General features: G+C 33.5%; 39 protein-coding genes, 2 long non-coding RNA genes and 1 other non-coding gene across 64 annotated transcripts; 25 read left to right on the top strand and 17 right to left on the bottom strand.

The window, feature by feature from the left end:
• Positions 1-10,612: 10,612 nt before the first annotated feature.
• Positions 10,613-17,651, top strand: LOC127240956 (probable acyl-activating enzyme 17, peroxisomal). The gene is made up of 14 exons (XM_051259832.1): positions 10,613-11,135; positions 12,097-12,226; positions 12,328-12,578; positions 12,823-13,027; positions 13,307-13,347; positions 13,669-13,794; positions 14,207-14,280; positions 14,863-15,083; positions 15,684-15,778; positions 16,361-16,577; positions 16,685-16,810; positions 16,881-16,979; positions 17,133-17,345; positions 17,439-17,651. The coding sequence occupies exons 1-14, from the start codon at positions 10,873-10,875 to the stop codon at positions 17,547-17,549; spliced, it is 2,172 nt and encodes a 723-aa protein (XP_051115789.1). The 5' UTR covers positions 10,613-10,872; the 3' UTR covers positions 17,550-17,651.
• An 808-nt stretch (positions 17,652-18,459) lies between these two features.
• LOC127239529 (protein CHAPERONE-LIKE PROTEIN OF POR1, chloroplastic) lies at positions 18,460-20,824 on the top strand. Its single transcript, XM_051257728.1, has 5 exons — positions 18,460-18,691; positions 18,777-18,862; positions 19,038-19,420; positions 20,339-20,415; positions 20,498-20,824. The coding sequence occupies exons 1-5, from the start codon at positions 18,588-18,590 to the stop codon at positions 20,646-20,648; spliced, it is 801 nt and encodes a 266-aa protein (XP_051113685.1). The 5' UTR covers positions 18,460-18,587; the 3' UTR covers positions 20,649-20,824.
• A 736-nt stretch (positions 20,825-21,560) lies between these two features.
• LOC127239516 (enolase 1, chloroplastic) lies at positions 21,561-25,624 on the top strand. The gene is made up of 7 exons (XM_051257701.1): positions 21,561-21,979; positions 22,937-23,244; positions 23,333-23,487; positions 24,232-24,558; positions 24,646-24,792; positions 24,878-24,928; positions 25,197-25,624. The coding sequence occupies exons 1-7, from the start codon at positions 21,561-21,563 to the stop codon at positions 25,260-25,262; spliced, it is 1,473 nt and encodes a 490-aa protein (XP_051113658.1). The 3' UTR covers positions 25,263-25,624.
• A 458-nt stretch (positions 25,625-26,082) lies between these two features.
• LOC127239522 (plant cysteine oxidase 3) lies at positions 26,083-29,332 on the bottom strand. The gene is made up of 6 exons (XM_051257716.1): positions 29,323-29,332; positions 28,734-28,910; positions 27,882-28,033; positions 27,032-27,194; positions 26,513-26,719; positions 26,083-26,424 (listed from the first exon to the last, which is right to left on the bottom strand). Exons 2-6 carry the CDS (start codon positions 28,888-28,890, stop codon positions 26,300-26,302), a joined length of 804 nt encoding a protein of 267 aa, XP_051113673.1. The 5' UTR covers positions 28,891-28,910; positions 29,323-29,332; the 3' UTR covers positions 26,083-26,299.
• Positions 29,246-32,405, bottom strand: LOC127239537 (protein MIS12 homolog). Of its 2 annotated transcripts, XM_051257747.1 has the most exons (8): positions 32,144-32,405; positions 31,995-32,052; positions 31,718-31,837; positions 30,770-30,865; positions 30,547-30,685; positions 29,757-29,900; positions 29,547-29,661; positions 29,246-29,454 (listed from the first exon to the last, which is right to left on the bottom strand). In XM_051257747.1, the coding sequence occupies exons 1-7, from the start codon at positions 32,263-32,265 to the stop codon at positions 29,594-29,596; spliced, it is 747 nt and encodes a 248-aa protein (XP_051113704.1). In that variant the 5' UTR covers positions 32,266-32,405; the 3' UTR covers positions 29,246-29,454; positions 29,547-29,593. The 2 variants fall into 2 exon arrangements, with proteins under 2 accessions (XP_051113704.1, XP_051113697.1); XM_051257740.1 differs by lacking the exon at positions 29,246-29,454 and having other exon boundaries at positions 29,461-29,661.
• A 1,249-nt stretch (positions 32,406-33,654) lies between these two features.
• On the top strand, positions 33,655-42,818 carry LOC127240321 (serine protease SPPA, chloroplastic). 4 transcript variants are annotated; one of them, XM_051258934.1, is made up of 13 exons: positions 33,655-34,252; positions 35,947-36,130; positions 36,728-36,865; positions 37,531-37,701; positions 37,779-37,882; positions 38,248-38,315; positions 38,505-38,671; positions 39,378-39,447; positions 39,998-40,152; positions 40,633-40,738; positions 41,534-41,621; positions 41,751-41,894; positions 42,344-42,818. In XM_051258934.1, exons 1-13 carry the CDS (start codon positions 33,788-33,790, stop codon positions 42,575-42,577), a joined length of 2,094 nt encoding a protein of 697 aa, XP_051114891.1. In that variant the 5' UTR covers positions 33,655-33,787; the 3' UTR covers positions 42,578-42,818. The 4 variants fall into 4 exon arrangements, with proteins under 4 accessions (XP_051114891.1, XP_051114916.1, XP_051114908.1 ...); XM_051258959.1 differs by lacking the exon at positions 42,344-42,818 and having other exon boundaries at positions 41,534-41,611; positions 41,751-41,893; XM_051258951.1 differs by lacking the exon at positions 42,344-42,818 and having other exon boundaries at positions 41,534-41,657; positions 41,751-41,893.
• Positions 42,819-42,919: 101 nt separating this feature from the next.
• LOC127240342 (NAC domain-containing protein 59-like) lies at positions 42,920-46,019 on the bottom strand. 2 transcript variants are annotated; one of them, XM_051258971.1, is made up of 3 exons: positions 45,768-46,019; positions 45,315-45,640; positions 42,920-43,650 (listed from the first exon to the last, which is right to left on the bottom strand). In XM_051258971.1, exons 1-3 carry the CDS (start codon positions 45,934-45,936, stop codon positions 43,135-43,137), a joined length of 1,011 nt encoding a protein of 336 aa, XP_051114928.1. In that variant the 5' UTR covers positions 45,937-46,019; the 3' UTR covers positions 42,920-43,134. The 2 variants fall into 2 exon arrangements, with proteins under 2 accessions (XP_051114928.1, XP_051114937.1); XM_051258980.1 differs by having other exon boundaries at positions 42,920-43,647.
• Positions 46,020-51,644: 5,625 nt separating this feature from the next.
• On the top strand, positions 51,645-54,123 carry LOC127240395 (uncharacterized). The gene is made up of 4 exons (XM_051259067.1): positions 51,645-51,802; positions 52,077-52,260; positions 52,724-52,787; positions 53,449-54,123. Exons 2-4 carry the CDS (start codon positions 52,118-52,120, stop codon positions 53,719-53,721), a joined length of 480 nt encoding a protein of 159 aa, XP_051115024.1. The 5' UTR covers positions 51,645-51,802; positions 52,077-52,117; the 3' UTR covers positions 53,722-54,123.
• A 1,756-nt stretch (positions 54,124-55,879) lies between these two features.
• Positions 55,880-62,566, bottom strand: LOC127240387 (kinesin-like protein KIN-14C). The gene is made up of 16 exons (XM_051259054.1): positions 62,500-62,566; positions 62,316-62,399; positions 62,136-62,213; positions 61,547-61,639; positions 61,406-61,435; positions 58,895-61,093; positions 58,725-58,806; positions 58,553-58,648; positions 58,290-58,469; positions 58,094-58,200; positions 57,841-58,019; positions 57,562-57,726; positions 57,199-57,452; positions 56,730-56,893; positions 56,549-56,645; positions 55,880-56,269 (listed from the first exon to the last, which is right to left on the bottom strand). Exons 1-15 carry the CDS (start codon positions 62,551-62,553, stop codon positions 56,568-56,570), a joined length of 3,843 nt encoding a protein of 1,280 aa, XP_051115011.1. The 5' UTR covers positions 62,554-62,566; the 3' UTR covers positions 55,880-56,269; positions 56,549-56,567.
• A 1,081-nt stretch (positions 62,567-63,647) lies between these two features.
• LOC127240403 (kinesin-like protein KIN-14K) lies at positions 63,648-64,877 on the bottom strand. The gene is made up of 3 exons (XM_051259078.1): positions 64,795-64,877; positions 64,039-64,136; positions 63,648-63,929 (listed from the first exon to the last, which is right to left on the bottom strand). The coding sequence occupies exons 2-3, from the start codon at positions 64,124-64,126 to the stop codon at positions 63,745-63,747; spliced, it is 273 nt and encodes a 90-aa protein (XP_051115035.1). The 5' UTR covers positions 64,127-64,136; positions 64,795-64,877; the 3' UTR covers positions 63,648-63,744.
• Positions 64,878-66,794: 1,917 nt separating this feature from the next.
• On the top strand, positions 66,795-69,909 carry LOC127265944 (uncharacterized). 2 transcript variants are annotated; one of them, XM_051295990.1, is made up of 8 exons: positions 66,795-67,025; positions 67,739-67,820; positions 67,917-67,984; positions 68,086-68,183; positions 68,291-68,427; positions 68,576-68,643; positions 69,334-69,397; positions 69,525-69,909. In XM_051295990.1, exons 1-8 carry the CDS (start codon positions 67,015-67,017, stop codon positions 69,540-69,542), a joined length of 546 nt encoding a protein of 181 aa, XP_051151947.1. In that variant the 5' UTR covers positions 66,795-67,014; the 3' UTR covers positions 69,543-69,909. The 2 variants fall into 2 exon arrangements, with proteins under 2 accessions (XP_051151947.1, XP_051151955.1); XM_051295998.1 differs by lacking the exon at positions 66,795-67,025 and having other exon boundaries at positions 67,728-67,820.
• A 4,134-nt stretch (positions 69,910-74,043) lies between these two features.
• LOC127239741 (uncharacterized) lies at positions 74,044-76,887 on the top strand. Its single transcript, XM_051258033.1, has 4 exons — positions 74,044-74,434; positions 74,834-75,235; positions 75,886-76,297; positions 76,689-76,887. Exons 1-4 carry the CDS (start codon positions 74,158-74,160, stop codon positions 76,876-76,878), a joined length of 1,281 nt encoding a protein of 426 aa, XP_051113990.1. The 5' UTR covers positions 74,044-74,157; the 3' UTR covers positions 76,879-76,887.
• A 359-nt stretch (positions 76,888-77,246) lies between these two features.
• LOC127239749 (reticulon-like protein B9) lies at positions 77,247-78,546 on the bottom strand. The gene is made up of 5 exons (XM_051258046.1): positions 78,434-78,546; positions 78,127-78,307; positions 77,646-77,787; positions 77,498-77,567; positions 77,247-77,393 (listed from the first exon to the last, which is right to left on the bottom strand). The coding sequence occupies exons 1-5, from the start codon at positions 78,537-78,539 to the stop codon at positions 77,263-77,265; spliced, it is 630 nt and encodes a 209-aa protein (XP_051114003.1). The 5' UTR covers positions 78,540-78,546; the 3' UTR covers positions 77,247-77,262.
• A 584-nt stretch (positions 78,547-79,130) lies between these two features.
• Positions 79,131-84,483, bottom strand: LOC127239732 (kinesin-like protein NACK1). Its single transcript, XM_051258021.1, has 15 exons — positions 84,297-84,483; positions 83,346-83,824; positions 83,174-83,263; positions 82,992-83,092; positions 82,725-82,841; positions 82,564-82,645; positions 82,416-82,483; positions 82,275-82,334; positions 82,062-82,186; positions 81,784-81,982; positions 81,584-81,694; positions 81,413-81,502; positions 80,365-81,330; positions 79,938-80,272; positions 79,131-79,838 (listed from the first exon to the last, which is right to left on the bottom strand). The coding sequence occupies exons 2-15, from the start codon at positions 83,665-83,667 to the stop codon at positions 79,508-79,510; spliced, it is 2,997 nt and encodes a 998-aa protein (XP_051113978.1). The 5' UTR covers positions 83,668-83,824; positions 84,297-84,483; the 3' UTR covers positions 79,131-79,507.
• LOC127239755 (uncharacterized) lies at positions 81,252-83,006 on the top strand. Its single transcript, XR_007836227.1, has 4 exons — positions 81,252-81,386; positions 81,546-81,703; positions 81,776-81,956; positions 82,081-83,006. It is a non-coding gene; the product is annotated as an uncharacterized LOC127239755 (long non-coding RNA).
• Positions 84,484-87,160: 2,677 nt separating the features above from the next.
• LOC127266108 (AP-3 complex subunit delta) lies at positions 87,161-90,291 on the top strand. Its single transcript, XM_051296239.1, has one exon. The coding sequence runs from the start codon at positions 87,390-87,392 to the stop codon at positions 90,120-90,122; it is 2,733 nt and encodes a 910-aa protein (XP_051152196.1). The 5' UTR covers positions 87,161-87,389; the 3' UTR covers positions 90,123-90,291.
• A 1,018-nt stretch (positions 90,292-91,309) lies between these two features.
• LOC127266132 (LEAF RUST 10 DISEASE-RESISTANCE LOCUS RECEPTOR-LIKE PROTEIN KINASE-like 1.2) lies at positions 91,310-95,530 on the bottom strand. Its single transcript, XM_051296276.1, has 6 exons — positions 95,416-95,530; positions 94,677-95,334; positions 93,841-93,876; positions 93,470-93,721; positions 92,162-93,071; positions 91,310-91,646 (listed from the first exon to the last, which is right to left on the bottom strand). The coding sequence occupies exons 2-5, from the start codon at positions 95,221-95,223 to the stop codon at positions 92,200-92,202; spliced, it is 1,707 nt and encodes a 568-aa protein (XP_051152233.1). The 5' UTR covers positions 95,224-95,334; positions 95,416-95,530; the 3' UTR covers positions 91,310-91,646; positions 92,162-92,199.
• LOC127266117 (zinc finger BED domain-containing protein DAYSLEEPER) lies at positions 95,433-99,871 on the bottom strand. 3 transcript variants are annotated; one of them, XR_007842079.1, is made up of 6 exons: positions 99,464-99,870; positions 99,308-99,392; positions 98,615-98,845; positions 97,380-98,251; positions 95,759-96,739; positions 95,433-95,535 (listed from the first exon to the last, which is right to left on the bottom strand). XR_007842079.1 is itself a non-coding variant. In XM_051296262.1 (5 exons), exons 2-5 carry the CDS (start codon positions 99,351-99,353, stop codon positions 95,837-95,839), a joined length of 2,052 nt encoding a protein of 683 aa, XP_051152219.1. In that variant the 5' UTR covers positions 99,354-99,418; positions 99,464-99,871; the 3' UTR covers positions 95,584-95,836. The 3 variants fall into 3 exon arrangements, 2 of the variants coding, with proteins under 2 accessions (XP_051152219.1, XP_051152208.1); XM_051296262.1 differs by lacking the exon at positions 95,433-95,535 and having other exon boundaries at positions 95,584-96,739; positions 99,308-99,418; positions 99,464-99,871; XM_051296251.1 differs by lacking the exon at positions 95,433-95,535 and having other exon boundaries at positions 95,584-96,739.
• A 3,199-nt stretch (positions 99,872-103,070) lies between these two features.
• LOC127241082 (uncharacterized) lies at positions 103,071-108,080 on the top strand. Of its 3 annotated transcripts, none has more exons than XM_051259980.1 (10): positions 103,071-103,308; positions 103,607-103,834; positions 104,533-104,767; positions 104,960-105,132; positions 105,433-105,575; positions 105,696-105,873; positions 105,997-106,576; positions 106,830-106,942; positions 107,246-107,489; positions 107,720-108,080. In XM_051259980.1, the coding sequence occupies exons 2-10, from the start codon at positions 103,644-103,646 to the stop codon at positions 107,945-107,947; spliced, it is 2,085 nt and encodes a 694-aa protein (XP_051115937.1). In that variant the 5' UTR covers positions 103,071-103,308; positions 103,607-103,643; the 3' UTR covers positions 107,948-108,080. The 3 variants fall into 3 exon arrangements, with proteins under 3 accessions (XP_051115937.1, XP_051115945.1, XP_051115932.1); XM_051259988.1 differs by having other exon boundaries at positions 103,071-103,430; positions 104,963-105,132; XM_051259975.1 differs by having other exon boundaries at positions 103,071-103,430.
• A 732-nt stretch (positions 108,081-108,812) lies between these two features.
• LOC127240446 (uncharacterized) lies at positions 108,813-112,674 on the top strand. The gene is made up of 6 exons (XM_051259146.1): positions 108,813-109,208; positions 110,125-110,267; positions 110,395-110,538; positions 110,805-110,990; positions 111,549-111,673; positions 112,215-112,674. Exons 1-6 carry the CDS (start codon positions 109,001-109,003, stop codon positions 112,438-112,440), a joined length of 1,032 nt encoding a protein of 343 aa, XP_051115103.1. The 5' UTR covers positions 108,813-109,000; the 3' UTR covers positions 112,441-112,674.
• LOC127240456 (uncharacterized) lies at positions 110,846-120,724 on the bottom strand. The gene is made up of 2 exons (XR_007836330.1): positions 120,609-120,724; positions 110,846-110,943 (listed from the first exon to the last, which is right to left on the bottom strand). It is a non-coding gene; the product is annotated as an uncharacterized LOC127240456 (long non-coding RNA).
• LOC127240436 (transcription factor TCP12-like) lies at positions 116,174-122,232 on the top strand. The gene is made up of 3 exons (XM_051259133.1): positions 116,174-120,859; positions 120,928-121,229; positions 122,128-122,232. The coding sequence occupies exons 1-2, from the start codon at positions 120,091-120,093 to the stop codon at positions 121,218-121,220; spliced, it is 1,062 nt and encodes a 353-aa protein (XP_051115090.1). The 5' UTR covers positions 116,174-120,090; the 3' UTR covers positions 121,221-121,229; positions 122,128-122,232.
• A 1,918-nt stretch (positions 122,233-124,150) lies between these two features.
• LOC127265968 (pollen receptor-like kinase 2) lies at positions 124,151-128,143 on the top strand. The gene is made up of 3 exons (XM_051296023.1): positions 124,151-125,282; positions 126,095-126,775; positions 127,252-128,143. The coding sequence occupies exons 1-3, from the start codon at positions 124,547-124,549 to the stop codon at positions 127,809-127,811; spliced, it is 1,977 nt and encodes a 658-aa protein (XP_051151980.1). The 5' UTR covers positions 124,151-124,546; the 3' UTR covers positions 127,812-128,143.
• A 1,365-nt stretch (positions 128,144-129,508) lies between these two features.
• LOC127266100 (reticulon-like protein B23) lies at positions 129,509-130,907 on the bottom strand. Its single transcript, XM_051296227.1, has 3 exons — positions 130,423-130,907; positions 130,262-130,331; positions 129,509-129,878 (listed from the first exon to the last, which is right to left on the bottom strand). The coding sequence occupies exons 1-3, from the start codon at positions 130,726-130,728 to the stop codon at positions 129,766-129,768; spliced, it is 489 nt and encodes a 162-aa protein (XP_051152184.1). The 5' UTR covers positions 130,729-130,907; the 3' UTR covers positions 129,509-129,765.
• A 2,807-nt stretch (positions 130,908-133,714) lies between these two features.
• On the top strand, positions 133,715-140,348 carry LOC127240072 (V-type proton ATPase catalytic subunit A). The gene is made up of 20 exons (XM_051258517.1): positions 133,715-134,004; positions 134,544-134,670; positions 134,830-134,885; positions 134,974-135,030; positions 135,144-135,255; positions 135,377-135,414; positions 135,514-135,615; positions 135,718-135,774; positions 135,872-135,943; positions 136,044-136,145; positions 136,242-136,304; positions 136,375-136,507; positions 137,232-137,338; positions 138,347-138,541; positions 138,616-138,702; positions 138,830-138,934; positions 139,394-139,491; positions 139,574-139,652; positions 139,756-139,844; positions 139,931-140,348. The coding sequence occupies exons 1-20, from the start codon at positions 133,927-133,929 to the stop codon at positions 140,043-140,045; spliced, it is 1,872 nt and encodes a 623-aa protein (XP_051114474.1). The 5' UTR covers positions 133,715-133,926; the 3' UTR covers positions 140,046-140,348.
• A 1,149-nt stretch (positions 140,349-141,497) lies between these two features.
• Positions 141,498-143,628, top strand: LOC127240051 (uncharacterized). 3 transcript variants are annotated; one of them, XM_051258505.1, is made up of 2 exons: positions 141,498-141,871; positions 143,030-143,264. In XM_051258505.1, exon 1 carries the CDS (start codon positions 141,601-141,603, stop codon positions 141,862-141,864), a length of 264 nt encoding a protein of 87 aa, XP_051114462.1. In that variant the 5' UTR covers positions 141,498-141,600; the 3' UTR covers positions 141,865-141,871; positions 143,030-143,264. The 3 variants fall into 3 exon arrangements, with proteins under 3 accessions (XP_051114462.1, XP_051114454.1, XP_051114446.1); XM_051258497.1 differs by lacking the exon at positions 143,030-143,264 and adding an exon at positions 143,355-143,628 and having other exon boundaries at positions 141,499-141,871; XM_051258489.1 differs by lacking the exon at positions 143,030-143,264 and adding an exon at positions 143,352-143,628 and having other exon boundaries at positions 141,503-141,871.
• A 3,459-nt stretch (positions 143,629-147,087) lies between these two features.
• LOC127240038 (uncharacterized membrane protein At1g16860-like) lies at positions 147,088-151,514 on the top strand. Of its 3 annotated transcripts, XM_051258458.1 has the most exons (6): positions 147,088-147,198; positions 147,277-147,456; positions 149,017-149,993; positions 150,304-150,459; positions 150,725-150,936; positions 151,135-151,514. In XM_051258458.1, exons 3-6 carry the CDS (start codon positions 149,094-149,096, stop codon positions 151,325-151,327), a joined length of 1,461 nt encoding a protein of 486 aa, XP_051114415.1. In that variant the 5' UTR covers positions 147,088-147,198; positions 147,277-147,456; positions 149,017-149,093; the 3' UTR covers positions 151,328-151,514. The 3 variants fall into 3 exon arrangements, with proteins under 3 accessions (XP_051114415.1, XP_051114424.1, XP_051114432.1); XM_051258467.1 differs by having other exon boundaries at positions 147,098-147,456; positions 149,019-149,993; XM_051258475.1 differs by lacking the exon at positions 147,088-147,198 and having other exon boundaries at positions 147,443-147,584.
• A 729-nt stretch (positions 151,515-152,243) lies between these two features.
• LOC127240026 (GATA transcription factor 24-like) lies at positions 152,244-155,316 on the top strand. Its single transcript, XM_051258446.1, has 8 exons — positions 152,244-152,387; positions 152,722-153,033; positions 153,199-153,282; positions 153,362-153,492; positions 153,602-153,736; positions 154,709-154,814; positions 154,897-154,968; positions 155,062-155,316. The coding sequence occupies exons 2-8, from the start codon at positions 152,764-152,766 to the stop codon at positions 155,125-155,127; spliced, it is 864 nt and encodes a 287-aa protein (XP_051114403.1). The 5' UTR covers positions 152,244-152,387; positions 152,722-152,763; the 3' UTR covers positions 155,128-155,316.
• A 697-nt stretch (positions 155,317-156,013) lies between these two features.
• On the top strand, positions 156,014-159,616 carry LOC127240004 (GATA transcription factor 24-like). 3 transcript variants are annotated; one of them, XM_051258443.1, is made up of 8 exons: positions 156,014-156,184; positions 156,500-156,817; positions 157,124-157,207; positions 157,286-157,416; positions 157,512-157,643; positions 158,490-158,595; positions 159,137-159,208; positions 159,344-159,616. In XM_051258443.1, the coding sequence occupies exons 2-8, from the start codon at positions 156,548-156,550 to the stop codon at positions 159,410-159,412; spliced, it is 864 nt and encodes a 287-aa protein (XP_051114400.1). In that variant the 5' UTR covers positions 156,014-156,184; positions 156,500-156,547; the 3' UTR covers positions 159,413-159,616. The 3 variants fall into 3 exon arrangements, with proteins under 3 accessions (XP_051114400.1, XP_051114383.1, XP_051114391.1); XM_051258426.1 differs by lacking the exon at positions 156,014-156,184 and adding an exon at positions 156,195-156,392; XM_051258434.1 differs by lacking the exon at positions 156,014-156,184 and adding an exon at positions 156,196-156,392 and having other exon boundaries at positions 159,347-159,616.
• A 2,546-nt stretch (positions 159,617-162,162) lies between these two features.
• On the bottom strand, positions 162,163-164,567 carry LOC127239997 (glutamyl-tRNA reductase-binding protein, chloroplastic). The gene is made up of 5 exons (XM_051258413.1): positions 164,029-164,567; positions 163,809-163,889; positions 162,950-163,054; positions 162,715-162,864; positions 162,163-162,485 (listed from the first exon to the last, which is right to left on the bottom strand). The coding sequence occupies exons 1-5, from the start codon at positions 164,437-164,439 to the stop codon at positions 162,255-162,257; spliced, it is 978 nt and encodes a 325-aa protein (XP_051114370.1). The 5' UTR covers positions 164,440-164,567; the 3' UTR covers positions 162,163-162,254.
• Positions 164,568-168,774: 4,207 nt separating this feature from the next.
• LOC127239284 (uncharacterized) lies at positions 168,775-169,610 on the bottom strand. Its single transcript, XM_051257366.1, has 2 exons — positions 169,400-169,610; positions 168,775-169,295 (listed from the first exon to the last, which is right to left on the bottom strand). The coding sequence occupies exons 1-2, from the start codon at positions 169,608-169,610 to the stop codon at positions 168,775-168,777; spliced, it is 732 nt and encodes a 243-aa protein (XP_051113323.1).
• Positions 169,611-174,971: 5,361 nt separating this feature from the next.
• LOC127241136 (mitogen-activated protein kinase kinase 5) lies at positions 174,972-176,789 on the top strand. Its single transcript, XM_051260053.1, has one exon. The coding sequence runs from the start codon at positions 175,386-175,388 to the stop codon at positions 176,442-176,444; it is 1,059 nt and encodes a 352-aa protein (XP_051116010.1). The 5' UTR covers positions 174,972-175,385; the 3' UTR covers positions 176,445-176,789.
• Positions 176,790-180,745: 3,956 nt separating this feature from the next.
• LOC127266686 (vacuolar cation/proton exchanger 3-like) lies at positions 180,746-185,741 on the top strand. 4 transcript variants are annotated; one of them, XM_051297060.1, is made up of 13 exons: positions 180,746-180,853; positions 181,562-181,602; positions 181,715-181,984; positions 182,081-182,148; positions 182,231-182,259; positions 182,964-183,160; positions 183,275-183,487; positions 184,106-184,240; positions 184,367-184,483; positions 184,571-184,624; positions 184,714-184,830; positions 185,131-185,224; positions 185,299-185,741. In XM_051297060.1, the coding sequence occupies exons 3-13, from the start codon at positions 181,715-181,717 to the stop codon at positions 185,307-185,309; spliced, it is 1,305 nt and encodes a 434-aa protein (XP_051153017.1). In that variant the 5' UTR covers positions 180,746-180,853; positions 181,562-181,602; the 3' UTR covers positions 185,310-185,741. The 4 variants fall into 4 exon arrangements, with proteins under 4 accessions (XP_051153017.1, XP_051153008.1, XP_051153000.1 ...); XM_051297051.1 differs by having other exon boundaries at positions 180,747-180,853; positions 181,689-181,984; XM_051297043.1 differs by having other exon boundaries at positions 180,751-181,020.
• A 3,166-nt stretch (positions 185,742-188,907) lies between these two features.
• LOC127266677 (tyrosine-sulfated glycopeptide receptor 1-like) lies at positions 188,908-192,267 on the top strand. Its single transcript, XM_051297022.1, has one exon. The coding sequence runs from the start codon at positions 188,951-188,953 to the stop codon at positions 192,110-192,112; it is 3,162 nt and encodes a 1,053-aa protein (XP_051152979.1). The 5' UTR covers positions 188,908-188,950; the 3' UTR covers positions 192,113-192,267.
• A 3,448-nt stretch (positions 192,268-195,715) lies between these two features.
• LOC127241324 (uncharacterized) lies at positions 195,716-198,465 on the bottom strand. Of its 2 annotated transcripts, none has more exons than XM_051260311.1 (7): positions 198,311-198,465; positions 197,759-198,166; positions 197,616-197,668; positions 197,277-197,320; positions 196,841-197,159; positions 196,600-196,772; positions 195,716-196,530 (listed from the first exon to the last, which is right to left on the bottom strand). In XM_051260311.1, exons 1-7 carry the CDS (start codon positions 198,321-198,323, stop codon positions 195,996-195,998), a joined length of 1,545 nt encoding a protein of 514 aa, XP_051116268.1. In that variant the 5' UTR covers positions 198,324-198,465; the 3' UTR covers positions 195,716-195,995. The 2 variants fall into 2 exon arrangements, with proteins under 2 accessions (XP_051116268.1, XP_051116277.1); XM_051260320.1 differs by having other exon boundaries at positions 197,759-198,129; positions 198,311-198,464.
• A 468-nt stretch (positions 198,466-198,933) lies between these two features.
• LOC127241007 (RING-H2 finger protein ATL39-like) lies at positions 198,934-200,730 on the top strand. The gene is made up of 2 exons (XM_051259884.1): positions 198,934-199,782; positions 200,365-200,730. The coding sequence occupies exon 1, from the start codon at positions 199,082-199,084 to the stop codon at positions 199,775-199,777; it is 696 nt and encodes a 231-aa protein (XP_051115841.1). The 5' UTR covers positions 198,934-199,081; the 3' UTR covers positions 199,778-199,782; positions 200,365-200,730.
• On the bottom strand, positions 200,344-200,503 carry LOC127241600 (U1 spliceosomal RNA). The gene has a single exon (XR_007836574.1). It is a non-coding gene; the product is annotated as a U1 spliceosomal RNA (small nuclear RNA).
• Positions 200,731-203,035: 2,305 nt separating the features above from the next.
• On the top strand, positions 203,036-206,001 carry LOC127240077 (pectinesterase 1-like). The gene is made up of 2 exons (XM_051258531.1): positions 203,036-204,203; positions 205,213-206,001. Exons 1-2 carry the CDS (start codon positions 203,189-203,191, stop codon positions 205,887-205,889), a joined length of 1,692 nt encoding a protein of 563 aa, XP_051114488.1. The 5' UTR covers positions 203,036-203,188; the 3' UTR covers positions 205,890-206,001.
• A 747-nt stretch (positions 206,002-206,748) lies between these two features.
• LOC127240086 (proteasome subunit alpha type-5) lies at positions 206,749-210,055 on the bottom strand. Its single transcript, XM_051258540.1, has 10 exons — positions 209,941-210,055; positions 209,805-209,853; positions 209,627-209,708; positions 209,436-209,516; positions 209,055-209,168; positions 208,625-208,726; positions 208,134-208,192; positions 207,762-207,864; positions 207,163-207,228; positions 206,749-207,064 (listed from the first exon to the last, which is right to left on the bottom strand). Exons 2-10 carry the CDS (start codon positions 209,816-209,818, stop codon positions 206,972-206,974), a joined length of 714 nt encoding a protein of 237 aa, XP_051114497.1. The 5' UTR covers positions 209,819-209,853; positions 209,941-210,055; the 3' UTR covers positions 206,749-206,971.
• A 980-nt stretch (positions 210,056-211,035) lies between these two features.
• On the top strand, positions 211,036-212,651 carry LOC127240914 (uncharacterized). The gene is made up of 3 exons (XM_051259769.1): positions 211,036-211,402; positions 211,534-211,673; positions 212,400-212,651. Exons 1-3 carry the CDS (start codon positions 211,163-211,165, stop codon positions 212,467-212,469), a joined length of 450 nt encoding a protein of 149 aa, XP_051115726.1. The 5' UTR covers positions 211,036-211,162; the 3' UTR covers positions 212,470-212,651.
• A 995-nt stretch (positions 212,652-213,646) lies between these two features.
• On the bottom strand, positions 213,647-220,745 carry LOC127239845 (1-phosphatidylinositol-3-phosphate 5-kinase FAB1B-like). Of its 3 annotated transcripts, none has more exons than XM_051258189.1 (12): positions 220,588-220,745; positions 219,305-220,507; positions 218,457-219,194; positions 218,122-218,275; positions 217,669-218,013; positions 216,958-217,587; positions 216,549-216,880; positions 216,303-216,426; positions 216,083-216,205; positions 214,787-216,001; positions 214,434-214,700; positions 213,647-214,365 (listed from the first exon to the last, which is right to left on the bottom strand). In XM_051258189.1, the coding sequence occupies exons 2-12, from the start codon at positions 219,901-219,903 to the stop codon at positions 214,042-214,044; spliced, it is 4,851 nt and encodes a 1,616-aa protein (XP_051114146.1). In that variant the 5' UTR covers positions 219,904-220,507; positions 220,588-220,745; the 3' UTR covers positions 213,647-214,041. The 3 variants fall into 3 exon arrangements, with proteins under 3 accessions (XP_051114146.1, XP_051114161.1, XP_051114153.1); XM_051258204.1 differs by having other exon boundaries at positions 218,457-219,191; XM_051258196.1 differs by having other exon boundaries at positions 219,305-220,494.
• A 6,308-nt stretch (positions 220,746-227,053) lies between these two features.
• LOC127240676 (FCS-Like Zinc finger 17-like) lies at positions 227,054-227,792 on the top strand. Its single transcript, XM_051259480.1, has 2 exons — positions 227,054-227,424; positions 227,510-227,792. Exons 1-2 carry the CDS (start codon positions 227,177-227,179, stop codon positions 227,718-227,720), a joined length of 459 nt encoding a protein of 152 aa, XP_051115437.1. The 5' UTR covers positions 227,054-227,176; the 3' UTR covers positions 227,721-227,792.
• Positions 227,793-228,123: the final 331 nt, after the last annotated feature.

Raw genomic sequence — 228,123 nt, 5'->3', positions numbered from 1 at the left:
TGACGGTGTAACTGCACGCTACTGTATCGGCTTAACCGCACCGAGATCCACTTATGTTAGTAATTTTTTATTTTCTGAAATTAATAAATTTAGATATAAAGTTATTGAGATTATTATTGTATTGTAATTGTATGGGCAGGGGTGGTTGTTGGTAGAAAAGGAAGAAACGTCACGTGGAGGAAGCGCTTTTGAGTGTAACTTGACGTTACCTTTTAGAGTTGCACTGTACCGGGAAACGCGGGGCCTCACTCACTCACATGCTCCTGCACTCTCTTCCTTTCAACATCTTCATTTATTTTTATTTTCTAATTTACTATTTTACCCTCTTTTATATATATATATAAATATATATCTTGAAATAATTAAAAGAAAAAACAATAATAAAATTATTTAATATATTATGTAAAAAATAATAATATCTTGATATATCAAAAATTTTGATACAGTACAATAACAATATAGAAATTGACATTTTTTTATATATATTGAACACCAAAATACTATATCCGTCCAAGAAGTATAGTATTCTTGTGTTAGATACGAGATTTAAGGAATATTGATATTATATTGGTAGTCGGTAAAAAGTAAGGATAAATGACTTCTTTTTTTTAATCTTTGTGAGTATATTAATGTAAAAAATAGTGGCAATTGTGAAATAATAATGAAAAAATATGAATAGTTTTATGATGACATGGTTATTTATGGAAATAAGACTATTATTTTGGGACGAAAAAAAATGGTAAACAAGACTATTATATTGGGACGGAGGGAGCATTTCGAAATTTTGGAATATAGCGAAAATACTGAAATATCATTTTAATATTTTTGTACTCGTAATATCTATATATACCGATATTGCACCGATAATTTAGTAGATCATTTTTTGGTACGATATTGATATATATTTATCATACTGAATTTTTGGTATAATATCGATATATTTTTTAACTTATTAAATATGGTATTATCAATATTTACGATAATTGTATTGCACTATCTCTACATATACACATAGAGTATGTTTGTTTGGGAGTTTGGATTTTGAATTGATATTTGGATAGTAGTATTATGTGATATAAATAAGTATTGATATAATATTTTGAAAGTAAAATTAACTTTTAAAATAATATAAAAAATAAAAAAAAAAAGTGTTTGATTTGATATATTTTAGGGAAAAAATTGTGTGAATAGTGCAAATCCTTTCGAATGCTTCAAAACAAACATACTATCTCCGTCCCGGTACAAGGTTGTCGTTTACTTTTTGCACGTAGATTTTTTAATAATAGTATTATAATGAGTTGTAGTGAAAAAGACGAAAATACCCCTATTAGTATTATGTAATAAAAAAGTGATGGCATTTGTGTAATATAGTGTAAGTTGGAAGGGTATTTATTATATTAAGTAGATAGTACAATTACTAAATTAGAAAATGGTAACTTAAAAATTAAGAACTTGATGTGGAGGGGGGGAGGTCCGGTGAAAATACAAAACAAACAATTTTGGTCCAATTATAAATAATTTTAATCATTTTCTTGTCAAATTTTGGGGCTGGTGTAAAGGAGCGGGAAAGTCTTAGGTCGCGCTTAGATACAACACATAGTGGAAATGAAATTTAGGATTAGAGAAATTAAAAGAAAATGGTGTGCAATTGAAGAAGAAGAAGAGGATAATGAAACGCAACGAAAGCAAGAATACAATGGAGAGAACCTCCAAAGCGATGTAGAGAGAATATCCGGGCATTTCTGTTTCATTCTTAGAATTGAATTGTTGTCGATCCCTGAAATTGAAGGCATAATTAACTTCTTTATTTGTTTTGTATTTTCAATTTATATTGATGGTGAGAAATTTCATTTTTAGAGTACGTATGAATTGATGTTTGAGATTGAATTGATGAGACTTGGTTTTGTCAAATTTGGTGTTCATTGATGTTGGGTATTCTTAATTATTATAATTAACGAGTTTAGAAATGTTAAATTGATATTTTTGGACACATATTAGTTTGAGATTTTATAGTTATATTGAAGATTGACACCTAATCTCTCAATTGGTGTAGCAACTAGAAGAAGAATACGTTATGAATGAATTAAAATCAATTTTAAACAAATCCTCGTAAGAATTTTGTTAAATTGAATTAGGTCTTTCTAATCTTTAATGTTGTCGAGTCAGTAATACTACGGTCGTACTTATGATTCTCACTCGATTAGGAAAATAGCTAACGGACGTACTTATGATTCTCACTCGATTAGAAAAACAGCTAACGGTCGTACCTTAATTAGATATCGAAAAAGTATGAAAATCTTGGTTGTGAACGCGTGTAGATCAACTATAACTAATTTATCCAACTAGTCAATGAACTTGATTTTTAATTGATAAACAAACTTCATATCCTGAAGAGAAAATTTATATATATGCTAGAGTTTAATCATTTTTGGTAAATCGATCATCTGCATTTTAGTTTAATTTATTTAATTAGGTGGATTTTATTTTTCTCTAGTATAATTATATTCAACAAAGTATTCAAATCGATACTGTTTCTCTGCAGTGACGATCTTACTCAGTAACATTACTGCATTTTATATATTTATGTGACGTAAAAACTAATATTTTATTTTGTAACTGTACAACAAACTTGCATTCTTCTATAGGTGTTACCTCATAGGAAGACTTAGATTGTTAGCGTCACAGTAAACTGCGATTTGAGCCTACCCAAAATCTTCTAGATATGTTGCTTAATTTATATCACTAACTTTTATTTTCTTTCGATTATTATTATTATTCTAATTTTATTTATATTGTTATCCGCTAAATTTTCTTTGTGAGAATTTGTGACCGTAAGAACAACCCAACGAGTTTGTCTTGGTTGAATTTTCAACATAATTAAAAATATATGGTGGAAAGCAAAACAAACAAATATAGCATACTCTCATTAAAAATTTCAGGTGTAAAAAAAATAAATAAAAGACAGATAATAGACCCCAAAAATATAATACTAGACAATTCAATGCCCTAATTAGTAATTATTTTAATTAGAAGAATCTCGTGATTAGCCAATAATGAATATTTAAAAATTTTAAGAAAAGTCATAATAATAAAAGAAAGCATGCTGAATAAACAGTTAGATTGTTTATAAATCTCCGACAATCGAGCTGCGCTTTCACATTAACAGCCCCATTTTAATGTGTTTTTTTAATAATAATAATAAAATCAAAGTTCGAATAAAAACCAAACACATCCAAAGTCAGGCCACGATGTTAAAGGGTGTATTATCATTATTATTATTATTGTTATTATTATTATTATTATTATTAGTTTCTAATAAGTGTTGATATTTTTATCTTTTGATTCTATATATAAAGTAATTGGATATGTAACTGTATATTTGTAATTTAAATAAAAGTTGAGAGTATTTTAGTATTAATATATGATTATTTTTTAAATAAAAAAATACTAATATTTATAAGTAGAACATACAAAAATAGAAAAAATATAACTTTTAATTGGGATTAAAGAAAGTATATTTTCATCGAAAAACATATAACTGAAATATTCATACATTCCTCCCATAAAAACACTATAATTTATTTTTTTTTGTTATTATATTTAACATTAAAAATATCTTTTACATTTATATAATTTATTTTACAAATATTATAAGAGACTAATAGAACTATTTTTGTCATTTTTTTTATTTGTATTACTTATTAATATAATAAATCAAAATTCAAACTTTTACACGTAACAAACTAATACTCCCTCCGTCCAATTTTTATTGTCCTAAAATATGTTTGCACAATTTTTTAGGTAATTGTCTTTTTTGTTATGAATTGACAATTTTACCTTTAATTGTATAATAGAGATTAAAAGTAATAAATGAATGAAGGGTAAAAATATAAAATTTGTGTTTAAAAAATGAAACAAGACAATAGTTGTTGGACGTCCCAAATAGAAAAGTAGGACATTAATTTGTGAACGGAGGGAGTAATACTTTTCTTTTGTGAAGGAGCTAGTATAATTTTTTGTTTAAAAAACACTTAATTTCAACATAAAAAAAAATACATATATAACTTTCTTAAAAATAACATTAAAGGGTATTTTAGGAATTTCACAATTAGGGCATTATAAGAGTTCCGGAGCGATGCTACATAACAAAAGGGGAAATAAAAAAGACATAAGGTTCAATGATTTGTCACGCACTGCCTGTTTTTTAATATAGAAAAGGAATAAAATAAAATAAAAATTAAAGATTAAATAAAATAATTAAGGGGTGGATTACTGTATTAATTAAAATAAAATAAAATAAAATAATGGTAAAGAGTGGACATTCTGCTGTAGGGGAATCAGCATAGGGATCAGTTAAGTAATGGTTAATTTGTAAGGCATGTTCTTAGGATGATTAGGACAACATTAATATAATCAAACCATGTCTAATGTTTTCCACCCTTCTTTAAACATTTACGAGGACACGTGGCGGCATCTCCGTGAATGACGGGGAAAGTCACGTGATTAAAAAATGGCAACCCCGCCTCCCCCGTCACGTGGCCAACTAATGCCCTCTGATAGGTGTGGCCCCCACACGGGTTTATTATTATCATTTCTATTTATTTTTTTTTATTTATGAAATTTAATTAATGATAAAAAATTAAAATAATACTTCCTTACTCGTATAATTTATATATATTTTTTATTTTTATCTGTTTCATATAATTATATTCTTTTTTAAACTATATTATTATATAATTTAATTATATTTTAAAATTTATAATTTATAATTTTTTTAAGTATTTTAATATAAATTTATAATTAATTTATTATATAATAATTATTTTTACTAATATATTTTTTTAAATTATTTATTAATTATATATTACTTAAATTTTACAGTAATACAAACAATTTAACACTTTGGTTAAAGTGCTAACTCACTCAAATTAGAACCACTATTATCAAAACTGATAGCATATATTTACAACACATAATATAAATTCGTATATAATATGATATTTCATATAACCTAATATATTATTAATTTTCAGCTCTATATATTTTATACAATATAAATATAAATATAAATATAAATTTTTTAGCACATATTTTTAGATGATACAATATTATACTATGTTGTATATGTCTTTATTACGAGTGTTGATTTGAATCAAATCTATACTAAATAATCTCATATGATATATGTAAGAAATAAACAAATAATTATATTACATTAGTAAGTGAATTTGTATATATACAAAAATTAATAATACCATTAAATTTATTACTACTTTCGTCCCACATACCGTGTCTGCTACACTGTAGACACGGTATTTTAAGAGGGAATGTAATTAATAGATAATTAAGAATGTATTAGTGAAAATAATTATAAATTAAGATTAAGATAACTAATTAGTTTAATTAAAATTTAAAAAAAAATTAAAAAATTTAAAATGAGATTAAAGTTTGTAATCATTTTCCAAAAAAGAAAAATGACATAGTATGTGAAACAGACAGAAACGGCAACGTGAACATGATATATGGAACGGAGGGAGTATAATATATGGTTATATTTTAATAAATAAAATTAATAATATTGATACATTAATAATGGAATAAAAACCATGTACTCCGTATATTATAAATAAAAAATGTCAAAATGAGACAAACTAAAATAGAAATAAGATTATTTAAGTGAGACAATAAGCAAATTATTAATGTGGACAGATGTAGTAGAAGTTCTAAAAATTATAATAATAAAAACTATATTTAATTTAATTTAAAAAATATTGTTAATAAATAGTGTAAATGTGTGTGTAATTTTTTTTTTTTTTTTTTTTTAATGACGTGGGAACCGCAGCCGCTACCCGAAAGTGCGCATTGGATAAACCTCCGGCCGAATCTAATACCTTGCAAACCAAAGTCAACGGAAAAGACATACTAAGCAAATTATGTGTGACAAATGGACCTTAGGCGTCGGAGGTTTGAACCCATGACCTCAGGTGTGTTTCTGTAAACTTGAGTGTAGAATACTTGTCCTCCGTTGAGCTTTTGGAAGTTCGAGGGGGTGGTGTTGATGGTTAGGGGTAGTTTTGTCATTTCATGACGAGGTAAATATAATTATATTTTTATAAATAAAAATTATGTGGGACAATTTTTATACGAGGATGAGTGGTAGGGGCAAACGGATTGCAGGTGAAAGGACGAGAATGCCCCTGACGTGGGAATAATGGCAGACGGGGCCGCCGTGCAGTAGTGCCACTGTCGGTGAGTGTGAATTAATGCTCGGGAGGGAAGGGCAAAATAGGAAGTTAGAATTGGGGCACGTGAAGGTGGTGGCGTCAGGGCGTGTTTGGCCCTTTTGCTGACATTCAGGAAAGTCCTTCCACTTATGTTGACGCGACAGCCATCGAAACAAACGAGTCACTACAATTGTTAACTGTTTATTCTGTTTAGTGTTAAGATCATTATTACCATGTACTAATGTCAATGAGCACCATGACGTTTTTTTAAATAAAAATTCGTTCTATAATATTTCTTTGGCACGTGACGTATGATCAATTTTTATTATTTGCTCGTCTTACAAAAGATGATATATTTATATTTTTAATAAAATTATTAATATACGTTTAACAAATATATATATATATTAATTTAATTAAATTTATAACTTATGATACAAATGATTCATTCAAAAATTTTTTATTTCTATCTCTATTCAATCAAAACTAATTTATGGTAATAATACAAAATAAATATATAGTTTTTATTTATTTACATTTTAAACTCCTTCTGTCCCAGCTAATTTGTCCCCTTATGCATAAAGGTTTTAGGTATCATGTAAGTAAGTATTTAAAAAATATATTAGTAAAATAAGTATGATTCAATAAAAATAATTATAAATTAAGATGACTAAATTATTAAATTAAAATAAAAAATTATAAATTATGAATTTTAAAATGTGATTAAAGTTTATAATTATATTTTCATAAAAGAAAATAACAAATTATGTGAAATATACAAAAATAGAAAGAGTTGACAAATGAAGTGAAACAAATAAAGTAAAAATTGTTCTCTAAAAAATGATAGTCATATTGTATATATTTTTTATCGAGAGATAGTGCTAAAAATATTTAAAATGTCAACAAATTTACTTTTATAAAAATTAATAAAATAATAGAACAACTTATTAATAATATAACGATTTATTATTAATAATTTGAGAATCTACATTATTCTGTTACTAATAAAGGGGTTCATCCTTATTGAGATAGGAGGGTATTAGATTTAATTTTTCTAATTGAAAATAGTATATAAAATACATGTAAACATAGTGTATATTACTTTATAATAAACAAATGTTTTTTTATTGATTTTTTTTATTACTTAAAAATAATAACATGCCATGGACTAATCTAAATAAATGTTAAATATGATATTTTAAATTAAAAATATTGATTTTTTTTATATAAATTTAAAATAAAAAGTAAGTATAAAATAAATTTATATATATATAATTTAATAACTTGAGTAAATAGAACTAAAATTAAACAAAACATTTATTAATGTCGTGGAAATTGAAGTGAAACTAATAATTCATTCTTCAAGTCATATGTAAAAAATAATAAAAATAATATACTATGTGAAAAAATAATAACAGACATAGAATAATAATATTTTTAAATCAATTTAAATTCATTTTTTCTATAATAAAAATATATTTTTTTAATAAGATAAACAATAAAATAATAAAATTAGACATAGAATATGTGAAAGAAAAATGAAATTGTAATTGAAATATGCATGTCACGTGAGGGGAGGTTCAGAAAGATGTAGCAGGTCACGTGCGCCCATCTCCTGCCACTCTCACTGTTTGCCGGCTCTCGCGTGCGGTGGGCCCCGTGCTTGCTTCTATGCTATCCCGTCCCGTTAAGTTCACTCACGCCGTTATCCTCCGTTAATTCAGTGGGGTACAAATTTTTTCTCTTACCACTTATTTCCAATTTCCCCCTCTTTTACCCTTCTGTTTTTTTTTTCTTTATTTTTTTAAAATACTCCTTTATTTACCTTATTTATCTATCTGCTTTTATCTGTTTTTTATATTGGATTTTAAAAATATTAATATTATATTGAAATGTGTTATGAATAAAGTAAAAAAAGTTAAAATAATTTTATTAGGATTGTGTAATATAAAAATAATATTTCTTCCATTTTAGAACTATAGTTTGGGTTGTATTTGACACGATATTTAAGAAATATTGATATTATATTGGTAATGGGCAAAAAGTACGGACAAAAGATTTTTTTGCCCTTGCGAGGGTATTAGTGTAAAAAGTAGCTGCAATTGTGTAATAATAATAAAAAAGTAAGGGTAGTTTTATAGTAATATGATTATTTATGAAAATGAGACTATTGTTTTGAGACGGACAAAAATGGTAAACAAGACTATTGTATTGAGACGGAAGAAGTAATATTTATGTAATATATTGTAATTGTAAAAGTATTTTGAATGTTAGTAGAAAAATACAATTATTAAAAAAAAATAAGGGAAAAAAAATGAATAAATTATCAAACAACAAAGATAGTATAAAATTGGTACATACTTAAACATCAAATAGTACATTTGCTTTGGCACAAGTTTTTCTAAAAAAATATTCTGTATTATTTTTTTATAAAGAAAAAATAGAGGAAATAATATTTCATCCATTTCAAACATGGTGCAATATTTATTTTCGGTAAAAAAATTTAATTGAGTAATATTAAATATGATAATTTAAGAATTAAAATGATATGATGAGAGAGAAAATATATATTTATTTGAGTGATGTAATGAAATAAAGTATGAGATGGAGATTAAATAATATTCAATTATTTTATATTTTAAAAATACTGCATGATGTTTGAAACATATCAAACAGAAAATGTTGAAGGTGTTTAGAACAAAGAGAGTATTATTTTACTAAATATGAAAAGAATATATTTAGAGGATAGTAAAAACTAAAAATAAGAATAAATTAAACAAATGAAATACTATATATTTCTCTATCTTACAAAAAGAAAAAATCAACCGTTTAACACAATATATTATTTTTATATTATCAACACAAATTTTTTTTCAATTCTAATTAACTTGATTGAAATAGATTTGTTTGGGTATAAATTTTGATTTGAGATTTCAGCAGTAAGAAATTTATATTTGAACAATTGTATGATATGATATAAATAGATTTTGATATAATATTTTGAATATGAAATTAATTAATATAATATAAAAAAAATATATTTGATTTGATATTTTACAAATTTTTTTTAATAAATAGTAAAAATTTTATTTCGTCAAAAGAACACACCTGTTATGTTTTGATTGTTTTTTTTTTCTTTGCTTTTTTGTCCTTGCTTATTATTGAACATATTTTTATAAATTATTTTTAAAAAAGATAAAAATTATAAATAAATAAAGAAAGGTTAAAAAATAAAAAATAAAACACCTCAAATTAAAATAACAACAAAAAAGTTGAAACTTGGAAAATTATTTTAGAAGGAGAAGAAAATGGAGTTATGGGCATTGGGTGGGCGAGCACGTGACCATGAAAGGCTACAGGCGGTGCGTCGCTCTCATTCTCGTGACGCTGTCACGTGGTGGTCAACATTAATAAAACTGTGGGCCCCACTCTTGTTTAATTTGCCCGTTGCTTCTCAATGTCTACAAACACACGATTATTATGATTCTTTCTTAAAATTAAATAAATAATAAAAAAAATAAAAGTTCGAATTTATTTCAATAAATTAAAATGAAAATAAATAAATGATTGTCATATTGAATCCTTGAGCAATAAAAATTAGTTACCCAAGAATAATAATTGTAAATTTGATTGGAACGGCTCTCAATTTATTCAACAAATATTTATTATTTATTTATTTGATAAAGTCGAGGACAACGTGGTGGGAATGGTCACGTGCGCGGCTGCTGCTGGTATTACGTGGCCCCATGTCAATCAGACACGTGTCCCATCTCATTTATTGGGCTTACATCTGACTTTAATTACTTAGGGCTGGCCCACTGCTCTAATTTGGGCCTATGGATGGGCCCACTCTTGCTTTTTATTCATTAAATTGTTTTCTTCGTAAATGACAATTGTATTTATGTAAATGTAAAAATATATTATTCAATGTAAAATAAATATTCACCATTGAATTAGCCAAAAAAATTTTAAAAAATATAAATATTTATTAACACGAATACTATATATGTTTAAATCGGAACATTCTATTTTTGACATTGGTTCATTGAAATATATTACATCTCAAAAATCATTATCATTGAAACCCTTAAATATAATTTTACTTGATATAAAATTCAAATTCGACTTATTATTGTTCTATAAAAATGAATTATCATAAGTTCATAATAAATGTATTGGGCTTTTTTAAATAGTCATAACTGAAGCTTTAAGTGGCCTTTTTTGGGCCTTTACAAACAAATGGCCCAACGGATTTTTTAAATATATATTTATTAAAACAATATTATTAATTAATGATGAATATATATTATTAACAATATTTATCAAATTCAACGAATAGACACTCCCCCCATCCTTTTTTTTTTTAATTGTTATATATATATATTGAAAAAAACAGTCGGAATTCGAGGGTGGAGTGTTGCAGTGAAGCATTTCCCGCAATCATCAATTTTTTGTGGATAAACTGAAACCTCTGAAGCAGCTCGGATTCGCCATCGTTTTTGCTGATTTTCTACTTATCCGCCTCGCTAACCACTTCAATCGGCTGGAGCTTCCGATTCCCGGCGAATCTGTGACCGGAGAGAACCAAAATTTTCGCTTCTTTCAATGAGAGCTCTGTTCTGTTGATTAGTTAGTTTATTTTTGGGAAATGGCTACTGAGGATTACAAATCGCTCGACTGTATATCAGTTGAAGATATAGCGGCTTTGGGCATATCCAAAGACGAGGCGGAGGAGCTTCATCGGAAGCTCGCCGGAATTGTGCAGACATGCGGCGCCGGTAGCCCTCAAACATGGCACAACATCTCGAAGAATCTTCTCACGCCGGAGCTCCCATTTTCTTTCCATCAGATGATGTACTATGGCTGTTACAAAGATTACGGACCTGATCCTCCGGCTTGGTTGCCTGAACAGTATATACTTCGATCTATTTTATTTTATTACTATCATTAAAGCTTTTCTTTATTTTCTGTAGTGTAGAACTTAGCGAGCGGATCAATACGGTGGCTGCTGCATTTAGTGAGTGTAAATGTTTTTGTGCTAATTTGTTAGATTCTTTGCTAGGTAGGTAATTATGGATTATAACTTCATTGAAGTGATGTGTAATCTTGATGAGTAATTTGAAGCGTGAAATAATATCTTTAGCCATATTTCTTTTGATAAATTCTATAATAATTCATGGGTTGGGTATGCTTAGAGACTTTTTTGTTTTGGGAATCGCAAAATTTTGAATTAAATTAGTTTTGTGTGTTTTTGTTGACTTTTATTGTTATACATATACATTGTATATTATATAATCGTGTATCTTTAAAACACTAAAGTGAACACACATATCCGTGTAGGATTAATTTTTTATGTTAATAACCAAGGGCCTTTTTTACCCACTTCAATCCCTGGTAAGAACATAAAACATAGCATTAAGGCATGAAATTTGAGCAAGAAATTAAAGATCTTTGAAGTTTAAACTTTTGTAGATTGCACTTAATGAGTAATATTTGTGTACATAGACATCCAAAAACTTTGGGTGTAAGATAGCCTTCCTCTTGTAGGTATATATATAACCAAATTAATTTTGGTGTAGTTATATGGAGGCCTTGATGTTGTTGTGTAATGAGATCTGCAAGGACTAAGTGAGAATTAACCATGCTAAAATCATATGTTGGTTTGGTTGATAGAACACAACCTATATCGAACATATGATGCTTTTGTGAATTTTATGAAGTGACATGAGTTGCTTGGGATAAGCGCAAGAAAATTTTAGATGTAACAAAGCCCAGTTACGAAAATGGATGATAGAAGTTATATAATATTATCAGAAGATGATGAAGTAGATCAAGTTATCCCTGCATGCTCATAGCTATTGATCTTGTACAGTGGGAGTGTAAATTCGACTAATGTTGGCAAGCTACTGGAGGAGCATGGAAAAGAGTTTTTAGGGTCCAAATATGTGGATCCTATTACAAGCTTCCGAGATTTTCAGGAATTTTCAGTCTCAAACCCTGAGGTTGGAGTGAAGTGTTCATCATATTGCTGAGCTCTTAATTTTTGCAGAATTGTAATTACTAGTTGTTTCGATCTTACATTGGCCATTTTTTTCTTTCTTAGGTTTATTGGAAAACTCTGTTTGGAAAAATGAATGTCTATTTCTCAGTTCCTCCTGACTGTATTTTGCTTGAGGATCCGACCTTCCTAGGTGGTCACTGGCTTCCATCTGCTACTACAAATCCAGCAAGCAATTGCCTGAGATTGAGTGCTGAAAGGAAACTTGAGGATGTTGTTGTGATATGGCGTGATGAAGGAGATGACAACACACCATTAAAGACAATGACTCTTGAGGAGTTATCCAAATCTGTTTGGTATGATGTTGATTAAGAGTTTGATATTCTTAAATATTGTGATCTAATGGTGCTTACAACATCAGGTGTTTGTGATACTACTTTTTATGTTTCATAAATGATGGCAATTCGTCCAAGTATAGTTTCATAAGCTCTCATGTGTTTCTTGCAATATAATCCATTTCAAATATGGTTGTCTAGTGCTAATATTTTGCATGGCTCTAAAAAATATGAATGTTGGATAAGAGGAGCTCTGTTTCTGCAGGCTGGTTGCTCATGCAATAGAAACTCTGAAATTGGAGAAAGGCTCTGCCATTGCTATAGATATGCCAATGGATGTTAACTCTGTGGTGATCTACTTGGCCATAGTACTTGCTGGCTATGTAGTTGTTTCCATTGCTGATAGCTTTGCACCAAATGAAATATCTACAAGGCTAAAACTGTCAAAAGCAAAAGCAACATTCACTCGGGTACGATTACCTTCAATTTTTTTAAGAATGGACAATCATATGTCTAACGCCTCCAATGGTCTTTGGGCTGTTAATTAGTAATGCATAGTCCTAACCAATAGAATATCTGCACTACATTCATGGATGCTTGGGTAGACCTGTAGCCACTTGATGTTGGTGGAATGGTGCTGCTGTACTGACTTGTGTTAGATGTGACCTTAAAGTTGCAATATATATGCTTGATGTTAAATTGAATGGTACATATTGTCTTACCTATATCTAAATTTATTCATATGCCAGGATCTTATTCTTCGGGGCAGCAAAGAAATTCCGTTGTACAGGTAAAAATATTAGAAAAATTAATTTGCAAGTTTACTTAACGTTATACATGCATCTTTCAAGAAGGTACTATATATGACTCCAAAAGAATAGGGTAAACTCCTAGCTCTAGTAGCTTTGATCGTGACAATTGGGAAAACATTCTTTACCCTCTACTGAAATAGAATAAAGGTTCTCAATTCATGTGCTACCTGATTTTATATTTGTTGCACTCCCCAATTAGATTCATTGAAAATTCTCGCCATATGACTTTGCTGACAGGTATCTCCTAATTCCATTCTGTTCTTTGTTGATTTGTTTGTTTCTCATCTTCAACACTACAGGAGAGTTGTAGATGCTGAATCACCAATGGCAATTGTAATTCCCACAAGAAGAACCGGCTTCAGCATGGAATTGCGTGATGGCGACATTTCCTGGCAAAGTTTCCTTGAGAGAGCAAATGCTTCCAAGTAAGCATGCTAGTATATGTATAATTTTTATGCCACTTAACAAGATAGCATCCTATTGCTTGGTGTTTAGAAGCATTACATGCATCTAACCTTTATTTGTTAACTACTCAATTTTATAAAAAAAAAATTATATCCAACACCCAATATTCATACAAAACATCACATTCATCAATTAGGCCACCTCAAAAACATCAAAATCCAAAACAGTGAAACACACACCCTTGAGAATAGATTTTAACTCATCAACTTTAAATTTAAAGCTCAAGTGAAGGCCCTCCATGAAAACCTTGATGGTTTTCCGTTTTTCAAATCCATCTCTTCACATGAGGTTCAATAGTAATGTCTAGATTTAAAAGGATCTTTTTCATATAACCAGGTTCAAGCTCTCATTCTAGGTAATTGATACTTGCAGAGATGTTGAGTATATTGCTGTTGAGCAAACAACTGAAGCATACACAAACATACTTTTCTCTTCAGGAACGACAGGTAATTTGGTAATCAAAGTATTGTATATTTGTGGACAACCTTTTCTGGTAAATTTTTGTTGGAATGTGAAATTCAGTGCCTCTCCATCTAGCTATCAGAACTCGTCAACCTCTTACATATTGTCCTGGTAGAAAGTTCAGATGTTTGTATTTTTTGTACCATCATTGAATTATATATCAGATCTTGAAGGAATGAGACATAAATCCTCCAAAAGCTTAGCTTATTTGCTCTGAGCACTTTGACAGAAGGGTTTAGTTGCTAAACAATTTATCCTCCCTGCTCTCACGTCGCATGGAATGAGTAAAATTTAAGCACAGAATGTTCTAGGATCATACAGAGAATGAAGTTGTTCATGGAATACACTTCTACTACCATTCATTGAGAAATCTATCTTGCCATATTTTTAGTCCCCTGAGGTGGCTAAATCAGCACTCGAACGAATACTGGGACAAATGTTTTATGTTATTGTTAAATCAACATTAAGTAATAGTTGATAAGATAGTGCCTTAATTAGTGTAAGAATGTTGAAGTTGTTTAATTATATGGGGTAATTACATCGCAACTGATTTGTTTGTGCTGCAGGGGAGCCAAAAGCAATCCCTTGGACTGTTGCTACTCCTTTTAAAGCTGCTGCAGATGGTTGGTGCCACATGGACATTCGGAAAGGTGATATAATTGCTTGGCCAACTAATCTAGGGTGGATGATGGGACCTTGGCTTGTTTATGCTTCATTGTTGAATGGAGCTTCAATAGCTTTATATAATGGATCCCCCCTTGGTAGAGGCTTTGCGAAGTTTGTTCAGGTGATATTGAACTTATTAATGTGCATGTAGATTATTCATAAAGTTAAGGTTATGGATATGTATAATAATGGGTCTCTGTATTAAGCCTTATTCTTGAAAATTAAGGTTATGATCTCTATCTTAAGTTGGATAATTGGTGGATATTTGTATTCTATCGTATAGAACAACATTAAAGAATTTTGCATTATATGCTTGTAAATGATGTGCAAGGGTGATATTCGGTGTAGTCCATTTTATTGAGAAGATATGCCTACTAGGAAATTGAAAGTGCATTCAACTTAAAACCTAGGCTATGCCTCATAGTACCTTTTTTTTCTTGTTTGAAGCTTTAATTTTTTGACTGTTTTTTCAATGCTCGACTTCCTTATGAGATTTCCTTTTTTCAAATTATCTACATTGTTTAGAACTGGATGTATGTACTACCAACATCACATAGTTTTAAGCTGAAATTCATGAGGTGGGAAGTACTGAGTACCTATTTTTTTGCACATATAATGTTGTTCTGGCATTATATATATATATATATCGTTATAAAAATGATTTCCTGGCTTTAAATTTTTCCATCTATATTTTCGTGATTCAAAATCTATTATTTTCCAGGATGCTAAAGTAACGATGCTGGGTGTAATCCCTAGTATTGTGAGGGCATGGAAAAGCACAGATGCACCTGCTACTTATGACTGGTCAAGTATTCGGTACGTCTAGTTAATATAGATCATATATCAATTGTTGTGAGCAGTGTGTTCATCTACTTCCTCCTCGACCTGCATTAACCTTTTTATCCTATCTCTTCTTCTATTTTTGGGTTGTGGAAGTATCCAACCAAGGATAGTGCTATTAAATTTGATTTTTTGAATTTCACTGCAAATATTCTTATGTTATACGGTGCACATGCATGTTTTGAGACGAGCTTTGCTTTTGCAGTCCTTTTATTGTTGTCATGTGTTACAATTTGCATGTTTTAAAAGCTTTAGGACATTAGTTGCCTGATAATCAAATCTGAAAAATTAAAGGTAGGAAGTATTCGATATTGGCTTCCAAATAATGAGACTGTTAGTGATATCTTATGGACTCAAATTATACATTTTCACCTGCATTTTCAGTACTCTAATATTCAGATTGAGTAAGATTGCTGTTTTCTTATTTTTTATAATAGTTAATTATTTTTTTCAATCTCACTCTATGAAAATACCGACTGTACCGAAGAAACTTCTCTTCAATGAGCATTGCCGTCAAACATTCCTCTGAATTGAGTAGTTGCTATTTACCTGCTGTAGCTGCTTCGCGTCTACTGGCGAGGCATCAAATGTAGACGAATACCTCTGGCTGATGGGCAGAGCTAAATACAAGCCCGTGATCGAGTATTGCGGTGGGACTGAAATTGGCGGCGGATTTATTACCGGTTCCTTATTACAGAATCAATCTCTTGCAGCTTTCAGCACACCCGCAATGGGTTGCCATCTGTTTATTCTCGGTGACGATGGACTTCCACTAGTAAGCTCCTCCAGAAACCCGTTTATCAATTTGACCTTCAACAAATGTATATCTCGAATGCAAGGAAACCCATAGCTAACTATCCTCGTGCTGTTTATTATGCAAAGCCTCAGGGCAGCCCGGGAATGGGCGAACTGGCCCTCTGGCCGCTCATGTTTGGAGCTTCGAGCACTCTACTGAATGCCGACCACTACGACGTGTATTTCAAGCAAATGCCAGTTTTGAATGGAAAGGTTTGTACTGTGTTGCCATAAATTATCCTTTCCTTTGCATCATTTTATTGTACCTTTCGTTCTCCGACAGGTTCTCAGACGACATGGCGATGTCTTTGAGTGCACGTCGAGAGGATTCTACCGCGCACATGGCCGTGCTGACGACACCATGAACCTCGGAGGCATAAAGGTAACAATAAAACCGATATAATCGGTTAATAATTATCACACCTAAAAGTTTAAATTTGAAGGATACGTATTATTTATTTATTTATATGTTATGAAATCAACCACACATTAGCAAAACGCTAATAGGCGCCTTTATATATATATAAAAATTCAGGTGAGCTCAGTAGAGATCGAGCGCATCTGCAACTCAGTCGACTCGACCATTCTCGAAACGGCGGCAGTGGGAGTGCCGCCAGCCGGTGGCGGGCCTGAGAAGTTAGCCATCGTTGTCGTGTTCAAGGATCCCGACGAAGCCGCAACAGACACCAGCAATCTGGCTGCTTCTTTCAACTCTGCCCTGCAGAAAAAACTTAATCCTCTCTTCAGGGTAACTCTTTTTTTGCATATACATTCAATTCATAATTAAATATATACATTCATAGATGTATATTTATATAAGCAAGGTTGAATCTTGGTGCAGGTGTCTGATGTTGTGCCCCTTACTTCACTTCCCAGAACTGCCACAAATAAAGTCATGAGGAGGGTTTTGAGGCAACAGCTTTATCAAAATGGTCAAAATGCTAAACTTTAATTTCTTCATTTTATGTATTACTATCTTGCGCAAATTTGTTCCACTCAAATATGATATATTCCTAACTAATTTGTATCATAAAATGGTTGTTGTTATGCTGAATTTTATAATATAGCAATAGGAACAAACAATACTCAATTTTATGTTAATATAATAGAAATGCAGCAAATAATACAAAATATATTTTTATATGCTATCACTGGTTAAATATATGTTTTTTTTAACCGAACTATAGTTATAAATTGACAACACTTGTTTTTATTTAATACAATATGTTAAATAAATGCATGTTCTATATGGTTGTATATTTTATGTGCTGTGGGAACTCATTTTAGGATTAGCATATGTTGTTGGGATTCAATATAAGTTAAATTGTATGAATGTACATTTCTTTAGTTCTATAATAAAATAAAAAATAATAATATTTTATTAGTTAATTATAAGTTAATTGTATGAACGTAGATGTGTTTTTAGTTCTACAATAAAATAAGAAATAATAATATTTTATTAGTTAATTGAATGAATGTGTAAGAAATTTTAAAATTTTGTCTTTTTATTGATATAGTTTTAGTTTAAGTAGAAGTTGCATTTTGGTATTAGCCTATGAAATCTTTTTTTTTTTTGGACTTTCTATGGTTCTATTTATATAATAATATTAGAAAATTCATTTTATTTAATTTATATCAAATATATATATATTTTCTATAAAAAATTACATTAAATGTTATACTCAAAATTATAAAATGATGGAGTATAAATTTTCCAATTGCTCTTGGTAAACGGAGCCTATATTTTTGGTGTGTAAATCGAATAGTTATTAATTGAAGGGGTTGAACGTAACTTCACGAAACTTTGTGGGCCTTCTTGTAATTCTCACAATATCCATTGCTGAAAGATGAAACAAATAAGCCCACAGAGAAACTTCAGCAGTCCCCTCTCACTGCGACCGCGCTATCGGGAAGTGTCTTTTTGGGGCTTCTCCTTGAATTCCATGGCGATTCTGTAATCTTCCAGCTCAAGAATTCCGGAAGCGGATACATGAGTTTATGTGTTGAGTGGAATCAGAAATATACGGCTTGTAATTTCATGGCGGCGACGCTTCTATCGAATACCTTGACCTCGTCTTTCCATGGCCGCCGACTGTAAGTTTATCCTTTCTTTTCCTAGCATTTCGCCTGCGATTGATTAGGATTCTAAGTTTTATATATATATCGTTGCCTGGTACAGCACAATTCGAAGCAAATCGAAGGAAACTGCGCCGTCTGGCTTCAGTTTCAGGAGCCCTAGGTGCACGGTGGATACGCCGTATGAAGGTGCGTTTCTGGAAGGATAAAACAATTTGATTATGCTACATAATCTATTGATTTATTTCTTTACGTTTTCATGTGGGAACTATTTCGTTTTTATGGTTTCGATGTGAACACTAGTGGATTGTGGAGGTTGAACGAAGACATTTTAGACCTAAGATTGTGTTTCAAACATCTTTAGGTAACATCTCAAAGTTCCCTAGAATGAATGTTTGGAATCCTTACAAGCGCCTGGGTATAAGTCCGTACGCTTCCGAGGAAGAAGTTTGGAGTGCTCGGAACTTCTTGTTGAGCCAATATGCTGCTCATGAGAGAAGTGCAGAATCGATAGAAGCAGCTTTCGAGAGGCTGCTAATGAACAGCTACAAGAATAGGAAGAAAACAAAGATTAACCTAAAAACCAGGCTAAAGAAGCAGGTTGACGAATCGCCGCCGTGGGTAAAAAACTTGCTCAGTTTTGTGGAGATTCCACCGCCAGTGATCATTTTAAGACGGCTATTCCTGTTTGGTTTCATGGCATGCTGGAGTGTGATGAACTCTGCTGAAGCTGGACCTGCTTTTCAAGTAAGTTTTTTATCTGCCTTCGATTGAATTGTTGTATTGTTTTGATAGTTATTGCTACTCCTTTATTGTTGATTTACATTCGTATCATTCTTAGTATGAAATATGTAGCTGAACTTCATTGATTGGAATTGGATATTATTTCTTGCATAATGCCAGCAATAGCTTCTGTATGATCGAATTTAGATTGTTTTCATATACATGCAAAGCATTTGAACCTAGAGGCTGGCTATATGTTGTTCTAGAAGGATTTACCGAAGTTGTGCGATTTTAGAGGCTTAGGTTTCTTGTCTTTATGATATCCTGTAACTGTGATTCTAAGAAGCCAGGAGTTAGATTAGTAACTCTGGATCTCTGAAAGCAGAGGCTCCAATTATCCATAAAGAGCGAAATTGAGTATTTAAAAAATAAGAAAAGAAACCATGATTGGGTCTGGAGGAGAATATATTTTTTTCATATAGATCAAGAAAGAGTCGTCTCCTTCTCTTACCCTTCGAATGCAAGGGAGCTGGGGATCTTTACGTCCCCATGGTTTCTATATATTCACTTATCAGTATCTTGATATACATATATATATATATATATTCTTTTAATTGTTGAGGGAAACCTAGGGAAATTTACAATTTCATTTTGCTCCCGCAACAACGAATCAAAATAAATTCTTTATGCAAATTACATGATTGAATTGACATACACCTGTCTATAGAACTTTTAATCTATCCGGATAGTTGCCAATGGCAATCCAATCTAAAAAGTTTCAAATGAATATGAGAATATACACATAGGAAATTACGAGTAGTTGGAAATGTGACTTGGTGCTTGTGTATTTGCACCTGTAGGTTATCGTCAACTCTTCAATACCGATCTTTTACAAAGCACCATATATGTATACGTATCAAAATGCTTTTCTTTTGTGTACAGGTGGCGTTATCTCTCGCAGCTTGCATATACTTTCTAAACGACAAAAACAAAAGCTTGTCTAGAGCTGCCATCATCGGGTGAGTTTCTCTCATGTTTGGTATCCTTGTTCGACTTTTTTGATAATTTATTCATGAATATGTCGTGGTATGTCTTTTGTAGATTTGCAGCTCTTGTGGTCGGGTGGATTTGTGGCTCGTGTTTGGTCCCATTGATTCCGTCGGTTTTGTTGCAGCCGACGTGGAGCCTCGAACTTCTTACATCCCTGGTAGCTTATATATTCCTCTTCTTAGCCTGTACTTTTCTCAAGTGAGGTAACTAACTAGATTTGATCCAATTACCTTCTTGCGATTAAGAAATTGCTAAAGATGGTTCGGTTTTGAGTTGTGATTCTTGATTTTATGTCTTCTTTTTTTTGGAATGATTGTTATGTCATTACAAATTCAATTTCATTGAGCTGATGTTTCTTTGGAAATATTTTGATGTTGATGTTGAGGTGAGCTTGGAATCTCATCAATCAATTCAATTATATATAGTGTCTCTCTCGCTCTATATACGGCCTCTCTCTCTATATATGTATAGTGTCTCTCTCTCTATATATGGCCTCTCTCTCTCTCTATATGTATAGTGTCTCTCTCTCTCTATATATATGGCCTCTCTCTCTAGGTGTAAACTGATACAAAAAATTGAGTTGCTTAAATTTTCATTTTCAAACAATGTACGGAAGTTACAGGTCATGATTTCACGATCACATATTTACTTCTACACCGCCAGATATTCTTAATTATATTTATTTAACTTACTTGAAGATATTTTCTTCCTTGGGCCATATACACATTTGCTTTTGCTTTTATTCTTTTTAAATGTGAAATTCGAAACGAAAACGCAATAGACAAATTCAGGCCGAACCTGCGGAAGGTATTCTGAACTCTTGCGGACTTCGAAATCGGCGGTGAAGGGAAATGAAATATATTTCGAAATATCGAAAAAACCCCAGGAAGTATCCCAAATATCAGAATGACCCCACCTGCTGCTACCTACCCTTCTTGGTCGCTTTCGTCCTTTATTTCTCAGTTGTTTCCTAATTTCTAACGCCCCCTCCATTTCAGTCTCCCAACAATCTCTGCTCTCTTCGCCCCTTAGCGGATTCCCCAATATATTCCTCTCCCCTATTTGCTCCATATAATCTTCGATCAGTCCTCTACATTCCGTCGATTCCTCTGCAATGGCGGTGACACCTACACAGCTCTCGAAGCCGTTTTTCTCTACTAAATCTATCCAGCAACCGTCGCTCTGGTTTCCGGCGACGCAACGGGTGAAATCAGCGAGATTCACCGTCCGCAGCTCCGTCTCCGCCGCGCCGGCGCACGCCGTGGCTTCGAAGGCTGCGGCGGCGAAGGTGAAGTCGGTTAAGGGGAGGCAGATTGTAGACAGCAGAGGAAATCCGACGGTGGAGGTTGATCTGATCACGGAGGACGGATCGCTTTACCGCTCCGCCGTCCCCAGCGGCGCCTCCACCGGAATCTACGAGGCGCTTGAGCTGAGAGACGGCGATAAGAGCGTGTACGGGGGCAAAGGCGTGCTCAATGCGGTTAAAAACATCAATGAGGGTTTAGGACCTAAGCTCGTCGGGATTGACGTCAGGTAATTTCGTATCTTCTGCACATAGTTAGAGTTTGTAAGTTCTGTGCTATTGAAGTTAATAATAATAATATTGTTATTATTATTATTATTATTGATTTTGATTGTTAGTTTGGTTTGGATTTAAAATTTTTTTAGTAAACAATATGTTTTAGATCTCTACTTACAATACTTTTGGATATTTGTCACTGTACAGTTATTTTGAAAAAATATTGCACTAAATACATTTTTATTCTCACAAAATATAGCATCAATATGTTTTTAAAATGTTTTGGATTTTATTGTTTTGAATGAAAAATAGAGATCTTCTTAGGTGTGTTTGTTTGGAGGTTTGTATTTTGAGTTGAGATTTGAATAGTAAAAATTTTGAATTGTAATAATAGTATGACGTGATATAAATAGGTTATGATGTAATGTTTTGAATGAAAAATTAATTTACAGTATAATATAAAAAATAAAAAGAATAAAAAATAGATGTTTGATTTGATGTTTTTGGGAAAAAAAATTAACGAATAGTAAGAATAAATCTTACAGACGAACACATCCTCTCATTGTAGAATAAATAGTTCGAAAGTGACAACACATACTAGTTTGTTTGTTTTTGGATTTAGTTTTGATAATAGTAAAGATTTAAATAAAAATAGATTTTGAAAATGATGTTTTTAAGGAGGAAAAAATGCATGTATTGTAAAATTAGTGCACAAACATATTTGAAAAGCAACCAACCTAAGGAATAGGCTCTTTTTAAATAAAAATTTTCATAAGTTTTGGGGTATTGGAAAATTATGAGAATGGTAATAAGCTTAGTTACATGATTAATGTTTTATGGGATAAAAAATGTTTATAATATAATATATATTTTTTAAAATTACTATTGACGAATAATGCGAAAAAGTTCAAAAAATATCTGTAGATAATGTGACATGTTCTATGTTGAATTGGTGTTTTTTGTCAACTAAGGAATCAGAAGGATGTCGATGCAGTAATGCTCGACATCGATGGAACCCCAAATAAATCGAAGCTTGGGGCGAATGCAATCCTAGGAGTTTCCCTAAGCGTATGTCGAGCTGGTGCAGGAGCAAAGGGCGTGCCCCTTTACAAGCACATCCAGGAAATCTCGGGAACAAAAGAGCTTGTCATGCCAGTCCCGGCGTTTAATGTTATAAACGGAGGAAGTCATGCCGGGAACAATCTGGCGATGCAAGAATTCATGATACTGCCCACAGGAGCAGCCTCGTTTTCCGAGGCACTTCGAATGGGCAGTGAAGGTTAGTAAAACTCGATTGATTCTTGTTGTGATTATTTGGAAAATACGTCGAGAGGGTTTTAATTGTGTCCCTCTTGAATCCCGCACAGTTTATCACACCTTGAAAGGAATTATCAAAGATAGATACGGGCAAGATGCGTGCAATGTTGGAGACGAAGGTGGTTTTGCTCCAAATGTGCAGGATAACAGGGAAGGATTGGTACTGCTAGTCGATGCAATAGAAAAGGCCGGTTACACGGGGAAGGTAGGATTGTTAATATTCTTATTCTACTGTAACCTTTTGTTGTTTTTAGTAGAGCCGTAAAATAAATGAACAGTTTGCGAGTTTGATTCGGTTCGGCTAGTTTGACCTTGTTCGTTAAGCTAAACGAGCCGAACACGAACATAAATTTTGGCTCGTTATGTTCACGAACGAGCTCAAGTTTGTTCGCAAATGTTTGATTGTATTTATTAGAAAAATTAAATTAATAATTTTATATTTAATAAGTATATTACTTTTATAAATATTATATTTCATTCTATTTTATTTAAATTTATTAATAAAAATTAAATTATTATTAACTGAATTAATTTTTTTTAAAAAAATAAATAAATAAAATGAAATTTCTCTTAACTAGCTAAATCGAGTCGAACACAAACAAAAAAAAAATTGCTAAACGAGTCGAGCTCAAACAAAAATTTCAGTTCGTATCTCTTAATAAACAAACACGAGTCGAGCTCAAACATGACAAGCTCGGCTCTGTTCGGCTCGTTTATAGCTCTAGTTTTTAATCTCTAATATACTTTGGGTGTGTTTGTTTGGGAGTTTGGATTTGAATAGTAAAATTTTTTAATTAGAATAGTTGTATGATATGATTTTTGAATATAAAATTAATTTTTAGTATAATATAAAAAATATGTGTTTTGATTTGATGTTTTTTGTTGAATAGTAAATTTTTGGAAAAATCTCATACACGAACACACCATTTGTTGAAAACTATTTATCCAGATCAAGATCGGGATGGATGTTGCTGCGTCCGAGTTCTTGACTAAGAAAGGGGAGTTTGTGGAGTATGATCTCAACTTCAAGAAGAAACCAAACGACGGTGCTCATGTAGTTTCAGCACAACGTCTTGGCGACTTGTACAGAGATTTTATCCTAGAGTTCCCTATTGTATCGATTGAGGATCCATTTGACCAGGACGATTGGGGTTCATGGGCATCGCTGCAATCCACAGTCGATATCCAGCTTGTGGGTGATGACTTATTAGTCACAAACCCAGAAAGAATAGCCGAAGCCATTCAGAAGAAGGCTTGCAATGCTTTGCTACTAAAGGTATGTCCTAGCTCAATAGTTTGCGTTCTATTCGACATGGCATATGCAAGAACGAGGTTTTTTGTTAACTACCGAATGATCTTGCAGGTTAACCAGATTGGAAGTGTGACAGAATCTATTCAAGCGGCGCTCGACTCAAAGGCTGCCGGATGGGGGGTTATGGTTAGTCATCGTAGTGGAGAGACCGAAGACAATTTCATCGCGGATTTGGCTGTAGGCTTGGCCAGTGGACAGGTTTGGCAAATCTTGTTTATTCATTGCAGTTTTCTTTCAATTATTGTTTCGTAGATTTTCACTATGTATATATCTTCTACTGTAGATCAAGACAGGAGCTCCTTGCCGAAGTGAGCGGTTGGCCAAATACAATCAGGTAAAGCTTATTATTATTCCTGTGCTGAAAATGAGGTTGAGTTTAAAATAACATGAGTTTGACAATAGGAGTGGGCAAAAAAATCAAACCGAACCGCCAAATAGGACGGAACTGAACCGAATTTTCGGTTAACAAATACAAATTATGTATACTCGAATCATGCCCGGCCTATCTGACAGTCGACCACCTTAGATATTGATTACTAAGAGTTAGTCAATGAATAGACTCATAGGTGCTTGAGCTTTTTCCTTTGCTTGTTTTCTTGCAGCTTTTGCGCATTGAAGAGGAACTCGGAAATGTTCGCTACGCTGGCGAAGCTTTCCGGTTTCCTTAGGAAAAAGGTGTGTGGAGGAAGGGATTGAAAGCAAAATAATGCTTCAGAGTTTTGTTTTGTTTTGTATTGAGTGAAATCAACTAGTTGAGATCGCAATCAATTATCGATCCTCTTTAGAATAAAGAACAGCACAAATGGGAAATCTAGCTGTGGTTTATTTTGGACTAGAACTATGTATTTTGAATCTGTTTTGTTGTAGAGACATTCTATTTAGTGTTGCTTTTGATATCGAATTGAGACAAGCTGTGAATTGCTTGTTAAGCCTTTTAAGATACACTTCAATTATCCACTTCTCTCTAGACTATGTTAAGGATTTCAATCAAGAAACAAGATAGATACATGTTATGTGGCAGGGCATTGCTGAAAAGCACAACATATGATGATTTTAGTACATGACATACTCTTATACAATACACGTGTAATTATCAACAAAGATCATGTACTTTTATTACACACAACATATGCTAGGTGTAATAATATTTGTATATATTATGGGTGTTGATTTGGCAGTAGTTATGGTGTTAATTTGTGCCGACATCATATCAAATATAGACCGCTAGCACTTGAGGTATAAACCGACAGTGCAATTATTGATCTCACCACAAAGGTATATAACATAGCACATATGTAAAATATTAACTAATAATGTGTTGTCACTACACTATGGCAGGCACCCGAACTATTTCTACTTCCCATGTTATGCATATGTTGTATCAACTATCACTTCAATGATCAACTTATCCTATAATATCGACACAGCCTAGCTCACTGCAATAGTAACCAACTTATTCCTACAAATCGAAGGAGAAGGATTTACAAATTCATAAAACCAGCAATCGGACTTTTTCCATCAAACACCAATCCATATTGTAAGAATGGGGACAAAAAATACTCAGCATCAGCTAGAAAAGTAAGCACTTTGTGTAAATAGCTTCGTAAAAGGAATATGGCTCCTATAACATGTAGTTGCTAGACAGGAGATATGAAACAAGTATAATAACAGAGGATTAAGATTGTACCCAATTTATAATATGCCTTCATTTCTTTACAGACGGACCCGCGTAGTTTCTCGACACCATATGGAGGTCAGGAGGTGTGTCGATCTCCGAAAGCCAAGCATATTCCTCGTCTTTCCCAGAGCCACTTCCATCCTCATCTAAAGCTGCAAAATCCAGTTTCGGCATTCATGGTAACTACACTAGGGTAGCAAATTTCGATAAAAAAAACACCTGATTCAAGAAGCTACTTACGGCTGATGGGGCAAGGATAATCATGGTAATAGGAACATTTCCTGCCAGCAGAGTCATCATAAGGAGGTGCAAGGATGTCGAGAATAGCACAAGGAGTTACTGCAGTAAAAGCATGTAGATTTCCTCCTCTCCTTGGATACAAGACAGAAGTATTACACGGTGCAGTTAGAACTTTGTCCGCTGCCAATTTAGCCAGTCGCACCGTAACTGAAATTAAGATAAAGGTGATGATTGACAATATAACATGAAAAGTTTGATAAAGGAAAGTACAATTAGCACCCGACTTGTTCACATCTTGCATACTACCCCATTATTGGTAAAAGCAACTCCGACTACCCACAGAGAATTTTGTTGCAATGCCAACTTGCAATCAAGATAATTTTATATTTGGAAAGCTCAAACAGAGGAACTACCCTCCCACACTTTTTACCATCTACAGACTGTGGTAATTTGGAGGTAGCCACAATTAGAAATAGTAAATAGTGAATTGGAAATTGATACAAGTGACATAGAATATACCTGACGACTTATTGTTTCCTTCAATTTTACGGATGCAAGCTGGCTCTACCCAATCATAAGCCTTGACATGCAAGGAACCATATAATACCTTGCTGAAAACAGTCATTCCAGGATGGTCATGAAGAGGAATAACAGCAGACGTAGGGAAGCAAAACATGCACATCTGCAATAAATTCATGTGATTATGCTCAGACAGAAGTGGCATAAACAGGTAGCGCTATTACCTATGTTTTGTAGTTGTTTCATTCCCTGAATCTGATACTCAAATGACTTAGTTGGCAAAATTTGAAGTCCTGATCCAATTTACACATACGGAAGTTTATGAAAGGGAAGAAAATGGTGTCCATGGTCCCATCGTTTTAAAATCAAATAACATCTTTGCAGGACAGTTTTCTGGATTGGGGTAGGGACTACAGCCAAAAAGACATTCAAAATCTCAATTAACTTTTTCGTTTCATATTGCAAACATGTAGACTGATTATGCACGGAAGTAAAATAGAATTAGAAACTTAGAATAGGTTCTTCCAACTATTCCCAGTATTATAATCTATATTTTGCTTAAAACTAGTGCACCAACAATTAGGTGTAAGAATTCTATATTAATAGTCTCATCATGCTTTAAAGTAATATAAACTCTAATATCTGCAAGTATTAAAAGTTTTCACTAAATGTCACTTGAACTCAAGATCAAAATGCAATTTTGAAGGCCAAAGAAGCTAAACTCTTAAAGATTGCAAAGAATGATGATACTGAACAAAACTTAAACTAAATCAGACGTGATAAACCTTGATAAGTATGTCAATGAAAGATTTCTAGAGAAAAAATTATAACTAAAAGGGGCATAACATACAGTGAAATTTTCTCCCTCATGTATATCCACATAGTTTATTGGTTGAGCCCATCGATCTACTCTACTGAACGAAAGAATTCCAAAAGGACCACGGCCCCTGTCATCCTCTTTACTTGCATCACTAAGACCAACATCAGCAGGACCAATTGTGTCTGCAAAACATCCATACTTTGCTTTACAAAATGTTTTCCCAAACCCCAACATGATTTGAAAGATCTAATTTAGAAAGCAATTAATGATTTAAAGCTTGATAAAATACAATATCACACAAAAACCATTTCACACTAGTTAATATCCTCCAAATCCTAACAAACAACATCAAGAATCCCAGAATTAGCGAACTTCACAAAAAGCTGTGTAAGAACATGTGAAGATGACTATGAAAATTACATCAAGAGCTTCAACTGCAAGAAGAGGAGCATGCAATGCAATATAAAACCACCAAACCATCTACACATCTTAAATTTCTGGCCACAATTTTGCACCGAGTTAGATCATCTCCATGAACATTCACAGTATTCCCAAAATTCCTAAGAATTTTTAACTCTACACTCATTCTTGTATAATAATATTTACTCTGTCAAAATCGACAACAAGCAGTAAGTAGACTAAGGATAAACAAATATCTACACAACCACACAAATACATAGCAAAAGTTAAGTTGCGAACAAAAGCCAATTAAATCGAAGCCACCTCCAACTCCCAAGTTCAATAAGACAAATCACAATACATTAAAAAAAAAACTATCAATACGAAAGGTAAAAGAATATGAAACCGAACCACACCACTGATTTCGGAAATCGAAAACAAGTAAAGGATTTTAAACATATAGAGAGAGAATCGAAAAAGTACCTAACAACGAGGTCAGCTTCTCAATGGCGGTCGGAGGCGGCGGGTACGAGGAGGCAGAGGGCGTGAAAGTATCTCGGCAGAGGTCGTAGAGAGCTTGAATGGCGGAGGAGGGCTTGTGCTGCTCTGCCATTCTGGAGAGGCTCCGCAGTGCGCCCATTTGTGGGTGAAATTAATCGACTTCACATAACATATTCCAGGAGTGAACCGAACGGTAATAAATGTCATATTCTTTTATTTGTAAAATTAACGCTATATAATAATAATAATAGCTGTTTTAATTTTGAGTAAAGAAATATATATACTCTCTTCCTCAGTCTAGCAAAATTGTGCTAATAGTATCTTAATACATAATAAAATGGCAAATTAAGCACATTTTGCATTAAACACCAATACTCTCTCAATTGTCTTTAATAATAGTATTAACTTTTTTTTTTCTTTTTTTTTTTTTTTTTTTATATAGTAGTTAATAGAATCCTAATAGTATGTAAACTAGATTCAGCAAGATAAGTCATACTAAATAAAAAGACGTAAGGATTTGAGGACATTATCTATTTTTTTTTTCAACGACTTAAGAACTCGCAGCCGCTACCCGGAAGTGGGCACTGAGTAAACCCGGTCGAATCTAATACCCTGCAAACTAGGCCCGACAGTCCAGTCACACTAGGCGAACCATGTACGGCAAGTGAACGGTTAGGACTCACGCATGGAATGTGTAAGAACTCTAGGAGAAAAGAAAGATATCATAAAACATGACAGAAAAATATTATCAATGATTCATGGTCCATAGTTTGCAAATACTTCACCGGAACTCACAGCGGCAAACATAACTACTAGCAGCCGTACGAACCGTGATTCAACAATTAGTTATGGTGAGCAATGATCTCATCCAGAAACTCTTGCAATTCTTCGAGTTTTTCCGGCAACATACCTACAAAAGGAACACAATATGCAGCATTACAAGGGATAATTCGATCTAGAACACTCTAGGGTCGCCAATAGGAAAGATCTCAGCACTTCTGTTACCGTTTCCACGAGGCATCCGGACAGCATCCCATGGCTTCACAAGTAACTTGTCTGCTCTTTCATTCAAGCTCTGAGTTTCCTCCGTTCTGCTTCTCTTTAGATTAACCACTTTTGCGCGAAATTCTGATGCCATATTGGTCAGTTCTGTGGGAATGAAAATTTTGCTTAGTGTTAAATGATTGTTGACAAAGGATATACGCAACTGGCAGATTGGATCGATGTGTCCCTTTTTCAATTATCAAAGCATTACACATTTTCTGCAAATGGCTCAGATAATGGTCGAAAGAAGTGACAAACTATTGACTGGACCAATAATTTGAAGAAGATCGATGAAGATACTAAAAACAGAGAACTAATAACTTCAAATTCTAGTATCATCTAAAATAAGGTCAATTTCTTCCCCAGAGTATTAGGAATTGTAAGCTCAACACCATTACTAGCTGCTAGTGGTGTGGTGTGGTCTTGTGAATCACCGGCTATAAATGAAAGTAGCAGAAAATGCATTCGACTAGCTAAATAATAAATATCGAAAGTTTCCAGCAACATAAGAACTAAGATAACCAGCTACATTCCAGAATCTGTGATAAGTTATTCCGAGTGGATCGGTGATCTGCAATGGAATTTGTATGAGAATTCCAGCAGACCCGATGAGAATAAATAATGTTTGACAGAGTTAAATAAATTTAAATGCTTCTTCATCAAGCATCAAAATTGTTAGAAGAAATATAAGCAATTCGGATTTGTAATAGTTATTACAAGATGTGCAATTGAATAATTACTTAAGCAGTACCTTTGAACATTTGAGGAGCACCATTCTTCTCATACAACCGCAATGCTTCATTAATAAACCCTGCCGATTTATTACTTGCTAAAGATTGTCTCTCCAATGCACGAAGTTCTTTGTCAAGCTCAGCAGATTCTTTTCCAACCTGTGTTAGGGATTTCAAAGTTCTGTAATAGTATGCGTAAAGTTATAAATGAATCGAAAGGAGATCTAATGATATTGGGGTTACCAAGACAAGCTTCTCACGCAAAGATTTCAACTGCGCATCCACCTCTGTATCGGTAAGAACATCAAGGTCTGGTAAATCATCACCAGATGGTTCATTCTACAATGAAATGTTAACTTGTGATTCAATCTTTTGTGAGAAGATAATAAAATAATTAAGGTGATCAAGTGTTGTCTATGCACTCAGACGGAAACTGCTTGGAGGATAAAAGCACAAGCAAAACCGACAACCAGGAACAAACAAGTTTAATATGATAACTTATGTGATATAAGTATAACTTCACAATTGTCAGAAAGGTAGAATTAAAGGTCTTATCTTGACCAAGAAAATAAGATTCTCGGATACAAGCTCCCACTTACAGCAAAAATACTATATAGAACACTGTAGCAATTAGCTTGAGGATTCTCTACTGGGATGCCTCGACGGATCGTTCATAGAACACTAGTTAGCAATCAGCTTCCTATGACACCATCTTGACTACACCAAGCAGCTAAAACCAAATGAATACTAGCATCTTCGCATGTAATCAAAACCGGGTGAAATTGTACTCAGGAGATGGAGTTCAGAGCAAAATTTCTCCAGCCTATGACTAATCTTTTTAATATATTTTTCCCGAGTAGCAACAGATATTTCATTGTCTAACAAACAATTTGGAAATATATGTAAAAAGTATATTCAGTTTTGTTTACTCATGTCTTTCTGCACTATGCAATTGACATTAAACAAAATTTTCCCATCCAACAATCATTTTCAAAACCTAAATGCTATACAAAACATCAAGTCAGAACACTATTTCCCAATGTATGCATGTAATTTCCACAAGTACCATTGAAAAATCTTCTAGAAACTAATTCCCACGTTTTATCCAACTTTCAAAGCCAAGGGATAACAACCACATGAACAAAACATAAAATAAAAAAACATAACTTCGGATTGTGATAATAAACATACAGCTTTCGGCAGTGAAAATCCTTCGGGTACACTGAAACAAAATCGAATGCAATATTCTTCCCACTTTTCCATCCGCTGGTCGAGAGTCGATTGGATCAAATCCCGAATGTACGCCACACCCTATAGATTCAAATTAAAGTATATCAAAACACCAAATGACCAAAAAATGAATATAAACCTACATTACCTCAAACACCTCGATCTACATAACGCACAATAAAAGCGACATTTACAAGCTCAGAACGAGAAACTCAAAAACAGTAAAACCACCAAACACCTTGCTCAGTTCCTCCGCTCGATCGGTGCCCTCGGTTTTCAACCGCTTCGAAGCCTCTCTGCAACAAATTGTCCACAAGCTTAAAATCAAAGTCGAAAAAATTAAGGCGAGCATAAAGCACTCCCCAACAAGACTAATCAGGTGTTTACTGGAGGAAATAATTGAAAGCCTCGTCCAGCAGATCGTCGACGACATTGAGGACTTCATTGATGAAGAGGCGCGGACTCAAATTCAGGGATTCGAACACGACCTCGCCACTGGTTGCCTCCATCCCCACCCAGATTCACTCTCACAGAGATGCAGCGAAACTATTTCAAATTCAACATTGAAGTTGTTCTACCATATACTTTTCCCGCCGTAGCAATTTGTACTCCAAAGCCAAGCAGCCCTTTTTAAAACTGTGATAATGGTAGAGCCGCGTTTGTTTCGTCAAATGGTTGAACTGATACTTTTTTAAATAAAATATAAAGAATAATGGAATAAATAATATAAAAAAACTAAATTTATATTATACTCCATCCCTCCATTATATTTATTTTTTACGCGAAATTTAACTTAATATTATATTATTATGCAAATACAAATACAAAAATAATGATTTGTTTAATATATTTTAAACTGTAATAAAAAATAAATAAATATTTAAGATGGATAAAAAAAAAATTATAAAAAGACAAAAAAAAATAGTATAAATTTATAAAAACAAGAGAAAAAAAATAACTCAGTGTAACTCTTTATGTATTTATTTTTTGGATATTATATTTTCTCAAAATAATTTTTAATATAGTACATATTTATTAATTTTATATTTTTATACAATCTTTTATATTTTTATACCATACATATTTTCAAACAATTTCACTAAATAAATACATTATTTTTTAAATTATAAACTATAATTTTTTAAATAATATTTATATATATTTTTAGAAATTTAAAAGTAAACTTATTTTAATTTTTTGCTGTAAAATTTTAAAATATATAATTATAATTATTAAAAATATATAGTATTAAATTATTATTATTGTTATTTACAATTATTTTTAAAATATTTTTTTTTCATTCTCCCTCAATTTATATGTTGTTTCAATAAAATTAAATATAATTTTAAAGCGGAACAAATTGAATATTTTTTTATTTATATATTGACCAACTATACATTATAATTACTTTCATGTTTATATAAAATTTGCATCAATATTATCAATTTATATTTCAAAATTATCACTAATTTACTAAATTTCGTAAAAAATAAATATTGATGTTCCAAATCAACAAAAAAGAATATAAATATGTTAAAAACATAACATTGAACAATTTTATGTTCAAAATAAGAGTATTAAAAAAAACTTGAACATGAACATGATTATATTCTAAACACAGTCACGTTAGTTCAATATAATTGTGTTAACTGTATGAAGCTCAGTTAGATTTTGAATAATCCAAAAATTGTGTTCAAGTCAACAGAATTGTGTTCAATCAGTTTTGCAAGACTAATTTAATTAATTTTAACATGAATTAGATCATAAAAAAGTTAAAATTAAAATACTAAAATAAAATCGATAATTGTAATTTAGAAGGGTACAATAATTTTTTTTTTTCCTAAAAAAAAATAAAAATATTATATATATAAAAGTAAAATAATCTGAAATTCAGTTGAGGAGGCGAAGAACGACGCGAAGATCAATTCTGCACCTTGCCCACGTTATCCTCTGCTCCAACTCACCCATCCATCACCGTATCAATCAATGAATCCAGATATTTGATCCATCGCTTCTTTCCCATCCCCGGGAATGGCTCAGCTGTCGCCGCCCTTTCACTGCTTCTCCTCCACCCAACACCAATTGCACACCACCTGTTCGACAAAATGCCGACCCCAACTGCCCTTCTCAATCCACTTACCATTTCGTCCTCTTCACTCCAATAACCGTCGGTTCTCCCTCCGCAAGAGCCGTGAATTTCGTGGTTCATTAATCGGATCTTTTGATATGGAGAATGATGGGAAATTGTCTGATGAATATGGCAAGACTGGAGAGGAAGTGAAAGAGGAAGAGGATAAAGAAAAGGAAGTTAAGCCGGTTGAAGGTAGTGGGAGCTCTGATTCTAGTTTGGATGATGACAAATATCCCAGCGGTGAATTTGTGTACAGGGAGTACGGGTTTATGGAGAATTTGGGTGTGAAGTTCAGGATGTTCCTTACATTGCCTTGGCAACGTGTCAAGAAGGGCAGCGTGCTCACCATGAAATTACGTGGAGAGGTAACCATGGTTTTCGATTTTCTCCAACAGTTCTTTTTTTTGGATCGGATTCCTCAACAGTTCTTTGCACCAATGGACTGTAGTCGGGATTAGGAGAAGGGAAAAGTACGGCATTGCATAACTACAGAATAAAAAAATTACAGGAAATATAGAAATTTAGATATACGATTTGATAATTCGGTATATTTATATATATATATATTATTCATTTATAAAAAATCAAGGAGAAATATTATTTTTAGTTCTCCCTACCACTCACAAAATTATATATCCGGTATTGATACCAAAATTATTATTTTTAATTTCAGTGTTTCAGTGTGGTATACCTAATTATGTCGTATATAATACCGAATTTTCGATAGGGTATCAGAATGACAAAATGTCATACCAAAATATTTGGTACAATACACGGTATGTGGTATGAAAATCTATATATTGTACAGAACCACCTCTAGTCAGGAATGGTTATTTATTTTGTTGGCATAGTAATAGATAAAGGATTTTAATTTATTTTAAAATTTCTGAATAAGAAATCCACTTAATATTATCTTCAAATTGTTTTGTTGATTTGCCTAAAGTTTTTTTAAATGTCGAACATGATCGATGAATTGTTGAACCATGGTTATAATAACATGTTATACTTCCATTGAATGCTAATATCAACCGACAAAAAAATCCACCAAAGAAAATGGTTGAATTTTGTGTAACTATGTTAGCACTTTTGTGTAAATCACTGTCATTCAATTTTATTTTTAATTTTGCTTTTTTGGGTTGTCATAGAAATATTATCATTTTTATTTTTAATAAAAAATAATATTACTTTTTTGTGTATTTTCACTGTAAAAGACAAAAAGTATACACCCATATTAAAACATGCGCCTAAAAGTATTCCTTTTCGATGACAAAGAGAGTATAAAATATGTTAGAACCACAATATTCAATAGGATCTGAGATCTAGTAGATACGAGTTTCAATCTTCAAAATATATGTGATTGTGCATAGATCTCTTTGTTCATTTTCACTCTCCATTTCGGTAATGATGGACGTTATGTAAATAGTAATGACGGACTTTATGTCATTTAGTTATAGCATGATTATCAAATAATCGATACAAAGTAGAGGTGCCTTAAAGGATTGGATTGAAACCCTTTGTGTGTGTTTACTGTGGAGGATATCCCTAGTAATCATCCTAAGTAAGCAAGGCCTACCGACTCTGTAGAACATGGCATTATAATTCAGTGCTTAATTTACAGGAAATTAGCTCATCCATATTTAGCACGATAGTAGTTGGAGGATGTCTTGCCCTTTAATAATTAATTCCTTTCCATTCACTTGCTTTATAGGTAGTTTTAACTTCAACTTGTTGCATTTATTATTTTTCATATTTCTGCACTTTTCATCTTTACGAAAGGGAAAAATGAAGAAATAAAGAAAGACATCTGCATTAACCATATACTAGAAAGGTTGACTACCTGTTAATCGTTATGAACACATATATAATACGAACTTTTCCTTGTTCTGTCGCTTCATCAACATAGATTAGGTGTATGTGGTGCAACCATGGCCGTAGGAATCTTCAATAGCTAAGGTTATTTGCTGTCAAAACTCATTATTGGTGAGGATGGAATAAAGCTTTCTATTATGGTTTAGTCATCTGACAAAATTGAATATAACCTTTACTATGTACTTGCCAGATATCCGATCAGCTGAAGGGGCGTTTCTCCCCAGGATTATCTTTACCTCAAATTTGTGAGAATTTAGTCAAAGCAGCTTATGACCCTCGCATTTCGGGTGCTTATCTTCACATTGAACCATTGAGTTGTGGGTGGGGAAAAGTTGAAGAAATTCGTAGGCATGTTTTGGACTTTAAGAAATCAGGTAACTACTTATAATGTTGAAGACTCAGTGCAGACTTGTCCTCATCGTGCAACTTAACAAAGAAAGCTATATATATATATGTATTTGCATATATGATCTCCGGTAGTGTTTCAAAATTGCAAGTCCATGGACTATGATGGGTCAACTATTCCTAAGTAGCTGCATATTAGATGTAGTAAACTAAGTTAAGTCTTTCATCATTGTAGAATCTGGGATCAGATATCCATGTTTAATTTTATTTATTTATTATTTATTTATTTTTGTTTTTCCTTCTTTTCACTAATCAAATCACAGCACATAAGTACATGAAGGATGTTTGATATTGCAGGGTCATTTATTTATTAACCTGTGAATAATTCATGAAGTATGCTACCATCCAAACTTCTAAACACTTGCTATTAAAGCTCTAAAATTAGTTATGTAATTGAAAAGCTGTTAGTAGTTCCTTACTTGAGGTATTTGATGACAATGCCCAATTCATTATAATAAAATTTGTTTATTAAGACTCCCACATGAAATAATGAAATTTTTATGATGTACTTATCTCTCCTTTTCTGTCTAAAATAGTGCCTAATACAAATTGTTCTTGCAATGTAGGCAAGTTTGTTCTGGGTTATGTGCCAGCATGTGGTGAGAAAGAATATTACATTGGCAGTGCTTGTGACGAGCTCTATGCCCCTCCAAGTGCTTACTTTCAACTGTATGGACTGACTGTTCAAGCATCATTCCTTGGAGGTGAGTTTTTTTTTGTCGCTATAAAGAAAAACTTCTTCCATGTAATAAAGGCCTAGATTTAATGGCCTCTTGCTTTCCAACTTAAATGTTGATTTTGTCAGCTCCAACTTCAATTTGGAAATTTGAATTTCTTTTGAGGCTATTTTGTGCTGTCAAATATTCGTAAACTACTTTTGTTTTAGTCTTGCATTTCAAAATTTATAATTTTGGCATATTGCCCATGTGGTACCAACTTCTCAATTATTTACTTCATTTCAAGCTGTAGTGTTACCTAGTTTTTAAGTTATTTTTCCAGACCTTGAAACCGAATCCAAATATACATAAAATTGTATTTGCATTGGTATTAATTCTCGTATGATATATTGTATATACGCAGTCATATAATAAGTTCGCCTGTCTATAACTTGAAGCTCTCGTGCTTCATCACTGTTTATAACTAATTCTGACACTATTTCAGTTTGTTTTATCATTTATAAACATCTCATTGAGTGTTTGATCCCATACTTGGAATTCAGAGCATGGATTTTATTTGCCTGTTCCTTGATAATGCTTTACATAGACTATTCAACTGTAATTGAAAAGGTGGCATCTCAAGAATGTCTTTTTTTTTTTCATATCTTTATACTCTTAACTGCAGTGTGGTGGCATCAACAACTGTTTTGTAGGTGTTCTAGAGAAAATTGGAATCGAGCCACAGATTCAGCGGATTGGTAAATATAAGAGTGCTGGTGATCAACTTGCTCGTAAAAACATATCTGATGAGAACCGTGAGATGCTCACAGCATTGCTTGATAATATTTATGGGAATTGGGTAGAAAAAATATCTCTTGCTAAAGGTAATTGCAGCTGGCAGTTTGATTTACAATTGATCAAAACATATTCTCACAGAATTTCTTTTCCCTACTTGTTTCAGGTAAGAAGAAAGAAGATATTGAAAAGTTTATAAATGAAGGAGTCTATGAAGTTGACAGACTGAAGGAAGATGGGTGGATAACAGATATAAAATATGAAGATGAGGTAGAATGAGTTGTATCTCTGTCAGCTTTGTTCCATTTTTGTGAGCTCACTCAATTCATTTATTCATATTTTTTTTGTCTACATGTGCTTTGTGCTAAAACAAGAGCAATAAAACAACTTATCTCCCCTTCTAGTTTGATCTTTCTCTAGCGTGAAAACAAAAGAAAGATCAGAAAACTTATTATCTTTTCGGGAAAAGGTTTTATTGGATCAAGTTAACTAGTCATAAGGCTTAGATAAGTTAGGTCTCCTTGATTATGTGATTTATTCTTACATGGTGTGAAATAATATTATACGTCAAAGTAAGATAGATGAAATTTTCCTATTTTGGGTTATCCAAATCTTTTGAAGTTTCCTTCTTTCAGGTTACGACACTACTAAAAGAACGCCTGTCAATTCCTACTGATAAAACACTTCCGACCGTTGACTATAGGTACATGTTTTGTTAAATTTCATCTTTATCATAAACTCTCCAACTTGTACAGTTCCCTTTTTTTTGCATAATTTCTTCATTTGGGTTCTACAGTCTTGCAGGATTGCCATTGAAAATGCTTTACGGATTTTGCATTAGTCAAGCAATCATTGATGCCTAATGCAATCACACTTATTTTCATCAATGTAGGAAATACTCCCGTGTTAAGAAATGGACATTAGGCTTAACTGGCTCTGGAGATCAAATAGCCATAATAAGAGCTTCTGGAGGCATTAGCAGGGTACGAAGTCCTCTGAGTTCATCCAGCTCAGGGATTGTTGCAGAACAATTCATTGAAAAGATTCGTAGCACACGAGGTATATGGTTTTTAAATCTACAGGAAAATTTAGTTTCTTTTTGGTAATAATAGATGATTGGTGAGAAGAAAAACCAAAGATGCATCTATTATGTGGAAAGATTTGAAGACAAGGTGATATGGACTAGTCTGTTAATGTTGATGAACCCATCATCCAACCTCCAACTAAGACTAACTAGAGATTACTTTGATATAGCGTTCCCCGATTGTTGCAAAGGGAGTCAATTAGACATACTTGATGATGTCCTGGTAAAGATATGAGGTGGCTGCAACACGATGGTTGGATAGGAGTGCAAAACTGCAAATAATATCATACTGCAACATCCCTTGCTAACATCTTAACAAGCTATCATCTTCTTGGTGCAAAACACTAAGAGCACATTATCTTTAAAGGTGGAATGAAAGTGAATGGCACTTCTTATCTCTTGAATTAGGGTAACAGGATCCGACACATGGAATATTTGATCCATGCCAAAAGTGGATTTGATTATTTCTTAAGTTTAGTTATGCTCATAGCTTAAGGAATAGTACGTGAAGATACTTTACAGTGTGGACAGAAAGATCTGTTTTCTAGAGAACATTGCTAATGCCTTATGTCTTTTTAGATTTCTTATTCCCCAGATCACACTTGCTTTTACTTATCCTTTATAAAATCCAGCAACTGTCTTCATCTGAGATTCTGGCTTATACGGTAACCTTTTTCTCAGAGTCAAAACAGTTCAAGGCTGTAGTAATTCGCATCGACAGTCCTGGAGGCGATGCCCTTGCTTCTGATTTGTAAGTATGCTGTAGGCTCTATTTTCTTTTCTTGTGGCAGTCTGCTTTGTTGTTGAATTTTATGAATAATTAATAAGTCACCATGTTCGCTAAGGTCACTGTAATTAAGCCTAACTTGGTCTAGTGTTGCTATGAAATTCTATTACCACAACCGCACGCTGTATATAACCTATTCTTTATAGACTTGAAATAAATAAGCATCCTATTAATGTTATGGGCAACATGGCCAAGCTAATACTAAATTGCTAGGCTACATTGCACCTTAGTGCTCGATTACGTTCCATTTTTAATAACTTATTCACCTTTTTTGTGTGAATGGGGGCATAAGTAATTCTTTCTACACATTAAAGAATGTTATCCGTTATCACAATAATTTGATCCAGTTAAATAGCACACTTGTGGTATTTCTGTGAACTAAATGTTTGCTAATGAATGGAAGACTATTTTGAAAAGTAGCATCAATAACCATATAACATCTGATTTCAACTCTAGATAAGTATATCAAATGGAAGGAATGGAGTGATTTATGTTATTAATTGTGTCTTCACAGAATGTGGAGAGAAATCAAACTTTTGGCTGACTCAAAACCTGTAGTTGCCTCAATGGCTGATGTTGCTGCTAGTGGGGGATATTACATGGCAATGGCAGCACCAACTATAGTTGCGGAATATCTTACACTGACTGGTTCCATTGGGGTTGTGACAGGTGAGGCATGATTTAGGTTTCTACTAATGTTGCAAGATATGAAAAATTCTTGGAGTTTGTTGATATTTCACAAATCAGTATGCACCGTTATCAATAAAAATATATTATTTTTTCTTACAAAATATTTAAAAGACAATAAAACAAATATCGTAATAACACTTTTACAGTTTTCAATAACTAAGAACAAAACCCAAAAAAGTTCAAAACTTAACAACACAACTTTTGCATGAAATTGAGTACCATTTGAGTCCTTGGCAAGTTTCATATATTCATAACTTGATACATCTTTTCACCTCCTAAGTTGTTTTTGGAGCTAAAAATAACTATATGTAAAATGGTAAATGTGGTCATAAATCTAATGATTGAAACTTGATCTTGTTTATTGCTTGTGCTATGACTTGGTTACGATTTAAGGTGAACCTATGAGATGGAAGTTCTTATGCTAAATTGAAGCATAACTACATTTTCTCCTTGCCCTAGGAAAGTTTAATTTGGGGAGTTTATATGAGAGAATTGGCTTCAATAAAGAAGTAATATCAAGAGGACGATATGCAGAGCTTACTGCAGCAGACCAGCGACCATTCAGGTGTGTAAACACATATATACACTGCAAGACGCATGGCAATCCACATTTATTGCTAGTTTATGCCTTATTTGATATTGTCACTTTCCTTTTCCACTCCTTTCAAGCTGCCACATGAACCTTGGTGATTTATAGTTGATTTCTCGTCTCCCTTGCAAAAGTAGCAATGGACCTTGATGTTGCAGTGATCTTGCATTCATAATCTGAAAGAAAATGTGTTGTGTGAGAAGTAGTGAACGAGTATGTGTAATTACTGAAAAGGTCTAGGGATCAATCACTTGGAGGGTTTGAAATTGAAGATTAGTCATACAGAAAACATACTCAACAAAATTTGAAAGGATTGTGAATCCTCCGAGGGTAGAAGATGATTGGTAATTAGTCTATTCTGCACCTAAAGTCAATAGTCAATACTTTGTATGCAAAAAAAAATTAATTGCTTTGAAGAATAAAATGGCTGGTAATCACTTAGTGGATCTTGAAGATTCTTGCAGCTAAAACTTTAGAAACACTACTAAGTTGTAAGTTTCTGGTCGACTTTGTTGGTGGTTCGGATGCTAGACTGCCCAGTTAGATTAGGTCTTTTGAAAGTCATGTTATCTACGATGAGTCTACTTCAAACATTGGTGAAGTATTCTTTGACCTCAATAAAATGAAATGCTCGGTACCTAAAGTATTTCTCATTTTATTATTATACTCCAATTTATGGAGTTGTTTTCACCACTTTTGACTTTGAGTGATGCTAAGAGGGACTCCATTGGGATATATTTCTTATCAACTATGGTTTTTAATCATGTACAGGCCTGATGAAGCAGAACTCTTTGCAAAATCGGCACAAAATGCCTATCGAAGTTTCAGAGACAAGGCTGCCTCATCTAGGTCAATGACTGTATGATCTTCTCTTCAGAAACATATAAATCTCATTGTATGACACATGATTTGCCTTATATTAAAAATATCATCAGACACCCGGAATTATATCGCTTGATTTCCTGACGTGCAAGTCATCACATTTTAGATAGACAAGATGGAGGAGGTTGCTCAGGGAAGAGTTTGGACTGGCAATGATGCAGCTTCGCGAGGTCTAGTGGATGCCATTGGTGGGCTATCGAGAGCTGTAGCAATAGCAAAACAGAAGGCTGATATACCATCGGACAAACAGGTCATCTCTTTGAATAATATAATACTGATTCGAGGCATGTGAAAGGCATCTTTATTCTTTCAATATAGTTGTCTTTTGATCATTTTTTGGCGAAAGCACCTTAGTCTAGTCAAGTTGTTTAGAGGAGGTTTCTAAATCATGACCATGGTACCGTTTCCTTAAGAATGCAAAGAAATCACAAAATTATGAAAAATTGAGGCAGAAAGCCAATAGTTAAAATCTACGAGTGTAGTTCCATCTGCTTTCTCACTTCCACCGTAATTCGAAGATAATTTGTTACCATTTCATTAATAATTCTGCTTACCAGATAGGATTATTTGTCGATACGGTTGCTGTGCTGCTTGGTATGGTTTTGCGCATATAAGTGCTCTTAAGTGCAATGCTCGCTAGATCGACAGATATGCTATTGTATCACACTTTTTGCATTTCTAACATGCTCTTAACACCAGGTGACTCTTGTTGAGCTGTCGAGACCTTCTACATCTCTCCCCGAAATCTTGAGCGGGATAGGCAGCTTTATTGTCGAAGCAGACGAAGCCATCCGAGTATTTCTAAAGGTCACGGTACCTTCCGATGGAATTCAAGCGCGAATGGACGGAATCATGTTGGAGCAATCCGATAGAGCTTCTTCGTACACCAACATCATCTTCAAGTTGATAAAAGAGTACCTGAATTCTCTCTAGACTTTTCAATCAAATATTCTTCCTCGTGTTCATTGTTCATAAAATTACAGGCAACCGAGCATACGCATTGTTTAAAACAAGGCACCCTTTTATCATCAATGGTTGTATACATACACACATATATATATAGAACTTCTCGGCATTGGGAGATCGTACTGTTCTTTCTAAATGTTCCGACTTGCCACGTTGTAATGTAGCCTGAAATTAATTCTTGTGGAGAATGAATATCAATCCATGATGATGCCTATGTTCATACTTTCGATAGCGGTAGCAATAGCAATTGAAGATCTGAATAATTACGATTGACGAAGCGCGTTTTTTTAATTACATGAATAGCTACAATATTTGATTACATATAATGCTTTAACTTCGGAATTCTGATGAGATTATACTTCATATGCTTTACTTTAGATCCCTAAATGGAATACATTAGATACACATTACATTCACCATTGCTAGCTATACTTACACTTCCTGATTTATTCGCGAAATGGACTTCGCCCATCGCAACATTCGAAACCCGATTTTCTTACTTCTTTTTATCTTCATACTTAGCTTTACCATATATGTGAGTCCATATCATATGCTTGCACTTGCTGTTGTGGTATCTGTGGAATAGGATCGGTCGAACCGACGTTGAAACTCGACCCGGACGGGTCGTTTCCGAACTGGGAGCTGCCGATATTTTCGTGTGGCATAAAACTGTAGCTGCTGATCTCCGTCGGGTTGGCTGTCGACCCTCTCGGATGTCCCCTGAGCTGCAATGCTGTGAGAAGGAGCGAGTTCATCGATAGGTTTGTGCTGAGAAATGGCCATGCCAGCGACGGCATTGTGTTTCCGGCTGTTAAATCTGTCGCCATGGGTGGCCAGTTGACGATGCTGCTGATGTTGTCCGTCGGGTTGTAGTTCGATGAGATAGCGAAGTTTGGTAGCTCGATGTCTCCGAGCTCGTTGATCATGGCGTGGGCTTCGCTCGAGGGAGAGTCTTGGGAGGGCGGCGAGGATGGTGGCTGTTGGGGTCGCTTCGGGGACGCCGTCTTTTGGAACACTCGGCATACGACCCATTCCTCCTGCTATATATGATCGATCAATAATAATGGCATTTTAGAATCTATAAGATGATTTTGATATTTTTGTTTTGATGCCTCAAATTAGCAATTCGTTTCGATATCTTTGCACAAGAGTTGCAAATTTTGTGTTAATATGATCAAGTCAATATGGCGTTGATTTGATCGGATTAACATATGTTATAGGAGTGATCAATATATGTTTATAAATTTTCGGCCAAGTTAGCATTGTATTGAATTGACCGGATCATCATATGTTATGGGGGATAAACATATGTTTTGTACATATCTAAGCATATGCTAAAATAGCACTGTATTATAAGATAATATATATTATAATACATATGTTGAGTTATATATTATAAGATAACATATATAATCTGATGTATTTCCTTCCGTCTGCCTCTAAAGATTATATTTATCTTTTGTATAATTTTTTATACAAAATGTCCTTCTGTTAGTATTACAAGATTATATTGAAATTATTTTTGCAATTTTTTTAATTTATACTATATTTAATATAATAATTAATATTTAAAGATCTCTAAAAAAAAATAAATGAAACTTTTGAATGGTACGAAGGGTTAGAACCGGACACGGAGGTAGTAATATTTATTACAACTTAAAAGCATATCATTTTACATCAATGTTAATATTCTAATCACACCAAAATCTCTCTACACATTCTAAACAAATTTTCGAACACTATGTCAAGCAACCAATTAGGTTGTGTTTGATTTAGGATTTATTATTTTTAATAAAAAATGAAAAAAAAAAAAAAAACAAACAAACAAACAAAACTATGCACAAATCCAAATGACTCGAACCACTATTATACAAATTCAAACCAACAAAGTGTTTTTTTTTTTCTTTTTAAATTTTTTTATAGAAGATGACTTTACTATTTTGGACTCTGTTTATTATTATGATTATTTTTCACAAAATATTTTATTAAACATTATTTTAATGTATTAAATTCAAATAATTTTTTTTTTAAAATCAAATCAGACAAAACACACCTAAAGTTAACATGTCCTCATTGACATGATAAGTTATGCTCCATTCTTATAGATCTATGCTTTTTTTTTTTGTCATAATTTTTTTTTTCTTTAACAAAAAATATATATTACCTTTTTATATTTTTTACTATTAAAAGCCAAAAGTAATTATTATTATTTATTTAAAGTAACAACTATGAGTAAAATGTTGTCTAAATGAATTTTAAGATGATATTATAATTTGAAGGAGAATTTTTTAATGTGAAATATGATAAATTGTGTAGAAAATATAAAAATAATAAATATATGTAATATATTAATTTTTTTAGGAAAAATATATATATTTTTTATTATTATTAAAAGGACACACTTAAAATGTTGCCATAATCAGCACATTTTAGTAATCCAATGTATTTTTTTAATTTCAGTCATATACTGAAAGAAAATAGATGGTTGATCAATGCCCTTATTAAAACTAATTAACACGATCAACCTCTCACTCAACCCCATATATATATAAAATTGTGCCATCTTTTTAACAAAGGGACCAAACAACACATGCAATAAACCCAGAAAAAAAAATAAAAAAATAAAAAAATAAAAAAAAAAATCGTTAAAAGCTTATATATGATCGAATGTAACGATCGATAATACGTAAGTAGAACAACATACCTTAGTGGATTTGAAATTGGGGAGGTTATTGTGAAGGCGGTATTCGTGCATCACCCAATTCGTCTTCTCGCCTTTTGGAGCTCTCCCTCTGTAGAAAACTAGGGTTTTCTTCATCCCCACCAAATTCAAATTCAAATTCAAATTCGCATTTGCAGTATGGGAATTTGAATTTGAATTTGCATTTGCAGTATGGAAGATCTCCTTGTCCTTCCCGGTGGTCTTCCAGTACCCCGCCTCCGTCGCACGGTTCGTCCGCAGCCCCGTCGGATACTTCCGGTCTCTCAGGCTGAAGAAATACCACTCCTTCTCCCCCATCCGTGCTTTCGCTGCACTCATTATCATCCGATCCAATCATACATACCAAAATCAATCAATTTACAGCAATTTATATACATATTTTTCGTTAGTGTGTATGTGTGAGAGAGAGAGAGATACAGATAGAAATTAAGAGACCTGGAAGATCCCACGGTTCGCATTTGTTGAGATCGACATCAGCGACAGCCTTAGTGGTGAAATTGAAGTTGGAGACCTTATTGCAGAGGTAATATGTGATGAGTTCTTCGTCTGTGGGATGGAATCTGAATCCTGGCGGCAATTTCTTCTTCGTATCCTCCTCCTCCATTAAATCAGAAACCCTAGCTTTCTCTCTCTGAAACTAACTGGCGAATTAGCTAGGATCGATCGATCGATATCGGAGGAGCATTAATGGCGCTATCCTCATGAATTGACATCTACTGCAGATATATATATGTCTAAGGTATTGCTCTGCTCTACTCTACTGCAAATATATTTTTTATTTGGACTGCCATTGAAGCCTTGATGAAGAAGCTGATAGGTTAGTTTTCATGGAGTCTTATTAGTTTATTAATATATCACTGCTACAGCCTACAGCTAACTTTTTGACAAAGATGCATAAATAAATTTAGGGCTGTGTGTGAATTACCTTTTTACCCTCGGGTGGGCTACTGTACAACTAGTGCGGACAAAGTCCAACCTCCTTCACCCATTTCTGCCCACCAAATCTTGTGCCTTCCCCACACGTGTTCTTCTGTCTTTTATTTATTTATTTATTTAATTGGAACTTATTAATTGCAATTTAATTAATATTATTATTTAATAGTATAATTTAATTTAATAGTATTTGTATAAAATATATATAATCATGGCCAATTATTTAATTTGTATAATTTATAAGATTTGGTGTGTGTCTATATATTTTATGTAATGCACTATAATATATACTCACCCGTCCCAGAAGAAAGTACTTTTTGCACGTAGTTTTAGAAATATTAATATTATATTAAGATATAGTAGAAATAAAATAGAAATGACTGAAATAACCTTATTAGTATGTGTGATATAAAGATAATGATATTTGTGTAATATATTGTAAGTTGTAAGGGTATTTGTAATGTTAGGTACATAGTACATTTACTAAAAAAAAGGAAATGGATACTTTGTCGTGGGACGGACTAAAATAGAAAAAATTGATACTTTGTTATGGGATGGAGGTAGTATATTTTTTTCCGAAAGTGATGCACTTATTATTTATTATCAACACTAATTTTTTTAAATAAGAAATGAACAAATTTATTTTTTTTTGGACACAGTGTTACGTACATCATATATTCAATTTTGTATTTTTCTTGAAATATCTTAAAATTTCTGAACTTTTCAATTATTCTATATATCTAAACAGACTTAATTGTTTGATTTGAATAGTGTCTACAATAAAATTGATAAGTAATTAGTTATTAGATGACTGAAAGATCCAATGGTTTCTTTTGTAAAATCTATTTACGTAAACATTTTTTTTAAAAAAAAAAAAAAAAATTTGATGCTATTTATTAATATTTTTTTAAAAAAAATATTATATAAAATATTTACTTTTTGTTAGAAAGTACTCCCTCCGTCAACTTAGAAGGTTTACATTTACTTTTGGCGCGGTATTTAAGAAATAATAGTATTTTAATTATAGTGAGTAGTTAAAAGTAGTGTAATGACATTTTTGCCCTTACTTTTTTTTTTTTTTAAAAGTAATGATGTGATATAAAGTAAGGGTATTTGTGAAAAAAACATAGTATTTAATGAAATGTTAACTTTGTAATTTGATCGTTCCAAAATAAAAATATGTAAACATTGTAAGTGGACGGAGGGAGTATTATATTATATAATAATAAATTTTTACTATTTCTATTTTATTTTTTATTTTTAATTCCAAAAACTTATGTTTCAACACAACCTAAAATAATAGGTAATTCTACTTACATAATTAAAAAATAAATAGTAATTTATGTTAGATTAATTACAATAATAAAGTTGGCACTTACTTTTTTAAAAAATGATCATAAACAATTAAGATAAGGAAATAACAATAAAATAAAATAAAATAAAAATTGGGAAATCTCTACAAATGAATAAAAAAAATTTACGTTATGTGTAGATACATGAGAAGGTAGAGCCATATGTCCATTGAGAAATATACGCTTTGTTTTCGGAGTAGCGGCCGTGGGTTCCACGTCATCCAAAATATATATATATATATACACTTTGTTTACGTACATACGTTTTGAATTCAAATTCATTATTATGTATCACAGATTTTTTTTTCTCTAAAATATATCACATACTGCTTGTATTTTTTAGAAAAAATAAAATAAAATATTATATATATAAACAATTTATTTACATCGCATTAAATACCCATTTTTCTAATAAAATAGCACACCTAATATATATATTTACATTACACTAAATAATTGTATTTTATGTATTTATTTTTTCTATTTTCAGAACTCTCAAAAAATCATTTTCAAAATATATCTAAAATTTCTATCTAAACAAAATCTTTGGTATTATATATATATATATATAAATATATATGTATATATTTTTTAAAAAAAAAACCAACATATACTCACTCACAGATACAGGTATATACATATAATTATGTGTATAAAGTAATAAGTTTATATTTGCACACACATCAATTTGTATATCTTAAAATGAACCTACCTTGAAAAGCCAAAACTCTCACAGTTATATACTATCACAGAACTTGAATCCATTTGGAGTTTGGTTTTGATATATTTTTAACAAATTGTATAAGAAGAAATTAAAATGTACTTTATCAAGTAATTGTGATTATTGTTGCATTGTAATTAAATTGAATTTAAATTTGAAAAAGAAAAAAATTAATTAATAATAATATTCTTAATAGTTATGAAGTTGTGATCTTTTTTAGGGTACAAAATTGTATGTGGGGGTGAATTGAGATGATGATAGGAGTGGTTAAAAAAGCTCACCAAACAACAGGACTCTAATTGTATGTATATTCCTTTAAAACTCATCTTGTTTTGAAAGCTCTATATATATATATATATATATATCTATATATATATATGTGTATGCATTGGTGCATGCAATGCAATGAAAGATGAATATATATATATATATATATTCATATATGTGTGTTGTTAATGATCTTATCTGGTCATTAGTCATTACAACCTTTTTCTTTGTCAATCCTACCTTCTACTTTGCCTGTACTTTCCTCCTTCATCACCCCAACATACCCTTCTAGAACACCTCTCTCTCTCTCTCTCTCTCCTCTCTCTCTCTCTCTCTTATTACTATTTTCGTCCGGCCCTAAAGGTTCTCATTTACTTTTTGCGTGTTGATATTTGAATATTAATTATTATATCAAAACGTAGTACAAATTTAAAAAAAAAAATTACAAAAATACTTTAATTAATATCTTATAATATTAATAGAAAAATATTTGTAAAAAAAAAATACAAATATAAAGATATTTTTAATGTTAAGTACAATGAGCAAAATGTAAGTGTGACCCTTAGAACCGAACTAATGGAGTACAATTTTTTATTTTTTATTTTTTTTAGTAATGTAATGTATTCTTTATACACAATATATTGTTTAATTTAATATAAAAATCAGCTATTATTTCTATCATAAAAGTAAAAACTATAAATATAAAAAAATGTACCTTAATTTAGATATATAATTTCAATTAATTTTGTCTTTTCATCTTTTATTATTTATTTGTTTAATAATAACATGCAATACTTTTAAGTTAATGAGTGACTTCAAATTCATGTAAAAGAACCGGCGCAAGTATTCGTCTAGAAGATGTGTGTATTTGATACTACCTTTATTTCCTTGGTTTACTTTTGACCTTTTTTTTTTTTGAAGTTTTTTTATAAATTATATTTTAGATAGATAATTAAAAGGGAAAAGGAATATATATATTTTTTAAATTTTGTAAAAAAATTATAACGTCTCAAATAAAAAATGGTAGCAAAAAATTTGGGATGTAGCTAAAAGACACATTCAAGTATTAAAATGATGCTATTTGGATATTTTTGGATTTTTTGTTTAAATTTTAAATTTAAATAATTATTTGATGTTATATAAATAGATATTAATATAATTTTTTTTAATATAATAAAAATGTATTTAAATTTAATATTTGTAAAGAAAAAAATTGATAAATATTGAAAGTCTTTGGTAAAAAATCCCAATCAAATACAAACTCATCGCTAGAACTGTTAAAGAATTCAATCGAACATATATATATATATTTTTTTTTTATTTGTTAATGCTTGCTAACAAATCCAAGTCCACTTGCTAGTATTTGAGCTTGTTCGTATAATTCAAGCTCAGTTCGTTAATCAATTTTATTATTCGAACTTGTGTTCATGTTCGGTTCAAATAAACTCGTTTGGATAGGTATGATATTTTGTTTTTTTTTTTTTTTTTTAATTCATATATATGAAATAGTTTATTTATTTATTTTTAATTAATAATTTATAAATTTATATTTTAACACCAAATAAGCTTGTCATTAACAAATGAGCATATTTATATTGTTTTATTCGACTCGTTTACATTCGCAAAAGAGTTTAAACCGAGTAAGTTTATGAACAATCAGTTTCGTTTAACAACTCTACTTACCATTATAGTAAAATAAATGTATGTGTTGTTCTTTTGAAGATTTATTTCCAAAAAAAAAAAAATACAATATTTTTCTTATATAATATCGCATCAAATACCATATAAACCAAATTTTAAACCAAAACCTCAATCTCAAACAAAACCAAACAAATTCTTTATTTATTTATTTATTTATTATTTTAATTTTATTTAAATATGATATTTTATAAAACGATCCGATGCATGTTTTATAGAGAATTAAAATGATTATATAGTAGAAAAAAAAACTAAAATTAAATTCGAAAATACTTATCCTAAATTTTGTAAATATATATTTATATATATAGGCTCTATTTAGACCAAAGACTTATGAGTATTTTGGAGTTTTAAAAAAATTGATTATATTAAAATTTTAATATTTAATATTATATTTTATGAAATAAATAATATATTTGATATGATTCTTTTAAAAAGTAAAATAATATCAAAAAATTTAACATGTTAAAAGAAAACCATAATGTAATCAGCAGTCCAATTAGGCACAACTCAGGCCCACACCATCAATCTATATCGGGCTTTTGAAATATAAAATTCCGGCCCAATTGATATAAAATATTTTAAAATATACATATTTTTTAAATCAAATTAGGCCCTCATCTACTAGACAATTTGAAATTATAAAAATACAATTTATAAACTAAATTGTGAAATTTCAGTAGAAAAATATATTTACGTTAACATGTTATTTTGAAACTTTTTTACAGTTTAAAAGTATTTCTAATTTTTTTTTTTTTAATTTCAAATATTTTTTTTTCTAAAAAAATTATTTTTATACAAACTTATTCAAATATAAAAATCAAATTGTTTTTAGTTTTGGCTTATATTTATGTTTTCATTTTTTTTCTCCTGTATATTTTATAAGTCAATTCAATTGGTAATTTGAAAAATAGTATAAAGGCTTTTTGGTAAGTTTTTCAAATTTTATTATTATTATTTTATTATTTTTATTTTTAAAAAAGTATCAATCAAATATTTATTTTTTATATTATACTGATTTGAATGAACAAAATTGTTTTCTTTTATCATAAAAATAGACTTAGTTTTCTTATTTATCTATTTTTTTTTATTATTTTAATTATTTTTTTATTATAAAATGCAAATATCTATATATATATATATATATACACACACTACACCAAATCGTATTCAAACTATTTTAAAAATGGAGTATTATTTAACAGTAACGTCTAATTAAATCTCTAACCATTTGTTAATTATTCCAAATTACTATTATAGTTAAGGAAAAAAAGATAATGTGAAAATGATCCAATGGTCACACCACCGATACGCCGCATGTGATCTGCACGTGAGTCGCTCTCCCATCTCTCGCTATGCCTATGTATCGTCATCCATTCCCACTTTTCCGTTTCTTCTCTCTTTTCCCGAAACCTCTTCAGACTCTCTCATCTGCTGCTCCTTCGGATTTCCTCGCCTGGAAGAAGAGGAGAGGATCAACCTTCCGCGGAAATCTCCAGGTACTGTTCCTTGCTTTGTCCGTCGATTTGTGTCTATTTCTAGGCTATTTGTTCGATCGGTTGTTTGTTTGTGTCGGTTGTGGTGTCAGTGTGTGTTTGGGTGGGTACCGGTGGATGATTTTGAGCGCTGTGGTGTTTTTATAGAGATGTAATGGTGGAAATTTTGTTTCCACACGTTTTGGATTTGTGTTTGCGTTGCGTTGTGAGTGCTGGTGGATTATTTTGAGCGGTGTGGTGTTTTGTAGAGAGGTAATGGAAATTTCAATTTCGTTAGGCTTTGGATTTGTGTTGCGGGAGCAGTAAGAGAGGCGAGAGATGAACAGGTGGGGATACCAACAGACGGCCATGGTGAGAGGTTGCGTTGTGGACGGCGTCGTTTGCCCCAAGCCTCGGAGGATTGGCGCGCCTCTTCAACTGCACGAGCCTCTGAGACAATCCCCGCGCTTGCTCTACATCAAGTAGGATCCTGCTAACCTTCCTGTTTGATAATCGTATAGTTTCTATAGCAGTTTTTTGCGACTTCAATCGTTTTTTTTTTTTTTTTGGGATGTTTTGGTACTGTGTTGTTTTTTTAAAAACAGATTGTCTAGTTTTTGTTGATTTGGATAACAATCGCACCTATGAATATAAGTTTTTAACATAAATTAATTTGATTGTTCATGTATATATTGCTGTATTGTGATGGGATGATGCTATTGTGAATAGAGTGGCAGTGGTTTTAGGGTTTGATGAATATGGGCATATTTGCATATGAATAAAAATAGGTGAATGTAGAATAGTTATTGTACAATAAAAAGAAGGTATTAATGTTGTAATAATGATGTTCGCGGGAAGGTAGTTTGAATTTCGATTGATTCAATAAATTACGCCAAATATTAGCTTTACAACTTTGTTTTTTTCTTTTTTTACTTGAAATTGTAGTCAACAACCCGAGGCATGTGACGCAAAAGTGGGAATGGAGCTTCTTGATATAATTCGAATGAAGGTAAATTCAATATTTCTCTAGTTTTACCTTATTTACATCATTTGCGTAAGATTAACGGTCCCTTTCTGGTGATTTATGAACACCATTTGAGAATTTATAACAGCCTAAGCTTAGTTAATACAATAAGTACCATTTAGACCCTTTTAAATCCTTTAGACGTAAGTTTTTAGTTGTAATTAGCCTTGTTTCTTGTAATTGCTCCAATGCATACACGACCAATTGTTGGCTGTTGTGGCACTTTACACAACCCTGCCTATAGTGGTTTGTATAGCTTGTTGTGTGATTGGTTCTAAGGGATTTGGTGAGAACTATATTACCCGAGACACTTAAAATAGAAGTCATGTAAAATCTGCAGCTAATTTGAGAGAAACTTCTGAAAAACATTTGCATCAACTAAATGATATGATTATTAACCACTATTATTTTAATAGAATTAATGAAATAGAAAGCAAATTTAGAGATTCCACCTTATTTTTTTGGCATTGCATTTACTGTAACCAACATGGGCTCCGAAGAAAACAGCGTATAAATTGAGTATTCATTAGGACATAATATGTGTGGTATTCTTGCCTTTTTCCCTCTCGTAACTGCTCCATGAGATTCAAGTCCTAATTTTATTTTTACGACTGCAGTTGAGCTCATTAATTTTCTGTATTTTCAGGGGAGCTACACTTCAGAAAGGTCAGGCTTTCAGGTAGCCTCATCCCCGCCCTTTTTTGCCGGGACACCACCAGGCCGGGTTTCAAACCCTGTTATTCATGATGAAAAGTTTGGGAACAACAATGGCTACTCTTCATACCCTATGCGTGAAACACCATCATCATCTAATCGCACTTGTGGAGGTTGTGTCGAGACCAAATTTGGTTCCAAACCTGCTGTGAGGATCGAAGGGTTCGACTGTCATGGAGGCAGCAGGCTCTCTGCCATAGCCTAGACAGAGAACCCAACTTCAAAGCTTGCTGCATCTTCAGAGGTACGAATGCCGCCAATAACAAACTAATTTCGATAAAGAGAAACCATTAGTTCCATAGTGTACATATGTCATGATCTAAACAAGAAAATTCTGAGCGTGTTCCCTCCCTGTGAGGCAGTCGAATATCTTCTGTGAATATATGATGATGAGATGTGAGGATTAGTGTTTGTTCAAATAAGATAAACTCGCCCATGGAAAAAGGGGAAATAATCCCTATATTGGGTTGTAGACATTCGTCTCTGTTATGTCGCTCCGAGTGTACAATATGAACACTTATCGCGCGACTATGTCAACTTCATGAACCTTCACTGTAAATGCCAGTATTTGATTGAACCTTTGAAACTTTATTGTCTATTCTCTTTAGTAGTTTGAGTAATATTACAATCTTGGCAATGATTGTGAAATCATTTCAAGGATCCATTTTAATGTTTTGGATGGGAACATTATTGTTTTGTGACAAATTATTTTGTGGGTAGCTAATTATATATATATATATATGTATATGTATATTATTGTGTGAAATGATATGTGGGATACAGAAATTTCCATGTGTCTTAATTATGATTTAAGTTGTTGATGATGTCAAAATATGGCCTGATTATTGACTTAGACATGGTTAGTTTAATGCTACAAGTTTTTATTTATTTATATAGTTAGTTATTGAGCATGTGGAGAATGGGGTTTTTTTTATATATATATATTAATTAGTTCTAAGTGATGGGGGTCCCAATGATCTTTTGGACTTGCATCATGTGAGATGATAATTGGATTGATTGAATTGAATAATATTTATATATATATATATATATGTATATTGTTTGAAATTGTTGATTGCCTTTTCAGCTTCTTGAAACCAAACAATTGTACTGTTTTAATACAATTGTGTAACTGTTTGTGTAATTTTATTGGGCAGCATAGTTATTTATCATTCTTTATGAAATAAAGCTAGTACATGTATGATTACAGAATTGATTATAAAAGTTTCAAACATGTAATATCCACTAACGCATAAAAATTGTAAACTCTATGTGTGCCCACTAAATATATGAAGAATGAAAATTTTAAATTGTAATACCCACTAATATATAAAAATTGCAAAAAAAATTGAAAAATTTAAGAATACAGGAATTAAAATATTGTCAAATATATATATCTATATATATAATATGCTATCCATTTATCGAATCATATATATATACGCATACATGCATACGTTGTTGTCATATGGATTTTGTATCTAATCAATTTAATTATTGAGATATTTGACATTATTAAATTGAGTAGTTCATCACACAACAGACATTGATTTTGAGATATTATCATTTTTACCTCTATATATAATATGTGTTGTTTTGTTAAACGTACATAAAATATATTAATTGAAAATATAAGCTGTACTAAATTATTTGAATAATGACATAAATATTTTGAAATAAAGAATGTATTTAATTTATATTTGTGTGTGGTCTTTATGTTTAAATAATTGTTAGATATAATATTTTATAAGATAAAATAATAAATCTTAATGATTTACGAAAAAGAAAAAACACCACAAAAATAGAACTATAGTATACTTATATTAAACAACATCGTAAATTTATTAAATATTTACATACTAAAGAATAAAAAACTCTTAGATCATCGTATAACTTTATTGACTACATATATATATATATATTAAACCACATTATAAATCTACTGAACTTCATACAAAATATGATCGATGTAAGGAATTAATTAAATAACATACAAATATTTTTGGAATAATGATTTATTCATTTTCAACTTACATAAATAATATTTAGAATATAATAGACCTAATATATAAATGTGTGAAATAACTTAAAATCTCATATTCACTCCATTTGCTTATTCAAAGGTATATATGGTATCATTTTGTTCATTCAAACACAAAATATATATTTTCCCTAAGTTCGAATACACTATACAGTATAAATAGTTTAAATTTTATACTTATTTATATCAATATCATTAAGATAAATTAAAATTAAAAGACAATAAAAATTATATAAAAAAACAAATGTATATCTACTAAGTACATAGGGAAGTATTATTTACATCTACAAAAAAAAAAATACATTACCCTCCTTTCTTTTGTACACACTTCAAAACTTTCTATCCAATTTCATGAAACAACAAATTTTACAAATTTCCTGATTGAACTAATAAACAAAATTTGCCTATCCAAAAATTCATAATATGATCAATGTTATGCATATATCCATACCAGATTGAGTCCTAGGGAGACTCCTTAGTCGATTTCTTCACCGGTTACAATTGAGTTCCGGAAAATAGAACTATTCTTGTGAGTTTGATCGACTGTTCGTGTCAAAATTAGGCATAATGTATAGATCAACTTACGTAGTTTAGAGTTTCTCTGACATACTTCTAAAATGGTAATCGAATGTATGTACTTACTCATCATCGATGATCTTGGCTTGCTCGGGTTGTCCCGAGCTGGAGTGACCTCTTTACAGCCACCAGTTATCTGTAGCCGTAGAAAAAAGAACACAATTAAAGTCACATTTTTCATCATGTACAGACTTAAATTTAAATACATTATTTTCCCACACAAAATATTAGATCAAAATACTATTTAAGAAGAAAATCGAATAACAGCCCATTTTAAATCAATTTCAAACCGTAACCAAACAAACCGCAGAAGAATACCTTTTTATCAAGTTTTCTAATTCTCTCTCTCTCTCTCTGCCCCAAGAACATTTCTTGATTGCTGGAAATGTTGCAAAATAATGTAGATCCTAATTACCTTGACTGTCTTCACTAGCTCAAGTAGAATCTTTCGTCTGCTGTAGCGTCTCGATTTCTTCGTCTTTCTTTGCTATAGTATCTTTCAAAGAGGCAACCTAACAATGCATATGAAAATAAGCTTGTGGACAAAGTGTCGATCGCTTTTGGTTGTTTGAGTAGTTTTATGTGAAGGAGCGTACCTGTTCCATCAATTCCCTTACATCCTTGCCGTCTTTGTTGCTTTTAGCTGCACCGAGCTCGACTCCAGCAACTCTTTCAGCAAATTTTAAGGTACTTACGGATTCGGTATACGAATCAATGTCAGGATTAAGCTGGATGAACATAAGTGTCTTTGCATGACCTCCTGCATTGTCACGTAGACAAGTTATGAATGTTGGATTGCAATTTTAGACTGTAAAAAAACTATTATCATATATTGTCAAGTCATATGTTATATTTGTATTATATTAATATATATCTTGCGTTGTTAATTTATAGCCCATATGCTGATGTTATATATATATATATATATATATATTGTATGCTGTCAGCACAATAACAGCCTCCCTTACGGCATTATTTTATAAAGACGTTTAGATGCTTATAGTTAATCGGAATATATTAGAGCAAAAATGGAACCTCTAGGACCATATGAAGTTAAAACCATACCTAGTGAACTCTGAAGGACTTGTGTTAGCTTGCTGTTTCGATAAGGAACATGGTTGTTCTTTTGTGATAAAGCAAATATGACATCCCCGAGTGCGGCTAAGGATTTGTTTATATGTTGTGCCTCTTTAAGGCGGTCACCCGTCACCTCCGAACGATCTACTCTTTCACTTCCTGCAAGATCTACTAAATGAAGATTACCTCGTAGAGACGAGCCGCTCTTTAGATCAGTTCCGGTGCAATGAATGGAGACAATACTGCATAGATGCATTGCATAAGCTCTAGTAATATCTTTATATATGAGTTTAGTAAAGATAGTGAGTAATGACGACGAAAAAAAGGAGTTTGCATTTTTGGTACAATTACCTGTGTGATCTACTGCTTCTTTCATTCATGGCAGTGGAACCTTTTGCTCTGTTATTTAGGCCAATGTCCATTAGTGACATTACATCTGAGGTCGAGTTGACGGGCTGAATACTTGCATCCGGGACAGCCAAACCGTTGGGTTTTGAGCTGTTTAAGACGCCGAGCGTGCAACAGAAATCAAGGGAAACAAGGTCTTTCATGTCACAAGAATTAGTAATATGTCAAAACAAAAAAATCGAATAAGATGATGCATATACATCTAGATTCGAAAAAGGATATTTCTTTTGAGCACCATCACTAGTGAGCAAATCGCGAATTTGTTCGTTGTATATCTCCACCATTTGGACGGAAACTTCATATGAGAAAGTGCTTTCCCTACCTTGTGAAAGGCGAAAAAGATCATTTAGAGCCCGGTAATTGACACCGTATTGTTCTTCAGTTGCTCCATCGGGACCGGTCTACACGAGAGTACATCATAAGGCAATATAAGTAAAATGGGCAATGTAACAAATGGTAAGGTATAGTTATATACCATTGTATAGGTTTTCCCGGAACCGGTCTGGCCATAGGCAAAGATACACACGTTGTATCCATCCACAACCGATCGAATTAATGGTTGTATGTCTGAAAATACTTCAGCTGCAGGCGTTGAAATAACATATGAGCCAATAAAAATAAGTAATAGTGAATGGACCAGGTCACGATAGCATGCATCAGAAGATCGAAACCTTGTGTTGCAGTCGGACCGTACACTTTATTGAACTTGAAAGAACGGCGACCTTCCTTTCCTTTTTTAGCAGGATTCGTAACTATTAACTCTCCATCCTCACCAGTGTACTCAACAATAGTTTGTTTTCCTTTCTGCCCCGGAAGGAATGGCCTCACTCGACAAAAGACTCTTATATTTCCTATTCAAATGAAGAAATAAGGAATTGTTTCACTATATATAATTCATGTTCAAGATATAACCGTGCCAAAAATAATTTGGTACCTTTTATCTCTAGTAGTTCATTATGCAGCTTTCGATTTTCAGCAAGGAGTGGATGATAATTTTTTGCCGCATTATCCAGTATCTTGATTTTAGATCCTGTTCCAGCAGAGATGTTTATTGTTCTTTCTTATGTTTTAGCCAAATCAAATGGTGTCTCGAAAAAGGGAATTACCTAATGTCACAAATTCTTCCGAATAGCTTTCTTTTGTTCTGGCAATCTCTTGCTGGATATATTGTGATGCAAATCTTAGTTCCTGTGAAAATAAACTCATCGATAAATGTTAGAACTTATAAGCTTAGTAAATGTACAGAGAAAAAATGATGAAACCTCATATAGCATACCCGAAGAGCACCAAGCTGAAAGTCTGTGAATATATGATAAATATGATTTTTCTTGTTCCATTGTTTAGCCTTTTCTTCTAAGGATGCCTCGAGCATTTTCGCTTTATTTCTTGCCTCTGTTAGCAATGTCTCCATTTCCTTTAGTTTCTCCTCTTGCTCACGTTGAGTTTTTTCAGCTTCAGCTGCCATTGTCGATAATTTTTCTTCACTTGATTTTCTATCCACTTCCATGTTTTGCTTCAAACTTTCCATTTCTTGACTGAGTTCATCTTTTTCTTTAACCAATTTTTCCACGTCTTGCTGCCTCATTTTCTCGATCTCTTCTGTTTTATCCTTCATACTTTGAAGTTGTTGCCTCAGATTTGCTATCTCTTGATTGAGATTCTCTTTTTCTTTCATTAAATTTTCAATATCCTTATCCTTCAACTCTCCCTTTTCTGCTTTGTTCTTCAAATCCTCCACAACTTGCCTCAAATTTGCTATCTCTCTGCAAAGCTCATCATTTTCTTTCATTAGTTTTGCCATATTTTGATCATTCTCTTCCTTTCTTTCTTCCGTTTTGATTTTCAAACTCTCTATTTGTTGCCTCAAATTTGCTATCTCTCTGTTAAGATCATCATTTTCTTTCATCAGTTTTGCCATATCTTGATCATTCTCTTCCTTTCTTTCTTCCGTTTTGTTTTTCGAACTCTCTATTTGTTGCCTCAAATTTGCTACCTCTCTGTTAAGATCATCATTTTCTTTCATCAGTTTTGCCATATCTTGATCATTCTCTTCCTTTCTTTCTTCCATTTTGTGTTTCGAACTCTCTATTTGTTGCCTCAAATTTGCTATCTCTTTGTTAAGATCATCATTTTCTTTCATTAGTTTTGTCATATCTTGATCATTCTCTTCCTTTCTTTCTTCCGATTTGTTTTTCGAACTCTCTATTTGTTGCCTCAAATTTGCTATCTCTCTGTTAAGATCATTTTCTTTCATCAGTTTTGTCATATCTTGATCATTCTCTTCCTTTCTTTCTTCCATTTTGTTTTTCGAACTCTCCATTTGTTGCCTCAAATTTGTTATCTCTCTATTGAGATCATTATTTTCTTTCATTAGTTTTTCCATACCCTGATCATTCTCTTCCTTTCTTTCTTCAGTTTTGTTTTTCGAACTCTCTATTTGCTGCCTCAACTTTGCTATCTCTCTATTAAGATCATCATTTTCTTTCATTAGCTTCAACATATCCTGGTCTTTATCTTCCTTTCTCTCTTCCACTTTCTTTTTTGAAATCTCTATTTGTTGCCTCAAATTTGCTATCTCTTTATTGAGATCATGATTTTCTTTTATCAATTTTTCTGTATCTTGATCATTTTCTGTCTTTCTCTCTTCTGCTCTTTTCTTCAAATTCTCCAACTGTTGCCTCAAATTTGTTATCTCTCTACTGAGATCATCTTTCTCTTTCAACACATTTACCATACCTTGATCCTTTGCTTCCTTTCTCTCTTCTGTTTTGCTCTTAGAACTCTCCATCTGTTGCCTCAAATTTGTTATCTCTCTATTGGGATCCTCTTTCTCTTTCAACACATTTACCATATCTTGATCCTTTGCTTCCTTTCTCTCTTCTGTTTTGCTCTTAGAATTCTCCATCTGTTGCCTCAGTTTTGTTATCTCTTTATTGAGATCCTCTTTCTCTTTCAATACATTTAACATATCTTGATCCTGTGCTTCTTTTCTCTCTTCTGTTTTATTCGTAGAACTCTCCATCTGTTGCCTCAAATTTACTATATCTCGATTGAGCTTATCATTCTCTTTCATCAATTTTTCCATATTCTGATCCTTCTCTTCCTTTTTCTCTTCCGTATTACTGTTTGAACACTCCAACTGTTGCCTCAAATTTGCAATCTCCTGGTTGAGATCATCGTTCTCTTTCATCAGCCTTACAATATCTTGATTCTTCATTTCATTACTACTGTCTTCTGTTTTGGCTTTCAAACACTGCAATTGTTGTTTCAAACTTGCTATCTCTTTGTCGAGGTCATCTTTCTCATTCATGAGCTTTACAACTTCTACATCTCTGCTCTGTAAGTCCTTTTTCTCTTTAGTGTCATTCTTCGAACACTCTAGTTGTTGCTTCAAATTTGTTATCTGTTGATTAGTTTTGATTTTCTCTTTTTGATCCTCCACTTTCTTTTCCTCTTCTATTTTGTTCTTCTCGTTCTGCAGAGATTAAAATATTATGAGCACAAAAACAATTAATTGAAAAAAAAAAACTTCCAAGTGAAAATAGCATAAAAACCATTGTTTCCCTTTTCTTAAGTAAAGTCCAACTCGGTCATATTTTAGCCAATTATATAATAAGGGTTAAAAAATATATTACAAAAAAAAAATTGCAAAAACAATGCAAGTCGCTAATTCAATTTGCGATTATGCTAATTTTTTAGGGTGCATTACCATATTCTACGGTTGTAGAAGAAAGTGGGACAATGAACGTGAAGAAGATGAAACAAAATTCAAAGTTGTAAAGTGTACCTTAATTTGCTGGAGTTGGTTCTTGACAATCTGAAAAAATAATTTCTCTTATGAAAATAAAAATATTACTTTAGTTAAAATGCCAAAAACATGGGATCGATATGAATGTGGAAAATATTGAAATTATATTTTTCATTATACCTGGGTCTCTTCACTAGTCCCTGCAGCAAGGGCTTCCAATACTCTAATTCTTGATTGATATTTCTCCTCACGTGCTTTAAAAAGATTGTTTTGCTGTAAAAACCAATCATAAAAATGGCCAAGCTGATAATCAGTACCACTAGGAAATTGTTAGGGAATTGATTCTGCATATTACTCTAATAGGCAAATGAAAAATAAGATAAAGATCACATTGTTTCAACTAACAAAACATGCTAAAACAAACTAAGTGTTGACAATTCATATTCTACCGTTACCGTTGTATGAACACATACATTGTGCTGAAGTCAATGGTAATGTATTGTATGATCGATTGACCGTACATATTTTACGGTTATTTATACTATATTAATATAAATTTTTTATTGTTATTTTATATTTCATATGTTGTTCATCGAAACTATCATACTGGATGATTTTGTTAAGCGAAATCTAAGTGATGAGACATCCCTAGTTTGAGGGTTAGATAAAAAATGATTTCATTCAACATACTACCAACATAAAGGCATGCTGATTTACCTAATAAAAATAGACAAACAACATATAATTTTAGTATATCACAATACATTACCGTCCTCAAATGTTCTGCTTGAGTACATATCCTTCGTTCAACCTCCTGAACCACTTTCCTCAGTAGGCAAGCAACTCGCTGTTACATGAAACGAAGGAGCAATTGTTAGAACTTTACATGAGAGTTGAAACATAATAAAATGCAACAACTGTTACTATTCTCTGAAATGTATCATCATACATGAGGTATTTCTCCAGTCTTCCTATCGATGCTTTCATCCAAAATACCATTGACAACGCTTAATAGTGACTGGGTTGGGGCATTCTGTACGAGATAAAATTATACCATTATGACAGAAGTGTAATTTATTGGAACTACATTAACAGAATTCTAAGAATCAGTAAGTAAGACTTCACATACTCACATCCAAGCTGTTTGATTTCATCATTTCCGATATCGTTGCAGCAGGAAGATCCATGTAAGACCCTTGTTTTAGCTGAAAGACTTCATGAAACTTGTGGCCAACATGATTTATAAGGGCAGCTGATGGTTCTACATAAGGGGGGAAAGAAAAGATTAAGCTTAAATCTATCAAGATGTGGTTGTTACTGTGCCGACTATAATTAGTCTGCACAATGCTGATACCATATAAAGTATATACCAAGAGCATACGATATGTATAAACCAATAGCACAAAATATATATTAGTATAATACAAATACAATATGTTGTCCAAACAACACATACTAAATTAATCTCAATACATAAGATATATTAATAAAACATATATATAAAATAAAAATATAAAATAGACACACATAGCATATGTAGATTATTAGCTTGTACACAACAAATTTTATTTCATAAAAAGCTACTTATAAGTTAAAGTTAAAATGGCATAAAATATGTCTAATTAAATCAATAATTCTAAAAATATCTCAAATAAGGCAAATAGTATCATTATAATATTATAATATAAATATTTCCAAATATAACACATTATCATACTTACATATGTACAAGCTCTTGATATAATTCCTAGAATATGACATCAATAGCTTGAAAACTTACATACATGAGATTCAAATTTGTCACATATCAAACATATACTCTAAAGAGGGATGAGAAGTAATGAAAAGTACCTGTTGTTCTGGGTCCCACTGCAGAATCAACTCTCCACTTGTCCCCCCGATAGGGAGAGGAAGAGAGTGATAGAATGAATTCGTCCCTAGAAGCACTAGTAAGAGTTCCAGTGGCGTCTCCTGTAAATTTCAATCTTAAACTGGCTTCATGTCCACTAATTCTCCCAAAATTCGTAAACTGTGTTTGTAGTACAAGAAGACTATCCAGAACAGGCTTAATAGATCCCTTCACACAATGAAAAGACACTATCAATTGAGGAAATCACAAGATTAAGTATGGTTGTGACTAAATGGAACTCAAAACAGTTTATTGAGCAATATAGAGTCTGATATTTTTAATTTAATAATTAACTACACTACCTTTTCCAGGTCTGATTCTTGAAATCTTGGCAAGCCCATTTGATCCATTGCTGTTAAAAATCTTTGGACATTGTATGAGCCTGATTGTGTGTTATGACTGGAATCACCAGACTAAAAAGTAATAAAGGAACTATATCAAATACCGGTCATCTCTGCTTCAAAAACAGCTAACACAATGGAATAAGTCTAGCTACCTCAGCCACAGAACCAGGTCTTAGTTTGTTAAGTATTCGGCACAAGACGAATCCATCTGCTAATACTGACTGAAATTCTTCATCTGAAGCGTTCAGTGGCAATCTAAGATCAGGAAGAATACTATTTAACCATCCTACCAAACTTGCCCGCTGCATAGCTGTTGAAGCCGCATCAATGACAAAAGGAAAAAGAAGTTAAATCTAGAATATTTTAAACTTGCTACTAGAGCAAACAACAACTACAGTGCTTTGTGTAATTAGTCTTACCACTATTGCTTGAAGTGGGTTCAAACACATCACTATTGATGGAAGAACTTCTGCTGAATCGAGGAAAATCTCTCATTGATTGATCCATTGCATAAACTCTGATAGAATAGACCAAAAAATACAAATGCAGTAGCTTAATACAATCATGAAAAATCAGAACCAAACTAGCTAATTACATTATTATTACAATTATTTAATTAGAACTACAAAAATAGAATAATTTTTTTAATAAATAAATCTCACAGAAATATTGTAATCCATACTATACAACTTCTGTTTTTACTTTTATATTTTACTTTTACCTTATATATATAGATGTGCTTCTCTCCTTTTCAATTGTGGAATACTAGAACTTGATGTTTTTGCATTTTGATGATGTTTACGTCATTTTTTAGGCACTAATTGAAATAGCGTGAAGATGATATATGTAAAGAATTGATGATATATGAAGACATTAATCTCAATACATGACATTCTATTTCAATTATAGTATTTAGCTGATCTAGGTGTGTAGTAAATTCAGAGTATATTACAATGTATCATTCAAGACTTTAGTGGATTCGGTCTATTATAAAACTAATTTGTTCTTCTCGTCCAGAATACTTTTCAGAACACATTAAAATGCAAAACCATTCATTTTATTAGAGAATTTGATTCACATTAACATTTATATCCCTTTTCGAACTACCACATATTAATACATTTCAACAACTTTCCCTAACTAAACAGATGAAACCATGCAAAGACAATAAATACCTATGATGGCAGAAATCTTCGATGCGAAGAGCCAAATATGAAGACCAAACGTGACCATAAATTCCAAGAAGATCCTTTGAATAGCTTCAATGGGTATATACTCACTGATTTGACAAGATATAGAAACTTTCTTTAGAGTTCAAAAGAGATAGATAAGTAGCAAACTTTGAATTCATAATCAGCGCACAATGCTTCATCTGATATGTCTGAGATCATTCTACTTCATTAAATTTATAAACCAACAACCAGACACACACAGAAGATACAAAACTGCATTATACTGTCTTAGAATTCTTGTATTCCTTGATCAACATATCCATAACTCCACATCCAAATAAAATTCCTGTAATCCCTTTTAAAGCACAATAAAGCATGCTGATTCTCAAACCTCAGAATCAATCATCAAGTAAGTGAAAATCATACAGAGGAATTAAATTTTCTCAATTAGCCGAATTTTGAATGGCAAAGGATACCTGCAGAGGATTGTAAATTAAGAACCAAAATACCACGCCCCAATTCACGCACTTAATGCTAACAAAAACAAACTCTTTAACGGAAATTTCTTCACATTCTAGCCCTTGAATACAACTTGTAAGAAGAATCAAACTTCCTAATTGAAAAAAAAAAAAAAAAAAATTCCTGTTTTAATGTTCATATGTGCATGAAATTCTACAATCTCAACTCATTGTTTGCTGTAGTATCAAACTAAAACCTTAATACTCCCATCGCATTCCCGATCAACAAATGCATTTCCACAAAATTTCGCAAAATAATAAACAACACGCTCAAATAATTTGCAGCAATTACGATAAAAACAACATTAAAAAAGAAAACTATAAACGGAACCGCAAATTAATAAACATAATTTTTTTATCTTCACGTATTCCACGCAAAATATTACCTGATATCTCTAGCTGAAACATAGGCGCCTAAACCTGTACAGTTTCTTGAATTCAATTTACACCTACAAAATGATAAACATGAAATTTCAGCAAATATAATAATCGGCAGTGGATTCCCCATTATTGAAGCACAGAGAGAATAGAGATTGCTAAGTGGTTGGCCTTCCGTGAGCCGTTGGGATTGTAAGGAACCATGGAAGGTCCAGAATCTGCAATTTTCCCGCCAATGTAGGGACTCATAAATACACGCATATATTTATACCTACACATAGGATGACTTTTTATGCCATGCTTTCATAATTTGATATATATAGTATATATTGTTTGTCAATATATTTGTTGATTTGAGGACTCTTATTTGAGTCTTGGAAGTTTGATTATTTTTTTAAAATAATAATTAATTTGATATTTTATTTTTTTTAATATATATTGTTTGTTAATATAGATTGTTTGTTAAATAATAATATATTTTATTTTTTTTAATATATATTTGTTAAATAATAATTAATTTGTTAATATATATTGTTTGTCAATATACATTTTATTTTTTTTATTTGGATGATGAGATAAAATAAAATGTGTGGTAGAGATTAGATATAAACTAAATGTTGAACACTGTTGATATGAAGGGAGTATTACATTCAAATAGAAATTGAACATGCAATAGAATTTTTAGTTTGAGAATTATTAAATTTTATAGTAAATAAAAATAGCTATTTTAAGAATACAAATGTTATTTGTTTGAAAAATTTTGAAAGATTTTTACTATTCATTAATTTTTTTAAAAAAAATATATATAAAATTAAATATCTTTTTTTTTTCGCATTATATTAAAAAATAAATTTTAGTTTTAATAGTATATTATATAAATAACTGTTTATATGAAAACAATTATATTCAAATAAATATTTAAATCAAAATTCAAATCTGAAAGTCCTTAATTAGTTATTGGGCCAATTATATATCAAATTCTGCTCCTCCCGCTAAATTAGATTGGGTTTATAAGTGAATCAATTTGGGTCAATATTTTGGGCCAAACAATTTACGTGAAGGTACTTTGGGCCCATTACAGCCCAAAATCTCAAAAGGGCAAAAGTTGTGGAAATACGTGCAAGAGGGGTTGAATTCACGTTCTGTTCATCGTAAAGCTTATCACAGCGACACTGGAGCCGAAGCAAACCGGAGTGGCGCGGTTGGGGGAGCTTGCATCGATCGAATCCAGCATTTCTGCTGCAAATTGAAGCTACTGGTTTGGCTTGATCGCAACACCTCATCGAGTAGCGATTGCTTGCAGGAACCCTACGCTATCCCGGTGAAAATGTTCAAAAAGTTAGTTCTGCTTATTCTTTTGCGAGGAAAACCTAGAAATTTAGTTCGTATATGTCAGATGCTTACGGTTTGTTTGGTTTCGTTCACCATCGTTTTGCTATTGGTTGGTAGATATTTGGTTTTCGTGATTTAGTTGGTTGCTGTTTTCTCACCGGCAGTTCGAATACCCCCATTCGAGCTCTTTTAATGTTTGGGGATCTGCTGTTGAGGGGAATGTTGTATGTTTTCTCCTACGTGATTTGGTCGGATTCGGCTTTTTGTGCAGAAACAAATTCGAGAAGAGAAACTGCAGTTATTGTTATGTTTTATTTAATAGTTTAAATGAAAATTGTGCATTGGATTCAAGATTCTCAGATAAAAGCAAAGTTGAAAATATTGAAAACATAAACAGACAGAACCTAATTTTCTGCAAGTCGGACAGCATTATACAGTCTGCTAATTTGAAGTGGTCACATTTTCTTTGTTCAATATGAACCGATCTGAATTTCTGTTTTTTCACTTGGGAGTTGAATCAGGAATTAAAATAACCACTCAGAAAAGAAAGCTTTTAGTGCAGGAGCTGTCAGTTGTGAAGTTTCAACTATTCAACTAACTTCAGATTTGATCATATGAGATAACATTTTGAGGAGATGGATTCTTTTAGACAACGAAAGTGAGCATAGGCAAATTTTTATTTTATTTTTCTAATTTACTCCATTTAATATGTGGTTAAGGTTCTCATCTGAAGAAGTTTCAGCCCAAAATCAAGTGAAGGCATCTGTACAGCGAAAAATCCGGCAGAGTATTGCAGAAGAGGTTTTATACCCCCTCTACTTTCTTTGCATTATCTCTGGAAAATTTTAGTATTTACTTCATTTATTATCTTCTGACTTGACACAAGTTTTATGGCAGTACCCAGGACTTGAACCTGTGTTGGATGATCTGCTGCCAAAAAAGTCACCCCTTATTGTTGCTAAATGGTTTGTTCTCTATCTGAGAATGAACTGTTATTGTTTTTACTTTCTATCGATTTCCTAATCTATTTAATACCCTTTCTGACATTTCATTTTTCCATTTGTAGTCCAAACCATGTGAATTTGGTCCTAGTTAATAATGTTCCACTATTTTTCAACATCCGTGACGGACCTTATATGCCAACTCTAAGGCTTCTTCATCAGTGTAAGACTTTCTCCATTCTTAACATTCACCAGTTTAAATGTAAACATCCCTTGTAGATTTCGAAGTATCTTTAAGTTAAATTGCTGCTGTGTATTTTTCATTGCCAGATCCAAACATAATGAAGAAGCTGCAAGTTGACCGGGGGGCAATAAGATTTGTTCTTTCTGGTGCTAATATCATGTGCCCTGGGCTTACGTCTCCTGGCGGTGCATTGGATGACGAAGTACCAGCAGAAGCCCCTGTGGTATGTACTTTGATGGTGGAATAATTATACGATCGGTTTTTTTAATAAGAAAACTTTATTTATTGGTGTTGTGTATCATTGTTTGCTTATATTACTATTTTGAAACCTTTGCTTAATCTAAAAATACCGATTTGATGTCAATTCTCAGGCTATAATGGCTGAAGGAAAGCAGCATGCCCTAGCTATCGGATATACTAAAATGTCAGCAAAGGATATGTAAGTCAATTACACGTACATTTTTGTTTTTGCCTTACCATTTGTGTTAAAAATCTTCAAATTGTTTGTTCAGAACTTTGAGTTGTTAAAAAGAGGAGAATTCTTGTGTCTGGTTGTGTTCTCACAACCTCATACTACACTAACCCATTTTTTTCCTCCTAAAAAACATCTCACCACACTTAGGATCAGTTTAGATAATAGTTTTAGAATTTATTTTTTTTTAATTTTTTTTTGGGGAGGTGGGGGTGCTACATGGATAGTGAAAACATTTTTGCAAAACACAAGTTGCTGTGCGCTGTTGAGATTAAAATTTGTTTGTTCTATCAGGCTGTGATTATGCTTTTTCAGAAGTTAAGAGTTTGTTTGGCTGTGGTTTGAAATTGATTTGAAGTGCGGGTGTTATTTGAGTTTTTGTTTAAATAGTATTTTAATATGATGTTTTGTGAGAGAAAATAGCTTATTTTTATTTCAATTTGAAATCACAAATGAACAAATATTCATTCCATTCCATGTCAATACAATCTTTGTGTTGATTTATTCGGTATGACTGCATAAATGATTCATTTTAAGTTAGCAACCAAAGGGATGAGAATGAGAAAAATGATTGTACATCATCTATATTCCTATGTAAAAAAAAAAATCTTAAATTTGTTTCCTCATGTCATTTGTCAATGATTTCTTTGAATGCAGTCGAACAATCAACAAAGGAATTGGCGTGGATAACATGCACTATCTGAATGATGGTCTCTGGAAGGTATTCACTTTCCCCCACCTTCTAATTTATCTTTGTTCGTAAATTTAGTGTAGTAATTCAGTTACACGCGCTTATGACTTTTGCTTCTTTCAAGCTATTCCTTATTGGATATACGTGTATTTTGCAGATGCTCCGCCTGGACTAACTGTGAAACTGAAAACAAGGGCTGTAGATGATTGTGTGAGAGATAAAATAGAGGTGACAAACTTGTTGCTGACGAAGCACTTGTGTTGCAAACATCTTTAAATATGTAAGCATTGTGATCGAGCCAATAAATTCTATGGATTGCTTCTTGCACTACTTTATATTGTTGGTTCATTTGCTAACACCCCGCGCGGATGCACCAATCGAATCCAATCCAATCCAATCCTCGGTGTATTTGGCGGATGGGGGGATTGGATTCTTTTCATTTTTGATACTTGAGAGTAGTTTTATGGTTGTATCTTGTATTCCATGATCCAGTGTCATTTGAACAAGTAGAGACAGTGAACACTGAGTTCTAATTGAACCTTTCTTCTAGGCCTTTTTTTTCTTTTAATGTAATAGTATAAATAGAAAATATGTATTTGCTTCTTTTTTTTTGTTGTTGAGGAAAATTTTTTAATGAGCTTTGCTTTTGTCGGTTAGGTAAGTTTGTTGTGTTTTTAGTATGAATTTTTTTTTTATTTTATTTTTATATTAGATATAGAGATATTTGTCGATAATATTAAAAGTATTTTCTCCATCTATTAAAACTATGTCTGTATTTTTTTTTGGATTGTCAGTAAATTTTTATATATTCTATTTATGATAAAATCTTTTATCTATTTATAATATTACTACTTTTTTTGATATATAATAATAAATTTATCATTCATTTTTTAATAAAATTTTCATATTTTTACTTATTTTATTTTAATATTGTAATATTACTATTATTTTATATTAAATTGTTGTTTTTTAAATATACATATTGTGTAAAATTTTGCAATAGTCTGTAAATTATGTGTGGGCGCACAAGCTACAGTGAAAAATTCTTATAAGAAACTCAAGCTCGACCGAAAAGGCGTTTGGCGTTTTAAACCTGGGTCATGATGTTGATATCTCTAAGCAATTTGCTTTATTTCCTGACTATTGGAAAAACGGAAGACGGTACTTTTCAATGCCCTCAAATTTATTATTATTATGTTTTTTTCTAAAATTTGAATGTTTTACACTTTCAGTCATGTCCTAATCTACCATGTCCATTTCACCACATATTTTGAAAATAAAATTAATAAAATTCAGAGCCAATTTTGTGAAAAATGATTGTCTCTCAATTACTGACATTAAAAAAGCGATCAAATTTAACTCTTATATCTTTCAAATTTGTGAGAGATAACATAATAACATAAGTATATTAAAAAAGAGGACTTTGTGAATACTTACGAGTCTAGAGAGCGATTATTTAATGATTGACGATGTGTATTGTATATTGAAAAGTCAAGCGTCGGATTTGCCTTTATTCTCAAAGCATCTCTGAGCCATCGATTAAAGAGGCGCACTAACCTACCAGTAACGCACAGAGAAATAGCAATCGACAGAGATGGATAGGAAAAGGAAGTCGACGGCGGCGGCGGAGGTCGATTCTCCGACCAGCGGCGCAAGGCGATCGCAGCCGCCGCCGACGGAGGCGGAGGTCGATGAGTTCTTCACCATTCTCCGAAGGATGCGCGCGGCTGCGAAATATTTGCAGAACTCTGCAGCTTCCAGCCGCGGAGAATCCGCCGGTAAAGCTCCGGCCGCCGGAGATACGCCGGCCGGCGGAAAGGGGCCGCCGCTGGATCTCAACGCCCCCCCCGATTTGGAGAGCGGTTGAGGACGGTCGAGGACTCGAGGTCGAGCCTGGTTTCGATCGGTAATAATTTTTATTTTTATTTTTTGTTTAAAGAAATTATTGCTGAGAAATGCATTGCACCGTCACAAGTATGGCGTCACGTTCGTCCGTGTTTAATTACTAAAATAACCTTTTCTATTTTTATTTAGCTAATAATAAGATAATTAATATTATTAATAATTTAATTACAAATAGCGCCAGAGAAGGTGTTATGTTACATTTATTAAATATACATATATTTATATTCTTATTGTTTAAATAGTTTAGTGCTGTATGTACCTTCCAATCCAACACGTGGTGGAATGTGGAAATATAATAAATTTATTAATTGCTTTATTAAATAATAGTTTCAAAGAATTACGGAGAAGTCGGTCCTACTTTGAATGGTAAGGATACGAAACAGAACCACGTGGCCCGGCCCAAAAAGTGATCATACACATAAGACTCTCAGCCCACATTTGAAGGCCCAATTATAAGCCCATTCTAACCTATTTAGCCCGGCCGAACACTAAAACACTGCCCAACAACGTGGCCCGGCCCGGCCCCTAACTCCGACTGAAATTACTGCGTTTCATTTGGATTTCAATTAAGATTCGATTCAATTCATCTAAAAACACAAGTCATAGTTGCATAATAAAATTTTAATGGTATTTATATAAAATATTATAGAAATATAAAAATTGTTATGAAATTGGTTTTGAGTCTGGTTTTAAAGGCTCAGCCCCAACTAACATAATATTGAGTGAATTGAATGGTCACGACCTCTCTCTCAATATATATATATATATACTTAAGGAAAAACACGAGGACGCGGTTTGAGCGATAGAGGAGGTCGTGGAGGCCGTGGTAGTGCTTGGTCGAGGCAGAACCAATTGGCAACGAGATGCTGGTAGCAACAATTACAAGCCAAGGGATAAGAAACACATTCTTGTAGTAACAATACCCACCAGCTCTCTTTCGCATCCTTAGATGCCTTTGTCAGAAGGAAGCGAATAGCGGCGTGTTTAGGGTTTAGGGTTTAGGATTGAATAGAGGAACTCCCGAACATTTGGCGATCTCAGATGTGTCGATATCAATGGTGACTCATTATTTCGATGAATCATTTCTTGGGACAGAAGAAGATTATGTAAACACTTACTCGAAATCTCACTTATCAGATGAACTGTTGGCACCAGTCCTACATTTTGTCTCTGTGGGCCGAGGAGAAAAGGGGCTCGGCGTGTACATGAGAGAAGCAAGGAGGTCAATAGTAGTTCTCTCTCCCTTATTGACTATATCCCTTATTTACTAGGCTCGCTTCGCTTAAAGAAGACCTTAGGCTCCGTTGACCGGCTTTGCGGGACCGCCCTCACTCATATCTTCCTGGTCCAAAATTTCAATTGAAATTAGTTGTTCAATTTATATTTTTGTATATCCTCCTATGTCAAAAAAAAGGAAACTCAGGTAAATGCTTTAGAAATCTATAGATTCGGGTCCATAACCATGGGTTCCAATGCAAGAGATCTTGTAGCACTTACCAATGAGGCCCTATCGATTAGTATTACACAGAAGAAATCAATTCTAGACACTAATACAATTCGATCCGCTCTTCATAGACAAACTTGGGATTTGCGATCCCAGGTAAGATCAAAGAACTTTTCAAGGAACAAGGGACCCCTCTCTCAATACTAACTGATCTGAGGATCCTGCCTTTAGGAATGAAATAACAAAGGATATACCCACACCCTTTCTGATCCAATGACCAAGAAATAGCACTTTCGTCTGAGCACCGTTTCATGTACAGCTTCTTTTCCTGCTACACCCCGAACACTATACTCAGGGTTCCAAACCTCCAGAAGGGCCTGGGTTAGTGGACCGTGGGCTTGAGTCGTGGACTTGAGCTAAATGCTCTTGAGCTGCGTAAACATGGGTGTGTATTGTGTATAATAAGGTGGATCATTATGGACAAAAAATTCAACCGAAACTATTATACTATATTAGAAAAAAACAGTCAAATTATATTCTATTAGCGGTTTATTTAGTACGAATTCACTTTGGGTGTGTTCGTTCGTAGAATTCTAACTATTAGTCCAATTTTTTTTCCCCAAAAACATCAAATTAAACACCTATTTTTCATTTTTTATATTATATTAAAAATCAATTTTACATTCAAAACATCACGTCATCACATATTTATATCACATCATACAACTATTCAAATTCAAAACTTTTACTATTCAAATTCCAACTCAAAATCCAAACCCCCAAACAAACACACCCAAAATAACAAAAACAGTAAATTTTGACAAAAAAAAAAAAAAAAACGGTGTCAAATTATAATTGTTCTCTAAAGTTCCAAATTAATCCGAAAATGTAACAAAATATATATATATATATATTTCATTCATTTAAAAAATTAAACAATAGGAAAACATCAAATCAATGGCTTCAATAAACATAAAAAGAATATATATTAAAATGATCAAAATTACATCTTTTAAAATCCAATATAAAAGGGTGAAAGCAGCAAACAAATAGAGATAAATGATATAAAACCATAATCGTATTTGCATACAAAACACCTGAAATATCTAACGAAAGATTGAAATTCATTTGCTTTCTTAAACAATTTTTAAGAGAGTAAACGAGAATTCTCGGAGTATTTATTATTCTTTAAAAATATTATAATAATAATTTTTTTAAAAAAAGATAATTACTATATTCAAATGGAGTAATATATTTATAAATTTTTATTATTCCAAAATTTATTTTAAAACAACAATTACCTTAACTGTAAACAGGCACGAATTTTTCGCCGGTCCCGGATCTCTGGTCCTCTGAGAATTAGAAGATCCCGTTGTCTTCTCTGCAGGCTGCAAACTTGAAAACTTGCGCAGAAACCCTCAAAACCCTAGAGAAGAACGCCATGAGAGGAGTTTTGCTCAGGAATTTCGTTCTATGTACTCGCAATCTCCGTTCCTCTCGCACCATCGAATCTAGGTATTTAATCTCTAATCTCAGTTATTATTCCCGCAATCGCGTCCCTGTGGAGGCGCAATATGTTGGCTGTTTTCCTTCGAGAGTTCGGTATTTCTCGTCCGAAGATGGAAAGGCGGATCCGGAATCGAATAAGGAAACTGAATCTGTTGTAGCCGGAGAGGAAAAGGAGGCAAAGTTTGAGGTAGAAGATGTCAAAAACAAAGGTTGTGTATATGTTCTTGCAACGAAGGTTCACATTCGCCGCTTGATTGTTTATTTACCTTGCTTTAAGTTTGGCTTCACCTTTTGCTGTCTACGGGACTGTATTTGATGAGTTTCAGTGCACGAAATGCGAGTAGACATGGCTAGATTTGCTGCTGAATTGTTGTTTCCTACATTTTTTACCGTTATAGTTCATCCTGTGCATCAGTTTGTTTCAATTTATGTTTTATACAGTATCTTTTTGATGAACAATTTGATAGAGAAATCAGTTTCTGGTCCGATAGCTTGAGGATGATCTGTTTTGCTATCAGACTTTTTTATAGAGGAATTGTAAGATGCAAGAGATTGGTTTCAAGTTCTTATTAGCTGCAACGTAATTACTTTTATGAATTGCTTTGCAGAATTAAAAGAGCAGATAGAGAGCTATTTCAAAGATGGCAACGAGGAGCTGCTACCAACAATTCTTGAGTCCCTTCTCAAGAGAAAGCTTGCTAGGAAGCATGAGGAGACCGATGATGAATTAATAGAGGAGCTTCAGATGAAGCCTATAGATGACGTTGATGACCAAGAGTTTGAAGATGATTTTGATGCTGCTCACGAGACTGATGAAGAAATTGATAATTTGTACAGTGCCAGAGATATTTCCATAAAGAGAATGACAGAAAATAATCCTTATTTCAACATGGACGACACAAAATGGGATGAAATGATAAAAGAAGCTATTGAGCATGGTCACCTTAGAGATACGAAGGAGTGTGAAGAGATCTTGGAGGACATGCTTAACTATGACAAGCTTCTACCAGGTATTACAACAAGCTATTTTGTTCCAGCCTAGGTAAAATCGGTGCGTGCAAATCTTATTGTCTGATGTATCAAGTGATTTCTTGCTTATTATTTCTCTCTCAGATTCAATATGTTTTGGTCTGCAATGTTTATTATCTTCTGATGGGTTGTGATGTGAGACACTTTATTTGAAACTCAACGACCTTAGAAAATATGAGCAAAATGCTTGAAGTTATGTATGCAAAGAGAAGAATAGTTATGTTCTGGTCTGGAACAGAACTTCTGTATGAATTTGCTTTTGCAGTACTCGTACCATGTCCAAAGGTGAACCAAAATAATGAAATGGAAAGCTTTCAGATATTTTCCAGTGATGCTGATGACAATTTCGATCACTTATAAATATACTTCTGAATTTGATGTAAATTTGCTATAGCATGTGCATTAAAAGTGAGTGAAAATTTTCATGGCATAATCTTTATATTTATGCCTTGATTCATTTTCACTTTGGAATCTTTTATTGATCACTTGATTTGATCATTAAAAATGTGGCTCTATGTTATCTTCATCTCTCACATGAATTAGGGTTCATTGTCTTACTCTCCAAAATTTCTGGCAATGCTTTATTTATTTGTTGTCCCCTACTTACACTTCTAAATGAACTTTTTTTCAGATGATATCAAGAAGAAGATAGAAGAGAAGTTTAACGAGATAGGTGATAGAGTTGAAAAAGGTGAGCTTGAAGTTGAAGAAGGTTATGCATTGTTCAAGGAATTTGAAGACCAGATGGTCGTTGAATGTGCTAAACTAATGGAGGCAGAAGCCCCCAACTTTGATGAGGATGCTGTGACTGATAACAAAAAGGACCTGGATGACCCACCCGGTGAGGGGCCAATCCTTAGGTGGCAAACACGAGTGGTCTTTTCTCCTGGTCCTGATGCATGGCATCCAAAAAATAGAAAAGTTAAGTTGTCTGTGACTGTAAAGGAACTGGGCCTATCGAAGGCTCAGTTTGTGCGCCTGAAAGGATTGGTTGGAAAGAGGTACAATCCTGGGAAAGATGAACTCACCATAACAAGTGAAAGGTACGTTGCATACTTACAATAACAAGTGTAACTCACCATAATTTAGAATTATCGTTGTCTGTACTGGTGCATGTTTGGGATCAGGTTTAGACTTTTAGGTCCTCGTATCCATCGCTCAGTAGCATTTTGTTTCTTATAACTAAATTTTGTTGTTTGTAACTGCATTTGATGCTAGCTGCCCAAAAAACACTCGGAAAACCGAAATCAGCTACATGTGGATTATACCTCTGTAGTTGTTCCATTCATAACTGATCAACATGATAAATCACTATTCATTTAATTTTGACTGAATCTACACAAATTGCTATTCAGTTTTATTCTCTAGATTATCTTATCTTTCTAGTGGGCTTCCTGTATTTGTTGTATAAATCATTCTGCTCATTTAATTTAGGTTTGAACATCGGGAAGAGAACAGAAAGGATTGCCTCAGAACACTTTTTGCTTTGATTGAAGAGGCTGGAAAAGCCAAGAAACTCGTGGAAGATGCTCGAACTTCAGAAATTAAAGCGAGACTTAAAGCTAACCCAAAGTTCATGGAACAGTTGCAAGCCAAGAAGAAAGCTTCAGTAACTGCAGGATAAGGACTGCGGTATTTTTAACTTAAATTCTTTTTTCCCTTTAGAATATTACATTCAACCATAGAATGCTTACACATCTTTCCAATCGTTGGGTTTTTACTACAGTTGATGTTTATTTGGTTTGTTGGGAAAAGCAATGATTATACTCTTGTGGCATGCTGCTGTTACTTTTTATAAACATCATCGAATCCCTAATTTCACAGGGAAGTCTTTATAAATAATTCCTACCCTCTATGAAATTGTTTCCTTAACCTCTGTTTTTGTCGTTTTTCATGTTTATGTTCCGTCAGGAAAAGCATATCTTAAAACTATTAGTGTCAAGAAGTATATTAAAAAAAAATGAAGTATTCTGAATCTGATCACCGTCTTGATTTGGCATGCTAGTATTTAATTAATTTTATCTTTGGGAAATTTCCGCAGATATTTCTTTATCTTCCTGCTGAGTTTAACACCGAATTTATCAACTTCATCTTCGTACATTTCGTATAGGAATGGTAGAGTTTCTAGGCAGAGAATGCCTGCAATAGAAGAAAAGAATTAACTATTGAACATTTCATAAAACAACCACATAAAACTTTCGTATATTAACGTCAGAATAGAAGCTATTATTAACCTTACTTACCGAAAAACAGGAAATTTAAACTGCCAATGGAACTTGCTATCACAGATACTATCCCAAGAGAAACTATAATCTGGAGAAACAGAATAACAATAATGAATTATGTCATAAATAAGTGAAAATTAACTTAATAGATCTTATTATGTCTTACCAGGAAAAATAGCTTTGGATCATTTCCAGTTGCAACAAACAGAAAGATTTCCAAGAATTGGTTAGTTTTTCTGTGAAATGTCGAAACGAAATCCCTGATAGTTGAATCTTGTAAGATGATGCTGGGAATATTTGGAGGATCCCTGAAATTTAACCAAAGAACATGTCCTAGAGTTAGTATTCGATTAACAGTGTAGCTTGTTACAGGTCACGCTTGAGTTCAAAAAAAAAAATACTCAAATAATTTTCGAGTGCACAATATAATCAGTATTATAGAATATTTTGAGGCTTTGTGCTCGATTGAATTTGTTTACTCAATCAAGTGACTTTGAGCTCAGCTCAATAAAGACTGGAGTCACGTTCAAATATGAAATGCTCGACTCAGAATAGCAATTCTAGTTACAACCTATATACATCTCTTTCCACTCTCTAAATATATGCATATTTGTATCAAGTTTGTGTATAGTTTTGTTAGAACTCACCAATGGAGGAAATCGGAAGCAGAAGACCAGATGAAGACGAGAAGCATCGTAGTTATGCAGAGGTGACAGGCGAAAGCGATGAAACTGTATTCGACAACTTCAAAAAGGAACCAAAGTGCTGCAATCCCCATCAGTATTGCAGCCGAGACTCGTATGTCTCTCCACAGCAATACGTTTGCCACTGGCAACGACACGAGAAAGGTGAGATTCATTTTCTGCAGATTTATGAAATAAATATATACGCGGTGCTCTATCTATCTGTCTGTTTCTTTTTGTGCATTATCGAATGACTTTGATTCTAATTTACCTTCCCCTCCGCCAAGAACATTGTGTATCGGCCTTTCTCGGCCGAACAATCTTCTTGCTGGCGGTGCTGCACCGCTTCCGGCATCGGAATCGGATGAAGTATCCATTGGGGGGTGTTTGTATAGCCTACGTACGTACAGGCATTGCTGTTTATATATAAATATATAATATATGTGTCATGTGTGTGTGTGGCTTTGTTCAAATCTTGAGTGCAAAGAAATTTGCATATTTGGTTAAGAAAGGGATATGTTTTAACACCCTCCCAAGCTAACTTCTTGATTCCACCGTAAGTTGCATTTTCCTTTCTTATTAGGATATTCTCCCATTCGATGGATAGGGTCTATACATGGTGTAGTATCTATGTATGTATACATATGCATATATTTATTTTTCTTCCTTTAAAGTTATATAAAATATTTACTTTTTAAAAATATAATATTGTATATGTATTTACCATTTATATATATATATATATATATAACATCAATCAAATTTGAATTTAAAATTTTAAGGGGTTTTTGGAATTTGATTTTGTTTGAAAAGTTGTTTGAATATGATCATTTGTGGGATGAAATATTTTATTTTTATATGCTAAGGGAAAATAAATGGTCTCTCTTGATATATACTACTAATTCGACATTTGTCAGATGCGTCAGGACAATAATATTAGACGCCCAAATAAGTAGAGATGATTAACATCTACTTTTATTGCAATGGATCCACAAATTCCAACCAAAATGTAGCAGCAGCAATCAGTGAGGAATTAGCTATGGAAAAATAACAACTTTATCATATATAGATTTGTTAACTAGTAAACAACATTAGAATAAAACTCTCCTTCGTAAAGATGCACGAATGGATGGAAATGCAGTGTCCCAAAACAAAGACCAATGGGAAGGAATTATCTCTCGTCGTCTCGCCGTCGAACTTCCCGACTCCAAGAAGCTAGGAGCTCGGCATGCAGCTCGTTGTAAATAACCGAGAAATAAGTGATAGCGAAGCGAGGTGAGAGTATTGTTGATACTTACACAAAGAATGAATGTGTTCTGTCCATTGCGTCGTTTGTATTTTTTTTTTAGAGATGGAGAAGATCGGATATCTGATTCCATCCGACGAACCAGTGGCGCTTATCGGAAGGCAGCACGAAGTTGAGCTCGAACATCTCCTTCGACAGGTTTCTCCCGCCCTCGCAGAACCCGACAAGCTTCGCCACTATCTCGGCGCTCTCTTGCACATGCCTTTCGTCGTGGGGATTCGTCCAGAGCTTGCTTATGAACTGCATCCTCCGCTGTTTCCCCTCCAACGGTACGTCCCATTTCATGTACAGAATCTCCCGTTCTTCGGCTGTCAGACGAGTTGACAGCCTCTTCGCAAGAAACTCTCGTTCCCGCTTCAATGCCTTGATGCTGAATGAAGAACACCAGTAGAAGGATCAGAGGTATGTATGTATGTTTAGGTGTAGATGAAAAAATGGTAAAAGGATCAATTCTTTTTGTCGAACTAACCTCGATGATATAGAGATGGCGGGCTCGTTGTTCCCGCCTGGTGCAGGGGTTGCGTCGCCGTTCTCGGTTAGGTGCTCTTGCAGCCATGTCAAGCGTCGAAGTTCGACTTCGACATAGATTTGATCTGCCGGGTCGCCCTTAAAGAGGAGGTAGAATTGCGTGCGGTGAATGATCGAGACTAAGCAGACGTCCCAGAGATCGATTATCTGCCGCATCTGATCCTTGAACGACAACTGCCATGAAGCTGGCGACGACAACTCTTGTATCTCGGGTTCCGTCTCGCCTTCTTCGTCGAGATTGTATCCGGCAGCTTCGTTCGCTTCAAGCTCGAGAACCTGACATGATTCGATTCGATTCGAAACATTTAGTCGTCGTCGTATAGAATTGGTTAGAAGAAATCGAAAGCGAAGTTTGTTCGTCGTTTTACCTGGCAGACGAGGAGCTGTTTCTGGTATTGAAGCTTTGCGACGCGTTCTTTCAGCTCAGTTACGTAAGCTTTGATGCTTCTTACGTTCTCTTCGGCTGCGTTTTGAAACATCTTCTGCATTTTCCTCATGTTCACAGAACTCGAGCGTCGATACGGAGTGTTCTCCTTCGACGACGCGTCGCCGCCGCCTTCGCTCTTTGTGGGAGTGCTCTCTTTGTCTGAGATCGCCTGCGTTTCGATCGATGTAGCGTCGTCAAACAATGGGTCCCTATTTTCGATCTCAGCGTTCGCCACTTGTCGGGAGGAGGACAGCGGCGAGCACGGCGATTTTATGAAGCTGTGCTTATTGAGACTATTGCTAGACGCCAACGGGAGGAGCTTCTTCTTCTTCACGGGGCTCTTGGCCTTCAAATTTGCGTCTTTCGACGACGTCTGATCGCAGTTTGTCGGAAGGGACATTACGAGCTTGTCAATGGACTTCTGGACATTTTCGAGCTTCTCCTCGAGATCGGCTATGGTGCTTCCCTGCGAATGGAGTCGAGTGATCTCTTCCTTAAGGTTCGCGCTCACACTCTTGTTGACAGGGACGACGGCTTCGACTTCGACGTCGATTTCTCGGCTTCGAGGCTCGGCGACGCGCATTTCCTTTATCTCCGCCTGTAGCTTAGCGATTGTCTCGGCCGCGTCTTGATTACCGAGACGATGGCATGCAACCTCCTTCTGTAGCACCTCGAGGGCCCGGTTGGCTTCTTCGCCTAACTTCTCTTGAAGATGCTCGAGTTTACGGATTTCGTGCATCAGCGTGAACGGCGTGGCTGATGATTGCCTCATCGACTGCCTTACCATTGTGTTTCTCGCCTTGTCGCGATGACTTATCTCCGTTCCGTCGAACTTTGGTAGTAAAGTTGTCGAGAAGGAGAGACATTTCTTTGCAATAGGAGCCGGGGACTCGGAGATTTTCAGTCGCTTCAAATTATTCGGCGAATATATTACGTTAGAGACAAAGTCTACGATGTGGTCGGGTAAGAATGGTTAAGAGATACGATACCTGTTCGTTGCCGAGCTTTTTACGCAATTCGTCCACCTGCGATTGGGCTAGATCTCTTTCGCGCCGGAGTTCTTCGATTTCCCTCTCCATCTAACAGATTTAGTTTTACTAACAGTAAGTATTTGTTTTGCAGAATACAGATGTTATCGAAGATTTGATTGAGACTCGAACCTGAAGAATTCTGGCGTCTTTCTCGGTTGATGGATCGGGTGTTCTTAGCTCGGCTTCCAGCCGAGCTACTTGCTTCTGCAGATGCTTTACTAGCTGTTTTTCAGAAACTACCTGGATGAGGTAAACAATACGAATCGATGAACTTAAACTTCGTCGTGTATGTATTTGTTTGAGCATGTGTATTTTATTCAGCGACGTACCATATTCACATGAGCGTTGTTGGTCACTTCCTTGGCTCGACTAGCGAAAAAGAGAGTGTTACGAGATTGCTCGGCGTGACTCGATGCTGGACTCAATGTACATATGATAGCTGTACGAGCATTTCCTCCCAACGAATGCTGCAGTATGCGCGTGAGCTTGGAGTCGCGATACGGTATGTGACCGCTTCTTTTACCGACGCTGAAAATTAGGGGTAATATTATTTTCTCAGTACTCATAATCAAAGTCTAGGATGATCTGAATGAATGATAAAACTGACCTTAGCTTTCTGATCACAGTTGTAAGAGTCATCAAGCTGAGGTTGATATGGCAGCCTTCTCTAAGCCGGGTGCCCTCGGCGTTTGTCTGCGAGGCCCTTTCGCTTCCGGCTAAATCTACAAAGTTCTGCAAAACAAGGAGGAATAAGCACAAGAGTTGTTACTATTGCATGCTAGAAGTAGAAGTTAAGGAAATCAGGATGCTCGGGATTTACCAAGCTTGCAACGTACGATCGTACGCAATCTGAATTTTCTCGGAGAGTACTTTCAATTGTCTGCATTCAACAACAGATACAGCTTTCAGGTAATTTGATCTCAGATTAATATATAATGAAGGATGAAAAGAGACGACGAACCAGTCTTATTATTTGGTGCGATCTTGAGCTAGTATCGTTAAGAGCAGTTTCTCCGACTTGTCTTTGAGCTGCAAGAATATACAGTATTGAGTTCATTTTAATGGCCTAACAACTGGTTTTCCCGACAAGGTTTAGTTTAGTTGCTTACCATCGCAAATTTGGATCAGTTGTTTCAAATGTTGGTCATCCTTCGCGGTTTCTTCTACTAATTTCTCAACAACAGTTCCTTTCTGCGAAAGAGAACATCAAACTCAATAGCTGAAGAAGGCAAGATCAAAAGATGAAAGTGAAGGGAGAGCTTGTAACCACCTCTGGATCATCGAGGAGCTTCAGATTACGACCGGATTCTGAATTCAGTAGATCCCTGACATTCTCGTTGTAGATTTCAAGGCCGGATATTTTTATCTTGAAGTCTCGTTCCGGTGTCTGAAGTAGAGTAATGTTTCAATAGGTTTGTTAGAATCTAAACAAAACAGACTCCTAAAGTATTTCAAATACAATATTATCTACAACTTTCGAGCCTATGTTCAATTGCATTACTTTCTCATATATAACAGCAAGTGAAGCGAAGCTTACATTGATTATATGCATGTATATATCATGAACTGCTTTCTCAGTAATTCCTCTCATTGTGTAAGTTTTTCCACTGCTGGTTTGTCCGTAGGCAAATATGGTTGCTGCAAAAAAAATTAACACCTCAAAATCACTTGGGAATTGTAATTTTGTTAAACCAGCAACCAAATTAGTGTAACAATTACCATTTATCCCCATGAGAGCAGATAAAGCAACGGTCTTCACTCCATCTTCATATACACTGTCAGTCGAGCTTTCAGGACCGAATACTTTATCTGTAAAAAGCAATTGAATTAGTTTTTCAGTGATCAAGAATCACATAGAGAGCAAGAACATTTGCTGCTGTTGTTGAATTACCAAACATGAAAGATGATGGTTGAGCTGTCCGTTCATGTTGGCTAGGTCTGTACACAATGGTATGATCGTCAGGGCATTCCCAGGCTACCTGATCTTTCGACGATTCCTCCCTCTTGTTTAGGGGCCTTAGCCGTATCGTTACCACAATTTTCTCCTCCCTCGCTTTGTGGCCCCCTGGAGTGGTTGCTGGTGTTGTCCTGTCAATCTTTGAGGCTGGTGTGCTTGGAACTTTCTCCTCCCTTTCTCTGTTACCCCCTGGTGTGGTCGTTGCTGCTGTTCTGTCGATTTTCGAAGCCGGTGTGCCTGGAGTTCTGACTGTCATCTTTATCAGAGGATTATACTGTCCAACGAAGTGTAGGATTTCTGTCACAGGCACAACCTGCCTCTTGCAGGAGGCTACAACGAATTATCAGATCTGCAGCTTTCTGTACACCAAAATTGAGGAACAGGTGGACTTCCGATAGTCGGCCAAACTTTTTCTGCAGAAATAATCTGAACTTAGAAACACTGTTTATGAACAATAATTTGCTTGTTAAACTAGACTATAAGCTTCGATCTGTCCAGAGTCCACAAAAGCTACAATCTGATTGTTTTCATTCAGCATTTCCAAATCGGAAGAACAATTCCCCAAATATTTTACTGCCATAATCTAGCAACAAGTAGATTTACAGCTTACGAGAAAATGCTTATCAGATTCGTTTCAAATCTCAGAATAAGCATCGCAGAACTTAACAAAATCAAGCATTCTAATGATTCAACCAATTCACCTGACTGAATCTGAGGAGACTGACCAAATCAGATCTTGCCAAAATAAAAACAAAGTCTCAAATGCTTTGCAATTACGTAAATTACCGGTGAAAAGGCGGAAAACTTACCAAAATTCGTAGCGAATCTATATATAGAACACTGGAAAACTTAACAAAACTATTCCACAGCATTCAAGCAAGTTACCTGAGATAATTCCGAGTCGTAGCAAAATCAAAGGCGAGAGAGACAGAGATAGTGCGCAAGTGAAAGAGAGAGAGAGAGAGAGAGAGAGAGAGAGAGAGAGAGCGGCAGATAGAGAATATTGGAGAGACCAGAGAAGATAATAAAGATGGGTGTAATCGGTGTCTGAGCAAGGCTATGTGTTTTTTGAATTTTGGAGAGAGGAACCTAAAACGGCTAGTTTTTTGTCACTATATATAGCTCGGCGTAATAGCCGTTAGAGCTCAATTTCCCAATATTTCTTCCCGACTATTATAATACCTTCAATTCAAATTCAACACGCACACACACATGCATATATAATACATATATATTACAACACATATAAATACAACAAATTTGGTATTCTCAATTTTCTGAAGAACCCTAACTGTCACTTCAAATTCTCTGGAGAGGGAAAGGAAGACTAACAAACGTTTCAATTTGATGATGGATCGATATTCGTCAGAGAGGAGAATACGCGTCTCCGCTACTACCAGGCTAATCGCCGTCTGAATTTGAATTTCTCTGCGCTTCGCTGGCGGTGAAAATCCCGACCAGGTACTGCAAAATTTGGGGATTTATTGGTAGTTCTCGTGCGTCTATCAACTTCTGTCGTTGTTGAGGTACTCCTGCTATGGCTTTTGGAAACCAGAAACAAAAATTAGAAAATACAATAAGAACCTGCTAAGTGCTTGAAGAAACTTTCGTATTTGTTGGAGGTTGATTTTATTATTTAATTGAGTTGGTATGAAGTTTACGAGTAACGACATGAATCTCTCTTGGAAACAATAAACAAAAAGGATTGCAATACGAACCTGCTAGTAGTGCTTGAAGAAACAAATTGTATGTTTGAATGGTGGAGTTTGTTTTGATGCTGTTTGGATATTCCATTTCAGCAATAAAATTTCATGTCTAATTAAGTTGGTATGAAGTTTGTGAGATGGAAGAAGATGAAAATTTTGTTTGGTATGCTTAAATTTCATTGTGAAAAGCAGAAAACGGGAAGAGTTTGTGTTCTTGATTCCATCAAACACACACAAAACACATGAAATTTTGGGTGAATCTGAAAGGAAATAAGAACATTCCATCAAGTTTTGAATAAAGATTTGAACCAAATTGGCAAATATTCAGTAGGCAGCTGGACAGTGCTGGAGATAGCTTTATTTTTCCACATTAATTAATCCTACATTGAAAAGGGATAGATCGTTTAGATAGAACCTTTTGGAGTTTTGGAGATTTAGAAAGTCTTGAAAATAGTTAATAACTGACCATTTGATTTGTTATTTTTATAACAGAAAATATTTTTTGTTTATGGATATTTTAAAAAAAATATGATTGACGATGAATATGATCAAGACTTTAAATTATATCCTTGGCCAATGCATAGGTTGAATCAAGAAGAAAGTGGAGGTTTTTTATAATGGCAACAACAAGAAGTGACATGAAGTTTAGAAAACTTGAGTGATGGAACTTGGGTATTACTTGGTTTGCATGTAAATATACTATTACTTACAAAAATCTAAATTAAAATGTCCGGGGAGAGCTTTATTTTTCTATGTAAATTTATTATTCATTGAAAAGATTTAAATTATACTCCCTCTGTCACACATACACTGTAGACACGGTATTTTAGGAGGAGTGTAATTAGTAGATAATTAAGAATGTACGAGTAAAAATAATTATCCGATAATATAAATAATTATAAATTAAAATTAAGATAATTAATTAGTTTAATTAAAATTTTAATTAAAAAATTTAAAATGAGATTAAAGTGTGTAATCATTTTCTAAATAAAGGAAAGTGACCATTGCTAAACATTGGTAAAAATGACAAAAAGGCAAGAATGAGAAGAAGCTCTGAGATAAAGAACAATAAAGTGAATCTTCTTACCAAATGACAAGAAGGCGAGGAGGAGAAAAAGCTACAAAGTAAAGAAAAATGGAGTAAATCTTGTTTGATTTTGTTCAATGGAAATAATTATTACTTGAAAATATTTTAAGTGGATAAGCCTGAATTGATTGTAAATTTGTCCATTTGCCCACCACATCTGAAAGAAGTTGTTTCTTGATACAATATAGTAAAACTGATGCGCGATATATGTCATATTTCCTCCGTCAACCTACAAAATATACATATTTTTATTTTGGAACCTATAATTACAAACTAATCATTTTATTAAATACTCAACATTTTTTCATAAATACTCTTACTTTACGGGTAAAAATATCGTTACACTATTTTTATCTACCATTTTTTAAACATCCTACCAAAAATAAATGTATACTCTTATTGTTTTGACGGAGGAAATATATTTTAGAGTGTATTTATATGATTGGAATATTTAATGTCAATACATTGATACGAAGATTAATTAGAATAGATAATGATATTTGGATGTGTTCAAACACAACAGCATAAACATTTGCACCACCGTTATATTTTGTTTTGATGACGTGGAACTAGTTAAGCTATCCTAAAGTGAGCACCGGATAAACCATTATATTTATACACTAATTTGAAATACTATTTATAAAATTATTACATTTTATACACATAACAAATCAAATATAAATTAAACTTAAACTAATTTCCAATTTTATAGGGCTTATTCGAGGGGCTCATCTGACGGTTTGTCTTATCTTGGGCCATCAGTATAATTTCCAATTTTATAGGGGCTTATCGAGGGGCTCATCTGACGGTTTATCTTATCTTGGGCCATCAGTATAATTTCCAATTTTATAGGGGCTTATCGAGGGGCTCATCTGACGGTTTATATTATCTTGGGCCATCAGTATAATTTCCAATTTTATAGGGCTTATTCGAGGGGCTCATCTGCAAATTTGTGACGATTTTGATCGACCATGTCTGCCGGCATTCTGCAGTTCTCTCTCTCAAAACTCCTATGGAAGAAATGACCCATTTTCCTCTCCCAATCACTCTCCCAAAATCTTAGGGTTTTGTTCTATGCGCATTTCTACGGAGTAAGAGGAGGAGGAGGATTGATTTCTGGTTACCATCTGCAGCAATTTGTGGAGTGATTTCTCAGTTTGAAGTATCACTTGACGGAGCTCTTCAATGGCGGGCACTTCACTGATGGATTCGCTCTTCCAGCGATCTCTAGATGACTTGATCAAAGGAATCCGCCTATGCCCGCCGGGGACGGAGCCGGCGTTCATCGCCAAATCTCTGGATGAGATCCGCCGCGAGATCAAATTGACGGATCCTCAAACGAAGGCCACCGCGCTTCAGAAGCTAACCTACCTCCATTCCCTGCACGGCGCCGACATGTCGTCGGCGGCGTTCCACTCGGTGGAGCTTTCCTCCGCCGCCGCACACGCACACAAGCGAATCGCGTACCTCGCCGCTTCCCTGTCCTTCAATCCGTCCACAACCGAAGTGATTCTCCTCCTCACGCACCAGCTCCGCAAGGATCTCTCCTCGTCCAATCATCACGATGTGAGTCTCGCGCTATCTACTCTCTCTTCGATTTGTAATCCCGATTTGTCTCGCGATTTGACGCCTGAGCTGTTCACTTTGCTTAGTAGTAGTAAATTGTTTGTACGGAAAAAAGCCATAGCTGCTACATTGAAAGTCTTCGAGCAGTATCCTGATGCAGTCCGCGTTTGTTTCAAACGAGTTGTGGAGAATTTAGAGAACAGTGATATGGCAGTTTTGTCAGCAGTTGTAGGACTGTTTTGTGAACTCACTGTGAAAGAACCTAGTTCTTGTTTGCCCCTGGCTCCTGAGTTTTATAAGATTTTGGTGGATTGTAGGAATAACTGGATTCTGATCAAGGTTTTGAAGATTTTCGCAAAATTAGCTCCATTGGAGCCGAGGTTGGGTAAGAGAGTGGTGGAGCCGATTTGTGAACATTTGGGGAGGACAGGAGCCAAGTCTTTGGTGTTTGAGTGTCTGAGGACAATCTTAACTAGTCTGAGTGAGTATGAATCAGCAGTGAAGCTTGCAGTTGGGAAGGTGAGGGAGTTTTTATTAGAGGAAGATCCAAATCTTAACTATCTTGGATTGCAGGCCTTGACCATTGTTGTGGAGAAGCATATGTGGGCTGTGTTGGAGAATAAGGAATTGGTGGTCAAGGCTTTGAGTGATGTAGATCCGAATATTAGACTCGAGGCTCTACGTCTTGTGATGGCTATGGTCTCAGAGGACAATGTGAATGAAATTTGCAGGATTTTGCTTGGCCATGCATTGAAGTCGGACCCAGAGTTTTGCAATGAGATCCTGGGATTTGTTTTGTTGACTTGTTCGAGAAACTTTTACGAAATAATTTACGATTTTGATTGGTATGTGTCTTTTCTTGGGGAAATGACTCGGGTTCCACATTGTCAGAAGGGGAGAGAGATAGAGACCCAGCTTGTTGATATTGGTATGAGGGTTAAGGATGCTAGACCTGAGCTTATTCGAGTTGCGCGTGACCTTGTGATTGATCCTGCACTACTTGGTAATCCATTTGTGCACGAAGTTTTGGCGGCGGCTGCTTGGATTTCAGGAGAGTATGTTGAGCTTTCGAAGAATCCATTTGAAGTTATGGAGGCACTGTTGCAGCCCCGGACTAGTCTACTTTCTCCATCGGTAAGATCAGTGTATATTCATTCGGCATTTAAGGTGCTAACATTCTGTATATCTTCATACCTTAAGTTGGACAGAGATGATGCATCACATCCTTCTGGAAGTATGGAAACTGAGGTAAGTGAATCATTTTCGGATACTGAACATGAGAATATGGGTGTTAGTGGTGAGCATATGGTTGATTCTTCGAGAAAACGACATCTAACAAAAGAAGCCATCACAGGCCTAATAAATCTTGTCGAAATCAATTTGGGACCGTTGGCAGGAAGTGATGAAGTAGAAATACAGGAGAGGGCGATCAATGTCCTTGGTTTTATTAGAATGATAAAGCCAAAGCTACTTGGTCCTTTGGATAATATTCAAGGAGATGAAACGAAGGAAGAAATAAACATTCCTGAAGTGATAAACCTGATATACGACGTGTTTTCTGAGGATCTTGGCCCAGTTTCAATTAATGCCCAAGAAAAGATACCAGTGCCAAATGGTTTGGAGCTGAAAGAAAATCTTAGTGACTTGGAAGCTATATGTGGTGATGTTAAGTTCCCATTATCGACATCGTTTTCCCTTGTACAACCTCGAATGGTATTAGAAAAGGACGACAGTACAAGCACGTCTGAATACCATCTGAAGGAAGATTCAGAACCATCAACAGAGTCAACATCTCTGCTTGCTGAGCATCGAAAACGACATGGATTGTATTATCTCCCTTCTGAGGATAAAGGAAAGACTATTTCCAATGACTACCCACCTGCCCGTGAACCGAAAGATAAGGCAGTTGACGAGGCTGATGATGATCTTGTAAAGCTAACCGAGCGATCACTTGTTAGGAAAAAGACAAACCAAGTGAAGCCCAGACCTGTGGTGGTGAAATTGGATGACGGGGAAGGATCAAATGTTGTGGTGACAAAATCAGATTCGAAGAATGATTTACTCGCCGGTGCGGTACAAGAAGTCCTAAGAAATGAAGCTACAGCTTCATCATCAAGAAACAAATCACGATCTACAACAGATTTAGGAAACAGCATATTCCCTGAGTCGGGAAGAAGAAAACATAAAAAAGAGAAAAAGCATGTATCTTCAGAGAAGAGGAAAGAAGAAAGTGAACAAAGAGACGGGCCGAAAAGAGATGGCCGGAATAGAAAGCACAAGTCCCGACACAGAGCGGATGGGCCTTTGAATGTTGAGGTACAATCATCGGTAATCCCGGATTTTCTTCTATAGCGTGGGGACGAAAGGATGAATTTACGTCGAATTTACACCATTTTCACTCGATATTTGAGGTTAGTTTTCTTGTATTGTGTTTGCTCTTTACTTGCCTGGATTTGTTTGTAGTGTTAATTCTCTTAATTTTACAGCAGAAATTGAGCCTAATATCTTTTTTGGGGGGTTTTACTGTGCATAAATTACTATTATTATCATTATTATTATTGGGATTGATTGCTGAGTGATTGTTAACTGAACTTGTTTATGTTGCTTTTGAAAGCTACATTTTGGGTTAGGAAGAATCTGTACTAAATTTTTGGCACTTGATAGCAACTACTAGTGGTACATGCTCAATGTGGTCCATAATTGGGTTGGTTGGTTGGTTATACCTACCTAGTTGGGAATTGAGAAAATATTAATAGTAGTGCATAATGTTTGTTTGGCCGTGTTTATGTTTTTAAATGAAAAAGAATATATATATATATATAATATTTTGAATGAAAATTGCGTTTTTAATGGGATATTTTAAGGAAATAGAGTAGTTTATTACAGAGAATAGATTACCTTTGAATGAAATGAATATGGGCCTCTTTGAACTCTTTTTATTTATTTATTTATTTAAGTTGTGGGTTAATTAAATTTATGCTGTGATGTTTTTTGAAAAGAAAAAAGACAAATTTCATCAAGGTTGAAGTGTTGGTATCTAGTTGGGTTTAGATTCAATTTAAAATTTGAATATCAAATGCGTTTGGATGTTTAGTTTAGGTATTGAAAATGTTTGTTTGGTTGTGTTTTACTTCATTTTCTGTCCATTTATATGATGACCAAACAATTATTTTAAATTTGAAAATTTATCATTTTAAATTTTGGGTATAAAAAGGATGTTAAAAATAAAGTGAACAAAGCCTGAAGACTTGCTGATCTGAATATTTGTTTACAAGAAGTAGGTTCTCATTTTTGAATAAGATTTCTATTGCGGCTGTTTCAAGGTCTAGTATAGTATGAAATTTTTTTGGCTCTTTTTAGACAAGATTTTTGAGAGGTCTAGCGTTTTTGAATTTTCAAAAGAGTAAAAGTTAACCTATGATTTGATGTTTGATGAGAAAAAAGATATATATGATTTGATGTTATTGCAAAGTTAATAGTGCCAAATCTCCAGGATTAATATAAAAGGAGTCTAATATTGTGTATTAATTACTACTCCCCTCCCCTGTTCCATTTTTTTTAAGTGGTTTTTGTTTGCATTTAAAATGATAAAAATATGTATATAATAAAGGTTTAAACTATTTATCATATATATATATATTAAATAGTTATATAGCACACATAATGTTAAATAAAAGTGTGTGTTATGTGTTTATGTGCGGCGGAGTAACAGTAGCTTTTTTAAAATTCATTATAGTAGTAAATAAATACCTATTTATATTATTGCACTACCATCTATTTTCTACGCTTTACACTTCCCTTCCCTACAAGCGCCCCATTAGTATCACCAATCAAACGGATTCTTCCACACACACGCGTGCATACACTTCTGGAAATCTGACAAATCAGCAACCAATTCACAAACTCAACAAATATTGACCAATATAATTAATTTAGTACGAAGAAATTATCACATCAGTCAAAATATATTTGTACATGCATATTTTTTTGAACATTAGAACTAAAAAAAATCACATTAAACACAAATTTTTTAGTATTTTAAAATATTCAAAACTTAACCAATCATGCAAAGGCTCCCCGTTAAACATAATTCTTTTGGTCTTTTGGAATTCTAAATTTTGAAATTTTTAAAATTAAAAATTAAAAATTGAATATTTGATATAATATTCTGAAGTTATTTTATTTTATATTATATTTTTCAAAAATATTATTATTAATAAATATTCTCAAAACTTCACAAAATGACTGTAAATAGCCACAGGCATGCTGTGAATTCAAAACACACACAATTCACGCCAATATACAGATACATATACATTATACATACATACAAACATATATATATATATATATATAGAGAGAGAGAGAGAGAGAGAGAGAGAACCACTTACTTGATCATAAGCATAACCAGAAGCAGCAATGAAGCGAGTCATTGTGGCGAAACAGATTGAGAGGAAGAATTCTTCTTCAACTGCAACAAATCCTCCTTGGGAATGTCCATAACCTCTATAACGCTACCCTCCATCTTGCTCTTTATCCCCTGCAAAACATCAAAAACACTCTCCATATCAGGACGCATCTCCCCCACACTCTGCAAGCATCCAAACGCCACCTCCGCCGCCTCCGCCGCCATTTCCCGCTCCCTCCCGACCCCGATACGTCCATCCACCAGCTCGTCCACCCTACGCCGTTGGATCCTGTTAATCGCCATCATCGACAGGTTTATCTCGTCCCTCGCCCTCGTTATATCGATCGCCGGGAGGGACGATATCAGCTCCATCAACACCACCCCGAAGCTGTACACGTCGCTTTTCTCCGTCAGCTCATAGCACTCGTAGTACTCGGGATCGACGTATCCTGGCGTGCCCTGAGGCGCTGTCGTTACGTGAGTCGCGTTCGACGGTCGTAAACGGGACAGACCGAAATCTGCGACTTTGACGCCAAAGTTGTTGTCGAGCAAGATGTTGGTGCTCTTGATGTCTCGGTGGATGACGCCGGAGGCGTGGAGATACGACAGCGCGCTCGCCGTTTCAACGGCAATTTTTAAACGGGTGATCCATGGGAGCGAGCCGGGATTGGCTCGCGCGCCGTATAGATGATCGGCGAGCGTGCCGTTAGGGATGTATTCGTACACGAGGATAAGCTCTCTTGTCGACATGGACGTGCATCCGTAAAGCGTTACTAGATTCTGATGCCTCAGATGACTGAGTATCTCGATCTCGTTCCGGAACTGCTCAACTCTTCTGTAATGGTGTTCGTATAATCTTTTCACCGCCACAATGCGGCCATCATCTAGCTTTCCTGTAACATAACCATGCATTATTCTATCAGCTTATACTTCGAAACGGTGAAAAACAAGATATTAATGCACAAAAAGGAAAGGACGATATTTCAGAGACCAGTTCGATCAAAATGATCTGTGTTCGGAAGTGATTATGTCATGTATTTTTACTAGTATTTTTTGTGTTAGTTTCAAAGAGAATACGTCTAAGTATTTATAGTTGTTGAAAGGCATAATTCTAGCCCACACATCTCAAAAAATTGTACCAATAGTACTCTTCTAGTTTCAAAACTTGAACTTGACAACACAACAATTTAAACTTTAAGATGAAATGATTATTTCATGTAGTATCATAATGGGAAGTCCTCTCAGATGGTCGTTTAAGACTTATAAATTCTTTTTTGAAACTAACTGTTACCTCGATATACCACGCCGAAGCTGCCATCGCCGAGCTCCCTTTTGGCGTCGAAATTGTCCGTGGCTTGTTCAAGTTTGTGGTAATCGAAGATGTGGATTCCGGCCCTTTTCAGGTCTTCTACCATGGAACATGAAGAAGTTCCATTCGATTTCAACGGGATATGCCGAGTGTTGTAACGTCGATTGTAGCGACGATGGTAAACTGAGAACAGTATGCACATTGTTATGGCGCTGAGGGCAGCTGCTACAAAACCTACAAGAACAGATTTGCAGTAATTTTTGTGTGCGCGCATCAATTTTGAGTGATGTAGAAACCAGAAATAGAGAGAAATTGTCATTTGGAAGTGTAAAATTGATAGGATATAATAATACCTATTGTAAGCTTGAGTCCTAAATTCAAGCCATTTCCTGTCAGGAAGCCAAATAAAAAGCAGTAATAAGGTTACACTGAGGGAGAAAAGTATCAAGATCAATAAAAACATGAGAACTTTACCATTTTTTTTTTAAAAAAAAAAAATATATACTATTTTCTATCGCCAAAATATGGCCTCTAACTATTATTTATTTATTTAAAAAATAAAATAAAAAACACAGTTTGATAACACAGCAGAAGAGTCTATAAAGTGATCAAATCTAAGAAACAAATGCATAATGCACAAATCCATGTCCAACAGTTTCTCATAATCATCTTTCTAAATAGTGCATAAACGCCTAATCGATCAAGTAGAAAGCTCTCAAGCATTCCACAAGAGCACCAGGAGCAGAGCAATGGTTGGATTGCTAGTACAATTCCATGATCAGTTGATCATTAGGGACTTGTAGAAGAAGAAGAAGAAGAAGATATTTTTCTAGTTGTAGGACTATAATCAAACAAAGTTCCATTAACACAGAGGAGCTGAGCTGAGCATGTGTTTTCAGCGTCAAAGACATGAGTTCAAGCCAACAAAATGGACTCATGTTTTGTAAACTTAATTTTTAACATAGTAAATAAAGTTTCTTTTTACACTAAATTAGGGTTTTCTTTTAACATAGTAAATTAGGGTTTTTTTAATTAATTAATTAGTTTATGCTTAAACTCATTGTTTAATATGATGGTCAATAATTAGGTTTTTTTTTTAAATATATATATTTACAGTAAATATATAATTATATAAAAAGTACCAAAAATGACGTCAAAAAGCGAGCATAAATGGGTTGAGTATACGGACCTGAATGAGAACACACGAACATGGCGGCAGAATTATTTTCCGGCCGGCAGTGACCGCCGGACATTTCACACGCCGTGCAAGCTGCAGCGCGGTCCACGACGTACTCCACCTCAAAGCCTCCGTTCACAACCTCTTCCAACGTCGTCGTTTCGTTCAACCGGAATTTCTCCACTGCGCTACTCATCACCGGAAGCGTAATGTTCGAACCGCAGACGATCGGAGCTTGCAACGACTCATCCACGAGGTATCGTACTCCGTCGGTTCCATTACCGCCACAATCGAACCTATTCCTAGCCGATATTTCGAAATCGGAATAACAGGAGTAGAACAAGTAGAGATTCTCAACGTTCACACTGGACTTCAGCTGCGGATCGCCGTCGCCATTTCCATCGCTCAACCACGTGCTCTCATACCTCCGTAGGCAGAATCCGTTCCACATATCGAGCCGCGCAATTCTCATCGATCGATTGCCAATCTCGAGCACAACGAAGGACTGACCTGCGAGATCTATCGTAGTTAGATTCTCGCGCGAGCACCGGAGCTGCATCTCGCGGAAGCCGCACTGTGGAGGTCGATCGCCTCCCCAAAACGGAAAACCTATCCCTCGGATGTTCCTGCCGCAGGAGAACAGACCACCGCAGCTGCCGAATCGCTCATCCTGGTCAGCAGCGCAAAGTTTGATCCAAATCGAAAACACAACGAAAACAAGCATTTGAGCCAATGGTAGGATAACTGAAACCTGAAATCTGAGATAGTGATTCGTATAGAGCAAATGACTCGAGCAGTAAAATTCAATGGCCGCCAGGCCACGCTGTCCGCCATTGTTGAATTCCAATAATTCCGCAACTGTTGCTCTGACCTATACATATATATATTACAAAACAAATATACGTTCAACAGGATTTTCAATCAAAATCAGGAATGAAACGTTGAAATTTAAATTCAAGTATTCAACAATGAAAATGCATCAAGGAAGAACATATATATATATATATATAGCATATAATGAGCAATATTACCTAACAGAACCTAATCTGTACAAACTATTTGAAGAAATAAATTTACAAAGAACCAAATTAAACCTTTCCTCCACAATTGGCTTTTTTGCATAACAGAAATTTGATCTAAACAATGGGCAAAGATCTAAGCAGCCATATCCATCATTTTTGTTTCTTGTCAAAGCTTCTGCTGCTTTCTGCAGCAGCCATTTCCATCATCCTCGCATAATCGATCTCCGTCGATTTGTACTTCATCTTCATCCCGTTCTGCATCCACGACTTCACACAAAAAATAGCCTGTGTACACGAAACAGGCGTCGAAAATCTTTGCCGATCAACCTCATCTCCCTTGCTGCAGAAAATGTCTTCCGGAAGCACAGCAGTCGACTGCACGGCCAAGAAGTCGCGAGCCATCAACGACAGCCGCGGGTATCTCGAGCTGTTCACCTTCCACCAGTCAAGAACATCAGTAGGCATCGGGGCAGGCGGCTCGGACAGATATTGCGTAAGCTCATCAGTGGCAGAGTTCATCGTCGCCCGCCGCTTCTTACGAGCAATTTCCTCTGCAAAAGACGCACTACCCCCGTCTTCCGATTCTTGTACGGTGTAAGGATTCGTCACCGGCGAGAAATAACTGGTGGAGTAGTTTCTGATGAAATGACTTCTCGCTTCCTCCAAGTTGCTTTCTGTGTTAAGATATTCAGGAATAAGCTCGACCTTGATCCGAGGGTCGAGAATCGCGGTCATGTACGTGAAGGCATTGCAGAGCTGGTCACTGTAAGCCTGCGCTTTGACATACATGTCTTCTGCGGAGCTCTTGAGCCAGTCGGGGCTTTGCCGATAATCTTTGCAGGCCATAATCATCTCCGAAATATGGTCCATGAAGAAGAGAACGAGGCCAATAGTGAGCACTCTGTTCGTGCATATGTTGTTGATCGTCTTGTAGAAGGGCTCAAGATATTTATGCATAATAGTGACGACATTTTTCTCGGCAGAGTTCAGCAGTAGTTGGCTACCTAGTTGCTCCTCGTACTTCCTGATCACTGTCTCCATTGATTTGCCAGCCTGCAAATAGATTATAACCCCAAAATTAGTATTAAGCCTTAAAAGATTTTGTTTTTACACATTGATATTTGACTCCTTCTGAAATATTGTCATTTTCATATCAATCTTCGACATACTCGAGTTTCTAGCATAAATATAATCATATTTGGATTTGCATGTAAGAAATCTGGTGCAGATAAGAGAAAAAAAACATTGAAATGAATTCCTAACAGGTGTTGAGCTTTCATCCTCTAAATTCTCGACGTGAGAATAGCATATTAGTTTCGATATGCTAACAGATCTTAAGCTTAGAAAATGGCACATTATATACTACATAAGCATATGCCTGGCTCAAGGAAACCAAAAAGCTCTGTACTTTTTGAATTTTTTTCGAAGTTTTTTTTTTTTTTTTTTTAACTATACTGATTTTCCAAAAACATCTTAGCAAACAACTATTCACCTAAAAAAATAGCAAAAACCAAAACACTCAAAACGGAAAAAAGAAAAATGTATTTTCGAATCGACTGAAGCATACATGCACTGTCCCAAATTCATTGTCAAGGATGCCAAAATAATAGTGAAAATTTTCATATAGCTGAATTAGCATGGTTGAACAGGCAATATGGAACTATACATATATATATATATTATACACATATACCTTACGTGCAAGATCAAGCATCTGGTAGCTCCCACTCCACCGAGCAGAGGCATCGAGAGGGAATTTCCAGCTCCCTTCTTGGTATGCTGCAGTGAACTGCACAAAATCCTCGGACATTTCTTGCGATGAATTGAGTTTCAGCACAAATTCCCTGATCTTTACAATCACCGATTTTGTAGTCCTAAGCCCATCATTTATGATTGAATTCAGAGTTTGGGCAGCACAGGGAATATGACAAAAGGCAGCCATTTTCTGACCATCCATACCACTTTTCAGAGCCAGGCATGCTTGCAAGGCATTCGAACTATTATCGTGGGTGCACGAGAGAATTTTATTTTCAAGGTTGTAAAGCCTGAGGACTTTCAATAGGGCATGATAGATTTCGGTTCCCCCACAGGGACTCGGTATGTGACAAATATCAAGAAGAACTTTCTGGAAGGACCAATTTTCATCAATCCACTGACATGTAATGCTCATATACAGAATTTGTTCGTAGGAAGTCCAAAAATCGAGAGTGATAGAAACCTTTGAAGAAATCTGCTCTACAATCAGCCTCACAGATTCCTGCATGCTTCTGAAGACTTCCCGCAATATTGTTTGGAACTTTTCCCCACTCCAAAGCTCGACGGCTGGATTCAGAAACTTAAATGCATTTGCCAGCCACTTCTCTGAAAGAGTAGAAGTGGGAAGAGATGATACAACAACCCACTTGATAAGCAACCAGTTCAAGTGATCGAGGTCCAATGAAGGCAACTTAGCGTGACTGTGAGGTTTCTTAGCAACTGTCACGGACTGTGAACTAGGACCATTCGAAGAATCCCCTAGCTTATCATATCCTGGATGTCGGTTGCTGAGATGCCTCCCCAAATTACCTTCAACAAAAATTATGTCATCGCAAGGCACAATTATCCATAAAAATGAAAACAGAATTTCAACGTAAATTAGCCTCCTTAGAAGCCAAATTATGTCTTGGTTGAACTAAGGTCACAGCCACCCGTATGCAGTCATATTTTGGGAACTCATAACTCGAACCTAATATCCCAACACCGGTTAGAACTCACAAGCACCCCCTCCACCCGTCATATAGATGCATGTTATTTTCAAATTAAGGTTATATAGATGCATGTTATTTTCAAATTAAGGTTAAATGCGGATCAACTCAATGAAACTGAAATAACGAACGAAAACAAGAACACAAGAAAGTAGGGGAGGGGGGGAGAGGGTAGAGAAATAACCAGTGGCAGTCGCAATAGAATAGCTTTGTCCACAAAACTTGCATCTTCGACTTTTCCCATCATTTCCAATTTCAAAATACTTAAGAAAAACTGAGGTCATTGTCTTTTTCCTGGGCTTAGCAGAAAGGATTACATTACCCTTCTCTGTGGAACCCAACCCGATATCCGTTGGATTGATGAGGGGGATGGCTGCCGAATTCATTACTGTTACAGACTTGGGATCCATATCCACTACAAAGAAGAAAACACATACATTATTATTGAATGGAAATTAAAAAGAAACCAAAAGTGAGGAATAAAATTCGAAAAGCTTCTGGTTATAATGCAATAGATGCTATGTCAGGTGAAGACTCATCCATTCTTAAGACCAAATTTGGAATCCATCCTTTACTGCTATGCCTATGATCGATGTTGATAGTTAACAATCTCCATTGATTTTCTTATGATCTAAAAACTTCCACTCAATTTGACTAAAGTAATTTCGACATGATTTTGTCATAATCTTTCTTAGATATTTTTTCCTTTCACAACCTACAGCTTCCGCCTAACATACTAATCTCAGATTCATCTTAACATGGTGAATTAAGGAAAATCTATGCTACCACAGTCCAATTTGAACTACCATAGATATCAAAGTAAGACAACTTCACTAAAGGGATTCAGAGAGAAACACAATCACACTACGAATCAAACCTTTCAAGGACTGGTTATTATACGAACTGTTAACTCCCCAATCCATCACATTGCCAGCTGCAGCTACTCCCCCAACAATCACAGCCTGCAACAATGAATCCAAACATCACTCTACACAATACCAATAAAATCAAAATCAACCATCAAATTCCATACCGCGACAAACAATTGATCGAATTCCCCAGCGCCTCAGGTAAAGAGAGACCTCAATCCTCTAAACCCAGCACCGATCCTACAACTCAACCGATTGAAACACACACACACACAAAAAAGGCAAAAACAGTGCGCAGACCCACAGATTCAGCACACTTTTCCCCCCTAAAACCAGAAGGAAATCATCAGCAATTGAGCGATGATTATGCGTCAACGAAGTAAAAGGGGAATGGAGGGAACGAAGAAAAGCGTGGGAGTGATGGGGAAAGGGGGATTTGAAAAGGGGTTTGAGCTGAAATTGAAGAAGCGAAGCCAGCCAGCCAGCCAGATCTGAGCCGCTGAGGTAAGACTTTGAGAGAGAGAGAGAAAAACAAAGGCGAATTGGTGGAGAGGCGCTGAGAAAGAGCAGAGTCGAAGCTGTTTAGGTATAAGCGGAGCCGCCAGTCAGCCAGCGCCTGCTTTTCCTTGGTTAGATTTATAGCAGTCCATGGAGCTTTGGTTTAGATTAATCCATACCGTTCGTATTATAGACCCCACTTAATTGTGTGGTGCGATTCGTTTAGGAGTTGAAAACCCGGCTTCTTGTAAACTTGTAAACACATTTCTGTTCTGACTGTATGTGAGTATTTGAGCAGCGTTTTTGTTTTAAAATATTTTTATATTAAATATAAATATAATTTAATTAATTTATTATAAAAAAAATATAGAATATATAGTAATATTGAGCATTGTAAAAGATTGAGCATTATAATATCAAATTTATTTATTTACAAAATATTATATTAAAATATTATTTAAATTCAAATTCAAACTTCAATTTAAAATTAAATTTCAAATCAAAATGCAACTAAAAACAAAACACACCCATAATCGTAATCGTGTTGTTTGTCTTGAGGTTTTTACATTTGTTTGATTATTTTAAATTATTGTTTACTATTTTAATCCGTTTCAAAACGACGGTATTATTTTCATAAATGATTATATTACTGTATAACTACCTTACTCTTTCATTATTATTATTATTATACAATTGTAACTGTCTTTTATACTAGTACATATTTTACCTATGCTTTTTACCCAATATTTTTTAAATTTAGTGTTTAATACAACTAAGATTATAGTTTTAGGATGGAAGGAGTAATATTTTGTGAATGTTTTATATATAAACTAAGGGTGTGTTTGTTTGGAGGATTGGATTTAAATTTAACTATTCATCCAATTTTTTCTCCCCAAAAATATCAAATCAAACACCTATTTTTCATTTTTTATATTATACTAAAAATCAATTTTACATTCAAAACATCACATCAACAACACCTGTTTATATCACATCATACAACTACTCAAATTTAAAATTTTTACTATTCAAATCTCAATCCAAAATCCAAACTCCCAAACAAACACACACTTAACTATTATTGTAATATTTTTAAAATTATATTTTAAATTAACATTATAAAAATATATAGTATTATTTTTTTAACTAAATAGAATTGTATTAAAAAATACATATATTCAGATACAATTGAAACAAATCTTACCTTAATATGTTAATATAAAGCTATAATGTTAAGTTAATACAAAAAGCTATAAGGTTTTTTGTATTTATTATTATTATATTTATATATTATACTTCTTAAATAGTATTTTGAAGAAATTATATTGTACTCAAATATTATTCATATCCTTAAAATTATATCATTTTTTAAAATTTATTTATAATATTTCTATAATACATTCTCTATTTATAATATTTCTATAATACATTCTCTATTAGGAGACGAGTGTGTTTGTTTAGTGAAATTATTTAAAAAGATAATTTTTATGTAAAATATTAAAATTTGTGTAATTAATATAAAAATAATAAATGAGTGTAATATATTATTATTTTTTCTTTTTTGAAAATATTAACTTTGTTTTCTCAATAAATTTTTTAATTGCGATTCTCAAAATAATAATAGTACAAATTTTATTTACAAAAAATCAAAATAAACTTCAAACACTCGTTACCAAAAGTAAAAAAAAAAAAGTCAAATAATTAGTATATTTTATACTGACATGATTTTTTATACTACATACCACAAATCAATTCATTTAAAAATACTGCATCAACTGAGAACTACTATATTATTTAAAAATGATAGAAGAACACACCCAAAGTATCCATTTACTTTTTTTTTTGTTTCATATTTGTAATATAATACTTCCTCTGTTTTAACGGAATGCATTTTTTTTTATAATGAACTAAAAAATAATAATATTTTATTAATATATTAAATGTAATTTCTAATGTATTTTCTAATGCTATCCGTAAAAGATTTCAGTTTATGTTTCTATTTTTTTTCAACTTTAGCTCCAAGTGAAAGTGTATAAGGGTGTGTTCGTTTGTAGAATTTTAACAAAATTCTACTATTCATCCAATTTTTTTCCTCTAAAAACATCAAATCAAACACCTATTTTTCATTTTTTATATTATACTAAAAATTAATTATACATTCAAAACATCACATCAACACCTATTTATATCACATCATACAACTATTCAAATTCAAAATTTTTATTATTCAAATCCCAACTCAAAATCCAAACCCCCAAACAAACAATACCCTAAATGTACACATTCAAAATTAATTGGATCGGCTCAACACAAGTGCAGTCCAAATCCTCGAGGTTCACAGCCCAACAGAAGGTCCTGATCGTACAGACCTGTCTAGTCCAAAGACCCAGCCGGCCTGGTCTATTTGAAGCAGTCAACGGATGAAAGAAAGTGGAAGTGAAGGTGATTGGAATTGTTGAGAATAATTAGGATAATCTTGTTTAAACAGAATTCGAAAAAACAAAATAAATATCCAATTCAAAAAAAATAAAATAAATATCCAATGGTAGAACAGAGGAAGAGGACGTCATTCATCATGAATCTTCTTCTTTTTTTTCATAATTTTTCTCTTCGTTATTTTCTTGTAATTTTTCCAAATTTTTACAGTTTTATTAGATTAATTTCAATTTAATTTTCAGTTTCATTCTTATTTATTTTACCTTCTTTTTTTCATCAATTTTTTGCGAGATAGCCCGGATCATTTCTTGAGGAGGCCGGGGAACCCTACAATTAAATCAATTCCGACATACTTTTTCGATTAAGCTTCGGTGACTATTTTTTTACGACAACAATAAGATAATTTGAATCTCTTTTAAAAATAAAAAATAAATATTTTTGTGAAAATGAGAAGAATGTATTTGTTTTGTAGAATAATTTAAAAAAATATATATTTTTATATGAAATTGTGTAAGTAATATAAATAATGAATAGGTATAATATATATTTTTAAAAATATACTAATTTATTTTGAAAAATAAAACACCCCCTAAATTTGAATTTAAAATAATAACAAACAAATCCTTAATATTCATATTTTAAAAAATAATAAATTTTTCTAATTTATTATTATTATTTTTTACTTACACTATTTTTCATAAACTTTACTTAATAAAATTTTTATAATACATTAAAACACTCTTTGTGCCGAAGCAAAGCCAATTGAACTTGATCTAGGGACTATTATTTAAAGTAATATGTATTACTGTACTATAAAGTAGTATAATATTATAAGATTTATCTACGAACGAAGCCGCTTTGCATACGTCTCAGTCTAAGACGGTCCCACCGAGTTTCTGGCACCGCGTCGCCGTGTCGGAGTTCCTTCCCAACTCTCGATCGGAAAACCCTTGTTCCCGTTCTATACCCCTCTCCACTGAGCTGTAATTTGCAGAAGTAATCGTTTTGTTGATGGCGGGTTCAAGAGCTGCTGCTGTTCCCCCGAGTCTGCGAATCGTCTAATTTCAGCTACATGGTTTTGTTTTTGTTTTTTTGTCGTGTATTGGATTTTTGAATTGCAGTTTCGAAGTTCATAGTCGGGAATTAATTAATGAAAAAGTTAGGATATCAGGAGGATACTTTGCTTTCCTTTACTAGGTAAGTTGATTTGCCCAAAGTATAATTCTCGAATTATTTGGAATGACGTTTATATTGGTTGATTCCCGAACAATTCGCATTATTGCGATGTAATATTTTGTGTTTAATCGGGATGCTGTTGTATAGCTTGAGGATTTTGCTGTGCTAGTTTCTAAATGACAATTATATTTGTGAAGGTGATTGGGGGTTTATCTGAAGCCTTAGTTGGTGAAAATGACTATGGTCAGCAGAACAAGAAGTATGTTGGAAGGACTGGTGAAAGAGGGCTCTTTCAAGTGGTTGAATAAGAAGAGAGGCATATTTGATGAAGAAATTGAAGAAATGGAACAGTCTCCGTCAGCTGGGAAGAATTGGCTGCCTGAGCTCTCTCCTCCAGCAAATGTCGTTGTCCGAAGATGCTCAAAGTTAGTTGTGTGCTCTACATATGCTGTCAATTCTCGTTACATCTGGTATCTGATATGTTTTCTTTGAAAGCATTTGTGGCTATGGGAATGATATGATCCTTTATAATGATTGTGAATGAGGGTATAACTGTTTAGTGCTGATGCCAAGTGCCAAAACGGAAATCTCTGGACAAAATTATGGTTACATTTAGAGTTAACTTAACGTGTAGTCTAGACTTGCAATGGAAAATAATATTACAGTGTTTAATTTATGTAGGTGAAATTTTTGGTTTAACTTTGGGGGTAATATGGAAGTGTTTAAATGTTTGTTGGATTGAAATTTGGACACATGGAACATGTTACTCGAAGAACAAGATACTAATCATGTAGTTGGTTAATCTAGGAGTTAATTGAGGTGGAATTATATAGACTGATTTCTATTGTTCTGCAGTAGGATTGGATAAGCCGAAGATGGAGTCTTTTATGCCTTTAGTTCGTCTAGTTCAATTAAGTACACAGCTGGATCATCTGATTGGGATAATAGTGTATTCATTCAGATTATTTTGTGGCCCATTACATTAATTGATGCCATGGTCAACATACATTAATTTGGAAATTGTGCGCATTGGCTGGTGTTGTGATTATTGTTTATATCTATGCTCATATGTATACTTTACACCTACGACTAAGTTATATCTTTCTGATCAAAATTAATGCAGAATCCTTGACCTTTCTATCCATCAACTCCAAGATAATTTTGATGCAGAAGCTTCTGAATCTTTAAAGCATAAATCAAACTATGCACGGAATTTTCTGGAATACTGTTGCTTCATGACCCTTTCACGATCAATACAAGTAGCTGGCTATCTAGAAGACAATAAATTCCGACGGCTTACATTTGACATGATGGTTTCTTGGGAGTTTCCTTCAGATGATTGTGGGACATATTCCAATGTAGGTTTCCTGCAGTTCAAGAGCATAATAATTTGTCTGAATCAGTACCTTTATAGTGTAGCTTTCTATATAACTGATTTATTTCCAAATTTTAGGAAAATACCTTTTCACCCCTTGTGAATAGAAATTTTCCTAGCATTTGAATATCTTCTGTTGAAACATGCAACATCCTGCATAACTGAATGTTTATAGCAGGTGGATGGTGATGTAACAGTTGGAATTGAGGCCTTTTCGAGGATTGCTCCAGCAATTCCCATTGTTGCTAATGTCATTGTTAGTGGTAAAATATTTGAAGTTCTTGCAGCTTCAACAACCGATCGCCTTCATTTTTCTGTCTATGATAAGTACCTTATTCGATTGGAAAGGTAATTTCTGGTGCCAAGTCTCCGTCTTCTCTTTAAATGCATATTTCAGCTTGGAACAGATATCTGCAACGTGTTTTTTTCTTGAGACTCTTTTGGATTATGTAATGCACGATGATGGTCTTACCATGTTATTTATGGTTATGTTAGATGTTCCATCTTTTAGTCTGGAACTAAGTTGCAACATTGTTTGATGATCTATTTTTAGCTAAAAGTCATGGGTTTATGGTTCTAATTTCCTTTTCTTCTCCATCCTGACCTGTTATGCTTTTAATCTCTATTTTTCCTTTCATGCACTTGCAGGGCAATACGAAAATTGCAGTCACAATCAGAGTCCTCTCTCCTTTCTTCTCTGCGATCTGCAAGAAGGGAGAAAATCTTGGAAGTGGATGGCACTGTAACAACTCAACCAGTTCTTGAACATGTGGGCATGTCAACATGGCCTGGTAAGTCTTGACATGTACTTTAACTCCAGGAAGGAACTAACTTTATGGAATTGGGAAGTGGGAACATTAATCAACTATTTTATCGGCTAAAAAGAGGTGGATACATGCTTGTCATTGTAGGACGATTGACTTTGACTGATCATGCCCTCTACTTTGAAGCTCTTCGAGTTGTGTCTTATGATAAAGCAAAGGTATATGATCTGGCTAATGAGTTACAACAAGTTATAAGACCTGAGCTCACAGGGCCATGGGGAACCAGACTTTTCGACAAGGCAGTCTTTTATAAATCTATTTCATTGTAAGGTGTTCATGCAAGTTCTATTTATATTTTTTAAATAATAAAATAAGCTAGATTCCGTGCTCTTCATTCTCATCAGAATCTTTTGAAAAGCTTATGCATTATTCAGGACTTGTCATGTAGGTCAGAACCTGTTGTCATGGAGTTTCCAGAGCTTAAAGGCCATACACGCCGTGACTATTGGCTAGCAATTATCCGTGAAGTTCTATTTGCCCATAAATTTTTACTGAAGTACCGAATCAGTGGACTTGAGCGTGATGAAGTGCTTTTGAAAGCAATTTTTGGAATTTTGCGGGTGCAAGCCCTTAGAGAAATGAGTTTGACAACCCCTCTTTCCATTGAGCCTCTTCTTATATTCAATGTCTGTGATCAGCTTCCAGGAGGGGACTTGATTCTTGAAAAACTTGCAAACATGTTGACATTGGGGGATGGAGATAGGAAACGTACACTGAAATCTGGAAATGGTATGTATTCAACTTCTGCTCTATCACTTGCTTCGGAATTAGGGTTTGTTTTCGGTACAAGTTCTAGCACAACCAGTGACACCAGACTGGTAGTTGGTGAAATTGCTGTTGGAAAGATGACTCCACTTGAGAAAGCAGTTAAAGAAGCTAGAAGCAGCTACGAAAATGTAGTGCAGGCACAAGCCACAGTTGATGGAGTTAAAGTTGATGGCATTGACACCAATTTGGCTGTGATGAAGGTTCGCTAATCTTTTTATACGTGTTTTTATTATTAAATATCCCATGGGATGGTTCTCTGATGTCCAATATTTATTTTTTATCTAAGATCATATTATAGTTACACTTCATTGTGGGATTGTGAAGATCGATAGCAATTTGTTGTTAGTGCTTTTATTTATTTATGTTTTATACCTCTCTCTAATGTGGTATTTTTTTTTTTTCTTTATATATATATATATCTTAGCAGTACTAAGGATAGACTTACAATTGCAGGAATTGCTTTCCCCTGTGACAGAAATTTGGAATTGGATTATTTTACTTCTCAACTGGGAAAATCCTTTGAAATCCACTGCATTCTGTTTGATCTCTACCTATATTATATACAGGTAACCTTTATCTTTTTTGTGATATCATAATGGTTTAGCTGAGATAAATTTGCTAGGGTTCATGCCTGATAAAAGACAAGTAGACTGCAAATAAACCCCTATCAAAATTGCTACTTCTATGGTGACTCCTTTATTTTGCATAGTAATTTGTTCTATTACATAGTAAAAGTACCTAGTTTTGTCAATGTATGTTGTTTTAAGTTCATAAGATGTAGAATCACCTGCATGATAACAGAACTGAATATATTGTAGTTCTCTGGAATGTAATTGTCTAATTGTAAATTTAACAATATATTTTTGCAGGGGATGGATAGGCTATGCTTTAGCAGCATTACTCATCCTATTTGCGCTCTTCATGATACTTACTCGCTACATCGGTCAAGGAACGCCTGTTGACCAACTGAAGGTAGTTGCACCACCTCCCATGAACACTATGGAGCAGCTTTTAGCCGTTCAAAATGCCGTTTCCCAGGTCGAAGAGCTAATACAGGATGGAAATATCGCTCTTCTAAAAGGGCGTGCCTTGCTGCTCTCTATTTTTCCACAGGTATGATTTGGTCTTTCATTTGTACTTCCGAGCATTTTCTATTTGGAGATCTGTGATCTGCTCATAACAACTCATCTTAGGAATCTGATGTTCCATACACAATTATGATTTCATAGCTCTGCCTTCTATGTGAATTTCGATCGGAAATGTTATTACAGAAACAACAATTTTTATTTCCCTCAATAAAATTTCTTGAGCTGTTAATTTCTTCTGTGTATGTCTTATTTCAGGCTACTGAAAAATTTGCACTTGCACTACTGGCCCTTGCGCTGGTTCTGGCACTTTTACCTGTTAGATACATTGTTCTACTTACATTCTTGGAAACATCCACACGATACTCACCTGTAAGAAGAGCGAGCACAGAGAGATGGACAAGAAGATTTAGAGACTGGTGGTTTAGCATACCCGCAGCTCCTGTCCTTCTTGAAAGAGTTGGGGACGACAAAAAGAGAAGGTAACAATTAATGTGCAAGTAAGTTTATTGTATGATGATTGTTAATTTAATTATGCTTTTGTAAATATGTAAACATATTACATACCGGCTTGTGTAATACGTGAATATCGAAGGATGGGTGGATGGATAGCCAGGCATATGATTGTTGAAATAATGTGCGGGTAAGTTGTTGATCGAGAGGATACTGCGTGAAAGGGCATGAGTTTTGTTGAATACGATGTTTTGGTACAGTAATTACTCAAGCAAAATTCGAAGAAATTTTATAGTTTTTAAATATTAAAACTCGCTGTTGCTATTTTTCGGGTACTTTTTGGACAAATTTTGACAACTTAATAGCTTGCAAACTAGTAGGTAAATAATAGTTGAATTTATTTTTTTTGTGTAAAAGAATTTTTTTTAGCTTTTGTATTCTAATTTAATATAATATATAAGTAAGTGTAAATTTGAACTATTTATAATATGTAAAATATGCCTAAATTTACTTTGGAAAAATAAATATCTTTTGATTGAATAGTTAAAATTAAAAAATATATACTCCCTCCGTTCCATAATAAATATAAATTATTTTATTTTATTTTTTTTAAGTAGCGGTACTATCTATTTAATATTACTGCAATTTATATACTTGACTAGGCCGAAAAGACAAATTATTTTAGTATTAATTATTTTATATATTTTTATTAATTAATAAAACATTAATATTTTTTAATGTACAATAAAAATTTAAATGATACTTTTCGTACGGAGTAGAGGAGTACAAAAGTAGCAAAACAAACCCAATCAATATTAAATTATTATTTAAATAAATACACAATAAAAATCGAGACCGACAAGTTTTCTGATTTATAATTATTTATTTTATTTGATATTTTTATCACACGTGCTGCGGAGTAAGAGGCAGAGTAGCTGCGATTCTTCCATTAACGTCAACTCTGCGTTGAGAATTATTTTGCAGCTGCAGATCGGGACATCGATCCATCGCTCTCTATTTCTCTGTTGTTAGAGAGAAAGGGGAGCTCGATCCGAGGGGAATAGGGATCGACCTGGATTCGAAGGGATGGGCTGTTCGTTCTCGGGATTGAACGCGTTATACGATGCCGTAAATGGAGGAGGCGATGTTTGGATTAACGAGAATCGGTTTAGGATCGTGAGGCAGCTTGGGGAAGGTGGATTCGCCTATGTGTTCTTAGTCAAGGAGGTTGTTTCCGATCCCAGTAATAATGCTGGTATTTCTTCGAAAATCAAGGATTCTTCTCACGTCTCAGGTGATTGAATTCTGTATCCAGTTAGCTAAATATATATTATATATATTTAGGGCTATGATATTTGATTATTGCTTTGAATTTAAATTGCATTTTGGTTGTGGCCATTTGATGCTTGACTTGTTTTGTGGAGATTATTGGTTTAGGGTTTACGAATTTGAAGTGTTAAGAATCTCTTGTGCATTTAGGATCCGAGGAACTGATGATTAATATGTTCGGCATCTTTAGGGTGTGTGCTACTTTAGGTTTAGATTTGGGTGGGGGTTTTATAGTATTGAAATTTTGGTAATACAGTGTTTGATGTAATGATTTGAATGAATATATTAAATGAAAAATAGGTGTTTGATTTGATATTTTTAGAGAAAAAAATGATGATAATTAGTGCCAAAAATCAGGTCTAGACCTTAAAGAATGATGTGTAGAAAAGTGAAGGGGAAATGATACTTTACCTGCATAATTCATTATTTAAAACTGTGGACTACATTATTTGAAAATTAATAGGAAAATGTAGGAAGATTATCATGGCAGATGAAGATATACTTTGCTCTATTCCTGCTCTATTCATGGTTGATTTAGGTATTTGAATTGTGCTATATTGGTTAGTGTTGAGAATTTTTCTGTGAGCTTGAGCCAAATATTGTGATGTTTTGTTAGGTTGTGTTTTGGAATTGTAATAATTATTTGATTTGATAGAAATTATGTATATGATGTGTAATGTTTTAAATAGAGTTTCTTGAAGATGCTATATCAAACGAAAATTAGATATATGATACGATGTTTTACAGAGAAAATAATTGAATTACTGTAAAGAATAGTGAAAACAGAGAAAAGAAAACACAACCAAACAAACCCTCAGCATTCTCTACTGATTCATTTGTTTATTCTTACTTCTTCTCTCGCTGGTTATATAATTGGGCAGCTGATGGAACTTATGCAATGAAGAAAGTTCTTATACAAAACACGGAACAGTTAGATTTGGTGAGGGAGGAAATTCGTGTTTCGTCTCAGTTTAGCCATCCCAATTTGCTTCCACTTCTTGATCATGCAATCATTGCCGTGAAGGTAATAATTCCATTTATTATGGTTCTTTGGGTTTTACTAGATATGGGCACTTTTACGTTTTGTATTGAAGACTTAATTAATTATGGAACATGCATCGAGAGGAAAGTAACACTTGTTCATTGACCAGGGTACACAAGATCAGTCCTGGAAGCATGAGGCGTATCTGTTGTTTCCCGTTCATTTGGACGGTACACTGTTAGATAATGCGCAGGCTATGAAAACCAAGAAAGAGTTCTTTTCTACATCCGATGTACTTCAAATATTTCATCAGGTAGTTAGGTTCCTGCTTTCTGTATTGCAAATTCTTATCGTTTACAGCTAAGGAAATTAGTGATTTTACGTACGGCAGGTAAGTGCAATCCTTTTCTTTGAAAGTGTTGGAATAAAGATGACTGTATTTATTCTACTCTGAAATGTTTGATATAAAAAAGAAAAAATTGATAAAATAATTTATGACAAACGACGTATCTGATTATCATTCCATTGGAAGTCGTCGTTGAGGAAAGAACGAACTTACTATGATTTTTTCTTCTTTAGCTTTGTGCAGGTCTGAAACATATGCACAGTTTTGATCCTCCGTATGCTCATAACGATGTCAAACCTGGCAATGTCCTTGTGACATTCAGGAAGGGACAGCCGCCGTTGGCAATATTGATGGACTTTGGGAGTGCTCGTCCTGCAAGAAGGCAAATTCGATCCCGTTCAGAAGCATTACAGCTACAGGTTTTTTTACAATTCTGAACTCATATTAGCTTTTTCTAATATTATCAGTGTGTCATTTGATTTGTTAAAATCTCCCAACCATTTCTTTTTTTTTTTTTTTTTATAAACCCACCCGTCTCCTACTGCCGATATGTTTCGAATTATCATTTCCGACACCCTTATTAATATTAATTGATTATCGCGGTTGCTTGTACTGAGTCTCTATAACCAGACGTGAATATTTTTTGGTTAATTCAATTCACTGTGATGTTATATGTTTTCTAGTTATGACAATGATGTGTATATGTAATGAAGGCTAACCACTGATTTGATTCCCATTGCACTCATTCTGCTCTTATTGTCTTGCCAAACCCGAGTAAAATTCCGTAGTGTTCGAGACTTTTTGTTCTGCATATCATGAAATTGAAAGTGAAAATTCCTCGGGGGTCTCATTTGTCAATCCACTGCTCCTTTCTTACTAAAACTAAATTAGGAAATCTTTAATAGCTACATTTTTAATGAAGTTTAGTTTTTCAAATAATATGATGCTTTTCAGACGATTCTCGGTTGTTCCTGCAGGAATGGGCTTCTGAGCACTGTTCTGCTCCTTACCGAGCTCCTGAGTTATGGGATTGTCCGAGCCATGCTGATATAGACGAGAGATCAGATATCTGGTCTTTAGGCTGCACTCTCTTTGCAATCATGTAAGTACCATTTCCTTTATTTCTTTTTGATGTTACGTTTATTGAGAACACAAAGAGAGGTTTCACAAATTTTAAACCATGAGAAAGAATTGTGTAAATATTACAAACCCTTCGTCCTCCAAAATTATGTTATTATTCATTTTTTGATTGTCCCCCAAATTTATACACGATCCATTTATAGTAAACAACTTTATTCACCCAAAATTTTATTACTTTTATTTTAACAAATAATAACCAGTTTTCCACTACTTTTTCTACTTACTCAATAATTTTTTTATCAATCATTTAACATTAATATATCATTATTTTTTAATCTCTATGCCCAAGTAAAGTGATATACTTAGTCCGAATGGAGGAAGTTAGCAATTTGGCCTTATTTTTATATTATGTATATATATATATATATGTGTTGTACTTTGGCCCAAACAGCCTTTTCGCCATGCCCCGGTGAATATTATGGATTATTTATGTGTTTTCATCTTGGTCGTGTGATCTTTGCAAACCACTGTATGCATTGTTCCTTATTTCTTGCAAATAACAGGTACGGCGCATCTCCATTCGAGTATGCACTTGGGGAATCCGGCGGGAGCTTGCAGTTAGCCATAATTAATGCCCAAATAAAGTGGCCAACAGGCCCGAAACCTCCCTACCCGGACGCACTCCACCAGTTTGTAACATGGATGCTGCAGCCTCAACCCACGGTTCGTCCCTACATCGACGACATCATAATCCACGTCGAAAAACTCATCTCAAAATACTCCAACTGAAGGTACTATGCTGATCAACAGATCTTATAACTATGTGGATAAATTTGTTTGTCCTGTACTTACTGTTTTGCACAATACTGATTTTAGAGTTGCTCTGTTTTTTATTTATTGTATGTCTTATCTATTTGTGTGTGCGTGTAGTTTATAAATACACAGGTTAGTTTTTGGACTATATTTGGGATTTGTTTTGTAGCCATGTTTAAGTTCATTCAGAGAGAGGCATTTTGGACTTAATATGAAGATTGCATGAAAATAAATAAGTAAATAAAATTGAAAATTGTTTCCAAGGCTGCGAATTTAACAAAAAATATTTCTATTAGTGTCTTACATTACTAATATAATGATATTTGTAAAAAAATTGTACAAATATAAAGATATTTGTAAATGGATAGATTGACAGATGGAGGTAGTATATTAGATAGCATATTAGATATAGATTTGCAATTTACATATAAAATAGAACTCACAATATATATATATTTTATACAACACGTATTGTTTATTATATTTTTATATGTTATCGATAGTATTTTATATATATATAGTATTAATAAATTTTCAATAACCACCCTAAGTCTGAAAGACACATATTTGGGTGTGTTTGTTTGGGGATTTGGATTTTAAATTGGGATTTGAATAGTAAAAATTTTGAATTTGAATAGTTGTATGATGTAATATAAATAAGTGTTGATGTGATGTTTTGAATGTAAAATTAATTTTTAGCATAATATAAAAAATAAAAAAATAGGTGTTTGATTTGATGATTTTGGGAAAAAAATTGGATAAATAGTGTAAATTCAATCCAATCCCCCAAACAAACACACCCAAAATGTGTGGAGGAAAGGAGAATGAAAGTGACTGATGGCATGGAAGAAGTCCAAGTGCAAATGTATCGTAAGATATTATGGGAAACAATGCTGTGTGTGGACTGTGGAGTGCCAATAATTAGTGTTTGTGTGTGTGTGTTTAAAAAGCCTTATGCTGTGGCTCTTATCCCTATCACATTATCACCTTTATTTAGTTCATTTATTATTATTATTATTTATTTATTTTCTTTTATTGATGATATGGGAACCAAAACTGGTATTTTTCTAATATGCATTAGCCAAACAAAAAAAACAAACAAAAAAAAAAGAAAAAAGAAAAATGGGTTGAGAATAATATCACGCAAACCATGAAATTTCTGTGCGATAGGTTCCACCAAGAAGGTATCAATAGGAGATTTTTGAGTTTATTTATTACACCAATTCGGTCATTTTTTATGAGTTTTATTACCTTTTTTATGCCATAGAATCTGACCGTTTGTAATAACTTTTATACTGTATGAGGTTTGTTTTTTTTTTTAATATTTCAAATTAAAATTAATATTATTTACGCTAATATTTTACAAAATATCATATTAAAATATTATTTAAATAAAAATTCAAATTAAGATTTCATTTCAAATTACTTTTAAACCACAACTAAACAAATTTAGTATTTTCGTTCAGCCATGATTTTGGTTGTATTTGGATGTAGGGTTAGCATGTATTCATCATTATACATTTTTTCTCCTTTGAAAATGTTATTTTTATCCAAAATTCCATCAAATAATTATTTATATTAAATTACATATATATTTGAACATTCATAATCTCTAGATCCTCCATACAAATTAAAGTGTTAAACAGTACACGCTAAACGGTTTTAGTCTAAGTGGGTGATGGTTGAAACTGCCGTTGCTATTTTTCTAAAGTGATATCGATAAATTAATAGCTTACAAATTAGATTCGATATAGCAAATAACACTGAACAACATAAGTATGCATATGTAGAATGCAATGTGAGTAGTGTGATTAATTCACAATTTATGAGCACATATTATATGTATCATCCATTTTATTTATCTATATACATTTATTCTGTACTCATAATTCATATATATATTTGTGTTTGTTTGGGAGTTTGGATTTTGAATTGGGATTTGAATAGTAAAAATTTTAAATTTGAATAGTTGTACGATGTGATATAAATAGGTATTGATGTGATGTTTTAAATGTAAAACTAATTTTTAGTATAATATAAAAAATAAAAAAAAAAGTGTTTGATTTGATGTTTTTGAAGAGAAAATTTTGAATGAATAATAAAATTTTGATAAAATCCTTCAAAGGAACAAACCCTAAATAGATATATAAAAGATAAATATGAAATAGTGTGTAAGCAACCTGAGAACAAGCAAACAAGCCTCTATACATATATATATATATATATAGAGAGAGAGAGAGAAAGAAAGATGAACTGATGGGAATTTTTAAGTTGATTATTTTTTTTTATTTTATAATATAGAAATTTGCAAGTTATTAATAAATTATCCGCCAAACCTCATAACTTATAAATTATAAGTTTGATAAAACAAATCACACTAAAAATTATGTATTACAAACAAAATTTAAAGAAATCAAAATTTAAATTCATAACTTTACAATCACAAATCCATCACAGCAACACCGTACCATCTCTTAGAATTAATTTTACTTTTGATTTGAAAAGAACAATAAGTCCTGTCCAATGATGGATCCACCCTACCCCATCCATCTCTACATTTCTTGACCATACTGCACTCTGTACGTACACTCTACTCTACTCTACTCTATTCTATTCTATTCTAGCGAGAGAAAAGAGAGAGAGGAAAGAGAGAGAGGAAATGGTGGAAGGAGACATCAATTATATACTACTTCATCTGTCCCACTTACTATGTCTATATTACCAGTTTTGTCCGTCTCAAATTTTATGTCACTTTATTTTTTGAAAATGATTATCCATTTTAATTTTCTTTTAAATTTTCTAATTTAAAATTTTTTAAATTTTAATTAAACTAATTAGTTATCTTAATATTAATCTATAATCATTTATATTATAAATTAATTATTTTTACTAATACATTTTTAATTATCTACTAATTATACTTATCCTAAATTTTCGTATCTACAGTGACCGACCAAGACACCAACGGTAGTATATTGCATTGTATTGTATTGCGGCATGTTAAAATGGAAACTTATTACTTGCTGCTATATATACACCAGAAATGGATATATATATATATATATAACCAGCGGTACGTAGCTACCATTTTCAATTCAAATTCAAATTCATCATAGCTATATATGCCTATGGAGAAATTCTTTCTTTACTTTTATCAATTCATTTCAAGACTAGATACATACATATATATATATATAGATAGATCATAGATCATAACAGATGATGGACATAATTATATATATATATATTCCACCACCACCAGCAGCAGCACCAGCTATTATTATCTTATTTGGCTGTATAAGTGTATATACATATATTTGGTAGCTTAGCTTAGCTTAGGGTTTCAGAAGAGAGAGAGAGGGGGGGGGGGGGGGGGGGGGGGGGAATTGAGTGAGTGAGTGGGAAGTACAATTAAATTGGCAGTGAGTGCCCTCATTTCTTGACCTAAACATGACCCTGGCTATCTCAATTATATCAATATCAATATCAATATCAACCCCTTTTCAATTCAAACCTTATATACATACATATATAGTGAGAGAGAGACCCATTGTAGATGTAAATGTGCTGCAACTACAACTACAACAAGAAGATCGAGTGAAGTGAATCCACCCTTGTTACTGTAACTCAATCCATGTTTATAGACATATATAGACAATGAGAGGGCAGATTATATTCTAGGGCTTGCCCTTGTCCGTCCGATCTGGCAACGATATATAATTCACGGTTAAGATTAATCATCATCAGGGCCAGGGGGCAATGGAACAAAAACTTCATAAAGGAAAGGAAAGATAGATAAAGGTGGAAGAGGTATGGAAGCACTTCCACTTTAAGCTGAAAGGGACACCTCTCTCTCTCTCTCTCTCTCTCTCTCTCTCTCTAAACTATATATATATATGACATGTATATATTAAGCGTGCTCTCCCTCTCTAGTCTCTCTTCTCTTTCTTGCTGTGTTTGTCATTGTGCGTCCATATCTATCTCTCTCACTCTTAATTTGGTCGTCTCTCTCTCTCTCTCTCTATATATATATATGTATGTATATTGATCAAACCCTAGGTAGGTGATAAGTCTCATCTCACTCTTTCTGTCTCTCCACTTGAAAATAGTAATAATAATGATAATTATATCCATTGGATAATTGGAAGATGAATGGAGGATACATGTGTTGTCCGTACTATATAGGCTGATAGAGTCATCCATCCATCTATATATATTTATATCAAAAATATCCATCCATATATAATCCATTCCAAGACAATCCTGGTACTATTAGTCAGGATCTACACTGCATTAGTACTATTATATACACACTTCTCTTTCGAGAGAGAGAGAGAGAAGTCGAAGACTAGAAATAAGAAGCATTCCAATTTTGTTTGATTCTTTTTTGTTCTTTTTTTAGGTAATATTCTCCCCACATCATTTATAGATATATTTACTAACTATTTAAGCTTTGTCATTCAAATTTGTTGCAGGTCGATTTAGAAGTAACGAGTTTGAACCCATAATCTCATGGTTACAATTTCACTCTTCACACTATCATCATGTCATCCCATACGAGCCAAATCATTCTCTTTGTTTCTTTCACTTAAATATGTACTAAGTACTCTAAATTTACATAAAGGGTGTGTTTGTTTGGGAGTTTGGATTTTGGATTGGGATTTGAATAGTAAAAATTTTGAATTTGAATAGTTGTATGATGTGATATAAATAGGGTTTGATGTGATGTTTTGAATGTAAAATTGATTTTTAGTATAATATAAAAAATGAAAAATAAGTGTTTGATTTGATGTTTTTGGGGGAAAAAAATTGGATGAATAATGAAAATCCTCCAAAATCCTTCAAACAAACACACCCAAAATGGATATAGAAAGGACCATTTGGTCTACGCAACTCTATTTTAACACTATTCATCAAAATTATGGATGCAATAGTACGGTATCCTAATCAAGGCTACTAATTAAGGCATATAGCGCGCCACGCTATGTCCCACTTCAATATTTTTATGTATTATTCATCGTGTTGTTTTGTGGTGTGGTGTTTATGATGCTTTGCTTTAATGTTTTTTTTTTTTTTTTGTTTTCTTTTCCCACAACATCCTCAAAATTCAACCTGATATGGGGGTGTGTGTTTTAGTTTATTATATATGGGAATAAATGCATTTTTAGTTTCATATGTAACACTTAATATTATTTTGGTCATTTAAGTAAACTTTGTATAAAAATAATATTATATCTAATTCTTAATCGCCGAAAATATCTTCTTGTACCAGAATATGCAAACACTAACCTCCAGAGTTAAATAGTAAATTTTAGTATATGTGGGCTTTAGTTATATACAATTATTTAAACATATATGTACATTTGTATATGTATTGATTAAGTTCATGTAAAAATACTATATAGTTAGTCGTCCATGTTAGTTCTAGATGTACCATGACAGCATATATGATAGTAATATTTTTTTACTAAACACCTTTCCAAAACTACTTTGACTAGATAATAATTATTTTTGTATATATTTAATTTAAATAACTAAAATGTTAATAATAGACATATATTAATTAAAAATACATTTAATGTCATTATTTATAGCTGTTAATAATTCTGGGATTCCCCATCAGCCCTTTCGCTTTCGCCTCTACAAAGATAACACTATCCCCATCAGCCCTTTCGCTTTCGCCTCTACAAAGATAACACTATCTATCTGTCTATCTATTTCGAATGTGGATTCGATCGAATACACAAATTAATTAGTTTGAAATAGACAAACACTATTCATTTGGCTATCATCCATCCCATCCCATCATTCTTTAATTATTCCTTAGTGTTTTTTTAAATCTACTTCCTCCGTCCCATAACAAAATATTCATTTTTTCATTTTAGTCCGTCCCATAATAAAAGTATCCATTTCATTTTTTAGTAACTGTACTATCTGCTAACATTACAAATACCCTTACAACTTACAATATATTACACAAATGTCATTACATTTATACTACATATACTAATAAAGTTATTTTAGTCAATTCTACTTTATTCCTACTATATCTCAATATAATACTAATATTTCTAAAACTAAGTGCAAAAAGCAAATGAATATTTAGTTTCGGGACGGAGGGAGTATCATTTTCGTACTAATCATAATTTCATCCTTCTAAATAATAATTAAAAAAATAACAAATACTATATCATATCTAACATTTATTTTTCAGCTAAAATTCTGAAGCACAATAGATTAAATAACCTTATTATGATATACAATATTTGTGTAATATATTATAAATTGTAAAAGTATTTGTAATATTAAAATTAGATAGATAATACAATTACTATAAAAAGTGAATAGTTTTATTACGATCAAAATAAAAAGATGAATAATTTGTTAAGGGACGGAGGAAAGTAGAGAGTTAAATATTACTTCCCCGTCCCACTTACCGTGTCTAATTTTTCATTTCTGTCCCACTTATTTGGAAAAGTATTATACACTTTAATCTCATTTTAAAATTTTTAATTTAATTTTTTTAAAAAAATTAATTATACTAATTAATTATCTTAACTTTAATTTAAAATTATTTTTATTAAATAATAAATATTTTTACTAATATATTTTTAATTATTTATTAATTATACTTCTTTGTTCATGTATACGGTTGAAAGGGTCACCATATCTCGAAACTGAGGTTATTTTATTGTTAAAAAGAAAAATCTAAAACTCCCAAAACCTATTTCTAAACGGAGCTTTGGATTAGGGTTAAAGGAATTCACTAATGAGAGAGAGATAGAGAGACTAGGGTTAAAGGGATTCACTAATTAGAGAGAGAGAGAGAGAGTAGGGTTAAAGGGATTCACTAATTAGAGAGAGAGAGAGATTAGGGTTAAAGGGACTCACACGCACATATATAGCCACAATTCAAAAACAGACATACACATGCAGATGTGCAGTAGAGAAGCAGTAGTAGCCATAGAAAGAGCATCAGCAGCATCATATATATAATATAATAATATAATATATGCATATATGATTAATTAAGGGTGTGTTTGTTCCGAAGATTGAATTTTAAATACATTATTCATTTCATTTTTTCCTTTAAAATATCAAATCAAATACTTATTTTTTATTTTTTATATTATTAAAAAAAAATTAATTTTACATTCAAAACATCACATCATCGCCTGTTTATATCGCATCATGTTACTATTCAAATTCAAAATTTTTACTATTTAAATTCCAACTCAAAATCCAATCAAACATACCCTAAAAGAACCTGTCCCTCTCAACCAAAAGCCTCCCCCATATCACCACTCACCCTCCTCACCTAATACACTCACCATGATCATACCCTCACTACTCACTACTCCCTGACCTCCATTAGAGAGAGAGAAAGAAAGAGATAAAAGACTACAGCAGCAGACAGGCAGGAGGAGGAGGAGGAGGAGGAGGAGGAGAGGAGGTACGTACCATTTGGCAGCAGGAACCCATTCATGATCAATTGTACCATTTTCATATATCCATGTATGTATCTATCTATCTATCTATATAGAGATGTAACTTCAATCCATCCATCCATCTCCCCCTAGCTAACAACAGTCCCAATCACAACCCCCCCAATTTCAATATCATAAAATGCAGCACCAAATTCAGCAGCAGCAGCATCCCCTCAACACCACCATTTGTAATTGTACCTCCTCCAATCACCACCACCACCACCACCACTACCCTACTACTAGTAATAGTGATAGTCCTAATAACCTCAATCCCTTTCCTGCTGCTGCTGCTGCTTTCTTTCCCTCATCAGATTACGACATCTGTAGTTCTTATAGCCCTAACCAGCAGCAGCTGCTGCTGCACAATTTCGACTATATAAATCACTTCCCAGATGATTCCGTTTCCCCCCCCACCTGCAGAGAATTCTCCGATTTCCAAATCTTTGACCACTTTTACCAACACAACACCTTCAATTCCACTACCAATTCGCAGTTTCTTAATGAAATTAGTGTTATCCACCCCCAAACACCCCCAAACTACGCTCAAATGCCTCTAGAAATTAGTGCGGAAAATAACGATCATAATGATAATGATAATCATGCTACTAATGCGATGATGATGATGATGATGGCGAGTAATTACTGTGAGGAACTTACCGGAAAGGCGTCAACGACGACGACGAAGAAGAAGAAGAGGAGCTCCAAAAAGGACAGGCACAGCAAGATCCACACCGCGAAAGGACTCCGCGATCGACGGATGAGATTGTCTCTCGAAGTCGCGAGAAAATTCTTCCGACTCCAGGACCTCCTCGGCTTCGACAAGGCCAGCCGCACCGTCGATTGGCTCCTCAAAAACTCCGACACCGCCATTCGTGACCTCGCCGGAGAATCCGCCGCCGATCTGAAAGGTACACTACAACTTCACTAAATTTCAATTCCAAATCAAAATTCAACACAACACATACCTACATATCAGGTGCGGCGGCGAATAACAGCTCTTCCTCCACCTCCGACGAGCCTGCGATAGTAGAAACACCGAAAATGCCCTCCTCGGGGAAGAAGAAGAGCAGGAAGGGAGTTAGGTGCAGGGAATCACCATCATCGTCGAGAGCGACCGTAGGGAGAGAGTCAAGGAGAATGGCGAGAGAGAGAGCTAGAGAGAGAACAAGTCAAAAAAAACGGCTAATGTGCCAAAGTAACCGTACCCAAAACCCCAACCCAAAGCTGCCATGGAATCCATGCCCGCCTCCCTGCGGTTCCCTACAGTGACACCTTCACGTAAGTGTATACTGTCTCTACTCTACAGTTCCTGCAATTAAACCTACCAATTTACTCACGCACACATATTTCTGAATTTATTTATTTATTTTCTGATCCTATTTAATAATTTAATATTAATAATTAGTTCATGGATTCAATAAATAAATAGAGAGATCGTTAAACCCTAGCTATAAACAATTTAATAATATAAATCTTCATTATTTATGTTAAAGTTAACGTTTTGGTATGTAAAAATTGAAAACATATGTATATGTAAAATATTTTAATAAATTTGGTTTAAAGATACTAGCTATGAACTGCATGAAATAAATAATGAAATACAATTGTTTTGAATAAAACTAGTTAAATTACTAATAGTTTGTTAATTAAATGTGTTTTGGGGTGACTTTGGTACTTCAAAATAGTAAAAATTCACAGAGAATTTTTTTTCCTAATATTATTAATATTTATGATTTTTTAAATATAAATTAGTTTTAGGGTACTATTTTGATTTTAAAAAGCATTTCATGTGATTTTTTTTTAAAAAATAAATAATCTATAATTAACATGATATTGAAAATACAAGTTATCTGACCTAATATTCTTATATATATATATATATATAAATTATAGGAATATTTTTTTCTTATGAATCATTTCGTTTAACAATTGCTTAAATTAAAATACAGAACAAACGAAAAACACAACCAAAGAAAACAAACTTAGGCAAACTAAATAGGCATAGCAATTTTAGTGCTAGCTTTGTAGCTGTAAATTGTATTCTATATGATAAGAAAAAATAAAAAAAATAAAAAAAATAAAAAAAATTCTAATAATTTATATGATTAATTGTTAATCTAGTCATTTAAAATAAAGATTTAAATTTATATAATATATAAAATTGTTGTTTGTGCAGACTATATGGAACCATACTTGAGAATTGAGATTTGCTACAAACCATGAGAAGCCTGCAACATTCTGAACATATATATATATATATATATATATAATTATTTAATATATGTATATATAAATAGGTCATCTGCTAAAATGTTTTATTTTATCTGTAATTCCTTAAATTTGTAAATTTAGATGGTGTTTGGTAAAATTCAATGCATTCTTAATTTATGTTGAATTATTAAGCCTATGTGTATTTTAAAACTTATTTTCACACTATTTATCAATAGTTTCATTTTTTTAAAAAAAATAGTACTAGGGTTCATAACTTATAATATCTATTTATATTATATTATATCAAATAAATATTATTTTTTATTTAATCTTTTATTATTCTTATACTGAATCAAATTTCAAAATACTTCAAAAACATATTAAACACACCCTAAGTTTGAATTTAATAAATTGTTGTTTAAGCTGCTTTTTTAAGTCTGATTTTTAATTCACTGTGAAATCAAATTTTAATCTAACCTTATGTATTATATATTCCCTCCGTCCCGCATATCGCGTCTGCTACACAGTAGATATGAAGGGTGTAATTAGTAGATAATTAAAAATGTATTAGTAAAAATAATTATGCTATAATATAAATAATTATAAATTAAAATTAAGATAATTAATTAGTTTAATTAAAATTAAAAAAAAATAAATTTAAAATTTAAAATGAAATTAAAGTGTGTAATCATTTTCCAAAAAAGGGAAAACTACATGTTACGTGGACGGACAGAAACGACAACGTGGACATGATATGTAGTACGAAGGGAGTAATAAATAACTTAAATCAATAAGTTTTTCATTATTAGATAATTTTTCTTGATAGCACTAGATATTTTAAGAGATTAGTTAATCTCCAAATCATATACCGATAAGAATGGTTGATTGTAAACCAAATAACTATTTTTTACAACTTAATATTCATAATAAACAACTTGTTAAGTAGAGTTAAAAGATAAGTTGATAAAAGAGCTTGAGATTGTTTGGAGGTTTGAATTTTGAATTTGAATAATTGTATTATGTGATATAAATAAGCGATGATGTGATGTTTTGAATGTAAAATTGATTTTTAGTATAATATAAAAAATGAAATATAGGCATTTGATTTGATATTTTTTGGGAAAAAAAATGAGATGAATAGTATATTTAAAATTCAATTCCGCAGATAAATGTCTTATATTTAGTTTGATAACCTTACGAATAATTAAATCACAATTATCCTAACCCTAGTAGCAAATTTATTTTGGCATTGTCTTATATTCCTTCATTCTGTTCACTTACTTAATCATCAAATTATTATTTTTATACCAAAAATTAATAATAACATTATTTTTAACTTCAAAATAGACAGAATGAATATATTTCAAAATTTTAATTTCATTCTTCTAATATATATATATATATATATAAATTCAGAACATGTGAATAATAGTATAAATCGAAGAAGAGTAGTAGTAGTGAACAATTGTTGTTGTATTTTTTTATGAATATATATTTTATATTATTGGTTGACTCTCGTTTGTACATAAAATAAATAAATTACATGTATCCCTATTAGTTCAAGTTTGTTTAAATAAGACAGTCATTTATGTAATTTAATATGGTATCAGAGCCTTAGATCTCAAGTTCGTTATATAAAACTTTTTAATATGTTTTTATAGTAGAAATATTAAAATTATTTTATATATTGTTTGTCTATATTCATTTATAATCCCGGACTAAGGGAGTAGTAACAAAAATTTTGTACTGTTAATTGTTTCATATATTGTTTGTCTATATTCAAAGTGCTATAGATCATGGGGAATAATTTTTTTATCAACACGATACAAAACAAGAACAACAACAATACATATAGTCAAATTTAAAATGGAGCAATAAAAATAATATATATATATATATCAACAATTACGACAAATATATATATATATATATATATACACAACTATATGTAACGAAAATAAAAATAAAATTGAAGGTAGTGCTAAATTGTCTCTGGCACGCAGACGAGCAAACGAAGCCCTGCAAAATCGGGGAGGCTCAATTTGACGGTTGGCTGGCAGCCATTGTTACAGAATTAATTAAGCAATCAAGCTTTCTCTCTTTCTCTCTCTGGTCTGTCTGTCTGTCTGTGGCTCTCGCTCCTCCTTCCTCTTCCAGTTCTAATTCTTCTTCAATTCTCCCCCAATCACAATACCTTCCTTCCTTCCTTCCATTTCCGTTTCTAAATATTTCCCAAACATTCACTGTAATTCCACACCAATTTCATCACATCCACTCATTCATACACCTATACATACAGAATTCCTTATATATATACATATATATATTAATTGGTGGTTAATTAGGTTAGCAGATCTTCGATAGGTAGTCCGCCGGAATCAACAATGCGGACGGGCGCGCAAGCAGCTGCTGCAGCCTATCCTGTGCGCCCATGGATATCCTCGATTAATTTCTTCTTCTTCTTCTTCTTCTTCGCCGTGATTTTGATTCTGTCTTCGTCGTCGTCAATTTGTTGTTCCGCGGAGGAATTGGGGGTGGATCAGGTGGAGGTGCTGCGGCGGTTCAAGGCGGCGCTGAATGGCGCAGGAGAGCCGGCGCTCGCCGACTGGAACGCCAATCCGGCGCCGCCGTGCGAGGGGAACGTCGGCCGGTGGCGCGGCGTCCTCTGCTTCGGCGGTCACGTGTTCGGCCTGCAGCTCGAGAACATGGCGTTGTCTGGGAGGATCGACGTCGACGCGCTGGCGCCCCTCCGGTCGCTGCGGACGCTGAGCTTTATGAGCAATAAGTTTGAGGGAGCGATGCCGGACTGGAAGAAGCTCGGAGCGTTGAAGTCGCTGTTCCTGTCGAATAATGGATTTTCCGGCGAGATCGCCGACGACGCGTTTAGAGGGATGACGTCACTGAAGAAGGTTCATTTGGCGAATAATAAATTTTCCGGTCCGGTTCCGACGTCTCTGGAGTCGCCGAAGCTGATTGAGCTCCGGCTTGAGAATAACCAGTTCATCGGAAAGATACCGGAGATTAGCTCCGACCATCTGAAGGTGTTGAATGTGTCTAATAATCAGCTCGAAGGCCCTATTCCCCTTGATTTACAGAAATTGAATCCCAAATCCTTCGCAGGTACTCTCTCTCTCCTCCCTCTCCCTCTCTCTCTCTCTCTCTCTATATATATGTATATATATATGTATATATATATATGTATGCATATTGAAGGTAGGTCAGTTAGGGCAGAATTGCATAGAAGACGACGAATTAAGACTAGGGCAGAAGAAATATGTGATATTTTGCGTGCTCTGTGGGTTTTCAATTTTTTTTTTTTTTAATTCTGTAAAATACTTTTTAATATTTAAATAATGGTTTGCGGCATTTTTTTGTACAAATAATTTTTTTGTGTTGTATTTTAATTTGATATAAATATATATATGGCATAATGTAATTAAATTCAGTTAAAAAAACTAAAATATAAATTTTATGTTTGGATAAATGAAATTAATAAAAATGTAAGAGTAAATGAAAAAAAAATTAAAGCTCCATTTAAAAGTGATTTTTGAAGACTTTTAAAGTTATAATAAAAGAAATTAAGATTTAATATAATATTTGTAAAAGAAAATAAAAATGCTATACTTATGATCTTTTTCTAAAAATACTAAATGATGCCAAAACTTATTTTTGTAGACTAAAGTTATGTTTGTTTTTTCAAATAGTTTTAAGGAATATTTTTAAAGTAAGGTATAGAAAAATATGTGAATAATATAAAAATAATAATATATGTAATATAAAAATATGTGAATAATTTTTTTTAAAGAGAAAAGTGTATATACGTATTTCTTTTTGGCAAAAATAACAAACTCATATTTTTTTAAATGTTATTGTTAAAACTAAAATGTATGTATGTAAATTTTTATTTTTCTAATTTTGTTAATATTATGCAGGAAACAAGGCACTATGTGGCCCGCCTTTGGACACCCAATGCCCGGGTGGAATGGAAGCTGCCTTCGCCGGAAATAAGGGCTCTTCGGTAAAAATTGCTCTAATCGCCGCTGCCTGCCTGCTCGGTCTCATTCTTCTCATCATCCTCCTCGTCCTCCTCCGCCGGTCGAAGAAACAAGAGCCTAACCTCGGCCAACCGGAAGCCACTCCTGTCGGCGGCGTCGACCGCAACGCCGCCGCCGCGAGAGCAGTAGTCGCCGAGGCGGCAGCAATCACCGCCGCCAAAAAGTCCGAGCAATCCGCCGCCGCAGCACACCAACAAACCGCCGGCGGCGGCGCCGGAAGACTTACCTTCGTTAACGAAGAGCGTCGCAAATTCGATCTCCAGGACCTGATGCGCGCGTCGGCGGAAGTCCTCGGTAGCGGCAACTTTGGCGCCTCCTACAAGGCGGTGCTCGTCGACGGCGAAGCTCTGGTCGTCAAACGCTTCAAGCAAATGAACAACATCGCCAAAGAAGACTTCCACGAGCACATGCGGCGGCTCGGCCGCCTCAAACACCAAAACCTCCTCCCCTTGGTAGCGTACCTCTACCGCAAGGAGGAGAAGCTTCTAGTCTTCGATTACGTCAGCAACGCCAGCTTGGCAAAGCACCTTCACGGAAAACACTCTGAGGACCATCCAGGTATGTCTGGCAAAAAAATTCTAACCTAAACCGCTTGATAGAATCAAATCAAATTGAATTTTTTGTTGAAGCTTATCATGAATTAAAATCCTTAAGATTGTGTTGAGATAATTAAGATAAAAAATAAGCTATTAATCTAATCTGATTCTATTAGTATTGTTGGATTCGAATATACAAATAATAGAATGTTTTGTGTTATACAAGTTTATTAAAAAACCGCAAAGATAATCTTTGCCGTTGCGTTAGATCTAATATATATTTCTTATTATTTTTTAATTGGCTTCATCACCTCTACCAAATAGAAGACATAGACTTACTAAATACATTTACGTCAAATAATAAATCACTTAACATAATCCAAATAATTACATTTAATTCTTAATTGGATTTTTGATCCAACATTTTCGACTAATTAAGCAAATTTGAATTGAATACAAATTTGAATATCAAATACCTGTTCGTGTTGACTTCTACAGGTCTCCCATGGCCGGCGCGGCTCAAAATCATAAAAGGCGTGGCGAAAGCCCTAATCTACCTCCACAACGAGCTCCCAAGCCTAACGGTTCCCCACGCGCACCTCAAATCCTCAAACGTCCTCCTCGACGAGGAATTCAATCCTCTGTTGATGGACTACACTCTGGCGCCGGTGGTGAACCCTAGCCAGGTGCAGCAGGTGCTGGTGGCGTACAAGTCGCCGGAGTACACGACACAGTACCGTGTCTGCAAGAAAACAGACGTGTGGTGTTTGGGGATACTGATTTTGGAAGTGGTGACGGGGAAGTTCGTAATCGCGCAGGGCTGCGGCCACCACTCGGCGGATCTGGCCGGGTGGATCCACGCGATCGTGCAGGAGGTGAGCAAGGACGGACGGCAGGCGTTTGATAAAGAAATGGCGGTGGCGTCGGAGAAAGGTAGAGCCGCTGTGGAGGAGTTGCTGCAAATCGGAATAGCTTGCTGCGAGGAGGATTTGGAGAAGAGGTTGGAATTGGAGGAGGCGGTGAAGAAGATCGAGAACCTTCGAGAAGAGGAAGAATAACGGTAAGAAGGAGGAGACTGGATTCAGAGGAGACACACTGACTGACTGACTGACGGACGAATTATAATATATAATGGTGGCAAGTGTTCATTCATTTGTTTTAATCTTCATATTATTGTTGTTGTTGCGTTTGGATTTGTGTGATTGATTGTTAGTATATAATTATGTGTGTGTGTGTGGTGGAAATATAATTATGTTGAAGTTAAAGTACTAATGGATGTGAATTATGTGTTTATTGTTTTAATTATGTGTAATGACTTCATGGTGCGGCATATTTTCACTAAAATTTTAGTGAATACAAGTGCATGTAAATATTAGACCAACAAATTCAAACAGTTGGCCATCCAAAAATTGTATGAATGGATCTGGCCATGAATCTAACTGCTGATCTGGTTAAGTCAATATTGATTTGATCGGATCAGCATATTATAGAAATAACATATATTATCGCATATATTATATTATAGCACAACATATATTAAAATATGTATAAATATATATTATTACTCATATAGCATATATTGATTCGATCAAATCAGCATAATTGACTTGGCCTGATTAGCACTAACACTACAGCCGATGGATCCAAAAAAAAAAACTGGAACACACCCCTGAACCCCCTGCCCCTTAAACCTCCGGCGACCTCACCGCCAAGGTCAAACAATATTCAAGGACTTGGATATTCCTTGCTATAAAGATTTTTCAACCGGGAACAACACAACACAACACAAATTAGGGTCTAACACCGTCCGAATGTTCATAGAATAGGAACACTAGGGGTGTGTTTGTTTATATGATATAAATAGGCGTTGATGTGACGTTTTGATTGTAAAATTAATTTTTAATATAATATAAAAAATAAAAAATAAGTGTTTGATTTGATATTTTTGGGAAAAAAAAATATGATGAATAGTATATTTAAAATCCGATCCCCCAAACAGAAAGACCTGACAGTGGAATATAAAAAATATAAAGTTCCGGTAGACACAATGAACACTGCAACACTTAAAAGATGAACCTTGCAGAAGAAAATGAAGAAAACAAGCACCAAATGGAAATTTTTATATATTTTCTTTAAATATTATTAACAAGTATACAAAGCATCTATTTATAATCTGCATTAACAATAGGCTATATCTATAGACCAAAGAAACTAACAAACTTACTTATAGCAAAGTCTGCATTATTTGTCATGAATCTTTGGAGCTTCAACATCATATATATATATATATCAAAACAAACAAACAAGTCTGCAAAGACGGATCGACCAACCGTCCACACAAAACTAATTCCCAATGCAGGGAAACAATGCAGAAGTAGTCGCGAACCAGTTAAAGAAAGAAAACAAAATAAAGTTCATTTGGAGCTATTAAAAAACATGGACGTGCAGACATTTGATATGAACCATTAAACGTTTCATAAGCATGATAGACTGAAAAGATCCAAATTCCGGGGAGTTGATATACCAAGTTAAACAAACAAGTCTGCAATGACTGATTGACCGACCAACCAACCACAAGACTAATGTTCAATGCAGGGAAACAATGTAGAAGTAGTTGCGCAACAGTTAAAGAAACAAAAAAAAAAAAAACAAGTCATTTGCGATGAAGCATCGAATGTTTCATTTGTAAGATAGAATGAAAAGATCCAAATTCCCATCCCCGGTAATAACCAAGATAAGATACTCCTAAACCTAATGGACTAAGTGCAGCAAAAGTTTCATCACATAGTATCAGGCATTTCAGGCACCAATTTGTTCTTCACAAAGAATAATCGACATCTGCCAAAACATTACACTACGAAATTGATCTATGCAATAGTAGCAGCAATATTTCGAAAATAAAAATTCATATATGACAGAGACACACTGAGAAGCTGTGGTTATCTGCTGCATTGTTGAAAGAAGAATCTATGTATTAACAAAAGATGTCAGAATAAGTAGAAAAACAGAAAACTATGTGTTATTTTGTACAGAATTTACGGCATCTCTTCTCCCGGGACCCGAACATGGACCATTGCTTGTTCGTGAATTCTTAAAAGCTATGTAGAGACAGAACAAGCACAGCCCTGCACACCGAGGCAACATTTTATTCCAAAGAAAATCGAAAGAACCATTGAACCAGGTAGAAATAGAAATTCACTGTCTACAGGTGAGATTATATAAACGACTATAATGGTGTTTATGATCCACCAGCAAAAGAATTGCTTAAATTCCCCTGGTTTTAGGAGATCCATCCAATTGACATGAATCAGCTTTTGGCATTGTTCTTTAAAGGAAAATATGCATACAAGCCATATAAGTTAAAGCAATATCTATAAAAAGCATGGCTCAATTTAACTAGCATCAGCCCTAATTTTGATAGCTGTGAATCGAAGAATACCAAAACGATGCAAATATACAGAAATGGATTTATACTACGGTGAAAACGGCAGATAAAAGTTTCAGTTACCGATGTACGCAACGGTGACACCAGAGACTGCTCTCCCGAGTACTGAGAGCATGTAAAGACAGGATACCACCTGAACTCCATTAGAAAAGTAAAATTGAGAATTACAGCCATTGTATACAAACAATCTCATCAAATTGACAGTGTTTGTGGAACCTCCGAACCTTAAGGAAGAGGCGCTTGTCGTGGCCGGTGGCGGCGACTCGGAGAACGGACTCGGCGGCGCCTAGGGTATTGGCGAGGCAGGCGAACATCGAATTCGCGGCGTCCTGCGAGATCTGCCAGTGGAGCGGGTCAACGGGGACGGCGATTTTCATGTGGCGGAAGAGGAGGCCGAGGATGGCTAGAGAGCAAAGCAGCACGATGAATACGTCGGCGAAGAGGGAAACGACGCTGGAATGGCGGTAGGCGCAGTGGTAATAGACGAGCGTGCCGCTCAGCATCCCCATCACCGCCCCAAACACCACCATCGTAGCCGATCGATCGAACACAGCTTGTGACTCAAATTCTGCGATTGTATTCAGTTCCGGTGGAGAATCCCATAATTCTTCTAGAATTTTCAACGAACAACCGCCGAGTTTCAACAACTGGAGGCGCTTCTGGACGACGGAGTTCGAAGAGACTGCGCGTTAAAATTACAAATAAAAAATAAATAAAATTCTGCTCAATTATTTCATTTCCTCTTTCTTATTATTATTATTATTATTATTATTAATAAGCAAAAAATTAATTTTGTCTCAATATAATCAAAATTAATCAATTTTGATCCTAATATAAAAATTCATCAATTTTGGTTTCAATATAATCAAAATTTATCAATTTTGGTCCCAATATAAAAAACTCATCAATTTTGGTCCCAATATAAACAATTTCAATCAATTTTGGTTCCATTATAAACAATTTTTATCAATTTTGGTCACACCGTTAAAAAACTAACGAAAATTGCTAACGTGGACATGACGGAGGTGACGTGGCAGTTGACCTAGAAAGTACACGGCTGTGTACAATTATACACGGCCATGTTGTTACATGGTCATGTATATTTCAGTGTATAATTATAGATGGCCATGTTGTTACACGGCCATGTACAATTATACACGGCCATGTTGTTACAGGGCCATGTATATTTCAATGTATAATTATACATGGTCATGTTGTTACACGGCCATGTACAATTATACACGGCCATGTTGTTACATGACCATGTATATTTCAGTGTATAATTATACATGACCATGTTGATACACGGTCATGTATAATTCTACACGGTCGTGTATCTTTCTGTTTCGGTCTAAAATTTTAATTTTTTGTTATATTTTTAATTATTTTTTTTTAATTTAGAATAGTTGATATAGTTAAAATGGAAAATAATAATAATCATAATATAATTAAAATATATCAATTTTAGTTCAAATATAAGTATTTATCGAGTATGTTCGTTTGGAAGATTTTGTCTAAAATTATACTATTTAGCAAAAATTTCAATACATTAATTGGATGTTTGTAAGAGAAATTTTTTTGCTAAATAATATAATTTTAGACAAAATCTTACAAAAGAACATACTTGATAAATACTTATACTTGAACTAAAATTGATATATTTTAATTATATTATGATTATTATTATTATTATTATTTTCCATTTTAACTATATCAACTATTCTAAATTCAAAAAAAATTAAAATTAAAAATATAACAAAAAATTAAAATTTTAGACTGAAACAGAAAGATATACGGCCTTGTAGAATTATACATGTCCGTGTAACAACATGGTCATGTATAATTTATACACTGAAATATATATGGTCATGTAACAACATGGTCGTATAATTGTACATGGCCGTGTAACAACATGGCCATGTATAATTATACACTGAAATATACATGGCGTTAGTTTTTTAACGGTATGACCAAAATTGATAAAAATTGTTTATAATGAGACCAAAATTGATTAAAATTGTTTATATTGGAACCAAAATTGATGAGTTTTTTATATTATGACCAAAATTGATAAATTTTGATTATATTGGAACCAAAATTGATGAATTTTTTATATTAAAACCAAAATTAATTAATTTTAGTTATATTGTGACGAAAATTAATTTTTTTCCATAATTATTAGTTTTGTACACTGCATTCCTTTATTCTAACATTTTTGTATTTTTCATCTTTATTCTTATATATCTTTATTCTTCCTTTTTCCCACCTTTTCAACTATATTTTACATAACATAAAATAAATATGTACTATCATTTGGGGTGTTTTTGTTTTGATAAGTTTTCAAAAATTATAATTTTGATTTGATATTAAAATAATATATAATTAAGTATTTTGTAAATATATATATATATATTTTCAAGAATTAGATAGTATAAATAGTAAACTTTTAAAGTTTAGCATGCGAAAAAATACATCTTTTATATCCAACAAACTATTATTATTAGTAATAGTACTAATGTCATAGGGAGTGTTTTTTTTTTATATATTATTTGGAATATTTTAAATAAACAAATACAAAATATAATACTGAAAAAAATATAAATTTAGGGGTTTTTTTATACATTTCTTATTAAAAATATATTTAATACTAAAGCTTAAATTCTCTCGATCTATCTTTTTATACATTTTAATCACATTTTATATTATATAATTTATCATTTTTTAAAATTTGAATTATACTATTTAAGTATAATAATTTTAATTTATAATTATTTTTACTAACATATTTTTAAATTATTTATTAATTATACTTTAAACAAAAAAATATTCTCTCTATTTAATTTGTCCACTAGTTTTATGTTCGTCTGTTTCATATAATTTTCATTTTTATTTTTTTAAAAAATTAATTATATACTTTAATCACATTTTAAAAATACTAGTTATAATTTTTTTTGTATTCTAATTAAACTATTAGTTATTTTAATTTTAATTTATAATTATTTTTACTAATATATTTCTTAATTATATAATATCTAAATTTTCATGATTAAACTAAAATTAACAATTTAGATATGACAAACAATTAACACTAAAAAAAGTGTAAAGTTCACTATGTGAAAAGAAGCTTAAAATACAAAGCCCAAAATACAAAGCTCAAATTAACTAAGGGGGTGTTTGTTAGGAGTTTGAATTTTGAATTGATATTTGAAAAGTAAAAGTTTTGAATGTAAATAGTTGTACATATAAATAAGTATTGAAATGATATTTTAAATATAAAATTAATTTTAATATAATATAAAAATAAAAATTAAATATTTAATTTGATATTTTTTTAAAAAAAATTGAATGAATAATAAAATTTGGGAAAAAAATCTTCGAAACAAAGGAAGCCTAAAATACAAAGCCCAAATTAGTAAAAAAAATAATATGTATGAGTACTTATATTTGAAGTTCAAGAGCAAGAGGTAAATACTAGAAATTATAAGGCCTCCATTATTGGCTTAAAAGAAATTATCAGCTGCTACTAAGCCACGTACGCCAATCACTCCTTCACGTTTTCTCTGCCCCCGTCTTCTGTCTTCGCTATCTGACTCTCTCTCTTGCTCGCGCAAACTACGCTCAACTGAAGATAGATTTACACTGAAATCCCGAAAGCAGATCGTCGTCTCCCTCAGATCTTGTTTTGAGATCGATTCCGTGACCGATTCGCGCCGTTCGATATCAGAAAGATGCCGGCTGTGTACGGAGGTCCGGTGACAACCTTCGAGGATGCGGAGAAGGAGAGCGAGTTCGGTTACGTTCGGAAGGTACTGCGCGCATTTTTCCTTCCCTGAAGTTGGTGTGCTACTGTGTCTTTGTTTTCCGCGTGTTGTTTGTTCGTGTGATAGTGTTTTGTGAATCTGTGTGTTTCTCCTTCTTGATTGGTTGAGTTGGCGTGGTTTGAATTTGATGGATTTCGTTATGGATTTTGAGAATTGTATGATTTCTTATTCAGTAGAATCACTCTCCATCTGAATTTGGATGAAGGAGTTTCTGGATGTAGTGGTGCTGCTTCTCTGGGTTTAGTTGTGGTTCGATCCAGATGCCGTTGCTGCCCTATTAGAGATTTTGGTGTTTTGATACTATTCGATTAGTTTATGTGTTTCTCTAGTTTTTTTAAGCAAGGATTGAGGTTTTTTTTCATAGTCAAATCGAGTTGTGATCCTTAATGCATCTGATTCAATAAGGAGGGATTTAATTGATTCAAACATAGTTAAGTTTCTAGCAGCATCGACAGCTTTGTAAACTTTTATATTTAGCATAAGCGTTGCTCGTTAACAATTCTATCTTTTATTTTCCTCTGCAGGTTTCTGGACCTGTGGTTGTTGCAGATGGAATGGCTGGAGCTGCTATGTATGAACTAGTTCGAGTTGGACATGACAACCTTATTGGAGAAATTATTCGGTTGGAAGGAGATTCTGCCACCATTCAAGGTTAGAGTCCTTTAAACTCTCATTATGCTGGAGTCAAAATATTGACTTTCCTGCTGTTGTTTGCATGACCATATTTGCATCCTGAAACAAGTTTATATTTCATTTTCAAATTCAAATGTAGTAGCTGATATGTTGATGCCATTAAATCAATTTATGTAGTCTATGAGGAGACGGCAGGGCTGATGGTCAATGATCCTGTTCTTCGAACACACAAGGTTATCATTTTTACACTTCTAACAGTAGCTTTTTGTGACCATTCTTTCAAAAACTGCCGTATCTCACATTCTTTTTGCATTTTGACAGCCTTTATCAGTGGAACTTGGACCTGGGATTTTGGGGAATATCTTTGATGGCATACAGGTGTATTTTTTGCTTTGCAGTTTATAGTGATTATTCATATGTTCTTTGAAATGGATATTAATTAACTGGTTTTCTGAGTTTTTGTGGCGGTGCTGACTGCTGAATTTATGCAGAGGCCTTTAAAAACCATTGCAATAAAATCTGGCGATGTCTATATTCCTCGGGGTGTATCTGTTCCGGCGCTTGACAAAGATATCCTCTGGGAATTTCAGCCTAAAAAAATAGGTAAATGAAATCCATGCGATGCTAAATATGTCTTTTTGTTCTTTTAACTTATTTCATGCAAAGATCTTTATATTGTGGTGAGTGGATGGAATCATAATTCAGTGTAAATTTTCAATGGCAGGAGAGGGAGATCTTGTGACAGGTGGTGACCTATATGCGGTATGCTAGACAGAATGATGCAGCCTGTGGAATTTTGAAATATGATCTTGCTGAAATGCTAATATTTTGGTAATTTAATACACTATAATTTATCTGCAGACTGTATTTGAGAACAGTTTGATGCAACATCATGTTGCACTTCCTCCTGATGCAATGGGCAAGATTACCTATATTGCTCCACCCGGCCAATACTCATTGAAGGTTTATCTCATGCTCATTGCACACTTTGACATATAATTGCATCAATATTTCTACTTTTAAAATCAAAGTTTAAGATGTATTGTAATGTCTGAAATTTTGCAGGATACTGTTCTTGAGCTTGAATTTCAAGGGGTCAAGAAACAATTTACCATGTTACAGGTGTGCTATATTAAATAGATAAGATGGAGATGGGTTTAGACTGTTGGTGTAAGTTTGATCATCGAGTAAAATACTAAAGTGATATGCACTCGTGCAGACTTGGCCTGTACGTTCTCCTAGGCCAGTAGCTTCAAAGCTTGCTGCTGATACTCCTCTGCTCACTGGACAGGTGGCTTTCTTTGAATGGATGTGTTTCCACATTTTGTCTTTATCTTCCCTTGATTTACTCTGACAAGCCTTCTTTTAATTATTCGTCTTGTTCAATGCAGCGTGTTCTTGATGCTCTATTCCCCTCTGTGCTTGGTGGTACTTGTGCCATTCCTGGTGCATTCGGTTGTGGGAAGACTGTCATTAGTCAGGCCCTTTCCAAGGTGAGTATTATAGCATTTGATTCTTTATTTATTATTTACATGTTAATTGTTTATAACAATTGTAATGCTTCCACCCTATTTATTTCTGAACTGCAGTACTCCAACTCCGACACTGTTGTTTATGTTGGTTGTGGAGAAAGAGGAAATGAAATGGCTGAGGTATGTAACTTTCTTTCCTTTAAATAGCTTTTGGCATCTTGTTAATAACTAATCTAGATGTCATTTGCAGGTGCTCATGGATTTTCCTCAATTGACAATGACCCTGCCTGATGGTCGGGAGGAATCTGTCATGAAGCGTACTACACTGGTGGCTAACACCTCTAATATGCCTGTGGCTGCTCGTGAAGCTTCTATTTACACTGGTATTGAGCTTGCAGTTTAATTTATGTCTCTAATACATCTGAATATTTACAGGACTGAGTCTGGAAGAGATTATGATGAGCTCTTCTTATTTATCTATTTATCTTTCCTAGATGCAAATAGCACTCAAATGGATTTTTTAAATTAACGATATACCCTCATCTTACAGGATATAAGTACTTTTTAATCAAAAATGAAATCTAGATTGAGAAGCCTACATACACATGAACCCACTCATTTACATGACAGTATATCTTTTAAATGAGAGTTTACAACTACATTTGCATCCCCGCTAGTCTCTTTCTATCCTTTATTACAGGCCTCCTAGTGTAGAGTCTTCACATCTTGATTTTTTGGATCGTTAATGAAAAATATGTAGCAGCTTCAAATCTCTCCTTGGTTTTAAGCTTGCTGGAAGTTAAAAGCTGCAACTCATACTCCTTTCACCAGGCTGATTGCCTTGGCTTGTGTGTGAACAATGTAATCTTATGGTCGTAGTGACACTGTGAGGCCCATCATGTTCATCAAATATTCTCTTGATTGTTTAATGTTACTTATTTCGTTGCCTTTCAGGCCTGCTTTTGATATGTTTTCTTTATATAATCTTGTAAGGCCTGCCGTGGTGACCTGATGCATAGATGTGTTCATCTTCATATTTTGAAATTTTATGACCTAACTTTATTTATAATAGATTGTAAACTTTGAGTTTTACTATGGGATGTTCAGGAATCACCATAGCTGAATACTTTAGAGACATGGGCTACAATGTCAGTATGATGGCAGACTCTACATCCAGATGGGCAGAGGCTTTGCGTGAAATTTCCGGACGTCTGGTACGCATTGCTTCTTGTTATCCTAATGTGTCATGTACCTTGTAGAGGCAATGGTTCCATTGAAATCTTCTACCCTTTGTACTGTTATGGACTATTTGTATTCATGATTATTAGGGGTGGAAATAGGCCAGGCGGCCTGTCAGGGGCCTATGACCTGGCCTACATCAAGCCTGGCCTGGCCTGTTCTATTTATTAGAAAGGCCAGGTTCAGATTTTTGTTAAAGCCTGTTTATATATACAGAATAGGCTTAGGCTTATGAAAAAGCCTGTTTACTAAACAGGCCGGCCTGTTTAATAATAATATTATTATTATATAAAATTATTTTTTATTATTATAAAATAAGAATAGTTTTTTAATATTGCTTCTGAGTTAGCGTTGCTTATTTCTTTGTTAGAACAATCAGCTTAATGACAATAGATTGATGTAAACTGTTTTTTTTTTTTTAGTAATTTCTATCAGCTTTTGTCTGGAGTTTGCAAGACTTATTCCCAATAATTATATATATATTTGAATGAATTGTAATATACGTTTTTTTGCAAATTATTAGTATAATATATTGTATTTTTATATGGCAATAAAAATGATTATTTTTGTCATTAAAAAACAGAATTTTTTATTTTTTTATATATAATATAAATAATTGTATCTGTTTTATTTTTTATTTATAGTACGAAATTTACAAAAAAAAAATAATAATAATAATAATAATAAATTATTATGTAGCCTTTTAAACAGGCTCGTAGGCCAGGCCAGACTTTTAAAAAGGCCAGGCTCAGGCTTTAAAAATATTTTTTTTCAGGCTGGTAGGCCAGGCTCAGGCCATATCTTTTTAAGACAGGCCAAGCCTATTTAACCAAAGCCTGGCCTGGCCTATTTCCACCCCTAATGATTATGTAAAAATGGTACCTACTGTTGATTTTTTTATTTTTTAGCCTTTGTTGTTACCATGAAATTTGCAGTAGGTACCATTTATTACTGCACTGACAAGCATAATATCTGTGGTGCAGGCTGAGATGCCTGCAGACAGTGGATATCCTGCTTATTTGGCGGCACGTTTGGCATCCTTTTATGAACGTGCTGGAAAAGTTAAATGTCTTGGTGGACCTGAAAGAACTGGAAGTGTCACAATTGTCGGTGCTGTTTCTCCTCCTGGAGGAGACTTCTCCGATCCTGTTACATCTGCAACACTCAGTATTGTTCAGGTCAATTTTGATTAGCCATTTGTTTCTTGTCGATTTTATAAGAAACATGGTAATACTCTATTGTCAATTTTCAGGTCTTCTGGGGTCTAGACAAAAAATTGGCACAGAGGAAGCACTTCCCTTCTGTAAACTGGCTCATTTCTTATTCCAAATATTCAGGGGTACTTGTTTTTCTCTTCAAGTTTACACTCATATTTGCAAGACAATCATTCTGCCGGCTTGGACAGGGCTTCTCTGGTTATTCGAGTTTGCCTGTGCACATGCTGACTCTCTCTCTCTCTCTCTCAGGCGTTGGAATCCTTTTATGAGAAGTTTGATCCAGACTTTATCGACATCAGGACAAAAGCTCGTGAGGTTCTGCAGAGAGAGGACGATTTGAATGAAATTGTCCAGGTATGTTTTATGCAGGCCTTTTTGCCACTGAATGGCTTTCTGTTTGGTATGGAGGGACAAGGAATAGGCTGCTAGACTGGTTTAAGAAGTTAAGTTCGGGACTTCGGGTTTCACAGCTTTCTGGATTTGAAAGTTTTTGGATGCAATAATAGGTTTTGAATGCAAGTGTCTAAATGGAAAATTAAGTGTTAGACCTGTATTTTAAATAAAAACAGGTTTCTCTGTGGAAAATAGGTGATGGATATAATATTTTATATGAAAAAAGTAATATAAGATGTGTCCTTGGTAGAAGAAGCTTTTATTACATTTCTTCTAATATCATTGTGATTGGTAAAACATTCAACCCTGTCCTCTCGAATCAGGGTTAATAAAGGTTAAATTGAATGAGGTGAAAGTGAGTTTCAGTATAAACAAATATCATACATTCATGACTAAATTTGGTTACATGGCTGGATGCAGCTTGTCGGAAAAGATGCATTAGCAGAAACAGATAAAATCACCCTGGAAACAGCAAAGCTCTTGAGGGAAGACTATCTCGCCCAGAATGCATTCACTCCGTAAGTGCTCTTGCCAATAATCCATCTAAATTTCATTTCATATCTCTACTGGAACATATCAAAAATTCCCCTCTGACTACAGATATGACAAGTTTTGCCCGTTCTACAAATCCGTCTGGATGATGCGCAACATCATTCATTTCTACATTCTGGCTAATCAGGTAAAATAGTCAGCTCTATCTCCACATTCTTACTTAAATCCTTTATTCCTCGGTATTTAAAATCAGAGCACACATAATTTTCCATACACACATTTATAAACAGGCAGTTGAACGAGGAGCTGGTATGGACGGTCAGAAGATAACTTACACCCTCATCAAACATCGCCTGGGAGATCTATTTTACCGCTTAGTGTAAGTTTAAAATAAAATAAAATATAGCCGAAGAATCCAAACTCTTACGTACACATCAAACTCATAATCTACAACAACCAATGCAGTTCTCAGAAATTCGAGGACCCAGCAGAGGGCGAGGATGTCTTGGTCGCCAAATTCAAGAAACTTCACGAGGATCTAACCGCTGGTTTCCGCCAGCTCGAAGACGAAAATCGCTAAAAGGGATTGTGGTATATTTTTTTTTCTTCCTTAATAATAATAATTATTATTATTTTTCCATAAAACTAAACTGCTGTGAGTTGAGCTCTTCCTCTTGAATTGGTTTTGTTGTATTGAGTATAATTTGTGTAGCTGTGTGTGTTTATTTTGGCAGTGGTGGCCCCATACTTCTTTATTTATTGTTGGTTGGTGAAATAAGAGGGCTTCTGTGAGGCATTTGATATTTTGAGGATTCTTCTCTACATTAGCATGTATTCATTTATCTCTCTCTTGCTTTATTCGGATTATATTTCCTTCATCTCATATTTTCTGTTCATATTGTTGTTTTAGTCCGTCTCAGTTTTTATTATTATTTTTTTAAAAATATTATATATTTTAATCATATTTTAGATTTTTTAACTATAAATTTCTTAATCTTAGTTAGATTAATTGAATACTTTAAGGTATAATTATCTGTGTTGTGTACATGACATAAAATGTGGTAAGGAGAGTAATATTTATATTTACTGTTGTTTGTTGAATAATATTGGCAAGCGGTTTGCAGTGTATTGGTTTAAAATCACATCGAAGGAGAAGTGAAAACAAGAAACGAAGAAACAGTAGTTTACTGAATATAAATAGTGAAATGTTAGGTGCCAAGAATTTATTTGGCATTATTCCACGAGATGAAACATATGTATAGATTAATTAAATTAAAGAAAAGGTGTATTAAGAAGTTGCTCTTGTGTTTTTTATTTAATTATTTACTTTTTGTTATTTGAGTTTTGTAAATCATATTTAATATTTATTATATTATTAGTATTCATTTTATAGTAACATATTTAAAATGCATATTATTGTAAAATATCCCGGAAAAACGTTCGTACGTTTTCATATATAAACTCCCTTCCGGTAAAAGGATACTCAATTTTTTTAGCATTGAAAAAAAATGTTGTAGTATTTTTTCAAATGTTATATAAGAATAGAATAAAAATTTAATAAAGAAAATACTATAATTTTTAGATTAAAAATAAATGAGTATAAAAACGTGGCAATATTATAAATAGATGAAAAAAATAATTAATAAAAATTTTAAAATAAACTCCATTAGTCTATTTGTCCATCTGTTTTCTTTTTAATGTAAGGTAAAGTACATATTTATTAATTTATATTTTTAAATATTTTATTTATATATATAATATTAAAAAAATTATTGCGACTTCATTACTATTTTATTTTATATTATAATGGACTAATATAATATTATATTTATTAAAATTTATATTTATTTTATATTTATATATTTTTCATGGTTTAAAAGAGTATATATATATATATATATTTTTTTAAGATATAAATACCCCTATGCTAAAAGACAGTTTTTGTGGAATTGATAAAGTATTTTTCGCATTAAACTTTTTTTTCCCCCTTAAGAAATGGAACATTGCATTTTGGTCCTCCAATTTGGGCCCTTTTAAACTGTTGACCAGCAAAGCTTCATCTCCAATTAGGGTTGGAGATCTCTCAATTCTTCTCGATTCGATACGATACGGTGCAGGGCGAAGAGCGATCAACAATGGCGATGAGGAACTTCTACAACGAGATCAAGGGATTGAAGGTGAAGGAATTGCCGGCGCACCTCAAGCCCATGTTTTCCATCAATTATCTCAAGAACACCGTCAAGCGTGGCCTCGACAATTACCACGCCAAATACATCGAGACCAGCTCTGCTGATCCTCTCTATCACATCTGCTTCGGAGGAATGGCTTTCTCTTACCTCGTCGCCCTTCCCGAGGAGCGTCGCCACCTCGAACACAAGCAGAAGCACGGCGGCCATTAATTCCCTGGTGCGTCAATTTTCCGTACCTTTTATTTATTTCCTTTGCCGTTAGATTGATAATTTCGCCTGAAATGTTCACCTATTGTTTACATCTTTCATGCTTCGTGTGATTTTTGGAATTTTCATTTAGAGATTGTTTTGTGAATCGTCTGATTGCTGGAATATAATTACCGTGATTGCGCGACTGAATTTGTACGAACTTTGTTCTTGTTCTCTATATAATTATGAAATTGGTTTGTCAGATTTCCTTTGGGTAGACGTTTTCACGTTCTTATTTTGTGATGGATCATACAATGATGATAATTATTCACTTCTAGAGAGGTGGAGGCAAATCCACACTTTTTAGATGAATCCAATTCTTGATTTTGAAAGTAGATTAATTTATCCAGGTGTATTTGTTGCCAAAGATTCATTATTGAATTTTAGTGTTAATCTTATCAAAAGAGATATCATGGGTGTGTCTTGGATGTGCTATATGTATTTATATTTTCTATGGTTTTATTTTTATGAAAGTACTGATTTTTTTTTTTTAAAAAAAATTGTTTTTAATGTAGAATAACTTTTGAATGTGATGTTTTTGGGAACTATAGATGAGATCACAATTGAACACACCCAATTTTAGCTCCTTGTTATGTTTCATTTTTACCAATAGATAGCTAGTTGAGTACGGATGCCTTGATTTAAATTTACAGCAGTATCCACTTTGCCTAGTCTTTGCTGATGAAATATTTTGTTACTATAAATGCATAAATTAATGCAACTGAGGATGCAAGGGCCAGTGTGACTCAGTCGGTGGCAAGGATTTAATCGAAATTCTTTCTTGTGTTTTACTTGGGAAAGATTCTGAATGATTGAACATTTTGTTAGCATTTTGAAACTGGAAAATTGCTTTGCTTTGTGTTAAATCAATGTGACTATGGGATGTTTGGCCGTCAGCTGTGAACCCAGTTAGATTATTATAATTTGAGTTGTGTATCAATCATCAATCCATGCTATCTTAAGTCTTTTTTTTTAGTCTCGGGGATACAGGTCTTTGTGTGCAAGTTCAGATATTGTGGTTTCTATTGATGCCTTTTGTACTTTTTTATTGCTATGTAATCGACCCTCTGTTTGCACTACCATAGAAAAAGGTCCTGAACCGATGAAGTTTGTGATATTTATGCAGAAAAGTGAGACATCTTCACATTCTGGTCCACTGAGTCGCACGAGGTTGTAATGTTACTCGAATGGGATAATGTGGCTGTTAATTTGTTATCCAACTGTAGTGCGTCCAAAGACTAGTAGGATATCCGCACCATTATAAATATCGTAGATGATTTGTATTATATGTGCTACAATTTGTTGGGATGAGCTTCCATTTGTGTTTCGAGACATTTAACACCCAAAATGGCTTCGTATCATGATTTGACCTTATGGGCTATGAAAGTTTATAATTAAGTCATGGAATATCTTCTCCCCATTGACATATTTTCGTATTATCATTGCAGCAGCTCCTCAACCAAATGGGAAACTTTCGAGGAACTGGGAGAAAAGCATTAGAAGCTTCTTTGCAATTGGTTTTCTTTTTCTTTTTTATGCACTCTCTTTGGATTCTTTCTTGAACCTAAACATTGAGTGATGCCATATTGATATGAATAAGTTGTCGTCGTAAATCTAGCTGGCATCCAAATACTTGAGTTTGATTTACCATTTTGACAGCTAAGATTGGGATGCCATGGCAACATGCTTTTGGCCCTTCTCATTACCAGAGGTTTTTTATGCTAATTATTAGTGTTATTATTTTTTTTCTTTATAAGTTTTTGCATTTCATCCAATAACTTCACACTCATATATATATATATATGTGTGTGTGCACACAATGTCTTTTTCTTCTATTGCAGGCTATGAAAAATGAAATCAAATTTGTTGATACTGTGGAGATCTGAATGGTAAGTAAGTAGTATGTGAATTATTGAGTGCTTTTTTGGTTGATTGTTAGGTTGGATCACTTACATTCAGAATCAGAAGGATGTCTTTTTCTTGATCATTGATTACTATTATTATTATTAATTATTGTTTTTTTTGGGTGGGTTGTTGATATTTTATATTGTAAGTGTTCAATTTAAGGTAGATATAAGAATTTAAGAATTATAATTAGTAAATAATTTAAAAGTGTATTAGTAAAAATAATTATTTTATAATATGAATAATTATATATTAAAATTAGAATAATTAAATAATTTAATTAAAATTTAAAAAATATAAATTATAAAATTTATGATATACTTAAAGTATATAATTATTTTTAAGAAAATAAAAGAGACAAATTATTTGGAGCAATTTGAAAGTACACATATAGATGACACTATGTGAGAAGGTAGATCTTACGAGCTATAGAAGAGTATGCTGAAGAAATATTTCACAAAGGGTATTCTTTGCTTGTGACTTGAACTTTTTTATTAATATTAAAAAATATATTTTTGGTATTAAATAATTTCCGGCTATATTATTTTAAAATAAAAAAAGGGTAGCTATATTATTTATATATCTTAAAGAATGTTTATATTATGGGTGTGTTTGTTTAGGGAATTGGATTTTAGATCCATTATTCATCCCATTCTCCTCCTCCTCTTAGAAATATCAAATCAAATATTTATTTTTCATTTTTTATATTATACTAAAAATTAATTTTATATTCAAAATATTACATATTTATATTACATTATACAACTATTCAAATTCAAAATTTTTACTATTTAAATCTCAATTCAAACTCAAATCCCAAACAAACACACCCTATAAATATAAATATGTTAAATAGGCCCTTGCCTCCTGTTTCTCTGTCGGTTGAATTTATTGGTCCCCTAAAATTTTGAATTATAATTTTAAAAAAAATAATAATAAATTGATGCCTACGTTTATTAGTTGATTTATGCATATAATAACTGTTTCTCCTGTGCTTTATTATTATTATTTTTTTTATTGTTTATTTTTTATTATCTTTTTAAACCATTATGTTAAATACTTATTTATTATATAAAATATTACATCTGATATTTCAATATTCATGCAAATATCACGTTAATCTTTTTATACGTTGGCCTAAAAGTTTTTGAATGAGATGGGTTACAATGGCAATATATATATATATATATTTGTTTATTTCGATTATATTATCTTGATGTCTTAAAAAATAAAATGAAAAAAATTGTCATATTTTAAAATAAAAATTTGTAAATGTAATATTTTAAATAATAATAGTAATATAAAATAAATTTAGAAACACGTAAACAAGCACTCAATTAACATCATATCTAAAGCCGCACAATTATGTACACAAATATACGCAATACTTATATATCTATATAAAAGTAGCTCTTATTTCTAATATCTTATATTACTAAAATATTGCCCAAATATGACTTCACAACAAAATAAACGTCTTGTCTTATTGCTTAAATACATGTATATTTATTAAATTATTTATATAAATAATACTGTATTTAATTCTTTTAAAACTGGTATATGTGTTATCAAAAGTAGAACACATTAACGTCGAGCCTAGTTTGCAGGTATAATATTCGGCCGGGGGTTTATCCAGTGCGCATTTTTGGATAACGACTGCGGATTCTTACGTCATAAAAAAAAAAAAAAATTAAAAAAAAAAGTCGAACACATTAAGTGTTAATTAGCATTCGAGTAAGGTGGTTATTAGAGTGTTGATGCACTTATTTGACCCATTAGTAAATCAAAATAAAACTATTTATAATTCATCGTAAAGTAGATAATATATTATCGGAGTATCAAGCAATATTTTAATATGAATTAATTAGCTTTTATATCTAACTTTTTATTTAAATATTTATTAATACAATTTTTTGATATTATGCATAGTGGCTTATTGTTAGGTATAAGATATTCATAATCATATATGTATATTTTGTTTTCATCTTTTTTCATATATGAGTTTAATGGTTTTCGTTTCTTAAAATTCTACTAGAGAGGAACATGCCTTAGAGTTCTTATAGAGATTTTAAAAAAAATTAGATTATACATTTCAATAAATATATACAATATTGTTTGTTTGCTTAATCTATTTTTATCGATAAATTGTTAATATACATGTCTTCCGTCGGGACTAATAAACAATACCAGATATATGAATATTAAAAAATAATAATAATATTTTAGTATAAAAATAAGTAAAAATTAAAATGAAAATATTATAAGCAATTTATTAAAGAATTAATAATAAGGATATTGGATAAATAAAAATAATAATAACAAATTAATTATTATTTATTAAAATAAAAATAATAAAAATATAGATCAAAAAAGTAAAAAAATTACATAATGAAAAAGTAATTATCTTCTTTTACAAAATTGATACACAACATAATAATAATAATAATAATAATAATAATTATATTGAGATTAATGAAATATTAAACAAAAATATAATACCTTTACCCAAATTCAAATTGAATACTCGTCTATAAAAAAATATTCTCTTCGTCCCGAAATTAAATATTCATTTGTTTTTTTAATAAAATAGAAATGAATAAAATAACCTTATTAGTACGTATGATATAAATATAATGGTATTTGTGTAATATATTGTAAATTGTAAGAATATTTATAATGTTAGGTAGATAGTACAGTTACTAGAAAAATAGATATGACGGACTAAAATAGATATTTTGTTATGGGAGGGAGGGAGTAATATAAAAGAATAATGTCAGTATATATATGTATATATATTTTTTTTGTTTTTTTTTTTATTTTTTATAGTGAAAACATAAAAAAAAGCATAAAATTTTTGTTAATTTTTAAAATATTTTTTTTACATTCATCCGATTTTAAGGATTCATTTAATTTTTAAGTTCATTTTAAAATATTAATTATTATATAAAAATAAAATGATAGAAATATTTATATTCTCTTATAATATTATTATAATAATATTTGTGTAAAAAATTATAAAATATAAAATATTTTAAATTTTGAATACAACGATAAGCTAGTAGAGTGAACAAAGAGAATATCATTTAAATTTTAAATAATTATGTTCTTATGTTTTTTTTTAAAAAAAATATTTTTTTTACAAAATATTTTGTGATATATTATTTTAATATTAAAATATATATATATTTTTCGCTTTTCAAATTCATCAAAAAGAAACAGAAAACACGCCGTAATGGAGTGTTATGTATATCGCGAAAAGGACATAAAAAGTGTATACTGAGAGTGAGAAAGAGAGAGAGAGTGGAGGAGCAAAGAAAAGCGGGACAAATGCTCACAGTCACAGACTAGACTCACTCTGCCCACAAAAAGTGGAACTTGCTTCCTGCGCGCGTGCGTCTTTAGCATCTCTCCTCTCCTCTCTTCTCTCTCTCTCTGCAATTTAATCCCTATTCGTGTTCTACTGTACAGATTATGATGGTTAATAGTCGCTGTCACTGTAACTGCACCAAAATCATATGTATCCGTTGATTTCTTGTTGTAATCTGGGCTAAGAAACCCGACGGCTGCAGTTGCTCGAGTTTGGGGACAGTTTTCGTGGATTTTGGAGGTGCTGGGTATGGTGACGATGAGATAGCTCCAAATTCGCAGGTAACGACGATCTCTGTTTTTTGTCCCTCGCCATATATATACAAATACATGTTATCCATCGTTGAAACATGGCGCCAGAGTCTCCTTGAAATTTGCCCAATCACTGCTGCATTTGATTAAAATAAGAGGTACCTTATTGTTGCTGTTCTTCTTCTTCTTTTTTTTTTTTTTTTTTGAAAAATAAAAAACTAATGCGGCGATTGGAACGATTTCTGCTGTTTTTGGAACTGAAGTGAATATGCAGTGTGTATTGAATTTATGTTTGTTATTTTCTGGTGGTATGATTATGTAAAGTCGGTGTATTCTTCTTGCTGGACTTTTCTAGTTTTTGGATTTTTAACAACTGAAAAGGTTCCTGTGAATTGGAATTTGTTTTTCTTAGATTTTTGCATTTTCAAAATGTTGTAAATTCATATTTGGAGTTACATTCAATTTTAGAGAATTAGGATTTTGGCATTGTAGGGCTTCTATTTCTATCTTTGGTAGGCCATATTGAATTCGTGTATGTGTGGGAAATTTGATGTCTGCTGCAGTTCCATGTTCTCCGCAAAATTGGTTTATGTTTTGTCCGTAGTGGACAATGATGGAAGCTGAAAATGGTGGTATATGGACGGTAGATCAAATATTTGTTTCTCTATCTCTGCCCTTCAAAAGGTTGCACATGTGCAGCTGACCATGATCTAGAGATAAGCATTTATGTACTGGTTCAGAGCATGTTTTTGAAAGAATCTGCTTGCATGTGAAATCATTAGGGTTTGTGGTAATGGAATGTTCTCACCTCCTGGTTCTTATTCTCTGTATGTTCTTCGAATTGAATGAATTACTTGTTCTTAAATCAATTCATATATTGGCTGCGGCATTGTTTAGATAAAGCCTTCTCACTATATTGTATGTTTTGGTTAATTTTTGTAGTCGATTTTTAAGGCCCAATAGTGTTTTATCTTTGTTTGTGTTGATATATTTGCTCTCAATGGAAAACCAGTAGAGTATCCTGTTGTGCTTTTCAGTGCAATAGTTTTGAAAGGTAAATGATTATAGATCTATTCTTGTATGGATTAATTCATCTGCATTGTGGACAATACGATTTGTTGTAATGAGGATGGTGTCGTATCGTAGTCAAACTTGTTTTCTTATTTGGAATTTATACCTTTTCTTTGGCCTGCTTTTATGGATGATCCTAGATATTGTTGCACCTCAAAATATGAAAGTAAATGGTGATTAATGCATCCACTTGCTTCGATCCCTTCGGACAGATTTTATCTTTGTCTAATTTGTTAAAGTTTTCACAATCTGTACAGATATACATAGTTTTTCGTTTAGGCCCTTTCTTCTGGTGTATGCTTAATTATAGCGCAAATATTAATAACCTACAAAACAATATTACTTAAACAACTCCTTACATTATCGTGGTTATCATATTTTGTTTGGTACAGTCTTTACTATTGGCTACATAGATGAAAAAGCTTGTCTTGTATCACAGTTATGTTTTGTTATTATCCTTCTCTTTATAAATCAGTTGAGAACCATGGTTTTGATAGAGAGCATTTGCTTTCATCGTAGAGGCTTAGTTGGATGGTGGTGTAATAACCGCGACATCTAGTTCTTCTGCCACTGCACTTCCTAGATAAGCAAAGCTGATGGGGTCCAGATTCCCGTCTCATCAGCTTAGTAGCGGTCTCTATGTTTCCGGCCGTCCTGAGCAGCCTAAAGAAAGAACACAAACAATGAGCTCAGTAGCAATGCCCTACACTGGTGGGGATATCAAGAAGTCTGGTGAGCTTGGGAAGATGTTCGATATTCCTGTTGATGGGTCGAAGTCTAGAAAATCTGGTCCTATATCCAATGCACCACCGCGGTCCGGGTCTTATGCTAGGCCATCTTCACACTCTGGACCGATCAACCCAAGTGCAGCAGCTAGGTCGATTCATTCCACCTCTGGTCCAGCGTCATCATCCTCAGGAGTAACTGGTTCAACTTCAATGAAGAAATCAAATTCTGGGCCGCTGAGTAAGCATGGGGAGCCTATCAAAAGATTCTCCGGCCCTCAATCCGGTGGAATTACACCAAGTGCTCGGCCAAATTCAGGCCCTCAAACACCAGTTCTCCCGGCGACAGGTCTCATTACTTCTGGACCCATTTCTTCCGGTTCACTAACTTCTACTGGCGCCCCAAGAAAAGTTTCTGGACCTTTGGACTCAACTGGATCGGTTAAAGTGAACAGTGCAGTCAGCGGGAACCAGGCTGTTACAACTCTCGGTCATAATATTGAGTTTTCCTTCAAGAGGAACCTTCCAACGGCTATCATGTGGGCAGTTCTTTTGCTTTTTGTAATGGGTTTCATTGCAGGGGGATTTATCCTTGGGGCAGTTCATAATTACGTTTTACTCGTGGCTGTCACCGTCTTATTCTGCATTGTTGCTGCTGTGTTCACTTGGAATTCTTGCTGGGGTAGAAAGGCTGTCGTTGGATACATTGCTGAGTACCCAGATTCTGAATTAAGAACAGCCAAAAATGGACAGTACATTAAGGTTTCCGGGGTGCGTAATCTAATCAATTCTTTTTTCATCTTTTAATGATATTGGCGCTTTTACATGATCTGATTTGAAACTGTTTCCAGTAACTTACTCAAATGCTTTCAGGTCATTTGTTAACTCCAGCATCAGCAAGGTTATTTATTTTGTGCTTCTTGGCAATCTTCTTTAGAATAGAAAATTATATTCCATTAACCTTTTAGCATATTTTTGTGAACCTTGAATTGTTCTGTAGTTTCCCTATAATCATGCTGTCAGCTTTCTTACTAGTTTTGTCTTATTTTCTCGCTCTGGCTTATTTATTACACTGTCGAAGGTGGTCACCTGCGGAAATATGCCCCTCGAATCATCCTTCCAGAAGGTTCCTAGATGCATCTACACATCCACCAGTTTATATGAATACAGAGGATTGAGTTCCACGGCTGCAAATCCTACACCTCCACTTTTCCGATGGGGGCTTAGGTATGCAGAGGTAAGCATCAGCTAACTTCTGTTTTCATTTTTCTGTAGTGAAACTGCGACGCCAATTTTTGTCCTTAGAACTAATATGAAAATAGTAGCAAACTTTCAACCTTGGATCTCCATGATTGGTTAAAGATTTTTGCACTATTTTAACGCAAATCTTGATTATTGACAATTTTTACATACCCCATATGTTGTGTAGTCTGGTAATTATATCGATGCTTGAACTTCTAAAGTCACTCAGAATTTCGTACTCATAAATTCTAATCCTGCAGAGGCATGCAGTCGACTTCTACATCTCTGATTTCCAGTCGGGACTCAGAGCTCTGGTCAAAACTGGGTATGGTGCACGGGTGACTCCTTATGTAGACGAAACTGTCATCATTGACGTAGATCCTAAAAACAACGATTCATCTCCTGAACTCACCCGGTGGTTAAGAGAGAGGAATCTATCAAGCGATGATCGGGTCATGCGGTTAAAGGAAGGGTAAATCTTCTTCCTTTCCATACTACTCGGGGCTCCAGAAAGAAAATTAGCTTGTTTTTATTATGCAAATAATTAGAGACAACGATGTACTAATAGATGCACAAATGTTTTCAGAAATTCGAGTTTTTGTTCCTTTGTTCCTACTCATGGTTAGAACACAACCTTTTTTTTTTTTTTTTTTTTTTTTGTGGCGGGCAGGTATGTTAAGGAAGGGAGCACGGTGAGCGTGATGGGCGTGGTGCAGCGAAACGAAAATGTGCTGATGATCGTCGGTCCCCCCGAGCCTCTGTCGACGGGATGCCAATGGAGTAAGTGTTTGTTTCCCGGCAGCCTTGAGGGCATTGTCTTGAGGTGTGAAGATACTTCAAAAATGGATGTTATAGCAGTCTAATGTTTATATACATAAATACATACAAATATATATAATGTGTGTCTGGTATTTCATCGGCGTAATAGTCTATAGAAGTGTTGGCTGTAGGTGAAAAAATTCACTAAGTTAGTCTTGTGTTATTATTATTTTTTTCTCTGTACAGTTTGCTTGTTATTATGTCTAATTGTGCTTTTGTTTGGTTGCGGTATATTGTATATAATGCCTATACATACAATGCCTAAGTTTTTGTTAGGATTAGATCAGCTCAACAATTAATATAATATTGTCAGTTTTGGACTGTGTATATCTGGATACGAATTTGTTTTAAAGTTATAAATTAAATTTTTGGATTTAAGTACGTTGAATGTAAGAAAATATACATATCCCTCATGGCAAAAATATGGAAACTAGTGGTTAGAAATTCAAAGAGCAGCAGGAATTTAAAGAATGGTAAAACTAGCAAAAGACTTTTTAGGCTGTCTTTTGTGATTTTAGTACTATATTTTATTTTTTTTAAATATCAAATCAAATTATTATTATTATTATTAGTTTTATATTATACTATAAATTTGTTTGATAAATTTTTGGCAGAACCTATTAACAATAGAATCTCCGTATACAAATTGAAATTGTGAAAAGAACACTTTTTGTAGACTATACCTGGGCTGGGCCTGTAGCTAAAGGGAGCAGCAGATGGTTTAATTGGTCTGGGCCTAAATTAGGCCTAAATAAAATGACCCGATTGTATTCAATCTGGTCCGTTGATCTCATATCCAACCCAAACCCATTTTCTGGCCCTATCCACTTAACCCAATCTAACCCATTTAAACTCGGATCCACCAACTTAGATTTGGTGTAGCCCATTTCAACTCGACTTGATGATTCAGTAAAATTTAAATATATATATATTGTTGATATTAGTAATGGAAACCTGTAATCGGGAAAGTTTCGCTCCGGCCAGCGGGGAAGTTACGTAATTGTCGACATCGCTGAATCTCCGGCCGCTATCCACCGTCGGCTTACCTGCCACCTATCGGCGGCTCTCCGACTTTCCTGTCCGGGATATCTGCTTTATTTGATTGTAATGGCGACGATTTTTGCCCTCTGCTTTACTGTTGTTTCTGTTTATAACAATTCACGCGATTGTTAGTTGGAAATCTGATCCGTCGGTGTTTTTTCTTTTGAATTGATTTTGGATTTTGGTTATCGTTTGTTTCTTTTCAGTTATCGTCTGTCAATTTGTGTTGTGTCCTTTCTTACGCGTACGTGCCTGCTTAATTGTTTGGATAATCAAGGATGGTCAAATTATGGTTTATTTTGGATGAGAATCAATTGCATTGCTAAAATTGCTCGATTCTAATAGTTTTTGGTAAATCGTGTGAAGGCACTGATTACCTGATGGTTTATTGCTCCAGGTGGTGCGTGTATCTTTTTAATGTGTTCTTCTTGAAGTAAATATGGATGGAATGGCTGGGAGTGAAGCAGGGATGATGAATTACTTGCATCATCATATGAGTGATGGGAATGCCATTGATCATGATGGAATTGTCAATGATGAGAATAATGGTGGAAATGAATTCACTGACAGGGATGTTTCTGCCGATGCGGGTAATCAATCTGGAAATGATGGAGGGATGGGTTCACATGGCATCATTGAGGCAAACAGGCAGCTAACACTGTCGTTTCAGAATCAGGTCTATGTGTTTGAATCCGTCTCACCGGATAAGGTAATTTTTCTCTAATTGAGTAAATTTGTGTAGTTGCTTTTGTTGTCTGCCTAGTTAGTATTGTTTTCTGTAGATACATAACTGTTTTAGTTTGTAGGTGCTGATTTTTGTTGTCTTTTCATACTTTCATCTTAATCGTGCATTTGTTAATCGCGGCTCATTCAGGTTCAAGCTGTACTTCTACTACTTGGAGGGCGTGAAGTACCTCTAAACACTTCACCTATTGCAGCATCTGCATCTAATAACAGGGTAGGATACATTTGAATAGGCCTTGTGTTTTCACTGATTTCATTCTCGTATCGCTCATTTGATGAAACCTTGTCAACAGGAATTATCTTCTCCTCGAAAGTTGGATGTTCCTCAAAGATTGGCTTCATTAATTAGATTCCGTGAGAAGAAAAAAGAACGAAATTTTGACAAAAAGATACGATATATTGTGCGCAAGGAAGTGGCACATAGGTAGAGGGATCTCTTCATCGTGTTCCATATATTTTGCATACTTATCATCAATTTTGGAGGTTTTTCAATTTTTCTTTTGTATGTAATATTCTTGCATGGACTTTGTTAGGATGCAGCGGAATAAAGGTCAATTCACATCCTCAAAGCCCAACTGTACTAACGATTCTGCATCTGTTGGGACAAGTTGGGACTCAAACCAAAGTTTAGGAGGAGATGGAATTGGATCACCAGTTCCAGAAATCTTGTGCGTTTGAGCATTCATATTCTTAATATATGTCACCGAGTTTTAGTATTAGTTATTTATACTTGCTAGTATCGAATTTCATGTCTTTGTTGCTCACCTCTTTATCATGTTTGCTTTCTTCAGTTTATTTTTTGTTTTAAATCCTTCATTTTCATAGTTTTTGTTCTTCTGTTATCCAATAGCTTTTGTCTGCTTTATGAAATGCAATTAATTGAGCTAAAGAAATAAATTGAAATCAAACTTAATGTCGATGAGTCGTATAGGAGTTTTTCTACTAATACTCTTTGATGTAGATAGAGCATGTACATCATTTGCTTAGCAATTTTCTGGGATATTGCTACATTATTTACTTTGCTTATCATGATAATGAAGATAGAAGTCAATGTGCAGAATATCTTTCTTGACGGGAATTCTGAGATTCTTGTGAATATAAATATTGCCTAGTCGGATGCCGGATATAGTTAAAAGTTTATTTGAGAATGTTGTTCACTGCAATTATTGTCTTTAATTTGCATTAAGGGACAGTAATTGCTCTTTGGTAGAATGTGATACATGTCTGTTCCTCCTGTTCCGAACTATCAAATTTTTCTTGTAAGAAACTTGAATTAAAAAGTCCAGGCTTACAAATTGTCAGAATCTAAGTCATCAAAGATTCTTAGTTTTCTTGGTACTTCATTTGAGTTGTTTTTATCTGAAATCCCTAGCTACTGAATTCACCTTCGATTCATTCTATTCCTCATAAGATTATCTCCATCTTGATCGATGCCGAATTGGTAGGAAAGTATGTAGTCATTCGAGAACGCATTATCATCCTATTTTTTTCCCTACGTGTTATGAATAATTACCTTTTTCTACTTTGCTACTTGCATTGGGATTTGGTGATTTTATGATCAGTTTTTATATTTTTTAGTTACTCTTATCTATTTGGCGAAATGTGCAAGTAAATTACAATAATTTTTTTTTTTCTTTCAGTTGCCGGCATTGTGGTATCAGTGTGAGAGCTACTCCAATGATGCGCCGGGGTCCCGAAGGACCAAGAACCCTTTGCAATGCTTGCGGGCTTATGTGGGCAAATAAGGTAATTTTTTCGGTGCAATAAAGAATATACACTTTATTGCAATTTGTAATAATCACACACTTTCAAACACTTGGCACATTAGGGAACTTTGAGGGACCTCTCGAAGGCGACAACCTCACAAGGAACAAATCCTCTGCTTAAAATGCATGATGAGGTATGCCGTGCATTGCTATGCTATCAAAGAAAGATTACTTTCCGTTCGATCTAAATCTGTTGTCCCGATGTCTCATTCATGTTTGATTTGCAGAACGGGAATTTAGACCCCGAAGAAATGGCTTTGAGCAATGAAGCCAATCCCAACGACTCTTCATGATCTCTGGTATCTGTGGTTTGGTTGAAATACTTTTAATGTCATACAAACTATTTTCATGATCAAGTGTGGCTTTGTAGTTGGCATAATATATGGCCTTTCCTATTGCCCCAGCCCTCCTAGGGATGGCAATAGATCTTGTAGATTAGAGTTGTGTTCAATTATTTTTATTTGGATATGGAATTTGGTATATATGCTGGGTAATTATTATACATTGTTTAGGTATGATCCATGGTCTAAGGGTAGACTGAACCTAGAGTTGGACATAGATTCGACCTGACCCGATTAAATATAATAATATATTAATAATATTAAAGAAAAAAAATTGAAATAAATACATAAGCTTTAGGGTGTGTTCAATTGTCAAGCTTTTCACAATTTTCATTATTCACCATTTTTTTTAAAAAAAAAAAAAAATTAAATTATATTTATATACTTAGTACAATTATTTTAGTTTAAATTTTTTATTTATTTAAATTTCGACTCAAAATCCAAATGTCAAATTTGGGGTATTTTAAGTTTGGATCTATTCTAGTCGGATTCAGTGGGATTTGGGTATATTTGGGTCTAATTCGGCTGTTTGAATGTTACCTATGAACTCTTGGTGTTGAATGAACGAATTATCTACAAAATCTAATATAGAATCAATTTTAAGATATAAATAATTATTATATAATAAAAATAATTATAAATTAAAATTAAAATAATACAATATAAAATAATTTGACTGGTTGGGCCGTAATGCACCGACCCAATTCTTCAAGCCCGCTTGATTTCATCACTCAGCCCAATTGAAAATATATATACTTTATTTTATAATTAAATTAAAATACTGTTAATATTAAAAAATATATAATTAATTATTCCTCTCCTGGCCCAATCAAGGGAAAATATAAACCCTAAAATTGGGAAAAGGGGGAGGCATCATCCAGCCACACATCTTCATCATCATCTTCGTCTTCGCCGATTCTACCTCAGCTCTCCACCGTCCGATTACAAGCCACCTCTCGGCGGCTCTTCCATTTCTCCAGCTCGAGCAGGACATCTGCTTTCCTTGATTGTAATGGCGATTATTTTTGCTCTCTGTTTTACTAGTGTTTGAGTTTTTAATGATTCACGCGATTATTAGTTGTATAGCTGATGCTTTAGCGTATTTCCTTTGGAATTGATAGTTGATTTTGGTTTATTGTACGTGTTTTTCTATGTTCGTTAGTTAATCTATGCTAATCCTTACGCTTAAGTACTGCGTAATTGTTCGAATACTCAAGGTTGGTGAAGTTGAGATTGCTTTTGCTACAATTGTTTGATGCTAATTGCTAATGCTTTTTGGTTAATGAAGTTAAGGAACTGAATACCTAAACTTTTATTGCTGCAGCTGTGTGTATCTCAATGTAGTTTTAATGTATTACTACTTGAAGTAAATATGGATGGGATGGCTGGGAGTGAAGCTGGGATGATGAATTACTTGCGTCATCATATGAGTGATGGGAATGCCATTGATCACGATGAGATTGTCCATGATGATAACAATGGTGGAAATGAATTCACGGACAGGGATGTCTCTGTTGATGCGGAGAATCAATCAGGAAACCATGGAGGGGCGGTTACACACAGCAGCATTGAGGCTAACAATCAACTAACCCTTTCGTTTCAGGGTCAGCTCTATGTATTTGACTCCGTTTCGCCCGATAAGGTCTCTGTTCTACATTTCGGTAAAATTTGTGCATCTGTTTAATTGTTTGGTATCGTCTGCTGTAGATGCTTGCGCCCATGATGAGTTTCTTAAGTTCTCCTTAGCTTTCGTTTGCAGTGGTTAATAATTATTAGTATCATGAAATTGCACTCTTGAGTAGATATTTGAATCCTTCTGTTTCTATTTGAAAATTAGATTTGAAAGGATTGATGTCGGATTTAGACTATTTACGGGTGCTGATTGCTGTTTTTCATACTTCCGTTTTAATCGTGCATTTGTTAATTCTTCTTGTGGGTACAAATTCAGGTTCAAGCTGTACTTCTACTACTGGGAGGACGTGAAGTGCCTCTAAACATTCCCCCTATTGCCGTATCTGGATCTAATAACAGAGTAGGATATATTCGAATAGTTCTTGTGTTTCAATGGTTTGATTCTTGTAGCACGCATTTGATTAAACCTTTTCAACAGGTTTTATCCGCACCTCCGAAGCTCAATGTTCCTCAGAGATTGGCTTCATTAATTAGATTCCGTGAGAAGCGGAAAGAACGAAATTTTGACAAAAAGATACGATATACTGTTCGGAAGGAAGTGGCTCTTAGGTAGTGGGATCTTTTCACCATGCTCCTTATCTAGTGTAGATTTTTCATTTATTCTTGATCTTTTAAATTCGATATTTTGCCATCAACTTTGTTAGGATGCAGCGGAATAAAGGACAGTTCACATCCTCGAAGCCCAACAGTGCTAACGATTCAGCTTTAGTTGTGTCAAGTTGGGACTCAAGCCAAAGTTTGGGAGATGGAAATGGATCACCAGTTCCCGAAATATTGTGAGTTTGGCCATTCATATTTCCAATATATGTTGCTAAGTTTTAGTTTATATATGTTTATACATGCTATTATAGAATTTCCTATTTTAGTTGTCCGACCTCTTTATCCTGTTTGCCTGTATGTGTATTAGATTTTGTTCGTTTCTACGGTTTCCAATTCTTCTGTATGATTTTTAAAGCTTGAAAAAAAACTAACATTAGATTAAAATTAATGTTGTAGATCACATACACCAGGTTTCACTATGCAATTTTCTGAGAATTTGCTTTCATTGTTGATCATGGTGGGGAAGATAGAGACATATGAATATATTTCTATATGGAAGGCTGAAATTCTTATGAATATAAACATCGCCAAGGCGAGTGCTGGATATTGTTTAAAATTTGATTGGAGCATGTTGCTTATTATAATTTGTCTTTTATTGGCATAGTGACGGGAATTGCCGTTGGATGCACATTGTGATTCATATTTGCTCTTTATGCCGCAATATTCAGAATTTTCTTGGATAAGACTTGAATAAAAAGCTCGTCTTAAAAATCTCCTGAACCTTTGTTGACAGAGGTTGCTATTTGTTATGTCATTTGAGTAGTTTGACCTGAAATGTTTAATATATTTACTCCCCGACAAAATTATGATTGCACATTGGAAGGAAGGTATATAATCAATTTGCCATAGTATTGTCAGCCTAAGTTTTGCTTACGTGTATGAATAGCCATCTAGGTTTGTTGCGGGGTGACGATATACTTTTTTCTACTTGCATTAGGTCATAATCAAATATAATCATTTTTTATATGTTTTATCACTATGTGGCTTACGAAACATGAAAGTAATTCACAACAAATTTCCAGTTGCCGCCACTGTGGTATCAGCGTGAGATCTACCCCAATGATGCGCCGGGGTCCTGAAGGACCCAGGACACTTTGCAATGCATGCGGACTTATGTGGGCAAATAAGGTAACTTTTTATTACAGCATTATCCACGAACATGATTTAGGTGTCTCTCTTGAATAGATGGCAGCTTTTCGGAACTCTCATTTCTATACTCTTTGGACTTTTGCTGTTTTCTTTCTGTTTTCTTCCAATTCCGTATATCTTCCATTATGGGTAATGTAAATTTATCGCAATTGTAATTGTAATTTGCACCTCGCTTCAACTTTTAGGAGGCTATAACCACAAATGCAAAGCCAAGAGGTATCTTATCAAATAGCATAATTATTTTGCATCAATTTTTCAATCCACAAATGCTGTCTGAATCATGTAAAATGTGAGGAAAGCCGATAATTATCTTATCAAATAGTATAATTATTTTGCAACAATGTTTCTAATTATGCTTTCATTATTTTTGCATTAGAATAATGTCAGTCTTGAGTGTTAATTCAGGAATGACCATCACATAGGGATCAATTTCTTTATACAATTTACTGCAATCATCTGTTATTAAACTGTATTGTTCTAATCCCGGTTACCTCGACTTTCCAATCACTTGGGACTTCAGGGGACTTTGAGGGACCTCTCGAAGACATCAACTTCGCAAGGAACAAATCTTCTGCTTAAAATGACCGACGAGGTATGCTAATTCTAAACCTCCTTTGTGTCCATGTAACGAATGGTGTGCTACAAAAATTTAATAATTATGATAACGAGATGAGTTTCAGCGCGTTCGTTCTAAATTTGCCATCCCGGTGTTGTGTTGTATTGGTAGCAGAATGAGAATTTAGATGCAGAAGAAATGGCTTTGAGCACTGAAGCAAATGCCAATGATTCATCATGATCAGTGAGTGAGATTTATTTATCTATCTATCCGCTAAGCTTGCTTTGATGGTAATGCTATAATCTGAATCTCCATTGTCTTCTTTGTTTCGTGTAGTCTAAATTGTTAGTCATGTTATGCAAACTGTTGCCCTTCTTAATGCCCTTGTAGATTATCATAATATTTATTATTCATATATAATATGCCTTTCCCCTTTTCTTGCCATTTGTTGTTGTGGTTAATTAACGAAATCTTTATGTTCATAAAAGAAATAAAGTATTTAAACTAGCGATCCAAAAATTAAAAAACATGATTCGCTGCTGTGATAGAGTTTTGGCTTATGTTTTACAATTTTTTTTATTCATGAACAAGGGTGTTTTATTTGTATTAAGAGGTATTGATTTTTGGTTTTTTAAGTGAAATAGTAGTCGGACGTAGTGTCTTGTAGGTAAAATTAATATGTTTTTATTGATTTTTTAAAAAACATAAGTGTGTTTATTTGGGGAATTTTCTCTCAAATATACTATTCATTAATTTTTTTTTTCAAAAACATCACATTAAGCATCTATTTTTTTATTTTGTATATTATATTAAAAATTAATTTTATATTCAAAATATCATATTAATACCTATCACATTGTACAACTATTCATATTCAAAACTCTCCCACAAACACACCCGTCAAAGCCTAAGTAGCCTGCTATTTGGTTGGGTATCTTATTTTCAAATTCAATTCTTCCTTTACTTATTTATTTAAAATCAAATCAAATTCGAACTGAACTCAATATATATTTAATTAATGGGATTTTGTTTTTTCATTTTTCTCTAAAAATAATCACACCAAATGTGGGTGCGTTCGTTTTTTATTTTATATAATATCACATTAAAATACTTGTTCTCTCAATATTATTTCTTGGAAATTGCAATTAAAAAATAATAATAAACAACACAAAATATTTTTTACAAAAGTTAAAAAAAAAAATTTAAAATATTTATTATAAAAATTTAAATATTTAATTTAAAATAATATATTTCATATTTTAACACAATTTTTTGAAGCCATTATTAATTCAATTTCAAATCAAAACCAAACAATCGGAACATGCAATTCAAACTTGATCACATAATAGACTTTCATTGTAACAAAATTTGTCACTCAGTTCGCCGCCTAATGAATCCTTATCAGCAAGAGACGCTACAGTCCTCTTTATACAAAGGGCCATTAAAACGATTAAACTAATTTTTATTTTCTTTTTCTTTTTCTTTTTCCCCCGGAACCATCAAAACATCAAAGGCATCACACCGAATAACAAATCCCATTAAATAGTATTTCTATTTACTATTATAAAATCCTAAACTAAGACCTTAAAGAACCTCAAATGTTGAGTACCTTGCAAAAATCCAGTCACATATGTTATGCAAACGAAGATTGTATCCCCTGCCTATTTTCCAGGGGCCATATGACCTCCTTCCAAACCTGTTATGTTAGTTCAAAAGTGACTTAAAAGAACTCCATACATATACATATATATATATATGTACATACATATGCACTCCATACATATACATATATATATATATGTACATACATATGCATGTATGTACATATACTCGAGGCGAAACAATATGATTGAGCACTACAGAATAGAAAGTGCAGGTTGTAATAGATTACCAGCTTCATTGTATTCTCTGCATCAATGGATCCGGGATTATGCAAAAAGCCGTAAGTTTACCTTTTGAAAAACAGGAGTTGAACTTTTACCATTGTTGTGAAGCATTATCCGATAGCCACACCATTCCTGGCGAAGAAGATAAACCTTCGAGATTTGACCTCACTTCTGCTGATAGTCAGATATCCCTTTTTGCCACAATGATATGCTGCAATACATCAAGTCTACCTGGAAAAAGATTTTAGTTTCCCGGGCTCTATATCTTTACTCCTGATGATGCTTTTCCTGGGGTTCACTATAGGTTTAATCTGATTAACAGTTCTAATGGGAATTCTTCCTGCATTAGTCTATCCCTACTTACCCTCCCCTTTGCATTGTGGAGTTGAATGACATGGGACACGAACATTTATACGTTCTAAAGAGATCATCAACAAGGATAAATTCAAGGGTTTCTTCCTAATGCTTACTTGTACAACTTTCCACCTGAATTTACTATTTCAATTTTCTTTTCTCTAAAAAAAATATAAAATCAAACAACTATTTTTATTTATTATACTACATCCCCTGCCAGGTGGGTAATAGATGGATCAGCTATTTATGATACTATGCAGTTTTATATCACATTAAACAACTATTTCAATTCAAAAATTTTCTATTCAAAACCAAAACCAAAATCTTACAAGTAAATACACCCATAATGTTCAGCTAATTCTATTTGGATTACAAGCAAAGAAAGAGTGAACAGTGAGCTGCAAACTCAGTATCACTCGGTGCCTACTGAACTAATGCAGATATTTAGGACTGGAAATTCAAATTTAACTTATTATATATATATATACATATTATGTACCCTAACTTATTTCAGATTTCGACAGCAAAAGCAAAAGCATCAAATAGTGTGGAGTCATCACACTTTTGAAGCTTCCTGAAGGAGAAATTGCTGAAAATAAGAAATAAATTAAACAGAAGAAAAGAGAATCCCAATATATTTATGCCAGCACATCATAATTAGAAACAGCAATTTGCAAATTTACTCATCAAAAAAATTCACACCATATGGCAATGACCAAATCAGATGCTAAAATAATTTGTATCCAAGCCTAGGGAAACAGCAAACCCTCTCATATATTCCAAACTTGTAGTGTTAAACTGACCAAAAAGTGGGTAACAATAAAATCATAATGGGAGTAAACTTAACCGACGATCTTCTTGAAATATTTTACCTTCTCAAATTCAGGGACATGGAAATTTTTTTCCACTTCCCAGGCAAGCTGAGACATGCCATTAAAAGATGATTTAGCACTCTTTTCGTCCGTCACTTCTCTAGGGAAAGGTATTCGAACCTCATAAACCTCATTCTGTAAAGTTTTGAGGTGTACATCGAATCCTAGTCGATCTACCCAGATCATCTTCGCATCCAGCACCTTAGAAAATTAATATATATATATATATATATATATAGTCAATCAGTTCCCATGGAAAAAAATAATCAATAATTTCTGAACCTAATGTAGAAATAAAAGAAATTTATAATTCCCTTGGCGCACAGGCAAGTGGAATTTCATGCTAAGTTTTAACCATCAGTAAAAGAAAAGTTTAGCGAGTTAAAAAGGAAGGGCAATCAAGAATTATGGAACACCTTTGAGCACCAACCTGAAAATCCAAATCGACATAAACATTGCAGAAGCGAAAAACGTCTTCTTTATTGTGATTATTAACCTCATCAACAATTCCTTCTGCAGCATCTCGAAGAGGATCGGGTTCAGCTGACACATACTCTGATGAGCTTACCCAAACACCATCCTGAAGAAGTTTTCGTTATTCAGTCAACCTCAGTAGGCCATCCAGATACTCTTGAAAGCTAAACCATAACTAATACAAACCATACCTCAGCATAATCTTCTATCTGAAGTACCCTTTTGACGTCAATGACATAAATTTGGCTTTCATCCACTTCCTCATTGAAGCGCTTCCCCCATGCCGAACAGAATTTCTGTTAACAAATCAGTAAGAAAAGTAAGCGAGCATTCAGTTTAGGCCAAAACTGACATTGCCAATACAACCAACTTTCCTGCTTATGCTCAATACATTCTGACTTTGTAACGGAGATTAATACATCCAATTAACACTTAGAATGATATCAGGTAGCAATGTATGTGTGATTCTGGTCACACTTGAATAGTATTCCCATGATCACTCATTGATGGAACACACCAGGAGCATTAATAAATATACAAATTATTTGGAAATCATCCATTGAAATTTACACATTAACAAATAGTCAGAAGTACAACTCAAAGAGATCGCACACTAGCCCAACCAGAATCAAACACTTACTCTTCATTTTTGTATATTATACTAAAAATTTACTATTCATTTTTGTATATTATACTAAAAATCAACTTTACATTCTTATTTATATCAAAGTTTCACTATTCAAATCCAACCTCAAAATTCAAACCCCAAACAAACACAACTTATAATTTCACATTATATATGAACTTCATTCTGTACATCATTTTTGTATATAGATGATCAAACCAGCTGCATGGTTTAACATTCTTCACCGGTAACCATACGCATCATAGGAAGAAATTGTCCAAATGCAATACAGTAACAAATAAACAACGCAATTGAAAATCATTTTATATCCGCCAAAGTTATCTGACCAAAAAAATCATCCACAAGATGAAAATCTAATAGAGTCACTTAACGTTGCTGAGAAAATAAATTAAGACAAAACTTACCTTCAAGGCCATTCTATCCCTAGGTTTCTCGAGGTTCCCTTGGATTGTGCATTGAGGCGTCCGAGCTCCACACTGCTCCAGCTGATCCAGACCAATCCAAATAAAAAACAGTAACATTAATCTGATAAAGCTATAATGAGATGAAATCCAGAGAACTTACAGACAATTCACAATCAAGCAACGACAAACATGAAACTATGCGTCAGACTTGAAAACACACCTGAACATGAAGACTGCACCTCCTATCATCAGAAAACTTCGCATCAAACTCATTTAAACACAAAACAGGAGTTCCGTTCAAGTCAACCGCAAAGCGCACGCCAAATCCCAGAGGCGAGCCGTCCTGCGAGAGAACTGAAAGCGTACCCACAGAGGACAGATCCACAACAGTTCTCGACACCTCAGCTGGAACAGGCTTGTGATTTCCGGTCAATTCCACCTGCGGTCGGTCTGACACTACAGAAGCCGAGCATTTCAGCGGCTGGATTGAAATTTTTCTGCCTTTCAGTGGTTTCCACAATGCTCTGTTGATCCGTCCAGAAATCGAAACCGAACGCCTCTGTAAACGTGGTGCGGGAGGAAGAATCGAAGGCAGAAGATTGCATGACACAGATTTGGCATGCGGAATCATTTGAATGTAGAAAATTTGATGAATTTCTTCTACCTAATGATCTCTTCTGAAGAATTTCGGAGTCCACAGTTGGGAAGAGGCCGACAGTGCGCTACTTTGATGATAACACTGGCGCAAAAATCGTGTTTCGAACTGAAATCACGTTGTGCGGAATAGCGACTTTATTTATATTCTGTTGTGATTACTTTAATATGAATAAAAAGATTCTACTTAAATAAATTACCTTTTCAATATTTTTAATCCACAAGTGCTGCTTGCACCCTACTTATTTACTGCTTGGTTCTCCTGATTATTTTCTTATTTTAATTTTTAACCGACTTATAGTCAATATTGTTTTAGTTTATATTTGAGAACTCTCCAAACACAAAGGCTTTGGCTTTGTTTAGACAAATACTTTTGAAAAGTTTAAAGAATTTGGAATTTTAGAAATAATAAAAAATTAATTTATTTGATGATATATGAAAAAAAAAATATATTTGATACAATGTTTTTTAAAAATTAAATAATGTTAAGTCTAAAAGTATCTTTTGTTTAAATAGAGCCAAAATAATGAACACTGGGCAAGCTAATCATGTACTTACGCGATCAGCAAGGTTTGACACATTTGGCTCTATTTTTTAATATTTTTTAAAGATATTTTTGGTATTTTTTATTATTAATATAATTTATTACTCTCAATAAAAAATATATATGTATTTATTTTCAAGTAGAATATTGTATCTAATGAATATTTCACTTAAAAAATAATACCCACCATTTTAAATATTATAAGGATAAAAAAGAAATAACAAAAATAAATAAATGAAAATTGGACCTCCATTTAAGCCCATTTTGTAAGCAGGCCTGTAATACATAGGAGTATAATAATATCTATTTTTAAGAGAGTTACGAACTTAAAATAGTCTTCTTGCTTGTGATTTTTGGTTTTTTTTTTTTTTTTTTTTTGAAAATAAAAAACAACTAAAGTTATTTATGAATAAAAATATTAACATGGAACTTGACTTTATTTTCAACCCTAATTTATTGTTACATTTAAAAATAAAATAAAATTGTACGGATCTTCGTACTCCAAGTGCTCCTTAATATCATCCTAATTAGTCATTTTATGTCGTCCAAATTAATGATGAAATTAAAGACTTATTTACATATGTTCTCGAAGTGTTACTATAATCTTTGCACTTTATTATAAAAATATATTATTATATTTTTAAAAAATTAAAAATATTATTCAAATTAAATTTTAAGTTTAAACAACGGAATCTCAAGTAAACAACACAGTAAAAAAAAAATGTTAACTTATTTGATTTTTTTTATTTAAATAGTAATTTTAATATAATATGAAATATTATATTTTATTACTAACTGTGTAGACTAAATAATATTATTTATATTTAATTTAATACACTATATTTCTACAAGAATAACAATGATGATGCAGTAAAAAAAATGAAAAACAAATTTTAAATAAGCAAAACCTCAATATTTAAATTTTGAATTATTTAATTTAACGTATTTATGGATGACATCAATACATTTTTTATTAATTAATAAATTTAAATTCTGTTTATATATGAAAATGTTATTAGATTTTAAAGTATTATTTAATTGAAATTTAATAACGTACTATATTTAGGATCATGGTTTACACATACCTAGTCAAAGTTGCTTGTTAATAATTTTTCCACTTTGTAAAGTCAATAATGTAATATATATATATATATATATTCAATTTTGGTTGGAATTGAAATCATAATTTAAAGATTGGACAAATTAATGCTAATTTCGCAGCCTTTTCGCCCTACTTTCGTAAGTTGACTTCACGTCCTTCGTACAATTGACTTTTATATGCCTTCCTTATAAGTATTTTACTTGCTATTTTATATGCAAAAAGAACATATATATATAATTTTTATTTCAACTACTATTTGGGTGTTATTGTGTTTTATTGTTTCATTTTTTGTTAGTTTTTGTTTAGGTAAAAAATAGTTAGTGTAATTAGTATTTTGAATAAAATACTACAGGAGTGTGCTTGTTTGATATTATATATATAAGTAAATAATTATTTGATATAGATAGTTTTTTTTGTAAGAAAAGAATATTCAATTATAAATTATATAAATGAAATATGACTAAAACATAAATGAAAGACACCCTTAATTATCAACAAGTAAATGTAACATGCTAAAATGAAATACTTGTAGGGTTTGTTATGCTTTACAATATTAAATAATAAATATTTAAATTTAAAAAAGTATACGACTTCAATACAGAGTTTTTATTACATAAAGAAAAAAGGTTAAAATCCGAATTGATGAGTAGTTGGGGATAAAGATGATTGTACGATTTTATTTATTTATTTTGTACGAATTATTTGTTATTATTTTGATACACCTAACTTGAAATTTATGTTACTTGCAATCAATGAATTATTTTATTTATAATATAAATATCAAGTATGAAAAAGGAAATAGGCAGTAAAGTGCAAAGATTGACAAGTCTGGAATAAATTTAAACACTAAAAACAATTACACCAATGACTGAAAAGTCAGCATATAAAAGAAAATAGAAAATAAAATAAAATAAAATAAAATTGTCTACTTCTTATTTTTATAGCCTTCAAGTGATATATTTTTCTGTAAATATATTTCACATAATATTCATTCATTCATTTAAATATGTACTCTTATTTATTTAAAATATTATAGTTCTTGTGTCCATGCAAAATATATAGTATTTATTTTGATATAGAGTTTAAAAAATTCATCATTGCTTTCAATTTAATAGTTATATTTTACTATTTCTATAAGTTTCAAAACAAAATCTCATTACCATAAATCATCACTAGAAAATTTTATTATTAATATTATTATTATACAAAAAGTTATTACTTTTTATATTTAAATTAATTTATACTCATAAAAAAAAATAAAATTATTATCTACCAACTATTAATATAATATTCATATTTTCTAAACCTCCTGTCTAAGAAAGTAAGTTTATTCTTTTAGTACAGAAAAAATACAAGTATTATTTTTAACTAATAACATTATTGATATCCATAAATATAGATTTAAATATATTTTCGTACGTAGTAGTGCTCATGGTGGCAATTACGTAATTCTAACACCTTGCTGAATAGGATGAGATGAATTACAAAACAAACACACAACGCTATTACATAAACAAATATTATTATACATAATATTTCTATACAGGTCCGGACATCCTTTTATAGAACATTGGTTTTAAAAATTAACAGGTAATTGTTGGATCCTAAAATTCGGAAGTTTCAAGACCGTTCGTCGATTTGTCGATGTAAGTTCCGGAAATACTCCAAAGAGCCTGTCCGTTGTCGGATTTTGGGCGGCTCCTTCAGTAGAGCCTGCAAGGCTTCGAGCCTAAACGATCGATTTCGATGGATTTAAACTAACATCTACTAAAACTCAGATAAATCTACTGGAAAGCGAATAAAAAAAACATGTAATTCGAATTAAAATGCATAAAACAAAACTAAAACATGAAAATAAAATAGAGAAAAATACGAGTTCATCTTCTTGTGCTGTGTGATGTGTTTTTCCTAGTTCTAATCCTAAGATAGAATAACCGCCACTTCCGACTAAAAGTGTCAATTCTAATTATTCCTCCACTACTCTCAATCGTCTGGTAACCTCCCACTACTACCTCCAACTGCCTAATAACCTCATTTCACTACCTCCAACTGCCTGGTAACCTCCTTCCATCAGTTCTTTGGTAATCTCCTTCCATCAGCTACTAACCACCTGGTAACCTTCTTCCGTCAGTTCCTAACCACCTGATAACCTCTTTCTATTAGCTCTCAAACGCTTCATTTGCCTTTGGACCGGGTTTCACTTGCTCTAAACTTCTTTCATTACCTCTGGACCAGATCTGCCGCTTACTCCGACTTGTTTCCATCGTATTCCTAGCCGGTCTACGGGGATGTGTCCCCAACAATCTCGAGTTAAATGGAATCTTCGGTTTTCCTCTTGTTGGCTTGTTCCATGGAGCTTTTTGAATAGAGTATAAAAGTGCATAAGCCCTCCACTAATGTTCAGTACGAAATTATTAACCCAGGGCCAACGGAAGTAGTTATCCCATGATCTGTGAAAACTGTTGCTTTCTATCTTGTGGAGGCAACCTTCCTCTACTTTGTGGAAGCACCGCAATCCAATCGAGGTAGTTGTTTTCAACTCAATGGAGGCAGCAATTTCTAACCTTATGGAAACATTATTTTGGGATGGAGGCGCCATAGTCCAAGAGCTGTTGTCCTAAGATCCATGGAGACTACTGTTTTCGGCCCTGTGGAAGCACCACAATCTACTGGAAGTTGTTGTCTTCGGCTCTATGGAGGCAGCAGTCTTTGGGTCCGAGGCTTGAAGCTCCATTGTTGTTGAGCGGCTCCGTGGCCAATGAGTCTTTTTCATATGGGGCCTCTGCCCGTACATCGTCTTTTTTGTTAGGAGTCTCCACGGTCCCTGGAGTCTCTGCCTCCGCAAATTTTGGAGCTTCCATGGCTTCTGGAACCTCTGCCTCCGCAGACTCCTTTTGGACTGGAGCCTCTACAGCCTCTGGAGTCTCTGCCTCTACAAGCTCTGGAGCTTCCATGGCTTCCGGAACCTCTGCCTCCGCAGACTCCTTTTCAATTGAAGCCTCCACAAGCTCTAGAGCTTCCATGGCTTCTAGAACCTCTGCCTCCGCAGACTCCTTTTCAACTGGAGCCTTCACAGCTTCTGGACTCTCTGCCCCCACAAGCTCTGGAGCTTCCATGGCTTCTAGAACCTCTATCTCCGCAGACTTCTTTTCAACTAGAGCCTCCACAACATCTGGAGTCTCTGCCCCTGCAATTTTTTATTTTTTTTTCATATTGAGGTGAACTTTCCGCAATCAAAGTAGCACTAGGCTTTTTTTCAAACCTTTTTTTTTTTTAAATGCCCCCTTATGCAATTTGTGATAACATCAACGTTCATTAGAGGCTTGGTCTCTTGTTGATTTGATGTCAGCGGCTGTATTCCGGCTGCCTGCTGATAGAAGGTTGGCGGCTGCATCTCTGCGGACTGCCCTCCTTGCCTTTGTGTTTCGATGATCCTCTTCCGTTGGAGATTAGCCACGTTCGGACCGTGACATCCCCATGGTGGCGTTGGCGCATTCCACATAGGTTGTCTGCTTAATCACCCTGGCTGCATCATGCCAAATGCTGAAAATTTGCTTGACCCTCGTAAAGGCTCAACACTACTCTTCAAAACTCCAACGACCAAGGGGTTCTAGCCCTCCGCAGCCTATTGGCTACAGCGCTCCGCAGGCTGTTGGTTCCAGCCTTCCGCAAAATGGTGATTCCAACCCTCTGCAGGCTGCTGGTTCAAGCGCTCCGCAGGCTGTTGGCTCCAGCCATCCGCAGGCTGTTGCTTCCAGCTTCCTGCAGGTTGTTGGTTCCAACCTGATCTTGCCTGCCCCGACCCTAAGACCTAAAGCATTGGATGTTCTGCAACAATTCAGTAGCTTTTTTCAGGCGGTACAAATGAACCCCATGTCAACCTCGACATCACTCTTCGAAAAATCTGACTTTGGTCCCACTGGGCGTACCAATTATTGGATCCTAAAATTCAAAGTTTCCAAGACCGTTCGTCGATTTGTCTGTGTGGGTTCCGGAAGTATCCAAAGAGCATGTCCGTCGTCGGATTTTGGGCGGCTCCTTCGGTCGAGCCGCGCAGCTTCGAGCCTAAACGATCGATTTCGATTTATTTAAACTAACATCTACCAAAACTCGGATAAATCTACTAGAAAGTGAATATAAAAAAAAACATGCAATTCAAATGAAAATGCATAAGACGAAACTAAAACATGACCTAAAGCGTCAGGGGTTTAAACCCATGACCTTATGATTACAAATCCAACTCCCACACTATCAGACCATCCCTTCCTGGACTAAGTTTTTATTTTACAAACATGTGATGTGTGTACTAAATATTTGTGCTACCTGACTTTCAATCTATGTTTTTTTAAAGAATTATCATCTAAAATCAACACGGTAACAGAATCGAGTGCTCATAATTACTAATAAATGAAATTTATATATTGTATGTAAATAAATAAAAATAAGAATATTTATTTTAGAATAAACAGGGAAAGTATCTAACAATTATTTATTTTAAAAGTATAAAAATATAAATGAAAATATGAATGAATAATTAATGGGATCAATATTTGGAGTTTATTTGATTGTAATTTAAAACAGACTGTAAATTTTGATTGTTATTTAAGAAAAAATATACTTTTTAAAAAAAACTATTCAGAACAAATAATAATTTGATTTTAAAATTGCAACTAAAGGTATATATATTTGAGTTTAAAAGAGAAGAAAAAAAAAATTATTATTCGATCATTGATTTTACTTTTTTTAAAAATATTATATTCAATAGTATTTTTTAATGTGTAATATCACTATACCAGTGTCTAATTACCATTTTCTTTTTCTTTTTGGTTTTTATAGTTAAAAATATATAATATTTTATAGGAACAAATAATTTATTCTTATTATTAATGTTTGAGGCCATAATCAAAGGCTACTGACCTTTTTTTTAATTTTATTTTATTATTATTACTTTTACTTTTGATAAACATAAATATTGAAATGTTTATGAAATCAAATAAACTATTTTAAAGATTTAATAATAATAAAGAAAAAATGAAGATACAAAAGTCTTGCTCGTGCATGCTATATTGAGATCAGGTGCTCCTCTATTATTAATTTTCAAGTCCTAAGTGATAAAATCATTTTTACTTTTATTTTTGTGAAGTCTTAGGGATATGTTTTACTTGTACAGAATACATAATTCTACACAATATTTTGATAATTTTCTATATGTAATATGTTAATTAAGAATAAATCTATAATATAAAATATTATAAAAGAAAAAAAAATTATAAATATTAAAATAAATGATAAATATGGACTGGAGTACAATCAAACAGGCTTTTATTTAATTTGTTAGTTTCCAATGTTTTTCAAACCTACTGTATAAAAAATTTATTATATTGTGTATATTAGTTGAATAGTATTGAATTATATTATAGAAATTATATATTTTTTTTAAAAAATCAGATATTTCATTACATGTACCAATCGATGAAATCAATCGATTTCAACTTTGTCAAAATTAGTTCATCAAGCACAAAAATTATGTGTCACTATCATATCTATACACGTATGTTTATATAAATATAAATATAAATATAATATACTAATATATATATATATATATAGAATGCATGTGGATTATTATATATTATATTATAATATATTTAATTATCAGAGGTAAAAAGCTGATGCACCTTTTGTGTTAATTAATAATTAAATGGTTTTGATTATGTTAATTCTTGACTCTAAAGATTGAAGAAGTTCTAGACATTGATCATATTCATTTAGGGCTCGTTGGGTGGTAGGAATTTGAATTTGATGGTACATTTTAAATAAATAAATTTGAATTATTTTAAATTTAAAATATTTTATAATTATAATTCATCGTTTACTTGTAAAAAATATTTAAAATGATGCAATGTGAAGAGTATTTGAAATAATTAAGAAAATAATTTTTATTTTTAAACTAACTATGAGATTTGATATTCATCACATATTATCAAAATTAAATTCATGTAATTCCATAAGGGTGTGTTTGTTTGAGGGTTTGGATTTTGAGTTGAGATTTGAATAGTAACAATTTTGAATTTGAATAGTTGTATGATGTGATATAAATAGGTGTTGATGTGATGTTTTGAATGTAAAATTGATTTTTATGATAATATAAAAAATGAAAAATAGGTATTTGATTTGATGTTTTTGGGGGAAAAAAATAGGATGAATAGTGAAAATTCAAACAAATCCCTCAAACAAACACACAGCTTTATATATTTTTACTATTTTTATTTATTACATTCAAATGTATATATTTACTATTACATGTTTAAAAAAAATTATTTTTATATAAATTACAAATATATTATTAAAAACATGTCATTGTTTATTTGTTAATATTACTAGTTAATATTATAGAAAATATATATTTAACAAAATATGATATTCAAACAATTATTCAATTTCTTTTTTTAGAAAATAAAAAATAAACGACTAACTAAAACCCTTATATAAAATTAATAACTTGTCTAGAAGTTCTTGTTATAAAATTTGTTATTTTTAAAATAAATGGCTTTACTTATTATAATAATTGACAGCGGCATCTAATTATATTTAATCAGTACAGTAAAATAAATAAATTTACTTATAACCAATTAATTTTATTTATTCGTAATTTCTATATATTTTTATAATAATTGATATTTTAAAATAAAATATAATTATGAACGTAATAAAAAGGCAATTTAGTTATAATTTAATGTAGCATGAATTATTAACAAATAAAGTCATGTTAAGAAGGAAAAAGACAAGAGATAGATTTAATAATAATAATAATAATAAATAAAAATAAAAAGGACAGCCCAAATGGAGGTGCGGTAAAGTGGTTCCCACATAGCTGAGCCATTCTCTTACGAATTCACGCGTTAATGATAGCGTGAAATACACGTGTTGGAAGTGTGTCATGGAATCCGGTGACTAGGGTTGATATAATTGGTTTGTGTATTCACGCTCGCATCCGTGGATTCTTAAGGTGTGTTTGTCTGAGGTTTAGATTTTAATCTGAGATTTGAATATTAAAATTTTTTAATTTAAATAATTATATAATATGAAATAAGTATGTATTAATATGATATTTTAAATATAAAATTAATTTTTACTATAATATAAAAAATAAAAAATAAATATTTAATTTGATATTTTAAAAAAAAAATAAAATAAATAGTGTATTTAAAATCTATTCCTCCAAACAAACACACCCTTAAACTATTTAAATAATGATATCATCCAAGTTAATTTTTATTTTATTTTTTATTATCGTTAAAATTTATTTTTATTTATTCTTCAAAGTTAAAAAAAATATTAATATATATTTTTTATTACATAGGTAGAAAATTTTAGTTATTTTTACTTTTTCTAAAAAAAATTATGTTTGATTAATTGACCACATAATTGAAATTTTTTAAATATATATATATATATACATATATATTCCTTCCCATTTTAAAAATATATATTAGTTGAAACTCCGACGTTTTCAAAATTTGTCTGCTACATATAATTTGTCACTTGTAGTTGTCGAACATTGTTTGCATACTATTAAATTCTATCAAAAATTTACTGAAAACACAATATAAAGGTAGCGACGATGAATTCTCACATTATTAAAAATATATATATATATATAAGAATTTGTTTTTTTTATGTTCTAAATATATACATAAGTTTAAGAGTGATGCAGATTAAATAATTTTAAAAAATATTTATAAAATTAATTATAATATGATATAAATAATTACTGTATAACTTATATCAATTTAATTAAAATTATAAATTATAAATTTAAAATTATATATATTTAAAAAAAATGTAACAAAATATAGCAAGGACCAAAACAATAAAATTGGATAAAGAATGTACAATAGCGTGAGTAAAAATTTTCAGTTTACTAGTTTAGTCCATAAAGTTCTAATGAATATATTTTATCAGTCTTATAACAAGGTATTTATTTGAATTTTTTTTTTTTCAAAATAGAATGTTTAATATTTATATACTTATCCGTAATATGAATTATATTTTTTAAATTCGGTGTCTAATTCAGATAAGACTATAATTTTGGGACAAATAAAGTATAATATATAACATAATATATAATTTAGAGAGAGACAAATATACTTCTATAAAACATACTTCTCTAAAGTAAGATATATTTTTTATAGAATACCAAATATATTTTTATTGAACACCTTTTTATCCATAAAAATTATGTTATTATTATTTTTTATTATTCTTTAAATTTATATTTAATTCATTTATATTAAATAATTTATTTTTTTTATTTTAATAAATAATACTCCTCCGTAATTTGGGTTGTGTTTGACACTAGATTTAAGAAATATTGATATTATATTAATATTGGGTAAAAAATATGACTAAAAGATTTTTTTGTCCTTGTGAGTGTATTAGTATAAAAAATAATGAAACGAGACTATCATGTTTGGCACTGACAAAAATAGTAAATAAGACTTTATTATTATTTTTATTTATTCAATAAATTGATCATAATATGTATTTTTTTTTTTTACTTAAGGTATGTTTGTTTGGAAGTTTGAATTTTGAGTTAGAATTTGAATAGTTGTACAATGTGATATAAATAAATGTTGATATGATATTTTAAATACAAAATTTATTTTTAAGTATAATATAAAAAATAAAAAATAAATATTTAATTTGATATTTAAAAAAAATAAAATAAATAGATATTTAAAATCCAATCCCCAAACAAACACGTTACTTTTTAGTATATATATAATCAAATAAATTTACATAAATTTCCACGATAGAAGGAATATATATATATATAAATAATTTCCACATTATTGTAGTGAGAGAGAGAGAGAGGCTTGAATCGCTGCTGCTGGCTTTCCCTAGTTTGTTTTAGTGGCTACATCTCTCTTTTCTCTCTCTCTCGTAGTATTTGGTTTTCCCCTTTTCTTCTTCTTTCTCCTTTTCCCTCTTCCAAGAACCTTCTCCCAATCCCTATTTCTCTTTCTCTCTCTCCTCCATGGATTCATTCATTTCTTTTTCTTCTATCAGATTTTCCATTCTTTCTGGAATATAATCAATCAATCTTCATTTCCTTCTACGATTCATTTCAATTTTCAAATTCCACATTCACACCATCCCCAATTTTGATTTCCATTTCACGCCGCCACCACTGCGCGATTTGATTAATTCACTCTTGCTGCTGCTGCAGCTGATTTCTTCCTCGAATCTCAGATTCCGCTGTTATCAACCAGTTATGAGGCCACTCCAACCGCCGCTGGCCGCCGGATCCGCCACGAATCGCACGAATCGTCAACGCCGACGTCCCGACCTAACCCTACCCCTCCCCCACCGCGACCCCACCCTGGCCGTCCCCCTACCTCTACCGCCGAGCTCCGCCCCTTCCTCCTCCTCTTCATCCTCCTCCCTCCAATTAGAATACTCCGATCTGGAGCGCGTGAGCCGCATCGGGAGCGGCGCCGGCGGTACTGTCTACAAAGTCCTCCACCGCCCCACCGGCAAAATTTACGCTTTAAAAGTGATCTACGGAAACCACGAGGACGCAGTCCGCAATCAGATGCGCCGCGAAATCCAAATACTCGGCGACGTCGACAACCCTAACGTCGTCAGATGCCACAGCCTCATCGATCACAATGGCGAAATTCAAGTCCTCCTCGAGTACATGGACAAAGGATCCCTCGAAAGCATCCACATCCCTCAGGAGCCATCCCTATCCGACGTGGCAAGACAAATTCTCTGCGGCCTCTCCTACCTCCACAAAAGGAAGATCGTCCATCGTGACATCAAGCCCTCAAATTTGCTGATTAATTCCCGAGGGGTTGTCAAAATTGCAGATTTTGGAGTATCTCGTGTTCTAGCTCAAACAATGGATCCTTGCAATTCATCAGTGGGTACAATAGCCTACATGAGTCCAGAAAGGATCAACACAGATCTAAACCATGGTCAATACGATGGTTATGCAGGGGATATCTGGAGTTTGGGAGTCAGCATTCTTGAATTCTACTTAGGGAAGTTTCCATTTTCTGTAGGACGCCAAGGTGATTGGGCAAGCCTTATGTGTGCAATCTGTATGTCGAAGCCGCCCGAGGCACCGGCCACGGCGAGCCGGGAGTTTAGGGATTTCATAGCTTGCTGTCTTCAAAGGGATCCGCCGCGGCGATGGACTGCGCCACAGCTGCTGAGGCACCCATTTATTATGCAGTATGCTTCGCCGGGGAGTAACGGGAGCGGGAGCCATCAGGTTCATCAGCCTCACCAGCTGTTACCTCCACCTCCCCGGCCGCAGTTTTTGTGATTGTTAGTTTATATTTGGTTTTTCCGAATTAAATTTTTGTTTCTTTGCTTATCTTGTCTTTTTAAAAACTTGTTGGTTGGATGGAGGTTGAATTGTGAAACTTGTTTGCCATTGCTACATTGGGATGTTCTTTAGGGAAAAACCGAAAGGGAAAAAAAAGGGATTGATGAATTGGCAAGGGAAGGGGAAGAAGTTGGATTAAAGAATGATGGAAGGTTTTGGCAGGCTGTTGAATTCTCTATGGGAGGTATTTGTGAAGCAAAATCTATCTTGAATGTAATGGTAAGTTGATGATGATGATGATGATGACAATGTGGAAATGAATGGGAATCTATTTTTATTGAATCATTTAGTGTTTTTGTTATTATGTCGAATGATTCTAATGTTGATTTGGTGGAGATTTAGGAGTGTATGAAATGAATAAACAGGTAGGTTGGATTCACCTTACATTGGTTGCACCTTATTGGTATTATTGTTGTTATTATTACTGTGCTTTGAACAAATAGTGATCCAAAAAAGAGAAGGATCCCTTGTGGACATATTCCCTTTGCCTGCCTCATGAAGGATCTTTTTTTCTTTTGATGACTACATTATTGAGATTAATTGAATATGAAAGAACCTAGTTCTTTCTTGGATATTGGAATGGTTTCTTTCTTTCTTTCTACCATGGTTTATCTCCATAAGTAGTTTGCTTACTTTTGAGGCTAGATTTGATTGATAGCAGGTTATGATGATGAGCTTGGTTGAGCAATATTTGGTTGGGTTCTTTTACAAGATGTGTGTAAGCTAATTTGGGGGAAAAAAGTGTGGTTCTTTCTCTTTTGTTGCTTTATGGAAGTACATGCCAATAATGAAGCCAAGAAACCAAAAGACATGTTTTCATGGAGACATGTGGTTGCATTTGTTGCCCTTAACTTTTATTTATTTTTCTTTCTTTTTTAAATTTCCCAGAATGTTGAGTAGCTGTCCATGTGTGCTTTTTTTACATGTTACTTTATGTAGGAAATAATGGATCATACACTGCACCAGTTCAGTGCTGCTATTTAATTTAATTTTTTTTTTCTTTTTGATTTGGCTGTTGTGAGGAGGAGAAGGATGGGTGTTTCTGTTTCTGTTTCTGCTTTGAGGTGGTTTTCTAGGTTGGTGTAGTGCCCCTAGATTTGGAATGTGCAAGTATTTTTTTGTATGTATCTATATTTTTATACATCTATTTTTATATTTATTAATGGCGATCATAGATATTTATGCAGAGCACTAAGACATATTTTTATAATTCCAGTTTAAAAAAAAAGCCTGTAACTTTTATTTAAAGAGTACAATGGTATGTATTAAAAATTAATGCTATTTGAATGTTTACTTTGTATTTTTGAGAAAAATCAGCACTGTGGTTGACATTTAAGGTGTGAAGAAGCACTGTAAGTGAAGTGTTTATTAACGGTGCCTTGATTGTTGACACCCTATCCATTTTCTTACATGGAGTTTTTCTTTTTCTTGTCTATTAGGGAAGAGAGGGCTGTTTCTTGGGGGGTTTCCAAGATTTGTTCTTTTTTCTTGTTTGGAGTTTGCTTTTGGATGTGTGTTCTTTTTTGCCTTTTTATGAGATTGTAATCTTTTGTGGAGATTTTTCGTATAATAGGTAGAGTTGTTAACAAGCCGAATCGAGCCAAATTAAGTGTTCGTTAATGTCGCGAACAAGGTTCGTGTTCGTTCATTAAGCTTTCGAGCTCGGCTTGTTAAGAATTTTTATTGTTTGAACTCGTGTTCGATTAAGTTCGTTCGAGTTCGTTTGTCTTATTTTTTTAAAAATTTATGTATAAATTATAAAGGAAATTTAAAATTATTTTATTTATATATTTTAAATCAATATTTTATTAATTTATAAATTATAATTTTATATGTATATATAATATTTATAATAAATATATTATTTAAACAAATATTCGCGAACAAAGCTCGAGTTCGTTCGTTAACCAAACGAGTCTGTTTATGTTGTTCGGCTCGACTCGTTAACGTTTGCGAACGAGCTTTAATCGAGCCAAATTCACGAACTGTTCGGCTCACTCTAATAATGGGTTAGTGAGAAAATATGTATTTTGTTATTATTATTATTATTATTTTAATAACTTGCGAAAATATGTATTTTTATTAACATTAAAAAAAAACCACAAACCATGCTTGTTGGATCTGCAAAATAAAGGGGTCACATACTTTTGCCCAGGTTTGAGCCCAATAAGGAAATTATATTAGTTGTCTTTGTATCATTGTATGTATACTCTTAAAATTAAATAAATAAAAACTGTTAATGTATAAATATATATATATTTATTTATTTATTTATTAAAGATAAACATTAAAACTACACGGAAGGAAGCCAAGCTACTCTTTAGTATTATTATTATTATTATTATTATTATTATTATAAATAAATTAATTAATGTATATAAATATAAAGGTTGTGTTTGTTTGAATTTTTACAATTTTAATTATTAAATTTATTTGTTCACTATTTAAAATTTAAACCCAAGCTACCAAAGAAATACACCCAAAGACTTTTCCTTATCTTCGCATAAACAAATGTGTTATTTTTGTGCGTTCATTTATGTTTTGGTTTTACAAAATTTAAATATAAAAATAAATAACTATATAAAAAAGTAAAATATATATATATATATTTTTAAAAAAACCTTGTTTGGATATGCTTTAAACTATTTTTTAAAATAAATTAATTCAGTTGAATACTTAAGTACAACTTTAATATATTATTTATAACAAATTAAGTATTTAATTGCATTTATTTTTCTTTGAAAATAACTAGAAAACTTATTTTACATTAAAATGAACAGTATAACAAATTAATATATTATATATAATAAATTAAATATTTAATTGCATTTATTTTTTTTTTGAAAAAATAACTAGGAAACTTATTTTACCTTAAAATAATGATAGCAAGTCCATGATTTGTTTGTTTGTTTTTGTTTTTGGTTTTTTTTTTTAATTAAAAAAAAAAGTATATATACAATTATTAAATTTTTATTACTTTTAATAAAAATATACTAATTTTTTATAAAATTATTTTCAAATTAGAAACTCAAATCCAAACTAAAATCAAAACCAAACCAATCCTGAGGTACCTGTATTTGGATCAGCCAATTTCCGTTTATTATAAAACAGGTCCCCGTAATGGATGACCTGGTGGTGTAGGAATTGAACGTATGACCATGAGATCATGGATCGACGCCTCAGGTCACGGACCTAATTTGCAGTTATTAAGTTCGATCGGACGCTTACCAAATGCTACGGTGAGCAACCGCCTGTAGGTTTAAATCGATCTATTGGTGAGAGAAACAAGAAAAAAAAGGAAGAAAAATAACAAACAAATCGATGCCGAAATGTGAATTAACATGCCGACAATACCCCTATAATAGTTGGACTTCAATTTTTTTGGAATCAATTTATTTTTTCTTAGAGTGGAAAATTATTGCCACACATGTGTGGCATATATGGTTTGAACTTTGATAGTTTTTTCTACAATGTTCCACTAGGGTGTGTTTGTTTGGGGTTTGGATTTTGGATTAGAATTTGAATAGTAAAAATATTGAATTTGAATAGTTGTACAATGTGATATAAATAGGTATTGATGTGATGTTTTGAATGTAAAATTGATTTTTAGTATAATATAAAAAATAAAAACTAGATATTTGATTTGATATTTTTGAGGAAAAAAAAATTTGATGAATAGTTGAATTTAAATCAAATCCTCGGAACAAACACACAAGTTTGCTTTAAGATATCTTTAGTAGCACAGACTCTGTTAGTAAATATTTCATCCTTCCACAATAAATATTTTAGTATATTCAAATCAATTTTTATTTTTATTTTTTTCTAAATATCTCTCAATTAAATATAAAAATATCACTACTTTTTACTTTTTGAAATAAAATAGACATTATATAAAATATTAATTTATCATTAAACATTTATTTTATTTTAAAAAATATTTCATTAAATACTTAACTTTTAATCTATATTTTTTTCCTAAATAATTCAATACCAGTAATTAATTATAATAAAACTAGTGTTTGAATCAACCAATCTGATCAAATATATATATAAAAATAAAAACAAGTCTTTAATCCGATTTCATTAATGGCTGCGACAAATCGCAGCCCCACAGATCGTCACATAATTCACTCTCCATTTCTTCAACTGATCCATAAATGCATAAACTAATTAAAACTAGAAGATCTATAAATATCGTATTCTTAAGAGGGGAATTATTTAAATACTACTATACCTATACCAAGTGCTGCTTCTTGGAAACTTCCTCTAATCCAAGACACCTGTTTTCTCTCTTTCTCCATTGCGAAATCAGACAACACACTCACACCCAATTTTCAATTCTTGAGGTTCTCTCTCTCTCTCTACCCTTTCTCTCTCCTGCCCATTTCTACCTTAAACTTTGCATGTTTGATTTCCACCCTTGAAGCAACAATTTTGGAGTTTGTGGGTACAGTTGGTTTGGGATCAGTTCAATTGTAATAAGAAGGGGTTTCTAATTCTTCTATTTTTTGGGGTAAGTGAAAGAGCCCATTTGGTTTTTAGGGCAGTTGTGATTTGTAAGAATCTTGATCTGGGATTTGGGTTTGTGGGTTTTGTTTGTTTGGTTGTGTTTCTAATAGGGTTTGTGGTTTTATAAGTTCTTGTTGTGTAGAAAAGATTACTATCCTGTTGCTTTTGTGTTATAGTTTGACCAGGAGGAGGATTGGTGTGGAAAATGCTGAGAATTTACAGCATAGGATTTGTTTGTTGGGATCATTAATTGTTGGGCAAAATCTTGATTTTAATTTTCTGTTGCATTGGGAATTGGTTTGGGCAGATTCCCATCTCTGTTTTGAGGTGTGTTTGGTTGTGGCATGAGATGAGATGAGATGAGATGATTTGGATTTGAATTTCTTTGATTGGAGAGTAGGTGTTTGAATCTATGTTTTGATATTAATAAATAGAAACACAAACAAACACATCCTAGAAAGTTGCAAAGTTAAAGATTTGGTTTGCTTCTTGGTTGATGTTGTGGTGAGAACTTAAAACTTATATATTGTTTGCATTGATTGCAGATTTGTGTGTATTGTCTGCCTTCACATGTTATTACATTGAGGTATGCAATAAGTCGATTCGGCTTAAAACTTATTCTTTTGGGGACTGAATTTTGTATACTGTAAGATTCTTGTTTTTGTCTTACAGGCATTTTGTATTATTGTGTTCTAAAGATGGGATCTGCGGACGAAAAGTTAGGTCTTGATTCGGACGAGGAGACACCACTAAGTGCATCTCATCCGAAAACTAAAATGCAGCCAATGAGCTGCGAGACATCTCATATTTTAGCTCATCCCAAGTTTTCCGCTTCGTGGGTCTTACGAAAGGTTCATAGAATCAGTATATTAAGGAGCGTATACATTGTCTTGCTTAAGGCAAAGATCAACGTATTGCTTCCTTTCGGTCCACTTGCAATAACACTACACTATCTTACTAGGAAACAGGTATGATGATCAGACACAACCCTGTTATGTTAGAATACCGGGCTATGATAATAATATCTTACTGAACCTTTTTTGAACTGATGGGGTGAACTCTAGGGATGGGTCTTTTTCTTTAGCTTACTCGGTATAACTCCTCTAGCCGAGCGCCTTGGTTATGCAACCGAGTAAGTTCTTACTACATGGTTTCAATATAATTTGCTTAAAACACGATAATATTTACGACGATTATGTATGTTTGTTCTGCAGGCAACTTGCGTGGTATACGGGGCCGACAGGTATATTATTCCTTAATTATTTCCCCCTTTGTGTTTTTTGAGGATTTGCACTACAAATAAGTATTTAATTAGCTACAATATTTTTAACTACAAAATGTCAATTAGTAACAAAAATTAGTTTTATCACTAATTATGTACTACGAAATTAATTTCGTCGCTATAATTTTTTTGCTAGAAAATTATACTCCCTTTGTCCCACTCCAAAGGGACCTTTTGAGGTTTCGTAATAAATTAAGAAATAATAATATTTTATTGGTCAATGGAAATGTGTAAGAAATTTTGACATTTTTGTCCTTTGACTTTATTTATAAAATAAGTGTGTGTAATAGTATGTTTGTAATTTAGGTACAAGTTAAGGGTATTTTGGTATTAATGTATGACTACTTTTACTAAAATACAAAAGTGATACCGTGGAGTGGGACAGACGAAAATAATAAAAAATGGTAATTTAAGTTGAGACGGAAGGATGGAGTATTATTATACCAAAACAATTTTAGCTACAAAAATATTTTTCATAGCTAAAATCTTTTAGCTAAAAAAATCACACATATTTTATTCCTAAAATTCTTTTGTTATGAATTTGAATTTTATAGTAAAAGAGCTATAGCTACGAAATCATATTTTCGTAACTATATCTCCTTAACTTTCATGAAAAAAAAACTATATCGAATGTTTATGGAAAAGTGTTTCATTTCGAATAACAGTCGGTGGCCTTCTAAACGCCACATTCGGAAATGCGACGGAGATGATAATTTCTATGTATGCGTTGAAGAACAATATGATTCCGGTTGTTAAGCAATCATTGCTTGGATCAATCTTATCGAATATGCTTTTGGTGCTCGGGTGTGCCTTCTTCTGTGGTGGGGTGGTTCATCGTCGGAAAGTCCAGTACTTCAATAAGGTGGTTGATCTAATCATATACTAACCTACTTTGAACTTTTAAGCGCGTAACTCACTCGACTATGGTGACTATGGTGAGGAACCTAATGGCAACTAACTGCTGGAAAATATTCAGGCCACGGCGCTTGTGAACTCCGGGCTGCTGCTAATGGCTGTTATGGGATTGTTATTTCCGGCAGTTCTGCACTTCACTCATACGGAAGTACACAAGAACCAGTCGGAGATTGCTCTTTCACGAGTTAGCAGCTGTATAATGCTGGTAGCTTACGCTAGCTATCTTTTCTTTCAGCTTAAGAGCCAGCAGAATCTGTATAGTCATCTAGATGAGGTGGGTGTAACCTATATAACATTTTATAGCCAAAATTGCACAAAACTTACCAGTGGTTTCACGAAATTGCTTAAATCCCCAATACTTTCAAAACTACGTCAGACTGTCTTATAGTTTTGGTTTCATAAACTCCGCATTTAACCCTGCGGCCGTCCATATTCAACTGTGTTTGACCTGCATGCTCTTGTAATCTCAATTTTTAAACTCTTAAAATTACAAATATACTTATTTTTCTTATATTTAGTTTCCAGGAACAGTAAATATATTCAGAAATAGTTTCTTTCCTCTAGTTCTAATTTCTTTTACTGTTTCTAGAGGTGAAATATAAAAGGAACGAATATTTGTAATATTAGGAGTTTAAAAATGAAGATTCTGAAATTTATTCGTAATTTGGACGTGTGTAGGTCAAATACTCTTAATAAGAACGTCCGAAGGAATTAGACGCATAGTTTATGAATCATGAAGGAGTTTTACGCAATTTTGGAAGTATGGAGATTTAGCACAATTTCGTAAAACTACATGTGGATTTTGTACAGTTTTGCCCATTATATATATATATATATATCTCCGTGTGTATTGCACTAGGCAGCCAATAATTTAACAGTCTGGTTTCTGTAGGCAACAGATAATAGTACAGACGATTGTGATGAAGAAGAGGTTCCCGAGATTAATCAATGGGAAGCTATAGCATGGCTTGCTATTATAACTTTGTGGATATCTATTTTGTCTGGATACCTTGTTGATGCTATACAGGTACGCTACCGTGATGTCTTAATTAAGGAAATAAGCGAAAGAACAGAAGGGGCTACGAAAGTAGACAAGACTCGATGGCATCAATGAAAAGTTCTTATTTCATTTTTTTGTTGTTGACTTGTTCAGGGAGCTTCTGATTCGATGAAAATGCCCGTTGCCTTTATAAGTGTTATTTTGCTTCCAATCGTGGGCAATGCTGCGGAGCATGCAAGTGCTATAATGTTTGCAATGAAAGATAAGCTTGTATGTGCCATATGCCTTGTAATAACAGAAAAAATCGATGCTTTTTACCATTTGTGTTTTCGAGTCATTTTTGCTCTTTCTGTGCAGGATATCACTCTTGGGGTTGCAATTGGATCATCTACTCAGATATCCATGTTTTTGGTAAGACCTTTTAATCCTAGACCTAGCTTTCAAGGGATTATACAATTATACATTTCGAAACTTACAGATTCCATTTATTTTACGGGCAGATTCCATTTTGTGTAATAGTCGGTTGGATCATGGGGAAGCCCATGGATTTGAATTTCCAATTGTTCGAAACTGCTACATTATTTATCACAGTGTTGGTGGTGGCATTTATGCTTCAGGTTCGTACTCCCATTCTTCTATACCTTGGATTTGGTAGTTTTCACTATAAAGACTCTTAGGATTGTTCTTTTGTGGGTTTTACCACATATTTTTACTATTCAAATTCCTTTTTTCCTCGAAAATATCACATCAAATAATTATTTTTCTTTTTTTATATTATACTACAACTTTATTTTACATTCAAAACATCATATCAACCTTTATTTATATCACATCAAACAACTATTAAAAAATTCAAACCCAAAAACTAAAACCCACAACAAACAAACACTCCCTTACTGTTATTTATGTTAATGCAGGAAGGACAATCGAACTATTTTAAAGGTTTGATGCTCACTCTGTGCTATCTAATTGTGGCCGCTAGTTTCTTTGTGCATGAAAATCCATCGCCAGGTGAGTCTTGAATATTTATATGTAGAGTGAATGAACTTGGGAGGGGACTAATGTTACTGTCTAAACTTGCGTAGATGATGATTGAGGACATGTAAGAAGCTGACGGCTTATCTATAGTTTTTCCGATTGGCATTGGCCATATGTTGGGATGTGGGGTTCGTTGGCAGAAGAGCCTTTTCTTGGTTGATATCTGTTAACAAGAACTTATGGTTTCATAAGTTTCATGTATCTGTGTATCATTATATCGAAACCAGGTCCCAATGAAAGCTTAAAGAAAGCTGATTTTTGGTTCTTTGTAGCAATCAAGTATTTGTAATCTCAAGATAAGTTGAAATCAGCTCGAATTACCTACTTCATATTTGTCTTTGTTTCTTTTGCAAGATCGAGCTGAGGGGTCTTATCAAGTCCATTAAATCTCTACATTAGAGTTGGGATGATGGTTTATATGTAACAGACATTGACAAGAAGCTTAGGCCTCTGTATCACTATTTCTATAATGATTCTTGATAGTGTGTGAGATCATGGTTTTACTGTAATCCACAGGTAATAGTAAAGATAGCAATAATACATGAGAATTCAGACAAGAACCTTTTGAGATTCATTGTATGTGTTTGAAGCTGTTAAAGAGGATTTGCTTTGAGGTATCAAGAAGGGTGATTCTGTGTTCCTGAAAAGCTTAAATATTAAATATGTGCGGTGTCAATTTGATGATATATTGACTGTACTATATCTTTTAGGGTTTCTTGTTAATTTGATTATTTTCAGAATCCAAAAACATCATCAACTAAACACACAATTTTTTCCTTATTTCAATCTGGCTGGGGATGGGCATCGATTCGTAATTTGACTTTTAGATGCAATTAGTGTCACTCTATTGATAACTGACATGGTTGTGCTCTATTGGCCCACCACTTTTAGGCAATATCTAGAGCAAATATTCAGTGATCCCATCAAAATGTTTTCTACACAGAGTGGATTATATTCTCATATTGGAAAAAATGTTTTTGATTGTCATTTTCAACTATTGTTATTCTTTTAATTTAATAGTGATTAGATAATATAGGTTTAATAATGTTGAATTGTATTTAAAATTAAAAAATAAAATATATTGCAACATTTGGAAAAAGCTCCTTTCGAGACAAGGTGTTGGGCAACAAATACTAACCTTCTTAATGATAATGATGACTCATTTTGCAATTTTATCAAGTATTATTGATCATTTTGTTTTCCATATGTGTTCTCTTTATCACATTTTATCAAATTTATACAATTTATTAAAATTTTCTCCTCAAAAAATTATCAAATTAAACATTTTTTTTTAAAAGAAATAATCTATATTATACTAAAAATTAATTTTACATTCAAAATATCACATAAACCCTGTCTATATCACATCGTATAACTATTCTAATTCAAAATTTTTACTATTTTAATTTCAACAAAAATAATTAAAACCACCAAACAAATACACCAGCGGATTCAAAGCCATATAATAAACCTTCAATGCCATGACATCTACAATTGTGATTCATAATATAAACTTATGTTCTGTTTCTTTATAGTTGTTTTTTTTAACCATATAGTTGTGTTATAGCCTTATTACTCTCTCTACCCTTCTACCGTCTTAACTACAGAGGCTAGCACACTAATCCTAAATGATTTATAGTGTTATCTTAATAGGGAAAAAGTGGATTTTAATCCTAAAAATAGTCTTCAATTTTCTTCATTGTTTTGTGAATTATTGTACCAAAGCCATGACTATTATTTCAATCAAAATGAGAGAGAACATATGCAACCATAGCGTGGGGGCCGTGCCCTTAGTACTTGGTCTCACTAGTTTCTATATATTCATGACTCATGACTACGAATAATACGCTCGTACATACTTTTGTCAGTATACAATAAATCTATTTTGTTGAATTAGGAGTAATATCTATTGAATGATTTTTGTCCGGTAAATAATGATTTGTGGTACGAAGTGAACTTGTAACTGTATCCAAAAGACAATTGTGGGTAGTAATTTTTTTATTAGTTATTGAAAATTATAAAAATATTTATTTTTATTATTTTTTCTTACGTACTTTAATGTATCAATAATATTTTGTTAAAGCTAACAAATCATTCTTGTTGATTTTAGATAGGACGCTCCTAATCCTAAACTTCTACTATATTCCATACATACTAAATCAATTATCATCATAAACTCAATCAAAATTTCAAAAGATTATATATATATATGTAAACAAAACACCTTTGAAAATGTTATTATTGAGAATAATAATACCTACACTACACTAAATTATTACTGAATATATATTTTCTTAATATCAACCACCTATATTTTCAATCCAATAAATATGAATAAATGTTATAATGCTGAATTACATTATTTCAGCTCCAATTGAGAATCACATATATCTGTCCCAACAGCAACTAATTTAGGCCAATATGTTTTGTCCCAACAGTCCATAATAGTCTCACAGTGCCCTAAAAATGCTTCACACTTGATGTGTAGATTTATAATTTGATTTCACGGTAAAATTTGTTTCTTTAACTCAAATCATTACAAAATATAGATATGATTGCCCAGATAAATCTACATAAAAAAATCAAATCATGTAACGACCATTAATGATGTATATTATTAACAGCTGACCTTGTGAATTTATTTTCCTATTTAATAATCCTAGTGGGTGACATAATAATACTGGAGTGCTAACCCTGCTACAATAACAGCATTTTCAGGCAACTATGAAATATCAATTAATTGACCAAAAATAAATCATGTGTAACGTCACAGACACTCTTGACTGCAAACACACAGTCAAAACTCGAAACCCCTTTCATAATAGCAAAAACACGCATAAAAGAAATTAAAAAACCAAAAAAAAAAAAAAAAGAACAAACAAACACGCATACTTTGAATGTCAAACTTAAAACTCCATACCTTCCATCAGCAATATATATATATATATATAATGCAATTGGAGCTAGCTAGCTCCTGGAACCACACACCAGATGGATAGATTGGATCCACACCATTCAAATCCATCTGGAGTTGGGAGTCCAGGGAGCTTCCGGCGATGGTAACTATGGTGGGTCAACCAAGCAAAAACATAGTCTTAATGGTTACAACCATTAAGACAGAAAACATCCGGAATTAGATAAGAATTAGCCTTCCAGAACACGAAGACCTCTAAATTTTCCATGGTTGTATTTATCTTGCCAAGATTTAAAGATACAGAGAGATGGTTACCTGTGTGTCCTGTAGATTTTTGTAGGCCTGCCTCCGGTGATGACTTTACTGTCCTATATGCAATACCTGCGCCCTCCTGGAATCACAGGATGAATGTAAGTTAAACCAAAACTTGGCATAAAATAATATATATATTTATTTATTTATATATTATATTATATGTATATATAAAGCCCACTGCCAGGGATCGTGAAAGTAAACGCTTTCTGCTCGTTGATACTTCAGCTTTTAATAATGCTCCGTGTCACCATCAGCCACTTCATCTTCTTTTTTAACCTCCGATCCTCTTTGGTGGGCGACTGAAGTTTATGCACAAAATTGGGTAAGCTAAGTGGGACTGGCTATGAATGGAGTGTATTCACTATTCAGGACCTTCTTCAGTACTCTTCTTTCTTCTGTTTTGTCGCTGTCAAAGTGATCGGATGTGATATCGAGTAGAGCTGTAAGAACGAGGGATTAATCAATCTGCCATGGGTAAGAAGAAGAATCATTTCTTCAATAATCATTGGCTACCAGTAATTGTGTGGATTTCTAGCCTCGTGAATACCTGCCAGGGGTTGTGCAATCAGCTCGATCGTGATTCCTTATCTTCGTTCAATCTCAGTATTTCAGTATCATCTCCCTTGAATTGGTCTCTTTCTGCAGACTGTTGTAGTTGGGAAGGCATTGCTTGTGATGACTCTGAAAGGGTTAGTTCTTTGTGGCTACCATCAAGGGGAATATCTGGAACCATATCTTCTTCTATTAAGAATCTCTCCAATCTTTCACAGCTCAGCCTTTCACACAATTCGCTCTCCGGCCTGCTTCCGGAAGAATTCTTCGGATCTTTCAAAAGTATGGAGGTTGTTGATTTAAGTCATAACCGTCTTACTGGAGGGATATCATCAACTGATGCTTTACCTAGTACTGTCCGGATATTCAACTTATCCAGCAACCACTTTCTTGGGATAATCCCGGCTACATTTCTTCAACAAGCTTCTAATCTGGAAGATTTCGACGTCAGCAATAACAGCTTCTTTGGATCCATTCCATCTTCTATATGCAGCTTTTCATCATCTATACAGTACCTTGATTTCTCCAGGAATGATTTTACAGGCCCTATTGTTCAAGGTATTGGAAAATGCTCGAACCTGAGGAATCTTCGTGCAGGTTTTAACAATTTGTCGGGAGATATCCCACCAGACGTGTACGCATTGTCAGCACTGGAGGAATTGTACTTGCCTGGAAATATACTCTCCGGGAAGATTGATGACAGGATTGTGAATCTCACCAACCTTAAAATGCTCATCCTGTACGGTAATGATTTGACAGGAACTATTCCTGAGGACATCGGAAGGATCTCCAAACTCGAGCAATTGCAGCTACATGTAAACCAGCTGATCGGTTATATTCCTCCTTCAGTCTCTAACTGCACGCGTCTCATAACTCTGAATTTAAGGGTCAACTCCCTGACGGGTGAACTTTCTTCATTCAATTTCTCAAGCTTTGTTCAGCTTAGGTCTATCGATTTGGGGAACAACTTGTTTACTGGAGGTTTGCCAGTAAGTCTCTTCTCGTGCAAGACACTTACAGCTATTCGGCTGGCGACAAACAGCCTGAGCGGCAAGATTCCGCAGGAGATAGTAGCATTGCAGTCTCTGTCATTCCTCTCCATTTCTAACAACAGCTTAGAAAACATCACCAGTGCCATCAGAATACTCACAGGATGTAAGAATCTCAGTACCCTGATAATATCAAAGAACTTCTACAATGAAGAATTGCCTGGCAGTGAAAGCTTGATAGGGCCTGATGATTTTAAGAATATCCAGGTGATCGGATTTGGTGGCTGTAATTTTACAGGTCCTGTCCCAAACTGGATATCTAAACTGACTGATCTAGAGGTTCTTGATCTGTCATACAATTATATCACAGGCTCCATTCCAGGATGGTTGGGGGATCTTCCAAACCTTTTCTACTTAGATTTGTCAAATAACCAAATTTCAGGATTCTTCCCCTTGGAGCTTGTGAGTCTAAGAAGGCTGGCTTTCCAGAAGAACTCTGATCAAGTCGACAGCAGTTACTTGGAGCTGCCTGTGTTTGTTAAGCCGAACAATATCACTAGCCTGCAATACAACCAAGTCTCGAATTTGCCACCTGCAATATATTTTGGAAACAACAGCTTAGACGGGCCTATCCCAGTTGAGATCGGTCAGCTGAAGTTTCTTGTTAAGTTGGATCTCAGTGGCAACAACTTCACAGGCAGCATTCCTGGCACATTGTCTAATCTCACCCGCCTGGAAACACTGGACCTGTCTGGAAACCATCTTTCCGGTCAGATACCAGCGTCGTTGAAAAATCTCTATTTCTTGTCTTCTTTCAATGTTGCCAATAACAATCTTCAAGGTCCCATACCAACAGGGGGGCAGTTCAACACTTTCCCTGTTTCAAGTTTTGAAGGAAACCCGGAGCTGTGTGGTCAAATTCTGCACCATTCTTGCTCAAAGGAGAGGAATTCCACCAGCCACTCTACAGTGACAAGAACGATCAAGAAGAAAAATATCATTATACTTACTGTTGTGATCTGTTCAGGCATGCTGATCTTGACAGTTTTAGTGTACTGGATATTTTCAAGGGGTATCCGACATAAGGGAGACGCGGAAAGAGCTGATCAGGATGGGTTCAATTCTTCAGAGGTGTTTCCTGAGGATACTTACGATACCAGCCAAGTTATATTATTTCCAGACAATGGCAACAAAGTGGAGAATCTCACAATATTCGACATCCTGAAAGCCACGGAGAATTTCAATCAATCCAATATTATTGGCTGCGGAGGCTTTGGAATGGTGTATAAAGCAACTTTGAGTGATGGAACTAATCTGGCAATCAAGAAGCTCTCTGGAGACCTCGGGTTGATGGACAGAGAGTTCCGAGCAGAAGTGGAAACTTTATCCACAGCCCAACACAAGAACCTTGTTGCCTTGCAAGGCTACTGTGTTCATCAAGGCGTCAGATTGCTGATATATTCATTCATGGAGAATGGCAGCCTCGACTACTGGTTGCACGAAAAGCCTGATGGTGCATCCCAGCTTTCTTGGCCTAGCAGGCTGAGAATTGCGTACGGAGCTGGCTGTGGAGTAGCTTATATGCACCAGGTCTGTGAGCCACGGATTGTGCATCGGGACATCACATCCAGCAACATTCTTCTTGATGATAACTTTGAAGCCCATGTGGCAGATTTTGGACTGGCAAGATTGATTCTACCATATCATACCCACGTCACCACTGAGCTGGTTGGAACTCTAGGCTACATTCCACCAGAGTACAATGAGTCATGGATAGCTACTTTGAGAGGGGATATCTACAGCTTTGGAGTTGTCCTGCTCGAACTGCTGACTGGTAAGAGACCTGTTGAGTTATTCAAGGAAGGCACATCGAGAGAATTGGTGAAATGGGTGCATCAAATGAAGAGTGAAGGCAAACAAGAAGAAATCTTCGATACTCACCTGAGAGGTAAAGGTTTTGAAGAAGAGATGCTGGATTTGCTTGAAGTTGCTTGCATGTGTGTCAACCAGAATCCTTTCAAGAGACCGATAATACAGGAAGTCGTTGACAGGATCAATGGTCTGTGGACAATCAGACAAGCAGCCATGTGAAGATCGTCACTGGAATCATCTTTCTATGGTAGATCAATCTGTTTTCAGCAAAGTTTTTGTCAGGAAGTGATTTATGCCATGCGCAATCATATGTAATTTTGTATATATGAAATACCAACTGCAGCAATTATAAAGAAGCTTCATATTCAATGCGACATACCTATTTGATGGGTGTATTTTACAGCCATTAACTTTCATGCTCTGAAATTTAACACAATATCTGTCTCTCTTGCCTGAGGTTGATCAGCTAAGGCTACCATTGAACTTACAATTAAGGTTTCCATCGTGAAAATCCAGAAGAACAACTTGGATGAAATGTAGACGACCATAATACCATCAGTTTGATGGATCTTCAGCTCCATCTTTAAAGAAATTTATGGTATTGCACCATCGGAGATTTGTCTGTTAGAAATAACAATGTCTTGTGCCCATGGATCTCAGTAACAGTATTTTCTTTGGTAGAATTTCCAGCAATTTTAACAACTAGTTGAAAACAGAACCCTATCTGGAAGCCATTTTCTCTACTAGAATTTCAGTATCTCAACAAAAAATTCTTCTTTCAGTTTTGCAGGTCTCATAGCTCCAGCTCTCCAAACTCTGAATTTCCTGTAGTTGCACCACAACAAAGCCTAATGCAAACCATTAACTTATCTGCCGACATATTCACCATGAAAACATGCATAATTGATTTTCTGAAAGCTAAACCAGAAGGTAATAATCCATTCACCGTACCTTTTGCTATGAATCACACAAAAAACATATACAAGCAATGTCACATTCGCTCATTTAAGTCATGTTACTGTAGTTCTTCTCATGTAAATTTTACATCAGGGAAGGAGACATCATTATTTCAATTCATGTAGTGCAAGAACACTTTATGTTGAGTTCATACCAACCTGACAAGTGAAAATATGACACACATGTTGACAAAAATATTCCTAGTTGATGCAATTTCTATTAAGAGGTTCTATATTTGCATATGCCTGATATCTCACTTTTTAGTCTTATAGTTTATTCTCTCTCAGTTGCAGTAACAAAGTGCATAGCATTGATAAGATTCAGAGTCTTAAGCAAAGATAATAAAAATAGAAGGAAGCCTCCTAACTCTTAAGGCCCTAATCATCCCCAGACTAGCTATGTTCTGATGAAGCTTCGTTTCTCCCTTGGATTATTTTTCCTATGTGTGATAGTTTTGTTAGCCATTCTTCATTTAGTTCGTACCTGCCATGGCTCCGGTAATCTTCTTGATCATGATCTTTAATCATTTTTCAATTAAAAACTCTTCATTGTACCTTCCTCGCATTCATCTATTTCAGCCTGCAGTTGAGAAGGTGTTAGGCTGCAATTACTATGGAATGGTCACTACTTTGTGGCTACTGTTAAAGAGGTCTATCTGGAAGCATATCTCTTTCCCACAACTGGCTTTCAAACCCTCTTTCAGGTTTTTTTCCTACCTTAACCATCTGCAGGTTGTTGGTTCGAGGCAGTGATCATCCATCTAAAGGGCTAAGAGCAGCAACAGTGGCTTTCCTATCCATGGACTTCTTCCATCAAATCTATTTTTTCTATTAAAGCAAAAAAAAAAAGTTGTGGCACAGTGGCCTACTTTGTGAGCAAAAAATATAGGACTTGGCTTCTGCCTGGTGCAGGCGACAGCTAGAAGAAGCTAAGAGATAAAAATACAACCATTGTGGTTGTTCTGGTGTAAAAAAATTGTGTCAGATAAAAAAGTCGTTGGGCCCATAGACAGGTCAACCTGAAGTTTCTTTGGATTCTGAAACCTGTGACCACAATGACTTCTCAGGTAGCATTCCGACCACTGTATTCAATCTGAAAAGGCTGGACCTCTCAGGAAACCAGCTGTCCAGCAAACTTCCAGCTTCGCTGGAATCCCAACTTCTTATCCTATTTCAACATTCGATACAACAATCTTCAGTAACCTGATCCTACTGGAGGCCAGTTCCTCCACGACACAAAACAAGATTAGGCCTGAAAACAACACAAAATGATCAACTAGCTTTTCTTCAAGATATGTTACGCAGTCTAGCTTGATTTTTACTGTACTGGTGCGTCTGAAATTGGTATCCACAGTATAATATATTCGGAGTATCTTATCTCAGTTTCATGGAAGGAAAATGCACAACTACTCTCATTCAATGCAAAAATTTTATCTAAGCCTGTTATAAAAATATATAATAATAATAAATAAATAAAATCTAAGCCAGGCTTCAAATAGGATCTATTACAAAGAACTGCATTATAAAATTGCATGATTAATTAAGTTCATTCAATGCAATCACTTTAGCCAAGCCAATTACAAAAAGGATTCAATACAATGAGATGCATTCTATAATTAAAAACTCATGACTTCAGCCAACATACAGAGGCATATAAACTGAAGACTAATAAACAGCTGTTCATGCCTAAATTTAAACAAGATATACAGTATTCTCCACCGATTTTACTCTATCACGTCACATGATTTGAATCAAAGGCAAACAAGAGACAATCGGTGTTAACGAACGCGCATGTATAATGTATAATCTCTTTAATTGAAAATTGTTAGGAATTAAGCACGAAATAGGAAAGCGTTGCTTACAACGAAAAAACGTGAATCATACTGTTAAGAGAAGGAGAGATACATAAAATATCCAATGGCTTTGAATTTTTATCCGTCCTGAATCTCATCCTGAGACTCCGATGCCATTCCAAATCACTCGAAATGATACTAGAGATCTTCTCCTCTCATCCTGTGACTCCGATGCCATTTCCAAATTACTCGAAATGCTGTTACAGCTCTTCATGTCCTGAAATGATCCTCGAACTCCGGCGCCATTTCCGAATCACTAGAAATGCTGTTAGAAGAACTCTTACGGTCCTGAATCTCGTCCCTCAAGGCTCAGACTCCGGTGCCATTTCCAAATCACTCGAAATGCTGTTAGAACGTATTCGGAATTTCGTTCGCGCCACGTTTTCCCGGACAAAAGACGCTGCTGAGTGCTGAGGAATTGATTGCAAGCATATGAAATACACACCCACCCCACCCACATGTATTATATTTATACATATCGTGTCCGCAGATTAAAGGGACGAACATGGGAAATGGGCCAACAAGCCCAATGTTTCTAATAATCCACCCCAAATTTGAATGCTCTGACCCATTACATCCTATAGATATCATTGAATTTATTGATCGTCTATGGATTATGGGATTGAAGTTTGTTTACCTAACAATTTTTTTTTTTAATTTTGTTGTTCAATTTTTTAAAATATATCACATTAAATGCAATATTTTTTTATTCAAATATAATACTATCATCATTCTATTGTAATCTAAATTTATTCAAAAATATTCTATGTTTTTTTTTTTAGTAAAAGAAATATTGATTTTTTCTTTATTTTTTGTTATAAAAATATACATATTTTTTTTTACTTATTTTTTTTAAAATCCGTACACAGTCAAAATAGATATAGATATCAACGATGAAAGGAATATTAAATATTACCGTGTATTCAGTTAAAAAATAAAAAAATATTACTATATATTAAATAATTTTAACATTTTTGCTTCCAAATGCAATAAATACTTTTACTATACATATGTATATATATTGATTATTTTACTTTCAACACTACTCGAAAGTACTTACAGAGTAACTAAATCCGAAAGTACGTACCGAGTAACTAAATCTGACACTCAAGTCACTAAACTTACCATATCTACCAGGTGACATGAGGTGTCGAAAATTTGAATGCTCACGATAACACGTCCAACCCCGACACGATCCTTACTGGACTACTTTAATATATTTTTGAATGATACAAAAGAAAATAGTAAATTTGGTAAGGAGATAGTATAATACTTTCTTACCGACAACAGTTCCTATATATCTAAGGCTTCCTCCGTAACTTCAACCAGTCTCCCCCTGATCCATTTCTTGATCATTTTCCCTTGTTTCTTCATCCCTTCCCCCATCTTCGATTCGTACTCGAACCCGCAGGCCATCGACGTGCGGTGGTCCTCTAAGTCGTACAAATCCAAGCTCCGACGGATTGCCTGTTCAGTTTTTTGTATATCACCATGGCAGGGGTGTAATGTGCTTCCATTTTCCAAATCTTTCAAGAAAAACTCACTGATCCTGAATCCCTCGACTCTGATGTTCGCCGGGTATTGGCTGCAAATTCCATTAGCTTCGACAGCATTCTGACCTCGATGATCTCGATAGCTTTCTTGATAATTTAGTGATGGATCATTGCCAAAAGGGATCAGATCTTCATCCTCGATGGATTCGAGGAAGTGATTTGCTTTCGCGATTAGTATCCTGCTCTCTACTAAGGTTGCCTGAACATTTCGACTGTTCTGTCCGGAATCTTCTTCAAGCGCCATTGCAGCAGCCTCAGCTTTCGCAATCAACAGCCTGCAGTTATTAACCGAAACAGCAACTTGAAGTTTCGAAATTCATATATAGTTTTGTAAAGGAACTCACTTTGCTCGGGAGATGGCTTCATCTTTCTTGTTCTTGACAGCAGCTCTTTGTGCTCGAATCTTTGCTAACTGAGCTTCGTTAGATTGGATTCCATGCTTTTCAAGATCACTAGTCTCCATGTTTCTTGCAGGATGCCTTTTAGGCCCTTCTGATGAAACCTTACCCCGATATTCCTGGTGGCATGTACATCGATAAATCATTCTTCTAGGGGAAACAAAATTTATAAGAAATAAGATCTTACGGGATCAGACAGTTTAGAAGATATAGCCTCTGAAGATTTCCTTTTCTGCTCGGTGGATTTGGGGGCTCTCTTGACCCCTTTTGCCCTCGTTGTATTATTTCTTGTCCTAACACTTTGCAAGTGTTCATGCTCAAGTTGTTTATTCAAGGTCTTGTAAGAATCCCATTCGAATTCTTGCTCGCCACAAAGGCCATCACGAGCTGCTTCTGCGATTAGATTCTGCCACTCGTAGAGGCAGGTGTCTTGATTCTTCAAATTTTGCTTTCGTTTTTCCCACTTCAGTCGGACAGCCACTCCGATTTTCTCTTTTGTTGCTTCACTATACAGTGAGTAAGAAAGACAGAAGAAATTGTATGGATTATACTTGAAACAGAAAATGAACCCGATATCATGCAAGACTAAACTTATTTTAAAGAGTTGAGTTGCAAGAACTCACGATTGGGCATTTCCTAAGTTAATGAACTTCATCTTCATTCTAATCTGCATTGTTGAAAATCATTTCCCAAATGCATAATATGTCTTTAACAAGACGATTCTAGAACAACTATAGTGCCGTTATCAGAAGAATGGTTACTCCTTCACGACAATTCCAGCCAGAGAAGATAATACTTATGATTCTATTCAACAGAAATGCATATGATAAGATCTATGCACTAAGAAATAAACATGTCTATTTAATCTGAATGTGCAGTGGATCGTTGTCTATGATATTAATATATACCAATTAGCTCGATTCGTGCTTTCAAAACTCCCTTAATTTCTTACATGACATCACCTTAGGATCTTGCATTGCAATCCTGGTCCTCTCCTTAATCCGCTGTATTGTTTCTGCACACATTTTGGGTTCATCAACAGCTAAGAACCTACAGTTGAGAAACTTCAAGATATATTCATACAAACAATCTATGAGTTCATTACCTGCACTGTGCTTTCTACCCTTGTTCCATGCTACCATTCCTTTATTGGCCCTAGAAATCCTCTTCCGTCTCAACTTCTCTCCTTCAGCCATATTATCACTTGAAAATTGCTGCTCAACTATTGAAGGATTTAACTGGAGCAAACCAATATCCCCCTTGGACATGTCATCATCCTTTACCTCTTCAGTTTTACAAGCACAGCTTGCAATTTCGAAGGTCGCAACTCGTCTAGAATTGAAACTTTTACCCAATTTTTGGGGGACACAAAATGCTTTACTATATAGTGCAGATGAAAATGCCAAACTCCGATCACTAGCAACTACAGTTTGATTTTTAACACCATGAACTGCTGGCGTAAATGATATATTATCGCTGCGAAAGCAATAAGAATTATGATAAATTACAAGACCTGCAGGATAACCAGAAACATTTCACAGCTTCAGCACAATTCCGAAGTTCCCTAATTCACTATTCAGCAGTTATCGGAATACAGAGAAAACGCAAAAGATAATCCAAGAAAAAGGAAAAACTTTAAGAATTATTGCTTAATTACCTAATGGAGGCATGGCAAGAACATTAAGATTCAACCTAGATGGATGAGCGCAGAAATGCTTCAGGAAATGTCGACGGAGATGCAAATTACGCTTCCGCTAACACAGTGGCTGAGGTTCTTCATTCTTCACTGTAGCTGTCCCTTTGCTTATTTATCGCTTCCGCTTCCGTACTATTTAACCAATTGGTTACTGGGCTATTATTTTGGGCCTGAAACCATACTTTATTTCGGCCCAATAAATTATTATGACCCAATTGAAGAATATTCACTCATGTTGTCTACTGAACTAGCTAGCCGAGCTCAGTTCGACTTTGGCCCATAAAAAATCATATAAGCCCAATTAAATTTGTATTTTTTTAATAAAAATGCCTTGTAATTTATTTTTTATATAGGTTATAGGTTCAAATCTCAAAACATTTATTAGAAAATATCTAAATCAAATACAATTTATATGTATATACATATATACAGACAATTAGTCATTAGAGAGGTCAATGGAAGAATATATAACCTCTGATTCAAAATTGGTTGCTGGTGTAGACTTGTAGTCTTCTCTCTCCAAAGCATCCTAAAAATTGAAGACCATTCAATACGACGTCGTCTCGTCATTACTATCCCATCATTCATAATTCATATATATATATATATATATATTTATTTATATTTATACAAACTTCATCTTGATCATCGATTATCCATCGAATTTCTTGAAGAAATTTAAACAATCGATAATTTAATTTAGTTATTCTATCAGAGATCTCGCCATCATCAATGGAGGATAATTCTGCAAAATCAAAAGACGACCGTCTGAGCGAGCTTATGGGGAAGATAATGGTGATCGGACTCGTCACCGTCGTCTTCCTCGCGATTTTCATCGTCGGTATTAGACTGATCGTCTGCCGCCTCTTCCCGCGGCGGCGACGCCAAAACACCGCCGGCGCCGCCACTCGCCGCAGAGCGGAAACATCTGCGGTGTGGCCACACGGCCTAAACCCTAGCCGCCTGAAAACCCTTCCCGTCGCCGTCGTCCGCGGCGGAGAATTCGACGGCGGAGACGGCGGAGTATTGGAATGCGCGGTGTGTTTGAACGAGATCTCCGCCGGAGAGACGGCGAGGTTTCTACCGGAGTGCCGCCATGGCTTCCACGTCCCCTGCATCGACACGTGGCTCCTGTCGAATTCCACTTGCCCTATCTGCCGGAACCCTATATCAGATCGGGATTCTCCGGCCCCCGGAGTAGATAGTCGACGGGAGTCGGCCGGCGACGGCTCGCCGGAGATTGATATTCCTGGACAGGTGACGGCGGATCAGCGGCGAGAGGGAGACGATGATGACGACGATCGGACGTCGCCATTTTTAGAAAGACTCAGGTCGATTAATAGGCTCTTCAATGGCGGCGCTGCCGCCGGCAATGCATCGGCGAAACATAATCCTTCCGGTTCGGACATTGAACGAGGACACACATAAACCAGGTGTGTTTGGATTTTTTCACTCTTCTTTTTGTAAATAATAGATAGTTGATTGTTTGATATGATTTTTGTGAGAAAAAAAAAAAATGCTATCGAAAAAATTTGTTATGCCAATTTTTTTAGAAACATATGTACTAACACAATAAGTAATTTCACAATAAGAGACTACTTTTGGAATTACTAACACAATAAGACTACTTTTGGGACTAATTGAGTAGTATTTTAAAACAAACTAAATCGAAATTGATAATTATGATTGAATAGGGAAAAAATAATTTTTACTAAAAAAATTTATAATAAAATAATTTAATCCTTAATTTTGAAAATAAAAAATATTAATATTATTCTAAATTATAAAAAAAAAAATATATCTTATATATATAATAAGACTTGTTTCAAGAAATTTTAAACTATCTTTTACAGAACCCAGAAAATTTATCTTCGTACCATTTAAAATATATTTAAGAATAGTTACTAATAAAATATAACAACTTTACAATAGACATAAAAAAATTCAAACAATAATAAAATAGAATAAACAATCAAAAAACTAAACTAAATTGGGAAGGGGCCGCGCGCACGCAGGCCCCGCTGTCACAAATTACGATGTAGGTTCGATCACTTGGACCGACCTTGAGCCAACAACCTTCCTAAGTGCAATGGAAGTTGCTAGCCCAGGCTATGGGTCATTTTGATCACCCATTAACCCCATCCAGGTAAGTAAGTAATTAAGCCCCACCACGCCTCAATTTATAGACCTGTGTGCCATAGAAGTTCCTTCTACTTTCCGATGTGGGACACTGCATCAACTTATTTTACAAGCTGCTCTGAGCTGACCTCTCTTCTATTGGGCCTTCGCATTTTGAAATTTTTCCAGGTAGAAAATATTAAAATACCTATCGGAATTATATTTATAATTAGGCTTCTTATTTAAATGTGTGATTAAAATTTCAAGAGTATTGAAAATGTGTGTTTCTTTAATTTTTTTTTATATTACTTAAATATTTGATTTTATCTTCAAACTATAACTACTAGATAATGAAATTTTTTAATTTGAGTATAAATTTTTTATTAAAAATTTAATTTAAATAATATTTTAATAATAAATAATATTTTTTAGTAAAAATATGCCAATTGAATAATATAAATTTAATTTTGAATAAAAAATAAACAAACCCTATTTTTTTTATTTACCATGCATTAATCCTCTATAAAAATAATTTATTTTATCTCATAAAAGTATCTAACTATGATTTAAATACAAACCAAAACATATATGTTGCTATCTATTTAATGGTCCGTTTACAATACATAGAAGTACAACTCCTATACAGTGGATGTATGCTTCCGATGTTTTTAATGTGGGATGGATTTAGTTTTTTTTTTTTTTTTTTTTTTTTCTATTATTATTTCTCTTTCACCATCAAACATAGCACAATTAATTATTGAAATTTATATGCATTTGACATAGTATAAATTTTAAGAAAAATGTATTAATTTTTTTTTAATGGTAAATAAAAAATAGAAAAATTTTGTATTTTTATACTAAATAAAAAACTGATAAACTTTTTTGTGACAATCGAAAAAAAAAACTAAAAATAAATTTAAATGATATAGAGAATACTAAATAAATAAATGTGTTAGTTTGAGGGATTTTAATAAATTTTTATTATTCATACATTTTAAAAAAAAAAAAAAAAAAACCAATTCAAATATTATTTATTTATTTATTTTTTATTATACCCTCTATGTTCATTTTAATCGATACATTTTTCTATTTTTGTTTGTTTATAGTAATTGATATATTTTTTTTTATATAAATTTCATTAAACCAAATATACTTAATAATCATCTTTATAAAATGTACATCACGTCACATAGGGGCTACTTAAAATCCATTTATTTTTATCTCTCATATAAATAAATATTTTTATCAACATTTAATATTTCACATCATTTATAAAATTAATATATCTTAATAATAGATAAATACACGTATTTTTTATTTATTTGTATTATAGAAAATTTTATTCTCTATAAAATAATATTCATTTTACATATTTTTTATTACTATATAATTTTTAAAATATTTAAATATATATTCTAAATTTTTTATTATATAAAAATTAATAAAATAATATTATAATTTATTATTATTATTAAATAATTAAATACTTCCTGGTTACAGTTTTCTATTTTCGTCCGTCCCAAAACAAGGTTATCATTTCCTACCTACTTAACATAATAAATATCCCTTCAACTTACAATATATTACACAAATGTCATTATTTTTATATTACACCGTACTAATAAAAATATTTTTGTCTTTTTCACTATAATCCAATATAATACTAATATTTAAAAATCTACGTGCAGAAAGCAAATATCACTCTTCCGCGACGAAGGAATATTGTTTCATTAAATACCTTATTATTGACAAAAGAGTCCATTGTCTCGAAACAAAAAGAGGACACTGTAAGACATATCAGTTAAGCTATGAAAGCAAATCATATAAAAAAAATAGCAAAAAAAAAAAAAAAAAAAGAGAAGAAAAAGAAGGAGATTCTTAACAGAAATAGGATTACTTATTTAAAAATAGAAACTTATTTCATAGAATCGAACATAAAAGAACACAAAATACATTTCATATAGCATCGATATTGAATCGTTTAACCAACTATTTAAATAAGATAAAATTACAAATTTATCCTTATTGAAATAGATCATCCAATTGGATCAACGTTCAATCTAACGATAAAAATTAAATCAGTACGATTATATAAATAATAATTTATTTTTTTTTAAAAAAGAAAAACCGTCAGTAACAGCCGCCCTTAGTTAAACATACCCATCACACACCACATATATATATATATATTATTTTTTCCGTTTCACACCTATAGTATAAGTTATGTTTGATTAAGCAAATATAAATAAAAGATTTTTTTGTCGAATGTATTAGCGTAAAAAATAGTGATAATTGTATAATAATAATAATAAAAAAGTAAATATAATCTTATAATAATATAATTATTTATAAAAATAAAAATATTAAATAAGACTAGTGTATTGAAAATAGTTACATTTGGTATGAAATTTTCTTTTTAGCTTTGTTGGGTTGTGGGAAGCCTATCAGAATGTGTTTCCTTCAGCTACAGCTGGACCATACACATATATATACCTCTCTCTCTATATATATATTTTTATATATATAGATTCTTACTGCGTGCTTGCCCACCATTAATGTACAACTCATGCTGCACACGGTACCACATCCAAAGCTGTAACGAATTGCAGCCGTCGATCCACTATGTACCAACACTCAGTATAAATACGGCAAGCAAAGCACGAGCCATTGCCAAGCCTGCAAAAGCGCGTCTCGATCCAATCGAGCTCAACGAAGTTGGCCATGGATTCCGTCAATTCCTTCAAAGGCTACGGCAAAGTCGACGAGCTAGAAGAAGCTGCGTTCCGGAGAAAAACTCGCCGGCGATTCATCATTCTCTCGATCTCCTTAGTTGTGTTGATTGTTCTCATTATCGGAGTTGTTGCAGGAACTTTGGCTCGGAGGAACAGATCCGGCGAAGTTCCGGCGAGTCCGACGTCGTCGTCCGCAGCGATTAAGTCTCTCTGCAGCGTGACAGAGTATCCTGAATCGTGCTTCGCGAGTTTGAAGGCTTCGAATTCGACGAATCCGGATGAGATTTTCCGGTTGTCGTTGACGGTGGTTATGGATTCATTGGAGAAGCTATCGAGTTTTCCAGACGAGCTCGCGAAAAGGACGGAGGAGCCGAGGGTGAAGGCGGCGCTGAAGGTGTGCGGTACGGTGCTAAACGACGCCGTTTCGGTTCTGAACGATTCGATTTCGTCGGTGAGCGAGGATGGTGGAAAGGTCGCCGTCGACGACTTGAAGACGTGGCTGAGCGCCGTCGTGACGGATCAGGAGACGTGTATCGACGCGCTGGAGGAGGTGAATTCGACATTCACCGGAGAAGTCAAGCATCTGATGAAAAACTCCACGGAGTTCGCGAGCAACAGTCTGGCAATTGTCTCGAAGGTTCTAGGGATTTTAGGCGGTTTCAAAGTTCCGATCCACCGGCGGTTGCTCGGAGCGCCGTTCCCGGAGTGGACTGCAGCAGGCGACCGGAGGCTTCTCCAGGAGTTCGCACCGCCGCCGAATGTGACGGTGGCGGCGGACGGCAGCGGAGATGTACGGACAATCAAAGAGGCGGTGGATTTGATACCGAAGAAGAGCGAATCTCGATTCGTTATCCACGTGAAGGCAGGAACGTACGTGGAGAATGTGGTGTTGGACAAATCTCGGTGGAATGTGATGATTTACGGCGACGGCCAGGACACCACCATTATTTCCGGCAGCAAGAACTTCGTGGACGGCACGCCGACCTTCGAAACGGCGACGTTTGGTTAGCCTTCTATCTACACTGCTTATCATTTACAGAGTGAGCAGTCACGCTCAACCCTTTATATCTCTAATCAAAGTCAAATAGGCAAAACACTAGCATTTAAAAAATGATTACTTCTTGAGTAATTTTAAAACTAAAAAATAAGATATGTAAGCAGACATTTTCGTAATTTTAAAATTTTTCTTTTGTAAAAAAAAAAAAAAACAAATATTTAACCTAATAATTTTTTAAAATTACTATTTAAATAGTATCAGAAACTTAAAAAATTATCTAGGAAAATAAAGCTTTAATATTTAATACTACTTTCGCCTGATTTAAGGGTTTATTTATTTTTTGTGTATTGATCATTAAATATTAATTATTATATAAAAATATAGTATAAATAAAGAAAAAATGACAAAATTATTTTTATTAATGTTTTGTAATACTATTATAATAATATTTGTAAAAAAAATTTATAAAAAAATATTTTAATGTTAAATATAATAATACAAAAAGTAAATAACACGTTAGAGTTAGACTGAAAAAATATAATATTAAAAAAATATGAACAATAATAATGTAAAAAAAATATATGTAAATACAAGTCTATTTATAATCTCAAACTTGACGTGACATTTGGCAAATTCCATGTGTAATAGCCGGCCAATGACCGCTAAAACATGTTAGAATTCAGATCCCACCATGTGCTATAAACCAAAATTAATATGTTTGTCTGTCGATAAGACTATGATTGCCCATTTAATGAATTCAATCTCCATCTCCACCTTTAGTCTAACATATTCATCAATTTGTATTACATCTCGTGTAGATTATTAAAATATATTATCAGTTATTTTTATATTATTGATTTTTCTTTTATGTGCTATCAATACACTTCTCCAATCCCAAATATATACAACATATTTGTATCTACATTGATAGATACAAATTGTATGCATATATAATGAGGGGTACAGACAATTTCGCTTAGCATAGTAAAATTTTGAATTTTACTATAATTTTGCAGCCGTCGCCGGGAAAGGCTTTATGGCGCGCGACATAACCTTCAAGAACACGGCGGGCGCCGCCAAGCACCAGGCGGTCGCCTTCCGATCGGGCTCCGACCAATCGATTCTCTACCGTTGCACATTCGACGCCTTCCAAGACACTCTCTACGCGCACTCGAACCGCCAATTCTACCGCGAGTGCAACATCACGGGCACAATCGACTTCATCTTCGGCAACTCCGCCGTCGTCTTCCAAAAATGCGCAATCCTCCCTCGGCAGCCGCTCCCCAACCAGTTCGTGACCATCACCGCGCAGGGCAAGAAGGACCCGAATCAGAACTCGGGGATCGCCATCCAACGGTGCACGATGGCCCCTCTCGACGCCCTCACCGCCCCGACGTATCTGGGCCGTCCGTGGAAGGACTTCTCGACCACGGTGGTCATGGAGACCGAAATCGGGGGGTTCTTGCACCCGAAAGGGTGGATTTCGTGGGTCGCGAATGTGGACCCGCCCGAATCCATTTCGTACGGGGAGTTTCGGAACGCCGGACCCGGGTCAAATACTACGGGCCGGGTTTCTTGGGTCGGGTATAGGCCGAGGATGAGCGATGCTGAGGCGGGTAAATACAGCGTTCAAAGGTTCATTGAGGGAGCTTCTTGGTTGCCAGGTAAGAGTGTTACTTACGAGCCTAATTAATTGATTCACCATTTTGTGTATACTTATTATGTTTTTTGATTGATGATTGTGCTTTTTATTTGTGTACATCTTCGCTTGATTAAAGATTATAAAGGATGTGTTTGCTTTGTCATTTTTTTTAGAATTATTTTTTAATTATTCAATTCTATATCATTTTTTTAAAAATAAAAATACATTATTTCTCATTATAAAAAATATTAAATTTTAACCACTAGTGAAGCAAAGAATTAAGTCAAAATTTAAAAATAATCAGCAAGTAAATACAATTGCCTTCACTAGTTACATTTACAAAACCTTTAAAAAAAAATCTTGAAGTAAAAAAAATGCCAAAAAAAAAAGAATATGAGAATGAGGAATATTATTTTTTACACTTAATATCTAGTAAATATTACTTGTATTTCAAACCCAAAATATCACACCCATTTATTATATAAGCATACTAAAAATTTTATATAGTCGTTACCTTTGCAATTATAATACAACGTCCCTGTGTGTTCTATTATGAAAGGAATATATAAATTATGAATGCAACATTTTTTTTAAAAAAAAAATACATATAAACATTTCATGCAATTCTCTTTTAAAATATATAATTGTGCAAAAATAAATATTACTAAATAAAAGAATATTTCCTTTTAACTTTGTGTTTGTGTTTTTGTAATTTAATAGTTGGATGTGATGGTATTTATCTTTAGTATTTAAATAGTACTTGATGTGATCTTTGGTGGGATGAAGTAGTTTATTTTTGAAGAATAACGAGGATTGCAACACCTTAAAAAAAAAAAAAAAAAAAAAAAAAAAAAAAAAAAAAACCCAACAGAATTACAGTTCTAAAGCTTAAAAGGTGACACAAAAAATGTATCAGAAAAAAAAGGACTGAAATAGAGAATAGGGTGCTTAGTCTGAATAAATTCAGCAAAATACATGCATTTTCTTGTTCAACTAAAATCTTTTAAAGAGTATCAGCAAGGCACAAAAACATGTCCAAACACAGAAATACCGAGAATTTCGGCCAAGGAAAATACCTGATGGCTGGGGACACAGTGGACAGGGGCGGGTGATATTAGTCAAGGACTCATAAGTCATAGGCGATTGATAACTTCTTCGACCTCAGAAGGAGAGTAAAGATGGTACGTTGGTGATACCTTTGCAATATCAACGTTATTTGGTGTGACCTAACATCCGAATAAATCGCGCATAAATTATGATTGATGCATTGAAAATGCAAATTAGGGAACTAATGGGAAAAATGAAAAATATAAAAATAATCAACCTTTTCCTCCATAACTTGCTTCAGAATGGAAAGGGCAATGGTTTCAGCTTCTTTGAGAGTTAGATCCTGTGATAAAAAGTAACTTTTAAAAATATTTTCAACTCATTGACTCGACACTATGCAATGCATAACAAAATGAAATTTTCATCCAAAAAACATCATTTTAAACTCAATACAAAGGCAGCCATTAGTGCAGAATAACACAGCATATAGTATATACACGAACAACACAAAACAAATAATACAATTTATATTTTATATAATACAAATACAGCCTATTAACTGATAGTTCACATATCATATATTATAGCAGCACAAATATACATCACACAAATAATACAATACAATATTTTATGCTGACTCGGTAATCAGCACCATAACCAGTACACAATACAAAACATCACATACCACTACTATTTTATGCTTAATAATTCAAATTTAAAATAACTCAAAACATCCCAAAAAACAAGTAAACACAACCCAATTATATCGACTTCCATGCGAAAAGCCATTAAAGATTTAAATTTCGCAACAGTCTAAAGAAGTGCGCAGGTACTCTATTCGACAAAAAATAGGAAGTAATAAAACAGAACAAATACCTTATTGTACTGTTCTTGAAGAGTGCTGTCAGCACCTTCTGAACCTGATCCGATGGCCTTCGCATTGCATTGCCAGAATGTTCCAGACGGATCCGTATAGTATCTACACGTGGTAGAGATTACTATGAATTATGCTTATCTTGATTAATACACAATGTAAAATGTATCGTATAATATTGATACTGAAACAGCATTTTTCTTAATTTTCAAGTCCGAACATGGATGACTTCTTTATCAAACAGACAAGAAAGTTCCAATTTGTCTCTTTTCACGATAAAGTGTAGATCAAAGATCCAGCCATCAATATATATATACTCTTCTGAATCAATGAACAGACATCTTTCTTAAAATTTTAAAAGAATAAATACTTACAAGCTTGGACCATTCTCATCATGGCCAGCAATGAGGAGAGACACACCGAAAGGCCTGGACTGCATAAAATAAAACAAATCTTAACAACAATAAAAATCTGAAGCATTCAAAACTAGTTTTCTCCAAAACTAAAATGCTATGAAAGAATGTGAGCACTGAGCAATTAAACTTAAGTATTAGATAGTTTTAGAACTACTTCGAGACCATTTGCTCAACTACAATCCACACAACTGAACACTTTCAGGAAACATATAATAGAGGTGACGGAAAGGAATAACATTATATGGCATTTAACTACAAATGTAGCATAAATAAAGAAGGGATTTGAAAGGTGAGGAAGTATGGAAAATTTTTTAAAAGGATACTCTGAGCATAATCTACCATCAATACGAAAAAAGGACTGTAAATTATTTCAAGCTCAAAAGACCAAAAAAAAAAAAAAGAAAGCAAAATGCATCATAAGTTCTCTGCAAAAGCGACAAGGTCCTTACCATGGATTCTTCGTCTCCCTCCCCAAATCGCAATGCAAGATCGCAGATAGCTTGAGTAGTGGATTCAATTGTCATGGGCTCACCATACGAAAACCTATGATTCTACAAGGCATGGAATCCACAAATTTTACAATTCTAGATGCTAACAACAAAGACACCAAGGGTGTGTTCGTTTGTAGGATTTAGATAAAATCCTACTATTCATCCAAAAATTTCCCCCCAAAAACATCAAATCAAACCCCTATTTTTCATTTTTTATATTATATTAAAAATCAATTTTACATTCAAAACATCACATCAACACCTATTTATATCACATCATACAACTATTCAAATTCAAAATTTTTACTATTCAAATCCCAACTTAAAATCCAAACCCCCAAACAAACACACCCCAAATGGTTTTAATGCAATCATAGTATAAAAGTACTTGAGTCTCCACTCGAGCATGTTCGACCAGTGTACGTGCATCAGCAATTAGCCCGCTCATAGCACAACCAATATGTTCATCAATTTCCATAATTTTCTCAACACTGCTAGGCTCCTGCAGACAGTTCAAGAACAGAAATATTCATTCAAAGCACAGTCACAATTTTGTGTCTTTTCTATCATATCATTGAAACAGTAGCCTGATTTCAAGAAATTCCATCAACTCAAAGGAATCCAACAAAAATTCAGAAACGGAGTATCTGAACAAAAGATATGCTAAAAAATAATCACAGGATTTTGATATTGGATTTAGAAATTGAAGTAAGCAGATCCTTCAAACGAAGATAAAATTAATTCAAATGGACAACGGAAATCAACGCACCAAAAGTGGCGATGTAATGCGCTTCTCAACAGCAAGCACCACTCCTTCCTTGGTCTTCAATCCAATTGCAGTTGAACCCAACTATAACCACAAAAAACAAACAAAAATCTAACCATTCCAAATAAACCCTAGGAATGAAAAAAAAAAAAAAAATGCACGAAGAGTTTATCATCCGCACAATTGAGATCAACCTTGATTGCCTCAATTGCATACTCGACTTGAAACAATCGGCCTTCCGGCGAGAAAGTATTCACTCCTCTATCATACTCAGTCCTTGCCGTTTATACAAAAAAATAAAAATAAAAATGTCAGGACTTCTTCAAAATCAAACAAATCACTCAAAATCTGACCAAAATCAATCAAACTTACCTCGTGAGGAACATCTTCGACACAGCAACCTAGAGCTTCAAACGAAAGCCTGCAGAGAAATCAAAGTGCAGCTTAAAATAAAACAACTCCCGAGGAGAAAAACACAAACAACAATACAGATCTGAATCCAACCAACCTCAAGTATTCCGACCGTGAAGAATGAACTGAAGGAGAATCCGAATCCTTTGGGGTATTTTTTATCTTTCTGGCCACAGTCCCTTCTTGCCGAGCAAGACAGTGAAAACGAAGCCCATGAACCGGGTATTCGGGTGACCCGAATAAAGAAACCCGTTTCGGCATTTCTAATTGGGCCTAAACCCATTCCTATTATCAGCTTTAGTCTAAGATCCAAAGCCCAAATCCTACTATTAGCCCAAATTTTCATTACTCTTAATTCTAATGCCCAATGTTTATTGCTATTATTATGAAATTTAAAAATAAATTAAAATAAAGTTAGATTTTATTTGCACTTTATACTGTGGAATTTATATTATTTGTAAAAAAAGATTATTAATATTTTAATATTAAATAAAACGTGAGTTTTAAAAAAAAAAAACTAAATTAAATAAGAAATTTTTTTAGGGTGTGTTTTGTTTACGTTTGCATTTGAATTTTTTATTTAAAATTTGATTTAATATTTTATGAGTAAAAATCATGTATTTATGTTAAAATTCGGAAAAAAATATATAGTAAAGAAAAAAGGCTAAAATCAGGTGAAGATATCCCTAAATTTTTCCAAAACACAACTGGTCATGGATATATATATTTTTAATATTAATAAAACTATTTATTTATTTTAATTGTATTTATTATTATTTTTATTAATATACTTTTAAGTTATTTATTAATTATATATTATCTAAATTCATAGATTTACAATGATGTAGACAATTTATCTGAAAAATACTATTATCAACTTCAAATTAAATTTATGGGTCCGACACACCCTCAACCTCCATTTATTAACACACACGAGGACAAAAAAAACCTGTCACTAATCCATCACTCGGTGATAAATAATGTTGTGTTACAATATTATTTTATATTATTATAATTATTTATTTTTTTAATGAATATATTGTTATATTATACTATATAATATAAATATAATATTTTATATTAAATTGTTATTTTTTATAAATAAATAAAATATATATTATATCAATAAAAAATTATTAGATGAACATAATTTTATTTACCGTATTGTTTAAATAAGTCTCCCTCCCACTAATAATAACCAAAGCAGACAAACTAACCCATCACAAAAAGCAAAGCAAACCCAACCTCACTCACTTCTCTGCCACTGCCCCTCCACTATATATTAAACTGTTCTCTTGTCTTCTCTTCCACCGCCATTAATGGCTGCGAAGCTGTCTCGTCTTCTTCTCCAACCATCTCCTTTTCCAATTGCAATTCCGACTCACCACCATAATTCAACCTGCACCAGATTAAAGGCAATCAGAGGAAGAAGAAGAAGAAGATCAGCTGCGGTCAAATGCGCTACTGATTACGATGATAGTGAAGAAATTCACGCCTTCTCATCAGTAGATCTTCAGATCAGATCTTCGATTAACAGCAACAATAACATCAACAGCAAGGTACGTATCCGAATGTGATCGATCGATCGATCGATCTAGGATTTTCTCAATATTGACATCAATTGAAAGCGATTGAATGAATTAACTTAGAATTTAAGGTATTGGCGGAATTGATTGAATGAATTACGAAGGTTGTGTTCGAAGATAGAGTGGTTGGGATTGTTTGCTACAGAGATGAAGTGAGTGGAGAAATTACCTGTGAAGGATACGACGAAGGGCCCCGATTTTTGCGTCCAAGCATTTCCAAATTTGGGTTTAATCCCATCGCCAGGTACTAATTAGGGTTTGTTTAATTATGTATTCATTAATTAATGGGGAGTTTGTTTAGATCTCTTTTCATTTTTATTTTTTTTTATTTTCTTTTCCCATCAAAATCGTTATATTAGATATTTATCTTAATTTAAAAATATGCGAGTGTGTTTTTTTTAATCTTTTTTAAAAGTATTTTTATGTTATACATAAAGTATATTGTTAAATAAAAAATCTTTTTTACTGAATTATTGATTTTGGTAATAAATTTACTAAAATAATTATGTATATTATATGAGTGTGTGATATATTATTTATTATATATATTAATCGAGAAGAGTTTCAAAAGAATTTGCTGGTTAAACTTAAACAGTTAATATTTTGATTTTTTAAAAATCTACTCCATTTTTATATAGTAATTGTTTTAAAAAATTTTCCTTCTTTTAAATTTTGTTTTAGTTTATTCTATCATAAAAAAAATAAACTTATTTGTTTTTTTTTTCACGAATTTTTAATATAGTAAGTACTTTTTACTATTTTATATCTTCTATAAAAAAAAAATAAAAAATGGGAAATTTGGTATAAAGGTGAAAAAATGGTCTGAGTTTTTTTTTATTATATTAATTTTTATTTTGTGTAAGACAAAAAAGAAAGAAAAAAGTAAAGTAAAGTAAACCTTTTAGTAACTTGTGAGTGTTAAATTAATTTAAATAATTGCATTTGCTATAATATTTGTGCTAATGAGCAGATTAGGACCGGAAGTTGGGATAATTGAGATTCTTGAAAGGTGTTGGATTCAAGATGTGGACAACAATTAATTGACTTCAATAATGATATTATTATCAATAATAAAAGACAATAATAGAGACAATAAAATATTATTATAATAAAATATTATTGGAGGGTGCGAGTAGAGACAATAATTATATATTATGTATTCTTATTTAACGTGTTGTAAATACTCTCTTCTCCATCAAAATGGCCATTAGTTTTTATTTTATTTTTTATTTACGGGTTTATTTTAATTTTATGTCAGATATTTCACTCAAAGTTTAATAATTGTTGAATTCTAGAAACTTTACAATTTAACTTTAAATGTATAGTTTATATTCACATGGGCCTTGCTTTTATATTTGGACTTTCCTCAATTTGAATTAAATTGGATTTAGGCTCACAGCTCTTTCTAATGAATTTTGCTGACACCTTATCGATGGAATTTGTCACAAAAAATTACTCAATGAAGCTTTCCAGAAACAACCTGACTTGTATGAGTTTATTCAATCTAAATTCGAAAAAGTGAAAAAATATAAGCATGGTATGGGGTAACGATGTTGACTAGGGACAGTGACAGAGTTAGCTTTCGGATTCCGGAGCTCAAAATTATTATGTTACTTTTATTTTTTTTATTATTTGATTTTAGTTTTATTTCCAAACATTTTAGTGTGTTTTCAGGATCATTTTAAAATTATTGAATCATCTTTGTAATGGGTGTGTTTGTTTTACAGTTTGGATTTTAACTTGGGATTTGAATAGTAAAAATTTTGAATTTGAATAGTTGTATGATGTGATATTGTTAGAAATTTTGAAAAAAAATAATGAGATTGTCTTATTCATCGTCAAAATAAGAAGTCTATATATATATATATATATAGACAATACAAAACAGACACTTAAATTTAGTAATCTAATCTATGAATAAGATTTTGAATTTGAATAATTGTATGATTTTGATATAAATAGGTATTGATGTGATGTTTTGAATAGAAATAGTATAATATAAAAAAAAATAGACATTTGATTTGATATTTTGAAAAAAAAAAAAGAATAAACAGAATATTTAAAATTCATAAAAAATCCATACATTATAAGTGATTTTAATGTATTATATACATTTATACAAAACGTATTTTAATTATGAACAGATAGAACGTCTTTTTATTACAAGAAATACTCTCTAGACAACCAATTTAAATGATCACCCTAAACAAAAAAAAAAAATAATAATAAATAAATTTGTATAAAAATATAAGTATCATGTAACATCTTCAAATAACCCAATACATTCGAGCTTTGCCACATCCAAAAATAAATTCAAAAAAATATTGCAAATTCAACATCGACATATTGCAGACACAGCAGATGGGTTCCTTTCATGTCCTCAAAACTGCCTGTCTTTTCCTAATACTTATGCCAATTTTTTCTAACAATGAAACAAATCATCAATGGCGGACCCTCGTAACGTAACCTTCTTACAAATTAAACGAGGAGAAATTTCAGCTGGGAATCGCCCCATTTTCCATACAACAAAGTGTAGGCTCCAAACTCGTACCGCGATTCGATCGATCGATTGGAATCCGGTCGGGTCGACTCGCCCGACGGAGGACGTCGAGCTACTCTGTCTGTACATCGCCGCTTATCGCTTCCCGTAAATCGGTCTGCGACTTGCTCGGAATTATGACCGGAGGCGACCACTGGTCCGGGACCATCAAGAAATACGTCGTCATGGCTTTCCGGAACCGGGTCTTGTACTGCTTCGGAGAGATCACCGTCGGCGGCACGTTCTTCGACCCGCCGAGAATCCCCGACGCCTTCACCCACGTCTCGAGATGCTTGTCCCACGTGTACTGCCGCATGAAATCGATAATCCCGAGAACGAGCTCGTGCTTCTCCTCGTCGACCCCGACCAGCAGCGAGTAGTCCATCACGTCGATCGACTGCAAACACGACGGATTGATTTAAAATTGGGTTCAACTATTGACGTTAAAAAGACAACATGACTTACAGCGAGGAACGCCGTATCATTCCAAACCGCGCGCTCCAACAGCCGCTTGGCTTTGTTCCCGACGAAAATCGGCGAAGTCGGCATCGCTTCGATCAAGTTCTGGTCGAGGAGGACCTTGTTGCTTCCGGAAGAATCCGGATTGTACCGCGACCGCGTCGATCCTTTGAGATCGTAGAGCCGCGTGACGTTTCTTTCGAAGAGAAGATTCTCCATAACCAGCATGTCCATTTTCGACTCCTTCCCGCCTTTAACGTGCTTCGACACAACCTTTGCGACACTTCGACGTTAGTTCAAACCTCTAAATTAACGATACAATCGTTCGATTTACGCAAAACGTTAATGTATGTACATACCTGATAGATCCCGAGAATCTTCGCCAGGCAAGACGGGCTACCCGAGTTGATCGATTCGGCAAGATACCCGAAGTACCGAGTCCCGAACTTGATAAACGATTCGAGCTCGGTTTTCGTCACCTGTTTAACGATGAATCGATCGTCCAACGTCTTCGCGAAAAAGACCTTACTCTTACCGCCTTGAGCCCCCCACTTCTTACATCGGCTAAGCGATCTTACAAAGTCCGTCTCCGAAGGACAACATATCTTCCTCAACGACTCGAACTGCTTCGCGTAATAACAAGTCACAGCGTACTTGACTTTCCCGAGGGGTCCGTCATCCGAAAATGTCACTCTCGGATGCAAATTACGAAGCACCGAATCCGCCGCCGGAGGCAAAGAATGATGGGTTACTGCCGCTGCCGCCGCCGACAATGCTGACATGGCTGCATCGTCGCCGAATCCGAAACTTTTGTAAGATTCAAGCATGGTTTCGTCAAACGAGTTGAACAATTGGAAACTACCGTAAAGACCCGACTGCTGAGCCAGAATCGAGTCCGTAACGTCCCTCGATTTCTCTGTCTTATCCGACACTTGGAGGTGATACTCGGGCGAAAGAAGCGCGTACGATATAATGCTCGTCGGCTCGTCATCGTAAACCGGGACGACGGTATCGTTCACGCCCACGGGTAGGAGAAGCCTCGCCCCGCCTAGAAGCTCAGCCTCGAGAAACCCGGAAATGTATTCAGACCGGTGGTCTCTAAATAAGTCGAGCTTCTGCGTGCTCCCGACGTGATTCTTGTTCATCGACCGGTAGAAATTCATAAACGACGTACCCGACAAGTTCGTTGAGTCTTCTTCTTTATCGTCCGATAACATATCGACCACTTTTTCGGATAAACCCTCCGACCCAATTGATTTCAATTCCGGTGCATCGGGAAAACAGTAGGGATCGTCGTTTTCCGGTTGTTGGTCTAGCTTTGCACCCACAGCGTTCGGACAAGAGATATCCGATGTTTCCTCCGACTTAACCGAGACCACCGGCGGCGATTTCATTATAACACCCGGATCTGCAACAACGTTGTCGTCCACTCGTTTCACCGGGGCTTCGCTGTCCAAATTGACGAGACGATGATCCCACATATAACCAAGGAACACCAGTTGTCTATGGAGTCGATTAATCTCGAGTATGTCGTAATTCTCGGCTTCCTTTTTCAAAATATTATCGATCGACTCCTGCCGCAATCGAAAAAAAAATTACGAATATCGACACGGTTTCTCTAAGCAGTACATTGAACATTCGAAACGAGTACATACCATGAAATCGGACTTCTCCTTGAGCAGCAACACCTCCAAATTCTCTACTGAGCATTTTCGATCGACCAAATGACAAAGCGCATCGCGTACTTCGGAGAACAAAAGCTCGCCACGAGCAACGAGCTGCCAATAGGTCGAAAAACACTTAATCAAAATTAAATCGCTCGTATATATTCATCGAATGCAAGTAAAAAAACGTTTTCTCGTTATCATGGCTCACCTCGTTCATCTCTTTTTTGATCCATTTGTGATTTTCGAAGCTAAAGTCGAGCTTCGACGGTGGAAGGTATACGGAGTGGACGTCGATCGACGCATATCGAAAGCAGGCAACGAGTTCCCCGAAACTGCACACAACACAACCGATCGACACTCGATGATCAAAACCCGTCGACATATCTTCGAAATAGTAGACATAATTGATCGTAATTACGCAAAAGAAAAGGGGCAAGAGATCGAGAAATCGAACCCGTAAAATCGGAGGCAGTCTCTATGTAAAGAATGACCGCAGCTCGCCACCCGGCTGGCGGCGACATGATTCGAAAAGCTTAGCTCCAAAAACTTACCAAATGACAATCCCCACGCGGCATCGGACATCACAACCCGCCGCGTCGCCGGTGGGACGTTTTTAATTCTCGGACATTTCAGGCAACGGTGCCACATCCAAATCTTCCCGTCTTTCTCGCCGGGTAAAGGATTATCGTGAATATTTTTAACGGAAATCGTAAGTGTACCTTGCCGGTGAGTATAGCACTGAATATGAGCTTCTGCCGGCAAATTGCACGAACGGCATCGATAATTCTGTAGAAAACAAAATTGCCTGTCACACGGGTTGTTCTAAAAAGCCAAGTTTTCGCGAAAATTAAGAAGAGAATTACCTGATCAAACAAGTCGTCGCGCAGATAACGACCCAACGGCTTATCGAAGTTCCCGTAATATTTTATCCTGAACAAATGCGCTCGTTCACAGACGGTTCCTTTCCAGACACACCGCGACGATAGGGAGACTAATATGCTTTGGTTGTCCGAAGACGAGGAAGAAGTCGAAAACTCCTCTTTAAACATAGCTTGTTCGTTATCATCCCGATGAACTAACGGCAAGGTTCTGACATCATGCGAATCCGCAAAATCATTAACAATTAGCGTGACGTCTTCATCTGCCGCCAGCTTGTCTATTACAGGCAAATCGACAATGCCTGCATTTTCATTACATCGAGCAGAAATCGCTGTGGCGTCGATAAGATCCGAGGAAGGTATACTATTCGACATCACTTTCGGGTATTCCGGAATGGTAAACCCAGGTACCGTCGAGATGGACCTATCGAATTTCGACGATGTATCGGGAAACGACACCGTAATCGGAGACTCCAACGGAAGAACCGGGAGCGTCGCACCTTCATCAGCCAGAAAAGATGTCTCGAGAGCTAAATGATAAGCTGCGAAAACTCCATACTGCACGACGCGCTTCACTTTCTTCAACTCATCCCCATCGGCGCCTCGGAGTAAAATCTGGACAGACGAAGAACGGCATAACTTCAAGAAGAGTTTAAGGTTGTAATAGAACATTAAAAACGGAAGTCTCGGGCTCACCGTGCAGCCTAGTGGCTTCGGACAGCCTTCGAAATACATTAGCGTCTTCACAAGCTTCTTCCCGTTCTGACCGGCACTGCCGTGATCTTCTAGAAACTTCTCTACACGAAAGATTTCACAATGTCCTAACTTCGCAGACGACAAATGATCGATCGAAGGAACTATTTGGCCACCGGTGCATCGAGCTATGCGCTCCAAAAGGGATCGTTTTAGATTTAGGACAAGCGATATGTCTCTTTCAAGAAGATACTCTTGCGCGTATCGGGAGACGGATTTTTCGACTAGAAGAACATCCGGACGGTGCGCGTCAATCTTCGCAACAGCCATTTTCAAGTGATCCATTTCCTAGATATAGGACACGAAAAAAAGTATCTAAGAAAACATACGAAAATTTACGAGAGAAAGTAAATACTTTGGACCGTAAATTCGACAAAAATATTCAGCCAAACGAACCTGCTGCAACAGAGTATCAATGCTCGAAAGGGCAGTGGAAACTCGTTGGTATTCCAAAGCGCCGCCAAGAATGAGGAACCGAGCTTTCTCGAATTTCGACGACATTCGCCTATGAGCTACATTCTTCTTACAAACAACGCCTTTTACAACCGTACTGTCGAAAACGATGGGATCGTTGTAAGTAGACATCAACTCAATAAGAACACATAAGAAACGAGCGGCAGATTTTAAACGATGATAGCTAATATAGAACGCTATGAAAATCGACTTCAATCGAAACTCTCATAGATAAGTTTTAGAACATTATAAATAAAATCCGTCTAAGAAAATATTACCTCTCACTTCGACGACCAGAAGCTAAACATTTTACTTTGACGTAACTGCCCGGATCCATTTGCCCGCCGGTGCTCGTATCCGGCTTCAAAAGCATCGCAGCCTCCCACGACAACGCCATGATTATTTCCAACCAGCTCTCTCGATCGTTTTCGTCCCCTGCCGGAATATTCTCCGCCTGCAAGAACTCAGACACCAATGCCCGAAAATGGCTGTCGAGCACGTTCATCATAACCCTCTTGTGCTCGACATTCGACTTGTCCCTGCTTCTGAACACGCCCGAATCATGAAAATAGCTCCATTCCCCAGCCGGGTTCACGATCCCGTCGTCGTCGTCGTCATCCCCGATAAAAATAGCTTCTTTGTCATCTTCTTCGTCTTCGGGTTCGGGAGGGAGCCAAAGAAGTGCATTGTTTTCGAAATCGACAGGCGCGGAATCCATGTCCTTGACTGCGTATAAAGAAGACAACGGCGTGCATTCATCATGCTCGAAATCCTTTTGCAACATTTGTTTTTGGTCGTCGCTATGAGGTTCGGAGTCGACATAATTCTGCGGGGGAGAGGTCTCCGAGTCCTCCGGATATAGATCATCTCCGTCGGGATGAACTTTACAGGATTTCGACTCATTTTGAAAGTTGTCGTAATGAATGCGACCGATGTAGCTGTAGATATCCGAAATGGGACTCGGCGAGGAACTGAAGTGGGCCATCCTGAATTCTTCAACGTCGGATTCCGTCCTGCTGGAAAAGATAAAAGTGTATTACAAAGCTCAATCGAAGAATCGATAAACTCAAACAGCAATCGAGCATAAAGAAAATATTCAAATTCGAAAGGGCGATACGAGGTGAACCTGTTTTCGAAAATCCCGAGTCCATTTTCAGACAAGATGTGTTTGGCTTCAGCTACATCTGCTGTAAGATCATTGCTGCCGGTTGCGGCTTCGACGGCGGCGTCCATAACCGATGTCTGTTGCGGGGTGCTAATCGACAAGAACGTGCAGCTGCTGCTATCGGAGGTTTCGAAGGACTTTACAGACACAAAACTGTTGGTGGACGGAGAGCTCCCGATTCGATCGATTCCGGCAATGTGGGCTTCATTTCCAGCGGAGGCAGCCGCCATCAACGACGGATTCGTCTGCAATCCGTAGAGACAATGTTTGCAGACTCGAACGGGATCGCAGCCAGGTTCGGGAGATGGCCGGGGGATCCAATGTGAGGTGCACTTGGCGCAGAAGATTCGACCGCAGAGTCGACAGTGGTGCCTACGGTTGATGACGGTGAACCGGGCGTCGCATTCGTAGCAAACCCGGCAGCTATAATCAGGCATCCAATAGTCCCTTGACACATAAGCTGGCGGCGGAAATGGCGGCGGCGGTGGCTCCGATGGCCGGGGGATCCAAGACTTGATCAAACCTACTAGATTGGGGATTGCCCTGTTTGAATCATCCATGGACTTGACAATAATCCTGTTTTTATTCTCATCTTGTTCCTCTCATTTCGGATAATCTTAAACATCCATCCTCTTATCCACCATTACAGCCGCAAATCTAATCCAACGATGGATGTTGTTCTAATGTGTAAGAACAATCTAAAACCTCAGCAATCGGAATCGGCTAATCGATCGATTCGAACAGCCACAGCCGACACTCTCTCCAATCAGAGAAAAACAGAATATGTATCTCTATGTCTAGGTTAAGACTAAATTACTTCTTACGGTAAACCCTAAAATTGGGGAAAAGTTCTTACAGTATCTCTATGTCTAGATGAATGAGAAGCTTTCCTTTCCCCTAAACTGAGACGCGGATTTGAGATTCGAATCGACGGAATGGCAGCAAATAAGCAACGTATTTAATGTTTCAAAGATACCTAAAGCAAGCGTTAATTACAGATACCTTCGGAGGGCGGAATTAGGGAAACGTAAATCGCTGTAAGAAATCTAGCCAATCCGGACTCCATTTTCAACGCCTCGTTCGGACAATTCAAATCTGCGCCGTCCTCCAATCATTTTTCTTCTTGTTCGATAAATCAATGACTCCTCAAACTGTTAACAGACACTATCCAAAGCAAAACATGAACACGCATCGTATAAAATACTATTAAACAAAATTCGAGAAAAGGACTGTGAAATGCTTACTTGGATTCGGACACAGATAACTCAGATCATCGACGATCAATTGCGCAGACACACAGTAACTTGGGTTTATTACAGATCACAATCTTCGTAAGTTTTGTCGTTTTAAAACACCCTAAAATTTGCATCTCTTCTCTGCTCCTGTTTTTTCGTAATACGGAATTTATGCAAGGAAATAATTTATGGTTTGTTTCTCTAATTAATTTTCAAAACATGCACTTAATTAATTATTATTATTATTGAGCGGATGCACTTAATTAATTTGCATTCTATAAGAAATGTGTCTTATATTATTTTTATTTTTTATTTTTTATAATTTAAGAGTTTTGAGATTGGGCCAAGTGTATAATCAATCATATGGGCTTGTAAATACAATAATGTATTGGGTTAATGATAGCCTAAGTAGGGCCCACTTTTGATTGTAATTTTATATTTATTTTCGTGTTGTATAGTTGGCACTAAAATACAAAAAAACATGCGTAAGGAAGGAAGGAAGGAAGGATGTTTATTGATTATCTCTCGAACAATTTTTAATATTTTGACTTATTATTTTTTAAATAATTTAATATATATTAAAATGTATTTAAACACATTTATATTTTCCTCACTTGAAAGTTGAAACAACCCGATGGGCTTAACTAAGCCCACTTTAAATGCTGCATAAATTTGGGCCCACAATTGGCCCATTACCAAATTTGACCCGGCTCAATTACAAATACTTTCTAGCCTCATCGGCTAAACCCTCTGCATAATAATGTGGAGACATTTTTCATTTTTCTAAATAAATTTGGTTTTGATTTGATATTGTATTTTAAATTTGAATTTTGATTTAAATGTATTTATATATATATATATATTTGGAGTAAATAGCCTTTTTTTTTAACAAAAACTGATCAAACTGAATCATGCTAGTTTTTTTTTTTTTGGCCTAAAATCAAACAAATCCTTTTTCCCGACACAAAATTGGGTTTGTTTGCTCAATTTTTCCGGACACAATTATAGGGAGTTCGCCAAATTTATTCTAATTTTTTTTTTTTTGTATGTACTCCAAATTTATCTTATTGCTATATTTAGAAAAGTTAATATTTAACTATTACATTTCATTCGTTACTTATTTACAATAAATATCACTCATTTTATTACATTCTCTCTGTTCTCTTTAATTTTTAATTAAATTTTTAAAAATATCTCCAACTACCTTCTTACTTTTCTACTTTTTGAATAAAATATCGGACGGAGGAAGTATATATATATATTTTTTTTCATCTTATTCAACATTTAATACTCCCTCCGTCTCATGTATTATGAGTCTATTACTGTAGATACGAGAATTTAGGTAAAGTGTGATCAGTAAGTAATTAAGAAGTGTATTTGTAAAAATAATTATCGTATAATAAAAATAATTGTGAATTAAGATTAAAATAACTAAATAGTTTAATTAAGATTAAAAAAATATATAAATTTAAAATTTAAAATGAGATTAAAGTGTATAATTATATTTTCAAAAAAGGAATTGACAAATTATGTGGGACGGACGAAAATAGAAAATAGGGACAAATTATGTGGGACGGACGAAAATAAAAAATAGGGACAAATTATGTGGGACGGAATGAATATAAAATATAATTTTTTAATTACATATATAATTTATTATATTCTACTTGCAAAAAAATTCAAAAATAAAACACTAAATAAACAAACTCATTTATTCTTCAAATTTCAATTGTTGAATATTATGTCTCTTGTTATTCAAATATGTTAAAATTTATTATAGTATAATTTATCAAAATTTTACTATATAACAACAATGATATATAATTCATTCATTTTTTAATGTCAAATTATTTTTTTTTTTTTCAAAACATTATACTCCCTCTATCTCATTGAAATGTTACCATTTTCTATTTTGGTCCATCCCAAAACAAGGTTACTATTTATTAATTTAGTAATTATACTACTTACTTAACATAATAAATAAATTTACAACTTACAATATATTACACATATGCTATTATTTTTATATTACACTATACTAACAGGAGTACTTTTATTTTTTTTACTACAATATAATATAATACTAATATTTAAAAATTTACGTGAAAAAACAAACATCATCCTCCAATGGAACGAATAAAATATCTATTTATCTATTTTTTTAAAAGTTAGGGCTTCACAAAATATACCAACATGCGCCCTTTTCTAATTAGAATTAAAAAAAATAATAAAAATAAAAATAAAAATAAAAATAATAAATTGTTGACTTAGTTAATAGTTGAAGAGTAATATTTAACCCAATAAGCAAAGTTAAAAATACCATACCGGCTCAGATTAAAAGAATCAAAATATTGGGACACACTTTCCGATCAAAATATTAATAATAATAAATTAGGACATAATAGAGATCACATGTTTCTTGTATTTCTTGTACACATCCAAAAGTTAAAAGGATTGGAATATTGAATAGTATTTATTACATTAATGTCGCATCAATATCAATGTGCACTATAATAAATAATTACTTTGATTTAAATTTTACAATTTAAAATTCAAATCCCAAGAGGACAACAACCATAACATTGGAAATACAATAATACATAAAAGTTAACATTTGATACAGTACTATTCGTTCAAGAAAAATACTTTCTCTGTCCCGCATACCATATTCATATTGTCGTTTTTGTCCGTCCCACATACCATATCATTTTCATTTTTTTTGAAAAATAATTACACACTTTAATCTCATTTTAAAATTTTTAATTTTATTTTTTTAAAAATTTTAATTAAACTAATTAATTATCTTAATCTTAATTTATAATTATTTATATTATCGGATAATTATTTTCACTAATATATTTTTAATTATCTACTAATTACACCCCTCCTAAAATACAATGTCTACAGTGTACCAGATTATTTCTACAATTATCTACTAATTATTTCTTGTTTGCAAATTTGTATTATTAAATTTTTCATTTTTTAAAAGCTTACTCCGATCATTCTTGTCAAAACTATTTTTTTTTATTATTATTATTTTATAGTAAATTTATAAAATATATAAAAATTTTATTAATTCGTAAAAGTGTGGAATATATGATTTCGTATCAAATTAGACAATATGTATACGAATACGATGGTTTCGTATTAAATTAGACTGGCCGTACCTCTCAAATTTACAAATTTGTATCTCTTAAGTTCGAATAATAAGGTTGAATCTTGATTTTAGAATTAAAATCTTTATTATTAGATAATAAATTTTGGATTTAGTTGATAAATATATCAAAATTTATTACCAATATTAAAGATTATGTAAATTGAATACAACATCGATCAAATGATGAATTTATTAATTCAGCATGACTGAATTGTAATTACACCGTTGATTTAAATTATGATCCTTAATTTTAAGATTATTAATATAAGATCAATGGCTGAGATTTAATTCAGTAAATGCTGAATTAAATTACATATCAGCATGTGATTTGCTGGCAATTGAATATTTGAATAAAATCTCAAAATTAGAAAATAAATAGATTAGTTAGTTTTTAGTTCCCATAAATTATTATTTATGTTCCAAAGGATTGCATTTATTCTAGAAACAGGTTCCATTAATTGTTGTAAATTTATATTCTAACATCTTTATCAAAATTATTATTATTTTTATTTTTATTTTCATAATTTATTTAATTTATCGCACTTTATTCTTCTTTTATTTTTTACTATCGAAAGTTTGGGTACAATTAAAAATATAATCAGTCTACTTTTTTAACAAAAAAAAAAAATAAAAGAAAAAAAAAAACATCAGTACATATTCTTTCCCTTGTAAATTTTATTTTACGCGTTGATGAACTTATCAAAGTTATTTATTTATTTATTACTATCTCCGTCTTACATATAGTGTCTGCTACACTGTAGATACGGTATTTTAGAAAGAGTGTAATCAGTAGATAATTAAGAATATATTAGTAAAAATAATTATCCTATAATATAAATAATTATAAATTAAAATTAAGATAACTAATTAGTTTAATCAAATTTTTTAAAAAAACATTAAAAAATTTAAAATGAGATTAAAGTGTGTAATTATTTTTCAAAAAAAGAAAGTGACATGCTATGTGGAACAGACAGAAACGGCAACGTGGCCATAGTATATGAGACGGAGAGAGTATTATGTTTTAATGGAGACGTTAAGATATACTTTTTCCGTTTCATATATATCTATCTATTTTTTACATGAAATTTTAGAAATATTAGTATTATATTGGAATAAAATAGAAATAAAAATAAAAAGATTAAATTAACCCTATTATATAGATATAATTCTATTTGTGTAATATATTGTAAATTAGAAGGATATTTGTAATATTAGATAAATACTATAATTACTAAAAATAAAATAAACATTTTATTATATAATAGACCAAAATAAAAAAATAAATAAATTATTAAGTGGGAAATGAGAAAGTAAATAAGATTATTTTATTTCAACTTTGCATTGAAAATAATTAATTGAAATACGGATTACTTTATTGCAATTAATTTATATGAGTGGCGTGGAGAAAGACCACATGGTATGACAGTACGGCCTCTTTTCTATCTAACGATAAAATTGCTGAAACGACTTCCACGTTTTCTCTTCCTACGCCTTTTATGTATTTTTTAATCATTAGTCCGCAGAGTGCACAGAAAATGGAAACACGCTTATTGAATGCTTTTCAGATTGACCTTTTTCAGCCATTACAGAAAACATCGGCTCCGCTTAAATAAGAGATTTTTGCAAAGTTTTAAAAAGTTTAAATAATTTAAAAATTAATGTTTAATATGATATTTATAAACGAAATATTTAATTTAATATTTTTAAATAAAATAATACTTGAAATTCTAAATTGATTGTTTAAACAAAGTCATATTCATACTAAAATACTAAAATGCATAATTTTATTTAATTATCTATTTTCCTTTATTTATTTTTCTCAATACTAGTATTCTTTTTGTACCATATGTTGTATCTGTATTACTATTTCTAAATATCTCATGTTTCATGTAATTGGTTGTAAATAATTACATATTTTAATTATATTTTAAAATTTTAATTTATATTTTAATAGTAATTAGATTAAGTAATTATTTTAACTTTGATTTATAATTATTTATATTTTCATATAATTATTTTTATTAATAGTATATTCTTAATTATATTAATTATATAACATTTTAATTCTCATGCCTACAATATTGGTGATGCCATATGAACGACGGAGGAGTAATACCTAAGTGCAAGTTAGGTATTTAGCCAATCATGTTTTATGTTTTGAATAAATATTTATTCTTTTCCTCTCAATTAAAGTAATTTTTGTTTTTGTTTTTTTTTTTTTTGTGATAATTTTAAAAATAATAATATTTTATTAGTTAGTAGAAATATATAAAATAATTATGATTTTTTTTTAAATTTTTTTCAAGTACAAATAAAGTGAATTATTTTAGAAATGTTAGAGGTATTTTGACATGTCAATTTTTATTTTTTTTTATATAATAGAAAATAAGTATTTTGGAATACTATAGACAACAATAATAAATAAATAAATAAATAAATAACATTGAATTGGAACTAATGAAGTAGTATTATAAATACTAATAAATTTTGTGGACATTTCGAATTTTTGGACCAAATATCATCACCCTAATTAGGTGGTATTTGGTTTTTGCGTTTATTTATTTATTTATAAGTAAAATAAATGTATGAAATGATAATTCTATAAATACTTAGAAAATAAGAGTAGATACTTTTTCATTGAAAATAAGAGTAAAATTATTTTATTAAAAAGGATGAAAACTCAAACTAAAGTTTCAAATTTCGGATTAGTTTTTTAAAACTAAAATAATACTATTTGTCTCATTTAAATAATGTATTCTCTAATTTCACTAACAAGATTTATATTTATATATATTTTTTATGAAAATCAAAAACTAATACTCCATCCTCCACCGTTAAAAAAAATAAAAAAATAAAAAATAAAAAATAAAAAATGGATACATCTGCAATAGACAAACTAAAATGACAAAATACCTTGTATTTTAATAAGATGTAATAATAAATGTAAAAATATTTATACCTAATACTATAATCAAGTTTATTAAAAATAAATACTCCTATAATTTATATATGGACATGTAAAAAATAAAAATAACTTAATTTGCATAGTATTACGTTGGACTATCATTTACCCGGTGCACAGAGTTAATGGCTGCGGTTCGCACGTCTAAAAAGAAATACCTTAATTCAATTCGAATGACAGATTTAAGACGTAAAGAATAGTATATGTGACAACAGTAAAATGGCACGACGTAGAATTTATATATTTATTTCATTAAATTTAAAGTTGGATAAAACCACGTGCTGAAATTGTGTTCTTTTGTCAATTCCTTTCTCTCTCTCTCTGTAAATTCGCCATTAAATATCCCATTTGCTTCCACCTCACAAACCTTCTTCATCTCTCTCTCACTCTAAGCACACCCACACAATTTTTGTTCCTCTCTCTCACAGTCTCACACTCACTCTCTCTCTCTCTCTAATAACAAACAGAAAAAAAAAAAAATGTTGGCAATAATTTGGAGCAAGAAAATTAGGGCTCCTCAATCTTCCAACCACAATACTGAATTAGGTCTCAGAATCATCACTACAGACTGTATTCCATCTTCCAATTCCAATCTCCTCATCAAATCCCCAATCCTATTCTTCCCCCAAATCCCTAAATCCCCAAACCCTACCTGCAGCTGCTTCCTCAAATCCTGCCATCTCTGCCACAAACGCCTCAGCCTCGACAGAGAAATCTACATGTACAGGTAATTCGAGCTCCATTGACTCTCGCAATTGCAATGAAATTGTAGGTCGCGATTTTGATTTGATTTCCGTGGTTTTGATTTGCAGAGGAGATTTGGGGTTTTGTAGCGTGGAGTGTAGAGATAGACAGATTTACCTTGACGAGATGAAGGAAATCGAGATTTCCACGAAGAAAATCCTCAATTCGTTCCGGCACGGCGGCGGCCGCTGCGAGACCGGCAGCTTGGTGGACGAGTTCCGGCAACGGCGCCGTGGGCGGCTTTCGCCGGAGAAACGTGGCCGTGTTATTTTCTTGTAGTTTTAATATATGAGCATTTTTTTTTGGCCTTTCTCCTTTTGCTGGGAATATATATGAGCGTGTTTGTTTTGATGTGAAAAGTAACAAATTGAATAGATAATTTAAAAAATAATGTGTACAGTGTATTAATTTTTTTTTAAAAAAAAATGTATCGAAGAACGTTAGAATTGTTGATCTATTCTAATAATATAATAAACCTTGATCCTTAAACAAATGGTACTTTTTCATTTTCGATAAATTGTTCACGTTAGTATAAATAAGAAAAATTAAATAAAATATAATTAACAAATAATTTAAAAATATATTATTAAAAATAACTATAAATTATAATTAAAATTAAAATTAAAAAATTTATAAATTATGAAAGATAAAGAACAAACAAATCCAAAATATATAACCCGAA

Source organism: Andrographis paniculata, unplaced genomic scaffold (genome assembly GCF_009805555.1).
Source record: "Andrographis paniculata isolate CXL003 unplaced genomic scaffold, ASM980555v1 Contig18END, whole genome shotgun sequence".
Classification (NCBI taxonomy): Eukaryota; Viridiplantae; Streptophyta; class Magnoliopsida; order Lamiales; family Acanthaceae; genus Andrographis; species Andrographis paniculata.
This window is presented reverse-complemented; position numbering and strand designations above follow the sequence as displayed.

Bases quoted from the DNA above. Each gene is read 5' to 3' on its own strand.
- LOC127240395 (XM_051259067.1), top strand. From the start codon at position 52,118: ATGAACAGGTGGGGATACCAACAGACGGCCATGGTGAGAGGTTGCGTT. The intron at 52,261-52,723 runs GTAGGATCCTGC...TTGAAATTGTAG, and splicing joins CCGCGCTTGCTCTACATCAA to TCAACAACCCGAGGCATGTG. The intron at 52,788-53,448 runs GTAAATTCAATA...CTGTATTTTCAG, and splicing joins TTGATATAATTCGAATGAAG to GGGAGCTACACTTCAGAAAG.
- LOC127266117 (XM_051296262.1), bottom strand. From the start codon at position 99,353: ATGGATTGGGGAGTTAACAGTTCGTATAATAACCAGTCCTTGAAAG. The intron at 98,846-99,307 runs GTTTGATTCGTA...TCTTCTTTGTAG, and splicing joins TAATAACCAGTCCTTGAAAG to TGGATATGGATCCCAAGTCT. The intron at 96,740-97,379 runs GTATATGTGTAT...ATCTATTTGCAG, and splicing joins TGCTTGATCTTGCACGTAAG to GCTGGCAAATCAATGGAGAC.
- LOC127241007 (XM_051259884.1), top strand. From the start codon at position 199,082: ATGGAGGATAATTCTGCAAAATCAAAAGACGACCGTCTGAGCGAGCTT.
- LOC127241082 (XM_051259980.1), top strand. From the start codon at position 103,644: ATGACTATGGTCAGCAGAACAAGAAGTATGTTGGAAGGACTGGTGAAA. The intron at 105,874-105,996 runs GTAAGGTGTTCA...CTTGTCATGTAG, and splicing joins TTTTATAAATCTATTTCATT to GTCAGAACCTGTTGTCATGG. The intron at 106,943-107,245 runs GTAACCTTTATC...ATATTTTTGCAG, and splicing joins TCTACCTATATTATATACAG to GGGATGGATAGGCTATGCTT.
- LOC127240387 (XM_051259054.1), bottom strand. From the start codon at position 62,553: ATGGATCTTCCTGCTGCAACGATATCGGAAATGATGAAATCAAACAGC. The intron at 61,094-61,405 runs GTACACTTTACA...TAATCTCTGCAG, and splicing joins ACCAACTCCAGCAAATTAAG to AACGAGAAGAACAAAATAGA. The intron at 58,020-58,093 runs GTATATAACTAT...ACTCTCGTGTAG, and splicing joins CCGGGAAAACCTATACAATG to ACCGGTCCCGATGGAGCAAC.
- LOC127239997 (XM_051258413.1), bottom strand. From the start codon at position 164,439: ATGATTCCGCATGCCAAATCTGTGTCATGCAATCTTCTGCCTTCGATT. The intron at 163,055-163,808 runs GTAAGTTTTGTC...ATTTGTTAACAG, and splicing joins GGGATAGAATGGCCTTGAAG to AAATTCTGTTCGGCATGGGG. The intron at 162,865-162,949 runs GTATGGTTTGTA...AAACTTCTTCAG, and splicing joins AGATAGAAGATTATGCTGAG to GATGGTGTTTGGGTAAGCTC.
- LOC127240051 (XM_051258497.1), top strand. From the start codon at position 141,601: ATGGCGATGAGGAACTTCTACAACGAGATCAAGGGATTGAAGGTGAAG.
- LOC127240403 (XM_051259078.1), bottom strand. From the start codon at position 64,126: ATGGATCAATCAATGAGAGATTTTCCTCGATTCAGCAGAAGTTCTTCC. The intron at 63,930-64,038 runs GTAAGACTAATT...CGGCTTCAACAG, and splicing joins ACCCACTTCAAGCAATAGTG to CTATGCAGCGGGCAAGTTTG.
- LOC127266686 (XM_051297060.1), top strand. From the start codon at position 181,715: ATGGGATCTGCGGACGAAAAGTTAGGTCTTGATTCGGACGAGGAGACA. The intron at 181,985-182,080 runs GTATGATGATCA...GGTGAACTCTAG, and splicing joins ACTATCTTACTAGGAAACAG to GGATGGGTCTTTTTCTTTAG. The intron at 182,149-182,230 runs GTAAGTTCTTAC...TTTGTTCTGCAG, and splicing joins CGCCTTGGTTATGCAACCGA to GCAACTTGCGTGGTATACGG.
- LOC127239537 (XM_051257747.1), bottom strand. From the start codon at position 32,265: ATGGAGGCAACCAGTGGCGAGGTCGTGTTCGAATCCCTGAATTTGAGT. The intron at 32,053-32,143 runs GTAAACACCTGA...AATTTGTTGCAG, and splicing joins GCTTTCAATTATTTCCTCCA to AGAGGCTTCGAAGCGGTTGA. The intron at 30,866-31,717 runs GTATGTTTATTA...ATTTCATTGTAG, and splicing joins GATTTTCACTGCCGAAAGCT to AATGAACCATCTGGTGATGA.
- LOC127240956 (XM_051259832.1), top strand. From the start codon at position 10,873: ATGGCTACTGAGGATTACAAATCGCTCGACTGTATATCAGTTGAAGAT. The intron at 13,795-14,206 runs GTAAGCATGCTA...TGATACTTGCAG, and splicing joins GAGAGAGCAAATGCTTCCAA to AGATGTTGAGTATATTGCTG. The intron at 15,084-15,683 runs GTGATATTGAAC...ATTATTTTCCAG, and splicing joins GCTTTGCGAAGTTTGTTCAG to GATGCTAAAGTAACGATGCT.
- LOC127240436 (XM_051259133.1), top strand. From the start codon at position 120,091: ATGCAGCACCAAATTCAGCAGCAGCAGCATCCCCTCAACACCACCATT. The intron at 120,860-120,927 runs GTACACTACAAC...CCTACATATCAG, and splicing joins ATCCGCCGCCGATCTGAAAG to GTGCGGCGGCGAATAACAGC.
- LOC127266100 (XM_051296227.1), bottom strand. From the start codon at position 130,728: ATGGTGGTGTTTGGGGCGGTGATGGGGATGCTGAGCGGCACGCTCGTC. The intron at 130,332-130,422 runs GTTCGGAGGTTC...AATGGAGTTCAG, and splicing joins ACAAGCGCCTCTTCCTTAAG to GTGGTATCCTGTCTTTACAT. The intron at 129,879-130,261 runs GTAACTGAAACT...CTCGGTGTGCAG, and splicing joins TGTCACCGTTGCGTACATCG to GGCTGTGCTTGTTCTGTCTC.
- LOC127265968 (XM_051296023.1), top strand. From the start codon at position 124,547: ATGCGGACGGGCGCGCAAGCAGCTGCTGCAGCCTATCCTGTGCGCCCA. The intron at 125,283-126,094 runs GTACTCTCTCTC...AATATTATGCAG, and splicing joins GAATCCCAAATCCTTCGCAG to GAAACAAGGCACTATGTGGC. The intron at 126,776-127,251 runs GTATGTCTGGCA...TGACTTCTACAG, and splicing joins ACACTCTGAGGACCATCCAG to GTCTCCCATGGCCGGCGCGG.
- LOC127239529 (XM_051257728.1), top strand. From the start codon at position 18,588: ATGAGTTTATGTGTTGAGTGGAATCAGAAATATACGGCTTGTAATTTC. The intron at 18,863-19,037 runs GTGCGTTTCTGG...AAACATCTTTAG, and splicing joins GGTGGATACGCCGTATGAAG to GTAACATCTCAAAGTTCCCT. The intron at 20,416-20,497 runs GTGAGTTTCTCT...TGTCTTTTGTAG, and splicing joins TCTAGAGCTGCCATCATCGG to ATTTGCAGCTCTTGTGGTCG.
- LOC127239522 (XM_051257716.1), bottom strand. From the start codon at position 28,890: ATGGGCGCACTGCGGAGCCTCTCCAGAATGGCAGAGCAGCACAAGCCC. The intron at 28,034-28,733 runs GTACTTTTTCGA...GATGTTTTGCAG, and splicing joins GAAGCTGACCTCGTTGTTAG to ACACAATTGGTCCTGCTGAT. The intron at 26,720-27,031 runs GTATATTCTATG...TCTTAATTTCAG, and splicing joins AGGAAACAATAAGTCGTCAG to TTACGGTGCGACTGGCTAAA.
- LOC127239845 (XM_051258189.1), bottom strand. From the start codon at position 219,903: ATGGATGATTCAAACAGGGCAATCCCCAATCTAGTAGGTTTGATCAAG. The intron at 217,588-217,668 runs GTGAGCCCGAGA...TCGTCTGTCCAG, and splicing joins CGAAGCCACTAGGCTGCACG to ATTTTACTCCGAGGCGCCGA. The intron at 216,881-216,957 runs GTAATTCTCTTC...TGTTTTCTACAG, and splicing joins GCGACGACTTGTTTGATCAG to AATTATCGATGCCGTTCGTG.
- LOC127265944 (XM_051295990.1), top strand. The intron at 68,428-68,575 runs GTATGTACTTTG...GTCAATTCTCAG, and splicing joins TACCAGCAGAAGCCCCTGTG to GCTATAATGGCTGAAGGAAA. The intron at 68,644-69,333 runs GTAAGTCAATTA...CTTTGAATGCAG, and splicing joins AAAATGTCAGCAAAGGATAT to TCGAACAATCAACAAAGGAA.
- LOC127266108 (XM_051296239.1), top strand. From the start codon at position 87,390: ATGGCGGGCACTTCACTGATGGATTCGCTCTTCCAGCGATCTCTAGAT.
- LOC127239732 (XM_051258021.1), bottom strand. From the start codon at position 83,667: ATGACAGTCAGAACTCCAGGCACACCGGCTTCGAAAATCGACAGAACA. The intron at 82,484-82,563 runs GTAAGCAACTAA...ATATTCTTGCAG, and splicing joins ACTGATCCAAATTTGCGATG to CTCAAAGACAAGTCGGAGAA. The intron at 79,839-79,937 runs GTTAGTTCGACA...TTCTTCATTCAG, and splicing joins GCCATCTCTATATCATCGAG to CATCAAGGCATTGAAGCGGG.
- LOC127240086 (XM_051258540.1), bottom strand. The intron at 209,169-209,435 runs GTGCGTTGATTT...AACTGTCTGCAG, and splicing joins GCATTACATCGCCACTTTTG to GAGCCTAGCAGTGTTGAGAA. The intron at 208,193-208,624 runs GTAAGGACCTTG...TATTTTATGCAG, and splicing joins AGGGAGACGAAGAATCCATG to TCCAGGCCTTTCGGTGTGTC.
- LOC127266132 (XM_051296276.1), bottom strand. From the start codon at position 95,223: ATGCAGCTCCGGTGCTCGCGCGAGAATCTAACTACGATAGATCTCGCA. The intron at 93,877-94,676 runs GTCCGTATACTC...GCTTCCTGACAG, and splicing joins GTTCGTGTGTTCTCATTCAG to GAAATGGCTTGAATTTAGGA. The intron at 93,072-93,469 runs GTAACAGTTAGT...GTTATGTTACAG, and splicing joins CTTCGGCGTGGTATATCGAG to GAAAGCTAGATGATGGCCGC.
- LOC127240072 (XM_051258517.1), top strand. From the start codon at position 133,927: ATGCCGGCTGTGTACGGAGGTCCGGTGACAACCTTCGAGGATGCGGAG. The intron at 134,005-134,543 runs GTACTGCGCGCA...TTTCCTCTGCAG, and splicing joins AGTTCGGTTACGTTCGGAAG to GTTTCTGGACCTGTGGTTGT. The intron at 137,339-138,346 runs GTACGCATTGCT...TCTGTGGTGCAG, and splicing joins GTGAAATTTCCGGACGTCTG to GCTGAGATGCCTGCAGACAG.
- LOC127241324 (XM_051260311.1), bottom strand. The intron at 197,669-197,758 runs GTAATGAACTCA...AAATGTGTGCAG, and splicing joins GGGTAGAAAGCACAGTGCAG to AAACAATACAGCGGATTAAG. The intron at 196,773-196,840 runs GTAAGATCTTAT...ACATGCCACCAG, and splicing joins CTTCTAAACTGTCTGATCCC to GAATATCGGGGTAAGGTTTC.
- LOC127240004 (XM_051258426.1), top strand. From the start codon at position 156,345: ATGCTAATCCTTACGCTTAAGTACTGCGTAATTGTTCGAATACTCAAG. The intron at 156,818-157,123 runs GTCTCTGTTCTA...GTACAAATTCAG, and splicing joins ACTCCGTTTCGCCCGATAAG to GTTCAAGCTGTACTTCTACT. The intron at 158,596-159,136 runs GTAACTTTTTAT...TTGGGACTTCAG, and splicing joins GACTTATGTGGGCAAATAAG to GGGACTTTGAGGGACCTCTC.
- LOC127240676 (XM_051259480.1), top strand. From the start codon at position 227,177: ATGTTGGCAATAATTTGGAGCAAGAAAATTAGGGCTCCTCAATCTTCC. The intron at 227,425-227,509 runs GTAATTCGAGCT...TTTGATTTGCAG, and splicing joins AGAGAAATCTACATGTACAG to AGGAGATTTGGGGTTTTGTA.
- LOC127239516 (XM_051257701.1), top strand. From the start codon at position 21,561: ATGGCGGTGACACCTACACAGCTCTCGAAGCCGTTTTTCTCTACTAAA. The intron at 21,980-22,936 runs GTAATTTCGTAT...TTGTCAACTAAG, and splicing joins CTCGTCGGGATTGACGTCAG to GAATCAGAAGGATGTCGATG. The intron at 23,245-23,332 runs GTTAGTAAAACT...AATCCCGCACAG, and splicing joins ACTTCGAATGGGCAGTGAAG to TTTATCACACCTTGAAAGGA.
- LOC127241136 (XM_051260053.1), top strand. From the start codon at position 175,386: ATGAGGCCACTCCAACCGCCGCTGGCCGCCGGATCCGCCACGAATCGC.
- LOC127240077 (XM_051258531.1), top strand. From the start codon at position 203,189: ATGGATTCCGTCAATTCCTTCAAAGGCTACGGCAAAGTCGACGAGCTA. The intron at 204,204-205,212 runs GTTAGCCTTCTA...ATAATTTTGCAG, and splicing joins CTTCGAAACGGCGACGTTTG to CCGTCGCCGGGAAAGGCTTT.
- LOC127240342 (XM_051258971.1), bottom strand. From the start codon at position 45,936: ATGGAGGAGGAGGATACGAAGAAGAAATTGCCGCCAGGATTCAGATTC. The intron at 45,641-45,767 runs GTCTCTTAATTT...TAATGAGTGCAG, and splicing joins CGAACCGTGGGATCTTCCAG to CGAAAGCACGGATGGGGGAG. The intron at 43,651-45,314 runs GTATGTTGTTCT...GATCATATATAG, and splicing joins CCAATTTCAAATCCACTAAG to CAGGAGGAATGGGTCGTATG.
- LOC127240321 (XM_051258934.1), top strand. From the start codon at position 33,788: ATGGCTCAGCTGTCGCCGCCCTTTCACTGCTTCTCCTCCACCCAACAC. The intron at 39,448-39,997 runs GTAAGTATGCTG...GTGTCTTCACAG, and splicing joins GATGCCCTTGCTTCTGATTT to AATGTGGAGAGAAATCAAAC. The intron at 40,739-41,533 runs GTGTGTAAACAC...AATCATGTACAG, and splicing joins GCAGACCAGCGACCATTCAG to GCCTGATGAAGCAGAACTCT.
- LOC127240914 (XM_051259769.1), top strand. From the start codon at position 211,163: ATGGCTGCGAAGCTGTCTCGTCTTCTTCTCCAACCATCTCCTTTTCCA. The intron at 211,403-211,533 runs GTACGTATCCGA...TGAATTACGAAG, and splicing joins ACAATAACATCAACAGCAAG to GTTGTGTTCGAAGATAGAGT. The intron at 211,674-212,399 runs GTACTAATTAGG...GCTAATGAGCAG, and splicing joins GGGTTTAATCCCATCGCCAG to ATTAGGACCGGAAGTTGGGA.
- LOC127266677 (XM_051297022.1), top strand. From the start codon at position 188,951: ATGGGTAAGAAGAAGAATCATTTCTTCAATAATCATTGGCTACCAGTA.
- LOC127240038 (XM_051258458.1), top strand. From the start codon at position 149,094: ATGGGGTCCAGATTCCCGTCTCATCAGCTTAGTAGCGGTCTCTATGTT. The intron at 149,994-150,303 runs GTGCGTAATCTA...ACACTGTCGAAG, and splicing joins AGTACATTAAGGTTTCCGGG to GTGGTCACCTGCGGAAATAT. The intron at 150,937-151,134 runs GTAAATCTTCTT...TGTGGCGGGCAG, and splicing joins GTCATGCGGTTAAAGGAAGG to GTATGTTAAGGAAGGGAGCA.
- LOC127239284 (XM_051257366.1), bottom strand. From the start codon at position 169,610: ATGTGGAATGCGCCAACGCCACCATGGGGATGTCACGGTCCGAACGTG. The intron at 169,296-169,399 runs GCATAAGGGGGC...AAAAAATTGCAG, and splicing joins CGTTGATGTTATCACAAATT to GGGCAGAGACTCCAGATGTT.
- LOC127240446 (XM_051259146.1), top strand. From the start codon at position 109,001: ATGGGCTGTTCGTTCTCGGGATTGAACGCGTTATACGATGCCGTAAAT. The intron at 109,209-110,124 runs GTGATTGAATTC...ATAATTGGGCAG, and splicing joins GGATTCTTCTCACGTCTCAG to CTGATGGAACTTATGCAATG. The intron at 110,991-111,548 runs GTTTTTTTACAA...TTGTTCCTGCAG, and splicing joins CAGAAGCATTACAGCTACAG to GAATGGGCTTCTGAGCACTG.
- LOC127240026 (XM_051258446.1), top strand. From the start codon at position 152,764: ATGGATGGAATGGCTGGGAGTGAAGCAGGGATGATGAATTACTTGCAT. The intron at 153,034-153,198 runs GTAATTTTTCTC...CGGCTCATTCAG, and splicing joins AATCCGTCTCACCGGATAAG to GTTCAAGCTGTACTTCTACT. The intron at 153,283-153,361 runs GTAGGATACATT...CCTTGTCAACAG, and splicing joins CATCTGCATCTAATAACAGG to GAATTATCTTCTCCTCGAAA.
- LOC127239741 (XM_051258033.1), top strand. From the start codon at position 74,158: ATGAGAGGAGTTTTGCTCAGGAATTTCGTTCTATGTACTCGCAATCTC. The intron at 74,435-74,833 runs GTTGTGTATATG...ATTGCTTTGCAG, and splicing joins AGAAGATGTCAAAAACAAAG to AATTAAAAGAGCAGATAGAG. The intron at 75,236-75,885 runs GTATTACAACAA...ACTTTTTTTCAG, and splicing joins CTATGACAAGCTTCTACCAG to ATGATATCAAGAAGAAGATA.
- LOC127239749 (XM_051258046.1), bottom strand. From the start codon at position 78,539: ATGGATACTTCATCCGATTCCGATGCCGGAAGCGGTGCAGCACCGCCA. The intron at 77,788-78,126 runs GTGAGTTCTAAC...GTTAAATTTCAG, and splicing joins GCTTCCGATTTCCTCCATTG to GGATCCTCCAAATATTCCCA. The intron at 77,568-77,645 runs GTAAGACATAAT...CTGTTTCTCCAG, and splicing joins ATCCAAAGCTATTTTTCCTG to ATTATAGTTTCTCTTGGGAT.